General features: G+C 51.4%; 28 protein-coding genes, 2 long non-coding RNA genes, 3 other non-coding genes and 1 pseudogene across 73 annotated transcripts; 17 read left to right on the forward strand and 17 right to left on the reverse strand.

Annotated features, from left to right (window-relative positions):
* Positions 1-6,823: 6,823 nt before the first annotated feature.
* On the forward strand, positions 6,824-9,390 carry ZBTB12 (zinc finger and BTB domain containing 12). The gene is made up of 2 exons (XM_043450483.1): positions 6,824-7,205; positions 7,704-9,390. Exon 2 carries the CDS (start codon positions 7,725-7,727, stop codon positions 9,102-9,104), a length of 1,380 nt encoding a protein of 459 aa, XP_043306418.1. The 5' UTR covers positions 6,824-7,205; positions 7,704-7,724; the 3' UTR covers positions 9,105-9,390.
* A 1,910-nt stretch (positions 9,391-11,300) lies between these two features.
* EHMT2 (euchromatic histone lysine methyltransferase 2) lies at positions 11,301-24,541 on the forward strand. Of its 4 annotated transcripts, XM_043450266.1 has the most exons (28): positions 11,301-11,363; positions 12,010-12,076; positions 12,175-12,393; positions 12,494-12,747; positions 13,514-13,598; positions 13,695-13,735; positions 13,886-14,041; positions 15,630-15,767; positions 15,892-16,006; positions 16,153-16,254; positions 16,481-16,629; positions 16,719-16,862; positions 16,950-17,185; positions 17,265-17,447; positions 17,556-17,638; positions 18,147-18,253; positions 18,340-18,462; positions 18,549-18,650; positions 19,355-19,459; positions 19,559-19,713; positions 19,805-19,972; positions 20,601-20,745; positions 21,121-21,198; positions 21,544-21,659; positions 21,768-21,854; positions 23,312-23,390; positions 23,533-23,708; positions 24,025-24,541. In XM_043450266.1, the coding sequence occupies exons 1-28, from the start codon at positions 11,322-11,324 to the stop codon at positions 24,203-24,205; spliced, it is 3,636 nt and encodes a 1,211-aa protein (XP_043306201.1). In that variant the 5' UTR covers positions 11,301-11,321; the 3' UTR covers positions 24,206-24,541. The 4 variants fall into 4 exon arrangements, with proteins under 4 accessions (XP_043306201.1, XP_043306199.1, XP_043306202.1 ...); XM_043450264.1 differs by having other exon boundaries at positions 11,301-12,076; XM_043450267.1 differs by lacking the exon at positions 16,153-16,254.
* A 425-nt stretch (positions 24,542-24,966) lies between these two features.
* On the forward strand, positions 24,967-38,135 carry SLC44A4 (solute carrier family 44 member 4). The gene is made up of 21 exons (XM_043449980.1): positions 24,967-25,061; positions 26,932-26,980; positions 27,454-27,527; positions 27,666-27,744; positions 28,693-28,792; positions 28,876-28,998; positions 29,155-29,215; positions 30,624-30,708; positions 30,794-30,877; positions 31,178-31,413; positions 31,501-31,600; positions 32,108-32,200; positions 32,455-32,557; positions 35,805-36,055; positions 36,143-36,237; positions 36,349-36,452; positions 36,564-36,637; positions 36,858-36,928; positions 37,032-37,126; positions 37,217-37,301; positions 37,898-38,135. Exons 1-21 carry the CDS (start codon positions 25,025-25,027, stop codon positions 38,017-38,019), a joined length of 2,121 nt encoding a protein of 706 aa, XP_043305915.1. The 5' UTR covers positions 24,967-25,024; the 3' UTR covers positions 38,020-38,135.
* A 246-nt stretch (positions 38,136-38,381) lies between these two features.
* On the forward strand, positions 38,382-41,972 carry NEU1 (neuraminidase 1). Its single transcript, XM_043450563.1, has 6 exons — positions 38,382-38,703; positions 39,139-39,331; positions 39,570-39,832; positions 40,525-40,707; positions 40,899-41,121; positions 41,235-41,972. The coding sequence occupies exons 1-6, from the start codon at positions 38,545-38,547 to the stop codon at positions 41,459-41,461; spliced, it is 1,248 nt and encodes a 415-aa protein (XP_043306498.1). The 5' UTR covers positions 38,382-38,544; the 3' UTR covers positions 41,462-41,972.
* Positions 41,973-55,031: 13,059 nt separating this feature from the next.
* LOC122430143 lies at positions 55,032-57,629 on the reverse strand. The gene is made up of 5 exons (XR_006266242.1): positions 57,480-57,629; positions 57,260-57,297; positions 56,988-57,027; positions 56,294-56,497; positions 55,032-55,916 (listed from the first exon to the last, which is right to left on the reverse strand). It is a non-coding gene; the product is annotated as an uncharacterized LOC122430143 (long non-coding RNA).
* On the reverse strand, positions 56,600-56,666 carry LOC122430211. The gene has a single exon (XR_006266289.1). It is a non-coding gene; the product is annotated as a small nucleolar RNA SNORD52 (small nucleolar RNA).
* On the reverse strand, positions 57,143-57,205 carry LOC122430212. The gene has a single exon (XR_006266290.1). It is a non-coding gene; the product is annotated as a small nucleolar RNA SNORD48 (small nucleolar RNA).
* A 1,735-nt stretch (positions 57,630-59,364) lies between the features above and the next one.
* On the reverse strand, positions 59,365-60,502 carry LOC122429228 (annotated as a pseudogene).
* A 2,217-nt stretch (positions 60,503-62,719) lies between these two features.
* Positions 62,720-65,398, reverse strand: LOC122430140 (heat shock 70 kDa protein 1B-like). The gene has a single exon (XM_043450959.1). It carries the CDS (start codon positions 64,959-64,961, stop codon positions 63,036-63,038), a length of 1,926 nt encoding a protein of 641 aa, XP_043306894.1. The 5' UTR covers positions 64,962-65,398; the 3' UTR covers positions 62,720-63,035.
* On the reverse strand, positions 62,720-75,538 carry LOC122430141 (heat shock 70 kDa protein 1B). Its single transcript, XM_043450960.1, has 2 exons — positions 73,423-75,538; positions 62,720-63,044 (listed from the first exon to the last, which is right to left on the reverse strand). The coding sequence occupies exons 1-2, from the start codon at positions 75,337-75,339 to the stop codon at positions 63,036-63,038; spliced, it is 1,926 nt and encodes a 641-aa protein (XP_043306895.1). The 5' UTR covers positions 75,340-75,538; the 3' UTR covers positions 62,720-63,035.
* LOC122430139 (heat shock 70 kDa protein 1-like) lies at positions 70,024-79,493 on the forward strand. 5 transcript variants are annotated; one of them, XM_043450953.1, is made up of 2 exons: positions 70,024-70,163; positions 77,211-79,493. In XM_043450953.1, the coding sequence occupies exons 1-2, from the start codon at positions 70,081-70,083 to the stop codon at positions 79,147-79,149; spliced, it is 2,022 nt and encodes a 673-aa protein (XP_043306888.1). In that variant the 5' UTR covers positions 70,024-70,080; the 3' UTR covers positions 79,150-79,493. The 5 variants fall into 5 exon arrangements, with proteins under 5 accessions (XP_043306888.1, XP_043306890.1, XP_043306892.1 ...); XM_043450955.1 differs by having other exon boundaries at positions 70,029-70,180; XM_043450957.1 differs by lacking the exon at positions 70,024-70,163 and adding an exon at positions 75,368-75,771.
* A 996-nt stretch (positions 79,494-80,489) lies between these two features.
* Positions 80,490-85,582, forward strand: LSM2 (LSM2 homolog, U6 small nuclear RNA and mRNA degradation associated). Its single transcript, XM_043450961.1, has 5 exons — positions 80,490-80,769; positions 81,345-81,412; positions 84,790-84,820; positions 84,936-84,995; positions 85,108-85,582. Exons 1-5 carry the CDS (start codon positions 80,767-80,769, stop codon positions 85,231-85,233), a joined length of 288 nt encoding a protein of 95 aa, XP_043306896.1. The 5' UTR covers positions 80,490-80,766; the 3' UTR covers positions 85,234-85,582.
* Positions 85,583-86,446: 864 nt separating this feature from the next.
* Positions 86,447-98,157, forward strand: VARS1 (valyl-tRNA synthetase 1). Of its 4 annotated transcripts, none has more exons than XM_043450949.1 (31): positions 86,447-86,625; positions 86,828-87,249; positions 88,497-88,631; positions 88,727-88,865; positions 88,943-88,978; positions 89,107-89,231; positions 89,317-89,404; positions 89,600-89,700; positions 89,842-89,969; positions 91,418-91,582; positions 91,791-91,872; positions 92,387-92,506; positions 92,600-92,708; positions 92,801-92,895; positions 93,125-93,215; positions 93,413-93,537; positions 93,621-93,724; positions 93,804-93,962; positions 94,077-94,167; positions 94,295-94,400; positions 94,485-94,555; positions 94,645-94,770; positions 95,060-95,164; positions 95,247-95,315; positions 95,420-95,498; positions 95,624-95,751; positions 96,084-96,239; positions 96,317-96,523; positions 96,607-96,718; positions 96,825-97,150; positions 98,013-98,157. In XM_043450949.1, the coding sequence occupies exons 2-31, from the start codon at positions 86,863-86,865 to the stop codon at positions 98,079-98,081; spliced, it is 3,834 nt and encodes a 1,277-aa protein (XP_043306884.1). In that variant the 5' UTR covers positions 86,447-86,625; positions 86,828-86,862; the 3' UTR covers positions 98,082-98,157. The 4 variants fall into 4 exon arrangements, with proteins under 4 accessions (XP_043306884.1, XP_043306885.1, XP_043306886.1 ...); XM_043450950.1 differs by having other exon boundaries at positions 89,320-89,404; XM_043450951.1 differs by lacking the exon at positions 88,943-88,978.
* Positions 98,158-98,373: 216 nt separating this feature from the next.
* Positions 98,374-107,272, forward strand: VWA7 (von Willebrand factor A domain containing 7). Of its 4 annotated transcripts, none has more exons than XM_043449536.1 (17): positions 98,374-98,600; positions 98,878-99,126; positions 99,449-99,730; positions 100,228-100,324; positions 100,923-101,033; positions 101,495-101,690; positions 101,803-101,972; positions 103,448-103,560; positions 103,828-103,944; positions 104,277-104,462; positions 104,947-105,079; positions 105,156-105,350; positions 105,454-105,546; positions 105,866-106,167; positions 106,245-106,384; positions 106,572-106,746; positions 106,849-107,272. In XM_043449536.1, exons 2-17 carry the CDS (start codon positions 98,893-98,895, stop codon positions 107,020-107,022), a joined length of 2,718 nt encoding a protein of 905 aa, XP_043305471.1. In that variant the 5' UTR covers positions 98,374-98,600; positions 98,878-98,892; the 3' UTR covers positions 107,023-107,272. The 4 variants fall into 4 exon arrangements, with proteins under 4 accessions (XP_043305471.1, XP_043305472.1, XP_043305473.1 ...); XM_043449537.1 differs by having other exon boundaries at positions 98,401-98,600; positions 98,861-99,126; XM_043449538.1 differs by having other exon boundaries at positions 98,401-98,600; positions 105,198-105,350.
* Positions 107,273-107,412: 140 nt separating this feature from the next.
* SAPCD1 (suppressor APC domain containing 1) lies at positions 107,413-109,669 on the reverse strand. 2 transcript variants are annotated; one of them, XM_043449547.1, is made up of 5 exons: positions 109,305-109,669; positions 108,920-109,060; positions 108,326-108,421; positions 108,138-108,227; positions 107,413-108,042 (listed from the first exon to the last, which is right to left on the reverse strand). In XM_043449547.1, exons 1-5 carry the CDS (start codon positions 109,416-109,418, stop codon positions 107,947-107,949), a joined length of 537 nt encoding a protein of 178 aa, XP_043305482.1. In that variant the 5' UTR covers positions 109,419-109,669; the 3' UTR covers positions 107,413-107,946. The 2 variants fall into 2 exon arrangements, with proteins under 2 accessions (XP_043305482.1, XP_043305481.1); XM_043449546.1 differs by having other exon boundaries at positions 107,413-108,227; positions 109,305-109,660.
* A 127-nt stretch (positions 109,670-109,796) lies between these two features.
* MSH5 (mutS homolog 5) lies at positions 109,797-123,657 on the reverse strand. Its single transcript, XM_043449540.1, is given in 26 exon segments — positions 109,797-110,051; positions 110,277-110,350; positions 110,499-110,636; positions 110,823-110,966; positions 111,141-111,215; positions 111,582-111,731; positions 112,140-112,266; positions 112,372-112,561; positions 112,779-112,866; positions 113,091-113,107; positions 113,110-113,170; positions 113,405-113,514; positions 113,675-113,747; positions 114,047-114,175; positions 115,925-115,987; positions 116,104-116,242; positions 119,199-119,244; positions 120,004-120,086; positions 120,411-120,446; positions 120,704-120,813; positions 120,998-121,119; positions 121,794-121,856; positions 122,037-122,117; positions 122,569-122,692; positions 122,963-123,113; positions 123,523-123,657. Coding segments are annotated over 25 exon segments (2,493 nt in total). The 5' UTR covers positions 123,101-123,113; positions 123,523-123,657; the 3' UTR covers positions 109,797-109,939.
* A 3,441-nt stretch (positions 123,658-127,098) lies between these two features.
* Positions 127,099-132,761, forward strand: CLIC1 (chloride intracellular channel 1). 2 transcript variants are annotated; one of them, XM_043449542.1, is made up of 6 exons: positions 127,099-127,464; positions 129,611-129,720; positions 129,936-130,061; positions 130,214-130,320; positions 130,922-131,103; positions 132,368-132,761. In XM_043449542.1, the coding sequence occupies exons 1-6, from the start codon at positions 127,426-127,428 to the stop codon at positions 132,527-132,529; spliced, it is 726 nt and encodes a 241-aa protein (XP_043305477.1). In that variant the 5' UTR covers positions 127,099-127,425; the 3' UTR covers positions 132,530-132,761. The 2 variants fall into 2 exon arrangements, with proteins under 2 accessions (XP_043305477.1, XP_043305478.1); XM_043449543.1 differs by lacking the exon at positions 127,099-127,464 and adding an exon at positions 129,135-129,275.
* Positions 132,762-133,079: 318 nt separating this feature from the next.
* DDAH2 (dimethylarginine dimethylaminohydrolase 2) lies at positions 133,080-136,390 on the forward strand. The gene is made up of 7 exons (XM_043449541.1): positions 133,080-133,300; positions 134,146-134,508; positions 134,623-134,722; positions 134,848-134,921; positions 135,090-135,209; positions 135,734-135,883; positions 136,073-136,390. Exons 2-7 carry the CDS (start codon positions 134,212-134,214, stop codon positions 136,187-136,189), a joined length of 858 nt encoding a protein of 285 aa, XP_043305476.1. The 5' UTR covers positions 133,080-133,300; positions 134,146-134,211; the 3' UTR covers positions 136,190-136,390.
* A 300-nt stretch (positions 136,391-136,690) lies between these two features.
* Positions 136,691-142,085, reverse strand: MPIG6B (megakaryocyte and platelet inhibitory receptor G6b). Of its 2 annotated transcripts, XM_043449544.1 has the most exons (7): positions 141,819-142,085; positions 139,801-139,866; positions 139,268-139,603; positions 139,038-139,128; positions 138,649-138,689; positions 138,439-138,518; positions 138,176-138,313 (listed from the first exon to the last, which is right to left on the reverse strand). In XM_043449544.1, the coding sequence occupies exons 2-7, from the start codon at positions 139,862-139,864 to the stop codon at positions 138,209-138,211; spliced, it is 717 nt and encodes a 238-aa protein (XP_043305479.1). In that variant the 5' UTR covers positions 139,865-139,866; positions 141,819-142,085; the 3' UTR covers positions 138,176-138,208. The 2 variants fall into 2 exon arrangements, with proteins under 2 accessions (XP_043305480.1, XP_043305479.1); XM_043449545.1 differs by lacking the exon at positions 141,819-142,085 and having other exon boundaries at positions 136,691-138,313; positions 138,439-138,537; positions 139,801-140,597.
* On the forward strand, positions 141,069-143,801 carry LY6G6C (lymphocyte antigen 6 family member G6C). The gene is made up of 3 exons (XM_043449548.1): positions 141,069-141,248; positions 142,580-142,690; positions 143,134-143,801. The coding sequence occupies exons 1-3, from the start codon at positions 141,197-141,199 to the stop codon at positions 143,346-143,348; spliced, it is 378 nt and encodes a 125-aa protein (XP_043305483.1). The 5' UTR covers positions 141,069-141,196; the 3' UTR covers positions 143,349-143,801.
* Positions 143,802-144,546: 745 nt separating this feature from the next.
* Positions 144,547-146,446, reverse strand: LY6G6D (lymphocyte antigen 6 family member G6D). The gene is made up of 3 exons (XM_043449550.1): positions 146,350-146,446; positions 146,108-146,254; positions 144,547-144,844 (listed from the first exon to the last, which is right to left on the reverse strand). The coding sequence occupies exons 1-3, from the start codon at positions 146,402-146,404 to the stop codon at positions 144,621-144,623; spliced, it is 426 nt and encodes a 141-aa protein (XP_043305485.1). The 5' UTR covers positions 146,405-146,446; the 3' UTR covers positions 144,547-144,620.
* A 1,367-nt stretch (positions 146,447-147,813) lies between these two features.
* On the forward strand, positions 147,814-149,885 carry LOC122429322 (lymphocyte antigen 6G6e-like). Of its 2 annotated transcripts, XM_043449552.1 has the most exons (4): positions 147,814-147,956; positions 148,145-148,264; positions 148,951-149,076; positions 149,217-149,885. In XM_043449552.1, exons 2-4 carry the CDS (start codon positions 148,213-148,215, stop codon positions 149,429-149,431), a joined length of 393 nt encoding a protein of 130 aa, XP_043305487.1. In that variant the 5' UTR covers positions 147,814-147,956; positions 148,145-148,212; the 3' UTR covers positions 149,432-149,885. The 2 variants fall into 2 exon arrangements, with proteins under 2 accessions (XP_043305487.1, XP_043305486.1); XM_043449551.1 differs by having other exon boundaries at positions 147,814-148,264.
* Positions 149,886-150,898: 1,013 nt separating this feature from the next.
* On the reverse strand, positions 150,899-153,853 carry LY6G6F (lymphocyte antigen 6 family member G6F). Its single transcript, XM_043449549.1, has 6 exons — positions 153,771-153,853; positions 152,944-153,273; positions 152,596-152,859; positions 151,515-151,670; positions 151,306-151,372; positions 150,899-151,170 (listed from the first exon to the last, which is right to left on the reverse strand). Exons 1-6 carry the CDS (start codon positions 153,826-153,828, stop codon positions 151,128-151,130), a joined length of 918 nt encoding a protein of 305 aa, XP_043305484.1. The 5' UTR covers positions 153,829-153,853; the 3' UTR covers positions 150,899-151,127.
* Positions 153,854-157,022: 3,169 nt separating this feature from the next.
* ABHD16A (abhydrolase domain containing 16A, phospholipase) lies at positions 157,023-169,402 on the forward strand. The gene is made up of 20 exons (XM_043450455.1): positions 157,023-157,228; positions 158,210-158,266; positions 158,981-159,047; positions 159,295-159,381; positions 161,765-161,850; positions 163,484-163,557; positions 163,743-163,865; positions 165,227-165,341; positions 165,450-165,551; positions 165,853-165,916; positions 166,343-166,392; positions 166,836-166,959; positions 167,372-167,476; positions 167,712-167,775; positions 168,113-168,166; positions 168,307-168,369; positions 168,497-168,573; positions 168,658-168,756; positions 168,852-168,898; positions 169,073-169,402. The coding sequence occupies exons 1-20, from the start codon at positions 157,097-157,099 to the stop codon at positions 169,154-169,156; spliced, it is 1,674 nt and encodes a 557-aa protein (XP_043306390.1). The 5' UTR covers positions 157,023-157,096; the 3' UTR covers positions 169,157-169,402.
* Positions 164,747-171,956, reverse strand: LOC122429804. 2 transcript variants are annotated; one of them, XR_006266145.1, is made up of 3 exons: positions 171,824-171,956; positions 167,347-168,018; positions 164,747-165,100 (listed from the first exon to the last, which is right to left on the reverse strand). It is a non-coding gene; the product is annotated as an uncharacterized LOC122429804 (long non-coding RNA). The 2 variants fall into 2 exon arrangements; XR_006266144.1 differs by lacking the exon at positions 171,824-171,956 and adding an exon at positions 168,402-168,539.
* Positions 171,957-174,108: 2,152 nt separating this feature from the next.
* LY6G5C (lymphocyte antigen 6 family member G5C) lies at positions 174,109-176,457 on the forward strand. The gene is made up of 3 exons (XM_043449473.1): positions 174,109-174,216; positions 175,288-175,444; positions 176,294-176,457. Exons 1-3 carry the CDS (start codon positions 174,109-174,111, stop codon positions 176,455-176,457), a joined length of 429 nt encoding a protein of 142 aa, XP_043305408.1.
* A 2,099-nt stretch (positions 176,458-178,556) lies between these two features.
* LY6G5B (lymphocyte antigen 6 family member G5B) lies at positions 178,557-180,696 on the reverse strand. 4 transcript variants are annotated; one of them, XM_043449954.1, is made up of 4 exons: positions 180,185-180,696; positions 179,928-180,056; positions 179,504-179,609; positions 178,557-179,094 (listed from the first exon to the last, which is right to left on the reverse strand). In XM_043449954.1, the coding sequence occupies exons 1-4, from the start codon at positions 180,306-180,308 to the stop codon at positions 179,073-179,075; spliced, it is 381 nt and encodes a 126-aa protein (XP_043305889.1). In that variant the 5' UTR covers positions 180,309-180,696; the 3' UTR covers positions 178,557-179,072. The 4 variants fall into 4 exon arrangements, with proteins under 4 accessions (XP_043305889.1, XP_043305888.1, XP_043305887.1 ...); XM_043449953.1 differs by having other exon boundaries at positions 179,504-179,636; XM_043449952.1 differs by having other exon boundaries at positions 178,557-179,609.
* Positions 180,697-181,088: 392 nt separating this feature from the next.
* CSNK2B (casein kinase 2 beta) lies at positions 181,089-185,080 on the reverse strand. The gene is made up of 7 exons (XM_043449955.1): positions 184,923-185,080; positions 184,242-184,324; positions 183,432-183,534; positions 182,635-182,750; positions 182,114-182,189; positions 181,777-181,966; positions 181,089-181,319 (listed from the first exon to the last, which is right to left on the reverse strand). The coding sequence occupies exons 2-7, from the start codon at positions 184,311-184,313 to the stop codon at positions 181,229-181,231; spliced, it is 648 nt and encodes a 215-aa protein (XP_043305890.1). The 5' UTR covers positions 184,314-184,324; positions 184,923-185,080; the 3' UTR covers positions 181,089-181,228.
* A 223-nt stretch (positions 185,081-185,303) lies between these two features.
* On the forward strand, positions 185,304-188,426 carry GPANK1 (G-patch domain and ankyrin repeats 1). Of its 5 annotated transcripts, none has more exons than XM_043449959.1 (5): positions 185,328-185,590; positions 185,832-186,080; positions 186,179-186,326; positions 186,553-187,245; positions 187,817-188,426. In XM_043449959.1, exons 4-5 carry the CDS (start codon positions 186,635-186,637, stop codon positions 188,259-188,261), a joined length of 1,056 nt encoding a protein of 351 aa, XP_043305894.1. In that variant the 5' UTR covers positions 185,328-185,590; positions 185,832-186,080; positions 186,179-186,326; positions 186,553-186,634; the 3' UTR covers positions 188,262-188,426. The 5 variants fall into 5 exon arrangements, with proteins under 5 accessions (XP_043305893.1, XP_043305891.1, XP_043305894.1 ...); XM_043449960.1 differs by having other exon boundaries at positions 185,881-186,080; XM_043449961.1 differs by having other exon boundaries at positions 185,547-185,590; positions 185,983-186,080.
* Positions 188,427-189,716: 1,290 nt separating this feature from the next.
* Positions 189,717-192,206, forward strand: C28H6orf47 (chromosome 28 C6orf47 homolog). The gene has a single exon (XM_043450827.1). The coding sequence runs from the start codon at positions 190,579-190,581 to the stop codon at positions 191,467-191,469; it is 891 nt and encodes a 296-aa protein (XP_043306762.1). The 5' UTR covers positions 189,717-190,578; the 3' UTR covers positions 191,470-192,206.
* Positions 192,207-192,328: 122 nt separating this feature from the next.
* Positions 192,329-196,325, reverse strand: APOM (apolipoprotein M). Of its 2 annotated transcripts, XM_043450829.1 has the most exons (7): positions 195,955-196,325; positions 194,231-194,278; positions 193,705-193,859; positions 193,345-193,418; positions 193,158-193,256; positions 192,861-192,959; positions 192,329-192,470 (listed from the first exon to the last, which is right to left on the reverse strand). In XM_043450829.1, exons 2-7 carry the CDS (start codon positions 194,243-194,245, stop codon positions 192,445-192,447), a joined length of 468 nt encoding a protein of 155 aa, XP_043306764.1. In that variant the 5' UTR covers positions 194,246-194,278; positions 195,955-196,325; the 3' UTR covers positions 192,329-192,444. The 2 variants fall into 2 exon arrangements, with proteins under 2 accessions (XP_043306764.1, XP_043306763.1); XM_043450828.1 differs by lacking the exon at positions 195,955-196,325 and having other exon boundaries at positions 194,231-195,897.
* Positions 196,326-196,456: 131 nt separating this feature from the next.
* BAG6 (BAG cochaperone 6) lies at positions 196,457-207,713 on the forward strand. Of its 13 annotated transcripts, none has more exons than XM_043450813.1 (26): positions 196,457-196,719; positions 197,354-197,474; positions 198,490-198,607; positions 198,721-198,917; positions 199,155-199,208; positions 199,373-199,447; positions 199,997-200,235; positions 200,757-200,886; positions 201,475-201,672; positions 201,881-202,133; positions 202,494-202,571; positions 202,683-202,790; positions 202,913-203,025; positions 203,134-203,221; positions 203,377-203,660; positions 204,386-204,683; positions 204,832-205,001; positions 205,188-205,241; positions 205,373-205,475; positions 205,563-205,687; positions 205,847-205,993; positions 206,098-206,157; positions 206,266-206,409; positions 206,493-206,600; positions 207,095-207,241; positions 207,534-207,713. In XM_043450813.1, exons 2-26 carry the CDS (start codon positions 197,367-197,369, stop codon positions 207,627-207,629), a joined length of 3,495 nt encoding a protein of 1,164 aa, XP_043306748.1. In that variant the 5' UTR covers positions 196,457-196,719; positions 197,354-197,366; the 3' UTR covers positions 207,630-207,713. The 13 variants fall into 13 exon arrangements, with proteins under 13 accessions (XP_043306748.1, XP_043306754.1, XP_043306752.1 ...); XM_043450815.1 differs by lacking the exon at positions 196,457-196,719 and adding an exon at positions 196,726-196,876; XM_043450814.1 differs by lacking the exon at positions 196,457-196,719 and adding an exon at positions 196,948-197,261.
* A 920-nt stretch (positions 207,714-208,633) lies between these two features.
* PRRC2A (proline rich coiled-coil 2A) lies at positions 208,634-223,894 on the reverse strand. 3 transcript variants are annotated; one of them, XM_043450812.1, is made up of 31 exons: positions 223,699-223,893; positions 221,718-221,892; positions 221,051-221,228; positions 220,582-220,681; positions 220,418-220,490; positions 219,938-220,081; positions 219,634-219,785; positions 219,369-219,448; positions 219,084-219,226; positions 218,572-218,662; positions 218,243-218,459; positions 217,348-217,822; positions 216,712-216,902; positions 216,148-216,448; positions 215,560-215,770; positions 213,493-215,364; positions 212,737-213,008; positions 212,420-212,550; positions 212,023-212,152; positions 211,837-211,922; positions 211,409-211,642; positions 211,131-211,271; positions 210,944-211,015; positions 210,657-210,824; positions 210,403-210,485; positions 210,036-210,243; positions 209,851-209,949; positions 209,501-209,713; positions 209,295-209,389; positions 209,097-209,187; positions 208,634-208,977 (listed from the first exon to the last, which is right to left on the reverse strand). In XM_043450812.1, the coding sequence occupies exons 2-31, from the start codon at positions 221,827-221,829 to the stop codon at positions 208,837-208,839; spliced, it is 6,504 nt and encodes a 2,167-aa protein (XP_043306747.1). In that variant the 5' UTR covers positions 221,830-221,892; positions 223,699-223,893; the 3' UTR covers positions 208,634-208,836. The 3 variants fall into 3 exon arrangements, with proteins under 3 accessions (XP_043306747.1, XP_043306745.1, XP_043306746.1); XM_043450810.1 differs by having other exon boundaries at positions 209,295-209,713; positions 223,699-223,894; XM_043450811.1 differs by lacking the exon at positions 223,699-223,893 and adding an exon at positions 222,146-222,245 and having other exon boundaries at positions 209,295-209,713.
* Positions 221,412-221,542, reverse strand: LOC122430216. Its single transcript, XR_006266294.1, has one exon. It is a non-coding gene; the product is annotated as a small nucleolar RNA SNORA38 (small nucleolar RNA).
* Positions 223,895-233,122: the final 9,228 nt, after the last annotated feature.

Below are 233,122 nucleotides of genomic sequence, written 5' to 3' on the forward strand. Positions count from 1 at the left end.
GCTACAATTTTATAATCAAAGGAAAAATGGGCAGATGGAAAGATCTTTATCTTTCTTGAGTAGATGTCATATTTTCATCATTAGTTCCTCCTCCAGGTTGAGCGGGGCTAGTTTTCTTGTCGCTGTGTGGTCAAGCTAGGTCTACAAATTAGTGTTTTTTATGTATGCAGAGAGCATGTCCTAGCGACCATCAACTTAGTAAGCTCACTGGGCAGGATGTTGGTCTTATGCCACCATTGCTTTATTGTTTGAGGGCATGTCTTATGCTACTGTTGCATGGTTTTGTTACCAAGCAAGCCTGCTTGGTTTTGTGGTTAAGCAAACCTGCTTTCTTCAGTAATCATAAACTTACAGGGGTCTCCTATATTTTTTTCTACTTACAATCCCTTAGTGGGATTAACTATTTAATCACCCACTGTGTCCCTTTACGCTATTGCTATCAGATTTTTTGTTTGTTTGTTTTGTTTTTTTGTTTTTTGCTATCAGATTTATACAAATGTTTCAGAAAATATTTTAACATCAGTCAGGTGTTGAGCATGTGCAATACCCATCACCAGCAATTCCACTCTTGGGAATATACTGAGGCTTGCTCCTCAAAGTGTGGTCCACAGACGAGCAGCATTAGCATCACCAGAAGCTTGTAGAAATGTAAAATTCCAGGCCATCCAGAACTTCTGACTCAGAATCTACATTTGAGCAAATCTCTAAATGATTCATATGCATAATGAAGTTTGAGAAACACTCAAAACTTTGGCTCATGTTAAAAAGTTTTGCGAGTATGTACCTCTTGTACATTTTCTTGCTGTTATCTAAAATTTTCCTCAAGTTTTTAAATAGTTGTGAAAGGGTGAAATGTCCAGCATGTTGTAAACACTGACCTTAAAAAAAAAAAGTGTTATTTCACTTTTGATGATACTATGATTCATTCAAAAGTACATGAACACACCCTTCTTTAACAATCAGAAATTTCACATCTGAGACTTCCCTCAAGGTCCAGTGGTTAGGACTCTGAGCTTTCACTGCCAAGGGCCCAGGTTCAATGCCTGATTGGGAACTAAGATCCTGCAAGCCTCATGGACCGCCCAAAAATTCACATCATTCCATTTCTTCTGAATTCATATTTCTGTTTCTACCTCCCCAAATAGTATCCTAATATGTTTTATGCTTGAAAATCTTCTATTCTAAAAAAAAAAAGAAAATCTTCTATTCTCTGCAATAAAAATAAGTATATAACTTAAAACTGAATTTAAAAAATTTTAAGGCTCTGAGTTTTAAATTTTCTTCTGGATTTAGTACTTATGATCATCATTAACAATCAATTTGTCAAAAGAATATGAATATATTATAAATTTCACTACATAATGATGAAGCATAAAAACACTCTTGGAAGCCCAATTCTAAATAAGACAATCGGGCCACTTCTCAACCAGTTCATATATTTATGGATAAATATTATTTATTGCTAGAATTAGCAATAAAAAAATTCTTTAAAAATTAGGCTGTGTGAATTTCACCTCAATAGCATAGAGGATAGGAAAAAAATAAGCAATCAGCTGGCACTCGCTAAATCTTCCTTCAATTTTGTTGAAAGGAAAGAAAAAGTACCTCACTTGCAAAATGATGTCACTAGGTCACTCACCTCCGTGAGGTTTTGAAACTGTTGCTTTGGTGCCTGGCAGTTTTTACCCTCCTGGATTCCCTCTTGGGCCTTCTTTCTGTGGTAAGGAAGAGTTGGGCAAGGGGTGAGGAAAGGGGCCCTCACAGGCCCACCAGTGTCCCAACAGCGTCAGATCTGAGGACAGTCCCCGTACATCTCTCCAGGTCCACCTAAGCCCTGGACAGTCCTCTCACATCACAGAGATACATAGGCCCTCTTTTGAAGACTGCAGCCCTGGAGAAACTTATCCAGAGAAGAGTAAGAGAACTCCCAGCAGCGTTGTGGTGATAAGCACCAGTTTAAACACAGCAAATGTCCACTGACAGGACAAGGGATTTATAAACAGTGGTGTCATCATGCAACAGAAAGTAAGCTAATGAATTACAGCTACACAGTCAATGAAATCATAATGCTCAGTAAAAAAAAAACAGCTTCATAAAAACAGAATATGATTCCTATGATTCTATCCCTTTGGAGATCAAAAAGGCAAAACCAAAGAGTGCATGTGTAGGAATGCCTACAAAATGCATAGAGAGTGAAACTATGAAGATAAACAAAGGAAGTGAACCTAAGGAATTCAGGGTGGGGTCCACTCTCCCAGGAGGGAAAGGGATGCAGTCATTATGAAGCATGTGGACGTCTGAAATCCCGGGAATTTATTTCTTGGTGTGTGTGTGTTTGTGTTAGGATTTTTTTTTTTTAATTTTGCATTGTAGTATAGTTAATTTACAGGCTTTCCTGGTGGCTCAGATGGTAAAGAATCTGCCTGCAATGCAAGAAACCTAGGTTCCATCCCTGGGTCGGGAAGATCCCCTGAAGAAGGAAATGGCTACCCACTCCAGTATCCTTGCCTGGGAAATCCCATGAACAGAGGAGACTGGCAGGCTATATAGTCCATGGGGTCAAAAAGAGTCGGACACAACTGAGCAACTGACACACACGCACACATAGTTGATTTACAATGTTGTGTTAGTTTCAGATGTACAGCACCGTGATTCAGTTCTACAGGAACTGATTTCTTAAGCTTTGATCAGGTACCCAGCGGTTCTGTTGCATTCATCTTTAACTATACATATCCAACATATACATACTTCTATCACTGGGCTGGTTGATAGGGAATTCCAGAAGTTTGCTAGTCCCTTTGTATGTGTATGTGTGCACACTCGGTCATGTCCGACTCCTTGCAACCCCATGGACTGTAGCCCATCAGGCTCCTCTGTCCATGGGACTTCCCAGGCAGAATGCTGGAGCGGGTTGCCATTTCCTTCTCCACAGGATCTTTCCGACCCAGAGATGGAACTCTTGTCTCTTGTGTCTCCTGCACGGGCAGAAAGATTCTTTACCAGCTGAGCCATGAAGGGAGCCCCATACATACTTCTATGTGTATAATACATTCACAATAAGTATTTTTAGGAGAGAGGATGAGTGTGAAGAGATAGTGAAGAGGTTGAGTGAGGAACTCAGAATGCTGGCTATGCTGGAAAGAGGAGAAGCTAAAGAGGGTCCAGGTTGAAGAAGTTATATAGCCTCAGCTAAGAGACAGGGCCGCTTGCTGAGAAGGAGATCCGGAGTTAGGGCGGGGGACTCAGGAGAGTGGACAGGATTGGAAAGGAGCCGGGGGTTGGGGAGAGGTGGGAGAGGCTCTTCCAGTACCTAAAGTGGCACCCAGTGCCAAGCTAAAGAGAGCCTGCAGAGAAGAGCTGAGGGATGGACTGTGAGTGGTACTTTGGCTGGACAGGGAAGAAAGGGAAAGAGAAGGGCCTGACAGAAAAGAGACCAGGTGGCTGGAGGTCCCCCTGGGGAAGCAGGGCAGATATACTTGCTGCCCTCCAGGAGGGAACAATCTGAGGGCTACTCAGAGAATGGTATGTTGGCATTTTAAATTGCAGAGAGGATGTAGTTCCAAGTGCTGATAATCACCAGAGAATGATTCTGGGAAGAACATGGATAAGAGTCAAGATAAAAGTTGTTGGAAAGAGGTCAAGAAGCTTTTTAAAAAAACCTGTAATATAGGCTGTGGAAGGGAAGGGGTCTGGGTGGAGGTGGAAGGGAGACCTTTGACAATGTACCCTTGTACACTTTTTTGAATTCTGAGCCCTGCAAAGGACTCTATGAAAACTTAAACCAAAACAAATTTTAATTGGAGTGTGGATTGGGTCATTTGCCTGAACACTGGCAGGCCTGGAAGTCAGTTTCTCATGGCAATAAGCAGCACTCTTGAGGTTGGGAGGAAATGGTGTTTGGCATGAAGTGGAAGAGTTCTGCTCCTGGGATTGACAAGGAGCTAGGAGAATTCACCACCATCTCCCCAGACCTTATGCTGAGCAAGGCAGGGGAGGTGACTTGGAGGAGGGGAAAGGTCATGGGCTGCAGGAAGAACTAAATTCCCCGTGAAGCAGGAAAGGGAAGGAAGAGTTTATCAGGAGGTTGTTATGAGAGGGTTCCAAAGAGCTGGAAGGAACAGGTTATTGGAGAAGAGGCCAGCAAAAATCGAGGGGCAGGAGTACATTTTAGAAGACGGATGGGAGTTTAGGAAAGGTGGCTTTACAAATAGAGGGGACTGGTGTGAGCCGTTTGTTTTTATAGAGTTTCTTTTCTCAAGCTGTGAGCCCCTGTTATCATCGCCTGAACAGGCTGCCCTTTTCACCAGGATTCCTACAGTGAGGGCAGCGCTGAGTGTGGGGCAAAGGAGAGGGGGGAAGAAGCTGGAGATTTTGTTGTAAGACAGGAAAGTCTTATTAGCTGATGGATTAAAAACCCGGGCAGACTTCTTTCCTCCTTTCTCTTGGTTGCTCAAGAAATAGTTGTTTGGATCTGGGCAAAGCACAGTTGCAAAAGTAAACCCACTGCCAAAAATACTTTGAATGGCACAGGGAAATGTCTCAGTTTTCCTACTGCTTACACATTTCCTACCGGGCCACTGCTCACCTCTATCAGTAACCAAGAGTGCTGCTCTAAGCCCTGAGCTTGCTAGTCCCCTGAGAAGTGGGGACTGCGCTGTATCTTTGTTGCTGCATGGTCTTTAGTTGCAGGGAGCAGGGGGCTATTCTCCAGTTGTGATGAGCAGGCTTCTCACTGCGGTGGTTTCTCTTGTTGCAGAGGATGTGTCCTAGGGCACTCGGGGTTCAGTAGTTGTGGCTCTCCAGCTCCAGAGCACAGGCTCAATAGTTGCAGCACACAGGCTTAGTTGCTCCATGGCACGTGTGATCTTCCCAGACCAGGGAAGAACCCCTATTGCCTGCATTGGCAGGAAAATTCTTTACCACTGAGCCACCAGAAGCCTGTAAACAACTCTTGGGAAATTTGGTAATGAGGGAAAGAAGAGATAAGATAGGGAAACAGAATTTTTAAAGTCCTTTCGAAAATTTCAGTCTGTCCCTCAATTAGGCAAAGGTGAAGGGAGGTCTCATTGATTCAGCATGTACTATGTGTCAGGCTCACTTGAACTTTACATTAGCCCTGTGAGGAATCAGGGCCTCCAATTTAAAGATAAAGATACTGTGATTCAGAGAAGGAACTTGCCCAAAGGCCCTCTTTTCATACGTAGTGGGATATGGCTTTGAGCCTAGGGGTGTCTGAAAATCTGACACAAATGCCAACAGAATCCATGTGGCCTAACAACACATATTTCTACAAAGAGGGCATTTTAGAATAGAGAGAACTGGCTGAAGGCGGCTCAGGGGTAAAGACTGCCTGAAATGCAGGAGACCTGGGTTCTATCCCTGGGTGGGGAAGATCTGCCGGAGGAGGGTATGGCAACCCACTCCAGGATTTTTGCCTAGGGAATCCCATGGACAGAGGAGACTGGCAGGCTGCAGTCCATAGCGCCACACAGTCAGACATGACTGAAGCGACTAAGCATCAGCAGGGTGAAGGCAAAAAAGTCAGAGAATTTAAAAGAGAAAGGCAAAGAGTAGAGGCACTATCTGAACACTTCCCTCACTTCCCAACTAAAAGGGCATTCCTTAAGTTCAGGATCCAGTTTAAGTCAGGAACAAACTTTTTATGGGTGGATGCCGGCTGAACTGAAGAGGAATGACTTCAACAGTCAGTCATTTATTGTATGACTTTTATTGCAAAACATAACCCAGGACATGATTCATGCAATCAAGAAGCTGGCCATCTAATGGAGAAACCATTAGACTGAACACAGATATTAAACAGTCCACCAAAACTGATGTGTAAGGATAATGCTCTAGTCTACTGGAGAATGTAATAAACAAATCCACGCGGCAAGCAAAAGAGGCTTCTTCACCCGGACTTGGTTGGGTGCAGAAATGAGTACAGGTATATGAGAGGTGCAAGGAAGAAGGCGGGAAGGGAACCAGTCTTCAAGACGCTCAAAAACGCAGGTGCTGAAGCGCAGAGACGGCAGTCTGGGAGGAACAGAGAAAGAGAAGGCAACGGGGCAGAACTGAGGGAGGACTTTGTTCAGGGCGATGGAGTTCTGACCTTGTCAGTATGGTGGAGGAGCAGGGGTAGGATGGACGCTTGTCCTACTAATACATATCTTCACATAATTAGAAGAATTAGTACTAGGTCTATTATATTGTAGGGGGTGAAATGGGCAAGGTCATCGACCTTACGAGGGCGTTTGCCGTGGCAAGAAGTTAGAATCGATTCTGAGAATGGAGGGAAGGAAAGGATGGTTGTGATTTGCTAAGATTTTGAGACAGAGAGGAAGTGGAGGATTGTCTGGCCTTGTAGAAAGTTAAAATATCTTTTAGGCCGGGAGTACTGAGGTGTTTACCAGCTTCAGAACAGTTGCAAAAATAGGAAAGCGTGGCTGGAGGAAGTATGAACAGAATCAACAGGGGATGAACGCATAGGCAACCAAAAACAACCAACATCTCGGTAGCCACGGGGCGGTCTGGGACCCCAGGAGGGGCCGTGGCTGCAACTCTGCCTCCGCTTCGCGCAGCTGGGTCAGAGAAGTACCGCACGCGTGAGCAGGTGGCAGCGCCGCCCGCGGGGAGCCAGGGAGGATGGGAGAGCAGAGGGCGGGGAGCGCGCGTCGGGGGGCGAGGAGCAAGCTGCGCGGCCGGCCTCAGGGAATGGGGAGGGCGGGCCCCAGCGAGCGGGCCTCCGCGCGGCATTTGGCACGCACGCGCAGACGGGCCGCGGGGCCCGGAGGCACAGAGGAGGGGGAGCCAGAGCGAGGGGGGGTGCGGAACGTATTTCCGCTCTGGCGGACAAATAATACCGGCCAAAGGAGAGGCCAGGCCGTCCGGCCCTTTAACCGTGTGGGGGGAGCTGGTGAAGAAAGGGGGGTCGGGAAAGGGGGAATCCTGCTCCTTTAATTCCCTCCCCTCTTCCTCCTCCCCGAGTTCTCGACGACGCCGCCGCGCGCGGGGCCTGGAACACACTGCACGAGCCGCCCCCGCCCCTCCCCCCTTACGCCCACGCGGAGCCGGCCCCGCGCGCGCGCCCCGTGCACCCCCGCGCCTGCGCGCTGCCCAGGCCCTGCCCGTGTGTGGGGGCGCAGTCGGCCCCGGGGGGGGGTGGGGGAAATAGGGGGGGAAAAAAACAGCGCGCGGAACCCAGCCAGGTGAGCGGCGCGTGCACTCAGGGTCGTGGGGCGGGGGGGGCGTGCCACGGAGTTCTGAACGTGGGGGGGGCGTGCACGGTGCGTGCAGGCAGGGGGGGAGGACGTGAAAGGCGCGTGCAAACGTGCAAGGGGGCGGCGGAGGAATGGGGCAGCGGGTAAAAGGGGCGGGGTGAGAAGAGGCTGCAACCCGGGTCACTCCAGAACCCCAGGCCTCTGCTCCCTCTTCTGCCGACCTTCCCCTGTGGGCGCGGGCTCGCCCCATCATCGCGGGCGGTAGGGCTGGGGGGTGTGGACGCCGCTGCCCCGCCCCCGGGAACCACGCCTCCCTTCTCCCGAAGGGACAGCGCCTCCCCGGGGGCTGGGGAAACTGAGGAAGAGGCTTGAAGACTGGGTGATCTGATGCTGGGGGGCCCTGCCAAGAATGGGAGCGCAAGGCCTGGGGCCTTGGCTTAGCAAAGCCAGAGACCTTTGTCTCTGACCCGTTTCCTTCCCAACCAGGGTTGCCCACCCCCCGCCACAATGGCCTCTGGGGTGGAAGTCCTGCGCTTCCAGCTGCCTGGCCACGAGGCCGCTACGCTGCGGAACATGAACCAGCTTCGCGCAGAGGAGCGGTTCTGCGACGTGACCATTGTGGCCGACAGCCTCAAGTTCCGCGGCCACAAGGTCATCCTGGCCGCCTGCTCGCCGTTCCTGCGGGACCAGTTCCTGCTGAATCCCAGCTCTGAGCTGCAGGTCTCACTGATGCACAGTGCACGCATAGTGGCTGACCTGCTCCTCTCTTGCTATACGGGCGCCCTGGAATTCGCCGTCAGGGATATCGTTAATTACCTGACGGCCGCGTCCTACCTGCAGATGGAGCACGTGGTGGAGAAATGCCGGAACGCCCTCAGCCAGTTTATCGAGCCCAAAATAGGCCTCAAAGAGGATGGGGTCAGCGATGCCAGCCTTGTGAGCAGTGTCAGTGCCACCAAATCCCTGCTCCCTCCTGCCAGGACCCCAAAGCCAGCCCCCAAACCCCCGCCCCCGCCTCCTCTCCCCCCTCCACTCCTGCGGCCTGTGAAGCTAGAGTTCCCACTGGATGAGGACCTGGAGCTGAAGGCCGAGGAAGAGGATGAGGACGAGGACGAGGACGTGTCTGACATCTGTATCGTCAAGGTGGAATCAGCCCTGGAGGTGGCACACCGGCTCAAGCCTCCCGGGGGCCTGGGAGGAGGTCTGGGCATTGGAGGCTCTGTGGGCAGCCACCTTGGGGAGCTGGCCCAGAGCAGCGTGCCTCCCAGCACTGTGGCCCCACCGCAGGGTGTGGTGAAAGCCTGCTACAGCCTGTCTGAGGACGCGGAAGGGGAGGGCCTGCTCTTGATCCCTGGAGGCCGGGCCAGTGTGGGGGCCACCTCAGGCCTTGTGGAGGCAGCAGCGGTGGCCATGGCTGCCCGGGGGGCGGGGGGCAGCCTGGGGGCAGGGGGCGGCCGGGGACCCCTGCCCGGAGGCTTTTCCAGCGGAAATCCCCTAAAGAACATCAAGTGCACCAAGTGCCCGGAAGTGTTCCAGGGTGTGGAGAAGCTGGTCTTCCACATGCGGGCCCAGCACTTCATCTTCATGTGCCCGCGCTGCGGCAAGCAGTTCAACCACAGCAGCAACCTCAACCGCCACATGAATGTGCACCGCGGCGTCAAGTCGCACTCGTGTGGCATCTGCGGCAAGTGCTTCACGCAGAAGTCCACGCTGCACGATCACCTCAACCTCCACTCGGGAGCGAGGCCCTATCGCTGCTCCTACTGCGACGTGCGCTTCGCTCACAAGCCGGCCATTAGGCGGCACCTCAAGGAGCAGCACGGCAAGACCACAGCAGAGAACGTGCTGGAGGCTAGTGTGGCCGAGATCAACGTCCTCATCCGCTAGCGAGGCGGGCGCCGGGGCCCTGGGCGAGGTGGGGAGGGGCTCCCTGGTCCAGGAGAATAGGGGGGTGGGGGGTCGGGGGGCAGGCAGGTACAGTGGGAGCCTGAGCAGACACACAACAAGGGGCCGAAGATTCCTTGGAGAGAAGACCCTGCCTCTTCAGAAGGAAAGGATGGAGAGAGGGAGAGTTCTTTGAGAAGGCCAAGGGAATAGGGGGTCCCAGAGAAAGTTTCTTCTCTTGGAGGTGCATGGATATGTGGAGGGAGGGAAAAGGGCTTATGGAATGAGGTGGTGGGGGGGGGGAGAGACTGGAAAATGTTTTATTCCTGGCTAAGGCTGCCCAGGAAGAGGTTCTGACATTTCTTGAAGGGCGGGGGGGGGGGGGGTGCGGGTGGAAGGTGGGGGGAATCTGGCAGGACGGCAGCTTACCTGGCTTCTTGCTTGGCATAGATCTTGGGAGAGGGAGTGGTAGGGGGAAAGGATGACTGAATTCTGGAGAAGGGAAGGGGAGACAGTTCTTGCATGCTGGGGAAATGGGATGGGTACAAGACTCACCAAAATTCTAGGGAGAACAAAATAAGATGGCAGGTAAGAGAATATGGGGGTGAGCAGCCTGGGTAGATACTGGGAAGTGGGGTACAACAGCAAGAACTACAAATAGTGGTGGGGGTGGGGGGTAGGGCACTTAGATGAGAGTACACAGAAGGGCTGTTGTGGGGGGAGGGAGAGTAGTAGAGACTTATACAGTATTTTTTAAGAAAACAAAACGTATTTTTTAGGATTTTTTCTGGAGTTTGGGGTTTTAGTTTTTTGGCTTTTGTTTTCCACAAAATAAAAAAAAAACAAACTTTTTTTTCTTTATACTCTGTCTGGCAACTGCGTGTAAATGACTATCCCACCTTAGACCATCCCACCCTCTGATGTCATTTGCTAAGTAGCTCCAGGGTCACCAACTCATGCAGGTCTAATGCCTAAAGGAGCCTTGACAGGGGGAAGGGAAATGTGAAGGTGGGTCTCTAGCCGAGACCGCTCCGGCCGTTCTGCATCCCTCAATTTTCTGTCAGCTCACAGCACAAGTGTTCAGTGATTTTTTTGGCAGAGGTGTTAACAGATAACCTGCTCCAGTTGAGGAGTTGGGTATGATGGCTAGGGATGAGCTATAGTTGTGATCACTGTGCCCATCAAAATTGTAAGCAGAAGCCTGTGTTTGGGCATTTGGTCTGGGGAAAGGGCTCATGCCCTGGAGAAAGCTAAAAACCGCTGTTTGGATTCTGGTATGGAGAAGACTACAATTCCCAGAAAGCTCTGAAACGGTTCTTAACCAGAGAACTACAGTTCCCAGAAGGCCTTGAATTGGCCTCAGGTGCCCTATATCCTAACCATTTGCCTGTGTAGAATATTGCAAGTACAGCTATTTTCCAAACTTTGACCAGATGTAAGACCTAAAGAGATGGTACCCTGAATGCTGCTATCAAAGTTCTGTGTCTCGGTGTAATACCATTCGTACTTCCACTACTGGCTGGGCTATGACCCACGGAGTGCCTAGTATGCTTGTAAAGTGTTTGGCAAAAAAAAAAAAAACGTTACTTACTAGAGTGTCTGCAGATAGTAATGACTCGGGCCTCTGGGGGCTTACCTGGATCCCTAGTGCACGTGGTGGCTTAACATGTCTGGCATAAACGGGAGACACATTCAGCCCCAGGTTTTCAAAAGGGGTCGCTGCTCCAGGGTACACTGAAGCCGCTTGCTAGGACCAGCTAAGACTAAAGGTGTCCTCCGCGCGTCCCCATCGCCCCCTTCTTGCTCGTTAGAGAAGCGAGGCCAAGAGGCCCAGGCTTCAATCCACAGTGACCCAGAAAACTAGAAAGAAACCAGAAGCGGGAGAAGCACACGCGGGTAGGATTGGATATACAGACTAACGAGAGCCGGAAGGCTCAGACGCTCCGCTAATTACCTAAAGCCAGGTGGGAGATGGAGAAGCCACACCTGGACCCAGGCGTGCTTCGCCTTCGGTTCCCAGCAGAGTGAGGCCAGGAATGGCAGCAATTCTCCCCTGCCGCTCCCAGTTTAGGACAGGAACTGCCATCTCCGAGGCCGCTCTCGGGGGGAAAATGGCCAGAAAGCGCGTGGTGGCTCCTTTAAGGCTCCTCTCAGCCCTCCCTCCCAACCCACGTGACCCGGGGCGGCCGCGCGCCGGCTCGGCCCCCCGCGCAAGCGGCGATGGCGGCGGCGGCGGGAGCTGCAGCGGCGGCGGCCGCCGAGGTGCGGAAGGGGAGGGGGAGAGGCGGGTGCATGCCCGCGCGCGCGCCCGGGGGAAGCGCGCGCCCGTGCAATGCTCCGGGGGTGCAACGGGGCCGGGGGGCCCGAGCGAGACTTGCAGCAATCCGGAGGGCCAGCACCGGGGGCGGATGAGGGGACTAGGGGGTGGGAGGTGGGGGGAGTGGGCACGGAGGCGCGCGTGCAGCCGCCGGCTGCCCCCGAGTGGGCGGCGGGCGCCGGGGCCCCAGGAGCACGCGCGAGGGGCACGAGGGGCCGTCCACCGGGCTGGGGGGCAGCGGGCGCTGGAGGGGTTGGTGCCCGGGGTCCCCGCGGCCTGGGGGACAAAGGGGGAGCGGCGCGTGCAGCCGGGAGGAGGGGGCGGGGCCGGGGCGCAGAGGCCCCGCCCCCTCCCCCTCCTCTCTTCTCGGCCCCTGAGATGCGGGGTCTGCCTAGAGGGAGGGGGCTGATGCGGGCCCGGGGGAGGGGTCGTGCGGCCCCTCCGGGCAGCCGAGGCCGCGGAAGGGGGGGGGCCCATAGAGGAAGAGGTAGGCCCCGGAGCCTGCTCTCTCTACCCAGGGCCCAGGCGTCCTGGGCCCCCCAACTTCCTACCGGACTGACCAGCCCTCCTATCCCTTGTGTCCCCTCCCAGGGGGAGGCCCCCGCTGAGATGGGGGCGCTGGTGCTGGAGAAGGAGCCCAGAGGAGCCACCGAGAGAGGTGAGTGCAGTAGAAACGGGCCCTGTTGGACCTTCACCTCCCCCACAACACATGATCTCCTGAGCCCTTAGCCCTGGACTTTTTCTCTTCCATTACAGTTCATGGCTCTTTGGGGGACACCCCTCGTAGTGAGGAGACCCTGCCCAAGGCCAGCCCCGACTCCCTGGAGACTGCTGGCCCCTCATCCCCAGCCTCTGTCACGGTCACTGTCGGCGATGAGGGGGCTGACACCCCTGTAGGGGCCACACCACTCATTGGGGATGAACCCGAGAATCTCGAGGGAGATGGGGACCTCCATGGGGGTCGTATCCTGCTGGGTGAGAGGCCGGGGGAGTCTGGGGAGGGGTGAGGTGGGGTAACTTCTGACTCTGCCTTCCTTCTTATCTTGTCTCCTGCCTGCCTGCCTGTGTTTTCCAGGCCATGCCACAAAGTCGTTCCCGTCTTCCCCCAGCAAAGGGGGTGCCTGTCCCAGCCGAGCCAAGATGTCAATGACAGGGGCCGGAAAATCACCCCCATCAGTTCAGAGTTTGGCTATGAGGCTGCTGAGTATGCCGGGCGCCCAGGGGGCGCCAGCAGCAGGGCCTGAACCCCCTCCGGCCACAGCCAGCCCAGAGGGGCAGCCCAAGGTTCATCGAGCCAGGAAAACCATGTCCAAACCAGGAAATGGACAGGTGAGGCTTAGGGGGATGGCTGTGGGAGTGGGAGAGACAGGGTAATTAACCATAAACCCCCGTGGGCTTCTTTTTTACAATTTAGCTTTAGGCCTTTTCTTATCCGATAGGTGACTGCTTCACATATTTACCAAGGGGCTACTATATTGCAGATTCTTTACTGGGGCTTAATCTAGGAACATACCAGATGCCTATCTTCCTGAGGTTTGTGCTCTTAGGGAGAGGAGAGTAGAAGATACAAATGTTGAAAAGTTAATTATGTCGTCATGTCTTAATTACTCTTATGATAACAACTATAGAGACTTCAAACCACCTTTCCTTTCTACCTCAAAGCAAGCCCCAAGGGAACTTCTCCCTCCCTTCTTTGAAACTCTTCCTGCTGTTTTAAAGGTTTTACTGTGAATCTCTACAGAGAAGGAGACAAGGGAAGTAACAAGAGCCCCAGAATCTCAGAATCTTTATGACAGTGTTTTTAGGGCTCTTGATATCATGTTGTTCTGAGTTTGCTTTGGGTAGCTTTGATCAAGGCCTTAATTTGTGTTTTTCCATGTGGGAAGGAGGGGGCAAGGGGCCTGCTTTTGCGTGTATGAATGGTTGAGTGTTAGAAGGGGAATATGGCTTGACGTGGTTCTTATTGCCGGAGAACTTTGGATGGCAATTCTGAGGGTGTGGCTCACCACCCCACCCCCAACCTGGGGCTCTCAGCTCATCCAGACAGAACCATAGATGCTCCCTGACCCTAAGTGTGCTCCCTCTCGGCCCCCAGCCCCCAGTCCCTGAGAAGCGGCCCCCTGAAGTGCAGCATTTCCGCATGAGTGATGACGTGCACTCGCTGGGGAAGGTGACCTCAGGTCAGTCCCATCCCCCACCTACCTGTGGCTTGCTATGGCCTGTGCTAAGGGCTTAGAGTACCAGCCTCACTCCTTTCTGTCTCTGTCTCCTTCCAGATGTGGCCAAAAGGAGGAAGCTGAACTCAGGAGGTGGCTTGGTGAGCCAGGAGGGGCTAGGAACAGGGCCTCTCCCCCTGAGAGCTTGCTCTGAGGCAGCCCCAGAGCTGGGGTTCCATCTTACCCTCACAGGAAATGGGTTGGTGAGTTGGTGATGCCAGCAGCATCAATTTTTCTTCAACTTTTTCTAGTCAGAGGAGTTGGCTTCTACACGGACTTCAGGAGAAGTGACCCTGGAGAAGGGGGACCCTGGGTCCCTGGAGGAGTGGGAAACGGTGGTGGGGGATGACTTCAGCCTCTACTATGATTCCTATTCTGTGGATGAGCGGGTGGACTCTGACAGCAAGGTGAGAGGGAGCCGGCCACTCTCCCAGCCGTGCTCCCCCCGCATCCAGGGCTCATTCTCCAGTCTTTGCTGCCCCACTTTTTCCTCTCTTTCCTTTTCTGAACACCCACTAGTTCACTGCCCCATACTATCTATAACTTATTTCCAGTGTGTGCTCCACCCCATACCATCCCCTTGTCCCTCTCCACAGTGATAATCACCACCCTGGACTTGGGGTTTAACATCTCGTTTTATGGTTTATTTGTTGTTTGCTTGTTTATTCCTTTGCTTCTTGTTTGGTTTGTTTCACGTGTATGTTTGGTTTGTTTCACATGTGTGTTTGCCCGTGCAACATAATGCTTAGTCTTGCCTCTTTTACTTTTTGTTTGTTTTATCATGGAATCTTTCAGATACACATACAAAATAGAATAGTGAGCCCCCAGGTGGCCATCACCCAGCTCAAAGGATTATCAATACACAGCAGATCTTGACTCATCTCTTCCTCCCTTAATACCTATACCTACTGGATTGGTTCGAAGCAAATGCCAGGCACCATTTCATTTTATCTAGAAACATTTCCATAAGTCTCTCTAAACATAAGACCTCTGTCTGTTTTCAAAAGATTTACAGATTTTTTTTTTTTTGGCCGAACATGTGGCTTACAGGGATCTTAGTTTCCCAACCAGGGATAGAACGCATGCTTCCTACAGGGGAAGCATGGAGACCTAACCACTGGACCTCCAGGGAGGTCCCTACAAATGATTCTTTAATCCCATCGCCTTGCTACCAGTCAGTCTTCGCATTTTCTCAGTTGTTTCATAAATGGGTTTTCATTTGTCAAGTTTCAAATGAGGTCCACACATTGATCTGACTATTTATCTTAGGTCTCTCTTGGTATATAGGTTCCCTGCCTTCTAAAAAATAAGCTTTTTTTTGCCATTCATTTGTTAAAGGAACCAAGTCAATTGTCCTGCATCACACTTAGGAGTTGGCTGATTGGGTGGGAACTGACATGTAATTCTCTGTCCAATGTTTCTTCTTGTAAACTCATGGATCTAGAAGTGTGATCAGCCTCAGAGGCCTGTTATTTTTCTTTTTAGTTTGGTAAGACTTGATAGATGCTTCCTGTTGTATCATCAGGTGTTGGACATTTGGTCTTTTATTAGTGAAGTTAAGATCAGTGGATTGAGACGATATCACCCTGATTTCATTATAGCATTTCTGATTAGCTGTTCATGTAGTGTTTTCAGTTTCGCCTGTTTATGAACTTCATAGAGTCTCATACTATACATTTGTTATCTGGAACTTCTTTTTTTTTCCTGCTTACTATGCTGTTGCCAAGATCATCACATTTTTGCATGTCACCATAGCACCTTATTTTTCATTGCTGTATAACATGCCACACCCCCTCTTTGTACCCAGCCTTTCCTTCCCCTCCTGTCCACAGTCATCTTCACCAGGGAACTGTCCTTGGGGAATTATGGTTTTCTTGATCATACCTCCTTCTCTGAGTCCCAGGGGTTGGATGTGTCCTACCCTGCCTCTCTCCCAAGTTCTCCCCAAGAGCGAGCTGTGGCCTGGGGGGGGCCACAGCTTTACCTCTCTTCCAGTCTGAGGTCGAAGCTCTGGCTGAACAACTGAGTGAGGAAGAGGAAGAAGAGGAGGAGGAAGAGGAGGAAGAAGAAGAGGAGGAGGAGGAGGAAGAAGAAGAAGAGGAAGATGAAGAGTCCGGCAATCAGTCTGACAGGGTAGGATTGGAGGCCGGCGGCCCCGGAGGAGTGGAGACTGCAGGACCGGAGGTCTGAGTCCTCCAAGGAGGCGGGTTACGGGCTGGGGGCCACCCGACTCCCTAATGCTCCTCCTTCTCCCCAGAGTGGTTCCAGCGGCCGCCGCAAAGCCAAGAAGAAATGGCGGAAGGACAGCCCATGGGTGAAGCCATCACGGAAACGGCGGAAACGAGAGCCTCCGAGGGCCAAGGAGCCACGAGGTAAGGAGGCCCCTCTGCTTTGGGGTCCCCTCCTCCAGCCCCCTCCTGGCCCCCAGAGAGTGCGCATGCACACCCCCGCTCCGCATGCACCCCCGCGCCCAGGCACCTGTGAGCTCGCACTCTCACTCTCTCTGTCTCTGTGTCAGGAGTGAATGGTGTGGGCTCCTCAGGCCCCAGTGAGTACATGGAGGTCCCTCTGGGGTCCCTGGAGCTGCCCAGCGAGGGGACCCTCTCTCCCAACCACGCTGGTAATTGCCAATTGCCGATTGCCGGGATAGGGAGCCGCTAGGGGTGCCCTCAGGGCTGGAGGGAATGGGGAGGAGGGGGACCCCGCTGGAGCTGGGGTGTCCATGACCAGACTTTGGGGGTTCTGGAGCATGGAGGGAAAGTCAGGGTGGGGGTGAGAGGCCCCATGAGGGGTCCTGGCAGGTGAGAGGCTGGGCCTTCCTCAGCTCCCTGTTCCCTCTGTCCAAGGGGTGTCCAATGATACATCTTCGCTGGAGACAGAGCGCGGGTTTGAGGAGCTGCCCCTCTGCAGCTGCCGCATGGAGGCCCCCAAGATAGACCGCATCAGCGAGAGAGCGGGGCACAAGTGCATGGCCACGGAGAGTGTGGATGGAGAGGTGGGCCCAGGGGGTAGCAAACGAGATGCCAGGGCAAGCAGCCCGAGAGCCCAGCCTCACCTCTTGTCACCCGGCCTCGCTGCCCACAGCTGTCCGGCTGCAATGCTGCCATCCTCAAGCGGGAGACCATGAGACCGTCCAGCCGTGTGGCCCTGATGGTGCTCTGTGAGACCCACCGCGCGCGCATGGTCAAACATCACTGCTGCCCTGGCTGTGGCTACTTCTGCACGGCGGTGAGTAACCAGCAGGGCAGCCAGGAGGCATGCCCCCACAGGGGCAGGGGCTCCCGGAATCTGACCACGTTGTTTCCCCGCCCCTAGGGCACCTTCCTGGAGTGTCACCCCGACTTCCGTGTGGCCCACCGCTTCCACAAGGCCTGTGTGTCCCAGCTGAACGGAATGGTCTTCTGTCCTCACTGTGGGGAGGATGCATCTGAGGCCCAGGAGGTGACCATCCCCCGGGGGGATGGGGTGACCCCACCGGCTGGCACTGCAGCCCCCGCCCCCCCACCCCTGGCCCAGGATGCCCCCGGGAGAGCGGACACTTCCCAGCCCAGGTACTGGCTTCGCCCTTGCCTTCTGTCTCTTCCCTGCACAGTCCCCATCTGCCCTAGACATCTGCACCTTCTCCCACAGTGCCCGGATGCGTGGGCAGGGGGAGCCTCGGCGTCCGCCCTGCGACCCTCTGGCCGACACCATCGACAGCTCGGGGCCCTCCCTAACCCTGCCCAACGGGGGCTGCCTCTCAGCTGTAGGGCTGCCACCAGGGCCAGGCCGGGAGGCCCTGGAGAAGGCCCTGGTCATCCAGGAGTCGGAGAGGTGAGTAGGGGATGCACACGCAGGCACAGCCGCTAGACTGGGGCTGGGAGTGTGGATCTGTAGCTCTCGGGGTTGATACTTGAATCTGAGGGGCCCTCACCCCGGCAGGCGGAAGAAGCTCCGGTTCCACCCCCGGCAGTTGTACCTGTCCGTAAAGCAAGGGGAGCTGCAGAAGGTGATCCTGATGCTGTGTGAGTGTCCCCCTTGTTCATTCAGCAGACCCTACCTGAGCTCCACTTATGTGCCCACCCCTGGGCTCAGGGCCAGGAGGGCAGCCACGTGGGACACGGTCTTTGCCCCAAAGGACTTAGGCTGGTAGGGGACGCAGATACACAGGTCGCCTGTGGTGATGGGGACTGTGGTGGCAAGGAGCGCAGAGGCCCTGGGCCCTGTTCTGAGAGCTTACGCACCTTCACTCACTTGTATCTTCCCAGCAGAGACTCAGAGTGGTGAACTGGCTTGCCCAGTGCACAGGGTACTGAGGGGCTGGGGCCATTTGAACTTGGGCAGAGCTGGTGCTCTTAACGTCTTGCTGTCACGAGACTGTGCCACAGTGGTCGTGAGCACAGGGGAGGCCCAGGGGGCGCCCCTGACCCGACTTGGGGTCCTGAGAAGCCTTCCTGGAGGAGATGCCACCCACCCCCTAGCTTGCTCACCGCGTGTCCCTCCCTCTCCCGGTGTGGTGGGCTCTCCCCACAGTGGACAACCTGGACCCCAACTTCCAGAGTGACCAGCAGAGCAAGCGCACACCCCTGCACGCGGCTGCCCAGAAGGGCTCTGTGGAGATCTGCCATGTGTTGCTGCAGGTCAGCGTGGGCCCCGCCTGGGACCACTAGCACCCCACCCCACCCCCACCCAGCCCCTTCCTGGTGCCAACAGCCCCTCCGTGCAGGCTGGAGCCAACATCAATGCCGTGGACAAGCAGCAGCGGACGCCACTGATGGAGGCCGTGGTGAACAACCACCTGGACGTGGCTCGCTACATGGTGCAGCGCGGGGGCTGTGTCTACAGCAAGGTGCGTGGCCGGACGGGCCGGGGCTGGGCTCAGGGGCTGGGCCTGAGGTGCCAGCCTGAGGGCTCATCTACCCGCATCTCCCCCAGGAGGAAGACGGCTCCACCTGCCTCCACCACGCAGCCAAAATTGGGAACCTGGAGATGGTCAGCCTGCTGCTGAGCACGGGACAGGTGGACGTCAATGCCCAGGTCAGCAGCCTGGTTCCCTTTCTCCCTCGTCTGACCTCTGATCCTTTCCTTGCCTGTCACACTGTTCCAGTCTGTTCCTGTCTCTTTTCCCTGCTTCACTTGTATTTCTCTTTATTCTTTTCTGTTTCTTTCTGTTTTTCTGTACCAGTTTTCAAAATGAGTTGCTGCTTTAATCTCTGGAACTGGCCAGTATTAACTCAGTTTTTCACCTGTTGGAGGTGTTTTAGTCTGTGTTCTCCTTGATCTTTGAGCCGTTCTATCCTTTGTCCAGAAGAAGCCCCTTGCCAGAGGCTCCTGTGGCTTTGAACTGATCTAGTAGTCTTTGAGAGCATCCTTGTCAGCAGCTATCCTGCGCCAGACTCAGACTCTACCACTTTCTAGGAAACTCTGGTTCCTTTAAGTGGGAAATATTTTTTTGGAGACTACAACAATCTGTGTACCTAGGGGTGGTTATTGCTATTGGGATCCCTGCTTCTCTTGTGAGCGGGTAGATCTAGGAAATATATTTTAGAAAGAGAAAAATTACTTTGCAGTCTTGAGCCACAGACACTATTAGTCCCAGTTTATAAATGAAGAAATTGAGACCCAGAGACCTTAAATTACCTGCCCCTGGACCCCACTGCCTGTGAGTGGTGGAGCCGGAACTCTGTGTGAGCAGGGCGGGAGCTGAGTCTCCACCCTCCCCCTTCCCTCCCCGCCCCCAGGACAGCGGCGGGTGGACCCCCATCATCTGGGCTGCAGAGCACAAGCACATAGAAGTGATCCGCATGCTTCTGACACGGGGCGCGGATGTCACTCTCACCGACAACGTGAGTGAGGGTTTGGTGGGGATGCCGGAGGTGGGCTCAGTCCTACCCTGTGCCTAGGTGCCGGCTGGGTTCAAGCCTCGCCCCCTTCCACCTCCACAGGAGGAGAACATCTGCCTGCACTGGGCGTCCTTCACCGGCAGCGCCGCCATCGCCGAGGTCCTCCTGAACGCCCGCTGCGACCTCCACGCTGTCAACTACCATGGGGACACGCCCCTGCACATTGCGGCCCGGGAGAGCTACCACGACTGCGTGCTGTGAGCCCCTCACCCCCGCACACATACCCCTGCACACCCCTCTGCCACCTCTCACGGCCAGGCACCCCACGGGCTCCCTGTCCCCTCCCAGGTTGTTCTTGTCACGCGGGGCGAACCCTGAGCTGCGGAACAAGGAGGGGGACACGGCGTGGGACCTGACACCCGAGCGTTCCGACGTGTGGTTTGCCCTCCAGCTCAACCGCAAGCTCCGGCTCGGGGTGGGGAATCGGGCCATCCGCACAGAGAAGATCATCTGCCGGTGAGCCTGGGCTCTCTCCGCACCCAGAGCCCCCTCCCCAGGCCCCTTGGAGCCTCGAAGTCCCCAGAACCACCTCTGTTCCTCCCTGCAACACATATAGCTAGAGTTGCCAGATACAGCAAATAAAAATAGACATCTGGCTAAATTAGAATTTCAGGTGAACAACACATACTTAAAATGTTTAAGAGTGTTCTAAGCAGTATAGTTGGGACATGAAAGTGAAAGTGTTAGTCGCTCAGGCTTGTCCGACTCGGTGACCTCGTGGACTGTAGCCTGCCAGGTTCCTCTGCCCATGGGATTCTCCAGGCAGGAATACTGGACTGGGTTGCCATGCCCTCCTCCAGGGGATCTTGCCAATCCAGGGTTTGAACCCAGGTCTCCCACATTGCAGGTGATTCTTTACTGTCTGAGTCACCAGGGAAGCCATGTACTAAAAAAGTTATTTCCTGATTATCTGATCTGAAATTCAGATTTTTAACTAAGTGTCCTGCCTCTGATTTTGGAACCTTACTCCCCACACCCGATGAACCCCCAGAACACCCTCTCCCCTCTCCCAGCCCTCTCCTGGCTCCTAGGGAAGCCCTCACCCCTTGCCCTAGCCATCCAGTTCCATCTCCCCTCCTGCCAGGGATGTGGCTCGGGGCTATGAGAATGTCCCCATCCCCTGTGTCAACGGTGTGGACGGGGAGCCCTGCCCCGAGGATTACAAGTACATCTCGGAGAACTGCGAGACGTCCACCATGAACATTGACCGCAACATCACCCACCTGCAGGTGAGTGGGGCCCTGGGACCTCCTCCCAAAGGGGCACCCAGAGCCACCAAGTGGAGCTGGGCATGTTGTGGGCCAACAAGGGCTCTGGCCAAGGTGGTGGGGCTGAAAGGGACCTCTAGTGTGGGCTTGCATCCACCTGGGGAGGGGAGCCTTTTTCTAGGACCTATGAAGCTGTGTCCTATCACATGGGCTCATGGTGGCCCTAGTGATACCCCCATCAACAGCATCTTGATTCCCCCTCCTCCTGGGACCCTCACCACCACTACCTTACAATGTGGACCCTAGAGAAAGGACAGCAGTTGGGGGGCTTGTGGGGGGAAGCTGAGGGGCCTGGGCCGATTCTGGGGGGTGAGCTGACCCTGCCTCCTACCCCAGCACTGCACGTGTGTGGATGACTGTTCCAGCTCCAACTGCCTGTGTGGCCAGCTCAGCATCCGCTGTTGGTATGACAAGGTATGTGCCCTGGCAACCCACCCCTCCACTCCTCCAAAGGAGCTGGCCTCTGACACCAGCTCTCTGGGGCCTTGTCCTTGCCTTCTATCCTGCGGGGGATGTAGCAGAGAGGGCAGGGCGAGACTCGAGACTCCTAGGATGTTGCCATGACAGAGACTTGGCCCAGGTATATGCAAATAAAGGGCGATGGCTGTGGGTTTCCTGTTGGATGAACTCAGAGTATACGTGGCCTCCCTGAGTCTGGGGTGGGGTCAGCAGTGGATTTCTCGGTGAAGTCTTGGGAGTCCTGGGCAGCTGAGGGAGGCACCACACAAAAACCATTGTCCTCCCCTCCCTTGACCCCAGGATGGGCGGCTACTCCAGGAATTTAATAAGATCGAGCCCCCACTGATTTTTGAGTGTAACCAGGCATGCTCCTGCTGGAGAAACTGTAAGAACCGAGTTGTGCAGAGCGGCATCAAGTGAGTCCCCGCCCCTTGGCCCTCCTCACCCCCCCCACTCCTCTCCCTTGGGAAGCTTCCACGTCACCTCCCTCAATACCGTCCTACCGTCCTCTCTCCCACCCCCAGGGTGCGACTGCAACTCTACCGAACAGCCAAGATGGGCTGGGGCGTCCGTGCCCTGCAGACCATTCCCCAGGGTACCTTCATTTGCGAGTGAGTAGCTGAGCGGGAGGGGTACTTTGGCTTCTGGGGGCACAGGGCTGGGTGCGGGGCCACGGCTGACTCCCAGGCATCCCTCTCTGCCCTTCTCCCTAGTGCGTCCACCTGGCCAGCCTCCTCTGACCCCCATCCCTGAGCCTCCACTCTGCCCAGGCCACAGGGCCTGCGTCTTTCCCTCCCCATCGGTATCTTTCTGAGCCTCACACTCCCTCTCCCCTACCCTTCTCAACTGGGGAAAGCCCCAGTTTTAACAGACCAGGGTTTGAGCCCCATTCTGCCATTGGATGTCCTCGGCCAAGTTCACAACCTCTTTGAGCCTCCTTCTTCTTGTCTGCAAAATGGAGGTGATAACAACTACCCTTCCATCCACCTCCTCAGGAGCCTCAGGCCTGTCCATCCGTCGGTTCTTTCTCTTCCTAGCATCTGTAACTTCTCCATGTCTCCTAGCTTTTACCCCATGGCCTTCAAACTTAATTTTCTTTGGCTTTAAAAAAAAAAAGTAATTCATCCCTATTTGGCTATTTAAGAAACCATTCATTTTTCCTCCATCATGTCATCTCTCAGTTTGACTCAGACAAGCGGCCTCTTCCTGCTGGGTCTCAGTTTCCCCCCCATCCACTCCCTGCTCATCCCTGCCCAGGTCTGCCTTTACCCTCTCCCTCTGCTGATGCTTCCTCTCAACGGTCCCCACACCCCGACCCCTGTGTCTCAGTCTGCATTCTCCTGGCATCCGCCACCCCTTTAGCTCTGGCTCCCATGACACCATCCTTACCTGCAACCCATCCTTTCTTCCTCTTCACCAGCTCCTCTCCCTCTGCTTTCCAAACGTGGGTGCTTCCTCCCCAGTTCTTCACAGCTTCTGGGGCTCCATCCCTTCCTGCAGTCTTCACTTCTCTCCTGTCCTCAGCCCGACCTTGCTGGGTGATTCCTCGTCCTCCCCACGTCCACGCCTGAACAGATTCCCCACCCAGGCCCTCTGCCAAGATACTCATCCCTTCACCCCAGAGGCTTGGTACCTCCATGCTCTCCCAAATCATCCTCTGGTGCAGCTTCAACCTTCCCTTTAGCTACCCCACCACTGCTACTCCAGTGGCCCCACACTTCTGACCCCTGCCCCACACTATCGGTCCTGCCTGTTGATCTAGCTGTCCGGGGGGACCCCAACTGGCCAGAGTTTGTTTTCTGTGTACCCTCACATGCCTGTGTCCCCAGACTCCTCTTCCTGATCCCCCTTCTGGATGGGGACCTCCCACCCCCTCCCTCCCACATTATGTCTGCTATCCTTGGGTCACCCACCCCAGCCATGTGGATCTGTGAGATTCACGGACAGTGACTGGGGCAGCTGACAAACAGTGAAAGAGGAATCCCGGGCTGTGGGGAGAGAGAGGGCCTGGAGCCTACTTCCAGTAATTCCCTGCTTACCTCCAGAACCACCGCTTCCTGCCCAACAGGTATGTCGGAGAACTGATCTCTGATGCCGAGGCTGATGTGAGAGAGGACGATTCTTATCTCTTCGACTTAGACAACAAGGTGGGCAGGAGACCCCCTTGCCGTCCTCCTCTCAAGCAGCAGATGGAAACCTGGGGAGGAGGGACTGGGTGATCGGTGGGGCAAGGAGGTTGGCCAGCCAGCAGGGTGGTGGTAGATGTGATGAGTGGTGCTCCCCCCTCAGGATGGAGAGGTGTACTGCATCGATGCCCGTTACTACGGCAACATCAGCCGCTTCATCAACCACTTGTGTGACCCCAACATCATCCCCGTCCGGGTCTTCATGCTGCACCAAGACCTGAGATTTCCACGCATCGCCTTCTTCAGTTCCCGAGATATCCGGGCCGGGGAGGAGCTGGGGTGAGGCCTCCTGAGGCTCAGCCAGGGGTGTGGGAGATGCAACAAGCCCCAGACCAAAAGCAGAAGGCTGGCAAGTGCCTGGTTTCCAGGCAAGGATTAGAGCAGAGCCTCTCTGAAGTCACTGTAGACAGAGTCCTGATTTTGAGTCAGTAGGTTTGGGGTGGGTCGTGAGAGCCTTCACTTCTAACAAGGTCCCAGGCAATGCTGGTGCTGCCGGGGCATTTGAACCTAGGAGGACTTAGAGCCTCTCTGAAGATGGGAGTGGGTGCTCTGGAGTTGGTCTGGGCCCCACAGATCTCTCGTGCTCCTCTGACAGGTTTGACTATGGTGACCGCTTCTGGGACATCAAAAGCAAGTACTTCACCTGCCAGTGTGGCTCTGAGAAGTGCAAGCACTCGGCTGAAGCCATTGCCCTGGAGCAGAGCCGCCTGGCCCGCCTGGACCCACACCCCGAGCTGCTGCCTGAGCTCAGCTCCCTGCCCCCTGTCAACCCGTGAGATCGGACCACAGCCTCCATCCAGTTGGACAGCCACCAGCTCAGCAGCCACTTCTGCCGCTTGCCCACAGCCCACGCCTGGGGGTTTTTACCGTTTCCTCTTTCCCTTATCCCTTCACACATTCCTCAGCCAGCTCCCAGCCAGGCCCTGGAGGTCTGACAGCCCCTGTCTCCCAGAGCTGGTTCTTTCCTGGGAGGGTGACTTCAGGGCTGGCCACCCCTCCCCCATGCTCCCCACCCCACCCCCATTCCCCACCCTCAGCTGAAGTTTGATGAAATTGAGCCTCTGTGCTAATTGATTTCCTTTGTTCTCAATAAATGTTGAGTTTATAATAAACTGGATGACTGTTGGCGGAAAAGCATACACAGCCCGAGGGAATGTGGGTCCAAGGGGCAGAAAGGGGTTGGGAAGGAGGCTGGGCACGTGTGGCCGGTGTGGATAGCCCTCCAGGGGAAAGGGAAGGTTGGGGGGGGATTACTGTGGGGCAGTCTAGTCTAGGGTAGGTCTCATCTTCACACTTAAATCTTCCTGTAGGAGAGCGTGGGCGTGGCTGTATTACAGTTGGAAGTAGTTTACAGAATTCTAAAGGATTTTCTTAGAGTGTGTGAGTTCTTCAGGCCATGGTCCGTGAGCCCTGACCTGACACATCCCAGGCTTTCCTTCCCGCACTCCAGCTTCCAGTGCTCAGCTGAGTCCAGGAGGAACTCTGTTTCGGGGACCACAGGCAGGGGCGGGGCTGTGACGTGTGCCAGAGGGCGGGGCTGGTGGCAGGTGAGCCGCCAGGTCTCCCGGGCTCCAATCACTCCGGGAGACTGAGCCATGGGGGGAAAACAGGACCAGGACGAGGAGGCCTACGGTGAGGCGGAGGGCTGGGGGCGGTGAGGCTGGGGTAGGGGCCCGGAGCCCGGTCAGGGAGGGGAAGCCTGCTCTGGAAATGGTGGCTGGGTTGACCCCAAGGAGAGGAGCTGAGGGCAGTCGTGGTCCCCGAGGGGAGGACCCAGGAAACAGCTGATGGAAGAAAGGAGATAGCGTCAGGGTTCTTGGAGGAGGATGGGGTTCAGGGACGGGACCATTGCTGGGAGCCTTTGAGGAGTGAAGCTGTGATCTCCATGAGGAGGGAGGCTGGAGTTCCTGGGAGCAGGAGGTAATGTCACGTCTGGATTCCGGGGACCCTCAGAGCAGGGAAGTGAAGCCTGAAGGAATCAAGGTCAGGGTCCTGAGTGGGGGAAGGAGTTCAGGGGCTCCAGGAGTGAGCCAGGCTCTGTGCTGCTATGGGAGGAACAGCTGGGGTCCCTGAGAAAAGGGGGAGTTTCAGCCGGGACTCTTGAGTCTCCGAGGAGAAAGGTGTTGGGGTCTGCCTGCCAGGGACTGTGAGGAATGGCAGGGGGAGTGGGTTCTGCTGAGGGCCCCTCTGAGGAGTTGGGACTGCAGATGTTGGTGGAGAGGGGGCTGGGGGCCTGCCTCCAGGATCCCTGTTAGGAGGGAGCCCAGAGGAAAGAGGCAGCGGCCTGCTGGGTTCCTGTGAAGGGTAAGGCCTGAGGAGGAAGGAGGCAGCTTGTCTCCAGAGTGTCTGTGAGGAACAAAGGCTGGGAGCCTGCCCCAGGGGTCCTGGGGACTAGTGTGGGGGCGGGGTGGGGGAATCTGCAGGGAGAGGAAACGGGGACCAGCTTCTGGGATCCCTGTGTGTAGTGAGGGCTGGGGGCTTGCCTGCAGAGAGTCCTTGGGGTTCAGGGGCCTGCCCTGGTCCGGAAAGGAGGGAACCCCAAGGGAGGGACCTGCCCGAGGCAAGCCTTGGTCAGAAGGGAGGTAGGGGAGGGAGCAGTGGGGACGCCCCACAGACTTCCTGGAGAGGTTTTGGGTCAATCATTGACATCATGTCCCAGAACCAAGGAGGGACAGAGTCCAGGGCACCTGGGAGAAGGGGCCACACCCTTTCCCACATTCTCACCCTCCCTGTGTCCTCCCTCCTCGGCGCCCACATGGGACCCTGGAGGCCTGGCCCCACCTCCTCCCCGTGTGTACTCAGGGAGGACCAGGAACAGGACCTGTGGCCACAGCAATCTCAACTGCCGGCTCAGGTGTCAGCCTGACCGCTCCCCCGGAGAGGAGACTGGCATTAGCTGGGGACTAAGGTCCCTTCGGGGCAGGAGGTCTACAGCGTTGGGGGTGGGTCTCCTCCCTCTCCAGGTCCTACAGGAATTGATGCCTTTGGCTCCACTTCTTTCCCCACAGCCTGGGGCCAGAGAGTGGAGGGAAGGGCTGGGGCAGGCGTGGGAGGGACTGTGCCCGAGGAGAAGGGACAAGGACTGGGTTGTGAGAGCCACTGAGATGACTGAACACAGAATCCCACGTCCCAGCCAGAGAAGAGAAAAGAGAAGAGAAAAGAAGAAAGGAGCCAGGGTCGGGGAAGGAGGTGAAGAGCCTTGAGGTGCGAGCGTAAATGACCCATAAAAGGCCGCCCTTCCCCCCTACCTCCAAGGCCTCCTGGTTGGAGTTCACAGGGAGCAGCAAAGTTGCTGAGCAAGCCTGGATCCCACCCTCCCTGTTCTCTACTCTCCCCTCCTGCCAGCCCTGCCCCTCTCTTTCTCCCTCCATATTCCTGAGGGCCAGTAGGACAGGGCTTAGGGTAGATCCTGCTGTGGGGAGGGATTTGGAGAGACTAGAAATTGGGGGAAAGAGATGCCTCTCAATGTCTTACTCCCCACACTCCTCCCCTTGCCCTTCAGGGAAACCAGCCAAATATGACCCCTCCTTTCGCGGTCCCATCAGGAACAGGTAAGTTCTGGGCACTGTGCTGGTGGGGGCAGTGGGCTGGGCAGGGTCTTGGTTCTGCTTTCTATTTACTGGAATATTGTTAAGAAACTTGTGGGAGGAAAAACTCCTGCCCCAGGAGAGTGGTGGCCCTGGGGAGACTGCCATAGGTGGAGGGACCCCAAGGGTCCTTCTGGGCTGCTGGCGACATTCTGTGTCTTCACCTGGGAGCTGGCTACACGGGCATGTGTCCTTTGGGAAGATTCACTCAGCTGAGCACTTCTGAATTGTGCCCTTTCCTGTGTTAAACTTCAGAAGAAAGTTTACCCATCCAGGAAAAGGTTTTCCTTAAAATAAAAAAAAAAAAGTTATAAAATGAAACCTACCCATGCCTACTTTCTAGCATCCCCCCAACTCTCCAAAGCATGACTCCTCCAGACCATGCTCCCCCTACCCCAGCACCCTCTCTCCAGGTATCTCCCTCATTTCTCTCCCAGGAGCTGCACAGATATCATCTGCTGTGTGCTCTTCTTCGTTTTCATTCTGGGTTACATCGCCGTGGGGATCTTGGGTGAGTTTCTGGCTGGGCAGAGCTGGGCCAGTGGCTGGGCGACATTACTGTCCCAGGGAGGGACCATACCATGGCTGTTCCCTCTTAAGTCCCTGTGCCTCCCCTCCTGGTGATTTATCTGCATGTCTCTATCTGCAGCCTGGGTGTACGGAGACCCCAAACAAGTCCTCTACCCCAGGAACTCCACGGGGGCCTATTGCGGGATCGGGGAGAACAAGTGAGTATGAAGGCAGGAAAGGGGGCAAGAAGGAGATGCAATAGGGGATGGACAGGGGACCACTCCTCCTCAGCTTCCCTGAATCTCACCATGTAGAACAGCCCCCACTGCTGGCCAGGGGCTTCCCAGACGCCCCGAACTGGGAGGCAGCAGAGTCATGGTTGAATGCATGGGTTTTAGAGTTCAGAGACGGGCATTTTCATCTCCAACTGTACTAAGTAAGTTCTGGTCTGTGATCTCTGGCAAGAGACTCAACCTCTCTGAACTTGGAGTTCCTCTTCTGAAACACAAGGATGATCCCAGAAGCAACACTCTCAGTCCCAGCATACAGGAGACGCTTGATACTAGTGAAGCCGCTGGGACTTCCCTGGTGGTCCAGTGGCTAAGACGCCATGCTGTCAATGCAGGGGGCCGAGTTTTGATCCCTGGTCAGGAAACCAGATCCCACATGCCATAGCTAAGAGTTCATATGCCACAACCACAGATCCTGTATAAATGCAACGAAGAAGATCCAGCACAGCCAAATAAATAAGTAAATATATAAATATTAAAAAAAAAATACACTAACATTCATATGGCATTGACTATGTTCCAGGCAGGCAGTGCACTTTACACACACAAACTCGTTTCAACCTTGGGAGGTAGGTACTATCATTTTACATCTGATGAAACTGAGGTGGTGAGTGGTTAGGGTCATAAAGTTGGGTGATGATCTGGCTCCAGAGTTCAAGCTCTTAACCATCTGTTAGCAGCGGCAATGCTGAGTTTCTCTGGGAAACACTCGGGTGTCTCCCACACCTCCCCAGCTGGGCTGAGCTTCCTGCGGTCAGGAGCTGGGTGGTGCATGTCTGGGTCACACTGGCCACGTCTGGGGGACAGCCCTGGCAGTCCATCTCTTTCACTGAGCTTGATCAAGCCCTGATGCACATGTTTCCTTCTCTCCTACAGAGAGAAACCATATCTCCTATACTTCAACATCTTCAGCTGCGTCCTAAACACTAACATCATTGCGATCGCCCAGAATGGCCTGACATGCCCCACGCCCCAGGTCAGAGTCTGGGGCCTGCCTCTGTCCCTCGATCTCCCCCCAGGGTCTGGGTACCAGCCCCTCAGCATGCCCTCTGCCCCCAGGTGTGTGTATCCTCCTGCCCAACAGTCCCATGGACCGTGGAACCGAGCCAGTTCTCACAGACAGTCGAACAGGTCTTCGCAGCAAATAGGAAATTCTGTCTGCCAGGGGTGCCTGGGAATATGGTGAGTGCTGCCCCTAACATCCCTGCTGTCACCGGGAGCCTCCATAATGAGGGAGGATGGGAGGGGGAGCGGCAGATGATCATGGTGGTAGAAAGGGGATGACTCCTTCCTTCATCCTGCTCTGTGTCTGTCTGTCTGTCTTCCCCCACCCTCCAGCCAGTACTCCAAAGCCTGCAACAGGAGCTTTGCCCCAGTTTCCTCCTGCCTTCCACTCCAGGTGAGAAGCCACATTCCTCTCTCAGACTTCATCCAGTCCTAGGTTTTTGAGGAAAGCAGGCTCAGAGAGAGTCAAGTCACACAGCTACTCTGTAACAAAATAGGAACAGACATCAGGTCTTTGCTTTTTTTCCTCTGCTGATCATCCTGGAGTCAGATCACCGGTGCTTATTATGCACCTGCTGCATGCCAGGCTCCAGGGACAGGTGAAGTGAAGATAAAAACCACTTCCTAGGTGCTGAGATCAGAGGTGTTCACGAAGCAGTTGCATGAGATTCCCAAGAGAACATACATGGGTGAATGTACACATGTGCATTTATGTGCAGGCACAGGAACAGACTGGAAGGATGTTCACCCAAATGTTAAAGGGACTGTGTGGTGATGGATCACGGTTGATTTTTTTTTCCCCTGTATGCTCTTTTTTCCCAGTAGTGAATGCTATTTTTAGCAGAAAAAGAAAAAAAGAAAATTGAGGGGAATTCCCTGGTGGTTCAGTGGTTAGGGCTCTGTGTTTCCACTGGAGGGGGGAACGGGTTGGATCCCTGGGCAGGGAGCCAAGATCGTGCAAACCTCATGGAAAGTATAGGGAAAAAAATTTTTATTAACTATAGCATGAGAAAAGATATCCAACTCTCAATGTGTATAATAGGAAGTATCTCCAAAGGAGTGCTCCAGAATCAGATAGATCTGGGTTTAATTTCTAGCAGTTTCCAGCTGTGTGGTCTTAGGTAAATGACTCAGCCTCTCAACCTTGTTTTCTTATCTTTAGAATGTAAATGCCAAAGCACGCATGACAAAGCTGTTGTGAGGGTGGTGATAAATGGCTTTGTAGGCATATAATAGGTGCCAGAGGAGAGGGGCGGGGGGCGGGGTGAGAAGGCTTCCTGGAGGAGGGGAGATGAAGATGGAGCTGAATGGGGCATAATGGGTGGAATTTCTAGAGAGGGAGAGCAAAGGTACAGAGGGGAGGGGAAAGGGGCTGGGCTCAAGCGATGGGGACTTAAAGCTTGAACGTCAAGGAGTGTGGGCACTCTCCAGAGTAGGGCGTCTAGCAGAGTGACCTAGAGCCTAGAATGCCAGGTCCCGGCTATGCCATGTCTCCCAGGCACTCTAGCAGAGGCTGAATTGAAGGGTGGCAGGGGTGGGAGTGGAGGTGCTGCAAGAGGCAGGAGGGTCTAACCTAGGCAGTGGCAGGGCATGGAGGAAGGGGCATGAAGAGACAGTGAAAGAAGCCAGACTGGGCTCCTTGGGGCAGGCACTCTCTTTCTGCTGTGGAGTCAAGAACTGCCCTCTGCAGGGTGCAGAACCCTTCTCTACTCTGTCCTAGCAGCAGTTTGGGGGGTGGGAGGGTGGGGGCCAGAAATTTTGAAGTCAGCTCTGTGGCCTCCCACCCGGTTCTCTCCCTCCAGCTCTGGGGCGCTGTTTCCCATGGACCAATAGTACGGTGCCCAAGCTCCCAGGGATCTCCAACACATCCATCTCCCAGAGCATCAGGTGGGCACTCTCTTGCCCCTCCATCTCTGTCCCACCCCGCCCCTTCCCGCTCACAGCCCCATCTGACTCTGTCTCTCTCCAACAGTGGTATTTTCGACAGCCTCAATGCCCGTGACATCAGTGTCAAGATCTTTGAAGACTTTGCGCAGTCCTGGTATTGGATTCTTGTGTGAGTCACCAGGTTCCTCTGCCCTTTCATCCTTCCTTTCTCCCCACTGTGCCCCTTCTGTCCCCTAGACCACCATCTGAAACAGAAGCTTTGGGCAGGGGAGGAGGAGCCAGAGATCCAAATGGATCCCAAGTCCAACAGGATTTATAAGAAAAAGGGTGTGTAGGGGGGTAGGGGTGGGGATAGGGTGGTTCTGATTTGGAGACATTAGGGCTTTGAGGAAAGACATCTGTGGGCCTCTGGACAGGGAAAGATACAAGCAATGTGGGGTGACCCTCACTTGTGTTTCCCTGCCCACAGTGCGCTAGGCGTGGCTTTGGTTCTGAGCCTGCTGTTCATCCTGCTCCTACGGCTGGTGGCTGGGCCCCTGGTGTTCGTGCTGATCATAGGGGTGCTGGGCGTGCTGGCGTATGGCATCTACCACTGCTGGGAAGAATACCGCGTGCTGCGGGACAAGGGTGCCTCCATCTCCCAGCTGGGCTTCACCACCAACCTCAGTGCCTACAGAAACGTTCAGGAGACCTGGCTAGCTGCCCGTGAGTGCCCTGCCTACCATGAACCACTGGTTGCCCAAAAGCTGCCCTGGCCCTGACGCAGGCCCCTCTGCCCCTGTCTGCCCTCAGTGATCATACTGGCTGTGCTCGAAGGCATCCTGCTGCTGATGCTCATCTTCCTGCGGCAGCGGATTTGCATTGCCATCGCCCTCCTGAAGGAGGCCAGCAGGTCAGGCCTGCCCGGAAAAGAGAAGGGGCAGAGGGCAAAGGGGGCGGGCCCGAAATGGGAGCCCTGGAAAGGTGACAGGGCAGTGGAGGAAAGGGGGTAGCATAGCATGGTGATTAACACTTTTATGTAGCTTAGCCTTTCTGTGCCTCAGTTTACTCATCTGTAAAATGGGGGTAATAATAGTTCCTATACTGTAGGGTGGTCATAAGGATTAAATTAATTAGTGTCTTGTCGAGTGCCTAAAATAGGAAATAGGCCCTTATTGTCCCTAAAGCCCCCCCTGGTGGCTTCTCTGTGACTCTAGTTTCCTCTAAAGTTCTCTTGAGCCTGATTTATTCGATTCAGTTCTTCCAGTGAACACCTACTGTGTGCCCAGTCTTAGGGGTATGGGGCAGGCCCCGGAGAGGGCACAGGTGTGGCCTGTGCCAGGGTCAACCCCAAGAGAGGACGGGGGGTGGGGATGGAGGGGTTAGCCTCACTGATGGACTGCTCTCATCTCCCTTACAGGGCTGTAGGATACATAATGTCCACCATGTTCTACCCGCTGGTCACCTTTGCCCTCCTGCTTGTCTGCATTGCCTACTGGGCTATAATTGCTCTGTATCCTTTGCACACGTGGCTCACCCCTCCTGAAGTCCTTGGGGGTGGGGGGCAGGGCAATACTAGTGTCACGGGAAGAAAGCACCCCTTCTGCCCAGCAGACACAGCCCTACCTTGAAAGAGCAAGCACAGGCTGAATTTCAGCCCCTCTGTGCAGTGAACAACCTGCTCAAGCACCTGGGAAGGGATGGCTGAGGAGGGGAGAGGATCTGTGGAGGCCCCCCATCACCACATTTTCTTTGACTCCCTTCTGGATTCCTGGCCACATCGGGGCAACCCCAGTATGTGTTCTGGGCTCCCAACAGCAGTTTGCCCGGCTGTGAGAAAGCGCCCATGAATACATCATGCAACCCCATGGTGAGGATCTGGGGGGGTCATGGAGGGCATCAAGAGGGCTGAGGGGACCTTAGAGGCCAAGTGGTCCAAATCCCTCATTGTGTGGAGGAGACAGGACCAGAGGGGGCAAGGGGCTCACCCAGGGTCACACAGCAGGCCCCTAACAGACTCCAGATCTCCCACTGAGTACCTCTCCTGCCCCTTGTGCTGGAAGAGGAGGTGTGCTGTGCTGCCAGGCCCTGGGGCAGGCAGATCCCAGAACATCGCCCTCCCTCCTCAGGATGTTTCTCTGCCCAGAGGAACATTAACCACTTCATCCTTTCTGTCTCAGTTCACTTACCTGTAAAGTGGAGATAACCTTAATATCTGTGCTTCAGGGTAGCCGAGAAAATGAAAGGACCCTGGGTACATGAAAATGCTTAGTATAATGGCTGGCACCTGATAGGAGCTGGTATCCGTAGGTGGGTTTTGTTTAGGTTATTTTTAGTCTTCCTCAGAACACACTGTTCTAGGCAATAGGCAGGTGGGTTCCCTGGGTGCCTGGGAGAGAAACTGCTTCCCCAAACTCTCTTCTGTGAGCTTCCCAGGGAGTTGGGGCTGGACTGCTGGGTATTTACTGTCAAAGCTTTCATGTGGCCACTGCATCAGAACTGGGACCATGGGCTGTGCCCACAGGCATTGTTGTTTAGTTGCTCAGTTGTGTCCCACTCTGAGACTCCATGGACTATAACCCACCAGGCTCTTCTATCCATGGAATTTCCCAGGTAAGAATACTGGAGTGGGTTGCCATTTTCTTCTCTGGGGGATCTTCCCAACCCAGGGATGGAACTTGTGTCTACTGCATTGGCAAGCAGATTCTTTACTCCTGAGCCACCAGGGAAGCCCGCCCACAGACATTTGTCACACACTGAAAAAGGACAGGGAGATCACTTAAGGAGGATCCACTTAAGGAAGATCCAGGCACTGCTTACACAAAGCCCCAGATGAAGTAGTTGCTGCTTTCAACTTGCTTAGGACCTAGTGGTGGTAATGGACACAAACCCACAATTACATAAAAAGTGGAAAGTAGTTTCCCTCTTGTTATAAAGTTGCAAACATACAATCAATTTCAGCAGTTATCAAGATTTTTGTCACAATTTATAGAAAAACTTTAGTTTTTGGGTTTTTTTTTTTTTGCTGCATCACGTGCCATATGGGATCTTAGTTCCCTGACAAGGGATAGAACCCAAGCCCCGTGCAGTGAAAGGATGGAGTCTTAACCACTGGACTGCCATGGAAGTCCCGTGGAAAAAGAAGTTTGTTTGTTTGTTTAAGTATAATTGATGTACAATATTATATAAGTTACAAGTGTATAGCATAGTGATTCACAATTTTTAAAAGGCACACCCATTTTATAGTTATTATGAAACACTGGCTATATTCCCCATGCTGTAAATATATCCTTGCAGCTTATTTCATACCAAGTAGTTATATTGCCCCTTCCAGCTCCCCTCTCCCCACTGGTAACCACTAGTTTATCCTCTCTGAGTCTGCATCTTTTTTGTTATATTCACTAGTTGATTGTATTTTTTAGATTCCACATATAAGTGATATCATACAGTATTTGTCCTTCTCTGTCTGACTTATTTCACTTAGCATAACATCCTCCAAGTCCATCTGTGTTGCTGCACAGGTTCCTGTTTATGACTGAGTAGTATTTCATTGTATATATTGATATACACCACATCTTCTTTGTTCATTCATCTGTTGATGGACACTTAGGTTGCTTCCACACCTTGGCAATTGAAAGTAATGTTGTTATGAACATTGGGAGAGCATGGATCTTTTCCGGTTAGTAGGGGTTTTTTTTTTTTGAGGGGTGGTATATATCCAGAAGTGAAATTCCTGGGTCATAATGGTAGTTCTATTTTTAGGTTTTTGAGAAACTTCCCACACTGTTTTCCACAGTGACTGAACCAATTTACATTCTCATCAACAGTGTACAAGGGTTTCCTTTTCTCCATATCCTTGCCAACATCTGTTGTATTCTTTTTGATGACAGGTATGATGTGATATCTCATTGTGGTTTTGATTTGTAGTTCCCTGATGATTAGCAATGTTGAGTACCTTTTCATGTGCCTGGTGCCCATCCACATTTCTTCTTTGGAAAAATGTCTGTTCAGTTCTTCTGCCCATTTTTAAATTAGGTGTGTGTGTTTGTTTTTCTTTTTTATGTTGAGTTGTATGAGCTGTTTTTATATGTTAGATATTAATCCCTTGTTGATCATGTCATTTGCAAATAGTTCCTCCCATTCAGTAGGTTGTTTTTTCATTTTTCAACAGTTTCCTTTAATGTGTAAAAAGCTTGTGAGTTTAGTAGGTCCCACTTGTCTATTTCCTTTGCTTTAGGAGACAAGTCTGTGTTTTTTACTTTTTATTAGAGACATTTTCAGACACACACAAACATGGAGAATCCACATACTCAGATTCCATAACCTTCAGCTTTCTGTTCTTTTTCTCTGTCTCCCCACCGATTCCCCAATCGCCTGCAATTTTTTTTTCTCTGGAGCTTTAAGAGGTAACTTCTCAGCACTGTGCCATTTCATCAATAAATATACCAGGATGGATCTCAACAGATAAGGACTTTTAAAAAGCATAACCATTACACCATTATCACACTAAGCAAAATGAACAATTCCTTAGTATCATCTGGTACCCAGTCTGTTCAATTTTGCTAGGAAGTGTTTTGGTTGAAGTTGCAGAGGCTGCTCTGGAAGAGGACAGCTGATGGAGTACCAGGCGAGAGCTAGGCACTGGTCACACTACTTCCATACCATTAAGGCTTGGCTATAGCCACAGGGCTTCTCAGGTGGTGCAGTGGTAAAGAACCTGCCTGCCAGCACACAAGATACAAGGGACAAGCATTCAATCTCTGGGTCAGGAAGATTCTCTAGAGCAGGAAAAGGCAATCCACTCCAGTATTCGTGCCTGGGAAACCCCATGGACAGAGGAGCCTGGTGGGCTACAGTCCATGGGGTCACAGAGCCGGACACGACTGAGCAGCAGCGCAGCAACAACACAGCCTGGGAGCTCTTGTGCTATTGCAGAGACTGGAGACTGAAGGAAACAAATTATGCTCACACGATAGGCAAGCCGAACCCTGTCTGAACCCAGAGATAAATCTCCTGGAAGGAACGGGCTTCCCCAGCTGTGGGAAGTCCGTTTCCACCCTCTACTCTGGGAGGGCAGGAGCTGGTTGGGAACAAGACTCCTCTGCCCTCCTCCACAGGAGCAAGTGAACTCCTCTTGTCCCGGGCTGATGTGCGTCTTCCAGGGCTACCGGTCCACAGGCCTGGCACAGCGTTCTCTCTTCAACTTGCAAATCTATGCAGTTCTGGGCCTATTCTGGACCATCAACTGGGTATTGGCCCTGGGCCAGTGTGTCCTGGCTGGGGCCTTTGCTTCCTTCTACTGGGCCTTCCACAAGCCCCGGGACATCCCTACCTTTCCCCTTGGCTCTGCCTTCCTGCGCACACTCCGGTAAGTCCAGGGCAGAGGACTGGGGGAATTGTGAACCTAGGAGGCCCAGGGGTCCTGGGGCTGCCTCTGACCACCAATTCCCTGCAGTTACCACACGGGGTCACTAGCCTTTGGAGCCCTCATCCTGACCCTGGTGCAGATAGCCCGGGTCATCCTGGAATACATTGACCACAAACTGAGAGGTGAGCAGAGGCTGGGGGCTGGCCGAGGCTGGGCTAATCAGCTGTATCCCTGATGGGGCAGGGGTGCCTATCAGGGGCCAGTGACCAAACATGAGCCTTTCTTACCCCCAGGAGCCCAGAACCCATTGACTCGCTGTATCCTGTGCTGCTTCAAGTGCTGCCTCTGGTGTTTGGAAAAGTTCATCAAGTTCCTGAACCGCAATGCATACATCATGGTGAGCGCACTATATGAGCAACCCCTTGCTCTGAGCACTCTTGACCCCGCCCTCCCGCCCTGACCCAGGTGAGCTCGCCACAGCTAACTCTGAAATTGCCACCTCACCCAGATTGCCATCTACGGGAAGAATTTCTGTGTCTCAGCCAAAAACGCCTTCATGCTGCTCATGCGGAACATTGTCAGGTCAGGCTGTCACCACCACCCCGCTACCTCACCCCTGTCATCTCCCACCCACAAGTGTGCTGTGCTCAGAAGGGACTTGAGCTTGGTTTAACCTCTGCTGCCTCCATCTTGAAATGTGAACAGCTTTCATTTTGCATCTATCACAGTAAATTATGCAGCCAGTTCTATTCCCAGCCCAGGCAGGCCTCTTATCCCCAACCTATTCTAACACCTTATACAGGGTGGTCGTCCTGGACAAAGTCACAGACCTGCTACTGTTCTTTGGGAAGCTGCTGGTGGTTGGAGGTGTCGGTAAGGACCAGGGCAGGGAGTTAAAGGAACAGAGGACAGGGGTGCTGGACAGTTTAAGAGGTGACCTAGAGGAGTGATTGTGACGTCCAGATCTCTCCCATAGGGGTCCTGTCCTTCTTTTTTTTCACGGGTCGCATCCCTGGACTGGGTAAAAACTTTGAGAATCCTCAACTCAACTATTACTGGCTGCCCATCATGGTGAGTGACACCTTCCCACCCCCACCCCCCACCCCCACTTCACTCTCCAACTCCCCAAAGGAACACTATTGGGAGCCTTGTGTCTTCCAGGTCTCCATCTTAGGGGCCTACCTCATCGCCAGCGGCTTCTTCAGCGTTTTTGGAATGTGTGTGGACACTCTCTTCCTCTGCTTCTGTGAGTGACAAGACAGCCTCCCTACCTCCTCTCCTCAACTTAAAAGTACCAGATCATTCAGGCTCTTTAGGAGATGTGGTGCTTCTAGAAACAGTGACTTTGTGAGTTTACAGGAGCCAGAACCTCTTCTAACATCCTCAGGGCAGGTGTTTGGGAAGAACGGAGGGAATGAGCTCCCAAGCTCCTGGGCTCTCTTCAAGAAGGGGCATTCTAGGGCAGAGGCTTCTGCTATCTTCCCAGAGAAAAACTAGGGATGAAATTAGCCCCAGGAGACTTCCCAGCAGGTGGCTGTAGTGAGTGGGAATTTCCTTACCCTACTGTATGCGTTTATTCAGAGTTTCCTGTGTACCAGGCTCTCTGTCAAGCAACTGACATGTATTTTTTCCGTTAACCCTTATCACGCTGTGAAATATAGTATCGTTCACCCCACTTTACAGATGAGGACATGATTACATGATTACATAGGTTACACTGCCCCCAAAACCAGCCCGTGGTGGTGCAGTCTGGAAACAAGGCAGCTGTCTCAGTGCCTCCTTTTCCCAGGTAGTGGGGTTGGTTCCCAAAGGTTCACTCTTACGGTCTATGTCACGCCTTAGTGGAAGACTTGGAGCGGAACGATGGCTCAGCGGACCGCCCCTACTACATGTCCAAGAGCCTTCTGAAGATTCTGGGCAAGAAGAACAAGGGGACCCCGGGAGACAAGAAGAGGAAGAAGTGAGAGACGCAGCCCTGATCCCGGACTGTCTCCCGCCTGTACAGCCTCCCCGCCTTCCAGATCACGCTTTTGTAGTAAAAAGATTTTATTAAAAAATTGCTATTTTGTTTTCTCAAAAATTCTCTGGACTTTAATTTCAACCAAGATTTACATGCAGCGTTTTTAACCTCGCCGGCTCTTTAAAGTAGGCCCCGCCCCTATGACGTGCCCCAGGTGTCTTGACCAATCAAAAGGCTTCTGTGGAGTAATGCCAGCCCCCTTCTTCACCCCATCCAATACGCTTCCCGCCCGGGTCACGCGCCCCAGGGCTTCAAAGATGGCCAATTGGACGAAGTGGCTCTGAAGCGCTGAAGGTCACGTGCAGAGTCCTGTGAGGACCAGTCAGAGTCGCGGAAGCGCGGCTAGGCGGCTGGGTGTGGGCCGGGTTTGTGGTAGACATCTGAGCGTTTAAAGGGCCGGGGTCAGTTGATCGACTCCAACACGCGTCCGAGTCCTGGGGGCCAGGGTCGTGACCGCCGCGAGGGAGAGATGACTGAAGAGGGACCCGGTATAGTGCCTTTGGGCAAACCCAGGAGACCGCGAATGCTCCGATTATGGGGAATCTGTAGGGTTCAGATCTTTTCCGCGATCTTCCTGCTGATGTCTCCTGCAGGAGTCGGGGCCAGAGCAAAGGATGACTTCAGTCTGGTGGGTACCCATTCGCATAGCTCCGTCCCCAACCCACGCGGGCTGTCTGTGCCCGGTTGTCCCCCCCGGGACAGGGGCTGCTGATAGCTTTCTCCTCCAAGGAACCCTCCGACCCCGTTTCCTCCTTTCCTAGTCCCCTTCCCTCTCTGGGTCCTTGTCCTCTTTCCCTCTGAGTCTCCTCTTTCAGATTTCTTCCCCATTTGAGGTCTCCCTGTCCCTGAGGGCTCTATTCTCCCGTCATAGCCTCTTCCTCGCTCTGAGCCACCAGTTTCGCTCTAAACTCTCCTCGGGTTCCCCTTCCTAGTTCTGGGACCCCAGCTCGCACCCTGGATCCCCATCACCCTGCCTCTCCCAGAGAAATCTGACTCCAGGACACTCTTCATTCACTCTGAAACCCAAAGTTACCTTTGTTCTGTTGACCCTTCCTCTTCCTAGGTTCATCCACTTGTGACCATGGAGCAACTGCTGTGGGTGAGTGGGAAGCAGATCGGCTCTGTGGACACCTTTCGAATCCCGCTCATCACCACCACTCCTCGGGGCACTCTCCTTGCCTTTGCTGAGGCCAGAAAAATGTCGACATCGGATAAAGGAGCTAAATTCATAGCTCTGCGGAGGTCTATGGACCAGGGTATAAAGATGACTGGGTCACAAGAGGTTGGATGGGTTGGGAGCTTGACCTGCCTTTAGGGCCCTAAGGCTGCTGGATCCCTGAGAAGTAGAAAGAACCTAAGGAGGGAAGGTGTCGATCGTGTAGGCCTTGGGGCCATAAGGCCTTGGGCCCCTAGCCAGGAGGTGAAAATGGCAGGGAGTGGTGGAAAGGGCACCTTCAAAGTCCTTACCCTGGGTCTCTTCCTTTTTTTCTTTAGGCAGTACATGGTCTCCGACAGCTTTCATTGTGGATGATGGGGAGACCCCAGATGGGCTGAACTTGGGGGCAGTGGTTAGCGACACGACGACAGGCGTGGTCTTCCTTTTCTACTCCCTCTGTGCTCATAAGGCTGGCTGCCAGGTGGCCTCTACCATGCTGGTGTGGAGTAAGGATGATGGTGTTTCCTGGAGCTCGCCACGGAACCTCTCCCTGGATATAGGCACCGAGATGTTTGCCCCAGGACCAGGCTCTGGCATTCAGGTCTCTGTCCTGAGATCGGTGGAAGGAGCTGCCTTGTAGAGAGCCTGCCCCATAACGGACTCCTTCGCAAAGATAAGATCCTGTGAAGTCACATTTTTCTGTCTTAGATGAGATTCCGTGGAAGAAAGGGACATCCTGGGAAGAACACTCTACCCAGGGAAGGTGGAATTTTGCCAGTGGCATTCCATTTGGGGGTTGTCCACAGGGCTGCCCCAAACCATGTAACAATCCATGAACCCTGGCATGGTGCAGTCCACGGACTCACAGAGAGTCAGATATGAATGAGCAACTGAACTGAATCCATGTACAGATTAGAAAAAAATTAGAAAATCCCATGCAGATTAGGGAAAACAACTCTCCTTCATTTGGGCAGACACAAGCCTGTGCCATGGGCCACAGCTTGGTCCATGAACACAGGTTGGGTTTAAGCTCCCATCTGATGCCTGTGGCTTAGCCTCCTTGTCCTTCGCACAGCCTGTCCAGAGTATACCCTGTATGCCCCCAAGGAGTTTATTCTGCCAAAAAGCTAAATTCAATCAGTGGGTGTTTGCAAGGCTTGTGGGACCCGCAGCAAGGACAGAACGGAAGGAGACCAGGTGTATCCTCACACTTAGGAGGTGAGGGGTCCCCCTTCCCTACCTCTGAGCCTCCTCAGTGTATCCATCTGCAGCACCCCAATCCTTTCCCCACAGAAACAGCGGGAGCCTCGGAAGGGCCGGCTCATCGTGTGTGGCCACGGGACGCTGGAGCGGGACGGGGTTTTCTGCCTGCTCAGCGATGACCACGGTGTCTCCTGGCGCTACGGAGGTGGGGTCAGCGGCATCCCCTATGGCCAGCCCAAGCGGGAAAACGACTTCAACCCCGACGAGTGCCAGGTGAGAATTCCACGAGCTGTTCCCCACTCACCCGACCTGCTCGGCCCTCCAGAGGCCCATTTCACTCACAGACCCCGGGTCTGGCTGCCCAGCTCTGTGCCAGCCAGCCTTGCTCCCTCGGGGACGGGGCACTGGGCCCTGCCCCTGCCCTGGGCCCTGCGTCTTCCTGAAGCCCTCTTCTCTCCGCTCAGCCCTACGAGCTCCCCGACGGCTCGGTGGTCATCAACGCGCGGAACCAAAACAATTACCATTGCCATTGCCGCATCATCCTCCGCAGCTACGACGCCTGTGACACCCTGAGGCCTCGGGATGTGACCTTTGACACGGAGCTCGTGGACCCTGTGGTAGCTGCAGGGGCTGTAGCCACCAGCTCCGGCATTGTCTTCTTCTCCAACCCAGCCCATCCAGAGTTCCGTGAGTATATGCCAGGTGCGGTGGGGTGGGCGGGATAGCCCCTGTGACCGAAAGAAGGCCGCCTTGTCCAGGAGGGAAGCCCTGCGTCTCCCTGACTCCGCTGCTGTTCCCAGGAGTGAACCTGACCCTGCGCTGGAGCTTCAGCAATGGTACCTCCTGGCGGAAGGAGACGGTCCAGCTGTGGCCGGGGCCCAGTGGCTACTCATCGCTGACCACCCTGGAGGGCAGCGTGGGTGGGAAGGACCAGGCCCCGCAACTCTACGTCCTGTATGAGAAAGGCCGGAACCAGTACATGGAGAGCATCTCTTTGGTCAAAGTCAGTGTCTACGGAACACTGTAAACTGCACCCACCATGAGGGCAGAGGGCCCCAAACTGAGCCTCAGGACCGTGGGTCTGCAGAGTGTCTGCTGGAGGAGCCTAGAGGACAGTTCCACCTTCCTTTCGACTCTAGCCTTTTGCAAAATCAACTTATCTTTGACAGGGAGATCATTCCTTTAAGACTAAAAACCTGGCTTCTCCCACCCAGGAGGAGCTGCCTGTACCTGGGAGCGCTTCCCTTCTACATTGTGCATCCCCCTGCCCTTTCTGCCCTCCCGGGACAATGACTGGTCCTTTTCTTGGGCAGGGCTAGGTGGGCCTGTAGCATTAAATAAATGTGAACTCAGGGAACTGGGGAAGACTTACCTCTTTGGGGTAAAATATTGGTTTTGGAGAGGGTTGGTGAAAGCTCTAGGAGGGCAGGACATTTGGCTTCAAGAAAGGATGAGGTGCACCATGCACTTTGACTATTTATGAATCAAAATGTTTATAACTTAACATTTTTAATGAAGGAGAATGAATATTTGCAGGATCTCTCTGTTTCTGTCATTGCGCGTCATCGTGTCTGTTTTCCCCGTGCACACGTGTGGGATGGGGAGTGAACTTGGGGAAGGAAGCTAGTGTGCTTATTGACTGTGAAAATCTGTGACTCTGGCAAGTCAAATCCTCCTTTTGACTTCACATTCTTTCCTATCACAGAAGAAGTTTGTTCTTCACAGGGGTAGAGCGTAAGGAGCTCGTAAGATAATTAAAAACCAGCTGCATTGTAATTCTAAGGTGGGATGAGAAGCTATCCTTCATGAAGCAGAGAGCAGCTTCTCCTGTACAATGCACCTGTAAAATGCAGGTGAGAAGCTTCTCCCAGGCCAGCCTGGCAGAGAAATAAGCACCGTGGCAATTACATGCGAAAAGAGCATTTCGTCCTAGAGGAGATGCTGTGAAAAGAGCCTGCAGCTGAGTGGGACAGCCACAGCTTTCCTCCATATGGAGAGAAAATGCAATGCCTGGATAAGATGGTAGGAATGTTCAGGACTTTTTTTTTTTTTAACTTTATTTATTTTTGGCTGTGCTGGGTCGTCACTGTGTGGGCTTTTCTCTAGTTGCAGTGAGTGGAACTTACTCTTCCTAGGGGTGCTCAGGCTTCTCATTGTGGTGGCTTCTCTTGTGGAGGACAGGCTCCAAGCACTCCGGCTTCAGTAGTTGCGGCTCTCTGGCTCTAGGGTTCAGGCTCCGTAGTTGTGGCGCACCGGCTTGGTTGCTCCTCGGCGTGTGGAATCTTCTTGGATCAGGGATCAGACTCATGTACTCTGCATTGGCAGGCGGAATCTTATCCACTGCACCACCAGGGAAGCCCTCAAGACATTCTTCATGTCTTTATCATAAAGAGATGAGGGCCACATTCATTTGCAGTTAGAGATATCTTTTACTTTCAACTGCATTTATAAGAAAATGTTAGGATAATTTATTCTATCTGATGGAAGAAGAATATATCCCACTGCATGTAAAGACAAGGTGTAATTTTGTTATGTTCTATCCAAAGTTTGTGGTCAACAATGTAATACTTGATTTTTTGTTTTATAGACATTTTCAAAAATGCAAAATTAGAGAAAATAGCTTAGTGAACCTCATGTACCACAACATCCAGTTTCAGCAGTTAATCAAGATGTTACCACGTTGCATCATCTGATCCTTTTGTCTATTTCCTTTGCTGAAGTATTTTAAAACAAATCCCAGACCTCATGACATTTCACCCCTACATTCTTAAGGATGCATCTCATTCTTTTTTTTATTTTATTACATTTTACTACATAATCATAATGCTATTGCAGTGGCCACAGGACTGGAAAAGGTCAGTTTTCATTCCAATCCCAAAGAAAGGCAATGCCAAACAATGTTCAAACTACCACACAATTGTACTCATCTCACGCTAGCAAAGTAGAGCTGAAAATTCTCCAAGCCAGGTTTCAACAGTACATGAACTGTGAACTTCCAGATGTTCAAGCTGGATTTAGAAAAGGCAGAGAGGAACCAGATATCAAATTGCCAACATTCGTTGGATAATCAAAAAAGCAAGAGAGTTCCAGAAAAACATCTACTTCTGCTTCATTGACTACGCCAAAGCCTTTGACTATGTGAATCACAACAAACTGTGGAGAATTCTTAAAGAGATGGGAATACCAGACCACCTTACCTGCCTCCTGAGAAATCTGTATGCAGGTCAAGAAGCAACAGTTAGAACTGGCCATGGAACAACAGACTGGTTCCAAATTGGGAAAGGAGTATGTCAAGACTGTATATTGTCACCATGCTTATTTAACTTACATGCAGAGTATATCATTCAAAATGCCAGGCTGGATGAAGCACAAGGTGGAATCAAGATTGCCAGGAGAAATATCAATAACCTCAGATAGGCAGATGACACCACCCTTATGGCAGAAAGTGAAGAAGAACTAAAGAGCTTCTTGATGAAAGCGAAAGAGGAGAGTGAAAAAGTTGGCTTAAAACTCAACATTCAAAAAACTAAGACCAAAACAAACAAACAAACAAAGACCATGGCATCCGGTCCCATCACTTCATGGCAAATAGATGGGGAAACAATGGAAACAGTGACAGACTTAATTTTTCTGGGCTCCAAAATCACTGCAGATGGTGACTGCAGTCATGAAATTAAAAGTCGCTTGCTCCTTAGAAGAAAAGCTATAACCAACCTAGACAGCATATTAAAAAGCAGAGACATTATTTTGCCAACAAAGGTTGGCAACAAAAGTTGATGCTTTTGAACTGTGGTGTTGGAGAAGACTCTTGAGAGTCCCTTGGACTGCAAGGAGATCCAACCATACAATCCTAAAGGAAATCAGTCCTGAATATTCATTGGAAGGACTAATGCTACAGCTGAAACTCCCAATACTTTGGCCACCTGATGTGAAGAACTGACTCATTGGAAAAGACACTGATGCTGGGAAAGACTGAAGGCCAGGGGGATGACAGAGGATGAGATGGTTGGATGGCATCACCGATTCGATGAATATGAGTATGAGCAAGCTGCAGAGTTGGTGACGGACAGGGAAGCCTGGCGTGCTGCAGTCCATGGGGTTGCAAGGACTGAGTGACTGAACTGAATGCCTTTGCACACCCAAAACATTCACAATAACTGTGGTATACTCTAAAGCCCAAGTTGGTTATTCAAATTTCATCAGATGTTTTATTTTAGTTGATTTGTTCAAACCAGGATCCCAAGAAAATCTACTTGTTGCATTTGGTATTTCTTAAATCTCTCTAATCTACAGTAGTTCACCTCTCCTCTCTTTTCTCTCTCTCTCTCTTTTATTTTATTTTTTTGGATACCATCTACACAGAAGCAGATTCATTTTGTCCTGTAGAATGTTTTACTCTCTAGGTTCGTCTATTTCTTCCTCAGAGTGTCATTTAACTTTTTCCTCCATCCCTTGTGTTTCCACTTACCAAACCTGAAGGTTTAATTAGATTCCGATTCCACTGGGTGAGGAGGAGCGTAGGACAAGATTCCTTCTCAGGTGCTGTGTGTTTCCTATTGTGCTTGTATTGCTTGCTTGTCCCTCTCTTGAGCAAAGCTGAGGGTACGTGATGTGTTCAGATGGCCATTAACTCTGCTGCGTAAGGTTTCCCCATCAACCTTCCAACTGACAGTTACATACACAGATGAGTTTTGCCTGAATCAGTTATTTCAGACGGGGTTATGAAATACTGGTTTTTTAATTATATTATTTTCCTTCACTTATTAACTGGAATTCTTTAATGAAAAAGAAGTGTCCCTCATCAAGGTTGTTCAGTTACCCTGAAACATGGTTCATGTGGGAAAGGCAGGATAAAATGCCTCCTTTCTCCCCTTTCGTTGCTAGTTCTCAAAGTAAACTGATGTGTTCATAATACTTTATCTTGGCCAGTAAACCGCGTTGTTACCACACAGGGCACACATACAGAGGCGGAGTCTGCAGGCCTAGGGGGCGGACATGGGGATATCTGAGAACAAATATGAAGAGAGAAATACAGGCGGCCTGACTGGGGGCAGGGGATCTGCTCTACTTTTCTGACACAGATGGAGAAATAAGATACTTATCAGAAATAACTGGGCTTCCCTGGTGGTCCAGTGGCTAAGACTCCACTCTCCCAATGCAGGAGGGCCAGGTTCAGTCCCGGGTCAGAGAACTAGATCCCACATGACACTAAGTTCACATGCAGCAACTAAAGATCTCGAATGCTGCAGTCAAGTAAATAAATATTTTTAAACTAAATAGTGGCGTAAGAACCCGTCTCTAAGTGCAGGAGACCAGAGACATGGGTTTCATCCCTGGGTCAGGAAGATCCCCTGGAGGAGGGCATGGGAGCCCACTCCAGAATTTCTGCCTGGAGAATCCCCATGGGCAGAGGAACCTGACAGACTGCAGTCCACCAGGTCACAAAAGGTCAGACGCGACTGAAGCAGCTTAGCACGCACACAAAAACTAAATAGAAGGAAATAAAAGGAACAAATAAATAAATAGAAGAAAAAAGATAAATAAATGACCTCTGGGTAATTTGGCAAAAATACAGCCACAAAGGTGGGGCCCATAGTGAATGACCCAACCCAATGTGTATTGAGAGAGGGAGAGGTTGGAGGGAAGAATGATGTACAATCACCTTTGTGCTTCAGTATCTTAAGCCCAGCTAACTTGGTGATGTTCCTATCAACCAATTTAAGGAATGTTGTTCAACCTTCACCAAGCTTGCTTTTGTTATTTTGGAATTCCTCAAGCCGTTCAAGTGCCCTTGCCGTTGGAGGTAGGAGCCTGACAGACAATAACTAACACGGGTTCACTGAAGAGGTCATGCCAACCCCAGTGGCAGTTCCTTGCTCATGGCTCTAAAAGGAGAGATCAAGGGGAGGGCAGTGTGTCAGGATGTCTGAGTCTCAATGAGGCATTTGATACGGCCATGGGGAACCACAGGAAAATTTCCTGGACCCATGTATACAAAAAAGAAGGGAAATTCATTTACCACCACTGGAGGACACTTTTTACACACCTACCTCTTACACAATACTATAAATACAGGAAAAGAATGAACCATTTCCCTTACCTTTGCAGGAACAAGTAAATTCAGGTTAAAGTACCAGTTGATGAGAGATTACTTATTTTCCAGGAGAATATAAAAGTATAGAAAAAGTAACCAAATTGGAAAATCATCATTTTGTAAACTTGAGTGGCAGTTCTCATTTGAAAGGCACCCTCCCTCAACCTAGACAGCATATTAAAAAGCAGAGACATTACTTGGCCAACAAAGGTCCGTCTAGTCAAAGCTAGGGTTTTTCCAGTAGTCATGTACGGATGTGAGAGTTGGACTAAAAAGAAAGCTGAGCACCGAAGAATTGATGCTTTTGAACTGTGGTGTTGGAGAAGATTCTTGAGACTCCCTTAGACTGCAAGGAGATCAAACCAGTCCATCCTAAAGGAAATGAGTCCTGAATATTCATTGGAAAGATTGATACTGAAGCTAAAGCTCCAATACTTTGGCCACCTGATGCAAAGAACTGACTCATTGGAAAAGATCCTGATGCTGGGAAAGATTGAAGGCAGGAAGAGAAGGGGACAACAGAGGATGAGATGGTTGAATGGCATCACCAACTCGATGGACATGAGTTTGAGCAAGCTGCGGGAGTTGGTGATGGACAGGGAAGCCTGACAAGCTGTGGTCCATAGGGTCACAGAGTCAGACACAACTGAGCAACTGAACTGAACTCCCTGAACCAGGAGAACAAAAAGCTGAGACCAAGAGAATTCTGTAGAAACAAAACTTGTTGGGAATTTCCTGGAGACCCAGTGGTGATGACTCAGTGCTTTCACTGCCTTGGTCTGAGTTAAGTTCCCGGTTAGGGAACGAAGATCCTGCAACAAAAACAGAACTTGTTAAAATAATCCTTATCTTCCTTTAGCCTCCCCACATAGTTTAGACACTTTCCCACAATTGCCTCTTTCAACCTAACATATAAGCAAGTATGTTTTGCCATGTCTTTGGGCTTTCATTTTTTTTATGAAGGCTTGTGTTATGTAAAACTTAAATATGTATACTGTTCTGCTAATCTGTCTGTCAGGTTGATTTTTCAGAACGAGCCCGGACCCTAAGAAGGTCAAAGAAAACTTTTCCCTCCCCTACACAGGCAAAGATCATCAGTGGATGCCAAAATCATTAGGTTAAGTGTGATGGAGGCTGGATATTCATTTACATGGTGCTGAAACCAAGGGTAGTCAGCAGTTAGCTGTTAATAAGTAATAATAGTAACCTGCCTTCACTGATCAAGCTCACTTTGTTTTTATAGAAACTTGCATGTCCTCCAAACACCACATAGCCCAAACAATGTTTGCCCAAGTTGTTTTTTGAGACTTGGAGCTGGCTGTGTCTGGTTTGAGCTAGAGCCAGTTAAGACCCTCCATCTGGACATGCACAAGTGTCTGCTGGATGACATTTTGACATCAGAAGGACAAAGCTTCATTCTCAGACCTTGCTAACGCAGTCATTTTCTGAACACAGGTCCCAATAAGAGGCCTGTAGCTTAGTTGTTCCCATGCAGAATGTTGATCACAGCACCTTTCTCTTATCTCCAATTACCTTTCATCACACCTCAGCTTTATCCCATGAATATCCCAAGCCCCTTGTCTTTTGGGAAGTAAATCTGAGGCTTGTCCTCTCTTCCCTTGTTTGGCTGCTTTATGAATAAGCCCTCTGCTGCAAACCTAACATTTGGCTTGCTGTGCATCAGGCAGACAAACGTGGTTTGGTAATATTGCCAAAGAAATAACCCATCTTGCCACTCAAAAGGGCAAAAAGTACCTCTACAAGAAAGAGATCCTGGGGGTCACTACTTTAACCGGGTAATCACACTAAGGTTAAGAATAATGGAACAAGTAGACATTATGATCCCCCTGACACAAAGCCCTGTGAAGTACATAGCATTTGGTAGACTGCAAAAAATAATCGCCTAAAAGATATCCCTGAAGGACAGGGAAGCCTGGCGTGCTGCAGTCCATGGGGTGGCAAAGAGTCTGACACGACTGAATTGACTGAACAACAACAAAAGATATCCATGCCTTAATCCCTAGAATGTGTGAAGGTTATCTTACATTGGGATCAAGAGGGTCTTTGCAGATGCGATTAAATCAAGGGTCTTGCAACGGGGAGATCCTCCTGGGTTGTCTGGGAGAACTCTAAATGTAATCACACTTATCACTATAAGAGGGAGGCAGAAGAAGACTCAATACACACAAGTATAGAGGAGGAAGCAGTGTGACACAGAGGCAGAGACTGGAGTGATGTGGCTGTCACAGCAGTCCAAGTGCGGGTTGGAATTTCCAGACACAGAGCATTTCAGAAGGGAGTGAGTTTATTAAGAACAAAGAGCAGAGATGAGAGTGCTGAGAGCACAGCAGGCCGATCTCCTAACAGACAGGGCAGAGTCAATGGGATGCTGTTAGAACAGTGGGCTGGCTCAAGGGAGAGCCGACGAGTTTCGTGAGTTAGTAGCCAATTTTCATAGTTTCCAGACATAATTCCTGCTGAAAGAGTGGCATTAGGTAATGGGTTAGGGTGCTGTAGAGTGACTACCAGGGTGGGCATTTTTGCTTAACTGGGGTCAGGAAGCTTATAAAGGGGCTCAGTCAGTTTCAGAGGTGACCTTGGTTCTGGGCTCCAATTCTATGGCCTTAGTGCAAGACCCCACACTTGTGACCTGGGGATGGGACTCCACATTGGCCACAAGTCAAGTTATGCCAGCAGCCGCCAGAAGCTGGAGGAACAGATTTTTCCCTCGTGTCTTTGGAGTGGGCCAGGCCCTGTGGACCCCTTGATTTTTTTGTTTTGAACTTCTGGCTCCCAGAATTATGAAGCAAGAAATATCTGTTTTTTTAAAACCATCAAGTCTGTATTAATTTGTTATAGCACCCATAGGAAACTGATACCTGGTGTCATTCATGAAGTATTCTTGCCCAAACCATGTAATCAGAATCTAATTAGGCCTATAAGGGAATTCCCTGGTGGTCCAGTGGTTCAATCCCTGGTTGGGGAACTATTAATAAGATCCCACAAGCCACCCAGTGCAGCCAAAAAAAAAAAAGGAATCTAATTAGGCCTTTAAGAGTAATTTCTAGGTTAAAGAAAAAGCAGAAATTTGAGGAACAAGTTAAAAACACCATGAGAGTACAGTTTGATGAAGCCAACATGCGGAATATCCTACAAAACAACTGGCCAAGTCTCTTCAAAGGATCATTGTCACAGAAAGAAGGGGACTGTTCTAGAATAAAGAGACTAACAAGATCTAACAGTAAAATAAAGTGCTTGATCCTTGACTCAAGAATACTGGCCCTTGAAAGAACAATTACCATAAAAAAATACTTTGGGAACCATTGAAAAACTTTGAATATTGATTAATATTAAGTAATATTGTTGTTGTTGTTTAGTTGCTAAGTCATGTCCGACCCTTTTGAGACCCCATGTACTGTAGCCCGACAGGCTCCTCTGTCCATGAGATTTCCTAGGCAAGAATACTGGAGTGGGTTGCCATTTCCTTCTCCAGAAGATCTTCCCGACCCAGGGATCAAACCTGGGTCTCATGCATCGACAGGTGGATTCTTTACCACTGAGCCATCTGAGAAGCCCATTAAGTAATATTAGGAATTATTAATTTTCTTAGGCATAATCATATTGCAGGCAAATGTCCTTAGATTTTTGGGTATGCATGCTGAAATATTTAAGCATAAAATGCCTTGATCTCTATAATTCACATTGAAATGCACCGGCTAAACATATATATTTTATATGTGTGTATTATATGTTTTATATGTGTGTATGTATATATATACACACACATATAATTATATGTATATATATTTGCCATTTGCCATATTTTCAAATAAGGGAAAATGTTGCAGTATTGGATTAGGTGGTGGGTATATGGGTATTTATATTCTTCCTACTGTTTTAAAAGTTTCCTAATAAAAGAAATGTAAGAAGCAATCAGCCTCTTTTAAAAGGAGGTTATAACGTTGCTCAGCTTCCTTTAGAAGCAATCAGGACTTCCCTGGTGGTCCAGTAGTCTGCCTTGCAGTGCAGAGGTTGCAGGTTCGATCCGTGGTCTGGTCAGGGAACTAAGATCTCACATGCTACGGGGCACCTAAGCCCGAGTGCCACAGTGAAGATCCCACATGTCTCAACTAAGACATGATGCAGCCAAACATTAAAAAAAAAGAAAAAGAAAAAGCAACTATAGAAGCAATCAACCCAGTGCAGAACTCAGCCTCTCCCTGCATGCTGCTGGGAAATGGGAGGCTCTGGGTCCTGGGTGGTGTCTGACATTGTTGCCTGGCCTTTTAAAGACAGCTCCCTCTGTGGTTATTTATCAGAACATAACTGTGTTTGATAACTGGCTGACATCTCTATCGCCACTATATTTAGAAGTTGATGGTTTAATGATAGGCAATAAACAGCCTTGGAATGTGATCTATTCTCATCTGAGAGTCATCTGACAGGGGCCAATAAAATTGAACACTTTAAGAGTCAGCAGGTACTTTAACCCTTAGGATAATCTCTTTGTCCCTATTCTTTGGGAAATAACACAATCGCAAGACTATTTTGGGAAAGTATGACGTTAATGGTCAAGAAAGTACAATAAACAAAGAAACAGGGACATCCCTGGTGATCTAGTGGCTAAGACTAGTTCCCTTGTCAGGGAACTAGATCCCACATACCGTGACTAAGACCCGGTGCAGCCAAATAAATTAAGTAAATAAATTTAAAAAGAAAGAAAGAAACAGATGGCCCTGAGCTGCTGAAAGCCAGATGCCCACAGATGCCACTGGACAGAACTAACCATTGTACCTGCAATTGTTCTCACTGGAGCATTAAAACAAACCAGCACTGTGAGAGTAGCTCTAAGCAAACAATGCCAAATGTTGGAGTGGCTCATTTCATCTTTCCTATCAACTCCTTTTCATGTTATTCATTTCTGTTTTCTCTACTCCACATTATGGATGATTCTTCCAGATTACTAATTCTCTATCAATGGATTGAATTAGCCTGTTTATCTCTTTGAACAGCTTTAGTCTCCAAGCATGCTCCCCATCTGAGTTTCTTGGTTGTAAAGTCACCTGCTGATTTGTTCTCCTGAGGGTGTTTTTTATTTTGGCTCATCTTGCGAACAGTTGTCTTCCAAGGGAGCTCCCTGTCTGGAGGTATCCCTGGGGCTGACTTAAGCTTTTGCCTGTGTTCAGCCCCTCTGAGATTCACAGGTTCCAAACCACATTTAAGTTATTAAGTAATTCAGACATACAAAAATATGAATTGCACAACGAGTTCCCATAGACCCTCTGTACACTTCCTTGAATACATCTCTCCATACTCACCCCACCTTGAATTTAGCATTTAACAATCCTGTGCATTTCTTTTTGTTTTTATTATGATACTTAACTCCAAACAATACATATATTTTAAATTTATTTACAATGTTAATTTCTGCTATACAGTGAAGTAATTCAGCTATACATACATATGTAGTACACACACACACACACACACTCCTTTTCATATTCTTTCTCATTAGATTTAATCACAGGATATTGAATATAGTTCCTGTGCTATACAATAGGACCTTTAGACAATGTATTATTTAGTGAGGTTTTCACATTACATATTATTTTTCTGTGATTTGCTTTTTTCCTTCACATTGTGAGATTAATCCACCCTGGTATGTTAGGCGTACTACTGCTGAATGTATATCTTGTATGACTATACGGCCATTTCCCTACTGGAGAACACTTGAGTTTCTTTTTTCTCCCCCCTTACAATTAGTAACATCAAGGATTCATGTACATTAATCTGTGTGACTGTGTTTAGGGTGTGTTACCAGAAGTGGAAACACTGTGTTGAAAAGAACACACCTCATTTTTAGTAGGTACACAGCACAAGTGAGGGAGCACACAGAGAAAAAAACAGTTTATTTAAGATTGAAGTAAAGCAGAAAGCAGCAGAGTTTCCCTGGTGACTCAGACTGGAATCTGCCCATAAGGGGAGAGATTCAGTGTCTGGGTTGGGAAGATCCCCTGGAGAAGGGAATGGCTACTCACTCCAGTATTCTTGCCTGGAGAATTCCATGGAGAGAGGAACCTGGTGGGCTAGTCTATGGAGTCGAAAAGTCAAGACATGACTCAGCAACATTTTCACTTTCAAGGTAGAAAGACAGATGGGTATCCTCTCTGAGGAGTACAGGAAAAATTAAGTACACATATAGGACAGTTTTGGGTCTTTGTTTACACTTGTCCAATTATCTTTTTTCACACCTGACCAGTCCCTAAGACCCTCCCCAAGATGTGTGCAGCTTTTTGCCAAGGTGGAGTCCACTGAAGAGGCCTGTGGAGGGATATCCAAGCTTATCATGGGGTGGCATCCCCTCCTTTTCTGACCCGCAAGGAAACTTCCTGAGAATGTGCAGACAGGAAAGTTTTCCTTGACCTCAGGAGTGATCATCTTAAGTCTTTATTTTAGCAGAACTCAGCTCAGCTTCTGCCACTAGCTTTGTTCTCAGAGTGTCTGGGTGAGAACAAAGCTTCAATTTTACTTCACTCAACGAACACCAGCTGTCCAGCCCAGGTGCCAATCTATCTCCTACCACAATACCTGTCTGTGACCTTAAGCAAATTATTTAATATCCCTGAGCATTCCTCTCTTTGCCTGCTAACCAGGGTAGATAAGTATCTACTTTGTAAGGTTTTAAGAACTCAGTGAAGTGAAACACAGTCTAGCACAGACAGAAGCACTAAATACATGAGAGCTGCTATCAGACCACCTGACCTGCCTCTTGAGAAACCTGTATACAGGTCAGGAATCAACAGTTCAGACTGGATATGGGACAACAGACTGGTTCCAAATAGGAAAAGGAGTACTTCAAGGCTGTATATTGTCACCTTGCTTATTTAACTTATATGCAAGAGTACATCATGAGAAACACTGGGCTGGAGGAAGCACAAGCTGGAATCAAGATTGCCAGGAGAAATATCAATAACCTCAGATATGCAGATGACACCACCCTTATGGCAGAAAGTGAAGAACTAAAGAGCCTCTTGATGAAAGTGAAAAAGGAGAGTGAAAAAGTTGGCTTAAAGCTCAACATTCAGAAAACTAAGATCATGGCATCTGGTCCCATCACTTCATGGTAAATAGGTGGGGAAACAGTGGAAACAGTGGCTGACTATATTTTTTGGGGCTCCAAAATCATTGCAGATGGTGATTGCAGCCATGAAATTGAAAGACGCTTACTCCTTGGAAGGAAAGTTATGACCAACCTAGACAACATATTAAAAAGCAGAGACACACACACACACAAAAAAAATAAAAAATAAAAAGCAGAGACATTACTTTGCCAACAAAGGTCTGTCTAGTCAAGGCTATGGTTTTTCCAGTGGTCATGTATGGATGTGAGAGTTGGACTATAAAGAAAGCTGAGCGCTGAAGAATTGATGCTTTTGAATTGTGGTGTTGTAGAAGACTCCTGAGAGTCCCTTGGACTGCAAGGAGATCCAACCAGTCCATCCTACAGATCAGTCCTGGGTGTTCACTGGAAGGACTGATGTTGAAGCTGCAACTCCAATACTTTGGCCACCTGATGCAACGAGCTGACTCATTTGAAAAGACCCTGATGCTGGAAAAGATTGAGGGTAGGAGGAAAAGGGGATGACAGAGGATGAGATGGTTGGATGGCATCACCAACTCAATGGACATGGGTTTGGGTGGACTTCGGGAGCTGGTGATGGACAGGGAGGCCTGGCGTGCTGCAGGTCACGACTGAATTGAACTGAAGATTACAAAGAACCCAAGGTCAGAGAATAACAATGGGAGCAGGTGACCTTGCCCTGTAGTAGTACCTAACAAGGCAATTTCAAGGAGGAAAAAAAACTGGCAGTGACTAAGGAAAATAGAAGTCGGAAAAAAATCTTTGCTGAGTGGGGACCAAGCTGTAAATGTTCCGTAGAAAAATGCAAAAGATGTGCAATTTTTAAAACATGAATTATTAGATACAGAAACTGGTACACTCCAGTTAGAATAGTGATGGTAGATATAGACAAACATGCAGTCTGAAGGAGACTGTCATTTGGAGTATAAGCCAGGACGAGGGTCCCCCGGTGGTCCAGTGGCTGAGACTCCACTCTTAATGCTGGGGACACAGGTTCAATCCCTGTGGTCAGGGAACTAGATCCCACATGCCACAACTAAACACCCTGGATGCTTCAACTAAGACCTGGCACAGCCAGTTAAGTAAACTAACATTAAAAAGTAAAGTGGGACAATTTGATGGAACATACACTATTACTTTTAAAAGCCCACATCCTTTGACTCTGAAACTTCAAATGGGTACAAACAGGGAATCAGACTGGTTTATAGCTTGAAAGAAACTCAAATGCCCCCTACCAAACAAATTTATAATACACTGTACATGCTAGTGGGGAATCACCTTTATGACAGTGACAAAAAGAAGCAAAGGGTACTTTTTCTCCCCTTTTTTAAACTGTGGTGAAATACACATAAAACTACCATGTTTACCATTAAAAAAATTTTATTGGGGTATAGTTGATTTACAATGTGAGTTTCAGGTACACAGTAAACTGAGTCAGTTATACATACAAACACTTTGGGATCCTCTTCTCTTATAGGCTATTACAGAGGACTGCATTTCCTGTGCTATACAGGTCTTTATTAGTTATCTATTTTATACTTAGTGGTGTGTATGTATCAATTCCAATCTTCCAATTTATCCCTCCCCAAATCTTTACCACTTTTAGGCATACAGTTCAGTGGTAATAACAATGTTCATAACATTGAGCAATTATCACCACCATCCATCCCCATGAACTCTTTCATCTTGTAAAACTGAAACAATACCCATTAAGTATTTCTTCACTTCCTCATTCCCAGCTCCTGACAACCACCAGGAGTATTATTCTTCTAAAAATATATCCAGACAACCTATGTTTTCACCAATTCATCAAGAAGAAAACTGGATGATTGTGTTAATAGTATAATTAAAACCTCAAATATTAAAAATGATATGGTACTCCATCTAGAAATCCTCAACATTGGTGTCAATATGTGACAAACCTAATTTTAGTTTTTTGTAATGTACCTGGAAAGAGGTACAGCTAGATGTCAACTGTGATGCTCATTCACTTTCACATCCCTAAATCTTTCTGTACCCTCTTGCTTTTACTCAGACCCACCTATTTTTATTTGCTTTAAAACATTTTATTGCAATCTAATAAAGATCACCTAACTGATTTTGGTCCCCAAATTTCTAGGCAGCCCACCCCCTCTCCACTGGAGTTTGACAGCTGCTCACACAGGTTTACGCAGGAAACATGTGAAGTTTCAAGGATCTGACCAACACCAGGTAGGGGACATCCTCTGCATCAGCAAAATCCTAGAACTTCATAAAAGAAATACATATTAAAAACATGCAAAAAAAAATGCAAGTAGCTGGCATTAGAGCATCAATCTGTTATAGATACAAGGGACAGACTGGTATAAACTATCAGAGAGAACAGTGATTAGCCAAAAAGGACTTGCGGCAGTAATCACCTTCTAGTATATATAGATACCCAATTATTTATTACACCATATATCTGAAACTAATATAACTATATACCAATTTTACTTTTTAAAGAAAACTGCCACACAAGAAGGAAAGAAACAAGAGTGGATCAGGTGGTTTCAAAGATCCTCAGAGAACCATTCAGAGACTCTAGTCCAACCAGTTCATCACCACCACTCTGGAGCTGGCAGAAAAGCCAGGAAGAGACTTACCACAGTACCCAGGTAGAAGGCATCTTGCTCTCCACTTCTTGTCACAGCCTGTTGCTGAAGTGGCAGGAACCATCACCTGGACATCCCAGCCACTCCAAAAGTGCTTCTCCAAGAGAATTCCAAACTTTAGGCCTTCAGTCACCAGGCTAGCCTGGAATCTCTGTGAAGGGGTACTGCCCTGGCTGGGCTTCCAAAGCTCTCAGGCTAGAAAAAAGATGAAAGCAGGACAACCAATGAGAAAAACAAAACAGTCACAGCCTTCCCACCAGCTCTTTTCAAATATCCAAGTATCCAGTTCCCCCAAATGAGTCAGAAATTAATTTTGACATCAAGACCAGTATCAGAGACTCTAGTCTGAGAAATCATCATTCCCAATTTAGGGAGATCTGGATCAAGGAAAGCATTAGAACATTCAGAGATGATATCCCCAATATAAGGATTTATCAAATTACGAGTTCAGCTTTGTAAAGTTCAGGAGAGAAAGGCAGAAAACAAATTTAAACTGCAGAAATATCTCCATCAAGAAAGCACCTTATTTAAAAAAAAAAAAAAAAGAAAGCACCTTATGTAGAGTAACTCATACTAGGAAAAGGGGTGGAGGAAGCAGGTTTAGCAAGGTTGAGAAAAAAAAAGTTCGAAGAGTTAAAGAAAGATAACCTGTGAAGAGACAGATAGCAGCACAGCTAATACTTACCCCTCTTTTAAGAATAACACACCGGTGGACGTTTTAACTCCTGATGGAGAAATAAGACACAGGAATACGAGATCAGTAACAGTTCTTGAACAGTAACTTCTCGCCGCAACCAAATACCAAAGATCCCAGCACGGGGGGCGGGGCGCGGTGGAGGTGGTCAGCGCGCTGCGGTGATGGCGTCAGCGAGACACTCAGAATCACCTGGAGTCATCATCACCCCCATCCTTCCCCAGTGAAACCGCCAGCCACTCCAGCTCGCACAATCCACTCACCTCGTGGTTCCTCGGACCCTCCTTCGAGAATCAGGAGCCTGGAAAGAAAGCAGTTAGTCAGGAGAGTCCAGGGCGACTCCAGACGAGTCCCCCGTGCCCTGGGCTGGGTCAGTTCCAAGCAGTGGCGTCACAGAGATATCAGAAACTCTAGTCTGTATTAATAATTCATCCCGCTCAGCCCGAGACTGCGGTTCCCCCCCTCAACGTGTTCCCGAGGTACCTGCACGCCGGTAGCTGTGCAAAGACGGCGCAGGCTGCAGCCTCCCCCTGGTCTGGGGAAGGTTCCGCAGCAAGCGACAGGCCAACCGCCTGAGAACCATCCTTACTCTGCGCGAGTTCGTCGCACAAAGAGAATGGCACGGGCGGGGCCAGGGCTATTTATTGACGGCGGCGCGGCTTCGGGACCTGAAGGGCATGGCTGTCTTCTGAGATGCCTGTCTCGACCCGCAGAATGTTCCTCATCAGTCGTCCACATAAGACGAAAGCAATGTGAAAGAGAGGCCACGAGCGAATATTTCACATTCTTCTGGGCAAATATTCGGAGACGTTTTTGTGAATTTTTAAATACAAAGAACAGGTGACCTGACTGGCCAGGCCGGAGAAAGTCCCCAGCGCTGCCCAGTGGGCGTACACTTCCTGGATGGCCTCCTAGGAGGTCCAGTCCCAGCTTGTGTAACCCGAAGGCTTGTCTTTAGTTGTCACGTGTCCCAGCAAGGCATTGGTGTCACTCCAAGGGACTGTCATCCCGCTGTCTCTAGCCAGCGAAATCTGAATTCGCAACCCCCCTTCCAGCCCACAGACCTGTCAGGCACATTATTTCTGGTCCTTTTTTTATAAACAGCTTTCAGTTCAGTTCAGTCGCTCAGTCGTGTCCGACTCCTTGCGACCCCATGAACCGCAGCACGCCAGGCCTCCCAGTCCATCACCAGCTCCCGGAGTCCACCCAAACCCATGTCTATCGAGTCGATGATGCCATCCAACCATCTCATCCTCTGTCGTCCCCTTCTCCTGCCCTCAGTCTTTCCCAGCATCAGGGTCTTTTCCAATGAGTCAGCTCTTCGCATCAGGTGGCCAAAGTATTGGAGTTTCAGCTTCAACATCAGTCTTTCCAATGAACACCCAGGACTGATCTCTTTTAGGATGGACTGGTTGGATTAATTTTATCCAGACTGGTTAGATAATTTTATCTACGGCGGATGTGGGGGTGGGGTGGGGGGTGCTGGGGGGGTGAGTGGGCGGGGCAGCACAACCTGAAAGTTGTGAATTCTGTTTTATTCTGCAGGCAAAACTGAGGACCTTGAAATATGTACGCCATCATGTGTGAAATAGACAGCTAGTGGGAATTTGCCCTGTAACCCAGGGAGCTCAACCTGGTGCTCCCTGAGGACCTGGAGGGGTGGGATGAGAGTATGGGGGTGGGAGAGAGGTTCAAGAAGGAAAGGATATACGTATACTTACAGCAAACACAACATTGTAAAGCAATTATCTTCCAATTAAATGTTAAAAAAACAAAACAAACAAACAAAAAACACTGAAGACTTTAGCCCAGGTTGCAGCCTCTCAGCTCCAAAGAAGAAATGGAGGAGCCAGGCTATATAGGGTTTTTGCAACAAAGACCGTGTAGTCAGAACTTTGAAAAATTTACTGTAATTAAAGAAAATCAGACATCTCAAGTCAATGAATTTACTCTTTTTCTGTGTATGGGAAGATGCAAAAGTCTGGGCTTGTAGAAGTAATTCCTCAGCCATCTGGGGCTGGTATCCTGTGTTTCCCCAACTTTATTCTACAAGGGGTGAACCGTTGTAGGGGGTGGCTTCAGCCACAATTTTTTCCTCTTACACAACTGAAACTCTGTACTTGTGAACAGTTACTCCCCATTTCCCTCTTTTTCAAGTTTTTTTTTTTTCTTCTTCTTCATCCCACAAACCATTATTAGAGAACTCTCCCTGCGACTCCAAATCCTTCAGCCCTTATGTCCCCGGAGAGGGCTCTGCCCCTTGTCCTAGGAAGTGGCTCCACCTATGGGTGGCTCAAGGCATTTCAAAATGGGCTTAAAATACTCATCAGAGCGCTATGCAAAGGGACTGGGGTGAGCGTGTGTTACATAGGAGTTAGGCCTGGGGTGCCCTGAGAGAGAAGGGACCAATCCATCAGGGCAGCTGGGGTGCTCCGCCCCCAACCTGGGATAAGGGAACCAGTTAAGGGCCCTCTCCGGAGGGTCCCATGGGCCAACTGGGAGCCAGCTCTTGCTTCAAGGTAGACCATCCCAGAGGGAAAGGAGGAGAACCACCCACGGAGGCACTTCCTTAGTGATACTGCTGATAGCCTGGGGCTGCGGTGCCCTCCTTTGGGGGCAGTTGGTTGGGGTTCTCCAATAAGGGGAGTGCACTGTGGAACTGCTGGACAGTGTAGTGAGTGTGGAGGATGCCAACACACTGGATGAGGGCCTACAGAATGCCCACCCCTACCCCCCACCCCCCACCCCAAATCATTGCCGAGCCCACCATCACCAATGGGCCACTGTGGGCAGCTAGCACAGACCTGTCAGTGCTTCACTGGTAATAGAGTTCCAAAAATCTTCCTTGCCCCGCAGCCACACCAGACCCGTGGATGGTGGCAAACAGCAGCCCCACTCCTGCCCACACACCGCGAAGCTACCTCCAGTTTGAGGGGCTTTGCTCTTTAACAGCGTTGACACTGCCTTTCAATCAGTAAGGAATTCCTACAGGATCATTGTGGAAGCCCTTTATGGCCTGGAAGACTTCATTGCTGGTAAAACCCATAATGAAGGTTCCACCGAAATCATCCACAATTCTCCATGGGCAAGGCTCCTGAGCAAGGGTACTCCTCCATGGCTCATGTCTTTTTAAGTTCTGTGTACTTTGGCCAAGCCTCACTGCTTGCAGGATTTTACTTCCACCAGGGATCGAACCCAGGCCCTGGCAGTGAAAGCACTGAGTCCTAACCGCTGGAGGGCCAGGAAATGCCCTGATGTTGCTTTCTAATGAACTATTTCCCTAGTGAGGACTCATGAAATTAATTGACCCAGCTTCAGGAATTCTCTTTTTTGGCCCATTAAGCTGTTGGTGGTAATTTCCCTAAAGTTTAGCATTACTATTGCTGCCAGTGAATCAACATTTTAAGGCCTTTCCAGCTTTGATTCACAGCAGAATATCCCTTGCCACCAGCTGCTGCTCCTGGAAACACTGACACCTTCCTCTCCTCCCTCTCTCTTGTCCCCATACCTCTAAAAAATAATCAGGAATAGCCTCTGGTACAGTGGTTTTTCTCAACTTTGGCTGAAAACGTCGTGGTGGCTTTAATGCTATACAATGCATTGGCCTACTTCACAAGACTCTTGACTCTTATAGGGGTGGCCGGGGTGGGGGGTGCATATCAGTATTTCTTTAGCCTCCCAAATAATCTCCATGTATCACTACCTTTGCAAACCTTAACTCCAATGATTTGAAATTAAAAGATTTGAGGGACTTCCCTGGCGGTCCAGTGGTTAAGACTCCATGCTTCCACTGCATGGGGTGAGGGTTTAATCCCTGGTCAGGGAACTAAGATCCTGCATGTTCCTCTGAGCAACCAAAAATAAATAAGATGGGGGTTTACTTTTAAAGATTTATTCTATTACCTGGCAGGTTAAGTTTTTAAAAACTTAAGCAAGCCCCCAATTTCTGCTGCTGCAGCAGTTAAACTGCACATACTACAAAGTTATGGTCAGAGCATACAATATCATATTACAGTTCACCTATCTTGTTAGTAAGACCAGCCTTTGAGAATTGGTCCAGGAACCAGAAGTATATATATATTTTTTACCTTTACAATCTTTTCCTTAACAAGGCTTCCCATACTTTGTCACTCCTAAAATGTTTTGGTTTTCCAGAGGGGAATGATTTATTGAAAAATACACAACATGAAACTTTAAGTTGTGTGATTCTGGATTGCCAGTTGGTATTCATAGGCTCAGTTTTTTGGAAGGAGAGGCTGGGATTCTAATCAGGCTAAAGAAAGTGTTGCTTCGCAAATGGCTCAGTGGTAAAGAACCCACCTGCCAATGCAGGAGATGCAGGTTGGATCTCTGGGTTGGAAAAGATCCCCTGGAGAAGGAAATGGCAACCCACTCCAGTATTCTTGCCTGGAAAATCCAACAGACAGAGGAGCCTGTTGAGCTACAGTCCACAGGGCTGCAAGAGAGTCTGGATGTGACTAATACAACAAACTGGTAAGGACTTTTAACTGCTCCAGTAAGAAGCAGCCCCTAGGGAAGGGCTTGTGTGGGAGGAACGCCCGTTTCCCCAGCGCTACGCCGCACAGCTTTTATTCTTTTTTCGTAATTAAATGTACTATTAAGTACAAAAAGGATACTGTCAGTGAAAAAGTGTTAGTCACTCAGTCCTGTCAGACTCTTTGTGACTCCATGGACTGTCGCCCGCCAGGCTTCTCAGTCCAGTGAATTTTCCAGGCAAGAATACTAAAGTGGGTTGTCATTCCCTTCTCCAGGGGATCTTTCAGACCCAGGGGTTGAACCCAGGTCTCCTGCATGAAGACAGACTTTTACCTGAAACTGGAGTAAAAACACCACTTGAAGTTAGGCAGGAACCATACAACACCAACCCCAGTGTTCAAGCAGAGTGGAAAAACACCCTGGCCCCGAAATCACTTGTTTCTCCCTAGTTTTGCCCTGGATAGCTTAAGTGAACATCTCCACATGCTAACCTCTGAAAAAAGCTTCAGAATACCTATGGTAGAGAATGGTATGATGAGAATTACTGGGGTGACTCAAAGATCCAGGTACAGTGCCTGGCCCATCCCTCTTTATTGCCTTGCCCCCAAACTCACTTCCCTAAAACCCTCACTTGGAAAACTCCAGCTTCAGAGCCCACAGCACATTTCTGCTCTTGATGATCTAGAACTTTGGAAGTGAGGCAATTCAGACAAATGCTTTATTTTAAAAGGAGACTACCAAAACTAAGAGGCTAAGTATTTGACACTAGATCACCCAGGTGGGATTTATAAAACCGATTAAACTGCACCTCATTTTTACTCTTTTGTCCACCCCTAAATTTATTCATACCTTAAACAAAAGACTGGAAGACTCACAGGTTAAATATGAATAGCTCTGCACAGAATGTGTACAAGAGAGGGAGGAACCATAAACCTCTCTCAACACTGCCTTTAAACCCACACTAATTTCTCCTCCCCAAAACCCTTTGCAAATCCCATCCCTACTTTTCCCTAAAACAAACCCCACCAAAATTAAAAGGGGCACCTGGAATTTGTTTTTTGTCATGGACATAACTTACCACCTACAAAAAAGTCACAACGAAGTATAGCTATAGCCATGGCCCCTAACATATATGTAAGACTCCAGAAGTACTGCCCTTTCATGGTCTGTGGAATTCAGACATTCAGAGAAGCCATTATCCCTCCCCAAATAAAAATAAACATCCGTATTCATCATTTCCTTTTTATTCATTAAGTATACAAATTTTTAATTACATGACTTTGTGTGTTTACAAAGCAAAAAACAGGACACAGGGTGGCAGTGTTGACTCACTTTAAACAAAAAAAAAAAGCCATCCTTAAAGTACCAACTTACAAGAAACGTAAATTCTGGTGAACACACTCATTAAAACATAAATAACAAAAACAAGCTAGTTGAAAGGTTACAACCTAATCATAGAACAAACTGACACCGCACAGGACTAAAATATAGGGAAAGACCAAAGTCCATGGGTCTACTAGAGACAGACAAAAAGTAAGGCCCCTAATCCACCTCCTCAATGGTGGGGCCAGACCCAGAACCCCCTTTAGGGGCCTGAGCCCCAAAGCCGCCAGCCCCGGGGCCGCCCGCCCCCTGGTACAGTCTGCTGATGATGGGGTTACACACCTGCTCCAACTCCTTCCTCTTGTGCTCAAACTCATCCTTCTCCGCCAAGGTGTTGGCGTCCAGCCAGGAGATCACCTCCTGGCACTTGTCCAGCACCTTCTTCTTGTCCGCCTCGCTGATCTTGCCCTTCAGCCCCTCATCCTCCACGGCGCTCTTCATGTTGAAGGCGTACGACTCCAGCGCGTTCTTGGCAGACACCCTCTCGCGCTGGACCTCGTCTTCCGCCTTGTACTTCTCCGCCTCCTGCACCATGCGCTCGATCTCCTCCTTGCTCAGCCGGCCCTTGTCGTTGGTGATGGTGATCTTGTTGGCCTTGCCCGTGCTCTTGTCCGTGGCCGTGACGTTCAGGATGCCATTGGCGTCGATGTCGAAGGTCACCTCGATCTGGGGCACCCCCCGGGGGGCCGGCGGGATGCCGCTCAGCTCGAAGCGCCCCAGCAGGTTGTTGTCCCGCGTCATGGCCCTCTCGCCCTCGTACACCTGGATCAGCACGCCCGGCTGGTTGTCCGAGTAGGTGGTGAAGATCTGCGTCTGCTTCGTGGGGATGGTGGAGTTGCGCTTGATCAGGGCGGTCATCACGCCTCCGGCCGTCTCCAGCCCCAGCGACAGGGGAGCCACGTCCAGCAGCAGCAGGTCCTGCACGTTCTCCGACTTGTCCCCCATCAGGATGGCCGCCTGCACCGCCGCCCCGTATGCCACCGCCTCGTCGGGGTTGATGCTCTTGTTGAGGTCGCGCCCGTTGAAGAAGTCCTGCAGCAGCTTCTGCACCTTGGGGATGCGGGTGGAGCCCCCCACCAGGACCAGGTCGTGGATCTGCGCCTTGTCCAGCTTGGCGTCGCGCAGAGCCTTCTCCACGGGCTCCAGGGTGCTCCGGAACAGGTCGGAGCACAGCTCCTCGAACCGCGCCCTGGTGATGGACGTGTAGAAGTCGATGCCCTCGAACAGGGAGTCAATCTCCAGGCTGGCCTGGGTGCTGGACGACAAGGTCCTCTTGGCCCGCTCGCACGCCGTGCGCAGCCGCCTCACGGCCCGCTTGTTCTGGCTGATGTTCTTCTTGTGCTTCCTCTTGAACTCCTCCACGAAGTGGTTCACCAGCCTGTTGTCGAAGTCCTCCCCGCCCAGGTGCGTGTCCCCGGCCGTGGCCTTCACCTCGAAGATGCCGTCGTCGATCGTCAGGATGGACACGTCGAACGTACCCCCGCCGAGGTCAAAGATGAGCACGTTGCGCTCCCCCTTGCCCGTCCTGTCCAGGCCGTAGGCGATGGCGGCGGCCGTGGGCTCGTTGATGATCCTCAGCACGTTCAGCCCCGCGATCACCCCCGCGTCCTTGGTGGCCTGCCGCTGCGAGTCGTTGAAGTAGGCCGGCACGGTGATCACCGCGTTGGTCACCGGGTGGCCCAGGTACGCCTCGGCGATCTCCTTCATCTTGGTCAGCACCATCGACGAGATCTCCTCCGGGTAGAACGCCTTGGTCTCCCCCTTGTAGCTCACCTGCACCTTAGGCTTGTCTCCGTCATTGATCACGCGGAAAGGCCAGTGCTTCATGTCCGACTGCACCACCGGGTCGCCGAACTTGCGGCCGATCAGCCGCTTCGCGTCGAACACGGTGTTCTGCGGGTTCAGCGCCACCTGGTTCTTGGCCGCATCGCCGATGAGCCGCTCGGTGTCGGTGAAGGCCACGTAGCTGGGGGTGGTGCGGTTGCCCTGGTCGTTGGCGATGATCTCCACCTTGCCGTGCTGGAACACCCCTACGCAGGAGTAGGTGGTGCCCAGGTCGATGCCGATGGCCGTGTTTTTCGCCATGCCGGTGCTCTGCCTCTTCGGCTACGAGATAAGCTTCAAAACTGGAAACGGCCGACGGGATCCGCGACGAGAAGCTCGAGCTTTTCGAAACCCGAAAACTGAACGCGCCGGTGCGGCTCCGGGAGATTCTTGGAGACAGCGGGTCTGCAGAAGCTGTTCTCACGGACTAAGCCGCAAGTTTTATCGGCTCTCTCCAGGCTGCTGTTTCTTCTCAGGCGGCTCTGTGTTTATAATTCCTCATCAAGCCCCGCCTTTTTCCTCCTCAGCCAATGACCGAGCTCAGTGGGGCTGCCAGGTCGGGAATATTCCAGGGGTTTCGCCTCAAGTCCTGCCCCCTGGCTTTCTGGGACCAATCAGCGCCCTGGATGCCACTCCTCCCAGAACTCTCCAGACTCTTCTAGGATTCGCTGAAACAGGAATCCTATGAGGAGGGGGAGAGGGGCTGAAAGGTCCACCCACTCAGTCTCTGGTTTCCTGGCGACCAGCCAGCCAAGTAGTTTGGAGTCGACTGGAAGGATCAGCCCTCGGCTTGTAATTAATTGTAGGGTGGTGAGAGGCTCTTGGGGCTCAAATTAGTTTGGTGGTTTAAAGTAAAATTAAAGGCTACACGACTCCCGGGACAACCAAAATACAGAAAGTTCCCGAGTTTCTCGAAGAGGGTTGGCTATCTATGGACCAAGGAGAGTGATCGGAGGCTAACGCTGATGGAAGCAGCCAGTTTGGGCTGGCTCGCCGAGTGGCCGTGCTGGCCGAGAAATGCCTTGGTCATCCGCGGCGCTTTTCCCGTCTTATTTTTAAAATGGGAAGAAAAAGGAGAGCGATACGGCTGTTTAAGTTTTGGCTCCTCTTTAGCCCTATTCAGATGAGTGGGTAAATTTTAATTTTCAGAAGAAAAGCAACTAGGTATATGGTTTTTAGATTGTAGAAGGTTTCCAACGCCTTAGAAGGGACCTGCTCGGTCCGGGGGTGTGGGAAGGGCCGGGTTGGAGCTACAGCGCCCCTGTCCCCGCCCAGAGCCGCTCCCTTTCGCCTCGGGCTGGACTGGGCTTGAGAAAAATTATTTTCCAAAGATATTTAGCTGTATTATGCGCATCTCCGGATTCCTTGTCTTTCCCAGCCTGGGGTGCGGACGCCCCCCTCCCCTCCTCTGTGCCTTTTAAATTCCTGGTTCAGTCTCTGATGATCAGTGGTGCCCGGATTAACCTGAGTCCCGAATTCGGTCTTCTGCCTTGTCATTTGCGGCTCCTAGGCTGTCCACCACTTTTAAGTAAATGTGGTGTGGTGGTGAGCCTGCGAGGGGGAAGTGGGGGTCGGGGGAGCGTTCAGTCCTGTTTGAAGAGCATGCTATATAGTTGGTTGGCGGGTGGCCCATTTTAACCAAACTGTCTGGAATGATGCTGGAAGGTGAGAGAGGTTGGCGGGACCTAGGTTCTATGTCCTCTAAAAGTTCAGGTTGTTTGCTGTGTACTTAATTCGTCCATTTAACTTTTTATCCTAGATTTCAGCTTTCTGTTGTTACCCTCCTTCCTGTTTTAAATACAGTCACATTTGGTAATTTATTCTGGCTTTTGTTTCTTCATCCTTTATGGGCAATGCAAGATCCCTTATTAGGCGCCTAAAGTGAAAATGTGAGGGACATTAAAGGCATAGTAGAGGGGATTCACAACCCACGAAATAGACTCATTACTGTATCCACCTCTTGAGCACAGAAAACATAACAGCACAAGTAGGAGGAGGCAGTTGTGGGGGTTTGTTGTTGTTGTTTTAAAATTAATAGCTAAGCCTTAGTTGCAGCATGGTCAATCTTGGTTGTAGCATGTGGGATCTATTTTCTTGACCAGAGATCGAGCCCAGGCCGCCTGCATTCTCCTCCACAGAATCTTAGCCCTTCTGGACCACCAGAGAAGTACCCGAGGAGGCAATTTCTGATAAAGGGAAGAAATCTTGCTTTTGAACACTTTTGCTTAACTGACATTTACACACGCGAGCACGCACAGCCATCCATCAAAACACCTCTTCCTGAAATCCGAGGGTATTCAGTTGTTTATTCTATAATTTGTTCAGGTTAGTCAGATATACAAATATTGCTTTAACAAATCTGTATCTTTCACTGTGCAGGTAGGTGATAACTTTTTTTACATTCAGGTGTGGCTCTCTAATGAATCACCTCCTTAATCTAGTCAAACTGGTTAAACTTCAGGAAATTTCCATCTCTTTATGCAGACTCTGAATGGGGATTCCCCAAACTTCCATCTTAGCCACCCAGTTTGTGAAGAAGTGTTCACCTCCAGAGAAGTCCTTAACCTCATCCCCTCTCTCTGAAAGCTTCCTCACCATCAGCTGCTACCAGCTGGAGTTCTGGATTTGCTCTCCTCTCCAAAAGTTGCAATTCTCTTCCTCTATTGGCTTGAAGCAAAGGGCATCATTGTCTCCACTGCTGAACAGGGAGACAAGGTGATAGGGCCTCAAATCTTGCAGTTGCTGGGGTGAGGGAGTGGGGGAGCCACTCGAAAATACTGTTTTTTATGAATCAAGCAGTCAGCTACACACTGTATTGACCTACGCTTTGTGTTGTCTCTCTCTGTGGATGACCTGGAAACCTAAATATCCATATTTCTTTTCCTTTTCCTACCAGGAGAGTCTCTTGAATTGTGTCTTCCTTTCACCCTGGACACTTCCCAAAGCAGGAACTCAGGTACAGGTTTAATTGGTGCCTAAGGAGATTTTAAGAATCCCAAGAGATTTTTCACAACTTTATTTGATGCATTTTGGAATGAGGTTTTTTGGGTTGGTTTTTTTTTTTTTGGAATTAGTTTTTTAAAATCGGGTTTAGCGTTTGGAAGAATCAAGGTTAAGGTTGCCCAAGCCTGACAGGGTAAAATTTAAGGGTTGGAGATGGGAGAGCAATTGCCAAAAATGCTGACTGCCAAGGGCAGGAAGTGGGTGGGGCCGGGGGAGCCTTCCTCGCCCTAAAGTTGCAGGATCTTTTTTTGTTCTCTCTCCTTTTTCCTACAGTTTTTCATCCAGTTTGATTTTTCTCAAGTCCATTTGTTTTTAAAAGACAGTATAATTCTAGGTTTTTCAGACAGAAGCAAAAGAGAACAATGTGGCACCTAGAGCCAGGCATTTTTAAATTTTATTTTTGGCTGTGCTAGATCTTTGCTACTACAGAGGCTTTTCTCTAGTTGTGGTGAGCAGAGGCTACTCTCGAGTTGAGCTGAGGGTGAGCAGGCTTCTCATTGTGGTGGCTTCTCTTGTTTCAGAGAATGGGCTCTACGTGCTCAATAGCTGAGGCACACAGGCTTAGCTGCTTCTTGGCAGGAGGACATGTGGGAATCTTCCTGGATCAGGAATAGAACCCGTGTCTCCTGCACTGGCAGGCGGATTCTTTACCGATGAGCCACCAGGCGAGCCCCGAGCCAGGCATTTTTAACCTTCAAAGGGCAAAGGCCTGACAGTGTTAGTCACCCAGTCATGTCCAACTCCTTTGTGACCCCGTGGACTGTAGCCCGCCAGGCTCCTCTGTCCATGGGATTTTCCACATAAGAACACTGGAGTGGGTCGCCCCCTTCTCCAGGGGATCTTCTCCACTCAGGGACAGAACCCAGGTCTCTTGCACTGTGGGCAGATTCTTCACCGTCTGATCCACCAGGGAAGCCCGGCAAAGGCCTGGGAACTCTGCTAATTTCCAGCAGCATGGGGAAAAAACTAGCAAAGGGAAGACCTGGGTTTATATCTAGACTCTATCTCCTTGTTGAAGCTGTTTTTCTTTCTTTCTTAACAATGAAGTACTTGTAAATTAACTAAATTACCCAAGTCTGTATAAATTAGAATTGAAATTTATTTCATAGTATGTTACCATCAAGGATTACAAAGACAATATTTAAAAGACTGTAGTTCAGTGCCTGTGACAGAGTAGTACTCAAAAGTTTCTGCCCTTTTTTTTTTACATTTGAATGTAAAAAATTTATTATTTTCATTTTCCAAGTGTTTTCTATCAGGGGAAAAAAAAGAAATTTTAAGGACAGTTGTCACTTGCTGCCAAATTAAGGGTAGTCTTTCTCCGGTGGTTTAGTCGCTAAGTCATGTCTGACTGTTGCGACCCCAAGGACTGTAGCCTGCCAGGCTCCTCTGTCCATGGGATTCTTCAAGGCAAGAATACTGGAGTGGGTTGCCATTTCTTTCTCCATGCCCTTCCTTCTTTTAATGGAGTAACGCTCTCTCGAGTCTCATCTCTCAATCATTTCTTACTGAGGTGCTTACAAGGTTGGGAATTACTACCAGGACTATGATAGTAATACTTTCGGTTTACCATAAAAACTATCAAGATTTTTAGGCAGAGCCCTTCAGCCAAACCTTTCTGTTTTCAAAGATGAGCACAAAGGTTCAGAGGTTTAGTGGCTTGGCCGGATCACCCAGACAGGTAATTACAAAACCGGTGACTGAACCGACATGTCGGCATACTTCCTACTTTGGACTCCTCTCAATGCTGGCACATAAACCCTATCGTTCCACGCTCTATAAAAAAAGAATAGAAACGACCATGGAAGACCGTAAAGAGTGAATGCCAGGGCTCTACGTGCACCATGGGGGTGTGTGATCTGCGGAGACTCACCTCCAGGCTGTTGCTTCTGACTCACGCCTATCTACCATCTACCCACCCAGCCCCGCCGCTTCCCCCGCAACACCCACACTTCCACCTTTCCAGCCCTTCCAGCTTCTCCCAGGACCGTCTCCCCTTCCCGTTATCACAGACTGGTCGATTGTTAACAGAGGAAGGGAGGGGGAGCCCCGCTACTATGGCTAGGCTGGCAAGAATCTTTTGGAAACTAAATGTAGAGCCGTGACTAAGCTTGATGTTCTAGGGTGGCGGCGGGGCTGGGGGCGAGGGGCGGGGGAGGGAGACTTGGGTGGGGCAGTTTGTTTGTTGAAGAGTGTTCCTACGAGCCAGTCCCCGCCTCTGAGCCCAGAGAGCTCCAGAAAGTTCCTGACACAGCCCGAAACGGGGGCAAGGAGCCAGAGCGAATAAGACCCCGATAGAGCGGGGCGGGGCCTGACGGCGGGGCTGGCCGCGGAGTTGCCTGGCCGGTGCCTGCGTTCTTCGGTTGTCTTCTTCAAAATGAGATTAAAGGAATCAATAGGGGAGAGACCTTTAGAGTTTCCCTCAAACTCGCTAATTTGTTGGGTGAAAACACTGGACAGGTTTGTAACTGACACAAGTAAGTCGGATGGATTGGGGTGGCCAGAAGCGAGAAGGTCCCCACCGCCCGAGGCGGGTGCGCCGCAGCCCTGGGCAGGGATGGGCTACTGCGGCGAGCTTGCTGTCTTCTTTCTGCCGCCGCCCCATCTCCCGAATCTAGTCCCTTGTTCTCATGGGGACGTTTGGAGGGGTAAAAAGGTGGAAGATCCTCTGGGGGTGATTCTGGTCTTCCGGACTCCCCCGCCCTCTTACCCTGTATTTCCTGTGTGCCCTCCCTCCTTCCCCGCCGTGCCCTTTCCTCCGATCCCCTGCCGGGCGGTACTGGCGCCCGTGGGGTGGGGCAGGTTGGCTCGGCATCCCGAATTCGCTGCGATACCCGACTCCTTAATGTCTCTACTTGAGCTGGAGTTAGGAGAGGACTGATGGGGTTGCTATATCCCACTGAACTGCACGGGATACTTTGCGGGTGACCCTCGGGGACGGACTTAAGGTGATCAGTTAGAATAAAGAATGACAGTTGCCCTTTCTTATTCCTATCTTGAGGCTCGCCCCCTCAGAAATCGCCAGTGTTGACTTTTCATCTGAAAACCATTTAACTGAAAGCCCATGCTTCTGTGCACTTGTCTCACAATTACGTTATTGCTTTGGTATCCTTTTCATTTTTAATGACAGAATCCAGTTAAACAGCAGGAGTAACAGTATGATAATAACGTAGTATCTTGGATTTAAAAATCAGTCGCATTACATAACCATTAATTTTTGAGGGCTGGCATAGGGAGGTAGGTGAGATTGAAATTAGGGAAGGCGTTAGATTTTAAAAATGCTTTTTGATCGACCATTATTTTTCCTTGATGCACCACCTCCCCCCCCCCCGCCCCCGCCCCCGCCCCAGTTCCTGCTGCTACCGCAAACACCTTCTCCAGGAATGACTTTGCATTCTCTTTGTCCCTCAGCTTTATGTTGAAGGTGATTATTTTCAAAGTAGTCTGTGTAAGGGACTGTGCAGTAACATCGTATATTGACTTCCTAATAAAACACCCTGATAATCTTAACTGATTTAGCCATAGGAACTCATTTTCTCCAAGTTAATTTCTGGAGATTTCCCTAATCTCTCTTATCAAAGGTGTTTGTTAGGTCTTTACCAATCTCCACCCACCCTCCCCATCCCTTGCCACCTCCCCCTAAAGTAGTGACTGCTTGAAGAGTTACTGTATTATCTGCAGATGACAGTCACAGATGTTATTACTGCAGTTCTGTGGGGGCAGAGGAGGTCTTGTTGCAACCGCATATCCCCATGAAGATTGACTCACTGTGGCAGGAGTCCACCGTGCTACACTTCACCTACTCTAAGGATTAAACCTGTGTTTATATGCTGGCCTGCAAGTCTAAGCATCTCTTAGATTTTCATTTCCAAACTTACAGGGACAGGTCTACCTCTCCATGTTATTCCCATTAATATTAGAGTTTCTTCTAACGCAAGTATTTTGTGAAAGATTTGGTGGGCCTTCAGATACACACACAAAGTGCTTTTCCAGAATGTTGACACAATTTTTTTTTACTATTTTTGGTGAATTCACATAACATAAACCCTTTTAAAGTGTACAATTTAGTGGTACCTAGCCCAGTTTGTGCAATCACCACTTCCACCTGGTTCCAGAATCTCCATAATCCCCAGATACAATTGACTTTTAAAGGGGCTCACTCCCAAGTCGTGAGGATTGTGCCTGGCCTTTTCCCACAAACAGGCTGTGGAGGGGACTATGCCCAGAATGCTAGCAGCAGTTAGGGCAAGAAGCATCTCCAGTGGAAGGAAGCCTGTGGTTAAGCCTTTCTGGTACAGTGCTGCAGGTTTTTTCACTCTTCTAAATTAACCAGCACTAAACCTCTAGCATTAACCGTATTATCTGACACAGTTGTTTAGAATCAGAGAGAGTCAAAGCAGAAAGATTATTGATTGTGAAACCTAGGGTAGACCCATAACCCAGAACCAAACATGCACAAAGCCCTGTGGACAGCAGAGCAAAAACCAATAAAACCTCAGTTGGAATCCAGGTTCAACATCTTTGCTGAACTCATTTTTTTAACCTTGAAATAAATCTTAGTCAAGCCAGTGACTTTAAGTCTCCACATACGTCCACCTGTGGAAGCCAAACACTGCCTATACTCAGTATGGTGGAATGGGAATTAATAAACATTTGAAAGGCCCCTGGTACAGTACCTGGTGGGTAAGAACACTGAAATACTGGGGGTCCTCCTGCTGGGGCATGAAACAGTGACACCTCTCTAAAGTACTCAACTGGGATACTTAAAATGTAGGTAACCAGTACTGGAAATGCAGCATTTTTATCCCAGCATTCTTTCAAGAAATTAAATATAAACTGAAGCATCAGGCCAAACCCTTCCATTTTAAACTCTGAGACCTGGGGATCACAGAGGCTAACACAATAGTGCATAACTAGGCAAGCCAGTACTAGAATTCACATTTCCTCAAGGCAATTTAGGACTCACCTTCTCTTTCCTGCTGAATCCAGATTAAGTAACAAGGCTCCAAGGTATCACCTGTACTTACAAGTAGCAGGAGCCATGACCCTCCACTCTAACTGCCTCTTTTATTTACCTGCTTCTGCAGGAATACTCCCATTCACAGGCTCCTTCTGAGGTCACCCTTAAAGTATCGAGTCCCCCCCCGCTCCCCCCCCCCACCTTGAGGCTACCATGCCAGTAGCCCTTAACATTTTCTGGGTTCACAAACCCAACCTTTCAAATGAGCAGTTTTATATTTCCCAAGGATACTATTTGCCTAAAAGAAATGTGTCATAATGCTATATTCTTCCTTTCCGGATCCCTGACCTTACCTAAGAGGCCAATTGCATTTCATTTTTGGACACTGTAAAAAAAAGACAACCTCTGCAGATCCTTCCGACTTCAAAATAAAAACACAAACAAACATCACTCTAATTATGTGAGTTTATTTACTTGAAAGTAAACAGTGAAAAACGGGGGAGGGGGGGTCCCCCCAAGCTTGAGTTTGGCATGAGTACTACAAAAAGAGAAGTTGACAAAAGATGGCACTATACATTCAGCTCGATACTTAAGATTCTGGAAACGAGTTCCTAACTTAACCAGGAAAGACAGTTCAACATCTCAAACAGCTTGCATAGCTGATAGCTGATGAAAGGCAGATATATAAGGCAACGCAAAGCCTTGGATCCCAACAGTCTCCATAACAAACATGAGCAATCCAGAGGATTCCTAATCCACCTCCTCAATGGTGGGGCCAGACCCAGAACCCCCTTTAGGGGCCTGAGCCCCAAAGCCGCCAGCCCCGGGGCCGCCCGCCCCCTGGTACAGTCTGCTGATGATGGGGTTACACACCTGCTCCAACTCCTTCCTCTTGTGCTCAAACTCATCCTTCTCCGCCAAGGTGTTGGCGTCCAGCCAGGAGATCACCTCCTGGCACTTGTCCAGCACCTTCTTCTTGTCCGCCTCGCTGATCTTGCCCTTCAGCCCCTCATCCTCCACGGCGCTCTTCATGTTGAAGGCGTACGACTCCAGCGCGTTCTTGGCAGACACCCTCTCGCGCTGGACCTCGTCCTCCGCCTTGTACTTCTCCGCCTCCTGCACCATGCGCTCGATCTCCTCCTTGCTCAGCCGGCCCTTGTCGTTGGTGATGGTGATCTTGTTGGCCTTGCCCGTGCTCTTGTCCGTGGCCGTGACGTTCAGGATGCCATTGGCGTCAATGTCGAAGGTCACCTCGATCTGGGGCACCCCCCGGGGGGCCGGCGGGATGCCGCTCAGCTCGAAGCGCCCCAGCAGGTTGTTGTCCCGCGTCATGGCCCTCTCGCCCTCGTACACCTGGATCAGCACGCCCGGCTGGTTGTCCGAGTAGGTGGTGAAGATCTGCGTCTGCTTCGTGGGGATGGTGGAGTTGCGCTTGATCAGGGCGGTCATCACGCCTCCGGCCGTCTCCAGCCCCAGCGACAGGGGAGCCACGTCCAGCAGCAGCAGGTCCTGCACGTTCTCCGACTTGTCCCCCATCAGGATGGCCGCCTGCACCGCCGCCCCGTATGCCACCGCCTCGTCGGGGTTGATGCTCTTGTTGAGGTCGCGCCCGTTGAAGAAGTCCTGCAGCAGCTTCTGCACCTTGGGGATGCGGGTGGAGCCCCCCACCAGGACCAGGTCGTGGATCTGCGCCTTGTCCAGCTTGGCGTCGCGCAGAGCCTTCTCCACGGGCTCCAGGGTGCTCCGGAACAGGTCGGAGCACAGCTCCTCGAACCGCGCCCTGGTGATGGACGTGTAGAAGTCGATGCCCTCGAACAGGGAGTCGATCTCCAGGCTGGCCTGGGTGCTGGACGACAAGGTCCTCTTGGCCCGCTCGCACGCCGTGCGCAGCCGCCTCACGGCCCGCTTGTTCTGGCTGATGTCCTTCTTGTGCTTCCTCTTGAACTCCTCCACGAAGTGGTTCACCAGCCTGTTGTCGAAGTCCTCCCCGCCCAGGTGCGTGTCCCCGGCCGTGGCCTTCACCTCGAAGATGCCGTCGTCGATCGTCAGGATGGACACGTCGAACGTACCCCCGCCGAGGTCAAAGATGAGCACGTTGCGCTCCCCCTTGCCCGTCCTGTCCAGGCCGTAGGCGATGGCGGCGGCCGTGGGCTCGTTGATGATCCTCAGCACGTTCAGCCCCGCGATCACCCCCGCGTCCTTGGTGGCCTGCCGCTGCGAGTCGTTGAAGTAGGCCGGCACGGTGATCACCGCGTTGGTCACCGGGTGGCCCAGGTACGCCTCGGCGATCTCCTTCATCTTGGTCAACACCATCGACGAGATCTCCTCCGGGTAGAACGCCTTGGTCTCCCCCTTGTAGCTCACCTGCACCTTAGGCTTGTCTCCGTCGTTGATCACGCGGAAAGGCCAGTGCTTCATGTCCGACTGCACCACCGGGTCGCCGAACTTGCGGCCGATCAGCCGCTTCGCGTCGAACACGGTGTTCTGCGGGTTCAGCGCCACCTGGTTCTTGGCCGCATCGCCGATGAGCCGCTCGGTGTCTGTGAAGGCCACGTAGCTGGGGGTGGTGCGGTTGCCCTGGTCGTTGGCGATGATCTCCACCTTGCCGTGCTGGAACACCCCTACGCAGGAGTAGGTGGTGCCCAGGTCGATGCCGATGGCCGTGTTTTTCGCCATGCCGGTGCTCTGCCTCTTCGACTACGAGATGAGCTTCAAACCTCAAAACGGCCGACGGGATCCGCGACGAGAAGCTCGGGCTTTTCGGAACCCGAAAGCTGAACGCGCCGGTGCGGCTCGAGGAGGTCCTTGGAGACAGCGGGTCTGCGGAAGCTGTTCTCACGGACTAAGCCGCAAGTTTTATCAGCTCTCTCCAGGCTGCTGTTTTTTCTCAGGCGGCTCTGTGTTTATAATTCTTCATCAAGCCCCGCCTTTTTCCTCCTCAGCCAATGACCGAGCTCAGTGGGGCTGCCAGGTCGGGAATATTCCAGGGGTTTCGCCTCAAGTCCTGCCCCCTGGCTTTCTGGGACCAATCAGCGCCCTGGATGCCACTCCTCCCAGAACTCTCCAGACTCTTCTGGGACTTGCTGGCTGGCACTGTCTCAGAAAGGGGTAATGGGAGGGGAAAAGATGGGAGGGGCTGGTGGGTCGGGAGTTGGGGCGGTGATGTTGACGCCGCCCTGCTCTAGTCGCGTTACAATGGAGGTGCTGCCTCTGACCTCACGGGCTAGTGGAGAATTAGGATGATAGGTCTGGACCCAACTCAAAGTCGTATGACGGGGCGGGTGGGGGGTGGGGGGACACCGCCTGCGCAGTTTGGCTATTGAAGGAGCCCCAAATTATAGGGGCTCCGCAATCTGAACCGTATCAAACTGGATCGAAGGCGGCGGGACACTAGGTGAGTCACAAGTGCTGTGACTGGAATGGGCTGGGAATAGGCAAGACTAGTTAGTAGGTCCTGGTTTGAGGAGGTATTGGAAACTTCTCTAGTTTGTTTAAATATAAGGTATGGGTATGGTGGCTAGTCAGCGAAGGGGGCTCCTTTAAGGGCCGCAAAGGTGGCTGGAATTGCTTAGAGCTACCAAAAAAAAAAAAAAAAAAATGAAGGAGCTGGTAGGTTATTGTCTCCAGATAACAGGAATTCTGTTTTTGAGATTAGAGAAAGTCTTAGAGAGCACCACCTTACCTGAGAAAACTCAGGAGGGCTTGATTGGGTTCTTAGCGGCATTCTTCAGACTGGCCGAAATCTCCACAATCCCTAATAGAGGGTAAAAGAGGACCGGCAGGGTTGCTAAACCCACCTGTGGAAGTGATGTCTTCTGAGGAGACTAGAACTTCAAATAATGAGTTCATCAGAGGCTTGTACAATATTAGAATAAACTATATCACAGACACAGAAACAGGACCGTGGAGTGAGGCCCTGTGAGGAATTAGAATCAATATGCCACTGCCCTCCCTCTTCATGCCTGTTAGCTAGGAGTTTTTCTATCTTGTCCAAAAACCTTGTTTGGAAGAGATGTTTGTACAGGGATTATATGGCAGGATTATTCATAATAGCCATAAAATGGAAACCATTTAAGTGCCACAGAAAGAATGAATAAACAAATGTGGTATATACATACAATAAAAGTTATTCAGCCATAAAGATGCAAGAAATTATGACATGCTGTAAAATAGATGAACTTTTAGGATATTATGGTAAATTAAGCCAGTCACACACGAAAAAAATAGTGTATAATTTCACTCATGTGAGGTACTTAGAAGAGTCAAATTCTGAGAGACAAAAAGTAGGCCCCCCCAAAAATATGTAGACTAGTGGTGGTTCAATGGTTGGGAGGTGAGGGGAAATGGGGAGTTGTTTAATGGGTATAAAATTTGTTTTGCAAGATAAAAATTCTGGAGATTCGTTGGCCAACAATGTGAGTGGACTGACTTCTGAATTGTATGCCAAAAATTGGTTAAGAGGGTAAATTTATGTTGTGTGTATTTTACCACAGTTTAAAATTTAAAAGTTCTCACTGAAAAACTTTTATCTCATTCTTTTCCCACAGACCTAGAAAAACCATGGCTGCTGCTAAGGGAACGGCCATCGGCATTGACCTGGGCACCACCTACTCCTGCGTGGGGGTGTTCCAGCACGGCAAGGTGGAGATCATCGCCAACGACCAGGGCAACCGCACCACCCCCAGCTATGTGGCCTTCACAGACACCGAGCGGCTCATCGGCGATGCGGCCAAGAATCAGGTAGCCATGAATCCCCAGAACACTGTGTTTGATGCCAAACGTCTGATCGGCAGAAAATTTAATGATCCTGTCGTGCAATCAGATATGAAACTTTGGCCTTTCCAAGTAATCAACGAAGGAGGCAAGCCCAAGGTAATGGTGTCCTACAAAGGGGAAAAGAAAGCTTTTTATCCTGAGGAAATCTCTTCTATGGTACTGACTAAGATGAAGGAGACTGCTGAGGCTTTTTTGGGCTACACTGTCACCAATGCTGTGATCACTGTGCCAGCTTACTTCAATGACTCTCAGCGTCAGGCCACCAAGGATGCAGGTGTTATCGCAGGTCTCAATGTGCTAAGAATTATCAATGAACCCACTGCTGCTGCCATTGCCTATGGCTTAGATAAAGCAGGTCAGGGAGAGCGACATGTCTTGATCTTTGATCTGGGTGGAGGCACATTTGATGTGTCCGTGCTGACCATAGATGATGGGATTTTTGAGGTTAAGGCGACAGCTGGGGACACCCATTTGGGTGGAGAGGATTTTGACAACAGGCTTGTGAGCCACTTTGTGGAAGAATTCAAGAGGAAACATAAGAAGGACATCAGCCAGAACAAGCGGGCTGTGAGGCGGTTGCGCACTGCCTGTGAGAGGGCCAAGAGGACCCTGTCATCTAGCACCCAGGCCAACTTGGAAATTGACTCACTTTATGAAGGCATTGACTTCTACACATCCATCACCAGAGCCCGGTTTGAAGAGTTGTGTGCAGACCTGTTTAGGGGCACCCTGGAGCCTGTGGAGAAGGCTCTTCGGGATGCCAAGATGGATAAAGCTAAAATCCATGACATTGTCTTAGTAGGGGGCTCTACTCGAATCCCTAAGGTTCAGAGGCTGTTGCAGGACTACTTTAATGGTCGTGATCTCAACAAGAGCATCAACCCGGATGAGGCAGTTGCCTATGGGGCTGCAGTTCAGGCAGCCATTTTGATGGGGGATAAGTCTGAAAAGGTACAGGACCTGCTTTTGTTGGACGTGGCTCCCCTGTCTTTAGGTTTGGAGACCGCAGGGGGAGTCATGACTGTACTAATCAAGCGCAACTCCACCATCCCCACGAAGCAGACACAGATTTTCACCACCTACTCAGACAATCAGCCGGGCGTGCTGATCCAGGTGTATGAGGGCGAGAGGGCCATGACTCGGGACAACAACCTGCTGGGGCGCTTTGATCTGACTGGAATCCCTCCGGCACCCAGGGGAGTGCCCCAGATTGAGGTGACCTTTGACATTGATGCCAATGGTATTCTCAATGTAACAGCTATGGACAAGAGCACGGGCAAGGCCAACAAGATCACCATTACCAATGACAAGGGCCGGCTGAGCAAGGAGGAGATCGAGCGCATGGTTCTGGATGCTGAAAAATACAAAGCTGAGGATGAGGTCCAGAGAGAGAAAATTGCTGCAAAAAATGCCTTAGAATCCTATGCTTTTAACATGAAGAGTGCTGTGAGTGATGAAGGTCTACAGGGCAAGATTAGTGAGTCTGATAAAAAGAAAATACTGAGTAAATGCAATGAGGTCCTTTCGTGGCTGGAGGCCAATCAACTGGCTGAGAAAGATGAGTTTGATCATAAGAGAAAGGAATTGGAGCAAGTATGTAACCCAATCATTACAAAACTCTACCAGGGAGGATGCACTGGGCCTTCCTGTGGAACAGGGTATACACCTGGAAGGGCTGCAACAGGCCCCACAATTGAAGAAGTAGATTAATCTTACGTGGAGCTGGACGGTTCTAGGGTGCCTCTAAGATGAATTTTGTTGCCCTCATCTTCAAACATGGTTATGATTCCTGAATTGACTGGACCTGAATCTAAGTGACTATCCCTTTTGGATTCTGATGGAGGAGTCTCATATACCATCTTTTCACACTCCAACAATTTTCTGACACATTCCAACAAATTTCTGACTCTGGAATGAGACTCTTAGGAAAACTAGGCACCTCTCAGAACCATTTGAAGAATCTGAATGTCTGTTATTTATTTCCAGCCTTCCCAACTTCCTTTTTCCTGTATGGATGGTTATTTGTCCCTCAGTAAATTTGTTCCTAAAGCAAATTACTTGTGGTATTTTTAGACTATGAGTGTATCTTGTAAAAAGGGAGAGTGTGTGGAGCGACCACGTGTGGTCTGTTTGTGAGCTAATTGTGAATGATTAAACTGGTAAGGGCAAAGTATTTGAATTTTCATGAGCTGATTGAAGAAGGGAAAATAACTTTTGATTATCAGGCACCTTTAACCTTTAGCCCCAGTTAGAGTAGCTGCTAATTTAGATACTGCTTTTAAGTGATTGACTGATTTAGGTGTTTAAGGTTGAGCTGGGGAGTTGGGGCAACGACCAACTTCTGCTTGATGTCCTGATGTCACTCATAGGTGGGGCCTAGGAGATCCTGCCCCTGTGCACTCCATATTACGGTCCTTTACCTGCTGAATATATTTCTTAAAAAATCTCCTAACAAATGTGTACTTTTATGCAAGAAGAGAAATGAAAAACTTATGAGCTTATCCCTTAAAAAAATACCTTCACCTATTGTCATAATTTCACATACTTATAAAGCCTGGGGGAACATGATATAGAAGTATGTGCATTTACTGCATTAGTGTCCCTTTGTGTTTGAGAGGGAAATATTTGGAAGTGAAATATTAGAATGGGTACTTTTATCCCGGATCCATTGTGTTCTGTTTTACTCAGTGCTTTACAGGACAGCCGTAGGCAGAGTGTAAAAGAAATATGGACTGAGAGAGTAATGTGTTTATTGGGAACCTTTGATAAAATCAAGATTTGCGGGCGTGCAGGCTCTTGATCTCGGGGACTTCCCAATTTTTGTTGTTGTTGTTACCCACGTGTAGCATACAGAGAAAAATGTACAAATCATCATGGATTTTCACAAGCTCCCCAGCAGTCAGTCTGCAATAGGAAGTGTCTTTAGGGTAAGAGCAAATCGGGCTGGGAGTGAATTTATTGTCAAAGAAAGGAACAAAAACCTAAGAGGCGGTGAGCCAGCCTTTTTAACCCTCCGGGCGCAGTTGGGACCCGCGCCTGCGCGGTGGGAGCTCGCCCCTCCGGGAGGAAGTCGGAAGGCGGGAAGCCCCGCCCCTCTCCCGGCTTTGGCTTTCTCCTCAGTTTTACCCGGCCGGCTCCCCTTGAGCCGTGATCCAGCCGTTCGCTCTCCTCCATCACTCGGAGCTCTCCGCTGCGCCTCCCCGCTGCGCCTGCGCGACCCCACCCCGCCCCACGCGCGGGCTCGCGTTCAATTCCCGCCAGGCCTCCGGCCCACGGCACCCGGCCCGCGCCTTCCCGGTTCGGCGGAGAGCCGGCGGCGCAAGCACCATGGTAGGTACCGTGACGTCACAAGGGGGCGCCGTCGGGGAGCGCGGGCGGTTGGGACGGTTGGGGGCGGGGTGGGCGTCCCTTTGGAGGCTTTGTTCCTCTGGGCTGGCGTTGGGCCCTAGATTATCCCTCCATTATTGGTTCCTCACCTCAAGTTCTTTGAGAAGAGACTTGGAAGCAAATGGAATTTTTTACCCCCTATGAGAGAGTCAGCAGGGACAGTAGACCTCAAGGAGCATTTCCTTGACGGAGACCAGGCTCCGAGAAGGGGCGGGTGGAATACTTAATACATCTAGGAGGTGTGGACAGGACTCCAGGAGAGATAGTCCATTGAGGCAGACCCGAGGTGTGCAGGGCAGATGACTCTAGGGCTTTACGTCAGGGGCTCGTAGTATGCATCATCGTCAGGGCTTCAGCTGTTCATTCGAGTATTCCTTCTTGTGTATTCCTGTGAAGTTTAGAGAACTGCCAGAGATGTGGCGGGATCCCAATACCAGTGTTTGGTAATACTGGCAGGGGTTCACACCTCTTTACTATGTCCCTTCCCATATGATGGTTTTCCCCCTCTCGCCCAATAGCTCTTCTATTCCTTTTTCAAGTCCCTTGTCGGCAAGGATGTGGTCGTGGAACTCAAGAATGACCTGAGGTAGGTGCTTGTTCCCACAAGTTTGTAGGGGGTGGATGTGCTGAGCGCCCTGGAACCTGTTTAATTTGAGGAGTATTTGAGCACTAGGCAAGGTGGGAGAGATACAAAAGGAAGAAATGACTTGTGTCTTAAACTTACAGATTAGCTGGGGAGTTGTATCATGTATTGGAAAACAATATAAAGCAATATATAAGTAGTAAGTACCAGAGAGAAAACAGGGCAGACCCAACTTCTAGAAATCGAAGTATCAGTTCCACAAGTAACAATGTATGTAGAAAGATGGTAGATTTGTGTGTGTGTGTGTAATAGTCACAAGTTGGGGGGGGAATAGCCATAAATAGGGAATGGGTTCGATTGTGGTATTTCCATATAATATAGCTGTCACACAGAAATGAGATACCAATAGGAAAAGCTATTGCAGTACTGTATATGTGGCATAATCTCCCTTTTGTTGAAGAAAATATAAAAGATACACAGGAGACTGGTGCAGCTCCTTCTGTCTGTACAGCTTTTACATCCCCTGTCCCCTTGTATCATTAGCTTCTAATCATCTCTCAGGACTTGGATTAAACGCTATATCCCTGGACTTTCCTGGTTCTAGCCAAGTACACTATTCTGTTACAAAGTCTTTTTCCTTGCTACAGGGTGCTTCTCAAATTATGATTTCATAGAAATGTAACTGTTTAGGAACCATCTTTCCTACAGGGCCGAGACCATGTTTAAGCTTACCACTGTGTACCTAATGTCTAACACAGGCCTGAATAAATTGTTTAACTCATTTTATTTTCAGAACATCTCTACATGACATACACTATTGTTGCTGTTTTACACATGAGGAAACTGAAGGTTGGATAGATTAAGAAACTTGGTTAGGTCTACACAACTAGTAAAAGACAAAACCAGAACTTAAATTCCATTATCTGCACACACACCCGCAATACCTTTCTAATGGGCTTCCCTGGAATGCAGGAGACCCTGGTTCAATTCCTGGGTCAGGAAGATCCACTGGAGAAGGGACAGGCTACCCACTCCAGTATTCTTGGGCTTCCCTTGTGGCTCAGCTGGTAAAGAATCCACCTGCAATGCAGGAAACCTGGGTTCGATCCCTGGGTTGGGAAGATACCCTGGAGAAGGGAAAGGCTACCCACTCCGGTATTCTGGCCTGGAGAATTCCACGGACTTTATGTCCATGGGGTTGCAAAGAGTCAGACATGACTGAGCAACTTTCACTTAACCCGTTTTCAAATTAAAAACAGGGTATAGTCTCTATGCAGTTGTGAAACTTGCTTTTCACTTAACAGTATGTTGTGGGTATTTTCCATGTCAATAAAGTTGATGTTTAATGTTGTTAATGTCTGAATGACATTTTTCTAAGCTGGCTAGAACTGATTTAAGCAAAACCTTGCTTTGCTGGACACTTAGGCTGTTCCCAGTTCTTTGTTTTTACAAGTGATTTTGCCCTGAACATCCTCAAGGGTAAGTCTTTGTATACATCTCATTTCATTAGAAGAAGTAAAAAATCCTTTGAATGAAATGTACATTTTAAATATCAAAACATACTACCTGACTATCCTTTAGAAAGTTTGAATCAGTGTATTGTCTCCCCAGCAGTTCCTTCTACATTTCTATGTGAGATAATTTCTTAGTGGGGGAAACATTGACATGGCAGAATGGTGAAGCAAGGGATTTATTTGCCTTTTAGGTCAGAGATTTCTGATCTATGGTACCAGCAATGCATGTGATATTGATGGCATATAAATTGGGTCCATATAGAGAGACAAGTGTGGAAACCACCACTACTTTCATCACTTCTGTAAGATGACTTGTTTTTTATTTTCCTCTTTTTTTCTTCCTGGGTTTTCCAAATGGCAAGAATAACTGTTGTTATAGCCCCAGACCTTAAAGCAAGGACTTAAAGATTCAAAGGTAATCTATTGGGTTGGGAGAAGTGTTCTTTCTCTCATGCTGGGTGTCAGACCACTTTTGTGCCAAGTATCTCATTCTAAAGGAACTGAAGAAAAGTTACCACTTTATGCAATTCCTGAAAGTTATTTCACAGCTGCAGTAGGTGATAGGGCACCAAGGTTTTGTTTTGTTTTTTTTTAAGCATCCAGGAATATGGTGAAATCACCACTGAGGCAGTTGGTCTGACACTGGATTTCAAATACTTAGAATTTTACAAAAATTATGGCCCAACAGAGAACGGACAACTTGAATTTTGGCAAGATGAGGATGTTTTAAAAACTTATTTATTAACAATTTTTTAATACAAAAAAAGGTCAATTAAAGAGCAGTTATTCTTACAAAGAAAACTATTGATAACCTTTACCACACTATACACATACTACACTAGCTTTTTTTTTTTTTTAACACTAGCTTATGTTTCCTCTTTTGTCATAGATTCTTGGAATCTTTGAGTGCACATTAATGTTTGAGAAACAGGTTCTAAGGAACTTAGAAGCTGGTGGTGACATGCAGGAGGGTTAGGATGAGGGCAGCCAGGCTGGAGGCTAGCCTGGATTGAGCTGTAAAGTCATTAGACCTTGGTTTGTCAGAATTATAGAAATTGCAGAAATGTTAGACATCAGCAAACAATGGGGATTTGTAGGACATGAAGGGTCCTTGATTTACAGGGTTTGAGGTTGTGAGACAGTGTTGAAACCATTGGCAGAAATTAAAGGATTGGGAGAGAGTCTGGCTTGAAGCACTGGTATTTAGATAGCATTCCTCTTTAACATTGCAGGGGGCTCATGGATTGAGGGAGAGGACATCCCTTGTGCCTACATCATCAAGAACACTGCTAGTTAATTTATATTGGGCTTCCCTGGTGGCTTAGAGGGTAGAGGGAGAGGACATCCCTTGTGCCTACATCATCAAGAACACTGATAGTTTGTTAATTTATATACATTACATATGGGGCTCTGGTTCCAAACCAGTAGTATTTGAAAAGAACTGATAGTTTGGGGGGGGGGGGGGTCAGACAGGCCTGGATCAAAGTCCTTGTTCTAAACTTGGCCAAGTTACAAAATGTTTCTGGGCCCCTGGATGTTTCATAATAGCTACCCAATGAAATGGCTGTGAAGATTACAAATACTATGGAGAATACAGGTCTGGCACATAATAACAGTTGTCTGATGGCAGCTAAGAGTGAGTTGGTTTAGGGAGAAGAGATGTGAGGTCTAAAATAACACACTGCTCTGGAAGCACTTTCTTTCCTACTCCAGAGCTTAGTCATGCCCCTTTCTGGTTGTACCTTTTCTGGTTTCTTCAAGTCCTTTACTTCCCCCAACCATGTTCTTATCCCCTGCTCTGAAGTCACCTCTGTGTTGACTTTGGTATAAATTAATTTGGTTTTACCCTCTCTCTGCCCATAACAGCATCTGTGGAACTCTCCATTCTGTGGATCAGGTGAGATTATAATAAGGGCCCTGAATGGGGTCTTGGGGAAGGAAACGGGAGAGCTTGAGAGCTGGGTACTTTCATCTTGTCTCTAGTTTTAATGATGGTGTTCATCTTTTCTTAGTATCTCAACATCAAACTAACTGACATCAGTGTCACAGACCCTGAGAAATACCCTCACATGGTGAGTTGTGGATAGTAGAGAAGAGGAACACCTCTCAAAGAAACCAGGAGGTCCCTGGGTGGATGGAGGGCATTTTTTAAGGGTGTTTTCACATTTGCCTATCTTTGTCTAGTTATCAGTGAAGAACTGCTTCATCCGGGGCTCAGTGGTTCGCTATGTGCAGTTGCCAGCAGATGAAGTCGACACACAGTTGCTACAAGATGCAGCAAGGAAGGAGGCCCTGCAGCAGAAGCAGTGATAGTTCCTCCTACCTTCCCCTCCTTCCATTGGTGACCCTTAACATCATGTCCCAGCCCCGGAGGCCTCCCTCCCATACTTCTTGAGGTGTTGTTTCTTTTTTGATAGCAAAAGCTTTTTTTTTTTTTTTTTTAAGGAATGTGGATGAGAGGGCTAATAATGGGGAGCGGCTGTCCTCTGTTGAGTAGGCTGAGGAACTGAGAAGCCTTCCCTGTCTCCAGCACCTGCCTTTCTCACTTCTTCCCTGGAGGTGGTGGGAGAATCTCTCAGAGCTCTCCAGGGTAGCACGTGATTTATTGTGGGGAGGGAAGGAATCTATCCCGCATCGGGAATAAAATTTATGAAGCAAATTCGAGTTCTGGTTCTGTGTGTGCTTTGGGAAGGGGGCTGGAGAGGGTGGGCAAGGCGTGCTGAATTCGTCCAAGCCCTGTTATCCCTGTTACCCAGCATTATCCGCTACTACTCTCGTGGTACAAACCATATCATTACCCCAACTGGACTATGCCGTTTTCTGAACATTCGCCTACCCAACATAACCTTATACTGTACCTACAGTGCTTGCTGTCCTTCCGTTAATATGAAAGTTAATGAGACACCAAAAGTGCGTTTGATGCTGCTGGATTTTTTCCTCAAGCCCCCCAAATCAGTACAGTTTTCCCCGATATATATTGTAGATAAATACAAACAAGGTACAATTTTTGCTGTGGAGAGTTGCTGGCATTGAACACACGCAGTTAGCAAATAGAGTTCCCGCTACAGATAAAGAATTCTCAGCATGAAGGGACCTTAGAGGCCCTCCAGCGTGACTCCCTCTTCCCACAGAGGAGGAAATGAGGCCCCGGGAGGTTAGGAGGCGGGGAACCTGCACGCCGGGGCCTTTGGTCGAACGGACCCCAGACTCCGGCGCCGTTCGCAGCGGGTAGCGCTCTCCCAGTCGCTTCCCCGGCTGCCCGCTCGGCACCGCCCTCCCTCCCGGCCGAGGACCCGCGCGGGGTGTCCGCGGCGGCGCCTGACCGGGTCGCGGTTCCCGGGGGCGTCCTCCCCCCGCCACCCCCGTGCCCACGCCCCGCGCCATTCCTCAGGAGCGCGATCTGCAGCGGGCGGCGTGACTACCCCCAGGCCAGCGTCCAGCAGGACTGCGCCTGCACACGCAGGCGGGGCACGGTCGCCCGCGCCAGGACCCGCGGGCCCGGAAGCGCTCGCAGTCACAAAGGGGGGGGACACGTGGGCGCCGACGGCCCGGGCGGCTGTCTCAGGGAGCTAGGGTCGCCCAGAGAACCGCCCGCCGTCCCTGCCCGCCGGATTCCTCGGCCGCAGCCGCCAGGCCAGTCCAGCTTCGGCCGGCGCCCGGCTATGAGGTGGATGCCCGGCTCAGTGTGACCACCTCCCTCCAGTACGTACATGCAGCCCGAACCCGCGTCCCACGGCCGCCAAGGGGCTCCTACGAGCTTCCCACACTCCCCGAGGGCCCGCGGTCACGGGAAGTTAGTTCCCCACTGTCACTGCCACCCCGAGAGCTGGGTCCTCGGGTCTTGAGACCCAGTCATACTTAGTCCTAGATGCCTCGGTCTTACCCTGTCTCTCTTTCTCCTTAGGGTTTTTCCACCGCGTTCGGACCTCCCGCGTAACCATGTCCATTCTGTACGTCTCTCCTCACCCCGATGCCTTCCCCAGCCTCCGAGCCCTCATAGCTGCTCGCTACGGGGAAGCTGGGGAGGGTCCGGGATGGGGAGGAGCCCACCCCCGCATCTGTCTCCAGCCGCCCCCAGCCAGCCGGACTCCTTTTCCTCCACCCCGTCTGCCAGCCCTGGAACAGGGTCCCGGTGGGCTCTGGGTGTGGGGAGCCACGGCTGTGTCCCAGCTGCTGTGGCCAGCAGGCCTGGGGGGTCCCGGGGGTAGTCGGGCAGCCGTCTTGGTCCAACAGTGGGTCAGTTACGCAGACACCGAGCTAATACCAGCTGCCTGTGGGGCTACGCTGCCTGCCTTGGGACTCCGAAGCTCGGCCCAAGACCCCCAGGTGAGAAGAAGCGTGAAGTGGCGGGGCGGGGCGGGGGGGGATTTAGAAGAAGAAAGCAAAAGTCGGAATGGATGGTGAATCAGGAAGATAGCGTATCAGACGTTGAAAAAGACTGATCATATCCCGGATTGCCACTTGGTTTGGTAGCTTTGGGCAGGTTAAACTCTCTGAGCCTTGGTCTTCTTATGCCTATAAAAATGAAAATTGAGAACATGTTGAGAAGGTTAAAAGATGTGTGCAGAGCACATAATCTAGTGCCAGGTGCTTTAAAAGTCTCTGAGTTTGGTGAATCTGAAACCGAGGAGGTTAGTTAGAGGTTACTATGAATTGTAGGAAAAGACTGGGTGAAGAAGAGGTGAGGAGAGGCAGTCAGAGAAGACAGTTGCTGGAAGAAAACAAAGGAGAAAAGAAATGAAGAAGGAAAGCAGGGGAAAGGAGAGATAATCACACCAGATTATAAATGTAAATTCTTCCTGAATGGAGCTGTGCCTTACAGGCCTAATAACACCACCTCCTTGAAGAGTATTGAGCATATGGCAGATACTTATAGTTTTCAAACAAATGAATGAATAAAATGAATATATGACTTAGATCCTGACTTACCCCCTCATATCCTGACTACCCTATTGAAATAGAGGGCTCCCCCTCTGGGATTCTCTCTCCCCCTCGGCCTCATTTATTTTTCTTCAGGGCTTTTAAGGAGAACAATAGGGTAATGCATTATATGCTTGCACATTTATTGCTGCCTCCCCCCCCCCGCCCCCCGCCCCCGCTACTAGAGTGTAAGCTCCAACAGGTCATGGACTCTATCTGTTCAAACTGCCTCCTTGTTCATTAGATAAGTGCCTGGCATGCAGGAGGTACTTAATACGTATTTGTTGAAGCAATTACCGTGTTGCCTCATGTAATCTTTAGCCTCCTGTGCTTAGTATATTGCAGCTGACATATAATAAGTGTTTGGTAGGTGACTTCCCTGCAAGTCCAGTGATTCATACACTCTGTGCTTCCCCTGCAGGGGGCATGGTTGGATTCCTGGTCAAGGAATCCCACATGCCCTGTGACCCAGCCCCCCAAAAAAGTTTTCAGTAGGCATTTATTGCATGAGTGGGAAGAATTTTTATTATGATCATTTCAGTGAAGAGGAAACTGGTGATCTGTGGGAATGGAAGGAGGCCCAAATGGATTGCATGGGGGTGGGGACTGTGGTGGTCCAAGCGTTATCTCATACCCTTTCGTCTTCCCACTAGGCTGCACTGGCGGCCCTGGGCAGAGCCCTGAGCCCCTTGGAAGAATGGCTTCGACTGCACACCTACCTGGCTGGGGAGGCCCCGACTCTGGCTGACCTGGCAGCTGTCACAGCCTTGCTGCTGCCTTTCCGTTATGTGAGTCACTGGGACCTGGGGAGGAATGAGGACAGGTTCCCTCGGACCTCACTACAGGGTGACTAAGGATAATTCATTTCTTTCCCCCACCCCAGGTCCTGGACCCCTCTGCCCGCCGGATCTGGGGTAATGTGACTCGCTGGTTTATCACATGTGTTCAGCAGCCAGAATTCCGGGCCGTACTGGGAGAGGTGGTTCTGTATTCAGGGGCCAGGTCTCTCTCCCAACAGCCAGGTGAGGAAGGATGGAGAGTGGGTGGGGAGGGGGTTCCTCTGGGCCCTTTCATAGGCTCATTTTCTTTTCTCTCTTAGGAATAGCAGAATCAATGGGACAGGAGCTGGGGGATGGTACGTGGGAGGTCAACATGGGGGAGCCTTTGGGGACCTAAATAGGCCATCTGAGACATGGTAGCCCTGTGAACAGCGCTCTTCACAGGCCTGCAGCGACAGGTCTGCATTTCTGTGCCTCTTTCCAGGCTCTGAGGTCCCTGCACCCCCAAAGACAGCTGCTCAACTCAAGAAAGAGGCAAAGAAACGAGAGAAACTAGAGAAATTCCAGCAGAAGCAGAAGGTCCAACAGCAGCAGCCACCCCCTGGGGAGGTGAGAGGCTGAGGGTGGAGCAGGATGGAGGGTTGGTGCCATGGTGAGTGGCTGGTATCTAGGCCTATATCCTTTTGCTCCCAAGCAGAAGAAACCAAAACCAGAGAAGCGGGAGAAACGGGATCCTGGGGTCATTACCTACGATCTCCCGACCCCACCTGGGGAAAAGAAAGGTACTAAAAGAAAGGAGGGGGAAGAGAGACCCTCACTCTTCACCCCACCCTCCTTTTCTCTTTTCTTTGTATCCTGTTTCTTCTGTCCTTGCTCCCACTACTTTGCCTAGTGAGGCCCATGTCCTTCTCTGCTGGCCCCTCGTCCCACTCCCAGTTGCTCCCAGCCTTGGCTCTGACCCTGCCTTTCTCCCTCAGATGTCAGTGGCACCATGCCTGACTCCTACAGCCCTCAGTACGTGGAGGCTGCCTGGTACCCTTGGTGGGAGCAGCAGGGCTTCTTCAGGCCTGAGTATGGGGTGAGTGGACACTGCTGCCCAGGCCTGGAGGGGATGGGGACGGGGAGGGACAGGGCTGAAGGATCCATGGTCCAGGAAGGGGCCAGGCCGTGGAAGAGGTGACATGAGGCCTTAGCAAGCACCCATCTTCCTCCCTGTCAGCGTTCCAGCGTGTCAGCACCAAACCCCCGGGGCATCTTCATGATGTGCATCCCACCCCCCAACGTGACAGGCTCCCTGCACCTGGGCCATGCGCTCACCAACGCCATCCAGGACTCCCTGACCCGCTGGTGAGCTCCTGTCCTCTCCTCCAGGCTTCCCTCTGCCTTCTGGCTCCTGCTCCTTGGCTCCCTTCTCTTTGCTGACTGGGGCTCTCACCTCTGCCCCCTGGTGGTGCTACACTTGCCTCTAGATCATTCCCATCTGATGACTTAGCATCCTCTTCTGGTCAACACTCCCAGCTTGCAAACTCTCTTCTCATGCCACTAAAAATAACATTATTTTGAATTTATAAAGAAATAACATGAATAGTTTCTTGTAAGAAATTTACAGCTTCAAGTTTCCTTGACCACCTTCCTCCAGATTCACTCCCTCCTAAGAATTAGCCACTATTATCATTTTGATGTGTGTCTTTCAAGAATTTTCCTATTTACTTACATATTCCTATACCCATGGGATTCCCAGGTAGCTCAGTGATAACGAATCCACCTGGCAATGCAAGAGACACAGGTTGGATCCCTGGGTCAGGAAGATCCCCGGAGAAGGAAATGGCAAAGCACTCCAATATTTTTGCCTGGGAAATCCCATGGACAGAGGAGCCTGGTGGGCTATAGTCCATGGGCTCACAAAGAATTAGACATGACTTAGCAACTAAACAATATCTTGAAAATGTCAGAAAGTGTCCATATCCATTACAGCATATAAGAAATACCTGTGGTCTGTATGAGAAAGGAGTTGCTATAGTCCTGTCCCCAAGGAACTCTAAACCTAGTGGGGGTAAACAGATCAATACAGTAACGAATATAATGTAGTTTGGTGAGTCATTGAAAATAATGTACAAATACAGTGAACCTAATTAAGCTTACCAATGTTTTTTTATTTAATCTTCACTATCTTGTTAAAGAAAGCCTCCCCTGCCTCAAAGTTATAAACATGATCACCTATTATTTTCTTCTTTTTTTATTTTTGGAAATGATACTATCTTCTAATGCTTTTTCTCATAGTTTTGTTTTCTTAAGTTGAAGGGTTTTTTAAAAACTGAATTAAAATTAAATTTAAACATTAAAATAAAATTATTTTTGTGACTATGGGGAAGTAGGGCAATTTTCCAATCAAATTAGCTACAGTCCCAAACAAATTTATTGAAGTTTGCCCTTTCTCCACTGACATTTGAAATGCCACCCTTAACAAATACTAACTATGCTTAGATCTGTTTCCAGTCACTGTTTTGTTTCCTTAATCGGTAACTTTGTTCCTGGTTCCTGTGAAAACTTGTTTTAATAATCATAGCTCTCTGATATGTTTTGCTATCTAGTTGGGCAGGAGCCTCCTCTTAGTTGTTTTTGCCAAATTGCCTGGGCTGTCCTCACACATCTCTCCCTGACGATTTTAGCATGGGGAGAGTTCTGATCCACCGCCCCTTCCTTTCCTGAGTCCATCAACCACCTGTCTGGAGTCCCTGCTTCCCTCGGGACAGCTCCACCACCCACTCACCTCTGCTTCTCCATGCTCCCTGCAGGCACCGTATGCGTGGAGAGACCACCCTGTGGAATCCTGGCTGTGACCACGCAGGCATTGCCACCCAGGTGGTGGTGGAGAAGAAACTCTGGCGCGAGCAGGGGCTGAGTCGGCACCAGCTGGGGCGAGAGGCTTTCCTGCAGGAGGTCTGGAAGTGGAAGGAGGAGTGAGTGCCAAGTCCCTGCTGGCATCACAGCCCCGTGACCCTGGCTGCAGGGTCAGACCCACTCACAGAGGCTGAGGGTCATGTGGGCCCAGGGCCCAGGTTCATCTCAGAGCGATGAGTGATCCCCACCTTCTGCCCCCTTTGCTACCTGATGTCATCCTCCAGCCTAGACCCCATTGCTGATCCCAGTCTGTCTGTCCACTTCCAGGAAAGGTGACCGGATTTACCACCAGCTGAAGAAGCTTGGCAGCTCCTTGGACTGGAATCGAGCCTGTTTCACCATGGATCCTGTGAGTAGGAGTAGGAGGGGTCTTGGGGCTGGGGTGGGAGGGGGAAGCTCCCCACAGAAGAGAGTACACTCTGGGGGCCCACTTGTAGGGAGAGTGGGTCCCCTCCTGGGGACACCAGGAAGTGGTCCACTCGTAGGAAACCACTAGGGCTCAGCTGCAAATGCTACTTTCTACCCCATGTCACAGCCCTTTGTGTTCCCTGTTGTTCCCTATAGGAGCTCAAATTCCTTCAGGCGGCACCTGAGGGCCCTTACCCTCCCCTGAGCTTGCACCCCTAGGACTGCACGAGCCCCTGTTCCTAACTGAGTGACTTCCCTGCCATATCAGCATCACCACGCTGTTTCCTATCTGTGTGTTCCCATAGTCCCCTCTCCCTGCTCAAGAAAAACACTTCTCCCCTCCAGCCCTTAAAGGGGGCCTATGTGCTGTCAGGGGGCTCTGGCCCGGCCGGATCCCACTGGCCTCGGCTGCCTCAGCACCCAGGCCCATCTCTGACTTCCCCTCTTCCCACTAGAAACTGTCAGCAGCCGTGACGGAGGCCTTTGTACGGCTCCACGAGGAGGGAGTCATTTATCGCAGCACCCGCCTTGTCAACTGGTCCTGCACCCTCAACTCTGCCATCTCTGACATCGAGGTGTGCCCCTTCCCTCCCCCCAGCTCTCCACACCTCCACCACACCCCCCCAGCCCCAGCCCCTGGGCCTCTTTTCTTAAGCTCCGTCTCATAGGTGGATAAGAAGGAGCTGACAGGTCGTACCCTGCTCTCCGTGCCTGGCTACAAAGAGAAGGTGGAGTTTGGGGTCCTCGTCTCCTTTGCTTACAAGGTCCAAGGCTCAGGTAGGAGCCAGGGGCACCAGGATCCTGGGCTGGGTTGGGGGAGGGGCGGGAAGTGCTCACTGCTGAGACCACAAGGCCTCCTGTCACCCCAGACAGCGACGAGGAGGTGGTAGTGGCAACAACTCGGATCGAGACGATGCTGGGAGATGTGGCCGTAGCTGTGCACCCCAAAGATCCCAGATACCAGGTGTGGTGGGGGTGCTGCCCGCAGTTGGGGGAAGAATGCTGGCTGAAGAGGGCTTCCACACTATGTGTAGGGATGGGATGGTCACTGAGAAAACTGGATTAGAAACGCATGGCTTTGGCTGCTTTCTGGCCCTGTGGGTGGAGTTTGGGTGTCAAGAAATAAGGACTCTGCGTAGGAGGGAATCGAGCCCAGTCAATTGTGTGTTTCTGGCGTCTCCCTCTGTCCCCAGCACCTGAAGGGGAAGAACGTGATCCACCCATTTGTGTCTCGGAGCCTCCCTATCGTCTTTGATGACTTTGTGGACATGGAGTTCGGCACAGGTAAGCACCGGGCTGTCCTGTGGGGAGAGGAAGGAGCCATGAGGCACATCTGAACTTGCAGGACTTGGGCTGGTTCTCAGAGGACTGTGTCAGGGGGATGGGGTGGTCTGAGAGCACATCCATTGGCAAAAGGTGGGGTGCACGTGAGCAGAGACTGCAGAGTCCTGCGTGACCCCGCACCCCCACGTACGCCCCAGGCGCAGTGAAGATCACCCCTGCCCATGACCAGAATGACTATGAGGTTGGGCAGCGGCACGGGCTGGAGGCCGTCAGCATCATGGACGCCCGCGGGGCCCTTGTCAACGTGCCCCCACCTTTCCTGGTGAGACAGCCTGGGTGAGGTGGCCCTGTCAGGAGACAGCGGGGCTCCTGGCACAGCCATCACGGAGCCTGTTTCCCCCCCAGGGCCTGCCCAGGTTTGAGGCCAGAAAGGCGGTGCTGGCAGCGCTCAAGGAGCAGGGACTGTTCCGCGGCATTGAGGACAACCCCATGGTGGTGCCACTTTGCAAGTGAGGGCGGAGGCCAGGGAAGGGGGTGGGCACCTCGGGGTGTTCACCACTCAGCCTCCTCACCCACGTGTATCTGCAGCCGCTCCAAGGACGTGGTGGAGCCTCTGCTGCGGCCGCAGTGGTATGTGCGCTGTGGGGAGATGGCTCAGGCCGCCAGCGCTGCTGTGACACGGGGCGACCTCCGCATCCTGCCAGAGGCCCATCAGCGGACGTGGCACACCTGGATGGACAACATCCGGTGCGTCAGGCCCCTCGATGTAGGGAGGGCGACCGGGTGAGGGGCCGAGCCGGGCACAGCCTGGCGCCCCGTCCACCCCGCCTTGATACCTTCTCCTCCCCCTGCCACTTGCAGGGACTGGTGTATCTCCCGGCAGCTGTGGTGGGGCCATCGCATCCCAGCCTACTTCATCACTGTCAACGACCCCGCCGTGCCCCCAGGGGAGGTGAGAACCAGGCCAGGGCTGGAGACTAGCACATCTGGGGCGGGGGAGGGCTTTCGGTGCATTGGATGTTGGTGGGGGGACAGGCAGAGGCACCCCCATGGATACTCATTCCACCTGGGCATGGCAGGACCCTGACGGGCGGTACTGGGTGAGCGGGCGCACTGAGGCCGAGGCCCGGGAGAAGGCAGCCAAGGAGTTCGGTGTGTCCCCCGACAAGATCAGTCTCCAGCAAGGCAAGGCGGGGCCTTGGGGTGGGGGGCAGTGGGGGCCGATCCTCACCTCTACCCCTCTGACCTCTGATCTCTGGCCCCCCTCAGATGAAGATGTACTGGACACCTGGTTCTCCTCTGGCCTCTTCCCCTTCTCCATCCTAGGTTGGCCCAACCAGGTACATTCCTGGGGCCAGCCCAGGGCCAGGTGGGAATCTTGGGTGTGGGTGCGTGGCTCCCCATCACTCACGCCCTGCTCTGACCCCAGTCAGAAGATCTGAGTGTGTTCTACCCCGGGACGCTGCTGGAGACAGGCCATGACATCCTCTTCTTCTGGGTGGCCAGGATGGTCATGCTCGGCCTCAAGCTCACTGGCAAGCTGCCCTTCAAAGAGGTGTGGAGACTGCCGAGACCCCCACAGTCCCCTCCCTCACCCGGACAGCTGTGGGTGGGCCCCGCCAAGGGGGCTGGTGGGGCTGAAAACCAGCCTGCACTCTGCTAAGTGATTCTGTACCCCGCTTGCTAGAAGAAGGAGCACTTCTGATTCACGAGAAGGGGCTGGCAGGGCCACCGAGGGGCCCGAGGTTCAGAGAGGAGCAGACCAGATGTGGGGATGAGGGGAAAGGCATTGGGGTCTAGGCGGGGAGACGTCCTCACAGGCCTTCCCTGTCCTGGCCTCGCAGGTCTACCTCCATGCCATCGTGCGGGACGCCCACGGCCGGAAGATGAGCAAGTCTCTAGGCAACGTCATTGACCCCCTGGACGTTATCCATGGGGTCTCCCTGCAGGTGGGGCTGGGTGCTGGGTCAGGCCGGGAAGGGCTGTGGGGCGGTGGCCATGGGCCCCTGACTGCTCCCACCTCACCTCCAGGGCCTCCACGACCAGCTACTGAACAGCAACCTGGATCCCAGCGAGGTGGAGAAGGCGAAAGAGGGGCAGGTACAGTGGGCAGATACAGGGGTGGGCCGGTGATTGGCATGTGGGCAGAAGGCGGTGAGCCTGACTTAGGACACTCCCCTCCCTGACTCCTCATTTCCCCACAGAAGGCAGATTTCCCAACGGGGATCCCCGAGTGTGGCACTGACGCGCTCCGGTTTGGACTATGCGCCTACACATCCCAGGGTACGGCTCCCCACGGCAGTCTCAGCTGCATCCTTCTTCCTCCCCGGAGGCACCCTGCTGTCCGCTGCCCAGGTCCTAGGGCTGGGAGGGAGAGCAGTGTAGACTCACACTTCACCTCCGCCTAGGCCGTGACATCAACCTGGATGTGAACCGGATATTGGGGTATCGCCATTTCTGCAACAAGCTCTGGAACGCCACCAAGTTTGCCCTCCGTGGCCTTGGGAAGGGTTTCGTGCCCTCACCCACGTCCGAGGTGAGGGCCTGGTGGGTGGTGAGGTGGGTAGCACCCACGCGGGTCATACCCTTGCCATCCCAACATCAAGCCTGGCCCCTGCCCCTAAGGAGCCTGCGTGTAGCTGGGGGGACAGAAAGACACAGGGGAAGCCTCAGGCACTGCGGTCCTCCCGCACAGTGGCGGGGCCGGCCCTTTCTGGCCTGGGCCACCACCCTGGGCATGTGGTGGTTGCTTTGGACCCATCTCCTCCTGGAATGCAGATTCCCCGTGGTTCCCGTTCCCATGGGGTTGTGGCCCCTCCTCCTGGGCACATGGTGCCCCCTGGCTGACAGGCTCCTTCCTCCCACAAGCCCGGAGGCCGCGAGAGCCTGGTGGACCGCTGGATCCGCAGCCGGCTGACCGAAGCTGTGAGGCTCAGCAACCAAGGTTTCCAGGCCTACGACTTCCCAGCTGTCACCACCGCCCAGTACAGCTTTTGGCTCTACGAGCTCTGCGATGTCTACCTGGTGAGGAGGAACCGCCTGCCCCACCTCCCGGTCCTTGGCCTTCTCCAGCCCTGAACCCTGTGCCCCTCTGCCCCCAGGAGTGCCTGAAGCCTGTGCTGAATGGGGTGGACCAGGTGGCAGCTGAGTGTGCCCGCCAGACCCTCTACACCTGCCTGGACGTGGGCCTGCGGCTGCTCTCACCCTTCATGCCCTTCGTGACCGAGGAGCTATTCCAGCGGCTGCCCCGGCGGACGCCACAAGCTCCCCCCAGCCTCTGCGTCACCGCCTACCCGGAGCCCTCGGAGGTATGGGGTACAGCCTGGATGGGGGGCTCCAGGGAGCTCCTCAGAGCCGCCCCAACTTCCTCACCCCCTTCTCCTCCCCTCAGTGCTCCTGGAAGGACCCTGAGGCAGAAGCTGCCTTCGAGTTGGCCCTGAGCATCACTCGAGCTGTGCGCTCCCTGCGTGCCGACTACAACCTCACCCGGATCCGGCCCGACTGTGAGCCTTGGGCCTGCATGTGCCCCTCTCCACTCCCACCCTGGGACCAATGTCTAGCATGGCTGCCTCATCTCTGTCTCCTCACCTCTCTCCCTTCTCCCGGCAGGTTTCCTGGAAGTGGCTGACGAGGCCACAGGTGCCCTGGCATCGGCAGTGTCGGGCTACGTGCAGACACTGGCCAGCGCAGGGATTGTGGCCGTCCTGGCGCTGGGGGCTTCTGCACCCCAGGGCTGCGCTGTGGCCCTGGCCTCTGACCGCTGCTCCGTCCACCTGCAGCTGCAGGGGCTAGTAGACCCAGCCCGGGAGCTGGGCAAACTGCAGGCCAAGCGTGATGAGGCGCAGCGGCAGGCCCAGCGTCTGCGGGAGCGCCGCGCCGCCTCAGGCTACACTGTCAAGGTGCCCCTCAAAGTCCAGGAGGCAGATGAAACCAAGGTGTGTGGCGTGTGGGGCAGTTCCTTCCCCATTTCCCACCTCTTGCTCCCTCCACCATCAAACCCCCTCCTGCAGCTGCTCTGCCCAGCCCAGGCAGGAGAGCAGATGGGACCATGGAATCCCTCCTTTTACACATGAAAGACAGAGGGGCAGGGGCACAGCCTTGGGTCACACAGCAATTTGAAGATGGAAGCAGACCAGCCAGCCAGCCGGACCCCTCACGCACCACCCAGTGCCCAGAACATGGCGTCCACATGCCGGAACCTGGGCTCAGGATGGAGCCAGTGTAGTCAGGGAGCTCAGCAGATCACCTAGGGACCCTCCAGGGAGGAACCATGGGGTAAACCAGGGGCACAAAGGAACAAGAGTGGAGGCTAAGAACCCGCATGGCTGAGCAGGTTCTCACTCCTGTCTACCCGGAAGCCCTCACGGCAGGGCAGTATTACCGTCACCATTTTCCAAGGGAAGGCTGAGGGCCTGCCTCGGAACCTGCATTCCTAACCACTGTGTCAGGGCCTGGGGCTGGGCCACTGGTGGCGCATATGAGCTCTGGGGCCCCTTTGTCCTTGGGAACTGAACACTCTGGGAAAAGGCAGGACCCAGGAGACCAGTGATGGTGGAAGAGAAGGGGGTGCTGGTAGAAACGAATGAGGCTGCTAGTCGGAGAGTAAGAGGCTGCTGGTGGGAGGTTGGTGAGAATTAGGGGGAGACAGGCCAGTCAAACACACGGTACCCCAACTACTCCCTGCCCATGGTCCTCATCCGTCTTTCCAACTCTAATCTGTCTGCTCTTGTGGGCATTTGAGGTTCTCCTCTCTTGGGCCTGGACCTCCTCACCCACCACCCCCTTTTCTGTCCTCAGCTCCAGCAGACAGAAGCAGAGCTCAGGAAGGTTGATGAGGCCATCGCCCTATTTCAGAAGATGCTGTGAAACACCCAACTCCAACCCTCATAACCCCCAGTGGTCCACCATGGGGATGGCAGCAATAAAATATTTTGCCACAAAACCATATCTCAGCTGTGTGTGTGGTGGGGCTGGGGAGGAGGTGCTGAGGGGCTGGGTTCCTGGATCCTCAGAGGTGCCAGTGTGAACAATGGGAGGGCAGCAGGCTGGGCATGAGGCACTGCGTCCCGGTGGGTAGAGGTGCGTCTGTCTGGCCCTGGCCCTGGCCCTGAGCCAGGCCTGAGTCACGGCGCTTGCTCCCTCCTCCTCCCGCCTCTTCATTCACCTCCGCACTGCAGCTAAGGGAGGCCCGCCCTGGTGCTGGCTGCTGCTTGTGGCCCTGGGCAGGCGTGAGAAGAGGGGCTAGGGGTTGCCTGTCCTGCCCCCACCCTGCCGGCGCCTCCCTCCCCTTCCACTGAGTCAGGCCTTAGGTTAATTATAACTCTGACCTAAGTGCCCCGTGACGCCCGGCCCCGCGGTCCTGCCCAACGGAGACCCAGCAACCAGGTAGGGGAGAGGCCTAGAGAGAGGACTTCCAATGCCCGGGGCGGGGGGCGGGGAGGGGGCGTCCTGGGGGAGGAGCCTCAGACCCCGCCCCAGCAGGTGTAAGTTCCTATTGGTCTGATAGGCCCTCAGGTTTGCCGAATGATTGAAGGGGGAGGGCGGGGAAGCCAGCCGGAGGAGATAAAGGGCCAAAGCAGGTGCCCATGGAGACAAACAAAGCCAGTCCTGCCCTAAGTCTGTGCTGCTTCCTTTCCTCTCTCGAGTGCCTTCTGTCCCTCAGGTCCATGTCTTAGCTATGCTCCCCGCGGACGTGCCCCTATCCCACCTGGGCCCCTCAGTGCTGCTGCTGCTGCAGCTGCTGATGCCTCCTGCATCTGCCTTCTTCCCCAACATCTGGAGCCTCCTGGCTGCCCCCGGCTCCATCACCCACCAGGACCTGACCGAGGAGGCGGCGCTCAACGTCACGCTGCAGCTCTTCCTAGAGCAGCCGCCCCCAGGTCGGCCCCCCCTTCGCCTTGAGGACTTCCTGGTGAGCGTCCCTGGGTCCAGTCACATCCCGGCCGGATTCCCCCATTCTGGGGACCTCTGCTACTTGAGGGTCCTGCTTGCCAAGAGAAGGAACCCCCACACACATTCCCTCCTGTCCTCCAGACAGCAACAGTGCCAGGAGTCCTAGTCTTAACAATCAGGAGTCCCCCTCCATACAGACGTCCAGGACTGCCCCACCCTTGTAGGGCCCAGCACCCTCAGCTCCTTTCACATCCAGCCTTGAGCACTAGAGCCGGGTGAGCATGGGCAATGGTTCCAACCAAGGGGCTTCCCTGGAACCCCTGCCCCTCCCACTCTCCCAGGGCCGCACCCTCCTTGCCGACGACCTCTTTGCCGCCTACTTTGGACCTGGGTCTCCTTCCCGACGGTTCCGAGCAGCCTTAGGAGAGGTGTCTCGTGCCAATGCCGCCCAAGACTTCCTGCCAACTTCCAAGAATGACCCTGACCTGCACTTTGATGCCGAGCGGCTGGGCCAGGGCCGCACACGCCTGGTGGAGGCTCTACGGGAGACTGTGGCGGCAGCCAGAGGCCTTGACTACACCCTGGCTCGCCAGCGCCTGGGGGCTGCGCTTCACGCCCTGCAGGTGAGAACAGAGTCGGGGGTCGTGGTCAGAGGGGTCTTCGCTTTCAGTCTTCTGGACTCCCACAGGGTGTTTTCTTAGTCATGCCTCCCCCTACTCTAGAAGGGGCTGGGGCCTTGCTTGCCAAGGCCCTGGGGTTATTCCCTAGTCCCCACCAGTCCAAACTGGCAGCTTTCTGTGGGAACAGCCAGGACGCCTTTGTGGCTGGAGCGAAGTGAGTGAGAGGAGGGTGCTGAGGTCCAGAGGTGGGCCATGCAGGCCACTGAAAGGCCTTGGGTTGGGCTCTGAGTGAGATGGGAAGAAACAGTGGGAGGCTCCCACTTCACCAGAGCTGTATTCCTTGCAAGGGAGAGAGCACTGGAGAGGATGTGGGGTGTCTGAAGGAGCAGCCAGGCGGGAGGAGGCGTTCAGGCTGGGGAAATGGAAGGAGGGGCAGTTAGGGCTGGAGACCGCAAGAGCAGTCAGCTAGTGCTTCTTCCCCGTCTTTCTCCTGGGACCAGGATTTCTACAGTCACAGCAACTGGGTGGAACTTGGGAGGCAGCAGCCACACCCTCACCTCCTCTGGCCGAGGCAGGAGCTCCGGAGCCTGGCACAAGGTACGGCCGTGCCCCTGCTGGTAAGCGGGAAGCCCACAGTGCTACCTCCTCTCAGCCCATCCAGCCACTGGGTCACATCCTGAGGTCAACTAGGAGGTGATATGGCTTCAAATCTGAGACAACCTGTGAGGTCCCTCAGTTCAATCAAAGGTCAGTCAATTAGCTGGCTTCCCCAAGAGCACACAGGGGAGGACGGAGCCAGAACCAGCTCTGCAGACCGCAAGGAGTTCTCTTTCATGAGGTTTCCTCCCTGCACTAGATCGCAGGGGACTCTCCTCTCAGTGCCCCCTTCCAACTGAACTATGACCCGGAAGCTGCCTCCTGTTTATTACAAGTACACTTCCTGTCCACAGCTCACAGAGGGTACACTCCCCGTAGGATTGGTCCCCATGATTTTCTAGCACACTCTCAGTCTCAAATATCGAGTCTCATGGCCAGCCGTGAACTCCAGGGTTTAAGTTCAGAAATCCTAGAAAGGTACCCATGAAGGGTACCTGTGGGCTTTCACCTTGTTCCAAGTGGGAGGAAAAGCTGAAGAAGTTTGGGTGGACTGGGATAAATGTCAGGGGTAGCAGAATCATGGGTCCTCTCTTCCCAGTGGGCGATCCTACCTGCTCTGACTGTGAGGAGTTGAGCTGCCCTGGGAACTTGCTGAACTTCACACTCCTCACCTCTGGCTACTTTGGAACTCATCCCCCCAAACCTCCAGGTACCAGATGGGAAGACCCCCAGGAGTAAGGGGAGAAGTCCCTTCCTCTCCCCTGACCCTCTCCCTAAGGACCTCAGTCCTATAGGCCCTTGTCCTAAAATCCAGTGGTATCATTTCTCAGAAGGAAAGGATGCTGGGAAGGGGTGGCTGGCTGGCTGAAGGCCCACTGAGGTGGCCATGGTTGTTGGAGTGCAGGGAGGACAGCTTCTTACAGAGCTGATAAGACTTCAAGGCCCAAGGGAGCTTCTGGGGACCTACTTGAGGGATCAGGGGATCTACCACGTGCTGTTACAACCAACCATTCAGATTTACTTCAGATTTGCCTTCTGCAAAATGCCCTAATTTTCTGCTGATCCTTTCCTGAGGAGTGAGAGGGTCAGGCCAAGTCAGAAAGGGCTTCATTTTATTAGAAGGCAGTGGGTTTTTTACCTTCACCCTTCAGATCCGTTTCCCTAACCCAGGGAAATGTAGCCACGGGGGCCACTTTGACCAGAGCAGCTCCCAGCCGCCACGGGGAGGCATCAACAAGGATAGCACATCCCCAGGCTTTTCCCCCCACCACATGCTGCACCTCCAGGCTGCAAAACTGGCCCTTCTGGCCTCCATCCAGGCCTTCAACCTCCTACGAAGCCGCCTGGGAGACAGCGGTTTCTCCAGGTGAGTGGCCTCCTGGAGCTGGGCTCCTTAATAGGTAGGTTGCTCTGGAGCTGAGAAACCAGGGGCTGGGGACAAGTGCAGCCGTGCACCATATCTCTGGCCTGCTTCTCAGGCTGCTGGACATCACCCCAGCCTCCAGCCTGAGCTTCGTCCTGGATACCACAGGCAGTATGGGCGAAGAGATCAATGCTGCCAAGATCCAGGCCCGTCATATTGTGGAGCAGCGACGGGGCACCCCCATGGAGCCCACCCACTATGTCCTGGTGCCGTTCCATGATCCAGGTAACTGTGGTCTGGCCAGGAGAGTGGAAGCAAGTCCGGGGCAAGAGGTAATGTCAGTGATAGGGAAGCAGGCTTCATGGCTTCACTTCCATAATAGAATGGAGGCACTTCCTACGATCCTTTTCCTTTATTGGTACCTCTATGCATATAGGGAACTATCAGCCACTTCTTCTACTGTTTCCAATATGACAGCACTTGCCATAGGAATTTAATCATAATGGGTGCTTAGGCAGGCAGCCTCTGAGTTGTTAGGCGTCCATCCTAATAAGTCATTTTCAATTCTCTCCATTTCCTTTGGAGAGAGGTTGGGATGAAGATGGGGAAGTTGGTGTGTCTAGGCCTCTGTGAAATATCTGAGACAGCTACTTATATCATATCCCTTCCCCCACTGACTTAGAAGTCAGATTATCTGACCTGGGTTGACCAATCTTACTGTGTGTCCTTAGCCTGTTTGTTTAACCTCTTTTTCCTCAACTTCATCATCCATAAAATGGGTCAGTATTTACCCTGACTATCTCCCAGGGTTGAAATGATCATCAAATAAAATTTGGACTGAAACTTCCCTAAGGAGTGGGTTTGAGTCTGATCCACCTATATAAATCTCATGGTGACTGACATTCAACAGGAGCTTATCACATATTTGATAAGGGTATGAATAAATGAATAATTAAGAATTTAGCACTTATTATGTGTCAAAACACTGTTCTGAAATTTACAAAATCAACTCAATCATCTCAATGGGCTTCTCTGAGGTAAGCACTATTATTTCTCTGGCTTTTCTGTGAGGAAACTGAGGACCCAGGTTTGTTTTTTTTTTTTTTGTAGTTGACAAGTATAGTTGATTTACAGTGTTTCAGATATACAGCAAAGTGATTCAGTTGTATATATCATTTTTAGGTTCCTTCCCATTATAAGTTATTATAAGATACTGAATCTAATTCCCTGTACTATATAGTAGGTCCTTGTTGGTTATCTATTTTATATATAGTTGTGTATATCTGTTAATCCCAAACTCCTAATTTATCCCTCCCTTTCCCTTTGGTAGTCATAAATATGTTTTTTATGTCCTTGAATCTATTTCTGTTTTGTAAATAACTTCATTTGTATCATTTTTTTAGGTTCCACATACAAGTGGAATATCATAATGACATTTGACTTATTTCACTTAGTTTGATAATCTCTAGGTCCATCCATGTTGGTGAAGCAACAGTTGTTTTTATACTTAAACATATACCCAAAAAAGGCTCACTCAAGACCACAGGAAATACCACCGTTTTGTGAGGAAATGAGGTCCACTTTCCCACCAGAGGTAGCTAAGCCCTGCCTTGTCCTATCCTGTCAGTATAAATATAAAGAATATTGTTATCTCAATACATGTCCACCCGAGGAACACTGCAGGGTCTCTTGACTGGGGAGATGGCCCTTTTCAGGAAAGAGAGGAGCCTTCTCCTCAGTCTCTCAATCTCATTCCCCAGGGTTTGGCCCTGTCTTTACAACAAGTGACCCTGACCACTTCTGGCAACAGCTCAATGAGATGCATGCCTTGGGAGGTGGAGATGAGCCAGAGATGTGCCTCTCAGCCCTGGAGGTCTGCTCTCCCCACCCTTTCCCTCCCCCTACCCCTTCTCCAGGCCCCACTATCAAGGGATCTAGAGCTTCCCTGGGACCCCACCCTCCATTCCATCTTCAGAACCTAGTCTCACTCGTTTCATTCCATATTTCAGGGCCATACTGCCTTCTATTCTGCCCTCCCTTGCTCTACCCATTCCCCTACTGCCACCATTTTTAAAACATTTATTTATTTTTCATTGAAGGCTGCCATTTTTTACCACCAGTTTTTTCCTCTTCCTGCCAGCTGGCTCTGCTGCACACACCTCCACTCTCAGACATTTTTGTCTTCACTGATGCCTCCCCTAAGGACGCCTTTCTCACCAACCGGGTGGAATCTCTGACGCAGGAACGGCGTTGCAGAGTGAGCACAACTGGTGGGAGACTCAATGTTAGGTACCCAGGGATGTGGGAAACCCCAGGACAACTCTCATTACAAGGATGACACTCACACTAGGGTGGTTAAACCAGCCTTGGCTTGGAGGGAAGAGAAGTGGATAATGAGTGTAACATTTCCAAATCCCTTTAACAATACTAGAGTGGGAGGCCCTACTCTTAATGCTGTAGCAGCCAGAGGACAGACAGAATTTATCACCAATGGTCAGCTCTGTAGAGAGCTTGAGCACAGGAGATCCTTGGTTACAATGGTGCATAGCAAGTAGAAACCTCAAGTACTGGCCTCTCTTCCGGACACAGGTCACGTTCCTGGTAACTGAGGACCCATCTAGGGCTCAGGGCCGGGCCCGGCGTGAGGTCTTGTCCCCTCTGCGTTTTGAGCCATACGAGGCGGTGGCCCTGGCCTCAGGAGGAGAAGTGATTTTCACTGAAGACCAGTACATTCAGGATGTGGCGGCCATTGTTGGGGACAGTATAGCTGACCTGGTGAGTACGTGTGGAGGCTTAGCTAAGAACTGAGGGGATGGGCGACACTGCATTTCTCTTTCTCGTAAGGAATGGTTCCCTTTGCTGAGTTGCCATTCCAGGCAGAAGGGTGGGAAGTTTCTCTCCCTCTGAGATCCACGGCTTCCCCCTTCTATCCTACTCCTTCCATATTAGTACTACCTGTCCCCCCGCCTCCACCCCCAATCCTGACCTCCAGTATTTTGTCCTCATGGCTCCCCTGGGAAGTCCTGCCATCTCTTACGGGGGGCGGGGCGGGGCAGGAAGCGGTTACTTCATCCTTAATCCCTTGCCTCCAGCTTTGTTATTGACCATAGCTCCACCTCTGTTCCTTCCTCTCTCACTGGGATCCCTTCTCCAAGTGTTCCTTCATTTCTTTCTGTCTCTACCTTTCTCTCTCCTGCTTTGTTCCCACGTCATCCCATGTCTTATCTTCTCCCCCATTTTTCGGTCCTAACCCCTCAAGGTGACCCTTCCCCTGGAGTCCCGCGTAGTGGTAGCTGAGAGGCCACTTGTGTTCAGAGTGGATGGACTACTCCGGAAGGTCACGGTCCGGATCCACGGGGAGGTCAGCAGTTTCTGGATCAGAAACCCTGCAGGTACTTCCCTGTGTGTGTCTCAAGGCAGTGGGAAGAACAGAGACTGAAGAAGGAGGGGTAATGTATGAAGCAAAAGGAATTCTCCTGTGCCAATCTCTCACCCCCCACACCCACCCAGGGGTCTCCCAGGGCCAGGAGGAAGGTGAGGGGCCTCTAGGTCACACTCGCCGCTTTGGGAGGTTCTGGATGATGAGCATGAATGACCCTCCACAGTCAGGAACCTGGGAGATCCAAGTCACAGCCAAGGGTACCCCCCGGGTGAGAGTGCAAGGTAAGGAGGATGATATTCCTGGGAAAGGGACGGGGAGACCAGAGAGCAGTTATCAGTCACCTTCATCGCCGGAAGGTCTCTGACTGCCTTCGCCCTTCCTCAGCCCAGACCTCCCTGGACTTTCTCTTTCACTTTGGGATGCCCATGGAGGATGGACCCCACCCTGGCCTCTACCCCCTGACTCAACCAGTTGCAGGTACATCTAGCCCCACCCCTAACTTGTGTGTATATATGTAACTTTTTATTGAGTTACAACATTTATAAGGTGCACTAAACTCAAGTGTACAGGCTGGGTGGATTTTATATATTAATAACCATCACTCAGTTCAAGCTATGGAACATTTCCAGCATCCCAGGACTTGCTGCTGGCCCTGCCCATCAGTACCCCCTAGAGGTAACCCCTTTTCCCCATCCACATGGCCCAGAGCTAACCACTATTCAAAGCCGTTCCTGTTTTTCTCCCTGTCTCCAAGTCTCACGCAGATCTCTGTTCTCCCCTCCCCTCCCCTGTCCAGGTCTCCAGACCCAGCTGCTGGTAGAAGTGACAGGGCTGGGCTCCAGAGGAAACCCTGGAGGCCCTCTGCCGCACTTCTCCCATGTGGTCCTCCGAGGGGTCCCGCAGGGTGCCGAGCTGGGCCAGGTGCCTCTGGAGCCCAGGGGACCCCCAGAGCGAGGTCTCTTCGCTGCCTCACTACCGCCCACCCTTCTGTCTACCTTGGGACCCTTCTCTCTGGAGCTGGTTGGCCAGGACGGAGCGGGGAGGGGCCTGCACCGGGCGGCCCCCCAGCCCTGTGCTGTAGTTCCGGTCCTGCTGGAGGTGAGAGGCCGAGGAAGGTGCGGCTGGGGCTGGAGGGAATGGGTCCTGACCCTCCCCTGACCAGCCCTCCTCCACAGCTCAGCGGTCCCCCGGGTTTCCTGGCGCCAGGCACCACAGCCCCGCTCAGCCTCCGCATTGCCAGCTTTTCGGGCCCTCAGGATCTCTATCTTAGGACATCTGCCAAACCCAGTTTTGCCCTCACCTCCAACCTCTCCAGGTGAAGCCCCTGAAACCTCCTGCTCCCTTCTGGTCCCATCTTTCTGTGCCCGGGTATGGGATCCGGTACCTGCTCCTCTGGCCCTTTGGGATGGGAGCTCAGATTCCTCGCTTCCCTCCCCACCTCCCCTTGGCTCCCAGCTATTCAAGCCTGTGGCTGAAGCCAGATGTTGGCATCCACTCCCCAGGGTTCACTTGGAACAGAATGAGTCCGCCTGGGGGCGCCTGTGGCTGGAGGTACCAGACACAGCCGCCTCCGACTCCATGGTGATGGTGACGGTGACTGCAAAGGATGGAGAAGCCAGCATGATGCCCCCAACCCATGCCTTCCTCCGGCTCCTGGTGCGGGCCCCCGCCCCGCAGGTGAGTGCCCCCACTTTCAATTGCAGGATAGGCAGGGTAAGGGGAAGGTGGTGCAGGATTAATCTGGGGGCAACCACCCTGACAGTCTCTAATTCTCCCCAGGACCAGCTCCCTGCTCCCGCCTACTCGACTGACTCGGTCCTCAACACCTCCAGCCCTGCCTTCCATCTTTCCACCTCCGTGACTCAGGGCGGGGCTTGGGGAGGGCTGCTGGGCAAACCCTGGTGGACCTCATTTGTGGGGATGTTGCTTTTGCTCAGCCTGGGCCCCTGGTGATACAGCAGCCCCTGGAGGGAAGGGTCTCCAGCGCTGTGCACCATCTTGCCCACTGGTGAGAAGATAGGAGGGGCCTCTACCTCTCCAGGTGGGATAGAGGTTTTCCTTCTCATCCACTTGCCTTTCTTTCCAAGACTGGGAAAGAAAGTGATGGATTTCCCACAATGCACTTTCCCTAACCCTTGTGGGGGGAAAAAAAAAAACAACAGACTCATTTTTGGAGAAAGTTGCTTTCTCTTTCTCTGCAGCATCTTTGTTCCACTAATTTATGCTCTCTCCCAAGCTCAGGTGGAGGGGAAGATATGTGGGGCAGTGTCTAAGACTGGAAGTGGGGAGGAGGGTTCCCCACCTCCTACCCAAAGTGTTATTGACATTCTGGAGGTGCTCCTATTTTATTTTTGAAATTCTGGAGAGGCTTCTATTTTATTTTTGTATTTAAAATCGAAGGACAATGCCAATAAACATGTCTTCTCCCCAGAGAGATTTCAGAGAAAGATCACTTATGTACATCGTATCGGAAAGAGTGGGGGGCTTCCCAGGTGGGTGCTAGTGGTAAAGAACCAATGCAGGAGACGTAAGAAGTGCAGGTTCGATCCTGGGTCAGGAAGATTCTGTGGAGGAGGGCATGGCAACCCACTCAGGTATTCTTGCCTGGAGAATCCCCATGGACAGAGGAGCCTGGTGGGCTCGCAAAGGGTTGGACATGACTGAAGCAACTGAGCATGCATGCATAGGGAAGAGTGAGAGCATGAAATGCCAAAAAACATAAAATGGAAGTTTTCAGGAGCAGAGAAGAAACTTTACACCAGTATATTTGGATTTCAGCTGACCTGCCACCCAGAGCCATTTAGTTGCTGAGTCAGAATAAGGAGGCTGGGGATTCTCTCAGTCTCGCCGGCATGACTGAGGGGACCAAAGGAGCCTTTAGACACGGGTAGGGCCCCTCCGTCCATGGGGGCAGCCTGGCTGAGCCATCACCCCTGTTGGCTGAATGCCTCCTTTCTGCTGCTTTGACATCTCCTGGAGAAGAGGAGAGAGATAGTCTGGACGTCTGTGTTCCTCACTCCCACGGCCGGCCGGCCAGGGCTCCTGCCCCCTCCCCCCCCACCACTCACCTGTTGCCACCACATGTCCTGTTTCCTTGGCCTTCCCTTCCAGTCCTGGGTGGTGCAGGAACTAGCTTTGTTTGGGGAATGTGGGAAGAACTGGGGGGAAATGCGATGTTTTGTTAGACCAGTGCTGACTTCAAGTCCCTTCTTCATCCCCATTTCCCAAAAGTGTAAACCAAAAACAATAAACTCACCTTCCCCTGAAGCAGATTCTGCAAGCAGATGTTCACTCTCTGAATCTGGGCTAACTGGGGGCCACCAGGCTCTGAGTGTAAATCTGTTAGAAAATTCTAAAGGAGGAATTGGAGGCAGACAACATGGTGAAAACTTGAGCTCCATCTGCCACTCTTCTCCTGTCACCACAGGCCATTCCTCTCCTCCATCCAGACCCCTCATCCCAGTTCCCTGCCAGGCAGGTGGGCAATTCCAGTACTCTATGCTTCATCTCTGTAATAGTCCAGTTCTTCAGCCCCTCAAATGGCATAGTCCCCACTTTCTCTATTCTTTATGGATCCTCCCTGCCCATCACAGCTCATTGGAACAATCCAGGCCACTCCCCCAGCTCCATGGAGTGATCCAAATTGTGTCCCTCTGAATAGAATGCCGACCAGCCTCCTCTAGGCCCAACTATGAACACCAACCTAACACTTGGTGGCATCCTGTCATTACAATGCTGCTTCCCATTCTTGATCCCTGTCCATTAACTCTTGCCTTTCCAGGATGGTGTCAGGCTGTGTTTACCCATCCCTGCGACCCCTGCCCCCCCACCCCTTGGGTCAGCCCCATACCTCACCAAGAGCCCCCACGCGCAGCTGCTGTTGCTGAGCCTCCCTCAGACGGCCCTCATACCAGGCCTGGCTATGCTCCAGCAGCTCCAGCCCCTGCCAAAGGGCGTCCTGCTCCCGCTCCAGTGCCTGCATCCTCTGCAGCTGAAAAGGCAAGGAGCAAAGGCTGACTCACTCTACAGCAGGGCGACAGGCCATGCTTGGCTTCACTGTGTGGTTGGGTTCACTGTCTGATCACTGACCATGAGCCCAGACTGGCCACTGAGGACCGGCAGGGCGAGTGAAAGCAGGGGGCTGGAGCTGTGAGTCCTCAAAATTGACGGGGACTGTAGGAGACTGATCTAGGGAAGTGGGCTTCCCCAGGATTTCTTGTGGGACTGATACTCACCCAGAGGAAGAAGCTCCGGGCCCCTGGGTCTTGGCGACTTGTCTCCAGTGGCAGCAACAGAACTGTGTAGGGGGCTTGCACCAGGGGCCACCCACCAGGACCCCGGCTCCCCATGGCTCTGAGGTGGGAAGGGTGGAGCCACGCCCACTGGTGCAGGGCTGGGCCCTCCCTTTCCCCCAGCCTTGTTCTGGTCCTGCCTAGTCTTTTGGCCTCTCAGAGCCCTTCCAGCTGGGTCTGTCTGAGGCCGGGGTGTTCCTACTTTGAGGGAAAAGAACATCTTGGACTTCTGTCTTCCCTCTCATCTGTTTTTGTAGGGCCTGTTGCAGTGGCTGGTTCTCAGAAAGTCCCCCGGGTAGAGCCCAAGGCCTCCCTCCAGCAGTGATACTGTATTTACAGTGAGGCAAGGCAGGTTCCTCTATAGACTGCTGCTTCCTGTTTCATCTCTTTCCTACTTGCTTCACTTTTTTTTGGCTGGTCTAAGAAAACAACAACTTTCTCCAAAATGAGCTTTATTATTAACATGAAACAGAATTTCCAGGGAAACTGAGAACTCTGGGTCTGAGGGAGGTAAGGAAACAAGGAGGCCTGGCAGTGTTCAGGGGTTTGGGACCTGGAGGAGGGCCCAGGAAGGACTCTCAGAGGATGGTGGTGGCAGCAGGCAGCACCTCCTGACTCATGAAAACGTCCAGGTCCAGGCTGGGATCTTCCAAATCCAGTTTCAGAAACTTATCTACTAATGTCTGGCAACTGAAGGGAGAGAAAAGAAGTGAGGTTTGGGGGAGGATGGATAACAGAGTCCCTGAGCAGAGGGGAGAGGATGCAGCACAGGAAATCCATGACCTTGAGAATTTAGGAATTTCAGGAAGAAACTGTGAATTGTTAAAGGGCAAAGAGGCTGTCTAAGTCCCTGGAGGGGGCAGAGGAGCTGCAGAATATGGACCCTGAGAACAAGGACCCAGGGCCTGCACTCACTTTTCCATTTGCTTCTCCTTTAGCAGCTCCTTGACAGGTTTGATGGGCTTTCCACTGCGGATCAAGTCCGAAACCTGGGACCAAGGAGGAAGGGGTAGGGGTGGGGTTGGGTATTGGGTAAGAGAAGAGAAAGTATGGGTCAGAAATTCCATGGGCCCAGAAATCCAGACCCCTGAGAGAAGCAGGGACAGTGAATGGAGGTGGTTGCTCTTTGGGCCCCACCTGCTTGCCTCGAGCAATGAGTTTCGCAGGAAGCCCAGCCTGCGCAGCTGTGTGGGAGGCGTGGCTGGCACAGGCAACACCTTCGCAAACTTGATAGAAGAAGACAAGGTCGTTCCCATCCTCACAGGTCTCCATGGTCTTCAAAGAGAATAAAAGAGGGCAGTGTTCAGTCATTCTGCTTCCTGCCCCAATACCCTTGGTCAGTCACTGTTGAGAGTAAGAAACGGGAAGGGACAAGGTCCCTGTTCTGATGCAGGAGCCAGTTCCCAGCTCTGGGAAATGCTCAGCCTCGGGGTCCTTGGGGAGCTGGGTAGGTCTCCTCACCAAGTACTGCACAAGCGGCCCCTGCGGCAGCAGCTGCAGCTGAACAAGGCTCAGAAAGTTGGTGGCCACAAAGACATTGGGACACGTGGGTCCGAGTGCCAGCCAGTGTCGGATCACGGCAGCCAGCAGCGCGAGCCCATCCACCTGCGAGGAGTGCAGGGCAGCGCAGGGTGAAGGTGTGGAGCCACAGGGCCCCGTGCGCCCCCTCTTCCTGCCGGGCCTTCCCCCCTCACGCCCACACACCCCTATTCTTTTCCAGAGGCCCAGCCCTCCCCTCCTGCTCCTCCGCCCTCCATTTTCCTCTCCTTAGTTCCTTACCGTGTTGGTTCCCTTTCCGAATTCATCCACAAGGACCAGCGAGCGCTCAGTGGCATTGTTCACCGCTTTCGCCACCTGCTGGGCACCCGGTGGATAAGGGAGAGTTTCAACATTCAAGGCCTGGCACTGAGTGCCAGTAGGCACTTTACTCAAGTGCCTACGAGTAAAGCTGCTTAAATACGTGTCCACCCTACCGAACTGCAAGTTCTTTAATGGCAAGACCCATGTTTTATTCATCCTTTCACTGACAACAGCGCGTCACACAAAGCCAGGGACTGGCAAAGGCTCATGGTATTGATTCTCCTGGTTTCTGAATTGGGTGCTCCCTGCCCCTAGCATAGAGAACAGGCAGCAGAAGGAAAGCTTTTTCTGTTCTGACCATTTTTCAGGGCTAGGGTTCCTTCCCCATTACCCCCTCCCCCAACCCTGCCTCCTCTTAACCTGGTTGAGGTCGATCATGAAGGTGGAAAGGCCAAGGGAGATGGATTCACAGCTGTGAATTCGGGTGAAGATGGCGTCTACTGCCCCAATTTCAGCTTCCTCTGCCGGCACAAAGCTGCCCACCAGGGCCATGAATGTGATCAAGCCTACCTGAATAAGGGAGGAGACAGGTACAGTGCCTGGTGGTATGGGCTGAGGTGAAGGTGAGGCTAATCTCAGGGGAGAATGATAGATCAAGATAGAGGGACACAGTTTAACAGCCCCTTCGGCTCACTTTAGAGTAAGTGAAAAGGGGCAGGAAGTAGGCAGAGGCATGCTTAGGAACCGTGTGGATCTCCTCAAGAGGTGGGAGAGGAGGATTCAGGTCAGAGGATGGTCATCAGCACACAGCCCTCCCTCAGGTAGAGAATGAGAACATGTAAGGGAGAGGGACAGCAGGTGTGAGTCTTTTCATGACACGTGGGGTCAGAGCAAAGTGGAGAAGAGCTGTGGGAACCTTGGTTGATTGGCAGGTGGGGGGTGGAGATGATGGAGAAGAGATTGCAGAGATTCGTCTACCTGTTTGAGGTATATGCTCTTCCCTGAGGAGTTGGGTCCAGTGATGACTTTGACCCTCCCTGTGTCCCCCCCGCACTCTGCAGAGTTGGGCACGAAGGTTCGGGCACAGAGTTCCATCAGCGGATGCCTGTAGCCGGTGGAAAATTACCTTGCATGTGGCCTGTGGATCCAGAAGATGGGGCCTTTGGACCCCCCGCCCCGTGTCTATTCCTCCACCCATTTCTGTCCTCACCTGCCATTCTGGATTCGTACCCCGAGGAGCTGTGGGGAGTAACGGGGCCTTGAGTAGCCGTAGTCCCGGGCGGCACTGGCAAGAGCCAACAGGACGTCCAGGCGGGAGGCAAGGTCCAACACCCGGGTCAAGATGGCTGCCCGTGCCAGCACCTGGCATTGCAGCTGGTGCATCAGCAGAGTCTCCTGGTCTGGGGGCAGGGGAGGGAAGGAGCTGGTGTCAGCTCCAGGGGAGAGCAAAGCAGAGACAAAGAAGCCAGCAGACGAACCTAGAAACCATCTGAAATCCCAGAGATACTCAGAAAAGGCAGAGTCAGAGAGAGGGAGAGGGAATAGCAGGAAGGAAAGGAGCCTATCAGAATCACCTCCACGCTGCCCGGTCCGCTCCAGCCACTCGCTTCTCCTCACCCCGGATGTCACAGTGCAGGTCCCCCAGCAATGCGTCCAGCTCCTTGGTTCGAGCACTTCGATAGTGCAGCTTCTCTTCTGAGAGGAACTGGGTACAAGGGTTCAAAGCTATTGGCTTTGCATCTCTCCATCCTCATCCTCTCTCACCCCACCCCAGCCCTGGCCTTGATTTCTTTCTCCTTTGTCTCAGAGCTGGTAAAGATACAACAATGAAAGAGGGATCCCACACTGGGCAGAGCTGATGGGGAAAGGCCCTCCCTCAGCTGCTGATTGCCTTTCCTTATTGCCCCCTACAGAGGTCAAGGGTCTCACCATGAAGTCCAGACCTCAATCTCAAAGTCACTGGTCTCCACCATGGAAGGCAGGCGGGGAATAGAAAGAAGGAAGCCGATCTGAGGAGAGTAAAGAAGAGATAAAGCAAGGAGTGATGCTCTGGGCACTTTCTTTATAAGTAGCCAGAGTCCCCTGTGTCCCCCAAATGTTTCCCTCAGGGACCTAAGCACCAAAAAGTGTTCATGTTCTTCTGATTTTTCCAGGAGTTTTCTTATCTATCAATGTGTCCTTCCTAAGCCTCATGTCTCCCTAACGCCCCCAGGGAGTGCACCACCCCTGCCTCCTGCCCTCACCAGAGGGATGTAGATGACACTGCATGAAGGAATCCGGGAGTCCAGATTCTCCAGCTCCTTCCGAGCCACCTCAGTGAGGAAACTGGGAAGTCCCATCAGTCTTCGTTTTTCTAAGAGCGTGGAAGACACGTGGATATCAAAAGTAAGGCTCCCGCCCTGGTTGCGATGATCACCCCCACTTGGAGGGGTCGCCTGCTAAGGACAGTACCCCATCGCGGGGCAGGTTCATGTTTCGGGGCTCAGGGGCCCATCCGTACACCTAACACTCACTCTCATCAATTTCAGGATCTATGTTGGGGAGGACCGTGAAGCGATTTTCAGCAAGGCTGCCCTCGAAGTCCACCTGAGGAGACAAGAAATCCAGGTTCTTTCCATCCAGCATGATCTCGTCCTATTCCTCACCTCTACCTGGGCCCCAACTTGCCCTTCAGTCCTGGCTTTAACCCTGACCCTCTAGGCCTTCAAGCACACCCCTGATGTCTGCCATCCCATCTTCTGGCCATCCAGCTGACCTCAGTGTCTCCCATGCATCCTCGTTTTCCACACCATATTCCCCAGAGCTCCCACCCGTTGCTCTCCATTATTTAGATCCATCTCTCCCCCCTAGTTTCCCAGGAGATCTGCCTCTTTCCTTCCACTCACCACTTTCCCAATGAGGCTGGCAATGTGGTGCAGGTCATCTGAGAACTCTTGGGCAATGTCCCGGAAGAGCTGAATGGACTGGGGCAGGGAGCGGCAGGCATCCCTCAGGCCCAGGGCACTGTACACTGTCTGTGGGAGAAATGGACAGAGGAGGGTGGCCCATACCCAGGCCGGGCTGAGGCGAGGGGACAGGGCTGGATGGAGAAGGACAAAGACCAATAGGAAAAAACATAATAACAGAGACAGAGGAGCTCTCAAAGACAAAAAAGAAACCAAGAGAAAATAGCATCTGCAAAATTCTTCACCAGGCATCACACTAAACTCTGAGACTCTGAAGACAACAAAGACAGCAGGGTCCCTTGTCCCACATGGGCTCTCAGTCTAGTGAGGAAGACAGACATATACCCAGAAGATTTAAAAATAAAGTGGTAGGTGCTTTGATAGAGATTTGTACAATGTCCCAAGAGAGAAGTTTGTACAGAGGAAGGAGAAGGAGAAATAGGGATATGAAAGGCAGAGAAGAAGCAGATAGGCAGTAGGGGCAATGCCAGCATTTGGGTGAGAGAGCACAAAGACAGGAAGGGTGAGAGTCACTGAGAGTTCCCAGCGTGAAGGTCAGTGACCTGGGGTGGCTGCTCTAACCAGGGATTAGATTGAGTGCACAGACCCAATCCAAAGGACATTTACTGAACCTTACTCTGTGCCAAAGGACATATAGAATATATAAATCAAAGGGCTTATAATCTAGCCCTGATGGAAACAAACAAGTAGCAAAAACAATGGCTACTCACAAAAAAGACTGATCAAATTGTGGCACTAACTAAAATTACTAAGGAAGTTCACAGAATAAGACTAACATGGGGCTTCCCCGGTGGCTTAGTGGTAAAGAATCCTCCTGCCAATGCAGTAGATACAGGTTTGATCCCTGGTCTAGGAAGATCTCACATGCCTTGGAGCAACTAAGCCCAAGTAACTGAGCCTGTGCCAGTGCACAGCTATTGAGTCTGTGCTCTAAAACCTGGGAGAGGTTTCCCAGGTGGCAGAGTGGTAAAGAATCCACCTGCAGTGCAGGAGATGTGGGAGATGTGGGTTTGATCCCTGAGTCGGGAAGATCCCCTGGAGAAAGAAATGGCAACCCATTCCAGTATTCTTCTTTTTCTTCATTCCAGTATTCTTGCCTGGAGAATCCCATAGGCAGAGGGGCCTGGTGGGCTACAGTCCATGAGGGTGCAAAGAGTTGCACGTGACAGAGCATGCATGCACGCACTAGAGCCTGGGAACCGCAACTACTGAAGCCTGCGCATCCTAGAGCCCATGCTCCCCAACAAGAGAAGCCTCTGCAATGAGAAACCTGCATACCATAACTAGAGAGTAGCCCCCACTCACCACAACTAGAGAAAAGCCTGTACAGCAAAGAAGACCCAGCAAAGCCAAAAATAAATAAATAATTTAAAAAACCATTACATTTAAGAGATGAATAGAAACCTAAATGAGATAATTGACAATAATATTAATTTTTAGGTAAGAAGTATTGTTCTTTTTAAAAAAATAATTTTCTTTTAGAAATCATATTGAAATATTTATGGGTGAAGTGATGTGATGGCTGGGAATTGCTTCAAAATAATCTAAGAAAAGGAAAGTGAGAGAAGAGATATGTGAAACAAGATTTGCATAAGTCAGAGTGTTAAAGCTACATGGTGGGTACATGAGGGTTCATTATATTATTCTCTTGAAAATTTTTTTGACAATTTCCACACTACAAAGTTTTTTTTTTAAGGTGTTGGGATAAAGTTGGACAGGGGGACAAGAGTAAAGAGGGTTTGGGACACATGCTGGGGGCTTAACCTGGATTTCTAGGTGCAAGAAGGGAGGTCTTACCTTGTAGAGAACCTGCCAGTCACTGACCTTGGTGTGGGACAACTTCATGCGTTTAAGAATCAGCTACAGTCAGACAAGGAGACAGTTGCTGGTTTCCTTCTCCCACTCTAATGGCCCTCAAGATGCCCACCACTCCTCAGCTTCCTTCCCCACCTCCCTGCCCCTCAACCCGGGCTCACAGGCACGTTCTTGATGTGACCCAGCAATCGGTGCATCATCTGAGCCATGTCCAGATGCTGGGGTAACAGGAAAAACTGAATGACATCCAGACGGGAATTCAGTTCCCCCAGGTCCTGGGTTGGACGTGTGAACCACAGCCTGGAAGTGAGGGTTGGAGTGGGGAGACCAGAAATTACACCTGTTCTCATCAGTGTCTTGATCTCAATTTGGGAAAATGTGCCCTTGGAGGGCCCTGGGTATGGTGGCAATGTGTATTGGTACACATTGTAAGAACAGTGTCCTATCTATGCAGGTGTGTTTACTCACACCTACTGAAAATCTCTGGATATGAGCACGACTGTGACTGTGTATCTCGGTTGTGATGGATATGACCATGTGTCATTCCCTGTGGATACGTGATGGAGCTTTTCAATATTTTTAGAGGAAGAGCAGCGTGTTGAGCCAATTGAATTCCAACACTCTAGCTCTCTCTGCAGCTGAGTAGGAGTGATTCAGAAAGAGTTTGCATATCTGTATTTAGCTGTGAAATAGCACAGACATTCGTCTTTTCATGTCCTTCCTATGAAAGTATGTAACTGTTCCATGTAGAATGATAAGTCCTCAATTCATATTCATAAGTCCTCAAGGTCATGCCTGCAGGGAAGAAAGTATTAGGTAGAGGTACTTAAAGAGCTTCACAACACTGTCTTGTTTTTAAACTGGCTAGTGGAAACACAGAGGCTTATATTATTATTACTACCTTTTATGTGGCTGAGCTATTTCCTGACAAATTAAATTATTATACAGAAATAAATGTCTCATCTGTGTTTCTCTAATTCAGGGAGAGTATCCCTATCTCTCTATGGCCATGAAGAGCAGTGAGAGTCTATAATGACCTGGGAGGCCACGGATTCTTTCCTGCATTAGAGCAAGCCATTAGGCATACCATTTTGTATATGAGTCAACCTGTGGAGACACTGGGGCCTAAGGATGTTTATCTCACACTGAGTCTATGGCCACTTATTCTTGGTTAGAACACCCTAGATTAGAATGAAATGGAGGACTCCTTTGGATTCGAGGGTGGGTTTCAGGCACCTCTGGTTCTTGGGCACAGGGGAGCAGAGGTGCCTGAGGCAGTGTAGGCCAGTCTGTGAATACCCTCCCCACAAGGAGAGCACATGGGCTCACCAGACAGGCTTCCTTATAAAACACCTGAGTGTCTCTGACTTATGTACTTTGAGTGCCTGGAGGTCTTAGTCGAGTCAGGCTCAAGTCAGTTGAGGTGATGAGGCCCTTAGAAGATAAGCAAATTGTCCAAAGTCATGCCACTAGTAAGAAGGACAGCTGGATTTCAAAACCAGACCTCCAGACTGCTTGGACATCACTCTTCAGAGCATACTGTGACAGTCACCTTCCAGGTTCCTTGTCTAGCTTTAGATCAGCTGGGCCCTTAGCTGATCGTCAGGTTGTGATTCTATGCCCTGTGGGGGTCCTATCCAGGGAATCTGCACTCTCCCTCACTTTTGATACAGTTCTCTTCTCTGAGAATTCCCTTCCTTTCATCCCTCATTGAGATTAGAGATCTGTACCTGAAGAACTAGAGAATGTAGGGGTAATTAAATTACCTCACCAATTATCTGGAGATGACTTCAGAGATAATCCTAAATTAACCTCCAAAAGATACAGATTGCAGAGCAGGTGGCATGGGAAAAGGATTTTGTACCTGCAGGCTAGGAAACAGTTAGGTTTCCTAACTGTTTAGAGATGATGTAACCAGTGTGCTTGTGTTCTACTTCATAGAGGGTTATGTGCTGAGGTAACAGGAATGTGCCATGGCATAGCATTCACTCACTTGCATAGAGGGCAAGTAGATTCACTAAGTGCTAATTCCAACCTGATATGATAGTGCAATTAAAAAACATAAATAAGCACTATGTGACCACACAGCAAGATGCATGCCAACACACTCAGAGGTGCCTGTGAAAGCTTCACCAAAAAGGTGATAGTTGGGTTGCACCTTGAAGAGGATTTAAGATTCTGACCAGTGGAGAACAGGGGAAAGACTTTCTAAAGGAAACAGGATAAATGTAGACTGGAGGGGGAATTCTCTGGTGGTCCAGTGGTTAAGACCACATTTTCACTGTGAGGGCCCAGGTTCATCCGTGGTCTGGGAACTAAGATCCTAAGTCTTGTGGCCAAACAGCAACAACAAAAAATAACCATATACTTGAAGAGATAAGCCTTGAAATTAAAACTGAGGGACCCTGAGCATCGTACTGCTAAAGATGAAAATCTTCATCCTATAGGTAATGAGGGAGCCTCCTAAGATTTGTCTTTTGTTTTTACTTAAGATTTAAAAAATAGGGGAGTGACATGTTCAGATTTCTGTTTTGGGATGACAGTTATTTAAGAATGAAGAATAGATTGGGGAAAAGAAGAGTTTAGAGGCAGAGACACCAATTTGAAGGTGAATGCAATGCTCCAGGTTAAAGATGAAGAGAGCCAGAATTAGAACAGAGGAAAGAGGGAGAAGGGAATGGCTGGGAGAGACATTTCAGGATAGAATCAATAGGTCTTAGTGAATAACTGAATATGGGGGGTGAGGGAGAAGCATCAACCCAAGGTTCAGAGCTTGAAAAGCTATATTGCCAGCAATGCCACTAAGCAGAAAAGGGAATGAGGAAGTAAGAACAGGGCCAGTGGGCATAGGTTTGGATGCTCTGAGTTTGAGCTTCCTGTGGAAATTGCAGGTGGTAATGATGGGCAAAAGAGCATTCCACGTTTGGAGCTCAGAACTAGCGATACTAATTTGAAAGTCATCAGAGAACAGCTCACATCTGAAGTATGTTTTTAATCATTAAAGATATTACCATGTGTACACTGCTGTCCTGTGATTGTGTTTCTGCTGCGAGTACGTGTGAAAGTCCGTGTGTCATCAATGGGTTTGTATGTATCTGTGCTGACAATGTAAAATGAGAGTAACATACCACATGGGGTCATTGTAAGGACTAAAGGCATTTAGCCAGCATTTGGGAAAGGGCAGCTGTTTTCATTACTGTTAAGGGTGGTGTGTTTGAGGCTATAGGCGGCATGCACATGTGTGACCCTCGCTCACCTGAGCAGCTTCTCTCCCCACTTACAGTGGCATCTATTGAGGATTCCTGTTGGGGTAGGAAGTGAGCCTGTTACAAGCAGGGACAGAGAAAGGAATGTATGGATGTGTCTAAGCTGAGGCATCAGGGTCAGAGGTTTGGGTGTTGGGCTGGCTGGCTTGGGGGTTAGTCCCCAGATACAGGACACAAAGGCAGCCAAAGCCAGCGTCTGGCCACAAGTCTGAGCCGGGATTACCTTACATGGGCCTGCGGGAGGGAATAAGCACTCATAGGGACACTCAGCCAGAAAAATATTCAGAGTAGGCACAGTTAGACTCACAAAAAGCCCAACACATACACGTAAACATTAGATCCAATCCACTGAGATGCACAGTGAAACCACATGGATACTTGGGTGATGTCCCCAACACAGCCTAAAGCCTGAGACAACTATAAGAGATACGACTCTATGCAAAACAAACACAAGAGTTATGCAACTACATAACTCTCCTCTATACATAGGGTCTCCCAAAGTCCCTAGACAGGTACATCACTAGTACAAATATTCATACAAATCCAAGGAATAAAGACGGAGTTGGTAAAGTAGGGAATGATATGCAAATGACATGGGACAACTATACTGGACAAGGCTTCGGGGAGACGCCCAAGCTCAGGAAGGGAACAAAGAAGATAATAAAGCTGGACTAGAGCGGAAGTGACAGCTGGTAGTGGGGTAAAGTGGGAAGAGAGGGGCTGGGATCCGTCTCTGGAGGCAGCTGCTTTTCTGGCAGGCCTGTGCAGTGTGGGACGAGGGACAGGCACACCTACCAAACAGGCTGAGCCCCTCCTTGAGTCCGCTGGCCACTTTGTACACCGAGGGGTGAGACTCACTCTTAAATATCTGCAGAACGCTATCAGGGAGAAATTAGGGTCATTTGGGTTTTTAAAGGTGATTGAGAAAATGGAATGGGGATTGGGAACCCCTCCTGAGATCAAGTCTTGATGTAAGGTTGTCCCTCATGGCTCTCTGCCTCAGTTTCTCCCTTTAGAAAAGGAGGGTAACACCTTTGTGTTTTTCTTCTTCTCTCCTCTCAGCCCCCACTTCTCTTTCCTTCAGGGAGAGAAACCTTAATAGGCCCAGGATTAAAGAAACTGAAGCCCCATTAGGATTATTACAGCATTAAGCTTAATCCTTCTCCCTCCCCAAAGATGACAGCCTGCCTCCATCTCCTTACCTGTAAGTGTCTTGATCTATGCTCACCAGATGGGTTCTGAGGGCAGAAAACAAGCAGAAAGGAAGGTGACTGGGGCATGAGAGATCTGAGTTTATTCCTAAGTCCCACCCATTTAGCCCTCCTTCGAGAAGACGGTCTCAGTTTTCTCCCCAGAGCTCCACACCCTCTCAGGAACCCTGTGTGTCCTGAAGCACTTTACCAGATGGGTCACTGCCACCACTCCCCAATCTGCCTTACTTTCCAGGCCTCCCAATTCCACCTTACTTTGGTTGAGGTTAGGGTAAGTCACCTACAACACAAATTTCTTAAAGCCTAGGATAGGAACGCTGACGTTATAGTCTTCTAGTTCAACCCCGATTCTTCTTCGACCCAGGAACTTGAGCAGTCCTCCAAGTGCTCGAACCTAGGAGGAGATCAGTAGTGGAGTTGGGCTAAATCCCAGTTTCTTGGTGGCTAGACAACACGGGAAGAACTATTATTTTCCAGGACTGGGCTAGTACCTCCAGGACTCAACCCTGGTGTCCAGGTGCTTGTGCCTTTTTCTAATCTGCTACATCCCAGCCCTTATCTCCCAAGACCCATCTCACCATGAGGAGGGAGTCAAAGGGGATGATGGAGGAGAGGAAGAGGATTTTCTCGGTGGTGGTCATGGAGTCTGGGATGAAGGAGTAGTTTCCAGAAAGGAGGCGCTGTTTGCTTATCTCCAGGCCTATTTTGAGGGGGGAACGGGAGGGAAAGATCTTGTAGCCCCAGTCTTATTTTAAGAATGAGAAAACAGAGAGATGATGTGGTTTGCCAAATTAACACAGGCAATTAGTGGAAAGCTGAGACAAGAACCAAATTTTAGACTCTCTCTTTAGTCTACACATAAAGACGTTTGGCTGGGAACATAAGCTGAGAAAGATAAATGGCTCAGGCGAGTAAGATATCTATCTGGAATTGGGGATTCTGGGTCAAAAAATCATATTAATAGAGGAATTTAGGATAGAACATTCCCTGTCCTTTTTACAAACCTGGGAAGATAACGGAAGTGCCTTCTAGATCAACAAGGTAACTGAGGCAGTGCTTTTTTTTTTTTTTTTTTTTACTAAGGAGAAAATGGCTTTGGCTTAAAGGGGAAAATGCTAACAATCAAAACTGACCAAAAAATGCTACCACGCCCTCTTTCAGGGAGGGCCCTTATCCCTAAACAAGCCTACACTGCAGGTTATTAAAGGTAGGTATTAGGAGAGATCGTGGGGAGACTGGTCATGGGGCCTGAAGAACATACAGGTTTAGAATGAGACAGGGCTGAGAGGAGACCTCTGATGATGAAACTGGAATTAGGAGAAAGGGTCACATAACTGGGATGGGGGTGTGGGCAAAGCAAAAGGGAGGAGATACCAAAATCCACATTTGGTAAAAATATGATTTCGGGTCTCTTAGGCTCCCTGTGCTCTTGGGAGGCTGTAAAGGAAACAAAGGGCCATCAGTCTGTACATCATAGTCCTTTTGCCTCTTTCCCATCTTCCCTCTCACCCAATTCTGATCTCCACACTGTAGCTCCCCACAAGACCCTTTAATCTCTGGAACATTCTGTAATTTTGTCCTTCCCCATTTTTCCTCTTTTCCTTTTTCAGTCCTTACCAAGCTTCCCCAGAAACCGAGTCATATTCTCATCCTGTTTGGCACTTGTAACAACAGACCGGGGATCGATTTCATCCAGAACTTGGAAGGAGAATGGAGAGCAAATGCGTTCAAGGATCTTTATCTCGACTAAAAGGGAACCTGTAACCCTCCCTTTGTTATCTCCCTTCACCCCTCAAAAACTTATTTCCTCCAAGAGCAGGGAGGGCCCCCCACATTGGGAGCTGAAGTAGGAGTCACATATGAGATTAGAAAAAGAAAGAGCAGTTAAGACTGATGGGGTAGTGGGAAGGAAGAGGGGTGCCCATGAGATTATCACTGGACTGTAAACTCCTAACGGACAGACATGACTGATTTGCCCAGGACTATATCTCCAGCACCTGATATATTTGTGAATAATGAGATGAATTCCTGAAAACAATAAAGGGAGCCTCTAGGAGTCAACTAGTAAAATAGACTGAGACAGGTAAGGCCCTATGAATGAAATACACTTCCAGTGCCAGCATAGGGGAATTCCTAGTTCTGTCCTCACCTCTTTGGAGCAGTTTGAGGCTCTCGTGGTCTGGGGCATCTGGCATAAAGTGGATGGTGGAGTCACTAGTATCATAGTAGGCAATGCCCAGGTATCCTGAATTCCACAGGACACACAGATGAATCTGTCGGGCAAGGAGGAAAGGAAACTAATATTTGACCCACTGACAAGTACAGGGTTGGGCCATGTCTTATTTAATTTTAATTATTTTATGTACTCTCAGAGATAGGTATCAACACCCCCATTCAGTAAATGTGAAATCGACACTCAGCGGAGGGAAGTGACTAGCCCAGGTCTTCGCAGACCCTTTATATTCTAACAACCAGGCGTTCCAATCAATTTCCAGCTCTGTCGAGCTCCTGCTCCTCCAACAGCGCCTCTCCCCCTACAAGACCTCAGCAGGCTCCTCCTCTTCCTCCTCCTCGGGCTCCCGGGGGCCCGGCACTGAAGCCACGGTGGGGAAGCTGGCAGAGGCCTCCCCGGGTCCTGGTCCGTTCGGCGTCCTGGCTGGGGTCGCTGCTACCGAGGCCATGGCTTTGGAGGCTCTGTGGATGCAAAAAAATGAAGACAGTTCTGGAGCGAGAGCTCACTTGCTAGGTGGGGGTAGCGGGGCGCGCAGAAGCAAATTCACTGAGAACTACTGGGAAACGGCTGAGGGGCAAAGCTGCGTGGGCCTTCGAGAGCTGTGGTTACAGGTGTAGGACATTTGGAGGGGCGACTTTTCCAGTATTTCACTGTAGCACAGACTGTGGAAAACACCACTCGCTCCCCCTCATCCCTGTGACGCGGAGGTTGTGTTTCGGGGACGGTCCTGAGCGTCCTTTGGGCGGCGAGTTTTACACGGCTCCTCACTTCCCTCCTGCCAACCAAGCCCCCAAGATCACAGTCTCACGATCTTGGCTTCCCTGACCCGGATGCAGGAAACTCGCGGCGTTTTCCCGCCTTTTCAGTCACCTGGGTCGCGACGTGCGCGACACCTCGTCACTAACAGCCGCGGACCAGCGGGACGGGTGCGCCAACACGAAAGCCTGGTGCGCGCGCACATGCCCCGCCTCCTTAGCCGCTATTGGTCGAAGAAACCCGGATCCTACCTAGAGATCCAACAGAGTGAAAGGGAGAAAAGGACCCCAGAGAAGGCTGGATGATGATTGGCCTATTCGCATACGGGGCGTTGCCAGAAGGTTCAAACTTCCCGCCCTCTGCCGTTGCCTAGCACCCGCGCCTCAGGCCCTCAGGCCTTCTGGGCTTTGATTGAGAGCCTGTGAGAAAGGTTCTTAGCAGAACTGGAGCCCGAGCCCCACCCCCACCCCATCCCGCGCAGCGGGTCTAGGGACTTCGGGGAATCTGCAGACAGGACCGACCTTAAAGGAACAGAAGTGCACTTTTTTTTTTTTTTTCTGGAGAATGGAGATAAGCAACATTAATTCAACCTATGCCAACAATCTAAGTTAATATTTATAAAGAGCTTAGACCAGTGCCTGGCAAACACAGTAAGAGCTTCCTGAGTGTTTTAAATAAATAAGCTGAAATAAGAAGCTAGGCTCCTATCTCAGCCCACCTCTGCTTGTTTCCTGGGTGCAGAGTATGATCGCTGCCATGGAGGCACCACAAGGCGTAATTAATAATTTCGGCGCCCCATGAGAAATTGGAAATATTCGAATTTCACCAAATTCTGGCAGAGAGAAAAAGAAAAGAAAGAAAGTGAAGTCGCTCAGTCGTGTCCAACTCTTTGAGACCCCATGGACAGTGCCTACCAGGGCTCCTCCGTCCATGCGATATTCCAGGCAAGAATACTGGCAGAAAAAAAAAAAAAAGAATACTGGCAGAGAGAAGTAGACCTAATAAAAACACCTACACCCCTACAAGCACATGTCCCTACCCTTACACACACACACACACAGACCCTTAAGAATAGAAGAATGTTATTCATTCATTCTGGGCCAGGTGGTGGAATCAAAGCAGGTGACATAAGTTCCTACTCCATGAGCCTAATTTTTGAGTGTGTATATGAGGGGAGGAGAAACAAGAAGATCGAGAGACCAAAATTAAGTTTATATAATTTTATAATTATATTATATAATTTTAAGGGACTTCCTGGTGGTCCAGCAGCTAAGATTCAATGCTCCCAGTACAGGAGGTCCAGGTTGGATCCCTGGTCAGGGAACTGGATCCCACATGCCACAGCTAAGAGTTCACAGGCTGCAAGTAAGGATCCTGTGTGCCACAACTAAGACAAGGAGCAGCCAAATACATATATATTTTTTAAAAGTCTCTTGAAATACATCTTCACCCCCAGGTTGTTCTGGGTACTTTGAGATGCAGAGATTCCCATTGAAGCACTTAGGAAAGATGGTGGGGGTAAAGTGGTTCTGCTAACTAATAAATGGAAAATCTCCTCTAGTGAGAAAGGTGGAGGAGTGAGTTAAAGACTAGGTTAATGGTTACCCCTGGCAAATTGTTGAGCAAGGGAGCTATGGAAACCTGGAGGAGGCCAGGTGACAGCTCTAAGGAGTGTCCGGGGAGGGACACACCTTCCAGTCTGGGGTGGGAAGAGATTAGGGACTGGTTTACCAAGCTGAGGAAGGGGAGGAAGTGGAAAGAGAAGCCTGGAGAAGTAAAGGGGAGAGACTGAAATAGGAGAAAAGCAGGGGCAAGGAGATGGAGATAGGAGGGAAGCTTCTCTGAGGCAGGATTAGGGGGGTGTAGCCCCTGACTTCAAACCCATGAGACACTGATGGATGGTACCAGGAGAGGGCAACATTACCTGTCACCTGAGAAGTTAAGGAAAAATACTTTGTGGGCAGCCATGCCAGCTAGCCAAAGTCAATATTGATGATCAAGGCAGTTCTAGTTATAAAAACTGTAGGAGAGAAAAAGAGAGGCAGGGGAGAAGCTGCCAAACCCGTTTGAGCTCAGGACTGGCCCAGTTTGCCTGAGGCTTCTCCCAGAGGGGAGATTTTTGTGAGGCAGATTCTGGTGGACATGGACCAGCTGGAGCAGAAAAGGACCCTGGGATGTAGTGCTGCTTTGACCTCCTTCTTCAGATGGAAGAGGTCATGTGTGCAGGTTTCAAGGGTCACTTTGGAGGAGATTCCCCTCAACGAACAAATATTTGTTGAATCGTTCTACATTCTTCTGTTGAAGGAAAGTGAAAGTCACTCAGTTGTGTCCGACTCTTTGCGACCCCATGGACTATACAGTCCATGGAATTCTCTAGGTCAGAATACTGGAGTGGGTAGCCTTTCCCTTCACCAGGGGATTTTCCCAACCCAGGAATTGAACCCAGGTTTCCAACATTGCAGGTAGATTCTTTACCAGCTGAGCCACAAGGGAAGCCCAAAAGAGAACAAATATCAAATATATCCCCTCTGTGAGGAGGACAGAGAAAGGCCTTCCTCCAGGGAAGAGAAAACCCACAGAAGAGGAAGCATGAGAGGAAACCACTCACTAACTGCTGGTTCTAGCACCTCTCTTCACTCCATCCGCTCCTCCCCCAACTCTCTCCTGTTCTTTAAGTTTCAAGCCCTGTTTTGCTTCTATATCCTTGATTTTCTGAAACTCTAGGTGTCTTGTTAGACAGAGGGTAGTAAGGAAGAAAGAGATGGCTGAATAGGACAGAGATTCAAATGTGGAGGCTGGCATATGTCCTGTTTGGAGAACATATTTTGGGGCTATTTTTCAGCAGATCATAAAGAGTTTGATAGAGCCTCCAAAATCAAGGTTATTGGGGAGGGAGGGAGAGAACTATTCTTCCTCTGTCCTCTCTACTTCTTTATTTGTGTCCCTAAGGACTCTGCTGACACTGTCTTGTCTGATTTTCACCTTTTCCCCCCACGATAGGACCAGCTACCACCAGCCCAGTAGGATCAGTGCTGCTCTACTCTAGGGCTACAGTAACCCCATGCTTTCCTCCTCATCTCCAAGGCAACCTGTCACTGAGAAAAGGGCAAAAGGCACAGCAAGGAGCTCCAGATGGGGGGCAGAAGTGGAAGCATTAAGGCTTCGTGGCTGATTCATGTCAATGTATGGCAAAGACCACTACAATATTGTAAAGTAATTAGCCTCCAACTAATAAAAATAAATGAAAAAAAAAAGCTGAACAGGCTGCTGAATGGGAGAGGACCTCTCCCAGCGATGAGGCCCCTGGGCTCAGCTTCCTGTTTCCCCAGCACAGGGCCTGTTATCTCCCCTCCCCAACCCTGCCCTACTTTTCACCACTCTCTTCCCTCAAACCCAGCTTCCACTTCCAAGTCCCTCTTGCGGACCACAGTCCTAGCAACCCAGAATTGGGAACTGGAGTCCGGAAGAAACTTGGAGAAAGGAATAAAGGACCAGTTTTCCCTTCTATAATTCCCTTTCTGGGCCCTCGGGGACGTGCTCAAGCAGTGTCAGATTTCTTGGGTGAGGGTGGAGTGGGAGTGTCCTCTGATTAAGCAAGCAGGGAAACTGAGGCAGAAAAAAAGTCCCATGATCAAGGAGACTGGCAGAGACATAAGGCATTTTCCCGAGACTCATCTCAAACCCCCTCCCCCATCATCAGGGAGACCCGAGGCTCACCCCTCCGGGCCCACTCCCTAGGTCGTCGAGTCCCGCCCCCCGCCCGTCCCCTCCCCAGGTTCGGGGCGGGGCGGTCCGTGAGTCAGCTCCCACATCTAGTCCGAGAGCGGGTAGAGCTAGAGCCGCTGGGTGTGGAGTACGCTGGACTGGTGGAGAGGCCGCGTCTGGAGTGAGCGGGTCTGATCAGGCTCGTGTGGCGCTGAAGGTCTGGGGGAGAGATCTCTTCTGTGAGACCGCCTTGCCTGCCCGGCCCCTCCCAGTTCCCCCAGCGACGGCCGCTTCCTGGTCCCCGTCGCAACCATGGCTGAAGAACAACCGCAGGTCGAATTGTTCGTGAAGGTAAGAACACCTTCTCCCTCCTCGGCCCCCCTCCAAGTTCCTGGAAGCCAACTCTCACTTTTCCCCAGCTCCAGCCTCCACTCCCACTCCCTTTCCTCTTTGATTCCCACCCCCAGCCCCACGTGCAATCTTTAGAGTGGGGGGGGGGGCGGGAGGGTTGGGAGGCGAAGATAATGTGCGCGCCTAGAGAAATCTAGGCTCAACCCTGAAAAGTTTGTAAAAGTGCAAGTTTCCAGCAGCCTAAAGGACAAGAAGATAGAGAAAAGGGAGGGTTCCCAGGAGTTGAGAAGATTGACGGAGTGGGGGTGAGGGAACAGCTGATAAGAGACAGAGAGAGAAGGGGCCAGCCGGAAACCTAACAAGGTTTGGGTGGGACCGAGGGAAACAAGCCGGAAACCTAACAAGGTTTGGGTGGGACCGAGGGAAACTTCAGGATAAGCGTCCTACAGAAAGATCAGAGGGTGAGGCACATGGTGGGGGAGACTTGGAGGGGTGTGTGTGTGGGTGTGTGTATGTGTATGTGGCGGGGGAGGTTTCAAGGAAGAGGGTGTGGTAGGCAGGTCTGGGAGTGGGACCAAGTGAACTGGGAAGAATTGGTGGGGTGGAAGGAGACAGCAGAGTGGGAGTGGAGTTCCAGAAGCTGGCGTGGGGGTCAGAGGTGGGGGTCCAGAGGTGATGGGGTCGAGAACCAATGTCCTGGGGTCTTGGAGAAGCAAGAAAAAGGGTGGTGGCGGGGAGATGAGAGTTGAGCAGTGGCTACCTCGAGGGTAGATGGGAAGAGAGAGCAGGAGAAGGAGCGCTTAGGGCGTGTAGGGTTTGGGGGTTATAGAAACGAAAGAAAAAGAGCCGTCCCAATTCTGTCCTCTCGGTGGGTGTTGATGAGGAGAGGTGGTCCCAAGATATTTGCATATCGAAACCTCAGGCTGCCGCTTCTGCCGCGCTGCCTTCCGCACTAGACTTGCATTCTCTCGCCTCTCCAGACCCCTTCTCTGTGCTCCTCCCTCCCTTTAGCGACCTCCCCCTCCGTCTGTATCTCCTGGCTCGCAGTCTCCCCACCCTTCACTTTCCTGTCTCCTTTCCCTCCACTTCCCCTCTTTTGTTCCTCCAGCCTTTGTTTGTCCCAGCCCGTTTCTCCCTCTGCTTTATGCCAGGGCTTCTCAGGCGGCCATTCCCTCTCCCTCAGTCGTGCCGGGGTCCGCCCCCTTAGGTGTGGTCCCCACCTCACTCTCACTCTTGCCTCAGGGGCTATTTTTACTCTTGGGTGGGGCTGAGCTGCAGAGATTCCAGCCCTGGGTCCTACGTGAGGAAGGTTATCTGGAGCCAGGGGACTTGCTCTGGGAGACCCCCCCCCCTCCCCTGGCAGTGCCCAGGGAAGAGGGAGGTGGCATTGTCTGCCCAGGCCTCAGCCTCACAACTCCCTGCCCCCACTGCTTGCCAGGAAGGAAGCTGATGAGACCCAAGACACAGTGAGATGAATCACCCTCAGCCTAGGGGGAGGTGTCTGTTGGGGGATGAGGTCAGGGATTAGAGAGCAGCCCCCCTCTACAAGGCCCTCCACACCTCGAGGGTGACGCTCTGAGCCCCTTGACTCCCCACCCAGCTGCTTGGGTAGTGTATAGAGAACCAGAACTCCTGCTTCCAAACCCCCGCCCCACCTCTCCTGTCTTCAGGCTCTACTTCCTTCAGGAATCCAGGCCTCTAGCCGACACTGCAGGCTTCAACAAAGGCCCTTTCTAGGCTCTATTTCGTGGGTCGATGTGAGAATTAAATGAGTTATGGCATGTAGAATGCTTAGAATAGCACTGAGAAAGGTAAATACGTCTGCCCCCGTTAGTCTTCCCTCTCTAGGGTCTAGCTCCTCCAACTTCTCCAAAATCCATTCCCTGGGCCTTCCTCCCATTGTCCTCAGTTCTCTGGGAAACGAGAAGCTTACCTTTGCAGAAGATATTCTTAATGATCCGTCTTGGGTTTGACCCAGACCAGAGAGTGCAGAGCCCAGTTATGTGGGGAACTTTTACCGGTGAGACTGAGTATGTGTCATGACTAGGCAGAAAGCAGCCAAGTCTGGGAGTAGGAAATGTAGAGAATAGCCTCAGGATGAGTGGGGTACACCAGGCCTAACCTTGGACTGGGGCTTCCTTTCCAGGCTGGCAGTGATGGGGCCAAGATCGGAAACTGCCCCTTCTCCCAGAGACTCTTCATGGTGCTTTGGCTCAAGGGAGTCACCTTCAACGTCACCACTGTTGACACCAAGAGGTAGGCCCACTTCTCTTCCTCTAAACCCCTCTTTTTTTTTTTCTCTAAACCCCTCTTACGTGCACACAGGTGCACACTCATTCACCTGAGTCCTTCCATCCTGAACCATTCCCCCCGCCCCTCCATCTGAAGCCCCTCTCCCACCTCCCTCCATCTCCCCTTTCTGGGTCTCCCTAACCCCCTTTTCCGGTCCTTACGCCTGGTCTCTCCTCCAGGCGGACTGAGACGGTACAGAAGCTGTGCCCAGGAGGGCAGCTCCCTTTCCTGCTGTATGGCACCGAAGTGCACACAGACACCAACAAGATTGAGGAATTTCTGGAGGCTGTGCTGTGCCCTCCCAGGTAGAGGGGAACTTGGAATGGGAAGTGGGGGAGCTGGGAGACTCTGGGAAAGAGGGGTTGAAGAAATGCAAAACGGGGATGGTGGTGGGGCTAGGGCAGGCGAGCTGAGGCTCCTCCTCGGAAGATATCCAGTTTCTCCCATTGGCTTTTAGGTACCCCAAGCTGGCAGCTCTGAACCCTGAATCCAACACAGCTGGGCTGGACATATTTGCCAAATTCTCCGCCTACATTAAGAATTCAAACCCAGCACTCAATGACAGTGAGTCTTGTGGGTCAGAGGCCTGGGTCCTAGGAGGAATGGAAAAGATCTAGGGATTAGGGACACCTGGACATTCAGATATCAGGGAGATGGAGCAGATATTGGCAAACCTTACTTCAATTAAAAAATAATAGCGACTCTAGATCCAGATGACTTGAGTACAAATTCTGATAGCTGTGAGCCTTCGGGGAATTCATTTCACTTCTCTGGAAATCTATTTTCAGATCTATAAAATGAGGATAATACATACTTCCCCGGTTGATGTGAGAATTAAATGAGTTTTTGTATGTAAATTGCATAGAAGAGCACAGAGAGGGACTTCCCTGGCGGTCCAGTGGTTAAGACTCTGTGCTTCCAATGAAAGGTGCGTGAGTTCGATCCCTGGTCGGGGCACTAGGGATCGAACGTGCTTTGCAGTGCGGCCAAAAAAATAAAAATAAAGAATTATAAAGATATTTTTAAAAAAAAGGAAGAGCACAGAGAAAATGAAACACATTAGTGTTAGCTATTATTGTTTTGGACTTTCCTCACCCCCGCCATGGACCTTCTTGGACTTTTGTCGATCTTCTGATGTTCTTACCAACTCCCTTCTCTTGCACAGACCTGGAGAAGGGGCTCCTGAAAGCCCTGAAAGTATTAGACAATTACCTGACATCCCCCCTCCCAGATGAAGTAGATGAGACCAGTGCTGAGGATGAGGGCATCTCTCAGAGGAAATTTCTGGATGGCAATGAGCTCACTCTGGCTGACTGCAACCTGTTGCCCAAGCTCCACATAGTACAGGTGAGTAGTGATTGTGGGAGGAGTAGGTGGGAAGTGGGATGACTCTTTAAGGGGCTCCCATGCAGGCTTCCCATGACAACCACTCCAAAAGTGGTTTCTTTCTGAGAGTGGTTTCCAATGGCAGACACCACCCTATTCCTTCTCTGCTATCTTTGCTGGCAAGACCACTGCTTGGGAGAATTAATTACGTTCCACGATGCAAGGTGTGGGTGCAAACAGACTGAGAGTAACACATCCCAGTACTGCTTTCAAGAATGCTCTTCCTGTCTCTATCGTTGCCAAATCCCCAGATCAGACAGACCAGGCTTTTCCTAAAATCAAAGTTTTAAGTCTGTTGTTTCAGTCTCCACTTCCTCTTGTGGAAGATGAAAACTGCTGGTTCCCTTGTTTTTGTCACAGCTCAAAGCTATGGTTTAGTTTGTGAAACGTGGGCCCAGTGTCATTCTGCTGCAGAACTGTGTATTGAAAATCTCTGTATTTATTTATTTGACTGCACAGAGTCTTAGTTGTAGCATGAGGGACCTTTGATCTTGGCATGCTGCAGGTAAGTCCCTGCCTGCAAAGGATTTGAAATCTAGCTGAGAAAATAACTTTCACATGAAAGTTAATAATATATGATTAAAAGCCAAATGACAAGTAGACAGAAATTGCTGTGGAAATTTAAAAGAACTTTATGGTTTGTGAATTATATCTCAAAATCAAGAGGAGAAAACAAGCACCATGGACTAGGGTGATCTGAAAAGGGGCTGGTTATAAATGGCCAGGATTTCAGTAAGTGGAGAGAAAGGGTGAAGGCCTTACTAGACGAGAGTTAAGATGACTGCAGGTGATCATGTGGGAGATGAGTCATAAGGACTGATGTTGAAGCTGAAACTCCAATACTTTGGCCACCTGATGCAAAGAGCTGACTCATTTGAAAAGATCCTGATGCTAGGAAAGATTGAAGGCAGGAGGAGAAGGGGACGACAGAGGATAAGGTGGTTGGATGGCATCACCAACTCAATAGCCATGAATTTGGGTAAACTCTGGGAGTTGGTGACAGGGGGGCCTGGCGTGCTGCAGTCCATGGAGTCACAAAGAGTCGGGACTGAGTGACTGAACTCTACTGAACTGAAGAGTCATGAGAAAAGAAACCGGGTAGCGGACTTGCTTAAATGCCTGGATTTTATCATGTAGGCTGTGGGATAAGGGAAGGACCAAGGGCATGGCAGCTGGTGTGACTTCCCTGAGGCTAACCTATTGGTCCTCCTTCCCGCACCCCTAGGTGGTATGTAAGAAGTACCGGGGATTCTCCATTCCGGATGTGTTTCGCGGAGTGCATCGATACCTGCGCAATGCCTATGCTAGGGAAGAGTTTGCTTCCACCTGTCCAGATGATGAGGAAATCGAGCTGGCCTATGAGCAAGTGGCCAAGGCCCTCAAATAAGGCCCTTCCTAAGGCTCCCTGGCCCCCCTCCATTTTCTCCACAAAGGCCCTGGGTGGTTTCCACATGCTACCCAACGGACACACTCCAAAATGGCCAGTGGGCATAGAATCCTGGAGCAGCTGTGCAGGGTTTGCTGGGGGCGATGAGAAGCAAGGATGGGGGATCTGCGAGAGATTTTTGTTGTGGGGTGGGTTGGACAATGTATTTCAGTAATAAAATATAGAATGACAATCTAGTGTTTTTATACAAAACGAGGGCTTGAAGTGTGAATAACAAGGAAAGAGTAGGTCAATGACCTTGAACTCCTGGCAGAAACCAAGGAATTTAGAAGAGGGGTGCTTGTGATGGGCTGCCATTTTTATGTGTAGGTCCACGATAGTGCTATCTTGGGCTCCATGCCGCATTTGCAGCCCAGCCGCCGGGGCTGGCCTGATCTGGGTGGGTCTGGGCAGCGATCTTGGGGCGGGGCGGAATTCCGAGAAGGGGGGCGCGCAGTCGGGGTGGAGTGGGCGAGGCATAGCAGGGCGGAATGGGCGTGACCTCGAGGAGCCCCGCCCCGTCCCGCTTAGACAATGCCCTGGAGCCGCCAGACCGTTGTGCCCCCGACCCACTGTAGTACTTGAGCTCGCCTACCCGGGGACCCCTCAAAGCCAAAGCTCCGGTCCCCGACCCTTGAAGGCTACGACTCTCTTCTTCACCAACTCTGTCCTCAGGGGGGTGGGGCTCCAGCCAAGATCACTGAGCGGCAAGAGCAGCGGTGGCCGCTGGAGGTGAGTCTGGGGTGGGAGGTGTCCCTTGGACCGTGTGCAGCCCGGAGTTCCGGAATGCTGGGCCCGTGCTCGCGCCGGGACAGTGCGGAGGGTCGACATTTGGGTGCGGAGCTGAGTCGGGGTGGACTTTGGGGAAGATGGGTCAGGAGACTGGGGGACCAGGTCCTGGCGCCCCGAGTGGCGCCTGCTCCCCAAGAACCACGCCCCCCAATTTCCCCGCCCCTCGGATTTTGTTTTAGACCTCTCCCAGTCCTCCGGGACTCAATCTGGTTTACACTGGGTCGCGCTAGGGACGGAGTGACTGACTGGGGTGGAGAGAGGATGTTTAACTCCTTAGGCTCTATTCCCTCCTCCTTGACCCTCTCTCCCTTTCTCGTTCGGACATTCAAGACTTTCATCCCCCAGGCTCTAACTCTCTCCCCAGCTGTCTCCTCCTGTCCCATCACCCCTGTGGGTTCCTCGCCGCACTTCGGGTCCCTAAGGCAGCGAGCAGCTGAGGGTTAAGGGGGCGGGGCCGCTGCATTTTTGGGGAGTGAGCGCATCCTAGCGGCTGCCAAGAGGGGCGCCTGGCGGGGACCTCTCAAAAACCCCCAAGCAGGGGCAACAGGTGTTTTGGAAATTAGGGGTCCCGATCTTGTTCCTCGGACTCCCCCTAAAGCAGCAGATCCGCTAGGGTGCGGGGTGGAGTGAGGTCCGCAGGAGAGGAAGATCTGGAGGGGGTGGGGCGGAGTGGGAGGGGCGCCCGGAGAAGGCAGACGGAAGACCCAGGCGCTCTTAACCATCCCCCTACGCCCTTCTCTGCATGTCTCTCTCTCTGCCTCCCCCCTTTCTGTTTCTTCTCCCAGACAGGTGAAGTAGAAAGAGAAAACTAAGAAATCAGCGCAGCCGGAGGGGGCGTCTGTGTGGATGGGATGGGGACGCCAGGGGAGGGGCTGGGCCGCTGCTCCCATGCCCTGATCCGGGGGGTCCCGGAGAGCCTGGCGTCAGGGGAGGGTGCGGCAGCTGGCCTCCCGGCTCTGGACCTAGCCAAAGCTCAGAGGGAGCATGGGGTGCTCGGGGGTAAACTGAGGCAGCGATTGGGGCTGCAACTAGTAGAACTGCCTCCTGAAGAGTCGCTGCCGCTGGGACCGCTGCTCGGTGACACCGCCGTGATCCAAGGGGATACGGCCCTAATCACGCGGCCCTGGAGCCCCGCCCGCAGGCCAGAGGTGAGCGCCTGGGCACGGGTTCGAGTAGGGGGAAAGAAGGATCTGGACATCCCGGGCTTTAGGGAAGAATGGGGGTGGAAATATCTGTTTCGCTCCCTCTTCTCCTGCCCTAAGGTCGATGGAGTCCGCAAAGCCCTCCAGGACCTGGGGCTCCGAATTGTGGAGATGGGGGACGAGAACGCGACGCTGGATGGCACTGATGTTCTCTTCACCGGTGAGGTTAGGGTGTCTGCACCCTGGGGCCTGGTACAGGGAGGCTGTCTTTGGTAGAATGGGCCACATCGAGCCTTGTTTCCAACTCACTCGCGCCTCATACCTCGACGACCTCCCTGGGCCCAGGCCGGGAGTTTTTCGTAGGCCTCTCCAAGTGGACCAATCACCGAGGAGCTGAGATCGTGGCAGACACGTTCCGGGTTAGGAGCGGGGGTGGGGGTGGGGGGGGAAGCCGGGGGTGGATGGGGTCGGAGGGACCTGGGCGGGGAGGAGAGGGGAGGGACTGGGGGGACTGAGGAGGAAGTGGCTGAGAGTAGCATGTGTTTAGGCTATCCCCGTCACTGAATACTTTCCCTTGTTCCCTCTAGGACTTTGCCGTCTCCACGGTGCCCGTTACAAGCTCCTCCCACCTGCGTGGCCTCTGCGGTATGGGGGGACCCCGCACCGTGGTGGCGGGTTCCAGCGAAGCTGCCCAAAAAGCTGTCAGGGTGAGAAGGGGCGGGGCTGGGGTGGGGCAAGTTGGGGGCCTGCCAACGACAGTGGGCGTGGCTCTAGGCCCAGGAGGCGGGGAGCAGGGCAGCTCTGAGAATTAGCGCCAACCCCTACCCTCACTGTGCTGTCCATCTATGTGAGAAAACAAGTTACTGTAAGCGGGACAAGCAGCTGGAACACTGAGGAACAGGGACAATTAACATCATCTTCCGGGATTTCATGAAACTCTATAAAGGGCACCTAATCTGTGTCTTGAAGGATGGATAGGATCCACGGGTGGGGTCTGGAGTAGCACAGAAGTGGATAGCAGGTGGAAAGAACTGCTTGTGAGTCCCAGGTGGAAATTAGCAAAGTTAATTAAAGTACTCAGTGTCTGACACATGGTAACTGACATGTGGTTGCTGTTATTATTATTCCACAATAATGTGACTCTTTCCCCCACCCTTAGCGGTGGTAGCGCAGCAAGACTCACTTGTGGAGAGGCTGAGCCTTGTGTGTTTCCTCTCTCTTCTCCCCCAAGGCAATGGCAGTGTTGACTGATCACCCCTATGCCTCCCTGACCCTCCCGGATGATGCAGCAGCTGACTGTCTCTTTCTGCGTCCTGGGCAGCCCGGCCTGCCCCCTTTCCTCCTGCACCGCGGAGGCGGGGACCTGCCCAACAGCCAAGAGGTGAGAGAAGGCAGGAGCTCCACCACCACCCCAACTAGAGAGATGGGGCTCAGGCCTTCCTTGTGGGACGAAAAAGGGGTGCCTTTTCTAGAAGCCCAAGTGGGGCCACTCAGAGCTGGCTGAAAGGGGGCCCCGCCTGGGGGTCTTGGGGTCTCACTCCCTTCTCCCCACATGCTGTCCTCCCTGCAGGCACTGCAGAAGCTCTCTGATGTCACCCTTGTACCTGTGTCCTGCTCAGAACTGGAGAAGGCCGGCGCTGGGCTCAGTTCCCTCTGCCTGGTGCTCAGCACACGCCCCCACAACTGAGAGCCCGGCCTGGGGGTCCTGGCTGACCAGGGGTAGAATGGCATAGGAGTAGAAGGGGAAGGAAGGTTAGATAGAGGATGGTGATTAGGCAGTAGTGGGGAGAAGGCCCCAAGATAGAGGAGGGCACAGAGTGAGAAAAAGGATAGAGACCACTGGGTGAGTCCTTTCCTCAAGAACTAATAAAATAGAACTGACCTTTTAGACTGGACTGCGACTGGTGTCTTCCTGGAGCAGAAGGACAAGGGCAGGGCTGAAACCCCAGGTTGGGATTAGTGCTGGGGAGGAGACCTCCTTCATTCATCAAACCCTCACTCTACACACCCTGACTCATTGTCCAGCCCTGTTGTGGGGGCTTCGGTACAAGATGGACAGGAAAGAATTTCTCTTGTGGGGAGCATGTACTGGGCAGAGAAGAGAAAATATGAGTGAGTCACTCACTGAATTTATCTAAATGTCAGATGATTCAGAGACTTGGAGATCAACAGTCTATCCCCGAGCTGATAGGAGGAAATGACATTTCCAGGGACATTCATTTTCACTCATTTACCGAGGCTTAGCAGTGAGAGAAAAAGGGTCAGTCTCCTGATATCAGGGAACTCACAGTACATGAAAATTTCTTATAAATTGAAATACAGGTTGTAATGGAACAATTCACAGGAGGCTGTTGCTATGAGAGAAATAAGGGGCTCCAGAGGGCATCAAAGTATATGCAGGAGTGGGCTAAGAGGGTCAGAAATAACTTCCCAGAAAAGATTACATTTGAACTGAGTCCTGAGGATAAATAAGAATTAGCCAGGCGCATGGTGAGAAGGAGACAAAGGGCAATCCAGGAAGAAGGAACTGCAGTGGGCACAGGCATATTTGTGGGCTGGGAAGAATTTCTCAAAGGCTGTCATGTTCTAGGCATCGAGTGACAGAGATAAGCCTGGAGAGTAAGTAGAATACTGTAACACCTTGAAACCAAGGCTGAGGGCCAGAACTGAAATACTGCTGAAATGTAGGCGGTCAAGAGGTTAGCATTCAGGGAGATTCTGGTTTCAGTGAGGAGAGCAAGGGCAGGAGAATGAGATGAGCCTGTGGGAAATCCAGGGAGGAACTGAAGCGAGTACACTCAGGTGGCAGTGCTGGGCATGCAAAGGGTGTGGATTTGACAACGACATTAAAATAGACAGGACTTGGTTTATCATGTGGGAGTGAGAGGAAGGAGGTTACATGACTCCCACTTTCTGGCTTGGGCAACAGGGTTGATCAAGAGAAGATGCATGGAGGAAGGATTAAATAAGTGGCTTGGGAAATGACAGTGCATTGGCTTTTGGACCTGCTGTGTGCAAAATACCTAGGGTCAGCCAGGCAGGGATGTCTGAGGGACAGTTTGGAAATCTCATATCAGAGATGGGAACTGGAGGGAATTCTGGGTGTTGTTTGCAGTTAAAGTAAAGGCTGAGGACTGGCTGTGGATGATAGCATCCTAGAAGAGGGAGAAAAGCAGATATTAAAAAGACAAACCTGGAATGGTGGGGAATAATGTGGGAATAGGGAGGAAGGAAAGGGAGTCCAGGAGGAAGACACCAACATTAAAGAAAAACAGAGCTTAAATAAGAGAGCAATCAAAGGTCAAGCCAGATGAATGCTAACAAAACATCTAGTGGGTGTGGCTATTAATACATCACTGGCAATCTCATGGAGACAGGTGAGTAGTAGGAGCAAGGAAAAAATGGAAGAGACAGGTGTAGGCCCTTGGTTCAAAGAGCTTGACTGTCAAGAGAAGTGAAGAGATAGGGCAACGATCTAGGAGTTGCTGGTGTCTTAAGGTGGGGAAACGGGTGTGAGAGACAGGGGTAAGGAAGGACCAAGATCAGCAGCAGAGATAGCCTGGAACCTAGGTCTCTCAACTCCCAGTCTAGTGCTCATTTCTGTCCCATGGTGCCTTCCTTTGTCAGGTGAAGGGCCAAGAAGGGGAGGGGTGTAATGGAGATCTGGGAGCCCCCAGCTTGTGAGGTTTGCTGTAAAGGCTTCCCTTCAAACTACAACAGCATAGATGGTGGAGGCATCAGCAGGGACCACTGGAGACAGTCGGTTTGACCTTCTGAGGGCCATATGATCCAGGTCTGCGTAGAGCAGGCTCTGAAAGGCGGGGAGGAAGGCAGGAGGGTCTCAGAAGTCCGACTCCCCTGGGTATCCAGGCCTCTTTCTCCCTCTACTTGAGTCAAGGATTCTGGCCAACCCCCATCCCGCCCCCAAGCCCTTACCGGCTCCTGATCCAGGTCCCCTGACATCTTGGGCTCTTCCTCCTCTTCTGGCCTCTGGGGCTCGGCTTTCACGAGTGAAACTATGTGGGGGGGACAGAGCTGAAGGATTGAGAGAAGGTGACCAACTTGTCTGCTCCCGGCAAGGGCTCAGACTCAGACACTGGGAGGGGAATGTGCGGAGAAGGAAAAGTGCGGGGGAGTTAGTCTCACCAAATCTGGGGGTTGGTGGAGGCGGATGAGGGGGCGAGCGCCTGTAAGGGATGGGTAAGAGTCTTTGAGAAGCACTAACCGTGTCTTGCTTCGTTCTGGGCGCCCCCACCCCGGACGCGCCAACAACGACCCAGCCAGTTTCAGTCTCTGACCGGGAAAATAACGCAGGTTCCACCCCCACAGATACATCAACTCACGCAACTCCGCCTCCAGCTTCGCCTCCTTAGCTATGGCTCCACCCACCAGCCCAAGGCCTAGCTCCCCAGTTCTAACCTCCCCATTCATCTCCAAATCTCATCTGATCTAGCTTTGGTCTGCGAAAGTTCTGGGCCTGCCCCTCCCTCCTCGGGTCAAGACCCTTTCAATCAGGCTCCGCCCCCTGTGCTCACCTGCGCCGCCAGCAGGCCCAGCCCACTACTCCGAGGCCCAGCACCAGCCCAGCGCCCAGCAGCGGGATCAGAATCTGGGAATACGACGACCCTGGGGGAACGTTGGAAGCAGGGTGGGAGTAGTTGATGCCGAGGTCAGGGTGTGGGGACAGAACGCTAGCCGCCCCGCGCCCCCGTCCCAGGAGCCCCCAGCCGAGGCCTCTCTTCCTGCTGGGAAGGCATAGACCTACCCAGAGCTTTGCAGTAGGCCCGGTCTCCCAGCACATGAAGCTCCGTACGGCTCTCCTCGTCTTGGCGACCCTTGCAGATAAAGGTGCCCGAGTCCCCCGCGCTCAAGAGCAGCTCCAGTCGCCGGATACCAAGGTCCAGGACATTTATGCGGCCAGCAAAGGGCTGGGCGGGAGACACGGTGGGGGTCCCACTCGGTGAGGCCCACAGGATCGGGCGGCGTCCTTTGGACAGGCCTTTGCAGGCCGGAAATCTAGGTGCCCAGACCCAACGGGTGGGTTGCGAGACCCCTATGCAGGAGAGATTCACGCGGTCCCCGGGGTGGCCGTTCAGTGAAGCTATGGGAGGCCAGAGGCGTTGGTTGGTTAAGAGAAGACCATAGGGCAACACGACCCTCCCACTTAGTCTGATGCCTCTCCCGTGCTGTCTTGCCATCCTGGATCTTCCCATATACATCTCACCCTCCTGTCGCCCCTTCCTCCTGCCTCAGTCTTTCCTCCCCTCCCCCCATTGCAGCTTTACTGGGATGGCTTACCCCCTGGGTCCCCCTGGGCCCTCGACAGCAGCAGCAGCGGCAGCAGCTGCAGAACCAGGGTCATGGCTGGGATGTGGTGGGAAGAGGAGGGCAGTGAATCAGCGGAGGAGACCGGAGGGAAATCAAACGGGGGTGGAGGGGGAGACCGCGAGTCTGGGGGCACTGATAAAGGGTGGGGGAGGGGCCACCAGCTGCCCAGATCCCTCTGAGAATCCTCAGAGGCAAGTTCACAGCCCTTAAGCAGTGTTCACTTAAAATGCATGCTGGGGTCCTTTACACAAGCACTTGTGCAGTCCTCAAATCTTGCATTGTAGCAGTTGCCATGAGCACCACAATTTCTGGATTCTGGCTGTCTGAATTCAAACCTTGATTTTACTATCTACTAGCTGCGAGATGTGCACAAGTCACTTCTGTGAGCCTGTTTGCTCATCTGTAAAATGGGCATAAAGGCACCTACCTCATAGAGTATTTGGAGAACTATATCAAATAATACATGGAAAACACCTAGAACAATGGCTGAGTCATAGGAGCACTATGTGCTTGCCATTATGACTATTCCTATTCCTATTTTAGCTGCTACCTCACCTCTCTGTGCCCATTCTGTCCCTCCTGGCCCAAGGAGCCACACCTAACTGAGCAGGTTTTGGCTTGGGAGGTGCTTTGGAGCAGATGTACAGCCCCACACCCTCGGCCTTCACTGCACCAGAAGAACCAAGGCCAGGCCAAACCCAAGTGGAGCTAGGGCAGGGTCCTGAGAACCTTCAGGGGTCCTGAGGCAGCCCCTCCTTAACAGGCAGCTCCAGCCCTTGCCTCTGCTGCTATTACATCACAGAAACTCATGGTGACATCACAAACCCTACTCCTTCATCCTATGACTGAGCAGGGCTTGGGAAAACAAAGTGGGGGCTGAAGTGAGATGAATGTGATGCTTAATTCCTGCCTACATGCCCCTACCAGTGCCCCCCAGGGACCAAAATTTGGTAGTCAGCTGGGGCTGCACCCCATTGTCCATTTCCCAGGAACCAGGAGATGCTGCTACCACCCCAGCCACTATATCATCACAGGGGCCTTTAGTGATACTTCTCCAGAGGATTAGGCAGACAGAGATGTTACTCCTGGAGGCCAGGAGGGTGTGTCTTAGACGGAAACCAAGAAGCAAAATGGAGTTAGTCACTGCTGCACCTGCCCTCCCCACACGTCTCTCCCATCCCCATCCCACTCCTCCACTGGGTCCTGCTTAGCCCCTCCCTAAATGGGGAAGGAGGGGCTACCAGAGCCCAGGGAGGGAGGGACTGTTGTGATTATAAACTCCAAAAAGGCCACTCAAGTCCCAGAGCCAGAGTCGGATCCCTGAAGTCCTGCTCTGTCGGCTGCTGCCGTTCTCAGGACCCTCACCATGAGAGCCCTTCTCCTGCTCTCCTTGTCTTCTCTGCTCTGCTGGGTCTCAGGTGAGCCCCTGGGGCCCCTCAGGATGAGGTTCACCTGGTCAGGATTTTTACACCCTGCCCCATCCACTGCCCTACAATACCCACAGATCCTAAGCGCCCTCGGACCCAACTGGCTTGGCTCTCCTGTGCCCCTGTGACAAGGTGTTTGCTCTGTTCTCCCCCATCTCCATCCTTCAGCTTCTTTCCCACCTCGAAAACCCACTCTTCTAACTGCCCAGGGTTACAGGTTCCCGGTTCCCCAATTCTCATAAACTCTCATATCCAGTTCCCCTTCCAACCCCACTCCAGGATCCAGTTTACCTGCTTTCTCCTCTCTTCACCTGCACTCAGCCAGGGTGTCCTCCCAGAAACCTAAGCATCCGGCTGGGACTTCTTTTGTCATCCATCCTCCCATCTACTCCATCAGGGACTTTGTGCTCTGTCCCTCAAGCAGTGGTCTTTCCTAGATCCCCTCCCCTCCCCGCCCGGCTCCCCCCTGGGGTGCATACTTCCAGGGACACAAGCTCTGTGGAGGATTCCAGGGAGCCAGGGAGATTCCCCAGCCTTCTAGGGAATGTCAAGGTTGCTCACCCCAGGATGAGGTGGGTTTCACTGAGAGGCAGTCACCGGGCTCCTCCACCCATGGCCTGAACTCTTCCTTCTCTCAAACCTTGAATCAGATGTGGCAGGAACCTTAGGGGTGCCACCTTCTGCGTTCATCCTCTCCATTTTGGTAAAGTGCTCAGATCTATTCTGATGATCTGCCTCTCAGATACTACTCCTTTCTGTCGGAGACCTACCAGGGTGGGAGGATTTATTCTGGGTCTGCTTCCTCTTCCCACACCTTTGGATGGCCCCAGGAGGTAAAGAATTCTTTGCTTAACTCCCCCCCCCGTCCCCCCCCCACCGTGGCTTTCTTGCCCGCCTTGAGTTCCAAGCCATTCCTGCAAGTGTTATAACCTCCACGATTGATTTTTACTTTGAATATTTCTTCCTATTTCATCTCTTCATCTGTAACCTTCTGAATTCCTTCATCTCCTCCCTAGACACCTACACATTCCTTCCCAGTGGCAGTCTCACATTCCATCCGCCCCCAGCCCCATTGTTGGTAACTGCCCCCCTTGACTCATCTCCAGATGAGTTGGAGTGAAGAAAGATGTTTAGGGTGTGGGCCATTCACAGACCAACTCCACCCTCACCCACTTCTACATTTTTTTGCATCCCTTACCTGTTCTGTCCCTAGCAGACCAAACAGGTCAGAATCCCAACTTGACTGACTCCTCTCCAACCCCACCCACCAGCTTGGCTCATCCCTTGGTGAGTCATATATTCTGTCACTTGTGTCTTCCCAGCTGATATTCGATGTCACTCCTGCTACAAGGTCCCAGTGCTGGGCTGTGTGGACCGGAAGTCCTGCCGCCTGGAACCAGGACATCAATGCCTGACAACCCATGCGTACATCGGTACCATCCCCTTCTTCAGTGGGGAGGGGGGCCAGTGGGGGACTGTATGTCTGGGGCTCAGGTGGAACAGAGAACTACAGCAATGATAATATTTGGCCAAGGATTACTGTTTCCCAGGCACCATCCTATATCTTTACATGGATTGTTTGAATTTATGTTCATGACATCCTATGATGTGGATACTATTATGGTATTGAGGAAACAGCCTCTGAAAGAGACAGGAACAGATCCAATGCCTCATGGGCAGCAAATGATAGGCCCGGGATTGGGGTGAGGGGGCAGGGTAAGGAAGTGCAGGAGAAAGCTTAGACTGAGAAGAGATACAGAAGGGCAGGGCCAGGGGCAGAGTTGGGAAGGCTGGAAGCCCGAATGGGGTGCAGAGACAGGCCCAGGCATGCCAGATGTCTGTCTTTACTAACCTCTTTGCTCCCTCCTAACCCCAGGGAAGATGTGGGTTTTCTCCCGACTCGACTGTGGCACACCAGGAGAGCCCTGTAAGCCGGGGGTCAACCAAACCAACCAGAAGGGGGGCCTGACCTATAACACCACCTGCTGCAGCCAGGACAACTGCAATAGCCCAGCCCCACGGCCCACGCCGGCCCTGACCCTTGTTTTCCTCACCTCCTTGGCTGGCCTTGGCTTCTGGCTATTGCACTGAGACTGGCTCCATGCCTGCCCCTCCTCCCATCTGCCTTCGCCTGAGCCTCTCTTCTTGTGTCTCCATACACCCTGCTTCCCTTTGCTCAGAAAAGCATCTCTCCAGATGCTTCATATTGCTTTAACTAGACAGCGGTCTCTCCATCCATCTTTCCACCCACACTCTCCACTCTGCTTTCCCAGAGACCCTTCCCATTTCCCTCGACACCACTCCAGATCCTCCACTGCCTCCAGGGAGAGCTCCCCACTTTGCTTCCTGCGCTCTCCCATGCCCTGTGTGAAGAGCATTGGAATCTGGGCCTGAAATGGAGTTCTGTCCTGTCTCCAGTGAAGGCTGCCAGGAAGCACCTGATAACCTCACCGTATAAGCTGACACTTCAAATCCTGGCTCCCATACATACCTCATCCCCATGCCCACCCCTTTCCATTCCAAGTAATAAATGTGTAAAGCCGATCTATTGTGTGTGTATTGTCAGAAGATCTATCGTCAGCAGCCCCCCTCCCAGGAAATAACACTCTCAGCCCCAAGCCTCACCAAAGGGCCCTTCCGGGAGTTTCGCTGGGAGGCCAGGGTTGGGACAAAGGGAGAAACGGGTTTTTCAGACCTGTCCTTTTTCCAGTGTCTGGGGGTGGCCCAGTGTTTGCAGAAACAATCTTTATCCTATATTTAGGCCACACCTGTGTTGTACTGCCAAGAAGGAGATGCAAGCCTGACTTGCAGGCTCCCAGAACGGGTAGGAGAGTTGCACAGGGATGGGACCTGGGACCCTCCTTCCAGGCCTCAGTCCCTCGGGTTAGAGTCAGAGGCCTCACCTGGCCTAGTAGGTGGGGCACCAAGGCACCGTCCTGCCACAGGGTTTACATTTTCTTTCTCAATTCCAAATAGTCATATTGGGAATCAAGTTGCCAATGGGGGGAAGAGGAACAAGCCCAGATAACCAGACTCACTGATTCCTGGTGGCCAGCCCAGAGCCCGCTCCCCTCAGTGATCCTTGTTGCTAAGGAAGACTTTCCCTGGCAACAGGTAGGAGTCACTTAGGGCAGATTCTCCATTGTCCTTTGGGGTTTAGTTGGTTAAGAAGTGTACCACTGTAACTAAGTCCACTGATCCTTGATAACCCCTAAACTAGAGCCTGGATGCCCCTGCATTACCCCTTCAGTCCTCCTATCAACAAAAGGTGGAATTTTCCAGTCAGCTCTGGAGTGGTCAATAGATTTTAATGGCTCACAGATCTCCTTTATTTCCTTGCTGCCTTCTCCACCCCTGCTCCCATTACCCTCTCCAGAGTCCTGGCAAGAGCCAGGCCAGCGTGGTGACTGCTGCAGCCACGATGCTCACGGGGGCTGCAGTGCTCGCCACAGCACCGTTGCACAGGTCGCCGACGCAGCAGTCCCTGTGGGTCGTATAAGTCACGTCTCCCACCACTTCTGTCTCCACTTGATTGCAATGATGGGCTGCCACGCAGGCTGGATGGTGATGAATCAAGGTCACTGAGGCTGAGAGAGAAAATGAGACTGGGGTGTTGAACTGGCTTGAGGACTTGCCTTTTGGGGCAGAGCAGATATGATTTCAAGGAGCCCAAAGGGATCCTCCGCCCCCTCAAAATACACCTCCCTGAAAACAAGTGATCAGAGTTAACATGCTGACATCGTGAAGCCCTAACAGCATTCACTGAAAGGGACCAACATCACTTCTTTCCCAAAACTCAGGACCTCAGTCTAATCATGAGAAAATATCAGGTTAATCCAAATTGCAGGAAATCTTTAAAATAACACATCAGTGTCAAGTATCAGAGATCAAGTAAAAGTATCAAGATCAAGAAATACAAAGAAAAGAAAAAAAGTGTCAATATCATGGAATCAAAGGAAGACAGCACTGTCACAGAGAGGTGACAACTAAGATAGGAAAGCAAAAGGCGGTAGATCCTGTATCCGAAAAAGGACATGGAAGGGACAACAGGCTCCATCGAGTAAGGTCTGTAGATTAGTCCTGCTGAACCAGTGTTATTTTCTGATTTTGCTAATTGTACTGCACTCGTATGGGCTTCCCAATTGGCTCAGTGGTAAAGAATCTGTCTGCCAATCCAGGAGATGCAGAAGACGAAGATTCGACTCTTGGGTTGGGAAGATCTCCTAGAGATGGAAATGGCAACCCACTCCAGTACTCTTGCCTGGAAAATCCCATGGACAGAGGAGCCTGGTGGGCCGCAGTCCACAGGGTCACAGAGAGTCAGACACAGCTGAGCGACTAAGACACTGACCACACACACACTATGGTTATATAAGGCAGTAACATTAGAGGAAGTTGGGTAAGGATATACAGTGCTAACCTGTACTATTTTTGAATAAAATTAACTTTTCTGTCAATCTAAAATTATTTTAAAATTTAAAACATTAGAATATACATACACACATACCTCCCTGGTCCTTAGCTGATGCCTGAGAGTAGGAGTTTGGTTGAATATTTCGGTCCCTACCCTCAAGGTAGAGAGGCTTTTTCAACCATTTGTGAGTACATGGGCTTATGAGTCTCTTTCTGGAGGGTAAAGAGGAGGGAGGTGAGGCCACGCAGACAGCAGGCTTCCGGGGGCTCAGTGCCAGGAGCCAGAAGGGGCTCCAGGCTGCTTCATTCTGACAGCGGCACCATCTGCCCAGAGCTCGACTGAGCCTGGAAGGTTCTGGAAGCCAGAAGGACTGAAGTAGTAGGGGCTGGAGGCAGGGAGGGTCTTTGGGAGGATGGGGGACACCCTGAGGACTCACGGTTTCCAGACAGTTTGGTCTGTGCCAGCTCTGGTTGGGGTTTGCGCTCCAGGAAGCCGCAGCGTTCGCCCTCTCCGCAAGTGGTCACCGTCTCTTTGCAGGAGCCACTGGGGCCTCCACCGCAGTCATAGCACCGCATGCGGTTTCCTGGTGAGAGAGAAAAGTTGCTGGACCGGGCGCTCCGGGGGTGGCTGGCACAGGGCAACAGGCCTGTGTGACAGGCGCCCCAGCTGCCTCCTTACCCAGGGCAGCCCCCAGCAGGGTGCTGAGCAGGATCCCAGCAAATAGAGGGTTCATTTCGTCTGCCTGTGTCTGTAGCACCTCTCCCTCCCTCCCACCCCCCTCCCTGGTCTCCCCTCTGCCAGCCTTTTATCCCTGTTGCCTTTGGCTTTATAGGGCAATAAAAAGGGAGGAAAGAGTCTGTCTCCCCTAGAAGGCATCGGGGCCCCAATAGGGACAGGGAGGCCCCCCTGGGGGAGGCCTCCCCAGGAGAGAAAAAGCACTCAGCAGCCTCTGATGTCCCTGAACTCCTCCATCTCAGAAACACTTCTAAGACGGTGGCCCCAGAACTCCCAGGGGTCCCTAAGACCCTTTCAGAGAGTCCTGGACAGTCTTCCTTTTCCAGCTACATATCTGTCAGATTTTCTTCATATATTCAATCAAGATCCCAACAGGCTGAATGCAAAAGCAAATGTGAAAACCCAGCCATCTTCTATTTCTTCTGTTAAGCCCCATATTAGACAGATTCCCCAAAGGGTAAAGAAATGCCACTCTTCTCACTATACTGTTGGGAAAGACATTATTTTTCACAAAAATGTGTTTTGTTAACATGTAACAGTTTCTGACCACTGTGTGGGTCTTCCCTGGTGGCTCAGTGGTAAAGAATCCCCTGCCAAAACAGGAGATGCACATTCCATCCCTGGGTGGGGAAGATCCCCTGGAGGAGGAAATGGCAACCCACTCCAGTATTCTTGCCTGGAAAATTCCATGGACAGAGGAGTCTGGCGATTCATGGGGTCGCAAAGGGGCAGACACGACTTAGGGACTAAATGACAGCAACAGGTTTATTGCTTTATATTTTTATTTTTATTGCTTTATTTTTTTAAATGAATCTGTTAAAATGTTCTGCTTTGATTTCTCAACTAGCAAATTTTGATATAACTTACATAATAAGAACTCTTTGGGGTCTTCAGTAATTTTTTTTTAAGTAATTTTTGAGTGTAAAGAGGTCCTGAGATTAAAACATGTTTTTGAAATCTGCTACTCAATGGATACCTGTGTCTCCTCTGTCTCACCCCCCACCCCATCTGCCTCTGACTCCTGGTAGTCTGCTCTGATTCCCCAGGTGCTGACTTTTCTCCCCAGTCTCTTAAGCCCCAGTCTTCCAGACTCTACCCCCGACCCAAATCTTATCCCTCCCTTCCTTCCTAGTCTTTCTGAACCCTACCCCTGCACCAGTGGAAATACATCAGTCCCCCTGGCCTCACCCATGATTAACTATTTTCTCTAATGTAGTAAAGCTGGGAGAGATAATTATGGGGTATGGATGTTGAAGCTTGGGGGATCAAAGGGATGGGCAGCTAGGTGGGGTCCGTAGCTGCGTGTGCAGGTGGGTGGGTGGGGGCTTGCTGAGTCCACACTCAAACACCACTCGCAAACAGATCTGGGCCAGGGCTGTTTAGGAGAGTGACCTTAAGAGACTTAAATGCACAGCAGGGGAAGACAGACAAACAAAAACAAGAAGATGTGAGAGCAAAGAGCAGCTTGAGACAAGGGGAGGGAGGGAGAGGAGGAGGGAAAGTGACAGACGCTGACAGACACCATTCAAGAGCGACATATGAAGCCAAGAGTAAGCTGCAAGAATAGAGAAGACCCTCAGGGCAAGAGCAGGCTCTAGTAGGAGGCAGGGAGGGTGTGAGAGCTTCGGGGCCAGGAACTCTCCTGTGTCAGGCTGTTGAGTCTGGTCCCCGTTCTGCCTCACCCTCAGATTCACTCCCTAGGTGTGTTTGTTTACTGGTTCCTCCCTGTCTCACTCAGATGCTCCAGCTCTAGGATCTCAGTGTGCAGATCACATTCTCCCAGACTCCTGAGCCCCGGGTCCAGACATGGATACCTCCAGCATCTTCCTCTGCATCCTGTTCCTTGGTGGGGCACTGGGTAAGGGTGAGCTGGAGAATCCTTGGGGACAGGGAGCAGGGTAGGGCGGTGGTGGTGGCAGGGGTTTGTGGAGAAGCCTGAGAGCTAGGGGTAGGAGGGTGAGGGAGAGGGTGCTGACCTATGCTGAGGAGAGAGCTGTAGGGGGTTTGGAAAGAAGGGAATGGTCTCAGGCCAGCCTGATGAGGTGGAACAAGAAAGATTTCCTTTCAAAGGCATTTGAGAATAACTGTCTCTTCCTTGTGGCATTTTTGACAAGCCTGTCTCCCCTGACCCTTATCTCACCTCTTGCTTCTTTGCTGGGCACCTTGGTCAATGTTAATTCCTATTTTCTCATCCGACTCGGCACCATCTGCTTAACTTCTCCACTGGCACCCCCTCCTGGCCCCGGCCTGGCTTTTTGTGTCATTCTCTGTGTTCACCTCCGATTCTCTTGGCTTCTGTTCATGTCTGTGTATTTCTCGCATGCTCTCTATATCCCACGTGCCTCTCTGTCTTTTCCTTTTCATGCATGATCTCCACTCCCTTCTCTTTTTCTACTTCTGTCTGCTTCTCCCTCCATTTCACCGCTCCTCTTTCCCCACTTTGTGTATCACCTCTGTGTGTGCAGCCCATTCCTGAATCCGAGCTGGGCCTCTCACCTGTCTTGTTTGCCTCTGTTCCCTGCTGGATCGCCACGGACTCCACAGGTCTCACCACCTCCTCGGCCCAAAGACAGCTCCACTGTTACACCTGCAACTTTGCCAAACCCTGCTACCCGGTTCCCACCAAGTGTCAGGATGATGAAGTTTGTGGCATCAGTATTGGTACCTCAGGTAGGAGGACTCTGGTCTGATGGACGTTCCTTAGATCGTCCCCACAGCCATCCATCCCGCCTTTCCTGGGACCCCCTTGGCCCTTGCCTCCTTCCTGCCCGACCTCAGCTTCCCCTCCCCCAACCACCTCTGTCCCATAGAACAGAGAGAGGTCATTGAGCGGAAGGGCTGCCTCCCAAGGGCCGAGTGCTCCCTGCAGGGCCACACCACCTACTGGTCCCGCTCCTACACTCTCCGACACCACTGCTGCGAGCAGGACCTGTGCAACTCGGCTACCATGCCACGTCAGCTCCCCAGCCTCCTCCTCATCACCCTGCTCGTCCTGGTGGCCAGCTTCACTTGGGGAGGCCACTAGCCTCCAGTTCAAGACTCTTCCACTGTCACTGCGGCCCTGGCAACACCTGCACAGAGATCTTTGGAGATCTGCCCAAGAGCCTGACTGTGTACAGAGCTCTCAGAACTGTGGGCCCAACACCTTCACAGGCCACTCCCCAAACCTGATTCCTCTGGGCATTGCTCCAGCCCCTAGCTGCCCAGAGGTATGTGCCCAGAGCCCAGCCTCATAAAGAAGCTGTGCTCTAAATCCTTGGCCTTTTCTAGATGCTTGTTTCTGATGCATTCTGTAATCCCCAGCTCTCTGGCAAGGCAGGTGTTTGAAGGAGCTGGGGGTCCCAGGCAAGGGGATTGAAGGAGCATCAAGTGTGATGAGGAAGACAGTCCTGCTAGGAAAGATTAATTTGGAAGATCAGGGAGGAGGGCTTGGGGAACTATGAAAAGTAAATGTAATAAAAGTGCTATCTGGAAGTTCAGTAACACTGCTCTATGTGTGTGTGTGTGTGTGTGTGTGTCTGTACCTGTGCAGGCACACGTGCTATCTCTAACAGCAAGCTAGAGCTGCTTAGCGGGTTGGGCTGGGGTGCTAGCACCGAACCACGACTTTCACTTCATCCTCCATCTGTCGTTGGCGTCCTCCTTCTTGCCAATAGCTTACTTAAGCCACTGCAGCGTAAAGGTTTTTAGGTGACACCGTCAAGAACGCTTTTTTCCAGTGAAGCCCAAGCTTGAGCAGATTACAAAGGGGCCCTTGTGGAGTGGTGAGGGTGTGGCTGGGAGGCCAGCTCCATGCTGCCTGAGACCAGGAGCACCAACACCCTCTCCCATTCCACAAGCCCAGACTTGTCATTCACTGATCACCCAACACGCAGGGCCCAGTTACACACCCCGCCAGGGAATTCACTCACCCACCGCTGTGGACACTCCCTCTGCCCAGGGAGATAGCTTGTGTGTGACTTGTGGGGCCCCCAGGACGATAAGCTGTGCCCTGCTCCGGATGCCACAGGATAAGGAGGGGGAGCGCCTACGATAAGGAGGGAACTGTGCGGTAGCGGCTGGGCAAGGGCACCCCCCACCCGTCCTGACTCAGTCCCCTCCCCTTCCATCTGAGGAAGTCTGGCGTCTGATTAGAGGTGCTGGTTCTCTCTCAATTTCTTCTTTGTGAGGATGAGATGGCGGTGAGGATCTGGCTTAATTTAGAGGTGAGTCTTCTTTCCATTCTTCTGTCCTTCAATCCTCCCTTTTCATACTTCCAATTTTCTTCTCTTTCTCCATCTCGTCCCTTTTCCTGTGACTTGAGCCTCTTTGCTTCCCTCTTCTTCAGTTTCTACCGTTTGTCCTTTGGTACCCCTGTAACTGATTCTCTACCACTGCTCAAGTCTCTGGATTCCTGTCTCCTTTCTTCCCATCCTACCTCTCCCCAGCCCCTGCCAGTTACTCCAGGCTCCCCTGAACTCTATGGTACTGCAGCCTCAGGGCCACCCCTCCACTGGCTACTGTGAGACAGGAAACCACACCCTTTCATAGGTGGCATCATGGAATAATGCTTCTTCTTTCCTTCAGCCCCCAGCCCCTTAACACACACACACACAGACACACAGAGCTTGGCTGGAGACCAACTGGACAGTGAACTAGCACTCCCAGCCCCTGCCCCCTTGCCAAGGTTTTCAGGAATCCTTCGGGTGCCAGATGGCCAGGGAGTCAGCAGGTCACACTTCCTAGCAGATGTCCTCGAGGTCACCTGGTTTTAGGGCAGGTGGGCTGTGGGTTTTGCAAAGCAGAAAGACAGATTAAGGATACTTCCATCCTCCACCTCCTCAGGAACCAACATCCCATCCCCACCCCAACTTCAGTCTCCTCCGGGATTTAAGCCTCTGCCCCCTAGTAGCTCCTCACCTGAGATGGGCCAAATGGATGTTCTCATAGACCTGGATCTCGGGTTTGAACTGAGGAAACGAGGCATCTGGAGAGAAAAAGCCATATGAGGTGCAGCAGAGAAGTCACCAGGTGACTCAGAGCTGTCTTCCTTACCCCACCTTCTCCCCTAGAGAAGAAGGGTAGAGAGGCAAGATCTGAGTCCACCCCTCTGGGAAGGAGGGACTCACTTCTGTGTTGAGCCCCCTGGGCCCTCTGCCTCCAGAGCATGACGCCGAGGACCACGATTGTGAACCCCTGGCCCACTGTGAGCAACAGCGTCAGGATCCAGGCCACATCCCAGTCTGCAGAAGGGACACAGAGGGCAGGGGAGGCATCCGTGGAGGCTGCAGTTAAGGGCAGGACAAGAGGGATTAGGAGGGAGGCTGGGAGGGGAGTCTGTCCCTTGTGCCCCAAAAAGAGGCTTTCCCCCCATAGTTTGAAAAGAAGACTTCCTTGCCCCCACTATCCACTACCCCACTTGGCCTCTCACCCTGACTTCATGAGCCAACATTGATAGAGAATGGTGGTGCCCCCCAGGCTACACATGGACGGCTAACTCTGGGTTGGACCATCAACCATAACTGTGATTTTTTTTCCTCATGCCCTGCACAGTAATTCACCCTTTTAAGAAAATAAGAAAGTGCCTTGTTTATTCATTCTTCCATTCATCTATGCCACAGGCATTCACTGAGTGTCCACCACATGCCAGACCCCAGATTAGGTGCTGAGGAACGTAGAGGGAGATAAAACCCCATCACTGCCCTTTGCTTACCAAAAGAATGGTCATTTGCTCCTCTCTCCTGCCTTGTGAATGGGTTATTCTATATCCAATAGCATTCTTTCTCTGCATAATGGACTTCTTATTGTAAAACAATTATATATTTTTTCCCCTTCTGCCTCCACCATCAATGGGCTATTATAACATTGGTGCATATATCCTTTCTTCAACAAACAACTGCCCCAGCAGTAATTCTTACTTTCTTCCTTTCTACTAAGGGATATTCCACAAAAATCATAGATTATCCTATTTCTAAACAAAGGTGTGTTCCACCAGAATTATTCTTCTTCCTGTTGGCTTATGGTCTATCCGATGAGAAAGCTGGCTTAACCAACCCCCTTTTCTGTTATGGATTCAATCAAGGAAAAAAAAAAAAAAAAGCCCTCCTCCTACAGGCAGTGGAGGAAAATAACAGCCAATAACAGATTTGCCTAGCTAGCAGTAGGGGATGTACTGGAGGCAAAAATCTCTTCCCTTGTCACTCAGTTTACCTGCCAGGCTAAAGCTGATCCCTTTGTTCTGAGGCGCGAGGCAGCGGATGATTCCTGGTTTACGTGCCCTGGGCTCAGGAAGCCCCTCTCCAGGACACACCAAGAGCAGGGTAGCCCCATCACCCCAGAAAGACTGCACATCCCTCTTCGCAGGACCGTTCCCCTCCTGCCAGGTCACAGACTCCAGACTCCTGGCAGGGATCACAGAGCACAGGAGGACAGAGCAGGAAGATCCATCTGCAGCCCTCGCAGAGAACTGGGATCCTGGAGGGAGAGAGGGACTCCTCAGCTCTTTGCCTGGACTTCCCTGGCTCCCAGCAGCCCCTGGTCTGCAGGCCCCCCACTCACCTCTGAGCACGGAGACGTCATACACCCTCCAGTTCTGGTACCTGTAGCGCTGACCCAGCACGGCGCACCAGTACCGCCCGGCGTCTCCTGCCTTGGACCCCTCCAGCCACAAAGAGTAGTTTCCCAGCAGTTTGAGCCTGGATTCCCTTCTGGGCTTCCCAGGGCCTGGGGAGGGCCTGGCCACTTGAACGTGGGCCACTAAAGCAGTGGAGGAGCCTGCTGCTGGGCTGCAAAACCAGGACAGGAATTCGTCTCCATGCAGGGCGGGTGGTGAGGGACATGGCAGCTCCAGTGCCTCCCCCAAGACCACATAGATGGCCTGGATGCTGTCTGTGGGGAGGGGGCTGTGTGAGACCAGAGACCTCCATCAGGTCTGCGATCCCACCCCTCCACCTCCCACTCCTGGCTACCTCCCTTCTGGGGTACCCCAGCACTGGGCCTGACTGTGAGCTCCTTTCTCAAGTGACAGCTACAAAAAAGTGAGGCAGAGAGAAGAGGGTAAGGCTCTCCCCCACCTCTCCTCCAGCGACTGCAGGGATCTGAGGGCAGGAGGGCAAAGGCTGGAATAGCTGACAAATGCCTATGTCCCTTCCTTTCGCTTTTCCTCTTCTGGATGAGCATTTACTTGTCCGCTCTTATTTTCTAAAGGTGCCTGATCTGGACCCTCATTGACTCTGAATCTTTCCTAACATTAGAGGCGGGGGAGGTCAACTGGGGTAGATCTATCTTCTTGAGCCAAACACCTTCCCAGACCCCTAAGGAGAAACAGCAGCAGTCCCTCCCAACCCTGTGGAGAAGTGAAGAATCCCCCTACCCCTGCTCCTTACCTGCTTCAGCCTGGGGAAGCCCACAGAGGAACAGAAGGAGGAGGAATAAGACAGCCATGGAGAGAGCTCACCAAGTTCTCTTGCCTGGGACCTGCTATTCCCAGGGAGGAAACTGAGCCCAGATAAAAGCCTATATTCCCCAGTCTGGAATGACATGGGCCTCTGAGCGGGATGGGAATGCCAGGGAGATAAAGCCCAGCTGAATGTCCACTGGGGAAAAAGTAGCAACCACCTTTCCATGCCAAGAAAGGACCAGTTCAGGCCGCTCCAAGCATAATCTCCTCACCCTTCGGACTCCACATGGGCTGAAGAACTCAGATCAAAGACTCTCCGTGCTAAGAAGCCTGTGCAGGGACTTGTCTGGTGGTCCAGTGGCTGAGACTCCATACTCCCAAAGCAGGGGGCCCAGGGTTCTATCCCTGGTCAGGGAACTAGATCCCACCTGCCGCAATGAAAGATCCTGCATGCCACACTATTCATAAAAAAAAGATCCCACAACTAAGACCCAGTGCAGCCAAATAAATTAATTAATTAAAATAAATTTAAAAAAGACTTCCCTGGTAGTCTAGTCGTTGAGAATCTGCCTGCCAATTCAGGGGACATGGGTTTGACCTCTGGTCTGAGGGCTTAGTTGGTAGTCTGCCTGCAATGTAGGAGACCCAGGTTCAATCCCTGGGTCAGGAAGATCCCCTGGAGAAGGAAATGGCACTTCAGTATTCTTGTCAGGAAAATCCTGTGGACAGAGGAGCCTGGCAGGCTACAGTCCATGAGGTCACAAAGAGTCGGACATGACTGAGTAAGTAACACTTTCACTTTCTGGGAAGGTCCCACATGCAGTGGGCTAACTCAGCCCATGGGGACAACTACTGAGCCTGTGTTCCCGAGCCCATGCCCCGAAACAAGAGAAGCCTGTGTACTGCAATTAGAGAGTAGCCCCCTCTCATCGCAATTAGAGAAAGCACTCATGCAGCAACAAAGACCCAGCACAACCAAAAATAAATAAATAAAAAATTTAAAAATTATAAAAACAAAGAACTACTAAAAAATTAAAAAAAAAAAGAAGAGAAAGAAGAAGCCTGTGCAGAAGAGGTCATGGCTGTCCACCTCCCATCAGCCTGAAAGTACATTCCGGGTTCTCTCCTCCAATTCAAGAGACTAGCCACGAGGGAAGAAGCTGAGTCTTCATGTTGGTTTCCAGGGAATCCAGCGCAAGTCAGCATACTCAGTCAGAACTCCCTAAATGACTGAGAATGACTTCCTTTGTGGCTGCCTGGCGCATTCCAGACTGCTTCTGAGCCCCTGATGAGTATATTAAGTCATTACTCAAGGAGAAGAATAGCAGGGGCCTAGAGAAATCACTGATTTATCCCTTTGCCCCAGAGAGGATTCTCTTAAGGTAGCTCTTCATATTGCTCTCATAGTGTCTTAATGTGTTATTTATTTTTAAAGGCTATTTTTGAAATTGTTTTTGATGAACTATTTCATACACACCAAATACTACATCTAACATACAACTGTACAATGGCTAAATAAACTGTGGTATATTCACATAACGATAGCAACAAGAATTAACAAGTCACAATAATATGCAACAAGGCTGAATCTCACAAACATGAGAGTAAAGTCCGAAACAAAGGGCACGTACTATATGATTCCATGTATATTAAGTTGGCTGTTGTTGCTTAGTCACTAAGTGATATTTGACTCTTCTGCGACCCCATGGACTGTAGCCCACCAGGCTCCTCTGTCCATGGGATTTCCCAAGCAAGATTACTGGAGTGGGTTGCCATTTCCTTCTCCAGGGGATCTTCCTGACCCAGGGCTTCCCTGGTGGCTCAGATGGTAAAGAGTCTGCCTGCAATGCAGGAGACCCAGGTTCAATCCCTGGGTGGGGAAGGTCCCCTGGAGAAGGAAACGGCAATCCACTCCAGTATTCTTGCTTGGAAAATCCCATGGATGGAGAAGCCTGGCGGGCTACAGTCTATGGGGTCGAAAAGAGTCCGACATGACCTGACCCAGGGATCAAACCTGCATTTCCAAAAACAAAAACAAAAACAAAAAAACCCCTCCATCTCCTTCACTGACAGGGGATTCTTTACCACTGAGGCCCCTGGGGAGCACCTATATAAAGTTCAAAAACAGGCAAAAGAAACCTCTGAAGTTAAATTAAAATAGTGGTTACCCAAGGAAGGATCTAGAGATTATCACACTAAGTGAAATAAGCATGCATCATGCTAAGTCACTTCAGCCGTGTCCAACTCTTCGTGACTCTATGGACTGTCGTCCACTAGGCTCCTCTGTCCATAGGATTCTCCAGGCAAAAATACTGGAGTGGGTTGCCACGCCCTCCTTGAGGGGATCTTTCCCATCCAAGTTGCTTAAGTCTTCTGCATTGGCAGGCAGGTTCTTTACCACTAGCGCCACCTGGGAAGCCCAAATGAAGTAAGTCAGAAAGACAAGTATCGTATGACATCACTTACACGACACAAATGAATTTATCTATGAATCAGACTCACAGATATATTTAATTAGTGCACCTTTCTGTATATGTGTTTACTACAATGAAAAGCTAAAGGGTTTATATATTATGTAGGTGTACAGTACAAAGAAAAAAAAACAGTATACCTTTTGAGAAACAGAATATTACCCTTTCAGCCAACGATCCTCTGTGCTGTGTAACAGTGTTATACATTTGCTCTTTATCTTTCACATAATTGATCATTGAATTTTATGTATTTTTTAGTTTTATACTATGGTGTCACGTTGTATGTAATTATGATTCTGAGAATTGTTCTCGTTTAAGTGCGATAATTCATCCTTTTGTTTTCAACCAGTGTTTCACACATCTTAACGATACTAAATCTTCCTATTCATAACCATGGCGTAGCTCTCTATTTATTCAAGCTTTCGTTTACCTCTTTCAGTAATTTTTGTAATTTGTTCCTAAAATCTTGCATTTCTTTTCTTAGATGTATTCCTAGATATCTTTTTTGTTGCTCTTTTCAAATGCTAATCTTACCCCTTGTTCCCACTGTCGCTCGAGAGTCTGCCAATATTAAGGGGCAGAAAAAAGTGACTTAACCATGTGTCATGACACTTCTAACTCTCCACGATTCAAACGCCTCCAACTAATTTCTGACCACTGCCGCACCCGTAGCTCCAAGTACAGGAAACCCTGCTCAAGAAGCGCTGAAACTGTCTCAACTCGGCGCGAGGCGGAGCCGGTACGTGCTGACGTCAAGGGCACGCAACACCTTAGCGGCCCTGGGAGGGCGGGGCCAACAGGGGGACCTGCTGCTGGAAGAGCAGCGGCCCGGGCCGGGGCCATGGCGAAGCTGCTAAGCTGCGTCCTAGGCCCCCGGCTCTACAAAATCTACCGGGAAAGGGACTCTGAAAGGGCCCCGTCCAGCGTCCCTGGGACTCCAACTTCAGTCACTAACCCCCACTCCAGCTCCTGGGTGAGTCGATTCTCCCCTGGTTAAACACATAGTACGGCCCAAACCCCTTTGCGGCCTTTGCTCCCCAGAAGCACCCATTATTGGAAATCGGGGGAGCCTGCTTGTCAAGCCAGTTGTCCGCAAAGTCTGTGCTCTTTGTGCTTCCTGGGTTAAAGTCACGCCTGTGGACTGACCGCCTGCTTTACTGCTGTTTGCCAGTGCTTTCTCATTCCGACTGCCACTCCTAGCTTTTTCCTTTCGCGACCCCTCACCCTGCTCGTCGTGGTTCATGCCGTTCCCAATTGACTCTTAAGTCCTGGAAGAGACCCCGCTCGGATTCCGGAGCTGGATGATTTTGCTATCAAACTCTCAATTTCCTCGTATCCCGTGCCTCACCCGGTTCCGTTTATCTCCCCTGGCCTTGAATTTCAAAATGACTTCTGCAACATATCATATATCCGGTCTCCCCCACCCCACCCCTAGTCTGCCTTAGAGACCTCAGGATCACTGTGTTCAAGAAAGCCGGTGAGGTGGTAGGCAGTGCCCCTAAATGCACTCTTCCTTTTTATCGGTACTCTGAAATTATGTTCATTGCACTCTACAACTGCCCACCCCCAGCCACATTCTCTTCCTTAATGAATCTGCTCTTCCAATGGTTTTCTTTCCGTCCTAAAGTTGTCATGGTGCCGTTTCTTCCCTAACCCCGATCCCCATCCGCCCACAACCCATTTGAAACTGGGTTGCGGAAAAGGAGCAAAAGTCGGCCAGAGCTGCTTTCACTTTTGCTTCCAAGTCCAGCCCCCTGTGTTTGTTCTCAGGATCTGGAGTGAGAGATCAGGTTATGAGTCAGGGTCGGGAAGAGGGGAAGCAGAGACATCCCAGGAGAGATGACTTTGGGGGCTAGGACTGGAGTGTTGCAGAACACGCATCAGGCCTTCCAAAAGGGATGGTGGAGGCCTTGTCAAGGAGCAGGGTCCTTAATTCGGCCATCTGTTTTGGCAGGATACGTACTATCAGCCCCGTGCCCTCGAGAAACATGCCGACAGCATCCTGGCACTGGTATGTCTGCCCTGGCATCTGGGACTACCACATCTTTTCAGACCCAGTTGCCCTCTTGAACCTTCTCCTTCCCATCCTGGGAGAAGGCAGTGCCCCTGGGGGTGGGGGATGCTCTGGGCTCTGCAGCAGGCATCTCCAACATGCATACACACAGACAGCTCTCCAGCGTGCATACTTGGTACTCCCTTTGGCCTATGTACGGCTTTCTCTGGGGCAGCCTGAACCGTGGGGAAACCGTGTTTACTTTCGCGACCATCTGCAGGTGCTGAGTCCTGCAGTCCCCAGTGACCTGTCCTCCCTGGCAACTAACCTCTTTGGCTGCAGAGACAGCTGTTCTCTCTGGCAAGGTTCCTTTGGTGACATTTGTGCATCTCTTAGGGACTGGGCCAGTGACTGTCTTGAGCAGGGCTGATTGAAAAGGCTTGATTACCTTGAGTGGAAAGAGACTGGTTTTTACATGTGATGAAATTATGTCCAGAGATGATGAGAGGAAGAAAATAGAAGCCATGCCTAGTTTTCCAGCCTCTGTTAACACTCTTGACACACTACCTTTCAGCAAATAATTGAGCACCTACTGTGTGCATGGTGTCATGCACAGAATAGGTACTTGATGTGATATCCCTCAGGTTATTCACTTTGCTCAGAGCCTAGGCCTGGTAATGGCAGACCTGTGTGTGTGTGTACTGATGGCTTGTCCCTGTCTCTCTGCTGCAGGCTTCAGTCTTCTGGTCCATCTCTTACTACTCCTCTCCCTTCGCCTTCTTCTACTTGTACAGGAAAGGTCAGTGTGATTTCAAAGGTGGTGGGACAGGAAATGGGCAGATTGTTGGCAGCTGAGTCGATTCCCCAATGAGGAAAGGGGACCTGTGATGAGGATGGCTTGGCTTCCCTCTTCCATCAGGCATCTTCTCCCTCTGAGGGCCTGCTGTCCCCCAGAGAGGGTGTGGTGGGGAAGTTGGGACTGAATTTGGAAGAAGGGCTGGGGGGCAGTGGGAAAGGCTTTTCACATGATCCTTCTCCCCTCCCAGGTTACTTGAGTTTGTCCAAAGTGGTGCCATTTTCTCACTATGCTGGGACACTGCTTCTACTGCTGGCGGGCGTGGCCTGTCTCCGAGGTAGGTGGAGAGGGAACCCGGTTTGGATCTGTCCATCATTGGGTAAATATTCATTAAATACCATCTGCAAATACTGTTTGGTGCTAGGCCCTGAGGGGGAGTAGTCAGTGGTCAAGACATGATCTTTTCCTTAAAGGGCTTGAGGCACAAGTATGAACAAATACTTAGCAAAAAGGTTTGCTATTATCTAGAAAAGCTGCATATACCCTCCAACAGTTCCATACATATCCATGTATGTTTGTAATAATCCTAAACTGGACTCCATGACCCCACATAGCAGGATGGTTAAATACATTAGAGGGTCGAGTCCCACCACAGAACACGAGAGAGCAAGGCACTGAACAAACTGGTTACACTCAGCTACACAGATGAATCTCACAGCTGTAACTGGTGACCACCAAATAATTTATGCACTATGTTTCCATTTACATAAAGTTCCAATGGATACAGAAATAAGCGCCACAACACTAAAGAGAAACACAGGCATGATTGTCTTAAAAGCCAAAAGTCGGGAGAGTGATTGCCTGGGAAGGGGAGAGAACAGGCTGGGGAGGACCCCTGGTGGGAGATGGCTTTGTTCTCTTTCTTGACCCCCAGTGATAAGCCCAGGAATGTTTGTACTTTAAACTGAATGTATGCTTTATGTAAATATGTTGTTATCTCACAATTTAAAAAATGAAAAGAGATAAGCCAAACCATTGCCCTCTGGCAGGTACACAAGATGAAAACTGGGTGAGGGGGATACCTAAGAAGGGAGGGGTGGGGTCAGGAGCTGGGCGGCTGCCTTTGGGTCCAGTCTGGGGTGAGGACCTTCTACCCGTTTCACCTCCTGATTTCCACAGGGCTGAGCTCCCTCCCCAGAGAGGCCCACCCTGCCTATCTAAAAGTTGCTCCCACTCCTCAGTTTTGCCTTAATTTTCAATTTTTTTTTTCCATTGGTCGGGAGAAATTAGGTACAGAGAAGTCCAGAAAACAAAATATCAGAACTAAAATGCTTGTTTTTTGCACTTATTGCTTCAAATACCTTTTGTCCGTAAAATACAGGATTGACCAAAAAGTTCATTCAGGTTTTTCTGTAAGAGTGGAAAAAGCCTGAACGAATTTTTTGGCCAACCCAGTGCTAAAGCGTTACAGAGTTGGCGTTCTTGTTGGAATCTTCCCCAGCCCCAGAAGTAACCATGGTCATCTGGTGTGGGTTTTTCTTTTTCCTGGTTTATATTTTTATACTTTTACAAAATACCGACCTCATTCCATCACATCTAAACTGCTCTGAATTGTAAATGCATATCAGTTGCAGAGTTTTCAAATGTGAAAAAAATAATCTGCCTCTCAGAATCTGTGCAAAATGACAAGTATAAACAGTATATAGCATTTGGAGGGGTGCAGTTTACATTTTTAGCACAAATGACATCATTCCATCCAAATCATTCTTTAGCTCTTTTCATTCTCAGTATTGTTTGGGGGCGCTCCCCTTGATGATACACAGCATTCTAGTTCCTTCTGCTTTTATTTTCTTTATAGCCTTTATCCCTCTCTTAATTTTTCTTGTTTACTCATTTATTGTCTCTCTCCAGCCCCACCCCACTCCCAACCAAAATGCCACCTCTCTGAGCACCAGGACCTGTGTGTCTGCTTTCCTGCTGTCTCTCCCCTGTCTGTCCCATGTCTGACACCTGTCAGGTCAGGAGAGGCAGAGAAGTCAGTTGAGACTTCCCAGCAGTGAAGGGAAAGCAGATACGATCAATGAGGGGCTGAGCAAAGAGAAAAAAGAGCTCAGTGTTGAGAATAGCCTTCGATTCAGGGAGGGAAGGGAAAGGGAGGCAGGAGAGGAGGAGCCCAGGAATTGAAAGGAGGCAAAGATGGACCCAGGAAACAGGAGAAAGGAATCTGGACAGATAGGAAGAGTGCTGAGAGGCACAGTTAAAAGAGAATGAAGACAGAGAGGAAGGGGACTCGGATGTAGTGATGAAGTAATTATGGGATAAGAGCTGTGAAGCCAGATGCACAGAGTTAGAATTTGCAGGAGAAGACAGAAAGGTAGCATTGGAGAAGGGTAGAGGGACAAGGAGAAAAACCCAGGGTTAGCAAGGGTAAAGTCTGAGGGCAAGTGACAGGTGTTTTAAGACTGGGAAGAATGAACTTCCTGAAGGGTGGAAGGTCCATAGTCTAGGAAGAAACCAACTAGAGAAGTTATGGAGGGGAAGAATGCCCGTGGCTGGAATATGGTGGAAGGGAGTCGGCTCAGGTCACCTGTTTCCCCAGATCCAGGGCCCTCTGTTCTTCTGCTCTCACTTCTCTTTGCCCATCTCTGAGTCTCTTCCTGAAACCTTCCCATCCTGCTTCCCAGTTTTCCTAATATGGTTTCCTATCCTCTCTCCACCAGGCATTGGCCGCTGGACCAACCCCCAGTACCGGCAGTTCATCACCATTTTAGAGGCAACACATAGGAACCACTCCGCAGAAAACAAGGTGAGAGGCTCAGCTGTTTCCCCAGTCACCAGCCAGCTTTGCCCAAGCAGGCAGATGTGTTTCCCCACCCGCCACACTGGGCATTTGCTTGCACATGGCTGGACCCCCTTCTCCCCTCCACAAGTAAACTGTCTGCCTGAGGAAATTTCCCTTCCCACTTCTGATGGAATATTCCACCAGAGCAATCCTCTACTGTCTGTCTGCAGAATTGTCTAGACGTGGAAACATTCCACAGCATTTCCTAGAAGGGGGTTTTCTCGCTATCACAACAGCTCGTTCTCCCAAATGTTTGTTTATTTTTTGTGTGTGCTGAACACTGTACTAGTTTTGTTCAGGGATGGGACAAGACAGACAGACAGACAGACAGCACCATCCTTAGGGTGCTCAAGAGCACACCATGGTGCCGGGAGGGAGAAAGGCTAGGGCAGAGAGTCCTTGGAGTTGTGCCAGCCCAGCCAGTGCTGGCATGTGATTATCTTTGAGAAGGGACTTCAGGGCCCTATAAAGCTCTTTCCTGTTACAAAGGGGTCCCTGGGATCAAACAGCTCTGACCACCATTGTCAGATTACTGGTTGCTCCACACCACCACTTATGGAGCTTTGTAAGGATGCTCCACCACGCATTTTGCATACACCCTTTCTAATACTCACAACCACAGTGTGAGGTGGCATTATTACCCTTCTTTATATGTCTGAGGGAATAGAGGCAAAGAGAGGTTACAAGACCCAGGCAGAGTCACCAAGCAAGGAAGTGACTCAGCCTGTGTTTGGGTCCAGGCCTGAATAGAGCTCGCCTGAAATTTGCTTCCCTGCGTTTTGTTTTGTTTCACCGTTTACATTTTTGTAGAATGTTTCTATTGCTCTCTCTCAGTCCAGTTATTTTTGAAAATGTCAAAAGAAAAAAAAAAAAACAGTCTGTGACAGAAAATAAAAAAACTATTCTCAAAATAGAGTTCTGGGAGCTCTGGGGGCGGGGGAGGGAATACAGCAGAGTGGAAGGAATACAGCACAGCTCCCGCTGCCCTCAAAAAGCACATGGACTGATCGGTGGAGTGAATGGAGGCAGAGGGGGTCTGGGTGACCCGTGGCAGCAGGAGCTGAGGGAAGGGAGGTGGCCAGAAGGATAGAACAGTCAGAGAGAGCTTAGTTCAGATGGTGGCCCGGTTGCACAGGGGCTCCTGTGTGTACGACTTCCCTCCTTCCCTCTCACCCAGTCTTGGGACAGAGGTTTTGATCCTTCAAGTCAGCATTGTGTGAAGGACCCAGGTGGGGAAGGGAGCAATGACCAGCCAACAGGCTCCCTGCCTTCTCCCTCAGAAGCACCAGCCCCTCCAGCCACCCCTGCTGGGGGTGAGTCAGCCTTAGATTTTAGAAAAGGGAAGAGTCTTCGGTTCCTCTTCTGGAGGAGGGCAGACAGGCCAGTCTTGATACCTTAACAGGGCATCCTCTCTTTCCTGATTTTGCTGGTCCTGGCAGAACTTTCCATCTGCGAACCAGAGGGTGCTAACCTCTGTGTGTCCCCCCATGATGTTTGGGGGCCAGTCCTCTGGGTGGTGGGAGTGTCCAGGGTGGGTAGGTGGGCCTCCCCGCTCCAACTCCCCTAATCATCCCCCATATCTCTCTGCCCACCACAGAGACAGCTCGCCAACTACAACTTCGACTTCAGGAGCTGGCCAGTTGACTTCCACTGGGAAGAACCCAGCAGCCGGTGAGGCCCCAGTTCTTTCGCTGCCTCCCTGCTCTGAGCCGTCCCCCACCTCCAGCCCCTCCTGGGGTCCAGTGCCTGCCTTCCAGCACCGTCTTCTCATTCCTAGACCCCACCATCCTACGGACCTCAGACGTCCAGCTTGCTCCTCCTCACCCCATGCTCCCCTGCATCTTTCCATTCCTCAGGAAGGAGTCCCGGGGGGGCCCTTCCCGCCAGGGTGTGGCCCTGCTCCGCCCAGAGCCCCTGCACCGGGGGACGGCCGACACCTTCCTCAACCAAGTCAAGAAGCTGCCTTGTCAGATCACCAGGTAGGAAGGCAGGGAGGAGAGGCGAGCTGAGGTGGAGGGAACATGGGGTGCGGGCTCCAGGATAGGGTGCTCCACTGGAGGATGACTGTCATTTATTAGGCCTGGTGCCATGGCTATCGCATTGTGTGTGTGTGAAAAGCAAGAGGTTCAGAGAGCTCCACAGCCTCCTAGGTGGTGCCTGAAGAGCTGGGATGTTAACACAGTTGTGTCTGACACAACAGCTCTTTCAGCGAGACTGAGGGGGAAGGATGAGGTTGTGGGTGGGAAGGGGATGCACGGCCTTGGCAGCTGCAGAGTCTTTTGGCAGCTGTGGCCCTAGCCTGGCCCTGCTGCTGCTTGGTTTTCCCACTGTGAGGCAGTTCCAGCCTCTGCATCTGTGAACAGCCTGCCTCATAGAGTTGGTGAGATTTAACACACTCTGAAGGGCTTCCTCCTTGCCTGGATACCCGAGAGTACGAGGTAAAGCCCAAGTAACCACAGTGACCACTCGGATCTTCCAGTGGCCGGGCCACTGTGGGAGTTTTCTGTTGCTGGGGGCTCGGAGGCAGGTTGGAAGATACCAAGGAAGGGGGTGGACTTGGTGATGGGTTTTGGACCCGTGCTGATTGATCAGAGGGATGAGCCAAGTTTGAGATGTTGAGGGGGGGATGCTGGACAGGTTTGTAGTGTTTTCTGGGGACAGATCCTCCTTTGGGATTGACTGGACATGGTTAACTATCTTTTTAAGGATGTGGCACCTGCCACATCTGATGTGTCTAAATTAGTGCATTTGTTCAAGAAATATTTATTAAGCTCAGAGTACCCTGTGCTAGGCTCTCAGCACCTACTACATGGCAGATAACCGGGCATATCATAATAAACAGTATTATTTATTTGGGGACTTTTAATAAATACATTAACAGAATCATAATTGTTAATTACTTTGCTTTTACTTGTCGTATATACAAAGTATTATCTCATAAAACTTTCAAGATGAATATGTACATATGTGTGTCCTAGACCACGATATAAAGTATCTTTAAAAGGTTGCAGTAAAAAAAAAAAAAAGGTTGCAGTAAAAATAGTTAGAGAAGAGAGTTCTCTGCCAGTCCAGTGGTTAGGACGCCACACTTTCTCTGCTGAGGACATGGGTTCAGTCTCTGGTCGGGGAAGGAAGATCCCACAAGCCACATGGCACAGCCAAAAACCAAACAAAAGACATTGAAAAATTGGTACATATATTGGTTCATTAAGTCCTAGAAAAGGAAAAACGAAACTGTGAGGGTCAGAGGTGAGGCAGACCACAGTCTGTGGGCGCTCGGGCCAGGATGGTCCCTGGACTCCTCTGTGTTTGAGGTTCATCGACCCCGTGTTCCCCACAGCTACCTGGTAGCACATACCCTGGGGCGCCGGATGCTCTATCCAGGCTCTGTGTACCTGCTCCAGAAGGCCCTCATGCCTGTGCTGCTGCAGGGCCAGGCCCGATTGGTGGAAGAGGTAAGGCCCCCTTACCCAGGACCACCCACCCTCAACAGCCCTTCTTCCCCCACCCATGAATGGGGCCTCCCGCCCTTCCAACTTGGCCAATGCATCTCCTCCACTCAGTGTCATGGGCGCCGGGCAAAGCTGCTGGCCTGCGATGGCAATGAAATTGACACCATGTTTGTGGACCGACGAGGGACAGCTGAGCCCCAGGGACAGAAGCTGGTGAGCGGGGAGCCCAAAGGCAGCGCGTGGGGAGGGCAGTGGAAGTGGTGGGGTCTGCCGCAGCCCTGAGGAAGCCCAGTGGGGACAATCCCAGCTCCCACCTCCTCCCTACCAACTTCTTGGTGTAGGAAATCCCTGTAAGAGGGAAATGGATGAAGGAGTTGACATGCAGGGACCAAAAAGACATCATCGTAATAGTTGCCTCTTAGCGCTTACCACGTGCAGAGCCCCCACATGCTGCCCTCCCTGCCAGTAGGGGGATTTTCAACCCCAACTGGGCTTCTTCCTGCTCCCTTTCTAGGTGATCTGCTGCGAGGGGAACGCAGGCTTCTATGAGGTGGGCTGCGTCTCCACACCTCTGGAAGGTAGGCCCATGGCTCAGCCATCTTACCTCCGCCCCTTGGGATGGAATGTCCCCACCTCCCCACATGGATAGGACCTCCCAGGGCCTAACCACCTTCTCTGAGTGAGGTTTGAGACCCTTGCTTTTCGGGAAAAGCCTACTACCCATTTGCTTTGCTAACCTTACATCCCTCCCCTTGGGCTGTGTCCCTTACCCTATTACGTTCTTGGTTCTGTTCCCACGCCTCAATAGTCACATCTCTCTCCTTTCTGCTGCGTCAGAACCTTTTTGTCATCTTCCCATTCTGGGAAGGCTTGGAGTTATTTGCCTCTGAATTGGGTGTTAAGAGTTCCAGTGTCCTCCTGCTCCTTCCCTCAGAGCTAGGAGCAGAGAGTGGCCAGAGGTCATAGGCCATGAGGTCCCAGCCCTTCCTCCCTCTGTGTTACAGCTGGATATTCAGTCCTGGGCTGGAATCATCCAGGCTTTGCTGGAAGCACGGTGAGACCTTCTCTGAAATCTCTTCTTTTTCCTGAATTATAGTCTGTCTCCCTGTGGTCAGTCACTGGAGTCAGGGAAAGGGGTCTATATTTCTATAGGACCTCCCACTCACCTGTGACCTGGGTGCCAAGGGCGGGGAGCTGCAAGCCTCCTTCTGTTACATTGGGGGTTTAGCAGGAGGGGAGATAGTGGATCTTGTTATAAATGACTGGTTTCTAGAGTGAACAGCCCCTCTCATGGCCCTATTATTTATTTACTTTTAATGCCACTGACTGGAGTCTATTCCATTAAGTAAGATGATAGCTCTCTGAATTGTCTGTTCAGAGCTGCAGTTCCATCTTCACTGTCTATTGCAGTGTAGCTGCAGGAAGTGTCCATGCTGGGAGGGTGGGGGTGGTGGGCAGGTGGTCTTTTGTGCTGACCCTCTGCCCTTCTTCCTGCAGGGGGTGCCGTTCCCACAGAATGAGGCCAACGCCATGGATGTGGTGGTCCAGTTTGCCATCCACCGCCTGGGCTTTCAGCCACAGGATATCATCCTCTATGCCTGGTCCATCGGCGGCTTCACTGGTACCCACATCCTTCTTACCCTGCTACTGTAGGCGCACTCAGGCCATCTCTGTGTCCCCCCAGGAGTGGGGTGGAGGAGAGAATAGGTGGGCTCTCTGACTGGGTCTGGAAGAAGCTATCATATTTGAGTACACTTCACATTTCCTCCCCACCTTGTGCCCGATGATTAAAAGTAGAACCTAGGTCCTGGGGTGGGGAGATCAAGGAGTAAATGTTGCCTCTGGTATTGTCTTCAGGGCACTTCGTTGTTCTCTTTGGACAGTGCCCTGGCCTAGTGAAGCAAGGGATTAAGGCGAGACCTGGGGCTAACTTAGTAGGGAGGATGGGGTGGGCCTGTAGGGTCAGGGGGATGAGGGTGGGGGTGGGCAGGAGCCCCTTGGTCCTCACCTTTTCTTTCCTTTCCTGGTACCAGCTACGTGGGCAGCCATGTCCTACCCGGACATTAGTGCCGTGATCCTGGATGCCTCCTTTGATGACCTGGTGCCCTTGGCCTTGAAAGTCATGCCAGACAGCTGGAGTGAGTGCAGCTCCCAGGCCTGCCTTTGAGGGAAGAGGTGGGCTGGACCTGGAAGACGTTCTCACTGGAGATGGTTCCCCTCTGTGTGGGTGGGGAGTAGGCCACTGCATTGTTGAGAAGTAGGGGGACTCCCCTGTCTGGGAAACTCCATTTTCTATCTCCGTGGACAATGGGGACCTTTGTGTTGGGCAGGGGGCTTTGTCTCTGCTGTCCTTTCACATTTATCTCACATTAGGGGGCCTGGTGACCAGGACTGTGAGGCAGCATCTCAATCTAAACAATGCAGAGCAGCTGTGCAGGTGAGGGCCGGCCAGTGTCTAGCCTCTGATACCCTTCCCCCACCTCATCCCCTGTAGAGATGCTGCTGGGTGTTCAAATGCTGAAATTAGTACCAAAGTACAAGCATAAGCCACTGCCCCATGTCCTCTGAGGGGCCCTCCCACCACCCCAACCCCTCCTGGCTTCCCTGGGACCCTGGACCTTCTCATGATCTGGCAGCTAGTTGGTTCATGCCTGGCACAGCAGGGATCTCCCAGCAAAGCCTGAAAAAAAATACAGCCAGTGCTGGGGTGAGGCAGTCAGTTGTCACCTGTCCCCGCTCTGAGGTCTCCCTCCCCACTGTGCTGTCCTCTGAAGGTACCAGGGCCCTGTGCTGCTGATCCGCAGAACCAGAGATGAGATCATCACCACGTGAGTGCCTGGGAACTTCTGCCCTCCCAGATCCCAGAGACAGCTAGGAAGTTGCCCCCCACTCCAAACAGTGCCCACCAGAAACCCAGGTATCCAGACCCTTCCTCCCCAACCTCCAGTGTCCATTCTTCTCCCCCCAGGATTCCTGAGGAGATCATGTCTAACCGAGGCAATGACCTCCTGCTGAAACTCCTGCAGCATCGGTGAGAACCAGGGTGTGTGTGCGCACACATACATGTTTGTACTGCCATCAGTGCAGGGAGAGGGGGAGGTTCGGGGATGAGTGAAGAGGACTGGGTCCTGACCGCCTGTCCCGGTGCTCCTCCATAGGTATCCCCGGGTGATGGCAGAGGAGGGTCTTCGAGTGGTGAAGCAGTGGCTGGAGGCCTCCTCACAGCTGGAGGAAGGTGAAAGGGGATCTGCTGAGGGCTTTGGTTGGGGGCCTGGCAAGACCAGGATGCTGATGGGCACTCATCTCTCCCCATGACCAGCCTCGATTTACAGCCGGTGGGAGGTGGAGGAGGACTGGTGCCTGTCCGTCCTCCGCTCCTACCAGGCAGAACATGGGCCTGAATTCCCCTGGAGCGTGGGTAAGGAGTGCTGGGGCAGAAGGGGTTGGGAAGAGCCCAGGAAGGGGGTGAATACCCAGATGGGTGGCCTGTGTTTGAGCACCTTCTCTCTGCAGGGGAGGACATGAGTGCAGATGGAAGACGGCAGCTGGCTTTGTTTCTGGTGAGCTAAGGCGTGGGAAGCAGGAAGAAGGTGCCTGAATGGCCAGGGGCACAAGTGGGGCTTGGGGAGGGGGGTACCCTGTAAGCATTGGAAGGAACAGCTTCTTTAAAGTGGGTAGTTGGTTCAGAAGGTGTCCGTGCTCTGCACCCTACCTGGCCCACCTTCTCCCCTCAGGCTCAGAAGCATCTGAATAACTTTGAAGCCACACACTGCACCCCGCTTCCAGCCCAGAACTTCCAGATGCCCTGGCACCTCTAGGGACCACACTGGGACTCATTCTGGAAGAACGGATGGACGGAGACATGAGGAAGGACCGTGTTTGTGATTCTCTGTGTTTATTTTGCTGTTTATAGTTTCTGGCAAGCAGGGGGACCACCCCCCCATTCTCACCGTTCCTCTTGCACGTTTCCCCTCATCCATCCGGCAGTACCTAACCTTCCCCAACACACATCCTGCATTAAATGAATGAGTTATTCCTAATCATTAATAAAAGTATTTTTTCTACCGGCTGGCTCATTTTGTGACTTCCCAGCTCTCCAGGAAGCCAGGGTTGGGAGTGGAGAAGAGTTGAAGCTCCAAATGACTGGGCTTTGAGAAACCCCATTTCAGGCAATCAATTTAACCCTCACCATCTCTGCTGTTGCCCCAGGCAATCAGCCCCCAACCTGAGTTGTCCTTGTGCACTGGGTCCCCAGCCCTCACCTTTCCCTGGCATGCCTACCCATCACCACTGTGCAGCCTCCCTGGTGCCTGCCTAGGGCTTCCTACATACAACCACCCCAGGAGACCACAGTTGTCTCCAATGCTCACAGTTCATGAGCTCTGTTGTTTACAAAGTACTTCCTAGCACCTGACTTACACCTATGCAGTAATTCTACCGATTTCTAGGCCCAGACTGCATGGTTCAGCATCAGTACCTCCAGTTTTCCTTGCTTAGTTCTTGCTCTTTCCATGGGGAGTGAGGAATGGCTTGTTTCCCATGTTGTACGCAGCAAGCCCTGCACAGCCTCCTCACCATGTCAAGTCTCTCTCCTCACACTCTCTTTGCAATTCAACAAACACAGGCCCTGCCAGGGACTGAGGACAAGATGCCAAGGACGCAGGTCTTCCCAGAGCCATACTTCGCCTTACTGGACAGCTGTTAGAATGTTCTTGGTTTGAACCAGGAAACACTATTGGTTCCTTGTAGCATTAGTTGCTCAATCATGTCTGACTCTTTGCCACCTCGTGGACTGTAGCCCACCAGACTCCTCTGTCCATGCGGTTCTCCAGGCAAGAATACTGGAGTGGGTTGCTATTTCTTCCATTCTATTTCCATTCCTTGGATGTTGTGGAACAGAATGAATCCCTCTCCCACCCATCACTTTGTTGCTTGGCCACCTTCTTCCCTTGGAAACCTGTTTCCCAGATGAAATACCCCTAGGTTTACCACCCTGGGCCCACCATTTTGAACAAGACACTTAAGATGAGCAACTATATGGTGAGGTTCAGGATACAGTCTAACTTCAGTGTCTCCTCCAACCTCAATGCACAAAGCTCCCCTGCAATCCCAGGGGCAGAGGCTGTCTGCCCCAACCAGCTCAGTGGCTCCTTCAAGGGAAACACACTGAGCCTCCACTGGAAGGAGTGATCTGAGACTTGTCAGATGACACGATGTCTGCTATTTGGGGTTAGAGGAGAGTGACTGCAGCTCCACAATGCTCCACCTTTAGTCAATACTGGAGAGCTGATACTGGCACCCCTCCCCTCTGTCCCGTCCTAGGGAGCAAACAGGGTGGAATGTGAAGCTGTGGGACCAGCTGCATGATTCTGAACCTGGCCTTCCAGATCCATTAGGTCACATTAGTCCCCTGGAAACCAAGTCTTTGTTCAGCCAAGGGAACCTCCTTAAACGCAAATAGGGGGCCCCACCTCTCACACCCTAGAGACAAAGTACTCCTTCCTCCTGGCCATGGTCAGTAGGGAAACTGTTGACCAGGCTCTACCACCACTTCCCCTCTCCCTTCTTCCCGCACTTTCTATAGATAACAGTGGGTATGCCATGAGGGCCCCTTGGATACCTGAAGTGAGTGGGGAGAGGTGAGGTTCAATATTTGAATTCCTGACCACGCCACCCAAAAAGTCTCAGTCTACCCTCTTAGATGACTTCCCATCTGACAAGGCTTACAGCAGCTGTGTTTTCAGAAACACTCCCCCTACCCCAGGGTGGGACCAGCTCCCCCGTCCACTCTTTACCCTATTTATCAGGGTTCTAGCAGTCTCAGGAGACCAGCTGAGATGCAGACCTGCTGGGGCTCTGGCTCTTGTTGTGGCGGGCACTAATCGAGGCCTGGATACCCAGGGATCCCATAGTTGCTGGGCAAACTGGGAGAGGGGATGGTGGCTGGGAAAAAGGAGAGCTAGCAAACGGATAGGAAACATGGGAAGAAGGGATGGCCCCTGGGCTGAATCCTTTATCTTACCGTCTCATTGGCCCAGACTACACCCTAGCTGCTCCCAGTGTGAGGGGCTGGACTCCCGCTCTCAGTTGCGTGCTTGGGTTGATGGTTTGCTCCGTGTCCCCGGGAGGAGCATGTGTTTCCTGCACTGTCACGAATGAGGGCCCCGAAGGTGTAAGACTCCAGAGAGTGGGGATCCCAGGTGTCGGGCATAGCCAGGTCTCCATCCATCCATCCAATTAGCAAGCCTTTCCAGCTCCCTCAGGAACCCACTCATTCATTTTTTCCTTTCATTTCTATTCGGATTAAAGATGCCCTTACTAGTTCCTTTCTAGACCGCGGTATCGCGGCCACTCCCCTAACAGAACCTGGCTTTCGCCTGGCCCAATCATCTACAGCTCCGCCCCTTGTTCACCCCGATTTATTGTCCCCTAATTGCAGCACTCTGTCCTCTGGCCCGATCTGCTTTGGTAATTCGGTTGCTTACCCTCAGATACCGCTTGTCCCGGGGGAGGGGCCCTCAGCTTGGATTTCTTCAGCTGCTGCGGTCACCAAGGCGACTATCGCAATGCCCCGCCTCTTCCCCGGGGAAAGCCTCCAAAGGGCCCGTCACCGTGACAACGAACTGGGGAGGCTCTGCGCGCGCAGAAGCCGCGCCCAGTCTCGTGGACGGGGAGAAGCAAAACGAAGCAAGGGCGGGATCAATGCGCCTAAGGCCACGCCCCCTGAAGAAGGCCCCTTTCAGACCCTGTGCGTCCACGGTAGCTTAACTTCACCTCAAGTCTTCTGGACCTCTCAGGACGACCCCTTCAGGGAGCCCAACCTCAGCTCCCCTAATCCCTTCTCGTTGCGCTTTTATTCAAGACAGGGAGTCAAAGGGTGCTGTGCAATTCCCTTCTGCCTCCCCTTTGCCCTTTTTGCTTCGAAAACAGCCCCCGCTCTCTGATTCTTTTTGTCACTCATTCAACATTTATATCGATGCCAGGTGCTCCTCCCCAGTTCGCCATTACTCTGACTTTTCTCTAAAATAATTATATTTTTATCATGCCAAGGCTCTTCAGGTGAACGCAGTGGTGTGTGTTTTTCTCTCTTATTTTTTCTTTCGCGTCCACCTTTCTTGGTGTGTCTCCATCCTTTCGTCCTAGCTTCCTCATCAGCACCCCGAGGCCGGATGATTCTTGAATAATCTGGCACCACAGCAGGGAATCCTTGGGCTGGGCCTGGCTCCAGACCTTCAGACCGGAAGCTGGTGCAGGTGGAGCGTTCCTGGAAGCCGAGGACTTTCCGTAGCCCTCCTGACCCTTAAAGCTAAAAACCTGTCTCTCACAGAGACTGATCTGGCCAGATTACGACGGAGCAGGCGAGGTGGGCCCAGGAGGCCCCCTGGCGGAGGAAGCGTATGGGGCGCCAGGAGCAGCATCCGGGTGTGGGAGGGATGTTGGCACCAAAGTGCTACCTTCTGGGGAAGCTGCATAGTACTTTAGGTGATCCGCCAGGGCAGGCTTCCCTGGTGGCTCAGGCGGTAAAGAATTCGCCTGCAGTGCCGAGACCTGGGTTCGATCCCTGGGTTGGGAAGATCCCCTGGTGGAGGGCATGGCAACCCACTTCAATATTCTTGCTTGGAGAATCCCCATAGACAGAGCAGCCTGGAGGGCTCCAGTCCATGGGGTCACCAAGAGTCGAACACGACTGAGAGACTAAGTACACACACACACACCCCTAACCCCTGAGCGACTAAGTACACACACCCCTGAGCAACTAAGCGCACACACACACACACACACACAAACACACACACAAACACACACACCAGGGCAGGATGCTTGGGTCCCCACGAAGCGAGCAACCTTTTCAGGTTTCTCTCCAGCCGCCTGGCCAAGAGCTGAACTTGGGCTGGGGGCCGCCCTCGCATCTTCCCAAAAGCTCTGAGGTGCAGCCAGGCGCGGAGAGCGAGCTCACAGCGCCAGAGCCGATGGGCACCGGAGATCAGACCCACTGACCTGCGGTTGAGCTGAGGCGGGACCGGAAAAGCGGGGGGTGGGGTGGGCTGGGGGGTAGGGAAAGGCTCTGGTTTTCTGGAACCCCTACTGGACTGAGTAGGGTCACTCGCAACTCAGGTGTCCTCACTTTTTGGATTTCTGACACGTCTTCCCCATCCTGAAAAATGTTATCATAGTCATTCCCTTTGGCAAGCCTATTCCCCCTTCCTCACCTCAAGTCCAAATCTGTCCAGTCTTCCTTCCAAATGCTGCTCATTCACTTGTCGGCTTCCCTCTCTTCTGCTAGACCAGGCCGCCATCTTGTGACTGGACTCAGGAATAGCTGCCTAACTGGTTTCCCTGCCTCAGAAACCTTTTACAAACAGAAAGCTGATCTTGTACTCTGTTGCTGAATCTCTTTTTCAGTGGTTTGCTCTGCCCAAGTTCCCCCAGAAACACTCTTCCCTTTCCTCCATCATTGTTGACTTGTCTTCCACTCTAGATTGTGCTCTGTGAGGGTAGGGACTTTGTGCAGTATTGTATCCCCAATACCTGATGCAGTGATCTAATGAATGGCTGTTGAATTAACCTGAAAGAAGGTTCCCTTCTCCTTCCCCCATTGCTGGGTCCTTATTTCCAAACCAAGATGTTAGGGCCGTGGGTGAGGACACTCTGTCCCTTGGCTGTAGATTCTAGCATTGATTTCCACTCCAAAGGATGTTGCCTCTCCCCTTCCTCTTTGCCCACTTCTCTTAGGCCAATATAAGGCCAAACTGGACGCTGGTGAGCAGTCATGTATGTTATGGAAGGCCATGCAGGTAGCCAGAATCAAACCCTGTACATAGTCCTCTTAATAGTGCTGGTCATGATGAGCTTGGTGTTTGGTAAGTGGTTCAATGGGGTCAGAAGGGTTTTCTAACCTGCTGGATACAGAAACCCTGATACCAAGTATCTGAGTACATGTACCAAGGACATTCAGGTAAAACCAGGCAGGAGGAAAGATGGGATGGGTGGGCTTGGTGGGATATGCTTGGGGACTGATAACAGACTAATAATCGCTCTGAGGGAGATTTCTGGTGATTACCCCAAGGCTGTCTCACTCAACAGCAATAACCTGAATGGAGATACTAAGGGGAATCTCTGAGAATCTGAGGGCAATACAGAATGGGAAGGGTTGGGGGAACGTGCCAGATGACAGCCTCAGGATACACAGCGTAGAACAAGGCTAAGTTCAGCCTGATAACTCCACTTGACTGCAAAGCACCATCTACACAGAAACCAGATCCAAAGTGTTTGCTCAGCATCTGCCTCATACCAAATGCTCTGCTGGGTCTGAAAGTGGGTTTTGGGGGCACAGTAACATGTGATCTGGGCCCGGGACCAGAGGAGGAGGGAGATGAATATGGTGTAGTTGGGGAGGGCTTTAGTGGACAGTTTCATGAGTCTGTTCAGTGAAAGGACAACCAAACAAAGAACGTGGCCCTGGGCTGTTTGAAGTCTCCTGGCTACAGAAAGGAGAGATTCTTCCTGTCCTGTGATGATACGCTCTGAGGTTTTCACACTCTGAACATTACAGATTAAGAGAGCATATTCAAAAGAGAGTCTGGGGGTTGGGTGAGGAACAGTGAAACCAAGTCACAGAGCAAACACTGTCTTAACAGGGCTGCCAAAGTTGTAATGAACTGCTTTGCCTAATCTTTAAATTTAGAGGCTTGTAGAGTGCTAAGCATGTTAGCCCCTCAAATGCATCTTGAATGAATGAGTTCCTCATTTCAGGAGGTATGAGAGTAAAGAGTGGAGATTTTTTATGAGAACTAAAGCTTCTGATGTTAGATTAAGCCTGGTGGTTTTCAAGAATTGGTGATTTTATGGTTTTCTGAGTAGGGAGGTAGGAGGGAACAATGGGGTTGACCAGTCTGGGAATTAGGTGGGTTTGGGGTCAGTGCTTCTCTGTGTTCCAGGTCAGTCTGAGTTGCATGATCCAGGAATCATTAAACCGGAACATTTAAACAAATACCTAAGCTGCTATCGATGCCTCTTTGAGACCAAGGAGCTCGGATGCCTTCTGGGATCTGACACCTGCCTTGTCCCAAAGGGCAGCAGCTGCATGACTCTGCTCATAAAGAACAGTAAGCTGCCTCTTCCTTTCATCTTGGGCCCAGTCCATTCCCGAATTGAGTCTCTACCAGCCTTCTAAGCTGCACCCCAACTGGTTCCCACAACTCTAAGATACTGTTCTACCACTCCCTCTCTCTCTCCTTTTCTTTACAGTTACTCCACATCACTACTTCCATTCCTCTTCCCTTCTTGGCTTACCCTCCTTATAACACCCAGCCTTGCAGGCCTAGAGTTCACCAGATCCACTGGCCTTTCCTTGAGCCGCCTTCTCCCCATCTGTCAGCGGTAGTTCCTACCAGCACCATTTTTCTACTACATCTTCCACTACTCCTTCTCAGCCTCCTTCACTGAGTCTTGCCTTTTTCTTCTGGAGCCGTAACAGTTCATGTTCACCAGAGTTTGGTCTTTTGCTGTCTTCCTCTTTACTCTCCTAGAGGAATTTTTTAAGAAAACATTTATTTATTTAAGGTGCACCAGGTCTTAGTTGCTTCATGTGATCTTAGTTGCTTAGTGGGATCTTTCGGTTGCAGCATGCGGGATCTAGTTCCCTGACCAGGGATCAAACCCGGGGCCCCTGCATTAGGATCTGAGTCTTGGCCACTGGACCACCAGGGAAGTCCCTGACACTGTGTTTTGAATGGCTCTTTCCCACCAACCTTCCGTGGGAATCTTCCACAGAGTTCATGGCTGGTGATTCCCTGGCATTCCCTGACCCTGTCCAGTTCCGGGGATCTGCCTTTCTGGGGTCCAGGGTGGGGTATGGAGTCAGTGATGGTCAGTCCCTGTGGCATGAGGGGATGGGAGGGCTCGGGGCTTAGCCTGGGACTTCCATGTCACTGATTGCTGCTGTCTGTCCCCAGACAGTGGTTTTGAGACCATGGTGAGTGACTGCCGCAGCAAGGAACAGCTGAGTGACTGCTCATACACCCGCGCCTCTCCAGTGTTTGGCTTCTGGATATTCTCTCGATGCTGCTTCCAGAATTTCTGCAATAACCCTCAGAACAGAATGATATATATTTCTTAGAATTTCTGTAGAGACCTCAGGAGTACAATCCTGCCAATTTCCAGCCGTCCTCCTGATTTCCACTGGGGACAGTCGGGACACTGTCCAGCCTCCCCCGAGCAGCCCTCCCTGCCACCCTCAGCGGCAGTTACTAGACCCCAGCCCTATCTGCCTCTTGATTGATGCCCCTCAACACCCCTCAATTTCCACTCTGCCCCTTCCCACTTTCCCTCTCCAAAATCCTCAGTCCGACATCTTTCCTCCTGTCTGTTCCCACCTCAAGGATACCTCCTTGCCCTGCTTCGTTTCTTTTCCCACAACAGTCCTCTCACCCCAAGTCCCCAGCTGTTCCTCCAAAATAAATAGATGTACAACTGTCTGGTTTGCCTCTGTCTTCTGGTGGATATGGAGGTTGAGGGATGTGGTACTACCTGACTGTTCCATCACGGGGACAGGAAAGGGGCTCCCCGACCTGCAGAGCTCAGCTCCTGCTTTGCCCTACTGTCTGACTCAGCTCTCAGGTTAAGAGGAACTGGAAGCCCTCCTGTGGCTAAAACCAGAAGGGTAGTGGATGTCCTCAGAAATGCTGTCAGACCCAGAGCTGGGTGGGGACTGGCCAGGAGGTCCATGGGGGTATGCTGGTGGGAGTGGAGCTGTGAAAGAACCAGTCCCAGGGAAGAGAGGGTGGGGAAGTTCTGTGGAGAGATGCAAGGCCTAGTGTCCTCTCTAATCCCAGGCTAATTTCCTTTTTCAAGGATCATGGTAACTCACCTCAATACTGGGCCTTGGGCTTCTCAGCCTCTAAGGCTGCCTTCCAGTTTGATTTGCTAGAGCTGTACAGACCTGGGCCTTTGACCTATACTGAAGTCAAAGGTCATGGCGGAAAACACACAGGCAAGAGAGGAACATAGTGGCTTGTACCTCTTTACCTCCAACTGCTTCCTTATCTAGAAACAAACATTGGTTTCTCCCACTAGCACACAGGCAGTTACAGGGGCCACAGAGATCTAAGTGCAAAATGTTGTATAGGTAAGAGTATATCCTGCGTGATGTCACTTTTATCAAGAACACGATGAAATTCAGGACAGTGGCTACTCCTAAGGGTTGGGACAGGGGAGGGTCTAAGAGTGGGCCTGAAGGCAGCTTTGGGTGCTCATAAAGGCCTTTATGCTAACTCGGCGAATGGTATAATACAGGTGTGTAAGTTTACAAAAACCCATCTAAAAGTGTGCAAACATCTCTATGGCCAAAATGGTTTAAAACTAAATAGGGCAAAATCAGTGTGTTTTGTCTCTAAGGCATATCTGTTTTCGAGCCCGTAAGTTCTATTTGTGTGCACATACATTCTCTCAATCCTGAGACACTATCTCTACTTGAGAGGTGACCATAGTGAGGCCGAGACCAACTTATCCAAGTGACAGAGGAGCTGGGGTTGGGCCTCCCAGCCACAGAGGTGTACTACTTTTCAGAATGTTTCATAATCCTGGTACTGGGTCACCAGATTTGGAGGGGTGGACACCTGGCTGTACTCGTCTGCATGTCCTGGTGCTTCTCAATACCAGGCCTGGCTCAGAGCGGTGTGTCCAGTGTGTACTGAATGCATGGGGAAGGTTGAGTTATGAAAATTCACTACCGCTTTCTGCATGCTTGCAGTTCTTCAAATTAAAATCAAAGAGCCTATCTCTGTGTACTCTGTACTCCCTCACCCCCTTCCCCTAGACTTTCCACATAGCCAGTCCTGGCAGCCAGGATCCTGAAAAGAACCCAGGTGCTTCAGCTCCAGGTGACTCAGAGATGCAGACCTGTGTGTCTGCTCTTGTGTTTTCATGGTGGTTTTTTTCCTTTCTCTTGTGGAAAATCCTGACATCACCTGTGAACTTCCTAGATTTTGGAGGGTATGTTTAAGGCTGGCAAGATTCATAATCCTCATACTTTGATCTCCAGCCAAGCAGAGGGTGGGATGGATGTGGGCTGTTTGGGGCAGGCCACTGAGGAAGCCACAAGGCCAAGTGGAGTGGGCAGGGCTCTGCAACACTGTTTGAACCCCACGTCCAGTTACCTTTAACTTGTCTACACTTGCCCACACCTGAGCCTGCCCCCATCAAAAATGTGACACAGACTCTGGCCAGTTTGTTTATTGTGGAGGGGGACTGGGGAGTACAGAACAAAGGACAGACCCCCTCCTCTCCCCGGGAATCTGTGCAAGTGGGTGTCATGGCTTAGAGATGTGAAGTGGAGCTGAGGAAGCCAGAGACTGGGATAAGAGATGATGGGCTAAGAGATGAGAGCACGCAGCCGACCAGGCAGGAGCACGGGTGGTAGACAGTGAAGGAGGGGCACCAGTGTTCAGTCAGGAAACCTGCACGGAAGTCCAGCTTTCACCCTTTCTGATGCAAGTTCAGTCTGGCACAAGCTTTCAGAGCTAGGTATAGGAGACTGGAAATAGCCAGATTGAGAGAGATCAAGGAAGATGGGGGGTGGCATGGGGGTGATGGGACACTCCGATAACAGGACAGTATTGAGAAAACCACTGTGCCTTTCCCAGGTCAGCCTAGGCAGAATCCACATTTGAGATTATCTTCTAGGTGGTCGAAGGGCTCTGGGTGAAGTGCCAGCTGCTTTTATGGGGGAGGAGACTAGACCAAAACCATATAGACACTGGAAGGACAAAGGAAAGGAAGACTGAGAACTTACAGACCCAAGGATGTGAGTGTTCTGAGAAGACAATGCATGATGCTGGGGTGTCAGGAGTGAGATGCTAGACCAGAGAGAAATCTATCTGCGAAGGGCAAGATGTCAGGGACCAGCCCAGGGAAGAGTCAAAAGTCCAGAACTGTTGAGGAACAAGTATATGCTTCGCAGGTCAGCAATGGACAAACTCAGATTCACAGGTGGGCCAGCCAGGGGGTCCAGGCCTTCAGAAGGCTCCTTCCCAGCAGGGAAGCTGGGCAGGGGCAGTGACAGGTTCAGGGCTTGGTAGAACCACAGGATTTGGGACTGAGACAGGGGCAGAGCCAGGGACCTGTCAGGGGGCTCAGGCAAGGCACTCTGGAGCTGGGGACTGTACCAGGAGTTGCAGTAGTCATACTGGCAGCACTGGGCCGAGTACCAGTACGCTGAGATGTAGGTGGGCAGCTTTTCTTGGCAGCGGTAGGATATGTGTTGTCCACAGCCTCGGATTAAGAAGCGAGGTTTGTTATCTGGAGATGAAGGGAAAACTAATAACCCCTGCTGCCTCCCATAGTCACCAAACCTGACACCCCTTCCACAGACTCTGCCCATCCCTCACCTAGACCCAATTCCCTTTCCAGACTCCTGCAGAAGAGGCCAGAAGAAATTAGCTTAATTGGCTCCCCAGAACCCCAGACCCCTCCCCTACCAAAAACCTCCATCTCCTTAGACCTCAGGCCCCAAGCAGCCCTCATTTACAAGAGCAGACAACCCCATGGACTGTCCTGCCAGTGGCCCCTTCCCTGCCTGACTCAACTCACCGTCATTGATGCTGATCACCATGCACGGGGATGAGCTGCTGACGGTGCACTTCTCTGAGCCTGAAATGCATCCTACAGTAGGATCTTCTAAGAGGCAGAGGTGGCAGGTCCGGACTTCAGAAACAGGAGCTGGGGAAGCAGAAGACAGATGGTGGTGTTGGCCCACTCCAAGTTCCCTGCCCTCCAACATCCCGCTTGTCCACCGCCACCCTCCCTGTACTCAGCCACCCCTCCTTCCCTGCCCCTGCCCCACTTACCCTTTCCCACCGTGAAGCCCACCATGACCAGTGCACCTATAAGCATGGGGGCCTTCATCATGGACTTCTGGGGAGAGGGGCAGTCCCTGAGGAGTGCCCAGAAACCCCACCTTCCCGTGACCATGCTCCTTGAGCCTGAACTGCAGGGTGGTTCTGACAGGTAGTCTGGGCAGGAGCTGCTGTAGGTACAAAGCTATACTCCTCCCTGGGGCAGGACCCTGGTTGGGGCAGGAAGCAATTAACTTGGCAGGAGGACATGTCCTCACCCACCTGGTCTGGTTCCTGGATGTGGGAGCAGTAGCCCAGACAGGGGCAATATCTGGGCCCCAATCCAGCAGCCTACTTTTGTCCTGAGTGTCCCTCAAAGATCTATTCCCGCCCCTCCAGGGTCCATGGATTAGTTTCATTCTCTGGTACCATTTGCCATCTTCCCTACACAAACAGGGCCAGTCCCTATTGTTCTGGGAGAAACTTAAACCAGGAACCCAGTGACCTTCATCCTTCTGAGATGAGCATATCTCAGCTCCCCCAGGAGGGGGCACACAGACACCACAAAACAGCAATTCTGGACCTTGAACCTCTTCTCCCCACCCGTTACAGTTCAGTTTCTTTTGGGACCACTTTCAAAACTTAGTGATGTTGATTACATCCCCTAAACAGCCAACTATAGGTGGCACAAAAAGAGTAAATATTTCTCCAGTCTTTGAAACCCAATTTCTGTCTTTTCCTCGTGATCTCTGTACATCCCTACACCCAGTCCTAAAAACATCACCCAAATCTATTGGGTACAAATCTGTGCTGGTTTTCAACTTGAGGAGAGTGCGCTGGGCCAGGAGGACTCCTGGGGACCAGCATACCATTACTCGCGTTTCCCCAACCCCAAACACCAGCCAATCAGCCCATGGCCTTTTCTTCCACTTTATTTCATATTCCCACCACAATAATGACTCCTTTAATTTAAACTAAAAACCATAGAGGGTTCCTGAAATGGTGGCAGCAAAGGAATGAAAGTGTCAAAGACCGAGGGACAGGTGGGGTGGGGAATCAGCGAATCGTCTTCACTGGGCTCTTGAAGTTGCTGGCGGCTTGGAGCTGCAGCTGGTAGGCCATTGGATGGATCTTGAAACCGTAAAGCCTGGGTTGGGGCAGAGGTGAGAGGAAGCAGAGTGAGCCCCATCCTGGCCCTGCCAGTGGCCTGCACCCCCCCTTCCCTACCCCAGTTTCTTCATGGGCCTGCTCAGTACTTAAGGGCAGTGGCTCCCCAACTTCTTCCCTCAAGAATATTTGGAAATGTATTTTAAGTATCTATTAAAACTCAAATTCAAAGCTACAAATGTGTGTCTGTACATATACACGAGGATACACACATTAGTACTTGTTTTAATGTAAGAACTGAACTTTCCTTTTCTACACTAGAGTAAAAATTATACTCCAGGAAGATAAACCACACTTAAACTGTGCTTCTGAGAATTTCGTAGCAGAAAATTGCGCACACAAAATGGTAACAATGATAGCTATTGCTTCGTCCTCCCTTCTTTCTGGGGGATCCCAGGCACCTCTTTTAACCCCTGGTGACTGTCTCTGCTCCCCACCTGGGCACAAACTGGTTGGCGGGCCTCTTGGGCCGGTACTCGGGGTGCACCATGAAGAGCATGTGAGGGAAACCGGTGCCGAAGTAGGCGCCGTCCGTGTGGTGGTGCCTCGATGACTTCGGTGTGTACACGTCCATGCACTTGGGGCAGTAGAGCTTCACCATGGCCTCACCTGGGATGTCTGAAAGGCCTGGGAGACAGCCAGACTCAGCAGGCCAGGTTACCCAACCCTTCCCAACCTCCCTCCTGGACTCAGGCCCCAACTTGCTGAGCCCCAACCCCATCCCAGCAGACCTGCCATTTGACGTGGCCTTCCTTTCCCTTTCCCAACACTCACCGATGGGAAGCATTGGCTGGTTCTCACAGTACACACGGGGACAGTATCCAAAGTCTCCCTGCTGGTACTTTTCCAACTGATGTGAATGAAATTGAAGGAGTTGGTGGGTAGGTATGAAGAGAAGAGGCAACCCCCTCCTCAGCCCAACCCACATCACTGTGTCCCCAACTCCTTCTGCCTCTTAACGTCCAGAGGCCCTTTCTGTGGCTCAGATGGGCCTTCAGACTCCTCTGTTTCCTTTCCTCCAGTCAGGCAGGCTGAAGACCATCAGACATTCACTGCTTATTCCCTGAGGAAGAGGCAGTCTACAACTTTCTGCTCTAGGTCATATCTCCCTCCCCAAAAACACTCCCTTCACCTCAACCCTCAATCAGGTCTTAACCCCTAGGCCCAGATTCTGGGGTTATTTCCCCTCTTCTCAGCTAGATTCTGTGACAAGGCTGAAACGAGTGACTTCTTGCTGAAGGAAACTGTTTCCCTGTTGCCTCTGAAGGAACCAAGTGGGAGCAGAGAGGCCTCACCATCTGGGCGATGCCACGGTTGGTGAGGATATAGCGGGCGTGGATCAATCCATAGAGCATTTCAGCTGCTTGCTCAATCAGGTCACTCTGGTTGGGGTTGTCTTCCAGCTCCTCATCTGAAACATGGCACCAGCCAAATGCAACCACTTGCCTTACAGCTTTTTAAGGTGCCCTGCCCACTCCCACGGGCTGCTGGCTCTTCAGCCCAGCACCCAACTTGGAGCCTCATCCCACCCACAGCCTGGGCATCTGACCCAGAAACATGGGCCTCTGCCCCTTCCACAAAGCCAAGGCAGCTCTGCCTTCTTTCTGTCCCTCTCAGCCTCTGCCTCCTTCCCTTCCTTAAGAAATAGATGCAAAGATGTCAACACAGAAAATAGAACTCTAACCTGGAGAGTGCAAGCAAGAAGGTAACACCCATGGAGAAACTGGCATTTTCGAAAAGTGCTAAATTATAGGATCAGAGTATGAGAACAAGTGGTAGAAGTCACAAAATTAGGCCAAGAGTGAGGCAGGGAATCAAAATGAAGTAGAGGATTTGGGGTTAAAAGGGTTAGAGAACCACAAAGAAATTTAGAAATTCAAGAAGCTGGGAAGACCCAGAGGAATCGGGTGGAGAGGGAGGTGGGAGGGGGGATCAGGATGGGGAATACATGTAAATCTATGACTGATTCATATCAATGTATGACAAAAAAAAAAAAAAAAGAAGCAGATAAACAGGGCGTGAATAGGTAAAGAACAGCACACACACACACACACACAAACCAACCAACCAATCCACCCTGAGGGTGTCTCACCAGGCTCCAGGTCCAAGATCATGTCTAAAGCTTGTCGATAGTGAGGCACCTGCTCATTGAGTCCAGTGAGATTGAATTTGTCCTGGATATAATCTTCATCCACCTGTCAGGACATGAAGTCAAAAGGAAACCCATAGCAGAATCCTCAGCTTTGACCTGGGCAGGTTGCTCAAACTCGTGCCTTATCTTCAACACAACTGCTTTGTTCCCTTTGTTCCGCACTTCCAACTCAGCAGAAGTACTTCAACCTCTCTCCCCAGTTCGTGTATACTGCCCACCCAGAAGAGGTCTGGCTTTTCTCTCCTAAACATAAGCAATCCCGTCCTTACAGAGTCAGTCCTTTCAAGATCCCTGTCCTGATTCCTGTTCCTAGCTCTAGGAATCAGTTTTGGCCTCTCCTGAGAGGCAGCTGGCTCTCTGAGGAAGGTGGGGGCTGAACAGCTTGGAGTCTGAAGTCAGTTACACTCCCTTATGTTAACACACAGGCACGCTATAAAACATTTTAACGTTAAGTGTTTTAATTCTCCTAATAGCTACCAGAGATATGTACTACCAGTACCTCCGTGGTAAAAAAAAACAAAAACACAGGTTGACACGTCCAACATTAGGCTGCTGGAGGGTGGCAGGGTTGACTTGGGGCCCCAGTCTTGCCCCTTCACCACAAGTTAGAGAGAGAGCTACTAAGGGAACTCCTCCTTGATAAGAATTTTTACTGAAGTACGTAAGAGAAGTGTGCGGAAGCTTTATGTGCAGGAGACTATGTGGCCAGATTACATGTGGAGGTGGATGGTGGGGTTGAGGAGAACTCACCTCACAGAAGAATTCATTGCCACGGAGCCCACAGAACCAGGAAATCCAGGACACCTCCTCTGAGCTGCTCATCTTCACGTCGGCTAGAGATAGAAGAGTATAAGCCTAAGCTCTCCCTCCCAGCCTCTGGTATCCTCACTCCTCCCACACCTTGCCCTCCAACCATGGAAGAATTTGGGGCCACCCTTTCTTAAAGAACCCGAGACTGGAGCACGTCTCTCTAGCTCCTCTTATTTACATTCCAACCCCTTTTCACTGAGATTATAGAGAAATTCTTTGGGGTCCAGCACCTGTGAGAAACCGACAGGTCTTGACCCTACTAATCCTACCTACATCCCTGACGCTCCGGAAAGCCAGGCCCCTCTCGCCTCCGTGTCAACTCTGGCAGGGCCGTGGCTCAGGCTCCCTACCCCCGCAGGTCTCCGGCCCCATTCTCAAGGATTCCGAAGTTTATCCTTTCCAAGCAAGAGCTGGGCCCCTCCTTTTCTCATGGCCTGGGGGTGGTCGTCAGGTCCGTTTCATGGGAGTCCCGACATCCCGCCTCCACCCTTCAGGCCACCTCTCCTACCCTCGGAGCCGGACCGGGTCACTTCCTTTCCCACCCCCACATCAAGACGCGGAGACCCCATGTGCCGCGCCCAGGAACAGGGGACATGGCGCGGCAACGACCACCACACTCACCGACTGGACGGGGACTGGGACAAGGGGACGGGGAGGGGAAGGGGAGTTTCTGCTTCCAAAGAACCGCGACGACGGCTACAACGCAGGCCGCGGACCCGACCGCGGCAGGCGAAGTGGGGTGGGGGGAGTGGAAACTGGGGAGGGTGGGGAAGAGGGCAACGCGCAAGTGCTTAGAGTTAGGAGCCGCGGTGGATGCCGGGAAATGGAGTCCTCGGTCAGGAGAAACTGACGAAACTAGGGAAAGGGGAACTACGAATCCCAGGATGACCCGCGCACGACCCTGGTGTCACGAGGCCCCGGGGGGGGAAGGGGACGCTGGGGGCGGGGCGCAGCAGGGCACTGCGAGCCGCTACCGGAAGCGGAAATTCAATACCGCGTTCTGGGCCAGGGAGCCTGGGAAATATAGTCGTGTGATTCCGGGGACTGTGGGGACAAGGAGGAAAGGGGATGGGCGGGGAGAGGAACTAGGCCGGCTGGTTGTTTCTTGCTTCTCCCATCAAACAGCGAGCCTCAGGGCTCGGCGCGACTTTGCTACCCAGGGCATTGACCTCATCCCCAGCCAGCTAGCCCTCCTGGCCCTTATCGTCTTGCTCCTTGGAGTCAGCCCGCCAAGGAGTCCCCCGACGGGGCCCATGTTTCATTCGGGGTTCGCGGTCCGGAGGCGGGAGGTGAGGCCGAGTTCCGTGCTGAGGGTTCTGGGCAGGGTGTACTGGGCTGAGCTGAGCGGTGTGAGAACCAGGACGGCCCCGTGGGCTAACCTGAGGTGGTGCCAGCCATTCTGCCGCTCGTCCCCTTGCACTTCTCCATTTCCTCTGAGGGCTTGAACGGGGCTGCTGTGGGCGCTAAGTGCGACCTTCGAACCCTGGTCAGAGTAATGGTGAGGGGCTGCGTGACGTTATTTCATTTCAGGGTTTCTGGGCATTCTCCGCCTTTCTTAACCCCGAGAGTGGTTTCCCAGGTCCAGAAAATGAGCTCGGAGCGGGGGCCACGTTGAGGGAGGCGAAGGGCATTGTGGGGGCGTTATGTAAAAACAGGACCCCAACCGACGGATCTTTCTCAGTCCTCGCGCCTCGCCGGCACGTGGTGCGTTGTCCTTCTGCTGTGGAAACATTCCAGGGCGGGAAACAACCCGGCGCTTGCGCGCGCCTGCACCCTCAGGTAATTTGTTTTGTTTTGTTTTTCCCCAGCCACGCATGCGTCTTTGTGCCGTGTGATTATTTATCGATTCCTTTGCTTAGAGGAGCTCCATTTTGCAGTACGGAAGTTACAAAGCGACACAGGCTGGAACCTCTTCCTGAAATCTGCTTCCTGCTTCCGGAGAAGTGTCGAGTTTGTTTTTGTTTGGGAAGAACTTACCCCGAAATAGCAAGATGTAAAGAGCCAATTTGATTGTTTTTCTTAATGGTATGTCTTACGCTGTGATAAAGTTGTCTCAGAGAGGCTGGTATTGTTGGTGCGGATGGAGGTAGGGGCGGAGCGCAGGGCCTCTGGGCAACTGTCTCACGGAGACGTCTTTCTTAACCTTTACTAACAGTCTGTTACTGGCCCTGCAGGGTCCTAGGTTGTGGGGTCACTTTTGGGTTGGGAGGGGATTTTTGACACTAAGGATACTTTTTCTTTATCTCATTAGGTGTCTGAAACTGACTCTGGTCGCTGCAGGATCACCAGGGGCTTGGCTTCCTAGTCTCATTTTCCTAGATTTCTCGAAAGCCATGTCTGGGTCTTCTCTCATTAACTTTACCCCAGCCACTGATCCCAGTGATCTGTGGAAAGATGGGCAGCTGCAATCACAGCCTGAAGAGCCGGAGCCCACCCTGGATGGGGCTGCAGCCCGGGCTTTCTACGAAGCCTTGATTGAAGATGAGAGCCGCACCCCTGAAACCCAGAGAGCTCAGCCTGGGCCTGCCAGTGAGAGAAAGAGAAAGAAAAGAAGAATGATGAGGGAGACTGCAGCAGGAGCATCAGGAGGACATGGACAAAGGAGATCCCTTGAGGCAAAGGACAAGATGACGCAGCAGATACTGAGGGCAGCCCAGGAGGGGGACCTGGCAAAACTAAAAAGGCTGTTGGATCCCCATGAGGCAGGGGGAGCTGGAGGGAATATCAACACTCGGGATGCTTTCTGGTGGACCCCGCTGATGTGTGCTGCCCGAGCAGGCCAGGGGGAAGCTGTGCGCTATCTCCTGGGCCGTGGGGCTGCCTGGGTAGGGGTCTGTGAGCTGGGGGGCAGAGATGCTGCTCAGTTGGCTGAAGAAGCAGGTTTCCCTGAGGTGGCCCGCATGGTCAGAGAGAGCCCTGGAGAGACAAGGAGTCCAGAGAACCGGTGAGGGGAAGCCTTATCTTTTATTATTATTTAAAATTTTAAATCTGTTTTTGCTTTATTGAAGCATAGTTCATGTATAATTGTATAAATTACATGTGTACAATATAGTGATTCAGAATTTTTTAAAGTGATATTCCATTTATAGTCATTGTAAAATATCTCCTAAGTTTCTGTGTTGTACACACACTCTGGGTTTAAATCCTGATTGTACTTCTTGGGCAAGCTATCTAGTGTCCATGAAGCTCAGTTTTCCCATCTAAGAAATTAGACTATATTTCTTATAGGGTTGTTAGGATTAATTAAATGGGTTAATATACATAAAATGCTAGAACATTGCTTGTATTTAATAGCATAGCAAGCACTGTACAAATGTTAACTATAGTAATTATTTCTCACCCAAGAACCTTGTGAGGCCTTAACCATTCCTTCAGGTCCACTGTTGCTAACTGGGGAGGAAAGGCAATTTGTTTCTTGGCAGAAATACTGGAAGGACCTTGTCCTACCCTGCCACCCACCTCTAAGGCCTAAACCCTTGTGCTGCCCTTAATCCTTTCTCTCTTTTTTTCTCCAGGTCCCGATCCCCGTTGCCCCAGTACTGTGAGACTTGTGATGCCCACTTTCAAGACTCTAACCACTGTACATCCACTGCTCACCTGCTGTCACTGTCCCGGGATCTCCAGCCCCCCATCCTGCCACTTGGGGTTCCTACCTCCAGCCCAGGCTTCAAGCTGCTGCTGAGGGGGGGCTGGGAGCCTGGAATGGGGCTAGGACCCCGGGGTGAGGGCCGTGCCAACCCTATCCCCACTGTCCTCAAGAGGGACCAGGAAGGGTTAGGCTACAGATCAGCACCTCAGCCCCGAGTTACACATTTCCCAGCTCGGGATACACGGGCAGTGGCTGGGAGGGAGAGAGCCCCTAGGGTGACCACACTGAACCGCAAGGAGGAGAGAAGGCAGGAAGAGAAGGACAAGGCCTGGGAGCGGGATCTGCGGACATACATGAACCTCGAGTTCTGACTTGGGCAAGTTCTGACCCGGGTGTGTTGCTGAAGCCTAAACTTGGACCCCAAACCTAGACACTTCCTGATGTCTTCCCAGGTTCCACACCTGGTTTTGATCAGTGGACTCTTGCCTTCAGTAGAAAGAAGCCAAAAGTTGAGAAATAAATCAAGCTTTTCTCCCTCTTGGTGTTTTATTCACTTTTCTGGAAGCTGTTGCAGGGAAGCCAAACGAGGCTGTAGACCACATGAAATCCTACCAGAGCCAGAAGAGGCAGCTCTTCTACATGGCCTGATAAGGTCGCCCTTCTGCCAGTCTGGTTCACTTAGTCCCAGCCACTGTCCTTAGTACCTCACCTATTTTTTCAACCCCTGAACCAGGAATTACCCATCTCTATGCAAGTCTATGCAGGGCTTCCCTGATGGCTCAGATGGTAAAGATTCTGCCAGCAATTCAGGAGACCCAGGTTTGATCCTTGGGTTGGAAGATCCTCGAGAAGGAAATGGCAACCCAATCCAGTCTTCTTGCCTGGAGAACCCCATGAACAGACAAGCCTGGTGGGCTGCGTTCATGGGGTCGCAAAAAGTGAGGCATGACTGAGTGACTTAACACTTTCATGCAAGTCTGACCTTCCCCAGAAAGCACCCTCTGTCCACTCCAGCCAATTCAATCACTGATTTCACAAGTTTGTATACTATGTGCTATGAATGGGAATGAGACATGCCCAATCTTCAGGTTGCTCACACCTGTTGGAGACAAGATGTGATAAAAAGAATGCATGGTGATAGGGGAAGTCAAGAAAGGCTCAGAAATGATAATGGGTGGGGTCTTGCAGGAAGAGGGCAGTGTGATAGGAGGACCAAAGATGATGCAGCCTGTAGGCTGTTAGCTGAGCTGGAACCAGAACTCTGGCCTCCCAAATCTATGCTTTAAGCCAAGGTTCTTCATTCTGATACCTGAAAACTAAGGGCAGGAAGCACATCCTGTTTGTCTACACTGTCTTTCCCACACTTCCTCTCCTGTTCCTCCTACTCATACCAGGTGCCAGGCGCATGAAGTGCCCACTGTTGTCAAATCCAAGAGGTAAAAATCTGTGCATGGAGGAGCAAGGAAGGGCTACTCAAGTCCCAAGCCTCCTCTTAGCTTTCTCTTCTGGAAAAGCCTTTCATGAAATCGTGAACTAGAAGAGAAGTGGAGCGGGATGCAGGGAAGAACTCAAGGGGACTAAAGGGGGCGGGCGAGCTTAAGGGGATACTGGCGGTCGGGGGTCTCTAGGCGACGAGAATACAAGGCTGGGTTTATATTCACGCTTTCGGCTACTGTGACCACGGCTGTGCGCCCCGCGGAATGGCCGGGTGCGCCCCGCGGTAAGGCCGGGTGCGCACTGATGGCGCGCACAGGCAGCTCGGGCCGGGGGCGGGGGTTGGGGGGCGGTCGATCGACAGGGTCCGCCCCGCGAGCTGCGGGCTCCGCCTCCGCCTGTCCTCTAGTCCCGGTGCGGCTGCTTCCGGGCTCTGCGGCTCCGGGCGGCTTCGCGAGGCCGAGGCCCCGACGCTGGGCCCGGGAGGGGCTGCATCGCCTGGACGCCTGGACGCCAGGCTCCCCAGGCAGGCGCGCGCTTTGCCTCGCTCCCGGGATCTCCCAGGACATCTCCGGCCTGACCTTGCGAAGACTGAATCTCAGCTGCGGGCTGGGGTGCGAGTGGGGCCACTTTATAGGATTCACAGCCCTCTGAATCAAAGCACGAACGTTGCTGGCTGGAGTTTGCCGGATACCTCACCCCACACTCACTTAACAGGAGACTTCTTTCTGAGCTGCCTTAGGGCAGCAGTTAGGACTCTCCTGGTCGGTCGGGAGCACCTAGGATCCGAGGCCACCTTCGTTCCTTCCTTTTTGGATGGAGAACCGCCTCCCCAGTTTCTGGGGCACCTTGGGGCGTGGCCTTGGTGAGTGAAACTTGGGGTGCTGCCTGCTGGGAAAGAAACCTGGAAAACAGGGAGGACACTGTGACAGTGTCCCAGGCTTTGTCAGATCCGTAGACTTTTGGAATCTTGTGTGTGTGTAGCGGGGTGGTGGTGAATGGATTTGAATGTGCCTCTCTTTACCTTAAAACTGAAACGGAAACAAGCCGCTGCCTGCCACACTTCAGGCTGCATGACCATCCCGGGAAGAGAGCCACTCCTGAGTTCAGAGTAGGACTCTCCAAGCAGATACCTGTTCTTCTGAGCCTAAACACACTCTGGTTTCTGAGGAAATCCTCAGTCCCCCCACCCAAGAGCCTAAGCCGTACCAGGAAGCAGCCCCAGAATTCGGGGGCTTGTTGCGCACCCCAGCCATGTTCCTCAGACGCCTTGGTGGCTGGCTCCCTCGCCCCTGGGGCCGCCGGAAGTCGACAAGGCCTGACCTGCCCACCCCAGAACCCAGACGGATGGACAGCTCCTCTGAGAATTCTGGGAGTGACTGGGACAGTGCCCCAGAGACCATGGGAGATCTGGGGTCTCCCAAGACCCAGGACTCAGGTGCACAGAGGAGCTCTGGGGCAGCTCCAGAACTGAGCAGGGAGGCCCAAGTTGAGCAACTGGGGTACAAAAGAATGGATTCTCTCAAGTGGGAGAAGACTGTCTCCAGCACCCAAGAGCCTGGGAGACCGGAGGCTGGGGAGACCATTCCCAAACTAGGACAGGATCCTGTGGACTCAGGTGGCACCGGGAAACCTGGAGGGTCCCCTGAAGAGGAATTGAGCCCCCCAGTGGCTGAAGCCCCGGTGGAGAAGCCTGGCCGGCGTCAGAAGCTGCTGGGCTGGTTGCGGGGGGATACAGGTGGAGCAGGGACTCCCCGCCAGTATCTGGGGGACCCAGAGGAGTGTCTGCAGATCTCTACCAACCTGACCCTGCACCTGCTGGAGCTGCTGGCCTCAGCCCTGCTGGGGCTCTGCTCAAGGCCCTTGCGGGCAGCCTTGGATGCGCTGGGCCTGCGTGGACCGCTGGGCCTCTGGCTGCATGGACTGCTGTCCTTTCTGGCTGCTCTGCATGGACTCCATGCCGTGCTGAGCCTACTGACCGCTCACCCCCTGCACTTTGCCTGCCTCTTTGGTCTTCTACAGGCCCTGGTGCTGGCTGTCAGCCTCCGGGAGCCCAGTGGGGATGAGGAGGCCACTGACTTGGAGGGCGAGAAGTTGGGGAGGGAGGGGGAGGAGCAGAGGGGAGACCCAGGCAAGGGGCTGTGACCACGGGGTATGGTGTGACCCAGGGTCCTACCTTCAGTGGGGTGGGAGCAAGGATGAAGATAGTGTGGGAGGTATAATCCAAATTGTAAGCACAGGGACCTCAGGGATGGGGCAGAAACCCCAGAGTATGAGGGCACAGAGTCCCCCTCCACACACAGGAGAGCTGTTTAGGGTGTCTGTGTTTATGGACAGTGGGGGCCTTGCCCTTGAATTCACCAGCTGTTGTTAATTTTTGCTTTTACATTTTTCCCACTTTTTCTTCCACCTACACTTTTTAAAAGCAAAAAAAAAAAAAAGTGTGGTGGTGAGAATAAAGACTGAAGGGTCCTCTCTACCTTTTAAAACTCTCCAGGGGTGGAGAAAACCAGTTAGGACAGACAGACCTCTGGGTGGGGTAAGAGGGTGGTTGAGAGACTCAGGGGATCCCTTGGATCCTGGGATCTGCACCATCTGGGGAAGAACAGCACTCCTAGGTGGGTGGATTAGGGGGTCTGGATGGGGTTCCCACAGGTGATGGGGAGCCTGAAGGGGACCTGAGGATTCCTAGGAGCCAGGGGGAGTGGGGCTGGGTGCAGGCAGTGTTAGCAGGACAACCAGCTCAGAGGGGCTGGCAGCTCACAGGCAGTGTGGGGAGCACTGGAGTTTGCAGACCCTACTAGGGGGTTGGGTTTGCTCACTCAGCAATAAATAACTGTGTCACACCTAATCCTAAATATACCACTACAAAGTGAGAGTTACCACCGCTCAAGTGTCCTTCCTGACGCCGTCCAACTGGGGGTTGAGGTGGGAGAAGGTCCAGGGGGAGGACTGAAATGAGGGGAGTGGGACTGATGTTGGGAGACAAACCCCCAAATGAGACGAGGATTGGAAAATCATCTTTATTACTTTTGAAAGAGAGTTGGGAGTCTCCAGCTTCTCCCTTCACCATACAAGTTCCTGCTGTATCCATCTGGAGGGCATAGGTGAAGCCACAGGTCAGTTACTGGACAGCTCGCAGGCATCTGGTGGGAGGAGAGAGAAAAGAGAATGGACAGGAGGGAGACCCAGGGAGAGAGGCAAGGTTGATGGCAATGGGATGAGGTAGAATGCAGTCTCTCATGCCTCCATGTCAGAGAAGGGGTCTCTGAGGTCTTTTTTCCCCTGCAGACCTCTGACCCTCTGCACCCTGTCTGACCTTCTGCCCCTTTTATCCACTGCAATAGCCCAGAGTCCATCCTGGCTCCCTCTGGTACCATCAGTCTATGACACAAATGGAAGTGTCAACATAGCCAGTGTGATGATGTCAGCCTTTGGCCATGCCCCCTGATGACATCACTTGAGTCCCTTTCATCCAGCTCTCACAGAAGACTTGGTGAGTCCTAGTTGTCTTCCATAAGACTTTACCCCCTCACCTTGATTCCTGGGAGTCAGTAAGAAGGCCTTAAAGTCCAGGCAAGAGGTCAGGGACTGGAATTCCTCCACACACTTCTCAGGAGGGTGGGGTGAGCGATCTGGAAAGGGAGGGCCAGGCACATCAAAGCCCCTGCTTCTCAGCATGGCCCCTGGTGAGGACCTCAGGGAAGCAGCCAGTCCTTCCTGGGATGATGTCACAGGACCCAGAGAAAGGGACTCTATTGCCTCCTCCCAACCCCCATCTCTCTTCCTTCCCTCTTTTCCCCCAGATCTTCTTGCCTGGCCTCCCCACTCACTGTAGAGGAGGAAGCGCTGGTAACCCTGGCCTGTTTCTTTCAGCATGATTCCACCTGGGCATGCACTGGAGAAGAGCTTGGTCTTCATGTCAGGGCGGCCTGTCAGGGTTGGGAGGAAAGTGTGAGGCCAGAGATGCAGAAGCAAGCAAGCCCAGGGGGCCTAAGGAGAGGGCTGGAGAAAACCAACCTTCGGTTCTGAGATCTGTGCTCCCGTCAGACAGGTGGTAGATCCATTTCCGGGGCACACAAAGCCCATTTTTCCTGCAGAAGTGGTGGTGGCAAGGAGGAAAAACTTGAGTGACACCTCAACCACTCAATACCAGCCTCTATTCCATCTTACTCTTTCTGGAAGCCTGGGTCCCCTTGGGTTTCAAGTTATGAAGGGATGGTTAGGTCCATCTCTCTCCGGAGGAAAACTAAAAAAGCTATTGAACTCAAGTGGGCCAAGAATAATGGGTATGCCAAAGAGCCCAGCTCTTTGTGGGCGGGTGCTCACACTTTAGGCAGAGACCACACCTACTGGTGCCTCTGCCTCCTCACCACTCACGTGCGGATGGTCGCTCGAAGCTGGAGCTGCATGGGGGCAGAGCCCACAGCCATGTTGAAGACAATGTTGTCCACAGGGTCAAAAGTCGCCAACTCCTCCTTGGTGGGAGCTGCCCCTGCGATAAAATACCACTGGCCCAGGTGGGGCTCTGGAAACTGGAGAAGGGAGAAGAAGGTGGGTCTCACTACAGAATCCAACCTCTTCATCAGTCAGAATGACAATACTTAGGGATGAGGGTGTTGGCTGCCTTTTCCCAGCTAAAGACTGGATCCATGACAAGGAGTCATTAAATGACTTTTCCTCTTTGCTCCTCTTCAGTAAACCCCACCCTCCAGTTCTACATGTCTTCATATTGATGGCCATAGTACTTACATATATATATTTTTTACTTATTGCTTTCATCATCACAACACTACACCCTTTCTTCCTTCCAGTGTGGCTTTCTGGTCATGCTGGGCCTCTTACCCTAGTCCATCAGAGCCCCCCCACCCCCAACTCAGCAGCTTGCCACATGCTCAGTGCATACCTCTTTCCCATCCATTCCTTCAGTTGTCAGTTGATTGTGCTCAGGGCACTGGTAGATGGAGTTAAGGAGAATGCCATAGAGGTAGAGAAGAGCTGCCCAAATGTGGTGGAACATCTTCAGGCAGGAGGGAGCTGGTGCTCTGCGTGGAGTGGCTGGTGCCTTAACTGCTCTCCCTAGCTCGCTTGCTCAGTATAGTCTGCTTCCAGCCCCCTTGCCTCGACCCTTGACCCTTTCACCCGCTAATGAGTAACTTCAATCTTGTTTTCCAACCCAACCATGGATTACTTACAGTGTTCAGGACTTCCTCCCCCTCTTCTAAATGCAACCACTCCACAGTACATCATGGCATGTCCAGGGTCTCCCAGGAGTTAAGACAGCTGAGACCTCCACGTGATCTTTCAAACCCTGAGCTGGTATATCTGCTGTCCTGTGCAGCACTGAAGAGAGATGGGTTGATCCTACCAGTCACTCACTGAGCAAACTGTTTTTGAGTTCCAGTTTGTCAGGAACTGGTTAAGCCCTGGGAACATAAAAGTAAGCCATAGTCCCTGGCCTTGAAGAAGTCAGTCTAAGGAGAACTAGCTGTGTAAACAAATCATTGCAATACCACCTGGTAAGTGCTTTACAACAGGTATGTACCAGGTGCTGAAGTATGTGGATGGGCGGCTTTCTCTCTGAAGTTGTTCATTGGAGAAACTATGTACACCCTCCAGAAAAGTCTGCGGACACACGAGTTCATTCACTTAATTTTTATTACTGCAAGAAGCTACAGAATCTCGTGGTTAACGAGTATAGACAGTGGTGTCAAGCAGGGTGGGTCCAAACCCTTACTTTCGACAATTTTATTAATCGTGCCTGTTTTCTCATGTATAAAATGAGCAAATCATCAGTCTCACAGGATTAAAAGAGCTAAAGCATATAAAGCCCTTAGCAAAGGCCTGCACATAAATCCAAAGTATTCCCTATAATTAATAATGTTTGTAAAGCACTTACTAGTCTCTCGTGGGTATTACGTTCTCAAGTAATAGGAGGTAGGCAAAGAATTGTCAAGAGGCAGTCATTGGCCAGTGCCAAGAAGATGGGACTTACTTTATGGATTATTTATAACCCACAGGCTGCCATAAAGATTTATTCTGAGAGGTGAGGCTTGCGATTTAGCTGAAGAATAAAATTTGGGTGATGAATAGCTGAGGGTTCATTATATTTTTATAACAAAAAACTAAAATGCAAGCTATTGGGGCAGTAAAATAGAAGTGCTTGACCCAAGGGAGTCTGGTAGGCCTGGATTTGTCAGTTCTGCCACTGACATTCACCATAAAAGGGATGTAATAGTTAGATGTTGAGACGCTATTAAATGTAAGGCTATTAAATCCTCAGCAAACTGGTTGGCGCCAACTAAGGGCTCACTATACAGATGCTTATTAAAACTTTTAGTACCGGGACTTAAGTATAAGCTACAAGTCCCAGAAAGGACAGGCAGCGAAGGCAGGAACACCGGCAGCAACGGGTTTGGCCGGAGGAGCGGCAGCACTGTGGGGCCCAGGCCCTTGGCCGAGAAGACGCAGAAGGGCAGAGGGACGGTAACTCTACCGGACCTTCTGCCTGTAGAAGCCCTCTCAATCCCCCAGGGTCAGAGTCTTGTGTTTCATTCCAGTCTGACCCCATTTGTTTCCAATTCCGAAACTCGGAGTCGTCCTTTTTAAGACAAAAGTCCTGAAAGGTACTAAATCCTTCGCTTCTCCAAAACATGGCGTATCCCCTCGGCGGCACACCGCCGGGGAAGAACATGGCGCCACAAAACGCCCACCGGGCAAAACCGAGGTCAGGCCCAACGACGCCACCGCACGTAAATCAGCTCGAGAACCACCTCCAACCGCCTATGGAAAGGGTGACTTCCGGAGGCGCCGAAGGAGTGGCTCAGCGAGGACGATGGTAAGAGAAGACAGAATTCTAGGTGGCCTGGACAGTGCCGCCTCAAATGCTCTGCCGACCAAGACTTCAGCATACATTAGCGAGGCACCATCCCCAGTCTCCAGATTCCAAGATCCACACAACTGCTCAAAGCCTCTCTCGAGGCAGTCGAAGAGTCCCATCTCGTAGTGTTTTTTTTTCAGGCATTTATAGCGGCCACCACAACGCCCGATTGCTTAAGCGCGCGCAGGGGAGAAATGAACAGCGCCGGCTGGGGTGGGGCGGTGCCTAAGTGTGCACGCATGCGTAGTAAGACGCACGCAGGCGCAGTACGGTCCCCCGGGCGACCGCGGTGGCGGCGGCTCTTCTGGGTGCTCGGCTCCCTCCCACCTAGGCCGGCCCCGGCCCGTCTCGCCCCCAGGAACTCACTATTTGGGGCCGCGGACTTTCTGGAAGAGCCCCACAAAAGTAAACCTTGGGGACCTGGGGGAGCCGGAAGTACCGCCTCGCGATCCCCAAAACTATCGGGGAAACGGAAGTGGCCGTCGGTGGCTGGTTGGGGGAGACCGGAAGTGACGGTACCGTGGGGGAAGTCGGGGGCGGAGCTGGGTGGTAGGGTGTGTGTATGTGTGTGTTTGGAGTGTGTGTATGTGTTTGGAGTGTGTTGGTTGTGCCGATCTGCTAGAGCACCGAGGGTACGTGGAAGAGCGAGACAGCTCGCCGATCTGGCCCCCCGTGAGTGTTCGTCATTTCGGGTCTCTAGTGACTTAAGCGGGTTCGATGGGCGTGGCGTGGCGCGCGTGCGCGAAACCACTTTCTCCGCAGAGTCTGGCGCGACCCTCGCTCTCTGGTTGTCCACGGGGTTTGCCGACTTCTCGAGCCCTTGTCCTACCGCGAGCGGTGGTGACACCGGTCTCGTGTTTCCTTCCTTCCCGTCTTCCTAGCGCTACTGGCCCTCCCTTACTGTGATTGGCGTCGTTGAGCCCCTCCCACCTGCCGCCCTCCGGCTCCCTGTGCCGTCGATCTCTTAGCCTTTGTGTTTCTCTCCCTGTGCCCCGGAATCAGAAGAGGGATGGGGGCGGGTGTGAGTGTGTGTGCTTGTGTGGGAGAAACTCTTTAGGTATGGGGCGGAGTCTCGGGCAGGGGAGGCTTCCGGGTATATAAAAATCTGCTCTAGGCGACAGCGGGCCTCCTTCTAACATTCTTCCTTAGAGAGCTGTCGGCCATGGAGCCCAATGATAGTACCAGTACCACTATGGAGGAACCTGACAGCCTGGAGGTGCTGGTGAAGACCCTGGACTCTCAGACCCGGACCTTTATTGTGGGGGCCCAGGTGAGACCTCAGTACTTATGGGAGACATCCATTAACTTTTCCTCTTACAGGTTCTTTATCCTGAGAGAAGAGCCTGATATTACGGTTTTCAAATTTTCTCTCATTGATTCTTTTGTTCATGTTGTAGCCAGAACATTTTCTGATGTTTCCTCTTTGGCTTTTGTTGGGTGAGGTCGATTTTGCCTTCCTCCGCCTCGATAAAACTCAATGCAGAGGGAAAGAAGGAAGGAGGAATCTGTATGCCAACATGATAGATGAGCCCCAGCCCAAAGGGACAGATGTGGCTCCTGCCTTTGGGAAGGCAAACAGAACACTAGGACCTAAAGTAGAAGAGTGTCTTAAAAACTGATGAGGTCTATGCTATGTTTTTAAAGGATAGAAGTCAGATTCCATAATGTTCATAATGTAGGTAGATCCCTAATAGACAAAGTGGTAAGGAGGTTGAGCCATAGTTTTAAACACATTGTTACATGTATTTAAAGAGACTGTGTAGGCTTTTGTGATTAGGTGTTTGTAAACATCTGGGTACTTCTCACAAGTCAGTTGTCTAGTTAGGAAAAATATTTTTCTGATTTTGCCCCTTCTTGCTTGAGTCTGCCTTCCTTAATAACCTGATTCTCCACCACATCTTCTTTGTCATTGCTTTTATCTTTGAGATTACAATGTTGTATCATTTTGTGTTTGGGGAGGGGTCACCGGTATCTCTAGGCACACACATTCCTTTTGGAGCCAGGCAGAGAAGGAGAGAAGAGAATGTCAGTTGGTGTTTCTGCTCTTCAGCCCTGTAGTTTTCTCCTGGGCCTATAAACCTGAAGTTCCTTACATTTATTGTATGTATTTTGACAAGTATTGCCTTAGTTCAGGGCTTTGCTCAATAATTACCTCACAATTAAGACAGATGGGTAGTGATTTTAGGATGGGAAGGTTTTTACCCCTTACAAGTCAGTTGTCCCTCTTCTGTCCTTCCTTTTTCTTCCATTCCCTGATTCCTTATCATGTTTCTTCTTCCCTACAGATGAACGTAAAGGAGTTTAAGGAGCATATTGCTGCTTCTGTTAGCATCCCGTCTGAGAAACAACGGCTTATCTACCAGGGACGAGTTCTGCAGGATGATAAGAAGCTCCAAGAATACAGTAAGGGGGTGGGGGAGGCAGAGCGGAGCTTGAGGTTGCTGTCTAGAGCAGTGAGCTGAGGCCATGGGTTTACCCGATCATGTAATGTTTTGGTGTGTATCTTTTTTCTGCAGATGTTGGGGGAAAGGTTATTCACCTTGTGGAACGGGCTCCTCCTCAGACTCAGCTCCCTTCTGGAGCGTCTTCTGGAACAGGGTCCACCTCAGCCACCCATGGTGGGGGACCCCCGTCTGGTACTCGGGGGCCTGGGGCCTCTGTCCATGACCGGAATGCCAACAGCTATGTCATGGTTGGAACCTTCAATCTTCCCGTAAGCTTGTGTTCCTCATGGGAGGGTTTTTGTGGGGGCAGTTTTGGTTGTAGTAGCAGCCAAGAGTTCATAAGAGAGGTGTCTCAGTCTTTAGATGGGCTTTGGTGGGCCCTCTGGTCTGGTAACAGCCTCTGTCTTTGAGGAGCTAGAGGGGTCGGGCTCCAGAGAATCAGTTGGAAGTGTGGGGGCCTTAGTATTTGGCTTCTCCCAGAGCAACTTCCCTTACCCTTTCCCCAGAGTGACGGCTCTGCTGTGGATGTTCACATCAACATGGAACAGGCCCCGATTCAGGTATCACGGGGCCTGGGAGGGTCAAGGAAGGGGATCTGGGAGAAGGAGGCCACGAAGAGGGGGGTGGGTCTGGCTGAGGAGATGGGGCTGGGTTCTGGTTTAGTAGCTAATGGAGCGCGTGGCTTTATCTCCAACCTGCCCTGATTTTCCCTCTCTCATTGTAGAGCGAGCCCCGAGTGCGGCTGGTGATGGCTCAGCATATGATCAGGGATATACAGACCTTACTCTCCCGGATGGAGGTAAGTGGGCAGCGCTGGCCACTGTCTGCCTATCTCACTCCATCCTCCCTACCCCTTTTGTCTCAGCCTGGGGATGAGGGCATGACTGCTCACATCCACTGGGTTCTCCCCTCTTAATCTAATCTCTTCTCTGCAGTGTTCACTCTTTGGGGCAGAAAATGTATCTTTCTTTTGAGGCTGTCCTGTCCCTGCTGATTCTCTTTGCAATTAAAGAAGGATTTCTTGCCTTCCTGTTCCTTGGTTATCATATTTGATGCTGGGATGGCCTAGCTTCATTAGTTTGTGTTTGCAGCTAGTGTCCTTTCCTCTTTTCTCTTGGATGTTAGGAAACCGCAGTCCCTAGTTTTTGTTAATAGTTTATTTGTGAGTGTCATAGGTGTTTGTCACACATCTAATTTGTGTAAGGTTTAGGGAGTCAAAGGTTCAGATGCAGAGCCCTGCCTTCAGGGAGCCTAGTTAGTGCCCCTTCTCCACTCAATCTGCTCTGACCTGAGTTATCTGCTGCAATCTCATGTTGCCTTTGTTGTCCTGACTCTTCCCCTGCTTCAGTGCCGAGGCGGGGCCCAAGCCCAGCACAGCCAGCCGCCTCTCCAGACGCCAACGGTGGCCCCAGAGCCGGTGGCCTTGACCTCCCAAACATCAGAACCGGTTGAAAGTGAAGTGCCTCCTCGGGAGCCCATGGAGGCGGAAGAAGTGGAGGAGCGTGCCCCTACCCAGAGCCCGGAGCTCACCCCTTCAGGCCCAGCCCCAGCGGGCCCCGCATCTGCCCCAGAGACAAATGCACCCAAGTGAGAGGGGGAGAGCACCTTTTGGGGGTGGGGGTGGGTTGGGGATTCTAAGTTAAGTGTAAGGACCAGGAAAAGGTCTGATGAGAGAAAAAGGATTGTTCAGAGGTGGTGCTTGTGGTTAGTGTTGAGGGGCAGGGAGGGGATCTGAAGTAGGTCAATGAGATTGAGGCTGGCCACTGAGCCAGAGGCACTGCCCTCCTTCGGGTCAGGAAATCCACGTGGTGCTCCCGGAGGTGGCAAGATTCTCTCCCCTGAGGACCCAGAGGCCCCATCTGGTTTTTAAGAGTTAGTGTTTTGCTGTTGTAGGTACAGGATTGTGTGGTGGGAAGGGTGAAAGCAGTTTGTCTCTCCCTGTGCATCTTCCGCCCTGCGTGAGGTTAAAGAACAGAAGTTCTGCTAGTTCCGGGGGGCTGGGGGGATTGGGCTGGGGCTCTGGGAGGCCAGGGAGAGGTGGGGTCTGGGTGGCAAGGGCAGGAATCTGAGGGAAGCCTTGGCTTACGGCCACTTTGGGTTGCCCACAGCCACCCTTCGCCTGCGGAGTACGTCGAGGTGCTTCAGGAGCTGCAGCGGCTTGAGAGCCGCCTCCAGCCCTTCCTGCAGCGCTACTATGAGGTTTTGGGCGCTGCTGCCACCACGGACTATAACAACAATGTGAGCCCACCCACCCCCTCGCCTCCAGCACCCCCAGATGGAGTGGGGTGAAATGTAGATCACTTCCCCTTGCCCCGCGCCCCAAAAGATGTCATCTACAGAGTAGTTTCTCTTTAGATTTGGAAGGAAGTGATTTTTTTCCTCCCTGACATCTTTATGGTGTTCACTGTCTTCTCACTTTCATGATCACCTAAATGGGTTACTTAGGAAGTTTATAAAGTAAGGGAGATTAGCAGGTGATAACTTACTGATTCATTGTAGGATTTATTATCAAAGGAAGCTATTTGTGTGTATAAAATAGAGCTTACTTGCAAAGATTTGGTGTCTACAGAAACTTCAGAGGATGTACCTAAAGACATAGCGCTAACTTGCTCAGTCGTGTCTAATTCTTTGTGACCCTGTGGCCTGTAGCTCGCCAGGCTCCTCTGTCCATGGGATTTTCTAGGCAGGAATACTGGAGTAGGTTGCCATTTCCTTCTTCAAAAGACATAGAGGATGTGATAATCTCAAGAAGGCATTACTTTTTTAACAAGGTGGATCCTAGCCTAATGCTTTCTGCTTTTCTGTGTTTGGCCCCGGGGAGTACAGCAAGAGGGCCGTGAGGAGGACCAGCGCTTGATCAACTTGGTGGGGGAGAGCCTGCGGCTGCTGGGCAACACCTTCGTGGCGCTGTCTGACCTGCGTTGCAATCTGGCCTGTGCGCCCCCTCGTCATCTGCACGTGGTCCGGCCCATGTCTCACTACACCACCCCCATGGTGCTCCAGCAGGCGGCCATCCCCATCCAGGTGGATCAGGGGAGCCTGGATGTAGGCGGATAGGGGGCTGTTGATGGTGATCCGTCGTGGCTGTTGGGCTCCAAGGAGGTTGGGAGGGGAGCAGACTTGGGAAACATGGTGACCCAGGATGGAGGAGACTTTAGAAGTGTATCATGGGGTGCTCTGGGTTAGGCTCTCGTGTTTTTCTCACGTCTGCCCCGTCGTCTCTGTTGTCCAGATCAATGTGGGGACCACTGTGACCATGACAGGGAATGGGACACGGCCCCCCCCGACTCCAAGTGCGGAGGCACCTCCCGCTGGTGCTGGGCAGGCCTCGTCCCTGGCCCCCTCTTCTACCACCATTGAGTCTTCGAATGAGGGGGCTTCCCCGCCAGGGCCGGCTCCCCCACCGACCACCAGCCACCCGAGGGTCATCCGGATTTCCCACCAGAGCGTGGAACCCGTGGTCATGATGCACATGAACATCCAAGGTGAGCTGGGAACAGCTGCTGGCAAAGCAGAGCAGAGCAGCACAAGGAGGGGTCTGGGGTTGGTGCTGAGATGTGGGGGTGCCAGGGTGGGAAAGGAGAGGCCAAGGCTGATGGCGGTGGCCGAGGAAGCAGAGCACAGGCTCTTTAAGTTGGCGTGTGTGGGGAGGGGCAGGAAGAACAGCTTGTCCTCAGAGAGTTGTGTGCATGGTAAAGGGAGCGTCTCCTCCCCATTTAGATGGGAGTGAAAGGCCATTTTTCTGGTCGGGGGAGTGGAGGCCTGAAGCACGCTGATCTTGGGAGGATCCAGTTAGGCCTTGGCCCCGCCTGTCTCAGAGCCACTGTCTCTGTCTCCTTGCCCAGATTCTGGCACACAGCCTGGTGGAGTTCCGAGTGCTCCCACTGGCCCCCTAGGACCCCCTGGTCATGGCCAGACCCTGGGTAAGAGTGAGGGCATCAGAGCAGGCCGAGCTCTGGGTAGAGAAGGGGTAGGACTGAGTGGGTGGGTTGAAGGGGGTCCAGGGTCAAGGTTACATCAGACCCACCCCCCAGGCTCCACCCTCATCCAGCTGCCCTCCCTGCCCCCTGAGTTCATGCACGCCGTCGCCCACCAGATCACTCATGAGGCCATGGTGGCAGCTGTTGCCTCCGCGGCCGCAGGTAACAACCTGAGAGGGGAAGCCTGGGAGGGGGGGCCCGGTCCACGGTGGTTGGCGCCGTCTGCTGGCCTGCTTAGACTGGGCCCTCAGCCCTCTTCGGTCTCTCCCCTCTGCCGCCCACAGGACAGCAGGTGCCAGGCTTCCCAACAGCTCCCACCCGGCTGGTGATTGCCCGGCCCACCCCTCCACAGGCTCGGCCTTCCCATCCTGGGGGGCCCCCAGTCTCAGGGGCTCTGGTGAGTAGGGGTGGGGGAGTCCCGTCAGGGAAGAGTGTGGGGAGAAACTCCTGTGGCGGGGCGTGGAGAGGCCAAGTCTGAAAGCCTGCCCTTGTCCTCTCCCCTCAGCCGGGCGCTGGTTTGGGTACCAATGCCTCTTTAGCCCAGATGGTGAGCGGCCTCGTGGGGCAGCTTCTTATGCAGCCTGTCCTTGTGGGTGAGTCCGTGTCCTTCCCCACCTCAGATGGAAGCGGTTTCCCAGTTCTCTCCATATTCCTTTGTTCTTGCTTTCCTACTGGGGAGACCAGAATGGAGATGCTGTGGGGCCTTGTTTTCCTTGAGCCTTCAGCTGTCTTCTTTTGGTCTCTGTAGCTCAGGGGACCCCGGGAATGGCTCCACCTCCAGCCCCTGCCACTGCGTCAGCCAGTTCTGGTACCACCAACACGGCTACCACAGCTGGCCCTGCCCCCGGGGGGCCCGCCCAGCCTCCGCCGCCTCAAGCCTCCGCCTCTGATATTCAGTTCTCTCAGCTCCTGGGGAACCTGCTGGGGCCTGCTGGGCCGGGAACTGGAGGGCCTGGTGTGGCTTCTCCCACCATTACTGTGGCAATGCCTGGTGTGCCCGCCTTTCTCCAGGGCATGACGGACTTTTTGCAGGTGAGTGGCTGGCTGACTTTCCTCTTCAGCCTTCCTCTTCCTGAGCCCAGCCAGGTACTGGGTGTCTTGTTGCCATTGGGAAGGAGTCTTGGGAATTGATTGTCTCAGCACCCTCCATTTGGTAGATGAGGGAAACGGGGCTGGGAGAGAGAAGCACAGTAATTGGGTCACTGCTTTCCTGAGCTAACCCGTTCAGAGTGAGCGAGGTAACTTCTCAACCTGACTCAGCTTAGGAGAAGCCGCCATGTGTATTCTGCTGTAAGGCGCAAAGACTGGAACAGCGCCACACCTTCCAGACCCCTGTGGATTTGTGCCTCCCCAGTGCCAGTTTTGGGGCTTCCCTGGTAGCTCAGCTGGTAAAGAATCTGCCTGCAATGCAGGAGACCCCAGTTTGATTCCTGGGTTAGGAAGATCCCCTGAAGAAGTGATAGGCTACCCACTCTAGTATTCATGGGCTTCCCTGGTGGCTCAGCTGGTAAAGAAACTGCCTGCAATGCGGGAGACCTGGGTTCGATCCCTGGGTTGGGAAGATCCCCTGGAGGAGGGCATGGCAATCCACTCTAGTATTCTTGCCTGGAGAATCCCTTTGGACAGAGGAGCCTGGCAGGCTACAGTCCATGGGGTTGCAGAGTCGGACACGACTGACGGAGCAACTAAGCATGATGCTGTTCTATGTCCTCATTCTGATTTCACCCTCTGTTCTTTATTCTTTCTCTCTTGTGCAGGCAACACAAACAGCTGCTCCCCCTCCTCCTCCGCCTCCACCCCCACCACCCCCTCCGGCCCCAGAGCAGCAGACAGCGCCCCCACCGGGGTCCCCTTCTGGTGGCAGTGGGAGTCCTGGCAGCGTGGGTCCTGAGAGCCTGCCATTGGAGTTCTTCACCTCAGTGGTGCAGGGTGTGCTGAGCTCACTGCTGGGCTCCCTGGGGGCGCGGGCTGGCAGCAGTGAGAGCATCGCTGCTTTCATACAGCGCCTCAGTGGGTCCAGCAACATCTTTGAGCCCGGGGCCGATGGGGCTCTCGGTGAGCAGATAAGGGTGCCCTGGCCTTCTCTAGGGATGGGGCAGCCAGGGGAGAGTGGGTCGCCTTTGTTGATGGTGGGATGAGGCTGATGGGCTGGAGGGCAGGCCCAGTGGTAAAGGCCACTGCTGACCTCGGTCCCTGTCCCTAGGATTCTTCGGGGCCTTGCTCTCTCTTCTGTGCCAGAACTTTTCCATGGTGGATGTGGTGATGCTGCTGCACGGGCATTTCCAGCCCCTGCAGCGACTCCAGCCCCAGCTGCGGTCTTTCTTCCACCAGCACTACCTGGGTGGCCAGGAGCCCACACCTGGTAACATCCGGGTAAATGAAGACCTTGGGCCCAGAGTTCTCCATCTCACCCTTTGTTCCTTATTTCTGACTTTGTTTACACCTTGCCTAAAGCTGTGACTGCCCCAGCCGAAGTTCTGGGCTTGGTAGGGGAGGAGGGGGACATGTCTTGAGGGGTGGGGTTTTGTTCTAACCTGTGCTGTCTCCACCCGCCCGCAGACGGCAACCCACGCATTGATCACGGGGCTTGAAGAATATGTGCGGGAGAGTTTTGTGAGTATCTCTTTCCCAGCCGTTCCTTTCCTTACTGTGGTCAGGGTGGTGGTTGTTCCAGCTGCTTCTTCCCTGACTCCCAGTCTGTCGGGGTTTTTGATTTGGGGGTCTCTGTGTGTCTTCTCTCACAGTCTTTGGTGCAAGTTCAGCCAGGTGTGGACATCATCCGAACAAACCTGGAATTTCTCCAAGAGCAATTTAATAGCATTGCTGCTCATGTGATGCACTGCACAGGTCAGGGGCTGGCTGAGCCAGGGTGAGGGGGCACGTTGGATGTGCAGGGCTGCTAGGTACCAGTATTCTGTCCTGTGTTGCCCACAGACAGTGGATTTGGGGCCCGATTGCTGGAGCTGTGTAACCAGGGCCTGTTTGAATGCTTGGCCCTGAACCTGCACTGCTTGGGGGGACAGCAGATGGAGCTTGCTGCTGTCATCAATGGCCGAATTGTAAGCATTACTCAGCCCCAGATCCCCAGCCTTTTGCTTTTTCTCAGGTTTTCTTTGGTATCCTGAAAGTTTTTTTCCTCCAAACTGCCACCCTTTACGCTTTTGTGCCTTTCAAAGGCCAGTTGAGGGTTTTGTTTCAAGTCTGCTTTCTTCCCCCAGCGTCGCATGTCTCGTGGAGTGAATCCATCCTTGGTGAGCTGGCTGACCACTATGATGGGGCTGAGGCTGCAGGTGGTACTGGAACACATGCCTGTAGGCCCTGATGCCATTCTCAGATACGTTCGCCGGGTTGGGGATCCCCCTCAGGTAAGTGGGCCCTCTTGGGCTGTGGGCTTAGGAGACTTGAGGGAACCAGAGAGATCTGAGAGAGGGTCTTTTGTGGTGTTCTCCTTCTCTGCCCCCTTTCACAGACACTTCCTGAGGAGCCAATGGAAGTTCAGGGATCAGAGAGAACTTCCCCTGAGCCTCAGGTACCAGGGAGAGGTTGAGGAGCCAGCTGACATGGAGTGGAGGGCTGGGCGGAAGGGCTGGAGGCTGAGAAATCTGAAGCCTGGGTCTTCCCACTGTCTGACTCCCAGCGGGAGAATGCTTCCCCTGCCCCTGGAACAACAGCAGAAGAGGCCATGTCCCGAGGCCCACCTCCTGCTCCTGAGGGGGGCTCCCGAGACGAACAGGATGGCGCGTCCGCTGAGACAGAACCTTGGGCAGCTGCAGTCCCCCCAGTGAGTGTCAGGAGGGGATTGGTGGGTTAAAGCAGCTGAAGGCTGTGGTGGTTGCTACTTTCTGATCATCTTTCCCTCCCCAGGAATGGGTCCCTATTATCCAGCAGGACATTCAGAGCCAGCGGAAGGTGAAACCGCAGCCCCCCCTGAGCGATGCCTACCTCAGTGGTATGCCCGCCAAGAGACGCAAGGTTGGTTTGCCTCTTCCCTGAGGATCTCTCTGTATCCTATTTCCCCTGTTGTGCTTAGAATCAAACTAATTAGAGAGAGGAATTCATCCTAGTTTTTAGTCCCCTCATTTAATTGACAAGGAAACCCTTCTGGGACCTTTGCATTGCTGTTTGCCAGCAGTCTTGTCATCCTACAATTGCCCAAACCCCGTTTGACTAGGGCCCATCTTTCTTAAGGCAGGCATCCTCTTGTGGGCTAGCTGAGAATGCCGGATGGCTTGACCCATCCTCTCCCTCTTGCTTTGGAGACCAAGTCCAGCACATTCGAATGCCATTTTTGGCCAGAGCTGGACAAAATTAGGAAGGCGTTTCTGCTGTCAAAACTACACATGGACTGTCTCCGTTCTCTCCGCTAGCATGGAGACTCAGTGGTTGACTCATGCAAAGGGTGAGCTGGGTGGTGGCACTGGATCTGACTTTGATCCTCTTTTCCCTCTCAACCCCCTGTCCCCCAGACGATGCAGGGTGAGGGCCCCCAGCTGCTTCTCTCAGAGGCCGTGAGCCGGGCAGCTAAGGCAGCCGGAGCTCGGCCCCTGACGAGCCCCGAGAGCCTGAGCCGGGACCTGGAGGCACCAGAGGTTCAGGAGAGCTACAGGCAGCAGGTGCCCCCACCTTGAAGCAGCATAGGGATGGTCTAGTGGGAGGGGTTGGGCTAGGGTCCCTCTTCCCTGGATCCCTTCAGAGGTGAACTGGTGAGTCTGGGACTACCACTTGGTTTTAAAATGTTTCTTTCCTGGAGGCACCTGGGAAGGCTCAGTGATGCTATTATTGGGTTCCTGGACAGTGTACGGCTGGTGGGGGAAATGGTACCTCCTAGGGGATGGCTTGTGTGCTTGCTGGGGTCTTAGGGGCTGCACCTGTACCACTCCAACCTCCTTTGCTCTCTTTCTCTAGCTCCGGGCTGACATACAAAAGCGACTGCAGGAAGACCCCAACTACAGCCCCCAGCGCTTCCCGAATGCCCAGAGGGCCTTTGCTGACGATCCCTAGCTCCATGGCCCTCCATCATAAGGGGACCATTTCCCCCCTCTTCCTTCACAGTATTTAAGAAATAAAAAGTCAGATTTTCCTGGCTCTCTTTGTCTGGAAATTGTTTTCATTAAATAGTGTAAACACTTTAATCTTCTATGAAGTTGGTTTTATAAACTAATTTCCAGCAACCCAGCTATACTGGACAGCTTTTAACATTTCACCATGAACAGATGAGCAGTGTCCTGTTTTAAAGTTGGCCATTATCAAGGAATACTTGTGTGCAAAAGCGATGAAAGAAACCTGCTCAGGTGCATATGAGGATAAGGCTCTCAAAACAATAAAAAAGCCACTTAATTGCCAAGTAGCTGCAGACCTATGTTAAGTCTTGGCTTGACTTGCAGGCAGTAGTACCAGGGTAGCTCAGCCAACTTTGACTATGGTGGAACTGGTCTACCCAGTTCAAGGAGCCCACTGTTCACCCACTGTTCCTGTTTGATCAGTCTGTGACTATAAAGACACTTCTGGTGTGCAGTCACGACCAAAGTGACACACAGCTATGGGCTGTCCACTATTTCTTTTTAGAAGCAGTTGTCATCCCCCTCCTTTAGCTAGCCTGATGCTGGACAAACAAAACCTGGCAGAAACCTAGGGCCAAGTCATAACCTTTGCAGTATCTGCCGAGACCTCTGGAATGCTGGCTCAGGGACGTGAAAGGCCGGGTGACTCGGAATATCTTGCTGGGGAAGCCATGTAAAGACACTGGTTGACAATCTAATGGCATTCTACCATCCAGATGTCCCACCATGGCCCCGTATGTGCAAGCAAAGCTCTACAGGACCAACTTCACTGGCACAAAAAATCTAATTCCTGGCCCAGGAAACTTCTAAGATACACCAAGAGCTTGTTCTGAGATAGTCAGAAGTGGTCACCAAGGTAAAGTAACAAATATTTGCCTAATTGAAACCACTCTACAGATCACTTGGCACTGAATATGACATAAGAGACAGCAACCAACCAACCCATCCCCCAAATCATTTTGGATTTTTTTTAATCCTTTTATTATTCTTTTTTAACAAACGGCCCCAGGGATAGGGGACGAGGGGAGGGGAGAGGAGGGGAAGCGAGGCACCAGCCCCACAACCCTTCCCCACCCACCCCTTTCCCCCTTATATATTTATAATCTATATACATAAGCCCCGGGGGGTGGGGGGCCAAGGGAACTCCCTCAGCGGGGTGGGGGCAATCCAGGCTCCTTGTCCCCTCTGGACCCAGGCTCCTCGGCCCTTCGGGATGGCCCTTCTCGAGAAGGTGGCCCTGTCCGCTCCCAAGGCTTCGGCATCCAGCGCAGGGCATCTGGTGGGGAGGCCTGGGGGGTGGGCACATGTGGAAGTTAAGTCAGACAGGGAGGTCAGGGATGGAAGGGCAGGAACTCAGGAGGAAACTCAACTCGGACTTGTGCCCGAGAAACAGGGGTTTCTCCTTCACCTGCTGGTAGAGGTCGATGCGCTGTGTGCGGAAGACTCCGCTGTAGGTGGAAGGTGGGGCCTTGAGACGGGAATTGAGGCCAGAGAAAGACCTGGAGAAAAGATATTTGAGGCAACCTTCAGACTCACCTATGGTCCCCAAAGAAAGTAAATCATTGGGGATAGATGGGCAGTCCGTACCCCCATTCCCTTCTCTTGCCTTCCAGATGGGGGAGTCCGTGATGACCCAGGTCCCCCAAGGTTGCTATTCAGTTTTCGATAATCCTGGAACGGCTTCAGTTCTACTGGGTGCAACTGAAGGAAAAAAGTCTCGTGAGCGTCCTGCCTCTCCACTTCTTCATCCTGACACTGAATCCTTACCCCTGAGTCTCGGGGCTCCCTAGCACTTCTGCTCCTGTACCTTACCTCTGCTCGCCCCAAGCTAGGGCCGAAGGGCCTGGCAGGTGAAGGCAGCACCCGAGTAGCAGGAGCGGGTGGGGGCCGCACGGCCAGGCTGGGGGGCTGCAGAGGAGGGCCCACCGGTAACAGAGAGAGGGGGGGTGGGGCAGGAGGCGGCGCCGGTGGCAGGGAGCCAAAGTTCACCACAGGCAGCTGTGAGTCCACCATGGGCAGAAGCATCTGTAATGAGAAACATGGGTGTGTGTGCTGGGGGCAGGGAGGAATGTCAGAAAACCAGGAAGAGTCCAAACAAGTAACAAACAACGCTAGAGTTGGAAAGCGAAGCGCACAAAGGGGACTGAGAAGATAAAAGGTACCTGCTGGGCAGGAGCCCCTGAGGGGAGGAAGCCACTTTGGCCACCAGGTTGCAGAGGAGCAGAATAAAAATCTGAGGGGGATGGCAGATCCTGTCGCACCTGTTGGGGAACAGGGAGGACAATGTCAACTCCCCCCAAAGCACCCCAACTCCTACCCCTAAGCCCAGCATCCGCCTGCCTCTCACCTGAAGCAAGGGTGGGTCTGGCAGAGGGCTAGGGCAGAAGGCTGGAGAGTAGAGAAAGGAAGGTGGAGGGTAGAGAACTCCAGCCGGCAGCTTCCCCAGCTCCGTTGCTTGCAGTGCGGAGAAATCCAGAAACTGGCCCTTAACAGCTACCCCTGAGAGCAGTGCTGAGGGCGGGGCTGGGCCCGTGGGGAGGTACAGGGGCTGTGATCTGGAGGGAAATTGGGCCAAGGCGGGGGAGAGAGATCAGGAACCAGTCAACTCCTTTAGTCTGAAGTGGAAGTCCACCACCCGCCAGGTACCCTAGAAGTGTCTTCCCCTTCTCTCTTTCCCTGAACACAGTTCCATGTCCTTCTGAGATAAGTCTTACCTGTAAGTGTGCAGCGAGGGTGTCCCAGGACGGAAGCCTCCACTGTTGGGATGTAATTGAGAGTCTATGGCTCCTCCTGAGACCTGCAGGAGAGCAAGAATGGAACAGCTCGTTTTCCTGGTCAAGAAAAACTCACCCACCCCACCCACTACAGCAAAAGCAGGAAGGAAAATTTTAAAAACTGCAAATGGGAAAGGCTTGATTTTAGGGGACAGCAAACAGAGAGAGGTTCTTGAATAGGAGGCAAGACCTACCTGAGAACTGGGAGGCCCAGGGCTGCCATAGAAGATCTCAGGGTACAAGCGCTGGCCTGAGGAGCTGGTCTCGGGGCCACAGTGCCCAGAAGCCAGGCTCTTGGATTGTGGCTCAGCTGAGGCAGAAGCACTGGGGAGCAGCTCCCAGTCTCGGGCCATGGGAATGGCCTGGGAAGGAGACGACTTGTCAAGAGGGCCATCTGCGCAACCTGGATGCCCAGGTCACTCCCAGACACTCTCCTCCAGGTGTCCAAAGCCTGTCCTCAAAAACTCACTCTCCCACTTACCTCAGTAACTGATGCCGTTAGCTCCTTCTCTGCTTTTAAACTGTCTCCCACCACCAGGCATAAGTCTGAGTCCTGTGATCACGAGGCAGGGGAGATGGTCCACGATTCAGACACGTGTCCTCCCCCACTACCAGTCCTTTCCCTCTCTCCACCCAAGCCAAGACACCCCGATTCAGTCCACACAGACCTTATCATTGGTACCAAACTGGACTGGAGGACCAGGTCGATGGGACGGCCGGAGGGAGCCAGGTTCTGGGCCTCGGTCTGTACGCTGCAATCGTTCTGTACCAATGGGCCCAGGGGGCGGAGGCTGCTCCCGGGGCAGCTCCTGAGTGGAACAACACAGTGAAGTAGGGGTGGGGGGAGGAAAAAGAAGCTCCAATCAGCACACACAGGCAGAGAAAAAGGGAGACAAAAGCAAGGCCAAAGTCCCAGAAACATTCTTATCCTTTCTTGGTCGTTTACCTTTCTGTCCCCATCATGGGGGGCAGGTGGCCGTCTCCTAGGAGGTTCAGAGGGTTCAGAGCCAGGTGGACCCTCACCAGGAACAGCATTCAGGGGTGAGGGGCCTCCAGGTCGCTTGGGGGGCCCTTCTGCTGCCCCCTTGAGTCCTCCATCAGGGGAACTTCGCTGGCTGCAGGGACCTGATGACACCTGAGAATCCCCACTCAGGTCCACCCCACTGTCAGACTGACTCATCTGAGAGGAGTGGAGAAGGAGTTAAGTCAGAGCAGGAAGCACCCCAATACCTGAATGAGGTACACACATACACAAACTATAGAAAGGAGACGACTATGTGACGGAACAGCCCCACGCTCATCCCAGGACAGTGGGGCAAGTAGGGCCGGTGCTCAACAACATCAGCTCAGACACTCCCTCCCACTCTCACTCACCTCTGTGCCAGCCACATCCTCAAAAGGACTCAGGGGTTCCATCCAAGGCTCCATGGAGCCAGGCTGGTAACTCTTTCGGCTAGTGGCTGGGAAAAGCACCAACACGCAGAAGTAAGACAAGACAGCTCTATGGTCCATCTTGCTCTAAGTCCTCTAACACAGTCCTTCCTTCTCAGCTGAACTCACCAGTATGTAAACGATTCCAGATGTGAGGGGTCAGGGCCTCTGTTCCTGCATCTCTGGACTCCCCTTGAGGGCTTGAGCCCTCGGGTTTGGGGCCCAAAAATCCAGAGCTATGAGAAGGTGGCAATGATTCCTAAAAATCAGAGTCCAGAAACAAAACATGAATGAGATGGGAACTGGGCAATGCAAGCAGCTAGGACACAGAGCCACACGTGTGGGGCAAAAAGGGTGATGAGAAATAAGCAGTGACCAAAAAAAAAAAAAAAAAAAATAAGCAGTGACCAACACTGAGAATTTGGGATGAGAACACAGTGACATAAATAGGAAAAAGAGTGGAGAGAACATGAAGTTAGAGCTTTCTAAAGTGAGAGCAGTGAAATACTTCAATCCAGTCCCTCACCTCCTGCAGCAGCTCCGGTTTCCTAGGTGGCCGCTCTCGCCGTTTGGGGGGGAAGGGATTAACACCAGCAGAGTCCCGGGCAGTCCCGCCCATCCCCCTCACCATCGGCCCTGGTTCTTCGAAGTGGGGGTCTGGGGAGAAAAGGAAATCCATCAGCGTCTGCCTTGACTATCACCAAACTGAGCTTTGCCCTCTGTACTCCACCTCCCAATCCTTCCACCCTCTGTGCAGACACCCAGCACCAGGACTCCTGGGCCACACTCTTCCACCCTTCAGCACCTGGCCCTCTCTGGGAACCCTTAGCCCTTCCAGCTTACCTGAACTGACGTCGTCATTGTTGGCCCTCTGAGGGTCATACTGGGCGGGGGGCCGAGGAGAGGGGCCTTGAGGGGCTTGGGGAGGCCCAGACTTGGGCCTTGGGTGCCCCACTGGCGCAGCTGCACTTCCTTGGCGGCTGCTGAGCTGAGCCAGAGCCTGCTGGATGCCAGCAGGGTTGCTGTGGATAACTTGGTCCAAGCGGAAGACCGCAGAACTGCTGGGGGGCGGGGGAGGCAGAGGGAGCCCTGGGGTACGTTCCTCTGGGGGACGGCTGAAGAGAACAAAGAATCAGCTCCAGTATTTACAAACTGTTACGGTTTTCTCTACAATTCTCTTCCACCGCTTCACCTTCAGCCTGTTCTGTGCTAAAATCCAGGTGTTTCTGATCACTTTTTTTCTGGCTGCACCACGCAACTCCTGGGATCTTGGTTCCCTAACCAGGGATCAAACCAGAGCCCAGACAGTGAAAGCACGGAGTCCTAACCTTGGAACCTCCAGGAAACCCTTGTTTTCCCACACTAAAGAAATTCTACTCATACAGGTGCACAGAAAGGAAAACAAGGAATATGGGGGTTTCCGATGCTGTCCACTGCTTTCCAGCCACTTCACCTAAACACAGGTGACCTGGTGCCTAACAGCTTTCCCCAGGTACTGATCTCCAATTCCACTGCATCCAACCTGACTTCTCTAACAGGTTTTCTCCCCTCCCCCAACCTAACAACTCAAAGAATAAACCACCACCTGCCTGTACCCACCTTCGGTTCTTGGGAGAGGGCCAGCTCCTCTTGTCCCCTCGCCCTGGGCCGGCCCTCCCTCCAGGACCCCCACCACCTCCTCCACTGCTGCCGCCACCGCCACCAGACTTGCTGCTTGGGCCTGGGCGCCGGTTCTGCCTCTCCATGCCGGGTCGCTGACTCGAAAAGCTCCGCTTGCTCAAATCCTTAGCTCTCTGGCTCAGATCTCCACGGGACATGGTTGAAATGCCTGATCCAGCACCACCTCCACTCCCTCCATGAGTCCCCACAGCTTTGGGGGTCAGCAGTGCTGGTGGGGGAGCCTCCTTGTCCCCCCGCCGCTCGCTGGCAAAGTCGCTGCTCTCAGAGGCTGTCTCCCACTCTTCGTTGGCTTGGTCCGAGTTCTGGTTTGACAGATCAGGAGACTTGGCCGCTGCCCGGCGAGGTGGTGGGGGTACTGCTACTGTTGTGAGGGCCTCCTCTGACCCAGGTGTAGAGGCTGGAAGAACTAGGGAAGAGGGCTTGCCCTCAGCCCCTCTGGCAGCATTCTCTCGTTCCTGTTTCAGTCTCCGGAAACGAGGTGGTTTGTCCTGCTGCTGAGCCCTCCCGTGTCGCCTCCTTCTGGGCCGCTCCCCATCTTCCACACCCATGCCTACGTTGTTGCCTCCACTGCTGCCTCCTCGGGCCATAGGGGACAGGGGCCCCGGGATCAGCTTCTCTTTCAAAGGCTCCTTACTTGGTGGCATAGGACCTGTTGGAGGCTTCTTTGGAGCCAGGGACTTGGTTGGGGGGCTCCAGCCGGGGCAAATGGGGGGAGGGGGCCGCCCACCCCCTCGACCCCGGCGGGATGGCACCCCTCTGGGAGTGAAGACTCGCCCACCTCGGGCAGTGGAAAAGCGGGCTGGGGCTGGTGAAGGGGGTGCTCCTGATGATGGAGGAGCGAGAGGGACCTGTGTAAGTACTCCTTCCTTGGGAGTGGGGGCCTCCTTGTCTGAGGGGGCCAGATCGCTCTCATGGGTCTCACTGCCTGTCTCTGAGCCCCGCTGCCGGCGCCGCTTGGGGATTTCTTCATACTCCGAACCCTCACTCCGTGTCTCGCTGGCGGTGCGGCCTCGGGGAGGAGGATGGTTTGGTCCCCCTGTCCCACCTCCACGTCCATCATCTCCTCGAAACTCTCGGTAACTGCGGAACTCTCGGCTTCGGGCTCCCCGCCCCCGTCCCCCATAGGTCCCCCGAAAACCCCTCCCTCTGGCAAAATACTCCCCTCGGCCCCGACCCCGGCAAGAGGTAGGACCCACTCTTTCATAGGAATAGTCCCTCCGAAGCCTTGGGGCAGGGGAAAGATTCCCACTGGGTGGGGTCTCCTTGGGGCCACCTATCTTTCCCTTTGCTGTCTTCAATGGGTCTGGCTTTGGAGCCTTGGGGGTTTCATCCCCCTGTTCAAGGGGCTTGGGGTTGGGGGGCAGCTCTTCAACTTTCGCAGGCGGTGGGGGTTTCTTTATCGGCCCAGCCCGGCGGGGAGGGGCCCCTGGCTCCTCTGGAGGGATCCCACGACGACTGCTGCCTGGGCGTGGGCCCCAGCGGGTCTCTGTGCGGTTCTCTCTGCGAGGTGGCGGGGGGCCTTGGCCTCCAATTCCGCGGGAAGGCTTTCGACCAGTTTCTGGCCCTGTCAGCTGCGGAGCCTCCTCCTTGGGAGTTTCCTTCTTGGGTGGTGGAGCTTGCATCTTGGCTGCCTCCTCATTGCCTGGGGGCCAGGGGAGTGGACGGGGCCCTGGGGGAGCTGGCTCCTCCAGAGGAAAGCGAGGGATTGGAGGCCCAGGCGCTCCATTCTCAGGAAAGCCTGGATAACTGGCCAGATAGGGTGGTGGGGGAGGTACTGGAGGGGTCTCACTCCTGAAGAGGGAGACAGAAAAGATGGAAGTAAGTATCTCAAGACGAGGAAAATGAACTAGGTGGGAAAACAGAACACTTTATTATGACCCAAACACTCCTTTCATGTTTATTCCTATCACTTCACCGATAAACCAAAATACCCATTCTTCTAGATATGTTTGCTAGAAACCCTCCCATTTCTCTACTCACACTCACCTCATCCCCTTCTCATCCTCATCAGCAGCCTGGCGAAGTGGTGAAGTAAGTGGGCGGGGGTCAGCAGGTGTGGTGGTGAAGACATCTCCTACCCAAGCCAACTTTGGATCCACTGGTGGGGTGCCCCGATCCCGTAAGAGAGGGGGTGCATGGCGCTCAAATGGCTCTGAACTTGAGCCCCCACTGTCTGAACGCTCCCGGGGAACTAGGCCTGAGAAAACCAAACAGTATGAGAAAACCTAACCTTTTTTATGTTACAGGCCCTCCAGCCCCAAAATCACCTCCCCAGTTCAATCCTCCACACCAGCCCAGTCAATGCAGTGCCTCCATCTCCTGAGAGGCAGTGCCTGCTCTCCTAAAACGTGGTGAACCACTCAGCTTCCCTACAGGTCAATCTATCAATCCCTCCAACCAGGGAAATCTTCGGTTAGGTGGGCGTCACTACTTCATTCCTGTTACAAAGAGCTATCTCAGGAGTGCTAAGCTCCCCTCTTGACTGGTTGCCCTTCATCCCCACAGCAAGATGAGGATACCTACTTCCCAAGACTCAGGGGTCCCCGACGCCCTACCTCATCTATGGTGCCTTACCAGAGGGATGCACACCAGGAGGGTAGAAGTCCAGAGGGGGCCGGCCTTGGAGGAGCCGAGGGTCCACATAAGGAGGAATCATCATCCAGCGGGGATCAAAGTTCATAGGGGGCATGGGCGGGGGCCGGCCCAGAGCACCTGGGTACAGGGCCTTGGGGGGCGGGGGTGGAGCCTGTGGAGCTGGCACAGCCCCCATGGTCACAGGCTGCGGTGGAGATGGGGGCACTGGGGTAGGCTGGGCAGAGCCCTGCTGCTGCTGCTGCCACTGCTGCTGCTGCTGCTGCTGCTTCAACAGCTGCTCCTAGGGAAGGACAAAAGGGAGTGATAGGCATCAAAGGCCCAACCAGAACACAGGACTAGCAAAAACAAAACCCACACCAATGTGACACTTGGGACTAGATAGAAACTAGGGTGACACAGCAGAGACAGAACTGGGAGAGGGACCCAGGAGGTAACTTATGGATAGATATGGATATTAGGCTAAATACTGAAATAAATGGATATATGGATAAATACTGAAACCGAGGAGAGAAGCAGCCCTTAAGAGAAGTAATTTAGTTTCACCTGCTGCTGCCGCTGGAAACGAGGAGGCAATGATTTCTGATATTTGGGATAGCCCAATCCTTGGCTGGGGGGCTGCCGGGTGGGACCAACTCCATCACCCTTGGGTTCCACTTTTGGGGCTGGGGGTGTGGCAGGGGAAGGAACCTCTTCTGGTGGTTCAGGACCCTCTTTTGAGGGCACTTGGGGTTCCACTGCATTGAAAAAAAGATAATCAGAGCAATCTAGTCCACCAACAGATATTCCATGAACACCCCATAGTTTCAGCACTCACTTCTAGCACCTCCTCTAACAATAAGACCATCCCATTTAAAACCCATAAAAACACTTCAAGGTCTCTCAAAAGCCAATGGCGGTGGTGTTAATTTTCCATGAAATCATCAAAAGTAACACTTCCTTCGGCGTTGCTCCACTCTAGGCCTATAGGGAAGTGGTTTTAGATTACTACTTATTCAGGAACTCAGGTAAGAAAACCTTTCCCCCTCCTATGTCCACAGAAGCAAAAAGATCCACTTCACCCCTACCAGTGACAGTCCTACGAACTGACACTGCCTTTTATATCCTTTACTCACATCCTTACCACCTGCACCCTCAACCCCAAGAAGACAGAAGATCTACCCATCACCATCTCCATCATACCTGCACTGGCTTCGAAGCTACCACTGCTGGTGCTACTGGTGCTGCCCCCACCACTCACTGCGGTGGGAGTCGGAGCCACACCTGGAGTGGGGGTGGACTGGGCAGGAGAGGACTGTGCCGGCTCTTCTGGTTCTTTTTCAGGTGTCGGAACTGGGGCCGGTGGAGGAGCTGGAGGCGTGGAAAGTTCTTTGGGGACTGCAGGTGGTGGAGCGGGAGCAGGAGGGGTAGCAGGTGGTGCTGTAGGCTCTGCTTTGAGCCGCTTGTCAGGTGCCCCAAACTTCTCATCAAGTCGCTTGAGCTTTTCAGCACAGGCTGCCCTGCGCTCCTCCTGCATGCGCCGCTCCTCTTCCTCTCGCCGGCGCCGAGCCCGCTCCACAGCCAGGGAGATTTCAGACGAAGACTGCTTTCGCCGCTGCCGCCAAGCCTCATCCTCGTCTTCGGGTGCTGGAGGTTTGCAGGGAGGGCCCCCACGATCCTGTCAGTGGGCAGACCCAGCAGGGCCAGAGGTGTCAGTTACTATGTTTCTTACGATCTCTTTCACAGACTGATCAACTGTCTTTAGCTGCAGCTGCAAAGACCAGGCCTTGGGGTTGATGGCCTCTCATGGCAGGGACAAACTCATCATCCTAGTCTTTTTATTTCTTCCTTCTCAAGACCCCAAAGACCCCAGGTGTCCTTGCTTTTCCTAATTAGCATTCCAATTTCTCTCTTCACTCTAACTCGCCTAACACCAATGATGTTCCAAACCTTTTCAGATATGCTCCACAGCTCTACACTTACTGCTGCCCATTTCTGGCCCTCCCTCCAGCTTCCTCTTATTACTGCTGCTTCAACTACTCAGCTGAAACTAGTCTCCCCCAAGTGACCCTCTCAACCCCTCATTGTAGACACTCACTGGGTAGTCCCCAGGGGGGCCCCAGTTCCCGGCGGGGCCTCGGTGGGGTGGGGGTGGGGGAGGCTTTGGGGCAGGAGGTCCCGGCTCTGTCTCTGGAGGCCGAGAGGTCTCTGCCCAGGCCGTCTTGGGAGGGGGCGGTTCGCTGCCGGGGGAGTTGCCCTTTTTGCCATCTGCTTCAGGGGGCCGTTCCTCACCAGCAGCTGACTGGGACTCCTTGCTGTGAACAGACCAACAGTGGAATTAAAATCAGCTGCAACCCAGCTCCTTTAAGAGTATATTACCATGAGACAAACTGAGCCCCTCCACTCCCCAGAGAGCCCTGAACTCACTGGCCCTCAGCTCCCTCTTCATCGGAGTCTCGCCCATCTTCCTCATCGCTGAACTTGAGCTTCTCAGTGTAGTCGACCTCCTCATGGGCCCCTGAGGCGAAAAGTGAAGCACGGTAACCCCAGCATCCTGAGCTCCCATCTCGAGCATCACTACACGACTGGATGTGCTACCAAGGCCAACTGCCCTCTTCCCACTGGCATCTAGATCCATGACTGTCAATCTCACTCCTGACTCCTTCTCCGCTAGGATTTGGCTTTCCTCCAGGTATCTGCCCTATCCCTCAATGTCTACTTTTCTCCCACAATGATCCACTGTTTTCTCATCAGATTTTGCTTTTTAAAACTGAAATACTTGGGAATTCTAGTGGTTAGGAATCCACACTTTCACTGCCAAGTGCCTGTGTTCAATCCCTGGTCAGGGAACTAAGATCCCACAAGCTGTACAGTGCGGCCAAAACCAACCCAACCCCCCAAAACAAAACTAAAATACCTGGTCCTTAACATCCACTCACCTGCCCAACCATCATCATTCTCCTGGTCCAACTGGTCAAACTCTTTGAGATTATCTTCTTTAAGAATGGAAGGCCGACCCACTGGCTCTACAAGACGCATTGGTGGCCCTGCCCCTCGGGGGCCTGCCACTCGGGGGAAACGGCTGTGTATGAAAAGGGAAAGGAGAGAAGATAAAAGAACACTGGATTGTATAATCACAGACTGAGCCTCCTGACTAGAAAACCATCTTCTCCCCAGCAGGCTTCCCCTGTCCCCAAGCACAAACCCAGACCTAGACTACTCACCTGGGCCCATCGGGCGTGGGGTATCTATAAGGCCCCTGGGGTCCATAGGGCGGAGGGAACGGGAGATATGGGGGATACATCTGCAAAAGGGCCCAAGAGTAGCCGCTTAGAGGAGCAGCCAAACAGCCTACCACAGCCCTAAACCTATCATCCTTCCACCCACATAGACCTCTGCTTTCCAGCTGTCCCCTCCAAAGACTAAGTTGTAACTCCTAACTCTCTAGCTTCCAGCACAATCAATCCAAAACAAGATATCCAAACTTACGAAGGGCGGCATCATTCCGCGGTAGGGAGGGAACTGGGGTGGGCCCGAAGGCTGCAGTCCACCCCGGGGGTCATGGCCGTGATGAAGTTTGGAGTCCGGGCCCTCCAGCTCATCAGGGCCACGCCCACCTCCGTCCCTCCAAGTTGTAGAATCTGTATTTTGGAAAAGACAGAGAGTGAACATAGCTGAAAATGATGGGGAGAAAAATGACTAAGCCAGCACTTCACTCTGAAATGGAATAAGGTAATGTCCTGGTCAAAAGGTGGATTCCTAACTCATTTACTCACTAATAGTGGCCACTCACTTTGGGGGCGGAGGCTTGGTCCGGGCCCAGACGACTGTTCGGCAGACTCCCTTTCCTTGGCAGCCTTGTCCTGGTCGCCAGCCGCCTGCAGGGTCGGAAATTCCTCTCGAGAGAATCGTGACAGTAGGCTTGATGCCCTTCCACCTGTTGGGGTTGAGGTACAAAAGTAAGAGACACAAGTATCTTTACTGAGGATGCACTGTGAAAGTGGAAGATTGATAGATACAAGACCCAGTTCTGCCTCCAAACTTACCCCCTATGTATTAGGTGTTCATTCCTCAAGAAACAGGATCAGTTTGGGGATACCTACCTCTTTATATAAATCTGCGACAAATCTTGCTCATGTGTCTCCCAAGAAAACCAAATATGTGACCCAAAGTTTTGCCAATAGAGTATGAGGACACTTTGCTGAAGGTACCGTGCAGGACTCCTGCCTACTATGGTGCCCAAAGAGACCTCCTCAAACAGCCTTGCACTCACCATCTCCATGTGCTCCATGGGTGACGCTGGCTTGTGCCCAGGACTTTACCCCGCTTGGAACCGAAGGAGTGTTCTGGGGAGGCAGAGAGATAACAATGACATGATGAGGAGCTACAAGCCATTCTTGCCCCTGCTCCCTAAATAACACCCAGTTCTTCAGATACCTCGGGGGCTGCTGGCGGTCGTTTCGATTGGTTGGAGGCAGGCGTCTGTGAAGCCGGCAGTGGCTGCGATTCCGGCTGCTGAGCGGTTGAGGCATCGGAACTGAGGGGATGGTAGGATGGGAAGGTTATTCAGAGTCTGAGATGGTACTGGCTCCTCTGCTTCTCCAACTGGTGGAGGACAGGAACCGAACCCAGGCCTTCTCACTACTTTTTACAAATTTTAGGACAAAATACCATAAGCTCATCAAGCTTGCATAGACTGTCATCTGTTCTTCAAACTTTCCTTACCCCTGACAGAAAGCTAAAAGTACCGTTCCTTAGGCATTTAACAGGAGTCCTGCAATAGGCAGGAGAGGGTCTTTCCTCTTTGCCTTGGACTCTCATCTGGCCACGTTAGACCAAGCCCCAATTCATCCTGAAGTTCAAAGTTAAATATTCCTAACTCTAGATTCCCCAGGTCTCCATCTACCTCTTGGGGTCGGACTGCTCCTGTTTGCTTGCCCATCCTGTTCCGTCTTTCGGCACTAGTGAGACATTAGGGTCATTGCCTTTGTTCTCGGCTTTCAGGCTTGGAAGGTTGGCCGGGGGTGGCATACGCCGAGCAATGGCAACTTTCCCGAGACTCTGCAGGCCATGGCGAGGGGCAACTGGAGAAAAGGTGGAAAGAGAATGGAAAATGCCTCTAATGGGAAATCTGACAGCATCTTACCCGAGGCCCCATAAACAGACATCCCCAAAATCTTCTCTTAGAAACCTTCTCTCCCTTTGCCCTAGGCAATCTCCGAAATTCTATCAGCAAGGAAGGCTGAAAAGCTTTACACTCAGTAATTCTATGTGGGATGGTTGATCTTGAGCCTGCAAGGAGCAAGCTGGCCCTAGACTTCTCCAAGTCCACATTTCTTTGCCTCCAATTCTTACGTGTCCAAAGACAGAAAACCACAGACACGCCTTTGTAGGAGGATGCTGGTGTGCACTCAAAGCACAACGTCCCCTATGGGACAAACTGGAAAGTCTCTAGTGTTCCTCTAACCTTTTGATATATGTATTACAGGTGTTTCCCTTCAAAGAGCTCTGAAATACATGACCCATTCATGCTCATCCTCCAATAATTAGGAACATCAGTGCAGGACCCTCACCAGCGGGTTTCTGGATCTCTAAGGACTTGCCCTTATACGTATCAAACAGGTTGAGCGAGGAATACTTCTTTCCATCCTTCCCCTTGGCAGTCGGCCCCGAGCGATCGGACATTGCGCTGGAAGCTCATTGAGTACGTTGGGTCCTGCAGGCGCCTCCCCCAAAACGTGCCGGAGCCTGTGACCAGACACCAAGTGTTTCACTCTCTGCTCCACCAAGGGCCTCCCAATAGAAGCCTAGATGCTCCCTCTTATTCTTATTGGGGCTCAGATATATGGCCCTCTTATGCCTCTTCCTCCAGCCTATTCAAACACCCCAGTTCCTTTAAGCAACCATCGTATCTTCTTAGTTCCCCACAGAGCCCAAATGCCATATTCCCTCTTTCCCCCAGACACCCCTTGCCAAGAAAACCCAAATAAAAATCCAGTACCTTCCTAGTATAAACACTCTCCCCTCTGTGCCAGTCTATAAAGTGTAGCAACCTCATTATGCCCACAATAATCTCTCTCCATCAAAATCATTTCAGAGACCTACAATAAAAACAGCAAGTCCAAGCCCTAGAGAAAACCAGAGAGAGGCAAACAGCTCCATCATGTAAGGAAGAGAGATTTAGCTCTCCTACTCATTAAGACACCAGCTTCCTAAGTTTGCCCCTGGTTCTAGTCCCTGCAGTCTCCCTCCCATTTGCGGAGGTTTTGCAGGAAGGTATGCAGGAGTTTAAGGATTTTATGAGCTTGCTCAGCCAGACTGGGGGTTGGTGCCAGAGAATTCCTCAGGGAACAACTGGGGCACTACATACTCCCAAGCTACAGAATCAGGTATTTTGAATATTCCATCTTTTCCTACACTTGCCCCCATCCCAGCTCCTGGAAAAAAGTTTGTCTGCAGATGGAATACTGGTGGGCTCTGGTTTACCCTACATACACGTGGGTAAAACAAAGCATATGGATCCACGTCAAGAATACCAGGTAACCATGGGGCGAAGGCTGGAATCAACTTCATTTTCCTACCCACCATCAGCAGTCATTTCTTTCCCTGATTCTCCTTGCTCCCCAAGCCGACCAAACTCCCCAACATCAGTTAGTGTTCCTGAGCGACCAGGCATTTGTAGACAACGGGGTAAAGGAAAGAGATAGGGAGTTGGTGAGATAGCCAGACAAGACCAGGATGATAACTAAAATCAAGAACTTTAAGACAGATCAGATGAGGCGAAGGGGGTTGCTTTGGAGGTAAGTTTAAGAAAGCCAGTCTGAAAATTTATGAAGGGAAGGGGATAGAATAACGAAAAAAAAAAAAACTAAATTAATAAAAGAATTATGAAAGCCGGTGGAAAATAATACACGTAAGCGGGAATGGCAGGAAAAGGATGCAGACCACAGGGAGCAATGTCAGAAAGACCCAGGAGAAAGGAGGGGTTGGGATAGAAAGGTGATAAGGAAGATGAGAAATGAAATAAGCGGAGAAGATATTGAGGAACGTAGAAAGCACAGATGTGGGATAAAAGCAGGGTTCCAGAGTGGGAGTGACTGGACGAGAAGTGGGGCGTCAAGAAAAGGGGACCTTAACGCTGGGTGATAAGAGGGGTCCACTGTGGAGGAAAGAAGACTCTTGAAGAGTAGGACAGTCAGGCGCGGCCCACCCCAGAGCGGCAGCAGGGAAGGGGACCCATAAATAGGGGTGATAGTCCAGGAGCGCAAGGGGGGTGGGGAGTTATGGCCCAGGAGCCGGGGGGAGGTCTCCCCATGAAGCCAGAAGGTGAGTGGGTAGGGGCAGGTTGTCGACTCAGAAATGGGCTAGAGGTGCGAGTCCCAGGGTGGGAGTATCGGAGGGGGAGGGGCAGGCAGGGCCCGGCAGCAGGAGGACAAAATGGCGGCGGCTAATGGCAGCTTCTCCTCCCCCCGGCCCGCCACCGCCGCCGCCGCCGCTGCCACCACCGCTCCCGCGCCGGAAAAGGGCGTTAGCATTCGGCTCGCCCAGACTCACCTGGCCGGGTGCGCGGGGGTCCGGGACCGGGGCCTAGAGGGCTCCCCGGGGTGGGATGGCGGTGGGGCGGGGGCGGATGGCGGCGGATGGCGCCGGGTTCGGCTCCTCCCGTCTCCCTCGCTCACTCCGCGGCTGGGCTCCGACTAACGGCCCATCCGGGCAACCGCCGCCCCCGGGAGCGCCCCCCCTCCCGCCTCCCTCCGCGCCTAGACACGCCCCTTGATTTGCATAAAGGGCGGGGCGCTTTCCACCCTATCCCTCTTTACTTTCAGGGCTGTCCTTTTTTTAAAAAAAAAGCAGAGCGTGCGAAGCTGACACAAGTCATTTGCATAAGGAGGAGGGACTTATAGGCGCTAAGACGCCGGTTGGCTGAAGAGGCAGGCTCCCGGCGTCGGCCGTTGAGACGTGCAGAGGGGGCGGGGATGCGGTGCCGGTCGGCCAGGCTGTTGGGGCGCAGAATTTGCACGACGACTGGGGGGAGAAAGAGGCGGAGCGTGCGTAGTGCGTTCGTGGAAAGATGGGAACGGAGAGACGTAGAGACGCCAAGAGTGGAAGGAAACGATGCTAGGCCTATAGTAGTATCCGCGAAGAAGATAGAGCTAGAAGACTGGGCGGAAGGGATTAGCTGCCGGAGGGCGGAGCTTACGTAACCAGGGAAGAGCTCCAACTCACGCTTATCTTCGCGAGAGGTGAAAGCATGAGGGGGCGGGGCCTTCATTTATTAAATCACGTCATGCAAATAAGGTGGATTGACAGGCCAATCCAAGAGTCCAGGGGAGTGCATCGCGGAGCATAGGCATTCTGTGAGTAGTTCTACTTATTTGCATAATATATGCAAATCGTTTGGACAAAGATAGGGTACAAATAGCCTATTCCTCAAAATATTGGCAACTAATGACTAAGACTGGCATTTAATTTTATAATATATAATTTTCATGAATATATTTGTATATCTGATATTATTGGCAGTTTCCTTTATAACGGGTTTAATTCTGTGAAATGCGGTATCATTCCCCTCCTTTGTCTCCTGTTACGTGTGTGTGTGTGTGTGTCCTGTTACGTGTGTGTGTGTGTGTGTGTGTAGTCGCTCAGCCGTGTCTGACTCTTTGGGACCGCATGGACTGGAACTACAAGGACTGTAGCCTTCCAGGCTCCTCTGCCCGGTGGAATTTTCCAGGCGATCTTGAACTGGCTTCCCGTTTCCTACTCCAGGGGATCTTCCCAACCCAGGTATCGATCCCGTGTCTCTTGCGTCTCCCACACTGGCAGAGAGCCACCTGGGAAGCTCTGTTACTCGTGTGTGTGTGTGTGTGTGTGTGTGTGTGTGTGTATGCGTGTGAGCGCTCGCGCGTGCTGAGTCCTCTCCGACTCTGCAAACCCATGGATTTATTCTGCTCTAATCATACCCCCTGCTTGTTCAGCAAATCATTCAACAGCTATTTTTTACCCATTGCTGCTGCTGCTGCTAAGTCGCTTCAGTCGTGTCCGACTCTGTGCGACCCCACAGATGGCAGCCCACCAGGCTCCGCCGTCCCTGGGATTCTGCAGGCAAGAACACGAGTGGGTTGCCATTTCCTTCTCCAGTGCGTGAAAGTGAAAAGTGAAAGTGAAGTCGCTCAGTCGTGTCGGACTCTTCGCGACCCCATGGACCACAGCCTACCAGGTTCCTCCGTTCATGGGATGTTCCAGGCAAGAGTACTGGAGTGGGTTGCCATTGCCTTCTCCGTTTTACCCATTAGGTATATATTAAAAAATAGGTGTTTCCCTGTTAAAGAACCTGCATGCAACGCAGGAAACCCAGGTTGGATCCCTGGGTGGGGAAGAAACCCTGGAGAAGAAAATGGAAAACCACTCCATTTCTTCAGTATTCTTGCCTGGAGAATTACATGGACAGAGGAGTCTGGCAGGCTACAGTCCATGGGGTTACAAAAGTCGGACACGGCTGAGCAATTAACACATACACACGTAAAATAGATTTTTATTAAAGCAGTTGTAAGTTTACAGAATAATTAAGCAGAAAGTACAGAGAATGCTAGTATATTCCTTCCCCTGTCCCAGTTTTCCCTATTATTAACATTGTGCATTAGTGTGGCACATTTGTTACAATTGATGCACCAATGGTGATACATTATTTTTTTCTTCCAGTTTTATTGAGACACAATTGACACACAGTACTACATAAATTTAAGATGTGTAGCATAATGATTTGACTTACAAACATCATGAAATGATTACCATATTTAGTGAACATCCATCATCTCATACAGTTACAAACTTAAACAGAAAAAAATGTATTTTTTTCCTCGTGATGAGAACTCTGAAAATTTACTCTTAACAACTTTCATCAGTTTCAATTGTATTTATCATGCTGTATATTACATGTCTAGTATTTACTTATAACTGGAAGTTGATATTTCTTGACTGCCTTCATTCATTCCCCTCTCCCTCCACCACAAATCTGATTTCTTTCTCTGTGAGTTTGTTTTTGAAGTATAGTTAGCCTACAACACTATGTTATTTCTTGGTATACAACACTGTGATTTAAAAAAATAAAAATATTTAAATTTAAATATTTCAAAATGATCATCATCATAAGTCTAGTTATCTGTCATCATGCATAAGTATTGACTATATTCCCTACACTGTACATTTCATATCTAGGACTCGGTTATTTTGCAACCGGAAGTTTCTGTTGCTTAATGTATACCTATTTCTCTCCTTACCCTTCCCCCAACTACCTGTTTGTTCTCTGTATCTGTGACTCTATTTCTGCTTTGTTACATTTGTTTTATAGATTATACATAAGTGAAATCATACAATATTGTCTTTTTTGTCTGATTTGTTTTACTTAGCATGATACTCTTTAGGTCCACCATGTTGACACAAATGGCAAGGTTGCTTTCTTTTTCCTGGCTGAGTAATATTCCATTATACACACACACACATATATAAAACATCTTCTTTATCTATTCACCTATCGGTGGGCACTCTTAGGTTGCTTCCATATCTTGGCTGTTATAAGTAATGCTTCAGTGAACATGGGGTAAATATATCTTTTGAATTAATGTCTTCATTTTCATCAGATAAAGACACAGGACTGGAATTACTCTATTGTATTGTAGTTCTATTTTTGAAGAATCTCTATATTGTTCTCCATGTCTAGTAGTCTGCCCATTTTTTAATCTTGTTCTTTCTCAGTGTTGTGACTTTTCATGTTTTTTTTTGTGTGTTTCTATACAAATTTTAGAATTATTTGTTCTAGTTCTTTGAAAAATGCCATTGGTATTTTGACAGGGATTGCATTGAATTTGCAGATTGCCTTGAGTAGCATAGTCATTTTAACAATTTTAATTTTTTCAATCCCTGAGCATGGTGCCTTTCCATTTGTTTGTGATGTCTTCAGTTTCTCTCATCACTGTCTTACAGATTTCTGAGTACAGGTGTTTTGCCTCCTTAGTTTGATTTATTCCCAGGTATTTCATTCTTTTTGATGTAATTATAGATGGGACTGTTTTCTTACTATCTCTTTTTGATAGTTCGTTGCTAGTATGTAGAAATGCAACAGATATCTGTGTATTAATTTTATATCCTGCAATTTTACCAGATTCATTGGTAAAGTTGCAAATTTTTAAACTTACCAAATTCATTTAGAATTTTCTATGTATATCATCTTCAAACTGACAGTTTTACTTCTTCCTTTCTAATTTGAATTTCTTATTTCTTTTTCTTGTCTGACTTCCTATAGCTGGGACTTCCAATACTATGTTGAATAAAAGTGATGAGATCTTAAAGGAAATGTTTCAGCTTCTCACCATTGAGTATGATGTTAGCTGTGGGCTTGTCATTTATGGTCTTTATTATGTTGAGGTGTATCCCCTCTATGCCCACTTTCTAGAGAGTTTTAATCATAAATGAATGTTAAATCTGTCACAAGCTTTTTCCTGCATCTATTAAGATGACCATATGATTTTTCCTCCTCAGTTTGTTAATGTGATATTGATTGATTTGTGGACATTGAACCATCCATGCATCCTTCGGATAAATCCCACTTGATCATGGTGTACATGTGTAATGTATTGTTGAATTCCATTTGCTGATTTTTTTTGAGGATTTTTGTATCTCTGTTCATCAGTGATATTGGCCTATAATTTTTATATTTTCGTGGTATCTTTATCTGGTTTTGATATCAGGGTGATACTGGCCTCATAGAATGAGTTCAGAGGTGTTTCTTCCTCTTCAGTTTTTTTGGAATAGTTTGAGAAAGATGGATGTTAAATCTTCTTTAAATGTTTGGTAGAATTCCTCTTTAGTAGAAACATTCTGGTTTTGAACTTTTGCTTGTTGGAAGGTTTTTGTTTTTTTTTTTTTTTTATTACTGAGTCAATTTCAGTAACTGGTCTATTCATATTTTCTGTTTCTTCCTGATTCACTCTTAGGAGATTGTACATTTCTAGGAATTTGTCCATTTCTTCTAGGTTGTCCATTTTATTGGCATATACTTATTTGTAGCAATCTCTTATGATCCTTAGTAGGTCAGCTGGTAAAGAAATCCTCCTGCAATGCATGAGACCCCACTTCAATTCCTGGGTCAGGAAGATCTGCTCGAGTAGGGATAGGTTACCCACTCCAGTATTCTTGGGCTTCCCTGGTGGCTCAACTGGTAAAGAACCCTCCAGCAATGCGGAGACCTGGGTTTGATCCCTGGGTTGGGAAGATCCAGTGAAGAAGGAAACGACTACCCACTCCAGTATTCTGGCCTGGAGAATTCCATGGACTGTATAGTCCTTGGGGTCGCAAAGAGTCAGATAGGACTTAGCGGCTTTCACTTTCACTTATGATTCTTTCTATTTCTGTGGTGTCAGTTTGACTTCTTTTTCATTTCTGATTTTATTGATTTGGACTCTTTTCCTTGATGAGTCTGGCTAAAGGTTTATCGATTTTGTTTATCTTTTCAAAGAATAACTCTTAGTTTCATTAGTGTTTTCTATTTTTTCTTTATTTCATTTATTTCTGTTCTTATCTTTATTATTTCTTCTCTTCTCCTAATTTCAGGTTTTGTTGTTCTTCTTTATCTAGTTCCTTTAGGTGTAAAGTTAGATTGTTTACTTGAGGTTTTTCCTGTTTCGTGAAGTAGGTTTGTATCACTGTAAACTTCCCTCTTAGAAATATTTTTGCTGCATCCCATGGATTTTAGATCATTGTGTTTTCATTTTCATTTGCCTCCAGCTGTTTTTTAATATCTCTGATTTCTTCAGTGACCCATTCTCAACAACTATGTTCTGAAGACACCAGAGATATGCACAGAAAATTGTAGAAGTAGTTGTTGTCCAGTCAACTGCTCAGTCCTGACCAGCTCTTTTGACTCTATGGACCGCAGCATGCCAGACTCCTCTGTCTTTCACTATCTCCTGGAGTTTACTCAAACTCATGTCCATTGAGTCGCTGATGCCATCTAACTATCTCATCCTTTATCTTCCCCTTTTCTCCTGCCCTCAGTCTTCCCCAGCATCAGGGTCTTTTCCATTGAGTCGGCTTTTTGCATCAGGTGGCGAAAGTATTGGAGCTTCAGCTTTAGCATCAGTCCTGCCAATAAATATTCAGAGTTGATTTCCTTTAGGATTGACTGGTTTGGTCTCCTTCCTGTCTAAGGGACGCTCAAGAGTTTTCTCCAGCACCACAATTAAAAAGCATCAATTCATCAGTGCTCAGTCTTCTTTATCGTCCAACTTTCACATCTGTACATGACTACTGGAAAACCATAGCTTTGACTATATACTTTGTCGGCAAAGTGATATCTCTGCTTTTTAATACACTGTCTAGGTTTGTCATAGTTTTTCTTCCAAAGAGCAAGCGTCTTTTAATTTCATGACTGTACTCATCATCCACAGTGATTTTGGAGCCTGAGAAAATAAAATCTGCCACTTGTTTCCCCATCTATTTGCCATGAAGTGATGGGACCAGATGCCATGATCTTAGTTATTTTAATGTTGAATTTTAGGCCACCATTTTCATTGTCCTCTTTCACCTTCATCAAGAGGCTCTGTAGTTCCTCTTCTCTTTCTGCCATTAAAGTAGTATCATCTGCATATCTGAGATTGTTGATATTTCTTGCAGCAGTGTTGAATTCCAGCTTGTGCTTCATCCAGTCCGGTATTTAACATGAGGTACTCAGCATATAAGTTAAATAAGCAGGGTGACAATATACAGCCTTGACATATTCCTTTCCCAATTTTGAACCAGTCCATTGTTCCATGTCCAGTTCTAACTGTTACTTCTTGACTTGCATACAGGCTTTTCAAGAGGCAGGTAAGGTGGTCTGGTATTCCCATCTCTTGAAGAATTTTCCATAGTTTGGTGTGATCCACATAGTAAAAGGCTTTTGTATAGTCAGTGAAGCAGAAGTAGATGTTTTTCTGGAATTCTCTTGCTTTTTCTGTGATCCAGTGGATGTTGGCAGTTTGATTTCTGGTTGCTCTGCCTTTTCTGAATCTAGCTTGTACATCTGTAAGTTCTCAGTTCACATACTGTTGAAGCCTAGCTTGAAGGATTTTTGAGCATTACCTTGCTAGCATGTAAAATGAGTACAATTGTATGGTAGTTTGAACATTCTAGCCTTGACTTTGGGATTGGAATGAAAACTGACTTTTTCCAGTCTCGTGGCCATTGCTGAGTTTTCCAAATTTGCTTGCATATTGAGTGTGGCATTTTAACAGTGTTGTCTTTTAAGATGTGAAATAGCTCAGCTGGAATTCCATCATCCCCACTAGCTTTGCTCATAGTGTTTCCTGAGGCCCACTTGACTTCACACTCCAGGATGTCTGGTTCTAGGTGAGTGACCACACCGTTTTGGTTATCTGGGTCATTAAGACCTTTTTTGTATAGTTCTTCTGTGTCTTCTTACCACCTCTTCTTAATAGCTTCAGCTTCTGCTAGGTCCTTGCTGTTTCTGTCCTTTAGTGTGCCTATCTTTGCATGAAATGTTCCCTGGGTATCTCCAGTTTTCTTGAAGAGATCTCTAGTCTTTCCCATTCTACTGTTTTCCTCTATTTCTTTGCATTGTTCACTTAAGAAGGCTTTCTTGTCTCTCCTTGCTATTCTCTGGAACTCTGAATTCAGTTGGGTGTATCTTTCCCTTTCTGCTTTGCCTTTTGCTTCTCTTCTTTTCTCAGCTATTTGTAAGGCCTCCTCAGACAATCATCGTGCCTTCTTGCGTTTCTTTTTCTTTAGATGGTTTTGGTCACTGCCTCCTATGCAGTGTTATGAACCTCCGTCCATAGTTCTTCAGGCACTCTGTCTATCAGATCTAATCCCTTGAATCTATTCATCACCTTTACTGTATAATCATAAGGGATTTGATTTAGGTCATACTGAGTGGTCTAGTATTTTTCCCTGCTTTCTTCAATTTAAGCTTGAATTTTGCAATAAGGAGCTCATGATCTGAGCCATAGTCAGTTCCGTATCTTGTTTTTACTGACTGTATAGAGCTTCTCCATCTTGGGCTGCAAAGAACATGATCAAGCTGATTTCGGTATTGATCATCTGGTAACATTCATGTGTGGAGTCATCTCTTGGGTTGTTGGCAAAGGGTGTTTGCTATGACCAGTGTTCTGCTCTTGACAGAACTCTGTTAGCCTTTTCCCTGCTTCATTTTGTACTCCACGCCCAAACTTGCCTGTTACTCTGGGTATCTCTTGACTTCCTACTTTTGCATTCCAGTCCCCTATGATGAAAAGGACATCTTTTTTTGGTCTAAGGTCTTGTAGGTCTTCACGAACTGTTCAACTTCAGCTTCCTCAGCATTAGTGGTTGGGGCATAGCCTTGGATTACTATGATGTTGAATGGTCTGCCTTGGAAACGAACCAAGATCATTCTGTCATTTTTAAGATTGCTCAGGTACTGCATTTTGGACTCTTTTGTTGACTATGAAGGCTGCTCCATTTCTTTTAAGAGATTCTTGCCCACTGAGTAGATATAATGGTCATCTGAATTAAATTCGCCCATTCCCGTCCATTTTATTTCACTGAATTATATTATAGAAGTAGAGGAATAAGAATTAGACTGTGCCTAGGTAGGTTCAGAAATGTTTCTGAGAAAGTCTGAAAGTGATTAGGTAAAGTTATTAACTGATACGAAGAACTCGTTAAGACTTAGCCAGGTTTGAGGAGCAAGTGCACGTCTCAGGCGTTGTGAACTGATAAGCAGAGACATGGATTTGGAACCTACGCCTGCCTGTCCATTGTGGAAAATGAGAGCGGAAAATTTAGTAAGAATCTGGTAAGAATTTTATCCTGATGCTCATTAAGATGGTTGAGATGAGAAAAAAAAAAAGTGGTTGGGATGACTTCAGTTCTCAAACTTTCAAATGATTCTCTTGTCCCCTTCCCCTGGACAGTTACCACAGCAAAATTTCTTGGAAGCGCTATCCATACTTACTATCTCCAATTTCTCTCCTCTATTTCTTTGTTAAAGCCACTCCAGTCAAGTCTTCATCCCCACCTTCTACTCAAACTGCAAATGTCAAGGGTATCAGCCTCATGGCTTGAAATAATGTTTATATGCTAGTAACTTCCCCAATGTGTATCTTCATCAGAGACCTCACTTTCAACACTGGACTTTTATACACAGCTGTGTACTTGCTATCACCTCTTAGATGTCTAACAGATGGTTTCAAATTCTGTATGTCCAAAAGCAAACATTTTGATCTCTGCTGCTGTTGCTAAGTCGCTTCAGTCATGTCCAACCCTGTGCGACCCCATAGACAGCAGCCCACCAGGCTTCTCTGTCCCTGGGATTCCCCAGGCAAGAATACTGGAATGGGTTGCCATTTCCTTCTCCAATGCATGAGAATGAAAAGTGAAAGTGAAGTCGCTCAGTCGTGTCCAACTCTTCTGTGACTCCATGGACTGTAGCCTACCAGGCTCCGCCATCCATGGGATTTTCCAGGCAAGAGTACTGGAGTGGGTTGCCATTTCCTTCTCCATTTGATCTCTAGTCTTTCAATAACTTCTCTACCCACAGCCTTCACCACCTCAGCTGATGACAGCTTAAAAATTCCAGGGACTTCCCTGGTGGTGCAGTGGCTAACACTTCACACTCCTAATGCAGGGGGTCTGAGTTCAATCCCTGATTGGGACACTATATCCCACATTCCACAACTAAATATCCTGCATGTCACAATGAAGATCAAAGATCCTGTGTGCAGAAATTAAGACCCAGCACAGCCCAATAAATAAATACAAATAAGTAAATGTTTTATAAAAATGAAAATTCCAGTTAAGTCGAAAGCCCTGGAAACCTCATCAATTCCTTTAGTTGTCACACACTACACTTTGAATCAGACAGGAAATCCTAGCTTGAGAAAACATCCAGAATCCTACCTCTTCACTTCCACTGCTTTTGCCTTGATCTGAACCATCCTTATCT

The sequence above is a fragment of the Cervus canadensis genome, chromosome 28 (assembly GCF_019320065.1).
Source record: "Cervus canadensis isolate Bull #8, Minnesota chromosome 28, ASM1932006v1, whole genome shotgun sequence".
NCBI lineage: Eukaryota > Metazoa > Chordata > Mammalia > Artiodactyla > Cervidae > Cervus > Cervus canadensis.

Coding starts and splice junctions, on each gene's coding strand:
- ZBTB12 (XM_043450483.1), top strand. CDS start 7,725: ATGGCCTCTGGGGTGGAAGTCCTGCGCTTCCAGCTGCCTGGCCACGAG.
- EHMT2 (XM_043450264.1), top strand. CDS start 11,434: ATGCTCCGGGGGTGCAACGGGGCCGGGGGGCCCGAGCGAGACTTGCAG. Junction 18,254..18,339: donor TCTGCCATGTGTTGCTGCAG/GTCAGCGTGGGC, acceptor CCCTCCGTGCAG/GCTGGAGCCAACATCAATGC. Junction 23,709..24,024: donor CGGGCCGGGGAGGAGCTGGG/GTGAGGCCTCCT, acceptor CTCCTCTGACAG/GTTTGACTATGGTGACCGCT.
- SLC44A4 (XM_043449980.1), top strand. CDS start 25,025: ATGGGGGGAAAACAGGACCAGGACGAGGAGGCCTACG. Junction 36,056..36,142: donor GCCTTCCTGCGCACACTCCG/GTAAGTCCAGGG, acceptor AATTCCCTGCAG/TTACCACACGGGGTCACTAG. Junction 37,302..37,897: donor CACTCTCTTCCTCTGCTTCT/GTGAGTGACAAG, acceptor GTCACGCCTTAG/TGGAAGACTTGGAGCGGAAC.
- NEU1 (XM_043450563.1), top strand. CDS start 38,545: ATGACTGAAGAGGGACCCGGTATAGTGCCTTTGGGCAAACCCAGGAGA. Junction 39,833..40,524: donor GACCAGGCTCTGGCATTCAG/GTCTCTGTCCTG, acceptor CTTTCCCCACAG/AAACAGCGGGAGCCTCGGAA. Junction 40,708..40,898: donor TCAACCCCGACGAGTGCCAG/GTGAGAATTCCA, acceptor CTCTCCGCTCAG/CCCTACGAGCTCCCCGACGG.
- LOC122430140 (XM_043450959.1), bottom strand. CDS start 64,961: ATGGCGAAAAACACGGCCATCGGCATCGACCTGGGCACCACCTACTCC.
- LOC122430141 (XM_043450960.1), bottom strand. CDS start 75,339: ATGGCGAAAAACACGGCCATCGGCATCGACCTGGGCACCACCTACTCC.
- LOC122430139 (XM_043450957.1), top strand. CDS start 75,368: ATGAGCTTCAAACCTCAAAACGGCCGACGGGATCCGCGACGAGAAGCT. Junction 75,772..77,210: donor TGGCACTGTCTCAGAAAGGG/GTAATGGGAGGG, acceptor CTTTTCCCACAG/ACCTAGAAAAACCATGGCTG.
- LSM2 (XM_043450961.1), top strand. Junction 84,821..84,935: donor CTCTCCATTCTGTGGATCAG/GTGAGATTATAA, acceptor ATCTTTTCTTAG/TATCTCAACATCAAACTAAC. Junction 84,996..85,107: donor CTGAGAAATACCCTCACATG/GTGAGTTGTGGA, acceptor ATCTTTGTCTAG/TTATCAGTGAAGAACTGCTT.
- VARS1 (XM_043450949.1), top strand. CDS start 86,863: ATGTCCATTCTGTACGTCTCTCCTCACCCCGATGCCTTCCCCAGCCTC. Junction 87,250..88,496: donor GCTCGGCCCAAGACCCCCAG/GTGAGAAGAAGC, acceptor TCTTCCCACTAG/GCTGCACTGGCGGCCCTGGG. Junction 89,232..89,316: donor AGCAGCCACCCCCTGGGGAG/GTGAGAGGCTGA, acceptor TTTGCTCCCAAG/CAGAAGAAACCAAAACCAGA.
- VWA7 (XM_043449536.1), top strand. CDS start 98,893: ATGCTCCCCGCGGACGTGCCCCTATCCCACCTGGGCCCCTCAGTGCTG. Junction 99,127..99,448: donor TTCGCCTTGAGGACTTCCTG/GTGAGCGTCCCT, acceptor CCACTCTCCCAG/GGCCGCACCCTCCTTGCCGA. Junction 106,168..106,244: donor TAGTTCCGGTCCTGCTGGAG/GTGAGAGGCCGA, acceptor CCTCCTCCACAG/CTCAGCGGTCCCCCGGGTTT.
- SAPCD1 (XM_043449546.1), bottom strand. CDS start 109,418: ATGGGGAGCCGGGGTCCTGGTGGGTGGCCCCTGGTGCAAGCCCCCTAC. Junction 109,061..109,304: donor CCCGGAGCTTCTTCCTCTGG/GTGAGTATCAGT, acceptor TTGCCTTTTCAG/CTGCAGAGGATGCAGGCACT. Junction 108,422..108,919: donor GCGTGGGGGCTCTTGGTGAG/GTATGGGGCTGA, acceptor TTCCTCCTTTAG/AATTTTCTAACAGATTTACA.
- CLIC1 (XM_043449542.1), top strand. CDS start 127,426: ATGGCTGAAGAACAACCGCAGGTCGAATTGTTCGTGAAG. Junction 129,721..129,935: donor ACCACTGTTGACACCAAGAG/GTAGGCCCACTT, acceptor TCTCTCCTCCAG/GCGGACTGAGACGGTACAGA. Junction 130,321..130,921: donor AAACCCAGCACTCAATGACA/GTGAGTCTTGTG, acceptor TCTCTTGCACAG/ACCTGGAGAAGGGGCTCCTG.
- DDAH2 (XM_043449541.1), top strand. CDS start 134,212: ATGGGGACGCCAGGGGAGGGGCTGGGCCGCTGCTCCCATGCCCTGATC. Junction 135,210..135,733: donor CTGCCCAAAAAGCTGTCAGG/GTGAGAAGGGGC, acceptor TTCTCCCCCAAG/GCAATGGCAGTGTTGACTGA. Junction 135,884..136,072: donor ACCTGCCCAACAGCCAAGAG/GTGAGAGAAGGC, acceptor TCCTCCCTGCAG/GCACTGCAGAAGCTCTCTGA.
- MPIG6B (XM_043449544.1), bottom strand. CDS start 139,864: ATGACCCTGGTTCTGCAGCTGCTGCCGCTGCTGCTGCTGTCGAGGGCC. Junction 139,129..139,267: donor GGCCTACTGCAAAGCTCTGG/GTAGGTCTATGC, acceptor ACGTTCCCCCAG/GGTCGTCGTATTCCCAGATT. Junction 138,314..138,438: donor GGGACCTGGATCAGGAGCCG/GTAAGGGCTTGG, acceptor CCCGCCTTTCAG/AGCCTGCTCTACGCAGACCT.
- LY6G6C (XM_043449548.1), top strand. CDS start 141,197: ATGAGAGCCCTTCTCCTGCTCTCCTTGTCTTCTCTGCTCTGCTGGGTC. Junction 141,249..142,579: donor TCTGCTCTGCTGGGTCTCAG/GTGAGCCCCTGG, acceptor GTGTCTTCCCAG/CTGATATTCGATGTCACTCC. Junction 142,691..143,133: donor GACAACCCATGCGTACATCG/GTACCATCCCCT, acceptor TCCTAACCCCAG/GGAAGATGTGGGTTTTCTCC.
- LY6G6D (XM_043449550.1), bottom strand. CDS start 146,404: ATGAACCCTCTATTTGCTGGGATCCTGCTCAGCACCCTGCTGGGGGCT. Junction 146,255..146,349: donor CCTGCTGGGGGCTGCCCTGG/GTAAGGAGGCAG, acceptor CTCTCTCACCAG/GAAACCGCATGCGGTGCTAT. Junction 144,845..146,107: donor GACCAAACTGTCTGGAAACC/GTGAGTCCTCAG, acceptor TTTCTCTCTCAG/CCTCAGTGACCTTGATTCAT.
- LOC122429322 (XM_043449551.1), top strand. CDS start 148,213: ATGGATACCTCCAGCATCTTCCTCTGCATCCTGTTCCTTGGTGGGGCA. Junction 148,265..148,950: donor GTTCCTTGGTGGGGCACTGG/GTAAGGGTGAGC, acceptor CGGACTCCACAG/GTCTCACCACCTCCTCGGCC. Junction 149,077..149,216: donor CATCAGTATTGGTACCTCAG/GTAGGAGGACTC, acceptor TCTGTCCCATAG/AACAGAGAGAGGTCATTGAG.
- LY6G6F (XM_043449549.1), bottom strand. CDS start 153,828: ATGGCTGTCTTATTCCTCCTCCTTCTGTTCCTCTGTGGGCTTCCCCAG. Junction 151,671..152,595: donor GATCAGCTTTAGCCTGGCAG/GTAAACTGAGTG, acceptor CCTTAACTGCAG/CCTCCACGGATGCCTCCCCT. Junction 151,373..151,514: donor CCAGGGGGCTCAACACAGAA/GTGAGTCCCTCC, acceptor TTTTCTCTCCAG/ATGCCTCGTTTCCTCAGTTC.
- ABHD16A (XM_043450455.1), top strand. CDS start 157,097: ATGGCGAAGCTGCTAAGCTGCGTCCTAGGCCCCCGGCTCTACAAAATC. Junction 163,866..165,226: donor CTGCCTTGTCAGATCACCAG/GTAGGAAGGCAG, acceptor TGTTCCCCACAG/CTACCTGGTAGCACATACCC. Junction 168,757..168,851: donor TGAATTCCCCTGGAGCGTGG/GTAAGGAGTGCT, acceptor TTCTCTCTGCAG/GGGAGGACATGAGTGCAGAT.
- LY6G5C (XM_043449473.1), top strand. CDS start 174,109: ATGTATGTTATGGAAGGCCATGCAGGTAGCCAGAATCAAACCCTGTAC. Junction 174,217..175,287: donor TTGGTAAGTGGTTCAATGGG/GTCAGAAGGGTT, acceptor GGTCAGTCTGAG/TTGCATGATCCAGGAATCAT. Junction 175,445..176,293: donor GACTCTGCTCATAAAGAACA/GTAAGCTGCCTC, acceptor GTCTGTCCCCAG/ACAGTGGTTTTGAGACCATG.
- LY6G5B (XM_043449951.1), bottom strand. CDS start 180,308: ATGGTCACGGGAAGGTGGGGTTTCTGGGCACTCCTCAGGGACTGCCCC. Junction 180,057..180,184: donor GGGCTTCACGGTGGGAAAGG/GTAAGTGGGGCA, acceptor CTGCTTCCCCAG/CTCCTGTTTCTGAAGTCCGG. Junction 179,637..179,927: donor GGTGATCAGCATCAATGACG/GTGAGTTGAGTC, acceptor CTTCATCTCCAG/ATAACAAACCTCGCTTCTTA.
- CSNK2B (XM_043449955.1), bottom strand. CDS start 184,313: ATGAGCAGCTCAGAGGAGGTGTCCTGGATTTCCTGGTTCTGTGGGCTC. Junction 181,967..182,113: donor CCAGCCAATGCTTCCCATCG/GTGAGTGTTGGG, acceptor GCTGTCTCCCAG/GCCTTTCAGACATCCCAGGT. Junction 181,320..181,776: donor GCCAACCAGTTTGTGCCCAG/GTGGGGAGCAGA, acceptor GCCCCAACCCAG/GCTTTACGGTTTCAAGATCC.
- GPANK1 (XM_043449956.1), top strand. CDS start 185,555: ATGTTTCATTCGGGGTTCGCGGTCCGGAGGCGGGAG. Junction 185,591..185,982: donor TCGCGGTCCGGAGGCGGGAG/GTGAGGCCGAGT, acceptor GATCTTTCTCAG/TCCTCGCGCCTCGCCGGCAC. Junction 186,081..186,552: donor GCGCGCGCCTGCACCCTCAG/GTAATTTGTTTT, acceptor TTATCTCATTAG/GTGTCTGAAACTGACTCTGG.
- C28H6orf47 (XM_043450827.1), top strand. CDS start 190,579: ATGTTCCTCAGACGCCTTGGTGGCTGGCTCCCTCGCCCCTGGGGCCGC.
- APOM (XM_043450828.1), bottom strand. CDS start 194,344: ATGTTCCACCACATTTGGGCAGCTCTTCTCTACCTCTATGGCATTCTC. Junction 192,960..193,157: donor CCAGCGCTTCCTCCTCTACA/GTGAGTGGGGAG, acceptor CTCCCTTTCCAG/ATCGCTCACCCCACCCTCCT. Junction 192,471..192,860: donor ACTGACTCCCAGGAATCAAG/GTGAGGGGGTAA, acceptor TCCTCCCACCAG/ATGCCTGCGAGCTGTCCAGT.
- BAG6 (XM_043450813.1), top strand. CDS start 197,367: ATGGAGCCCAATGATAGTACCAGTACCACTATGGAGGAACCTGACAGC. Junction 202,134..202,493: donor GATGCACATGAACATCCAAG/GTGAGCTGGGAA, acceptor CTCCTTGCCCAG/ATTCTGGCACACAGCCTGGT. Junction 203,026..203,133: donor CCCCAGTCTCAGGGGCTCTG/GTGAGTAGGGGT, acceptor CTCTCCCCTCAG/CCGGGCGCTGGTTTGGGTAC.
- PRRC2A (XM_043450810.1), bottom strand. CDS start 221,829: ATGTCCGATCGCTCGGGGCCGACTGCCAAGGGGAAGGATGGAAAGAAG. Junction 218,663..219,083: donor GAATGATGATGGTTGGGCAG/GTGAGTGGATGT, acceptor TTTTCGCCTCAG/GGGCCCATGAGGAGGTCGAC. Junction 212,551..212,736: donor CAATGACGACGTCAGTTCAG/GTAAGCTGGAAG, acceptor TTTTCTCCCCAG/ACCCCCACTTCGAAGAACCA.